Source organism: Crotalus tigris, unplaced genomic scaffold (assembly GCF_016545835.1).
Source record: "Crotalus tigris isolate CLP2741 ecotype Arizona unplaced genomic scaffold, ASM1654583v1 scf7180000019478.12717781048:2074007, whole genome shotgun sequence".
Classification (NCBI taxonomy): domain Eukaryota; kingdom Metazoa; phylum Chordata; class Lepidosauria; order Squamata; family Viperidae; genus Crotalus; species Crotalus tigris.
In genome coordinates this window covers 999,763-1,217,715 of record NW_024097560.1, presented here as the reverse complement: position 1 = coordinate 1,217,715, position 217,953 = coordinate 999,763, and the positions used below count along the sequence as shown (strand labels likewise).

At 50.3% G+C, this 217,953-nt stretch overlaps 14 protein-coding genes, 3 long non-coding RNA genes and 3 other non-coding genes across 46 annotated transcripts; 9 read left to right on the top strand and 11 right to left on the bottom strand.

Moving 5' to 3' along the window:
• The first annotated feature begins 3,655 nt into the window (after positions 1–3,655).
• LOC120316663 lies at positions 3,656–11,506 on the top strand. The gene is made up of 3 exons (XR_005559030.1): positions 3,656–5,809; positions 6,530–7,030; positions 11,380–11,506. It is a non-coding gene; the product is annotated as an uncharacterized LOC120316663 (long non-coding RNA).
• On the bottom strand, positions 7,032–23,013 carry PTPN11 (protein tyrosine phosphatase non-receptor type 11). Its single transcript, XM_039362478.1, has 16 exons — positions 22,831–23,013; positions 19,687–19,809; positions 19,014–19,208; positions 18,539–18,731; positions 18,216–18,332; positions 17,414–17,527; positions 16,604–16,700; positions 15,893–15,972; positions 15,571–15,729; positions 13,859–13,990; positions 13,575–13,729; positions 13,255–13,322; positions 12,531–12,682; positions 11,737–11,849; positions 11,501–11,603; positions 7,032–10,773 (listed from the first exon to the last, which is right to left on the bottom strand). Exons 1-15 carry the CDS (start codon positions 22,842–22,844, stop codon positions 11,531–11,533), a joined length of 1,785 nt encoding a protein of 594 aa, XP_039218412.1. The 5' UTR covers positions 22,845–23,013; the 3' UTR covers positions 7,032–10,773; positions 11,501–11,530.
• Positions 23,014–23,491: 478 nt separating this feature from the next.
• Positions 23,492–26,274, top strand: RPL6 (ribosomal protein L6). Its single transcript, XM_039362479.1, has 7 exons — positions 23,492–23,606; positions 24,336–24,485; positions 24,734–24,832; positions 24,947–25,090; positions 25,175–25,223; positions 25,463–25,647; positions 26,078–26,274. The coding sequence occupies exons 2-7, from the start codon at positions 24,336–24,338 to the stop codon at positions 26,228–26,230; spliced, it is 780 nt and encodes a 259-aa protein (XP_039218413.1). The 5' UTR covers positions 23,492–23,606; the 3' UTR covers positions 26,231–26,274.
• Positions 26,275–27,236: 962 nt separating this feature from the next.
• On the bottom strand, positions 27,237–31,833 carry LOC120316662. Its single transcript, XR_005559029.1, has 3 exons — positions 31,532–31,833; positions 30,259–30,313; positions 27,237–27,525 (listed from the first exon to the last, which is right to left on the bottom strand). It is a non-coding gene; the product is annotated as an uncharacterized LOC120316662 (long non-coding RNA).
• Positions 31,834–31,927: 94 nt separating this feature from the next.
• On the top strand, positions 31,928–76,866 carry HECTD4 (HECT domain E3 ubiquitin protein ligase 4). 3 transcript variants are annotated; one of them, XM_039362483.1, is made up of 76 exons: positions 31,928–32,218; positions 37,645–38,162; positions 38,740–38,829; positions 38,945–39,075; positions 39,738–39,846; positions 39,998–40,136; positions 41,244–41,414; positions 41,536–41,728; positions 41,962–42,123; positions 42,216–42,329; positions 42,744–42,884; positions 43,368–43,600; positions 44,381–44,526; positions 44,859–44,929; positions 45,082–45,187; positions 45,369–45,489; positions 45,969–46,091; positions 47,973–48,097; positions 48,533–48,686; positions 48,792–48,892; positions 49,467–49,665; positions 49,902–50,021; positions 50,248–50,352; positions 50,753–50,916; positions 51,096–51,329; positions 51,507–51,699; positions 51,850–51,954; positions 52,650–52,738; positions 52,929–53,104; positions 53,257–53,392; positions 53,484–53,625; positions 54,029–54,195; positions 54,487–54,633; positions 54,760–54,944; positions 55,255–55,408; positions 55,532–55,812; positions 56,122–56,311; positions 56,402–56,483; positions 56,589–56,791; positions 56,976–57,111; positions 57,625–57,807; positions 57,947–58,117; positions 58,425–58,594; positions 58,931–59,046; positions 59,459–59,562; positions 59,763–59,924; positions 60,008–60,156; positions 60,455–60,534; positions 60,633–60,796; positions 61,045–61,282; positions 61,849–61,985; positions 62,147–62,273; positions 62,483–62,620; positions 62,969–63,105; positions 63,209–63,369; positions 63,849–64,021; positions 64,248–64,453; positions 64,628–64,758; positions 64,941–65,146; positions 65,498–65,677; positions 66,228–67,531; positions 67,892–68,099; positions 68,450–68,673; positions 68,804–68,955; positions 69,262–69,371; positions 69,703–69,826; positions 69,908–70,098; positions 70,189–70,335; positions 70,864–70,983; positions 71,105–71,260; positions 71,636–71,739; positions 71,959–72,180; positions 72,503–72,669; positions 72,933–73,128; positions 73,502–73,724; positions 74,202–76,866. In XM_039362483.1, the coding sequence occupies exons 1-76, from the start codon at positions 32,036–32,038 to the stop codon at positions 74,336–74,338; spliced, it is 13,257 nt and encodes a 4,418-aa protein (XP_039218417.1). In that variant the 5' UTR covers positions 31,928–32,035; the 3' UTR covers positions 74,339–76,866. The 3 variants fall into 3 exon arrangements, with proteins under 3 accessions (XP_039218417.1, XP_039218416.1, XP_039218415.1); XM_039362482.1 differs by having other exon boundaries at positions 45,969–46,097; positions 69,265–69,371; XM_039362481.1 differs by having other exon boundaries at positions 45,969–46,097.
• Positions 76,867–77,102: 236 nt separating this feature from the next.
• On the bottom strand, positions 77,103–85,821 carry TRAFD1 (TRAF-type zinc finger domain containing 1). Of its 7 annotated transcripts, XM_039362492.1 has the most exons (13): positions 85,685–85,821; positions 81,952–82,079; positions 81,545–81,616; positions 81,232–81,367; positions 81,065–81,118; positions 80,493–80,901; positions 80,019–80,273; positions 79,668–79,735; positions 79,303–79,524; positions 79,070–79,202; positions 78,536–78,845; positions 78,223–78,280; positions 77,103–77,753 (listed from the first exon to the last, which is right to left on the bottom strand). In XM_039362492.1, the coding sequence occupies exons 3-13, from the start codon at positions 81,592–81,594 to the stop codon at positions 77,709–77,711; spliced, it is 1,740 nt and encodes a 579-aa protein (XP_039218426.1). In that variant the 5' UTR covers positions 81,595–81,616; positions 81,952–82,079; positions 85,685–85,821; the 3' UTR covers positions 77,103–77,708. The 7 variants fall into 7 exon arrangements, with proteins under 7 accessions (XP_039218426.1, XP_039218420.1, XP_039218423.1 ...); XM_039362486.1 differs by having other exon boundaries at positions 77,103–78,280; XM_039362489.1 differs by having other exon boundaries at positions 77,103–78,280; positions 82,011–82,079.
• On the bottom strand, positions 84,076–84,239 carry LOC120316811. The gene has a single exon (XR_005559061.1). It is a non-coding gene; the product is annotated as a U1 spliceosomal RNA (small nuclear RNA).
• On the top strand, positions 84,725–87,381 carry LOC120316673. Of its 2 annotated transcripts, none has more exons than XR_005559034.1 (3): positions 84,725–84,860; positions 85,008–85,609; positions 85,818–87,381. It is a non-coding gene; the product is annotated as an uncharacterized LOC120316673 (long non-coding RNA). The 2 variants fall into 2 exon arrangements; XR_005559033.1 differs by having other exon boundaries at positions 84,726–84,860; positions 85,449–85,609.
• LOC120316810 lies at positions 85,454–85,617 on the bottom strand. The gene has a single exon (XR_005559060.1). It is a non-coding gene; the product is annotated as a U1 spliceosomal RNA (small nuclear RNA).
• On the bottom strand, positions 86,468–86,631 carry LOC120316812. Its single transcript, XR_005559062.1, has one exon. It is a non-coding gene; the product is annotated as a U1 spliceosomal RNA (small nuclear RNA).
• A 1,538-nt stretch (positions 87,382–88,919) lies between the features above and the next one.
• On the top strand, positions 88,920–105,871 carry NAA25 (N-alpha-acetyltransferase 25, NatB auxiliary subunit). 2 transcript variants are annotated; one of them, XM_039362484.1, is made up of 24 exons: positions 88,920–89,053; positions 91,919–92,004; positions 92,927–93,065; positions 93,704–93,822; positions 94,320–94,394; positions 94,734–94,841; positions 95,038–95,116; positions 95,419–95,530; positions 96,045–96,134; positions 96,295–96,464; positions 97,181–97,293; positions 97,376–97,583; positions 97,981–98,070; positions 98,900–99,080; positions 99,348–99,447; positions 99,897–100,048; positions 100,373–100,498; positions 101,022–101,265; positions 101,414–101,537; positions 101,799–101,864; positions 102,582–102,679; positions 102,774–102,884; positions 103,069–103,215; positions 103,589–105,871. In XM_039362484.1, exons 1-24 carry the CDS (start codon positions 88,978–88,980, stop codon positions 103,709–103,711), a joined length of 2,937 nt encoding a protein of 978 aa, XP_039218418.1. In that variant the 5' UTR covers positions 88,920–88,977; the 3' UTR covers positions 103,712–105,871. The 2 variants fall into 2 exon arrangements, 1 of the variants encoding a protein (XP_039218418.1); XR_005559031.1 differs by lacking the exons at positions 103,069–103,215; positions 103,589–105,871 and having other exon boundaries at positions 102,587–102,679; positions 102,774–102,830.
• Positions 105,872–106,417: 546 nt separating this feature from the next.
• On the top strand, positions 106,418–110,051 carry ERP29 (endoplasmic reticulum protein 29). The gene is made up of 3 exons (XM_039362500.1): positions 106,418–106,595; positions 107,792–107,930; positions 109,149–110,051. Exons 1-3 carry the CDS (start codon positions 106,458–106,460, stop codon positions 109,655–109,657), a joined length of 786 nt encoding a protein of 261 aa, XP_039218434.1. The 5' UTR covers positions 106,418–106,457; the 3' UTR covers positions 109,658–110,051.
• A 1,463-nt stretch (positions 110,052–111,514) lies between these two features.
• TMEM116 (transmembrane protein 116) lies at positions 111,515–121,441 on the top strand. 3 transcript variants are annotated; one of them, XM_039362497.1, is made up of 12 exons: positions 111,516–111,653; positions 112,536–112,791; positions 113,325–113,371; positions 113,719–113,782; positions 114,332–114,472; positions 116,498–116,602; positions 118,628–118,677; positions 118,896–118,979; positions 119,189–119,315; positions 120,096–120,240; positions 120,458–120,531; positions 120,720–121,441. In XM_039362497.1, exons 2-12 carry the CDS (start codon positions 112,651–112,653, stop codon positions 120,930–120,932), a joined length of 1,191 nt encoding a protein of 396 aa, XP_039218431.1. In that variant the 5' UTR covers positions 111,516–111,653; positions 112,536–112,650; the 3' UTR covers positions 120,933–121,441. The 3 variants fall into 3 exon arrangements, with proteins under 3 accessions (XP_039218433.1, XP_039218431.1, XP_039218432.1); XM_039362499.1 differs by lacking the exon at positions 116,498–116,602 and having other exon boundaries at positions 111,515–111,653; XM_039362498.1 differs by lacking the exon at positions 112,536–112,791 and having other exon boundaries at positions 111,561–111,653.
• Positions 121,442–121,583: 142 nt separating this feature from the next.
• Positions 121,584–125,320, bottom strand: LOC120316666 (disintegrin and metalloproteinase domain-containing protein 21-like). The gene has a single exon (XM_039362485.1). It carries the CDS (start codon positions 124,432–124,434, stop codon positions 122,188–122,190), a length of 2,247 nt encoding a protein of 748 aa, XP_039218419.1. The 5' UTR covers positions 124,435–125,320; the 3' UTR covers positions 121,584–122,187.
• Positions 125,321–125,474: 154 nt separating this feature from the next.
• MAPKAPK5 (MAPK activated protein kinase 5) lies at positions 125,475–136,315 on the bottom strand. Of its 2 annotated transcripts, none has more exons than XM_039362495.1 (14): positions 135,672–136,315; positions 135,047–135,120; positions 134,766–134,841; positions 133,317–133,414; positions 132,733–132,841; positions 131,722–131,811; positions 131,261–131,356; positions 131,078–131,158; positions 130,766–130,953; positions 130,339–130,459; positions 129,846–129,976; positions 129,516–129,625; positions 128,601–128,705; positions 125,475–128,420 (listed from the first exon to the last, which is right to left on the bottom strand). In XM_039362495.1, the coding sequence occupies exons 1-14, from the start codon at positions 135,705–135,707 to the stop codon at positions 128,326–128,328; spliced, it is 1,410 nt and encodes a 469-aa protein (XP_039218429.1). In that variant the 5' UTR covers positions 135,708–136,315; the 3' UTR covers positions 125,475–128,325. The 2 variants fall into 2 exon arrangements, with proteins under 2 accessions (XP_039218429.1, XP_039218430.1); XM_039362496.1 differs by having other exon boundaries at positions 129,522–129,625; positions 135,672–136,314.
• A 1,054-nt stretch (positions 136,316–137,369) lies between these two features.
• On the bottom strand, positions 137,370–145,311 carry ALDH2 (aldehyde dehydrogenase 2 family member). The gene is made up of 13 exons (XM_039362494.1): positions 145,147–145,311; positions 144,209–144,313; positions 143,040–143,180; positions 142,847–142,926; positions 142,071–142,182; positions 141,387–141,515; positions 141,098–141,211; positions 140,575–140,677; positions 139,915–140,099; positions 139,353–139,517; positions 138,999–139,156; positions 138,617–138,731; positions 137,370–137,819 (listed from the first exon to the last, which is right to left on the bottom strand). Exons 1-13 carry the CDS (start codon positions 145,273–145,275, stop codon positions 137,787–137,789), a joined length of 1,569 nt encoding a protein of 522 aa, XP_039218428.1. The 5' UTR covers positions 145,276–145,311; the 3' UTR covers positions 137,370–137,786.
• A 768-nt stretch (positions 145,312–146,079) lies between these two features.
• ACAD10 (acyl-CoA dehydrogenase family member 10) lies at positions 146,080–155,558 on the bottom strand. 5 transcript variants are annotated; one of them, XM_039362622.1, is made up of 21 exons: positions 155,476–155,558; positions 154,654–154,849; positions 154,218–154,366; positions 153,645–153,839; positions 152,975–153,133; positions 152,585–152,744; positions 152,143–152,284; positions 151,693–151,761; positions 151,426–151,607; positions 151,107–151,257; positions 150,369–150,514; positions 149,812–149,985; positions 149,344–149,717; positions 148,841–148,981; positions 148,376–148,513; positions 148,155–148,245; positions 147,671–147,829; positions 147,292–147,464; positions 146,990–147,133; positions 146,689–146,766; positions 146,080–146,574 (listed from the first exon to the last, which is right to left on the bottom strand). In XM_039362622.1, exons 2-21 carry the CDS (start codon positions 154,838–154,840, stop codon positions 146,440–146,442), a joined length of 3,147 nt encoding a protein of 1,048 aa, XP_039218556.1. In that variant the 5' UTR covers positions 154,841–154,849; positions 155,476–155,558; the 3' UTR covers positions 146,080–146,439. The 5 variants fall into 5 exon arrangements, with proteins under 5 accessions (XP_039218556.1, XP_039218555.1, XP_039218554.1 ...); XM_039362621.1 differs by lacking the exon at positions 155,476–155,558 and adding an exon at positions 154,935–155,452; XM_039362620.1 differs by lacking the exon at positions 155,476–155,558 and adding an exon at positions 155,089–155,452.
• Positions 155,559–155,622: 64 nt separating this feature from the next.
• Positions 155,623–164,028, top strand: LOC120316714 (BRCA1 associated protein). Of its 3 annotated transcripts, XM_039362629.1 has the most exons (13): positions 155,623–155,838; positions 156,419–156,580; positions 157,272–157,473; positions 157,810–157,999; positions 158,316–158,429; positions 158,738–158,886; positions 159,006–159,081; positions 159,204–159,342; positions 159,706–159,815; positions 160,018–160,107; positions 160,575–160,678; positions 161,296–161,680; positions 163,516–164,028. In XM_039362629.1, the coding sequence occupies exons 1-12, from the start codon at positions 155,757–155,759 to the stop codon at positions 161,654–161,656; spliced, it is 1,779 nt and encodes a 592-aa protein (XP_039218563.1). In that variant the 5' UTR covers positions 155,623–155,756; the 3' UTR covers positions 161,657–161,680; positions 163,516–164,028. The 3 variants fall into 3 exon arrangements, with proteins under 3 accessions (XP_039218563.1, XP_039218564.1, XP_039218561.1); XM_039362630.1 differs by having other exon boundaries at positions 155,623–155,832; positions 161,296–164,028; XM_039362627.1 differs by having other exon boundaries at positions 161,296–164,028.
• Positions 164,029–166,344: 2,316 nt separating this feature from the next.
• ATXN2 (ataxin 2) lies at positions 166,345–193,000 on the top strand. 7 transcript variants are annotated; one of them, XM_039362614.1, is made up of 25 exons: positions 166,345–166,688; positions 173,025–173,061; positions 174,453–174,512; positions 175,767–175,838; positions 176,519–176,669; positions 178,274–178,398; positions 178,684–178,775; positions 179,052–179,249; positions 179,448–179,626; positions 179,923–180,129; positions 181,532–181,705; positions 182,291–182,488; positions 183,230–183,340; positions 183,728–183,798; positions 183,906–184,213; positions 184,792–184,855; positions 185,127–185,279; positions 185,514–185,580; positions 185,736–185,920; positions 186,307–186,439; positions 188,893–188,946; positions 190,232–190,377; positions 190,841–191,068; positions 191,462–191,633; positions 192,176–193,000. In XM_039362614.1, the coding sequence occupies exons 1-25, from the start codon at positions 166,489–166,491 to the stop codon at positions 192,202–192,204; spliced, it is 3,414 nt and encodes a 1,137-aa protein (XP_039218548.1). In that variant the 5' UTR covers positions 166,345–166,488; the 3' UTR covers positions 192,205–193,000. The 7 variants fall into 7 exon arrangements, with proteins under 7 accessions (XP_039218548.1, XP_039218552.1, XP_039218551.1 ...); XM_039362613.1 differs by having other exon boundaries at positions 166,346–166,688; positions 181,532–181,735; positions 185,514–185,574; XM_039362612.1 differs by having other exon boundaries at positions 166,346–166,688; positions 181,532–181,735.
• A 335-nt stretch (positions 193,001–193,335) lies between these two features.
• On the bottom strand, positions 193,336–216,892 carry SH2B3 (SH2B adaptor protein 3). 2 transcript variants are annotated; one of them, XM_039362626.1, is made up of 8 exons: positions 216,735–216,892; positions 210,185–210,958; positions 199,319–199,420; positions 198,770–198,858; positions 197,978–198,072; positions 197,339–197,553; positions 196,486–196,657; positions 193,336–195,997 (listed from the first exon to the last, which is right to left on the bottom strand). In XM_039362626.1, exons 2-8 carry the CDS (start codon positions 210,929–210,931, stop codon positions 195,684–195,686), a joined length of 1,734 nt encoding a protein of 577 aa, XP_039218560.1. In that variant the 5' UTR covers positions 210,932–210,958; positions 216,735–216,892; the 3' UTR covers positions 193,336–195,683. The 2 variants fall into 2 exon arrangements, with proteins under 2 accessions (XP_039218560.1, XP_039218559.1); XM_039362625.1 differs by lacking the exon at positions 216,735–216,892 and adding an exon at positions 213,957–214,330.
• Between the last annotated feature and the right edge of the window lie 1,061 nt (positions 216,893–217,953).

Genomic DNA, 217,953 nt, shown 5'->3' with positions numbered 1-217,953 from the left:
AAGTGGGGTCACCGACAGACCTGAGAGAAAAGCTCAGCTCTGTGTTGGCTCCAGCTTGGGGCCTCAGAGTGAAGAGCAGAGCCGAGACTCAAAAGTTGAAGTCGGAGCTGAGCGTTGGATCCTCTCTGCAATTAAGGCCAGGACTTTTCTCCCAGCTTGGGTTGAGCCCTCATCCCTTCTCTTATCCTCTCTCTCATCCCCTCCCTTCCCTTCCCCTCCCCTCTCCTGCTCCTCCATCTCTGCAGAGAGCCTGCGCTGCTCCAGCCCTCCCGGGGGCATCAGCATTCAGCCAGCATCCTCCATGGATCCACATCCCTTCCCCCAGACGGACGTGTCTGGAAGGCCCTGGCACTGGCAGCACCTTCCTGCCCTCAAGAGTCCCATTTCGGGATCAAAACGTCTCTGATCCGCTCAAAGGCACGGAGTGTCCCTGTGAGGATTCTTGCGTGCTCTTCTTCTTCATCAGCAGCGTCGCCCTGGCTTTGGGGAGGAATCAGCCGAGGATTAAAGGTTGCCTGCTTCCCAGTTTGCGGGGCATCTCTTTTTGGGCAGAAGTGGCCAGAAAAGCCGGCTCTGAGGCCTCTCTAACCCAGAGGCCACAAGCTGACCAATTGCGGTGATAGAGAGAAAACGGAAGGGGATCATCCAAGGAATTCTGCAAGGGGCGTAAGGGGCGAGATTCAAAACATGCTTGAAACTTGAGCAGCTGTGGGGACTACAGCCCGATTTCCTTCCTCTTCTTTTTAACCCTAACCCCAACCCCTGCAGATTTTCTTGGTCTTCAGCTTTGATCAACACCCTTGACTCTGCACACCTCCCGTTGTAACGCTAAGCAAATTATTTGAGCCCCACTGCTATTTCCAGCCTCCACAATGCCATTAATAATGTCTGTCAAACACTAACAATTAGAGAGAGAGAGAAACGCTAGAGGGGAACTGGAATAACTCATCAAATGCCATCCATTCACGGAGTAGTAAAATCTATGTCACGGAGAGGAAGTTGGACAATGGAGCCCCCATTTGGAGCACAGAAATGACAGGGTTGGGACCAACCCCTGGATTTTCAAGCCTTGCACAAGGATCGGTCCCTTTCCAGCTGTTTTGCCAGCAACTGATTGGAGCCCACCGCTTCTGAAATTGTGGGTTTTTCAGCTCTGGTCCTTCAGAACTACAGTGGTAGAATTGCCATTATAAACATCTCCAGCCTGTAGAATCAGTGACTTTCCCTTTACATCCTTAAGCCTAGGAAAAACATCCTTGCAGGAGTCTTCTTTTCCTCCCACTGAGCCTCTGGGGGAGAGCACCCTGCCCCCCCCCACAGCCCTGTCCTGTGAGGGAGTGACCCAGGAGGACCCTAGGAGAAGCAGCTCCCAAACCTGCCCGGTAGCATCTGCTGCTCAAGGCCAACGTCTTCCCTTCTCCTGGCGGAAGTGAGCAGCCTCTGCTCCAGAACACCCATGGGAATTGGTGTCACTACCACTTTGTGTCTTCCAGTGTCATATCTAGTTCTGGGCGATATTAAAATTCTAGCAAACCCATGCTAGTAGCTTCCCACGACATTTAATTCTCCACCATCGTTTGCTGAATGTCTGGCCCGATGGGAAACAGAGAAGCCGGGACCTTCCAGACAGTGTACAAAAGGCCCGATCCCACGTGTTGCTCAGAACGGGAAGGAAGCTTTTCTTTATTTAAAAAAAGGAAAAAAGTCTTGACATTTATTTAAACATAACCTGTAGCTCTCTAGTGGTGTAAACTTAAAGCGTGAGCCATTTCTGTTTAAATTAGACCACAAAAGGGGGGGGAGGAGGAGATCTTCGTTTTTGTAAATTATATTGAAAGAAGGACAAAGTCCCCCTCAACATTAACTGGAAAGACACACTCTTTAGGGCTTCACAAGATTTTGGGGCTTGCGAGCATCCTCTCTTCAAAATTTAATCTAAATATGTGTGCATACGTGAGGGCAACAGAGACCGAGAAGAGAATTACACTTAAACCTCACCCATCAATAACATATTCCCAGGGCAGCTTTTGAAATACAAAGCACAATAACTGTATCGATGCTCAAGCAGACTGTTCGATCCTGAGAGAAGAAGCAAAATTCTGTTAGATTCCTCCTCTAAAGCCAGCTATAAAGCAGCCAGAGGTATTCAGAAGGGCTTCTCCAGAGAGCTGGCAAAGTCAGGCTTATAGGAGGAAGACAATACAGCCAAAGGCAAACGCTGTAAGCCTCTTTCTGCTGACAAGGATGCAGTCATCACGGCCGTGTCATCCTCGCAAGCACAGCCAGCATTTGCCAGGTCTTCTCCGTGTGTTTAAGGGCGAGGGGCAGGGTTTTCCCCACCCCCTCTTCCTTTTGGGCATGCCTTTTGCAGAAACCCTCCTAGGGCAGGGGTAGGCAACCTCGGCTTTTTTATGACTCATGGACTTCAACTCCCAGAATTCCTGAGTCAGCTATGCTGGGAGTTGAAGTCCATGAGTCATAAAAGAGCCGAGGTTGCCTACCCTTGATCTAGGGTTTCCTACCTGAGCAGGGGGGGAGGGTTGGACTAGAAGACCTCCAAGGTCCCTTCTGTTATTCTGTTATTCTTTGCAGGCTTGTATCAATTCAAAACAAGCTGTTTGAAGCCCAGGGGCGACTTGCAGGAGCCGAGATCGCCCAGTCTCGTTTCAGCACCAAGGACAGCCGGTCCCACACTTGATCCCAATGTAACACGGGTAGTCCTCAACCTAAGGCCACAACTGAGCCCAAAACTTCTGTTGCTAAGTGAGACATTTGTTAAGTGAGTTTTGGGACTTTTCTTGCCAGAATTATTAAGCAAATCGCTGCAGTTGTTAAGCTAGTGACCCAGTTGTTAAGTGAATCTGGCTTCCCCAAAATTACAGCAAGTTCCAGTGCATTCAAAACATCCCTGACAAGGAAACAAAATCTATGGGAATTTCACACCTGCAGTCAACATATATTTCACCACAAGGTCTGCAAGGTGGGATGTGATGGATAATCATCCCCTCTTCCCCTCCGCAGGTCTGTTCAATCCAGAGTCCATGACGATAATAGATAATAGTTATCTGTCCAGGCTCCCTTCCAGGCAGAATTCCAAGACTGCAGGTTTCTAACAACTCCAGATGGGAAGAGGAGAGAGAGAGAGAGCCAGGGTGTGACCCTCTTCCTCTGCCCGCAACTTAGCTGCATCCAGCCCTCAGCAGGTACGCATGACTGCGAAACCAGAGTGTGGACTTCAGCCCTGTCCCCATTCTGCCTCCATGAACGCAAAGATCTGTTTAGCTTCCTGGGGGGGAGGAGGAGGAGGAGGAGGAGGAGGAGGAGGAGGAGGAGGAGGTCGATGGCTGGGAGGAAAACCTTCAGATAGAGACACCTGCAACATCCTGTCCTCTATTTTTAAAAGGGAGGAGACAAAGAGAGAGATTATTCAGAAGAATGTGTGCTTTAATTAACCAAAGGCTAATTAGCCCTGCAAGAAAAACACGGAGTGTCACTCTGTTGTGCCTACAGGAGGAAAGAGGCAGGGGGCTGGGCTCTGCCTGCAGGGGAATTAGGGCAGGGGGGGTTCATTTGTTCAGAAACAGAACCAATAGATGTGACGGAAGATAAAGTGCTACGACGCCCGAAGGTAAAAACATTGGTAACAAGTATATTTATAGCCTGTTAATAAATAAAGCCTGAGCCGTGCATTCTTATCAGGTGAGCGAGCAAAGGCTGGACTTGTAGAGATTATTCCTGTTGATTTTTGCATCCGTGAAATGCCTCGCTGGAGCATCTGTGAGCATCTGTTGCTAACGCTATTGAGTTAGCTTCCTGAATTAACCTCAGGAAGAAGGGAGAGAGGCTGCAGCTTCTTCCTCAGGCACATTCCTCCAAATACATTTTGGGGGCCGTTTTACCTTCTCCTCTAAAGAGAAAGACGGACTATGCCGCCTTTTCTTCCCCTTGGATCTCTCGGAAGCGGTGATGGCTTCGTTTCTTTCGACTGATACCGACGTGCAGCCTGGCAGTTCACCAAGACTGAAGATGACCCAGCAAAAATGAACACAAAGCTGCCCTCTCCAAAGGTCCCATCCGGCACCTGATGAACGGCTGGCTTCATTGGCAGGGGGGTTGAGAGCCTTTCCTGTGGACCACCGCCCCCTTTTTGCACGGGCCTTGCAAAACAAGTGCAGCTTCCTGCACAGAAGGGCTGCCATTAATTGGAAAGGGAGCCACTCTTCTAACGAGGGGCTGCTAACAACGGCCTTTGCTCCCTGACATGCAGAGGATCCATTTTGTGACTGAGGAGGCCAAAATGGACGTGACTGGAGACCAGAAAAAAAAGAAAACTTGGCTCCAGGCATTGAAGTGGGTAAGGTTCTGTGCCCTTTAAGGGCTCCCACGGCTGGGAGTTGCGATCCCTGGGCACGCCGGGAATGACTTCAAAAACCCCTGCCCCAATTCCAGAGACTCCCTGCTGCTCAGGCAGGCCAGTTCCAGGCTGGATGAACAGAGGGCCGGAAGCCAATGTTAGGCAGCTCTGTGGGCATGGAGAGATGGGCTGGGCCCAGGGCCCTGCAACTGAGGGGCAAAGAGATTTGGTCCATTTTCTAAGAACCTCTTCTCCCCCTGCATTTTAATAGCTTGCTCCAAAGGGGGGAGCAGGAAGCTTCAGATGGTGGAGAATTTGCACAAGGAAAATTTCTGGGGTGGTGGTGGTGGAATTAAGGGTCCTTCCTCTCTCTCCATCACCCCCTCTCTCTTTGGGTGAAACACAGACCCCTCTGATAACACCCAGGCTGTTTTGCTTATATGTTAATTCCCAGGCAGACGGGAAGAAGGCAATTAGGAAAGCCAATTAAACAGCTTTGTTGTTTACAACACTTGCAGTGCCAAAGCCCAAAGCCAGCTCTCTCTCTTGTCCTCCTTGAAAAGCAGCATCCTTGCAAGAGAAAGGGAAATGAGCAACGACAGATGGATTGCAGCACCCGAGAAACCCTGAACTCCGCTGGAATTTTAAGATTCTGCTACAGGGAAGCAAACTCGCTTAAGATCAGATTTCTGACAAGAATTTCCTCCCTCCCGAGGTCTTAGGATAACTCAAAGTAAGTGAGCAGGATGCCAGCCGAGGCTTCATTGCTCCAAGGAGATGCCACCCATTGTGAATGCATCTTGTGGGTATCCTGGCTGGTGGGGAGAATAACAAGCTCATTATTCTCTTAGGAAAAAAAGGAGGCAGCAAGTGTCACCCATCTGTTTGAAGCATCGTTTTCTATCAGGAGTCTTGAGTTCCAATGCCCTCTATGTCTGCAGGACTTCAGCACCCATCATCCTGGCCAGAGGGAGCAGTCTGGAGCTTTAGTGGGCATCTTTAACAAAAGCAAATCCAAAATGTCTCCTGTGGCTTTCTCCAGCGGGGGGGGGGGCTGAGATAATGCAAGGTGCAATTCATAAACCAGCTCCCCTAAGATAAGAACTTGAGATTGAAGCTTCGATGGTTTCCAGAATTGGGGGCCCAGCAACGAGAGCATCACGGCCCTTTCAAAATCGGGAGGGCCGAGTTGAAACTGTCCTGGATTCCCCCCAACCCCGGATGGGGGCTGCAAATTAAGGGAGCACCCCTTCCTCCTCCATCCAGGCCAGCAAAAGGAAGGGATTCAAAGCCTTTCAGGAGCTGAGGTTACCCTGCTGATACCCTGTTTGTAGGGCGCGGACCAGAAGGGGCGAAGCCAGGAAAGCCATTCCAGTGCAGGGGACAGGAGGACCAAGTGAGAGAGACAGAGTGAACAGCGGAAGGATGGCTAGCTAATTAAATGCAGTCTTTTTGGTAACTCCATTTCCCTCCTGCTTGAGTTGTGGGGGGGGGAAGGCTGATCTGCATTCCAGCAAATTTGCAATTTCTTGATAGCGGGAGCTGAGGGGGGGGGGCGGGAGCGAAGACGACTCCCTCGCTTGCTGGAAAGGCACATGCATTCACTGCTGCAAGACTGCAGCGGTGGAAGGCTGCCACGATGCAGACTTGCGGCCATCCACCCAGGGAGGCCTGGCATCGGGATTCTGCTCCGCTTCCCCTGCCCAGGTGGAGGGTGGGGAGACCCCAAGGGACAGGGGGGCTTGCGATGCCCTGTCTTCCAGACAAATGGGGGGCATCGATTCCAGGTTAAGCAGCCTAGATGAGAAATGGGGGTCAAGGTGGGGGAGAGAGGCAGAGCAGCGAGAAACAGGAGCATCGCCATGGTAACCGTGAGATGGCTGGGCTGCCGCTGGTCCTCGCTGATGCTTGTCAGGGTGAGGGGAAGAGGGAAACAGGGAAGGGCACAAACTCTGCCGAACTAGAGCAACTCTCAAAACACAAAGTAAAGCAGCTCAGGAACTTGAGTCCTAAAGACAGAGGGGAACAGAGGAAGTACACCAGGAGCCCAGGAGCCAGATCTGTGGGGGGGGGGGGCTCAGCCCGTTGGCTCAAATCCTGAGTTTGAGGGGCTCTGACAAGCCACCATTGCCTCCAAAACATCAGCTTGTTTGCATCTCTCTCTTTCTCTTTGAGAAATCAGATTGGCAATTCTTCTGGACATCAAGGTTTAATGCACTTTGAGAGCCTCGTCCAGCCAACAATCTATTCTTCCCAAAAATTAAGAACAAAATGCTACGTTGGCCCCAAAGACAGATGGATCAAATGAAACTGCTTGACATTTACAACATTCCAGTCCTCGTGATTGAAAAGTTCAGCAAATGGGCTTTCTGGATCCTCTCTCATCATGTTCTTGCACAGACAGATATGCATTTCTTGAGAAAGGCCTTGCTTTCCGGCTTCCCCTCCTGTTTCTGGTGCAAAGATGCTGAATTCTGTTTGAACTGAAGGCCGACAGTGGGGAAAAAGCAGGGCTGTTGAAGAAGACAAGCAGCCCAGCCTTGCGTAATTTATATCTCCCCCTGCATTATCCGGACTGGCAGTGGGAGTTTTAAAAAAGCAAAATTCGAGCACCCTCACTATTCGCTGGTTCCGATTTAAGCCAACCCCGTTGGAGAAAAGCATTCAGGAAACAGGGTAAGAAAAAGTATTTATTTATTTATTCATTTGTTAAGTTCTGGTGTTTTACAAACAGTTTTTTTTTTACTCTTGAGAACCCTTGGCGCAATTTTTAAAAATTCGCAGCACAGCCAGCGACCTAGCGACACTCAACATCTAAGTTTTTTTCTGAACGTGATCGGTCGTCTTGTGAACGCCACGCGCCAACCGTCACAGAAGAGCCCACAGAATCGGAGTCGAAAGGCAGCGGACGGGAGCTCCCACAGGGGCCATAGCCGGGAGGAGCCCACCAACCCCTTATGCCAAAACACCAACTCAAGCAGGCCTCACAATCAGCTGGGAATCCGCCCCCTTTCCCTGAACGTGGGAGCCCAGACTTTGATCAGTGTACAAATCAACGACATCCCTTATAGGTAGTCCTTTTCAAGGAAAGAGTTGTATTTTTTTTTCTCCATCTAATTTACATTTTATGTAATGCTCTGGGTAGAATACTTCATACACTGCTCAGAAAGGAGGGAGTGAGGGAGGAAGAATAAAACAGGAGGAGCTACTTCTAGCCAGGTGAATAATACAACAGTCTCCGCTCACGGAGGCATCTGCGTTCGCTTTCTCTTTTAAGTCACAAGAGTATTCATAAATTAAAAGAAAGAAAAGACTAGTTGGAAGCACCACAGAAAAGGAGGAGGAACGGGGGGGGAGGGAGGGAGGAAGAAGAGAAAGGAAAGAAGGGAAGAAATAAGAAAGAAAAAATAAGAGGGAAGAAAGGAAGAAAGGGAGGGAGGGAACTGATTTCACTGTAGCTTGGCTCACATCTTCAGAATGCACACATACACAGGCAGACCCACAAAGATACCTATCAGAGGGCAACAGAGCCCCACTGAAAACTTCCGCCTGGCCCCCGTCTGGCTCCTCAACTAACACCAGCCTTCACACCAGAAACAGGTCCCCTCTGAACAAAGCCCTCCCCCACTTGCAAAGAACCCTGCCAGATCCCCCCAATTGGGCACAGCCAGGCTTTTCCCATGCAGTGGCACAAGAGTTTTGGAACTGCTGCCCAACACTGCAGGGGTGTGTGTGTCTCTCTCTTTCACAGCCTTTGGTCAGACTCCACCACCACGCCTGATTTTCCTCAAATCAAGAAAATTACGCTTCAGTAAAGTTGGAAAACAAGGACACCAACTTTTTGTATCATTTGCCTATCAACATCCATTGTGGAGTGTCAAGAATTTAGGGCACAGAGAAGAGAGATTCCTGCACACAAGACCACCACCCCGCCCCCCGGCGCTATGGCGCCAGGCGCACCTGTTGGGGCCGAGCTTCGCTTTCACGCAGAGACGCCCCCCTGAATTCTGAGACTCGCAAAGCCAGGGGGAGGTTTGAGCAGACAGGAAGCACGGACGGGAACCAGGCCGGAACGGGACTAACTCGCCACAGCCAACTCATAGTTAATTATTTAAAATCATCATTTTAATTTTTGCCATTCACATTTATTCCATCCCTCCTTTGGCATCCTTTCTTTAGCGGTTCTATTCCACCATTTCTTCAATATTAGTGTAACTCTTGTCCCGCAGCGAGGTGGCCGCGATCAGTTGGTCGTGGAGAGTTCGCCCTGGTGAGTTGGCCACGGCGAGTTGTCCTAGACCCAGAGGAGGCCGCCGTCCCGATTCAGCCACAGGGTCCCTGGGAACGCAGCAGCAGCAGCATCCCTGTTGGGAGGCGAACATGAAAAGCAAGACCGAAACAGCAGGAAACAGCACGACGGGGCCTCCGTCCCGTTTCCTTCATTCCGGCTCGGCCAGCGGCCAGGCGCGTCGTGGGCGTCCCAAGCGGTGCTGAGCCTGGCCCTGGGATAAAACCCCCATCAGATTCCTTCAAGGGCTTTTAAGAGGGTCAGCGTCTCGCTCTCACGTATGCCGGGAAACACCCAATCCAGACGAAGCCAAGACGATGAGGACTGGCAGAGAGAGCCTTGCTTTGACTCAGTCCTCCCAAGATTAGATTACAGAAGCTGGAACAAAAGAGGGAAAGGGGGGAGGCTCTGCAGAAAAGTTACAGCAGAAGCAAGAGACACACAAACGACCTTTGTGGCTCCCCCCCCCCAGTGTTGAAGGGAGGTTGGGATTGTTGTGGTGAACACAAGGACCACCCAGCCCAGACGAGAAGCCGATTTAAGCAGTGTTGCCTTCAAAACAGGCTCCTGAGCAAGAGAGCATCCCCTAAACCAGGGCTTTCCAACTCTGGCCACTTTTAAAACCTGTGACTTCAACTCCCAGAATTCATGCTGGCTGTGGACTTCTGGGAGTTGAAGTCCACAAGTCTTAAAGTTGCCAAGGTTGGAGAGCCCTGCCTAAACTCCTTATCAGATCATCCAGGCACAGAGACCCCAAGGAAACAGCAACCCTCTGCAGAAAGCCTCCCCAAGCACCCGGAAACTCTGAGAGATTGTTGCTTCCTGCTCTGTGTATCACATCCCAACCCACCCACCGGGCCAGCCGAGAGAGGCTGCCGGACTTTTTCTCCCACCACAAGCCCCCTTCCCCACCCTGCCGTCCACCCTGGAGAAGCAGATGGGCTTGAGATGCGTAACAGCTCTACGCTGGGCATTGCTACATCAGCTGGGAGGGGGCCAAAAGAAGACCCACCAAAGAAGGCCGAGCCTTGAAGGAGGTCTAGCTTAACCAGGGCATTGCCCGCCCACCCCCGGCTCACTTCCAAAAGCTGGATGGGGCACCCTGTTTCTCCTCTGAGGAAGATGTGGTAGAAGCTGGAAAAGCAGCCAGGGTGGGTCGTTCCAAAGCTCCATTCAGCCCCCCACCCAAAAATCATCCTCTTCATCCTGCTTCCTCTTCCTCTTGAGGGAGACCTGGACCAATCCAGGGATCCCGGAGAGGAGACAACCCTTTTGAGAAGTCACTAAGCATCTGAGAGGGAGGGAGGATTGGGGGGGGGCAGAGGTCAGGATATCCCTGGGCTGAAATCCCACCCCTCAAGTGCCCCCCTGCCTCTCCCCAACAGCAAAGAGCCAGCTGACTCTAAACAAACTGGTTTAATCTGGTGCAAAAACGCATCATTGGAAGTTCTAGAACTTATCGTTTCAAGGAAAAAGAAAAAAAACAAGGGGGAAAAAAACAAGCATGGAATTTCGTGAGGACTAGAAACTTGATCAAATCTGTGGCCAGCCAGACCTCGTTCCAGAGAGTTAGTTGGCTTGGAAACAGCCCTGGATTCTTCCTGATTAACATAATTGGTTTCTTCCCAAAAGTATCAGTTTTCCCACAACTTATTTTTCTAAATTTTTTTTTAAGAGAAAAAGATAACTTTTTTTAAAAAAACCCGCACAAATTTGGAACAGTTAAAAAAAAAAAACCTCTTAACTCCAGGAAAGAAAGAAAGAAAGAAAGAAAGAAAGAAAGAAAGAAAGAAAGAAAGAAAGAAAGAAAGAAAGAAAGAAAGAAACGTTCAAGTACAACAAAGTATTGGTCTGCATTGGAGGCGAAAAAAATAAAATAAAATCATACGTTCAGGAAGGAAAATGGCATCGACAACAACAAAAAAATCAGTTGTAAAACTGAGACTTTTTTTTAAAGAAGATGAATTAGGAGCTTCTCTGAAAGGAGATCTTGAGTTCTGCTTATTACTGAAGGGTTAAAACATCATAAATAAAAAGGAGGCTTTAGGCAGCGTCTTCCTTCATGGGAGGGACCCAGCTGGTCTCGCTTCCTTGTTTAACAAAAAACAGAGAGAGCAGCGGCATTTCAACCCTGCAAAAAGGACAGGAAGAGAGAGGCCTTTTAGAGGAGAGGCACCCCAACTTTGCACCCTGCCTTCCGGGCCTGGAGAGACCGAGTCCCCACGGAGGGAGGACCTTTGTTTGGGCATCTTGAGAGGAAATTTACTTGGGCTATGACACAACCTCTGGACGGCTGAACTTTCCCAAGCGTTTGCTTTGATTCAGGTCTCAAGAACATTTGATGGTATCATACACCGCCCAGAGTCCCTCTGTGAGGGAGCTGGGTGGTTCTTAAATATGATAGATAAATGAAAAAAAAAAAGGAAAAACAGGACTGTGCTGGGCAGAAGTCCAAAGGGAAATGACAAGATGGTGGAAACCTTCGTAAAATCTCCTCTCCCTCCAATTTTAGAGAGAACGCCCCCCCCCCACCTTAAGGAGATCTCTGAAACACAACACTGGACAGGAAGCCTCCATTTGGGGGCTTTTAAGACAACCAGACTAATATTGCCCTTTCCTGAGGACTAGCAGCTTGGGTTTATGAAGCATCACCCTCAGATAAGGATCTCAGACCAGCCTAATATTGCCCTTTCCTGAGGACTAGCAGCTTTGGTTTATTAAATTTTTCTCTTCCTAGGATCTTTTCATTGGAGATGACGAAAGCTACCCCTGGGACCCCAGACTCTCCCTTTGCCGCCGATCTACCCTCCCAGGCTGGTTAAGGTCAATCACAGGGGAGCCCGGTCATCTAGACTTGCCTTCCCCACGAGGAAGCTCTCGCTCTCGTCTCATCTGAAGGTTTTCTGCTGGTGCATCAGACCGACGTTCTCATAAACCCGCGTGGTGTTGTCCTCCCTCATCCTGTAAAGTGCAGCGTATAAGGAGAAACTCAGAATAAGAAGGCCCCCCCCCAGCACCCCAGGCCGCATCACTCCTGGACGTGGGAGAGCTCGAGCAGGCGAGAGAAGGGATGGGCGGCGAGCCCACTACTCACTCGGGACAGGCCGGAGTGGGAGTACACGGCGGGAGAGGACTTTGGTCTCCGCTGGCCTGATCCGCTAAGGAGTATTTGATGTTGGTGTACTCATGTCCTTTCCGCTTGCTCTTCTGAAAGGGAGGGGGGAATCACTGCCTCCTCCCTCCCAGCAAGCAAGGCGCTCTTGCTACTTCTCAAAGAGCCCCCCCCAATTCCACCACTTCTCCACCCCCCACCTAACACAAGGAGGCTCGGTTGGTTCAGGATTGCAGAGGTGGGGAAACAGCCCCCCCCCCCGTGGCTTCTTCTGATGGGTGAACTCGGTTTATCCCAGGCTAGATCTTGGGCAGCCCCCAGTCTGACACTTTAGCAGGGTAGCCACTGGGTGAGAAAGCTGCCATCTCTCCTACGGGCCACCGAGAGACGAGAGGGCGGCAAATACACCCGGGGTGTCTTTGTGTGTGTGTGTTCTCTGCCTTTCTCCAGCTGGCAATTCTTCTTGGCCAGCTCTCAACCGACTCTCAACCCCAGCTTTCAACCCCACAGCCAAAGAGACCACCTTTCCTGTAGGGTAGGCCAGAGGAACCCGCTCCTGTGGGGGTCTTGATGCTTTATGAGCTGGGAGGTTTTCTTGCAGATGATTCATCATCCAAACAAACTGACGTCATCGGCGCTAGTCACTAGACTTGACTAGCACTGATGATGTTACCTAGATGGGTCATGAAAGGTCTGCAAGAAAATCACCCAGCTCAGAGGGCACCCAGGACCCTTCCTCTCAGCCCTGAGCTAGAAATCTCCTCCTCTGGGGGTACCTGCTCCTCCTCAATCCGGCGCTGCAACGTCTCAATGTAATGCTGGACTGCCATGTAAATGAACCGGTATTGGGCCTCTGTCTGCACCATCCCTGACCGCTGTGACCTCACCATCTGGATGGTCTTTGGGACGTCGATGTCGCAGTCCACCCCTGGAGGAGAGAGGAGAGGAGAGGGAGATGGGCTCAGCTGGAGAGCATGAGGAAGGCCCCCTTCGTAGGAGGACACGCGTGGGGAAGGCACGGTCGCTCAACTTCTCCAACCACACAGATTCCTCTAGGGAGAGTCTCCATCATCCAGGCCACGATTCTCCCAAAAGGCAGCTGGACTTTCTTGTTTTGTTTTTCCCTCTGAAAGCCTTTCGCTTCTCATCCAAGGAGCTTCAGAGAAGAAAAGCAAGGGAGTCCAGTTGCCTTTTGGAAAAAGCACCACAGGGATGGGTTAGAATCGTGGTTCCCAAGCAAGCCAACATGCCCTTAGCACGGCCATCTCATCCCATCAACGGTGATCCAGAAAGCACTCACGGCTGGGCCCAGAGCAAGATGCATGCCACGCCGACCACCCGAGCTACTCCACACGTTGTTGGACTACAACTCCCAGCAGACCTTGCCTACTGGGGATCACCAGGCCACCCGGCAACCGATGAGTGCACTCCGCGCACAACCGCTGGCCGGAGCCGTCTCCTCAACCTTGGAGGTGAAGCAGTCGGTTTGTTGGGACTCACCTTTCTCACGGATGATGTCAATGAGAATATCGATCACAATGAAGGTCCCAGTCCGACCGATTCCGGCACTGTGGAGTGGGGGGAGAGAAGCCATCACACGGGTTCGAGTCCTGTTCCTCCTCCTCAGACGGAGCAACCTTGCCCGTCACCGCCAGGCTTTCAGTTTTCCCTGCAGTGTTTCTCAACCTTGGCGGCTTGAAGCTGCGTGGACTTCAACTCCCAGAATTCCCCAGCCAGCAAAGCTGGCTAGGGAATTCTGGGAATTGGAAGTCCACAGATCTTAAAGTGGCCGAGGATGAGCCACGCTACTCTGCTGTTACCTGCAATGGACGACGACCGGACCAGCATCGGCAATGCTCTCCTGCTTGTGGTGCACCTCCTCTAGGAAGTCCAGAACGCCGCCAGGATCGCTGGGCACCCCATGGTCAGGCCAAGCCCGGAAGTGATACTGCCACACCGTCCGCTCGGTGTTGCCCTGGAAGAGAGGCCCCCCCATCCCCCGGAGATGTTTTGAGAAGCTGCCTTTGCCTTCAAAATCGGCAGAAGTGGGGAAGACCCACAAGCCCACCCCAAAACACAAGAGCGGCCTCTTCCAGAAACGTACCTGCCCAACCTTGGAGAGCTTGAGCTCTCGCAGCGTGTAGTCGTGAGCCGTGCTCTCTTTGACGTTACGGACACGCATCACGCCGTATTCCTTCAGGGCGTGCTCGTCCGGCCAGTACTTCACGCATTTGCTCTGGAAGACCAGGAAGGGGGGTGGGGGGGGGAAGGAGGAAAAGGAGAGCAAAGGCTTATGGGAGCTCAGGTCTAATTTAAGTGGCCAAAGTGGGGGGGGGGGCAGAGGGCGATCTGAAAAGGTGAGCTGCAATGCTGCCGTCAGGCACACAGCTCGGCAAGCGTCTTCAGAAAACCAGGGCAAACAGGGAGATTAGGTGCGTGAGATTGTAACAGGGCTCCACGACACAAAGTACCCGTCGGGTGGGGGCTGTAGAACGATCCGTGGAATCCGTGGAAAGGCTTCCCTCCAGGAGCTGTGGGCGCTCCAACACTGGGGGTTTTTAAGAAGAGACTGGGTAGCCACTTGTCTGAAAGGGTATAAAGGCTCCTGCCTCAGCAGGGGGTTGGACTAGATGGCCTCCAAGGTCCCTTCCAAGCCTGTTATTCTGACTGCTTTTCCCAAAAGGGCCTTGCAGACCCTCCCAGAATGAAACCCCGCCCTCCGCCCCCACCCAGCTGCTGCTCTCGCGTCTGCCTGGAGATCGAAATCCAGCTTCAGAGCAGCTTCTACGCGCTGCCAGGGCCTCCGTGGCTCATCCATTCCAGCTTCTCCAGAGGGCGTCAGGTTGGAGCAGGTGCTGCGCTGCACCCTCCTCCTGGCTTTGGGGGGGGGAGGCAGGGGAGAACATCCGGCCCATTTAACCAAAATTGTCCTTCCTGGAAAAAAGCTGGCTCTCCCCCCCTCCCCCGCCAACCCAGGGGTTTGTTCTCCCCCTGCCACCCCTGGCCTGGCCTGCGCCCACTTCCCCAAATCGCCCCCTCGCTTCCCAGGGTGGTTGAGGAGCCCGGAGGTCTGCGCAGGGTGTGGGTAGACAAAGGCACAGCCATCCAGCCACGTTCTCTCAGCCAGGGGAGCGAAGCCCTTCTTGGAAAGGAGCCCAGGGAGATTTACAAGGAACAGATGGTCCCGCTCTGACTGACAAAACACAGATGACTCAGCACTCTGGGCTCTGGCCCCAAGCACCCTGTCAGCCCCCCCCCCAATGCTGCTATCAAGAGTCTCCCCAAGAGCCTCCGGTACCTTCCTTCCTTCCGCTCTGTCCTCTCTGCCCCTCCCTGGCACCCTTTCCTCAAAATCCCCCTCCTGCCTGACTCTCTTTCCTTGCTGGACGTCATTTAGAAACAAATGGGGGGGGGAGCAGCTGAGAACACAGCCAGGGGTTCAAAGCCTTGCGAAAGGTGTGGCTGTGTTCCTGAGTCTGGGCTGCTGAATGCATGACGGTCCCCCACGTTTGTAAGGATCCAGAAGAGTCCAGACCCCTTACTGTCATCCTCTCAGTGCTGCCTAAAGTCAGTTAAATCAGGCAGTGCGGCTGTAGTGTTGTTGTTTATGCTTCTTGTTATCTCCCTTACCTCCTGTTGGTGTTATTATGATTACCGTTATTCTGTTGCTTTGCACGTACGACGAGCAGTTTTGAGGCAAATTCCCTGTGTGCCAATCACTCTTGGCCAAATAAAGTATTCAATTCGCTGGCTGAGCTGCCGTTCTCCCCTCCCCTCAATCCCGGGAGATCGGTGGATCCCCCCCCCCCAGCTCACCTTTCCCCTCTCCACCTCCTTGGTGGTCATGACGATCACCCGGGAATTCTCCTGGAAGACCATCCGCCAGAAGTCGTTCACCGTGTTCTGCAGGCAGCCCTGGGTGGCGATGTAGCTCTTCTTGGCCTTGGCGCTGTTGCACTTGTTCTCAAATTCTGGCTGGGAACCAACGGGAGCGTCGGAAGATGTCCGGGACCCTCGGGAGAGCCGCTTCCCCCTTGGAGGAAAAGCTCCCGGACTCAGCCCCCCCCCCGAAGAAAGTGGCGTCCCACTAAACTCCCTCGGTAGGAGAGCGGTTGCCGAGAGAGGCCGGCCCTCTTACCATGATGATATTGGCATTGATGTAATCCGAAACTGGCTCGTTTGGATCACCGTCGTGAAGGATGACCCGGGTGTGGTCAACTGGAAAGCAACAAAAAAGACACACTCCTAATCCAGGGAACTGTTGTCAAGCAGCAACCGCAAACTCCGACTTGTCAGCAGCAATTCAGGCAGTCGCCGGGAAGACTGCAGGAATGAAGAGTCCTGGGCAGCCCCGGAGATGCTTTAACTGCAGAGGCCAAAACTGAGCGACCAACTGCCTGCCCCCCTCGCTCAGTCGTGCCCCTGCTGCAAGTATCGTGGCTCCTGGGGGTCTCCAGCACATCATCCCCACGGCAGATGCCAGGAACTCCACGTCACCAAGAGAGAATTCGGCTGCAGGAGACGAAGGTTCCAGCAAAATTTCAACTTTCAATAAAGGGGGGGGGGGCAGCCAGCAGGCTACAGATAGCTCCCTGGGCTTCCTTCCCCCACGAGACCCAGTTGCCTTCAGGTCTGAGGGGTTTTCTGCTCAAATGCCAGCGATGCTGTCACAGAAGCAGGATATCCCACTGCTAGTTGCATAAAGCCGAGAAAAATGATATTAAGCTTTTAAAATGGGAAGAGCAGTTGGAAGGAAATCTTCACTGCCTATCCCAAATGTCTACTTGCTAGTGGGTCTCTCTCCCCCCCCCCGACCTCTGGTAGAAATGGAAAGGAGATCTGCACTCACAAGGCAAAATGTTTTTGTATCGGTTCTTGTTCTTATTTTCCTGTCGCTGTCCTTCTTTCCGGCTGTACAGGAGCTTACATTCCTGCTGCTGGAGAGTCTAGAAAAACAAGGAAGAGCGTCAGGAACCGTCTTTTGACCCCCTCCTCAAGCAGGGGAAGAGAGAGACAGAAGGCAAGTTTTCTCCCTCCCACAGGCCTCTCCCCATCTGGATTACAATGCCCATCCTTCTGGCCAGCCAGGTTAAAACAGGTGAGCTTTGCAAGATGACTATGTGGAACAGGGGCTCCCCCTAGTGTTCCTCTCCCAGCATAATACAGAGACGGGCTCTGCCCCCTTTGGGAAAAGCAGGGGAAATCTGGGGAGGCCACCCTGAAATTCAGGAGTTGTGTCCTAGGGAGAGAAAACGTTGCCAGCTTCCTCTCTGCCCGACAGCAGCTCGCTCTGCCTCCGAGCAATTAAAGCCTCCGAGTCACAGACTGCCAGCAGGCAAATTCCTATGGAGGCACCCAGCTCCACCCACTAGGAGGTGTTTTTCAACTGGGGAGCGCTGGGAGTTGAAGACTTACTCCCGGCTCTTTCCGTGCAACCAAAAGGGTTTTATCTATTTTTTTTATCTTGGTTTACATGCTGCTCCAAAGATTTTCTTGAAAACTCTTATTCGGTTAAACCCCCAGGCATCTAGAAGTCTGTTGTGCCCCCCCCCCAACCCACCCCCACAGCTTCCATAAGGACATTCACACTTCCCAATCCCAGGAAAGACAAGCAAGCATCTCCTGGCTGAGGACAGAACAGATCCTCTCCCGAAAGTACCTCGAATTCTTCCCAAAAGCCTTGCTTCACTTTGTCGGTAGTTTCAGCCAACTTGCTCAGTTCTCGCACTCGGCTCTCAATCTCAGCTGCGTTGATGCGGGTAGTGTTGAGAGGCTGGGGGGGGGGAAGAGGAAGAGACAGGGAGGGGTCAAATAATGCACACATGTCAGGAATCAAGAATGACACAATGAATTGCTTGGGGTAGTTTCCTTGTTGCTGTTCGCCCGTGGACAGGAGGAGTCTGGCCGTACTAAAGCAGACTGCATGGCTACGAAATAAGGCCTGTGAAGCTTTTGGGAGGATCCCTCCTGGTCCTCTCTCTGCAAACCAAGGACTCAGGCCTGACCCGCCTCCTAGCTCCTTGGGAATCTCAGTGCCAGATTCCACCACCCACCGAAAGGAAGGGTCAAGCAGCCCCCAAGGATGGAGTCCAGCCAAGGGTCAGCTGGACTGGGATCAAAAGCCTCCGAATGGGACGTCAAGCTGCAAATTTTCCAGGAAGGCTGGGAATCATCCAGCTTGCAAAGGGGGAAGGTCTCCCCCACGAATTACAACAGAGAGGCAGCCGTGCTAGCCTGACCCTGGTCTGGCTTGGCGTAAGGCAGATAGCCATGAACCCCACGTGGTTCTCGCCCGCTTGGCAGGGCTAGAGAGGGAGAAGCAAGGGCAACTCCGCATCTGAAAGCAAGCAGACGTGAGTGCCCAGGCATCGTGACCATTTGCAGAGGCTGCGGCTGGTGTTCTACTAAACCTGGTTTTGGAGTTGCGGGAGCAAAACTCAACCGCCGCCGGGCTTTCTCACCTGCTTCAGCTGAAGAACAGTCCCCAGAGTCTCCACCATGGGGTTCTTCTTGTAATGCTCAACGAGGTCCGTCAAGGAGTCAAACTTCTCCCCTCCTCCAACGTCATACTTCATGTCCTAAGGAGGGAGGGAGGGAGGTGGGGGGCTAGTGAGTGTCACTGTCCACGTGAGGCAGTGGCCTCCTAACCAAGACGTGCCGTCAAGAGAACGGGCGCTCACTTTTCCCACCTCTGAACTGAGGCAGAGACTCCCGGCACAAAGGCTTCTGGCCCACCTCCCCGCCACGCACTGGCCTCACTTCACCTCCCTCCCCGCGCTGTTACCTGGCAACGGATCATGACGTGCGTGACTTTGGACTTCCCATCGTTGCTCTCGCCTTTGTCATCCCCGGTCCGGACAGAAAGCACAAAGTCTCCAGGATGGCTTTGGCTCTCGCGGACCAAAAAGCTGCCGTGCTTCCCTTTTTCCGTCAGCAGCTTTTCCGCTTCCTTTCCAGAGAGGTGACCGTGGAACCACCTTCGGGAAGGCAGCGCAAGAGTCAGGGAGCCCCGAGTAGCTTCCCTTGCCCTTCGCCAGAGAGGGAGGCTCTCCGGAAATCAGAGCTGCCTCTGAAATGGAGAAAGTTCCCTCTTCTCTTGCAGCAGCAGAAGCCGAGAGCACGTGAAGAGGAGAACGTGCTGATTTTCAAAAGTAGCTCATATTAAGGCCGCTCTTATCCAAGTGGGATAAGGGGTGCTGTGCTGCACCCCCATTGCTTCCTCACCCAAGCTGGTGCCCGGAGGCTGCCGCCCCGCTCACCTTTCAGAAGTGGGATCTGCACAATTGAGGGGGTACTTCAACTCGATCACGTCCCCGTTCTTCTCCTTGAGCTGTCCGTGGTGTTCCATGTAATACTGGACCAGCTCTGCCAACGTGGCAAACTTCTCCCCCCCGTAGAGGTCATAGTAGTCGCCGGTGTTCTGGATCTTGATGTGAGTGACCGCCCCATTGCGCCTGGCCGGTCCAGACAGTCAAGAGGAAGAGAGAAGGGAAAAGAGAGCCGATGGCAATGAACAGAAAACTGTCTTCAAGTGGTAGCCTCCTGGGGACAGAGAGCAGGGCTGACTGCAAACCTCTGCCTCCTTATTTAACATTTTTGGATCGGGGGGGAAGGAAGGCAGGAGAGAAGGAAGAAAGGGTGAGAAGGAAGGAAGGAAGGAAGGAAGGAAGGAAGGAAGGAAGGAAGGAAGGAAGGAAGGAAGGAAGAAGGAAGGAAGGAGACATGAGGGAAGGAAGGAAGGTCTTAGCTAGCAGCAGCTTGCAAAGATGGATGTTATTCTGTCACTGCTTGCGCTTGCTCTAAGGCAGCCTCCTGAGAAAAGAGACTTAGCTAGTTAAATCATTTACTTTCGTTTTTTAAACCTTTCAGTAAAATTATATTAAATTTTAGCAAGTTCAAAGAGGGCTACAAGGGTCCTCTCAGCGGACTTACCGGACTGAAAGGGTGAAGTCCCCAGGGTTGCTTTTACTGGGCCGAGCCAGAAAGCTGCCATCAACTCCTCTGGTCAGGAGCAGGTTCTCTGCTTCCACTCCGGTAATATTGGGGTGAAACCATCTGGGAAAAGAGAAAGGGGGGGGGGTCAAAAGACCACTTTTAATTAGTGAAAAGGGTTTCCTTTTTTTTAAAAAATACATAGTTTTGATTGAAAGTTTTTACAGAAAGATAAAACGTGAAAAGACAAAAAGATAAAAAAGTGCAGAAAACAAGACACCTTCCCCATAAAAGATTACTACAAGGATAATACATATCTACTACATAGGTAACGGCAATGAAGAAGCCCCCGACTCATGAGGATTCAGACCATTTCATCTTTTGCATCCAGAGTAGGTGGTCTGCCACTGTCCTGCCACCATCTCTCCAGGGAGAACCGGAAAGAACCGGCCTCTTGCAAACCAGGATTAAAGTGGGATGAAACAATCCAAATGCAGAGACATCTCCTCGTCCGTGGGAAGCGGATTAAGACCACCAGTTGCTCCCTCACAACCAGCAAGAGAAATGGAGAAGGCAGCTACAACCTCATTGTGGCCTTGTGATAAGAAATCTGCTCTCGTCCTGAGTTGATCAGCTCCGATTCTGGGGTTTTGCTCAAGGGCGAGGAAGAGGAGGAGGAGGAAGAAGAGGAGGAGGAAGAAGAGGAGGAGGAAAGGGCTGTGGCTGTTTGACTTAGCAGAGCCTGGCCCCTCTCTTCCCTCTGGTGCAAACGGGCTCCATATATCCTCGCAGACCCAGCCACCCACAGTCACACCCTTCTCGACAACTAAGCCTGCACCTTGCTGGTTGAAAGTCTCCGGGGGGGGGGTGAACCTTCAGCTTGTCGTTCACCGCCTCTCCTATCAACACGGTCTGGCTTATTTTTAGAAATCTGGTTAACTCAATCAATATTTGGGCTGAATCTGCACTTCCCACTTGAGGATGAAAGCCTGACGTTTCTCAAAGGCCTGGGGAGCTAACTAGGACTGGTAATGGGTATATTTATATTCTTCCATAAAGACACGCAGTCGGCAGAGGAACAGGAGCGTGTTGGGCAACATCCCCAGGTGATCAAAATTTGGGCACTTGGCGACTAGCGTGTACTTGTGACAGTTGCCGGGTCCATGGATCATGTGATCACCATTTGTAATCTTCCTAGCCAGCTTCCGATACACCATTTGTAATCTTCCTAGCCGGCAAGCCAGATTGGGTTTATGACTGCACGATTCACTTAACAAGGGCAGAGATTAGCTGAACAACTGGGGCAAGAAGATTGTGACATGGGGCAAAATGTAATTTCTTGCTTAACAACAGAACATCTGGGCTCAGTTGTGGTGTTAAATTGAAGACTACTTTTATTAAAGACTTTTCAGAACTTTGAAGGGGGTGGGCCTTTTGACAGCAGGATGACCAGAGCTGCTGCAAAAGTATGAAGGTGGGGCCCTAAAAAGCAGAGCCCAGGGGCAGAAAGCCACTTCCGGGACTGCCGACTAAGGCAGGGATTCTATTTGCAGTGTCGGTGGCAAAGCTCCCCGGTGCTCCAGGTATATTTGTCACCAAGTGGGAAGCAGCATTTTGTCACCAGTTGGAAATAGAAGGCCACGGGGGTGTCTCGGCCGTAGGCCGGCCGGTTATGCCAAGTGATTCCGGAGACAGGATCAAAAGAGAGCCCACCAAATGGAACGTGCACATTTTAGGCTGACAGGCTGCCCAATTCTACAGTTGGGGGCAGGCTGGACTCTTTTTTTCAACCCAGGGAGAGAAAGACGATGCTGGGATTGGAGCAGGATTAAGAATGTTTCAAGGGTGGCTGTTAAAAGAATGGCAGAGGTAGGTCTTCCTACAGCCATAACTGGACATTTAGCAAATGTAAAGGAGGCTATTCATTAAAAAAAAAAAAACCACAGGATCCAGTGTTAACTATTCACACATCAGATGAACTGAAACATTTCATCTCAAAACACAACCAGCACTCCCTATGCTAACAGATGAACTCTAACACTATACTAGTAATACTGGTAATGCATAATTAGGCATAGAAAATGCAGGAAATAACTCTTCTTCCAGGAAAAAAAGGATCCTATTTTTGACAGTCTGGATGGGATTTTATAAAAATTACTCTACCGAAAGTCTCGTAATAAACTAATGGAAGAGGTGAGTTCACTGTAAATTTTTGAAAAGAAATTTATGTTACTCTTCTTCTAACTGGTATTCACTTATGTAAGTAGAAGGTTCTGATCACTTTGGGTTGAGAAGTGTGGTTTTATCATAATTGGAATCCTACTAAAAAGTTATTTCTCATTTCTTGGTTCTAGTCTCATACAATTAAAGAAGGACACTGCTTCCCCCCATTCCCCCCCCCCGCGGGCATCAGACTCCCTCTGAGTAGAGCTTCTGTTTTCCTTATCAGGTTAGCAGCTGTGACCGAAAAATTATTTTATAATTTTATAAATAAACAAATTTTAATTGTTTTATAGTAACTACCTCCGCTTTCTTAAATTTGTATATGTACCTTATACCAAGTTTACGTTCAAGTTTTGAGAGTCCCCCCCCCACTGTGGCTATTTTAGATTTGCAATACACGTTTCCTGCTTCCTACTGCAAAATAATTCAGGAGATGATTTTAGCTCAAAATTTACAATATTAGGTTTTAGCAGCCAGGGTCAGAGGTAACCCATTCCAGGCTTGAAGGCAACAGATAAGGACTATATCAGGCTCCCCCCCCCAAAGCTTGTGCTTTTGGATTACAGCCCCCATTCTCCCCAGCCAGCAGGGCTAGGAGAAACCATGCTGGAACCTGGTGGCTGGGGAGGATGGGAGCTGTGATCTCTTTCCCTTGCCACCAGGGCGAAGGCTTTTAATGGCACCGGGCGGCTGCTTTGTGAATGGAGTCCAAGCAGCCCCAGCCGGGCTCCTGTCTGATAGGGCAGGATGGGAACTGTAGTCGCGCACCTCTGGATCCAGCAGCTCAAAAGCTCCCCCGCGCCCCCTCGTCCCCATGGCAACGGCATCGGTGAGGGAGACCAGCTGGGCACCCCTCCCCCGAAAGGGCAAAGAGGCGGGGCCTGAGCTTCCCTCCCTCCCAGCCACCCCCCCGCTTCTCACCTCCTCGAGGTCATCTTCCCGCCTCCGTCTTCCTCACATGGGGCCCCTGGGTCTCGCGGGGAGACCGGCCCGGGAGGAGGCGAACCGCAATCGGCCCGGGCCCGGCCACATCCAGGCCCGGGAGAGGGGAAGGGAGAAAGAGCCCCGAGGAGCGATCCGTCGCGATGCCTAAGACGTCATCGCCGCGCGACAGGCCCGCCCGCCTCGGGAAGGGCAAGGAAGGGGCGGAGTCGCCAGACAGACTGAACACAGAGGCAGGCGCCGCCTAGAACGGCCACACAGCGGGAACGCTGTTTCCGCTCTAGGCTGCGATGTCTCAGTAGCAAGCACCTTTTCAGTGCCCAATGAGCCGCTTGTTCTCCAGCCCGTTGCATCGGTCTGCCCTGGGCGGGCTTGCTCAGAAAAGAAATAATATATGTATTTGTTATTATTACTGCACCGCAGGAATTATAATTATTTTATCAAGACATGGGAAAGTGTTTCTGTTATGATAGGCGGCTTTTATATCAATGTTTCTTAAACTTTAAGGTTTGTGGACTTCAACTCCCATAATTCTCCCGCCAGCACTGGAATCAATGAACACTTAATAAGTCCTGTAGGAGATAAAACGTGAAAGGCAAGAATGAGGGAGGAAAATCGCTTGAATTCTGAGTTAGTTCTCGGGAGGGCGAGGTGAACTACTTCTCCCAGAGTGCTTCGGGCTCGCCCGGTGACGTCACGCGCCTGCTCTTCAGCGCCCAGGCCCCGGATATTGCCTCTTTTTCCTTCTGCCCGAGGTAAGGATGGTGTGGCCGTGGCGCTTCCCTCCCGGGGCCTGTCATTCGTATCCACCGCCATCCGCCTCAGAGAACCGCCGGGCTGGGCACGGGCCGGGCAGGGATGCTTCGAGGGCTTTGGGCGGGCGGCGCTGGGCTGCTTCCGCCGGGGGCGAGCGAAAGATTAGGCCGGCGGTATCCCCGAGAAGGCCGGCTGGCTCTCCCCGGGCTGCCGTATTACTCCGAAGCGTCGCGCAGCTGAAAGCGAGGAGGAGGCGCCCGGGAATGGTTTTGGCCCCGGGCTTTAGGATGGCCGCCTTCCCTGGCCGGGAAGCGGATTCCGTCCCTGCCCGCAGCGAGTGGCGGATCCCCCAACCTTGCGACTCTCCTGGAGGGCTCGTGCATGGGGCGGCTTCTGAACACGGGGCGGAAAAGCTGGCCTTTCTGTAGGTTGAGATTTCCAAGTCGTTGATGAGAATGCAGGCTTGCCTCCATTAAGGGACTTCCATAAATGGCAAGATTCTGCTTGAAATGCAGTTCATTCCTTTATGCTTCCTAACTAGAGAGAGTGCCTCTATCTTAAAGTTAGTTGCCTTGTGGACTGGCCATATATTTGCAAAAACAGCGCGTGTGTCAGAGTCTGGTGAAGCTGTGCAACCGGTTTGCAACATTTTGGAAGTGGAGAATTGTGTCTTGAGAGGGAGGGCACCGAGAGGCAGGGTCTAATAGATGTTTCCCTTTTTTTGTCAGATGGCAGGCGAGAAGAAAACCAGGAGGGTCCGGAAGGTCCATGCCAGCCGCAATCCGGTGCTGGCCCGAGGGATCGGGAGATATTCCCGGTCAGCCATGTACGCCCGGAAGGCCATGTACAAGCGGAAGTACAACGCGCCAGAGACAAAGGTATAAGACGATGGGGACTTTAGTGTTAAGGCTGGATAATTAGCCCAGTGGATGGGGCTATGGGTTTGAGTACACCATGCTGTCTGGGGCATTCTGGGAGTTGAAGTCTACCCATCTTCAAGTGGCTAAGGTTGAGAAACACTGGATTAATCTATGGAAGATGAGTGTTTCAAAACCAATTGATTTTAATCTGTCGTATCAAGAATGCCATGATGTGCTACCAATTTTGCTGTTGTTTTTTCCCCTAGATAGAAAAGAAGAAGAAAGAGAAGGTGGCAGCCACTGTTACAAAGACTGTTGGGGGGGATAAGAACGGAGGCACGCGGGTGGTCAAACTTCGCAAGATGGTAAGAGCTTGTGGCCTAAATTATGCGGCCGAGAGAGTTCCTGTCCTCCTCTGTGTTCAAGAGGTTGCTTTGATTCTTTAGAGGGTTCTGAATTCAGGCCTTTCTTCCTTGCAGCCCAGATACTACCCTACAGAGGACGTTCCCCGTAAGCTCCTGAGCCATGGCAAAAAGAATTTTGCCCTCCACAAAAGGAGGCTGCGGAGTTCAATCACCCCAGGAACGGTGCTGGTCCTTCTCACTGGCCGCCACAGGGGCAAGGTAATGGGCCTCTTGTCTGGAGCATTCTGGAGGCAGGCAGAGATTCAGACGACTAACTTTCTCCTCTTGTGTTTGGGTTTCCAGCGTGTGGTTTTCTTGAAGCAGCTTGGAAGTGGACTGTTGCTTGTAACAGGTAAGCTCATCTTATATTTATAGCCTCCGTTTCTTTTCTGTCATCCTTAGTGTTTTTAATTCTTAACGTTATGCCATTCCGCATAAGAAATCTTAGTTAAAAAAAAGAAAAAAGGTAGCAAACAATTGTAGTAAAAGATCTGTCTCCTAAAGGAGGAGGCTCTTTACAAGCTGGGAAGAAGTAAAGAGTTTTCTGCCAGTTTGAGGTCTCCGTGTACATTCTTTTGTCTTCTGTTTCAGGGCCCTTGGCTATCAACCGTGTCCCTCTGCGCAGAGCTCACCAAAAGTTTGTCATTGCCACTTCGACGAAGGTTGATATCTCTGGGGTCAAAGTTCCAAAGCACCTCAGTGACGTTTATTTCAAGAAGAAGAAGCTGCGTAAGCCCAAACATCAAGAGGGCGAAATTTTTGACACTGAAAAAGTGGTATGTACAGAGCTATAGCCTTGAGTGTGCTTCCGAGATTGTATTCTGCATAACTCAAAAGCCAACCAGGAGGCAGTCTGGAACCTGTAGACAAATTTTCAAGATCATTCCAAGATCTTTGCGTTTAAAAAAGCAGATTAAAGAGAAACTTGTACGAGGACATCTTTAATACTTGTCTTGATGACCTTTTTTCCTAAATAATGTTTACATCAAAATCTGAAGAATGGTTTAGGTGATACAGCTGTATCCAAGAGGGTGTTAGGAAAGCAAAACATTTCTTTTGGATGCCCTGTACAATAATGTTGGCAAGGAGAAGGGGGTGGCTGTTTAGAGAGCCTTTAGAAATCCAGTGGGGAAAGCCAGGAGCATCCCCGTAGTACAGCCACAGGCAAAGGAACAAATGACTGAAGTAGCATTTCTGTTTTTCCAGAAATACGAGATTGCAGATCAGCGTAAGGCAGACCAGAAGACGGTGGACTCTCAGCTTCTGCCAATCATCAAGAAGGTCCCTCAGCTCCGAGGCTACCTGCGCTCAACCTTTTCACTTTCCAATGGAGTTTATCCTCACAAATTGGTCTTCTAAATAGTCTGAAAATATTACAGTAAAATTTTTTGGGGGAAAAATTACTAAAAGCTCTGCTGGTTTTATTTGATTGTATTATATATTGGTTTGTCTGCACGTAAGCAAACATTGGTTTTATGGTTGAAAACGGGAAGGCGCATTTGCTGCTGTTTTGTGTCTGATCGTGGTTTTCTTTCTTGAGATGGGACGAGAATTTGCCATCACCGTTTTCAGGAGGTTCCTCTCCTCTTCCCATCATCTTTGAGTACTGGTTTGAAGCAGTCATGGGCAGAATTTGCACCTACTCGGTTTAGTAAATGGAAGGAAAGCTCTGTAGGCAACTGCTTTAGAGGTCGTCCCTAAGCTTCGCCAACTGTTAGTCTATGCTTCAGTGCCAATGGGGTAAAGCTATAGCTGTGCTGAAGTCCTGACCCAGCCTCAGATCATTTGAGGTATTTGTGTGTCCATGTTCAACTTGCTTAGTAAATAGATGGTGTGTGTGGGGGGGGAATTGTTTGGTCAGGAGAGGGAGCTCGTGTGCAATGCTTGAATCACAGCCTTGCAAAGGCACTAAATTTTCAACCAAAAGATCAAATCGCCTTGTAAAAGGCAATTGTGTTAATTAAAGATTACATGAGGAAAATAATGTTTTGTGATCTGAGAAAGCCATAATGCCACAAGCAATTTAAGAAGCATGTAATCCAGTTTCCCCAATTAGGTGTCCCCTCAACAGATGTCAGTCTGAATCTTACTTTTTGGGTTCATTTGCTGGATCTCTAGCTCATTTCATGTGTTGCACTAAGACTAAGCTATCGTGTTTTTATTGGATTATGGTCCAGAAGGTTGTGGGAATCCAGCCGGTTACTAACTTAACAGGCTACCATTTAGAAGACTACAGTGTGTGGGGTAGGACCAACCATTCTGGTATACCTAATATAGCCATCATTATGGTTCACAGAGATAAGAAATTTTGGGCGGATTGCCTCTCCAGCTGACTGTCAGTTTCACAGAAACTCAGAACCATGACAACATTTGAGCGTGCTTTTATTTCATTTATTTAAAGCATTTATATAGGCACCCATCTTCTGCCAAACTTTGGTTCTGCAGAAGAGCCTGCAGAGGTTTATCGGTCTCATGGGAGGGAGTCTCGCCAAGAGAGCTATTCGTGATTCCGTAGTGGATGTGCAATGAAGGGTTGCAAGGAGCTTGACGCACTTTGGGTTCCCATCAAGTCAGGCACAAGGTAAAGCAGGCAGTTCGAGCTTTAAAGCAGGCTGGGGTCGTTCAGAGGCCAAGGCTGCTTCTGCTGAAATCCCCTGTCAGAATAAACTGGGTTAAAGTGAGAATGGTGGTTAAAGCAGCTGCTGTTCAGTGGGGAAATCGGTCAGTGAGGTCTGTGCAAAAAGCTCAGCTCCTTCCCTTGCTCCGAGAGCTGCGCCTGGCAGGCTGCCTCCCCAGACACCAGAGCCTGTTCTGCTGCTTTGTGTGGGTGAGTGCTCAGCAAAGCAATCTGAAAATGACAGGAAATCGCCCTTCAGTTTCCTGTAGGCCAGTCAACGGAGAGGCAGGAGACCGGATGAATTGGACCAAGCCATGTTGTTGGCTGTTGGCAGTGCTAATTGCTCCCATGGCAGGAGGTTAGGCAACTAGGATGAGTGACTAAATTGACTCAGCAACATTACACTCTAGAATTCTGTTTGAAAAAACACATTATATCCCCTAAAATATTGGGCAGTGGAAGGCATAAGCTTTCCATTAATTTTAGGGTTGACTCACCCCACTCCCATGGTACATTTGGGGAAAATGTACCCTGAGGCAATTTAAAAATTTATCTTTGATTAAACTAGAAGTGAAGAGCTTCATTAAAATATCCAAGATGTTCAGTAATTAATACAAGTGTTTCACAGCATATTCCGACCACATCGTAACTGGCTGAAATTTCATGTTCTATGTTAAAGTAATGAACACTAATTGAAAATATCTTGGTTTCTATATTTAGAAAATTATCCTGGCATGAAAAGTGGCTGGATTGTGGTAAAAGAGAAACATGATTTGGGGGGGGTTCCATCCCCAAAGAATTGGCCTAAATCAGAGATTTATGGGAAGTATTTGTCATAACTACCAAGTGTGCCATTGATTTATTGTACAGGAAATCAAGAATGGGAAAAATAACATTAGTGCTTATTTACTTTTGTATTGAATTTATACCTCTCTTTCTCTCCAACAGATTTGAAATATATACAAGGAACTTTGCATATTTTTTGGTTTTAAGCAAAGCCGTAGAAAGATGGTATTTGTCCCCAGAGACAGGATTTTGCCATGTATCAGGTCGTGCTGAGCCATTAGCAAAGCATTTTAAGTCAAACAGGATGAGAAAAGAATCCTTGATTCAGGATTCATGCGCCGTGTTGGCTGAACCTAGTGATTGTAGTTAGTAGATCACAATTTAAGGCTTAGTTCAATGTGAACCGATAGGTAAAACCTATAAAATAAACATAATCCTTAAAACTATGTGAAATAGTTACTTACTATTTCCATCATATAAATAAATTCATATTAGGTGCTTTGGGGGGAAAAAAACATCCACACATGTTTACTCATTAGGAAGCTCTTTGGATTTCATGGGTCTCTCTTCCAAACTTTTCGAAAGCCAAATAAAAGGCGGATATTAAAAGTTTTTCAAGCCAAGATTATTTAGAGATGATTAAACCACTAAATTTGTTTTTAACTGAGTTGTAGATGTTACGGGAACATTAGATCAATATTATGCTAACCTCTTACCACTAAAATGTATATTGTAGTCCTCCAGTACATTGTTTTCTTCTGTGTTTCATAGGTAGGACTAATCGGGATCACAGGGCTGTAAATTACTTCCTCCCTAGATAGGTGTTACTAAATGCTGATGTATTGTATCATCCTTTATGTTGAGATGATTTTTCTAGGGAGGTAATATCCTGTCATTTCAGTGTAATCAAAGGTAAAGTCATAGTTAAAGTAGTGATGGGTGATGAGACTTCAGCCCTGCCCAATTTATCAACTGTCAGCTCAAGCTCAAATGCACTTCCCTGAAGGCCTCGGTGATCCCATTATGCAGTGATATTTCACCCTATGTAAATGCATGTTAATTTAGGGTCAACCTACATAGGTGCTTTTTCAAGAGGCAACTGGACTTGCAAGAAAGTCCAGTTGCCTCTTGAAAAAGCATCTTTGGGACAATCATGACCTGAATGTCTTGAGAATCTCCATAGACGTCAATATGCATAGCTTTCCACTAATGATGCAGTTGAGGCGTTACAACAGCTAAAATGTTTGTGAAGCTGAGCCACAAAATGGAAACAAGCAGAAAGTGATCGGCAAAACAATTTAAAGTGAAAGACAAATTCTTGAATACCATTCCAAATTCAAAACAAAACAAAACAGTAAGACCACCATATAGAGGAGGATCTTCTATATTCAGAAGTGCCCTATTGGGTGGGACCTATTTCCTGTATTCTGGGGGCAATATATGAATACAGTGTAAAGCAGGGGTGTCCAATCTTGGCAACTTTTAAGACTTGTGGACTTCAGCTCCCAGAATTCCTCAGCCAGCATTATTTGCTTCCCTTTCCTCTGCTCATCACCACACCTCTGGTAATGATAAACATTATAAACAAAACAGTTCCAAGTATGTACATGGCTATTTTTCTTACAGCTAACAAAGCTAAGCAGCAATAAATTTTATAAAAAAATTAATTGGGTGGTGTGTTAAAGACTCATGCAGCTGAATTTTATTTTAGTTGCTGAAATAAAAATACATTGTACAGCTGACCAGATGTTCTCTTGTATTGTTCAACCAGCCCAATCCTAGCAGGAAAATTTGCATATTCCAGCAGGCTGTGTTGATAGTTTAAATTGTTTAAGGCTTTGATTATAAGATAAGTGTTGATTCAGTGGGAAGCCTGCATACTCATTATGCTGTTTTGAACACAGCATTTTGATAGCCCCCAGTGTTCCCAAAGTTATGCTTTGTTAGATAAAGTTGCAAGATAAAGCTTATCAAGTTTACTTACTGTAGTTTCTGTGACCAAGCCTTTGCACCTATCCCACAAGAGCAGCCAAAATTAGCTGGTAAGACAAATAATACATAATTTTATTAACCATCCAAAATAATTTCCTAGATAATTCTCTAAAGTACCACAAAATCCATTTATAACACCTCTGTGGTTATTTAGAACAATTTCAATGGCGTGTCTTCCAGATCTTTACTGACCTACCCATGCATATTTTGTAACAATTTTTTTCAAAGGGCAGAATTTATTTTTGGTTCTTTGCTTGGCAGTCATCCTATTGATAGTATCTTCCAGAAGTGAACAGCAACACCTTCATTTCAGTTGTCAGATCATTGCTTTACCTCCAACGGTGGTTCCTGAATCTGCCTGTGTGGCTATTGCTATTGTTCATCATTGAAAAAAACCTGATTTATCAGTTCGAACAATATCTGCTTTGACCATGGTTTGACATGTATGTGTCAGAGCTGAAAGAGCCGACAGTGCTGGGTTGAACCAAGGATTTGACCCTGGTCTCTTGCCTGCCTCTGACCTTCGTGACTAAATGTCCATTCTCTGAAAACATGGCGTGGCCATGAAAATGATTTTAAGCAAGGTTTGTTTTCCAGTTTATCCTGCTGAAAATGAAGGTCTCCGATTAAATATCAGCTGGGGTATTTTATTATGTGAAGCGCACAGACCAAATATTTTGATTAATCTTATTAACTGCATGCAAACAAAAACGGTGCAAAGAAACGATGAAACCAACTTTTTTATTTTATATCCCCAGCTACAATCCTGAACATTTTAAAAAACACTAGGGGAATATCAATATATCCTTCCACTATAAGTATCAGCGGTATTTTTCCAAAAGTTTTTTTTTAAAAAAAACATTGCTGTACACACACAAATTGTTTTTAGATCTTTTTATCCATTTATTATTTTATAAATAATTCAAAGAGGCGAATATGTATGATCCTCCTCCCTTGCCCCACAACAACCCTGTGAGGTAGGCTTGTCCAAGAGGGACTCGCCCAAATGCCTTTCACGCCTAAGATGGGACTAGAACTCATCGGCTCCTGGTTTGGGGCCTGGCACTTTGCCACTATATCACTGTTTGTCAGCCTTAGCCGCATTAAGACTTGCGGATTTCAACTCCCAGAATTCCCCAGCCAGAAAGCTGGCTGGGGAATTCTGGGAATTGAAGTCCACATCTCTTAAAACGATCACGGTTGACATCCGTCACCCGCGCCACAAAAGGAAGAAGAGGCCGCTGGCCTGCCCCCATCCCACTCACCCTTGCAATGCTCCTCTTTAGATGAGGCGCAGAGCCGACAGCCCTCACCTCCTTCCCGGCGGCCACAGCCGCGCTCTGACGCGATACAGGCCGGGAGGGGGGAAGCCGGTCGCGTCCATCAGCGGCCAGCCAATGGGCGGCGCCGGGTCCAGCTCCGGCACACCCAGTGGGCGGAGGGGTGGGGTAGGCGGGCGCGCGCCTCGGCCTCTCGCTGCGCGCGGCCCCCTTCCCCCTCCCGTCGGAGGAAGGCGGCTCGCGCCCCTCCAAGATGGCGTCCGGCCGTCAGCTGGGCGCGTGAGAGGGCTCCGCCTCCCCGGCCGGGCCCCGCCTCCGCCTCCGCCCCCATCATGGCGGGGGGTTGAGGGCGCCGCCTCCCGCCTCCCCCTCCCGCCGCCCGGCCTGCCGGAGCATCTCCGGCTCCGCTCAGCCACCGCCGCGCCGCCCAGGACGGAGGGACGCAGGCAGGGAGGCCGGTGCCGCCGTCCCCGCCGCCTCGCCTCCCGGATGGGCTCCCCGGCCGGCGCCTCGGGCTCCGCGGCCGCCGCCGCCGCCGCCGACTCGGCGCAGTGGCTGTCGGTGAAGGAGGAGACCATCTTCCTCCACGACGGGCTGATACGGGTCACCGACCTGGCCGAGCTGCCCAGCGAGATCATCGGCGTGGCCGAGCCCGGAGACACCGAGCTGGAGGTGAGAAGGGGGAGGCGGAGGAGGGGGTTAGCCCGGGTGGTCTCGAACAATGGGGGGGGGTCGCTAGGCCTTTCTGAGGGGAGTCGCTGCGCCCCCCCAGGGAAGGAAGCGGCCCCGGCCTCGCTCCGAAGGAGGCGGTGGGGGGAGGGAAGGCATCGTCTCGGCCTCCTTCCCCCCTGCCCCTCGTAAGGCCGGGGGAAGATGGGGGGGCTGCCCTTCGTTAAAAGAGTGGGGGCCAAAGATGGCACCTGGGGTCCCTTTGAGGCAGCTGGGGAAGGGGAGGGGAGGGGAGAGAGGGAGGGAGAGAGAGAGGGAGGAAGGAAGGAAGGAAGAAAGGAAGGAAGGAGAGAGAAGGAAGGTAGGAGAAAGATGAAAGGAAGGAGAGAAGGAAAGTAGAGAGATGGAAGGAAGGAAGGAAGGAAGGAAGGAAGGAAGGAAGGAAGGAAGTCTCATAGCCCACTGAGTGATTTTCCAACATCTGTTTCTGGGAAGATGTACCCAGGTCAGGGATTTATTGAAGGGAGGATGTCAACCTGGGCAGCCAACCTGCTGGGGATGGTGGATCATCAAACCATGTTCTGGAGGGAGCATTTCCATTTGAAGGAGCTGGAGTAAAGGTGATGGAATGGGGAAGGATGGGATGAGGAGGGCAGATGGGAAGACAAACGGAACGTCAAGGCAGGCAGAGAAGGAAGAAGAGCCCAAGGCGAAGGTCATCCTGACCAGGCAAAACCTGGCCAGCAGATTGGAGACGCTGCCCTTGGACAGGGAAGATGTCTGGAGCCCCAAGTGAGGAGAAACAGGTGGGAGGACCAAGAGTGGTTGAAGGACGAGCTCTGGAAGGCCAGAGGATGAAGGAGGGGCACTGGTGTACTCCGGGATGGAAAATCAGGCACAGGGGGACGAGGGACCCGCATGGGGGGGGGGGGCTAGAGAGCAGCACTGATTTCTTTCCTGGAGGGTTTCAGCCCAGCAGGATCAAGATGTGGGGTAGGGAATCAGCAGCGGGTCCAAGAGCAGGAAGCAGCATGTAAACACTGGGGCAGGCCTGTCTGTATCCACATTTCTTGACAGGCTGTCGCAAAGGTGATTCAGCACTAAGGAAGCAGAAGAGGCCAGAGGTTGGGAGCTCTCCTTTGCTCTCTCCTCTCTCCTCTCCCTTTTTCCCCTGGGGAATCCTCTCCCTCAATCGAGGGTGGTCCTCTTCTTATTCCTGTTTTTCTGCTGAATTGCCTGCCTTATTCTAAATTGTGTATATTCCTGGGCTGAGCTGACCAGGATGGCTCAAAAGCCGAGGGAGAGTAAGGAAGATGCTTGCCAACCTCGGCTTCTCTTCTCCTAAAAATAGGGGCAGCCGAGCCCTTGCTGCCAGTGTCTCTTCTGGCTTTCTCATGCGCCTCCCTCCGTCACTCCGCCCTCTTCCCCAGCCGTGTGGCTCTCGGTGACACAGGTTCTTTGTCAGAAGCTGGGTGGTGTGAACCAAACGGGGACGGTTCAGCAGGCACCGCATTGAAGGCTCATGCTCAGTCACCTGCGTTTGTTTAGGGAGCTTGAAGGAACGCAATTGTATTGCCCGGAAGGAGGCAAGGCTGCCCTGAACCCTTCCCGGCTTCGTGTGGAGAAGGAATTGTTTCCTAAGGGAGGGGGAATGACACTGGCCCACACATCACAAGCCTTTTGTTAAAATAAATGCTGACAGGCTTTTTTTTTTTTTTTTTGCTTCTTTTTGTTGTGATCTGTCAAAGAATGTGGAACCGTTCGTGGGACTTATCCAGAAGGTGATGGTTCTTGGGGTTGTTTTTTTATTTTATTTTTTGCATCAATATAGTTTGCATCCAGAAATAGAATTGAGCCCATTAGTTCTGCAAGCCTGCTTTAAATGATGATTAATCACATGACAGCCCTGGGCAGTAATTGCTCAAAGAGCATGCTGTAGTTTCAAGGTAATTCTACAATCTCTACAATTGTTTAGAAAACACATTGTGGAATGGAAGCTGATAATGTGGATATTTGGGGTGCTGGAATGTAAATAGCAATTGATAAGCCTTTGCTTTCCTTTGCCTCTCCCCAACTGATGTTTGACACATAAATTGGAGTACAGGTGCCATCACACCAGCCAGCACAGCCCACAAGGCCCCAGTAGCTGGGCAGCACACAGGTATAGTCCACTGCCACTCAGGTAGAGAAGCTGCTGCATACAGCTAATTGCTTCCGTTAATATTTTTACTGTTTATTAATAACACTTAGACTTATATACTGCTTCACGTTGCTTTACAGCCCTCTCTAGGCAGTTTTACAGAGCCAGCCCCCAACAATCCGGGTCCTCATTTTACCAATCTGAGAAGGATGGAAGGCCGAGTCAACCTTTCACCAAACTTACTTATTAAATTTATATGCTGCCCTTCTCACTATCACGTGACTCTAAATTTACATTTTTCCCATGTGAAAATGCAGTGGATCATCCCAAATCTTTTGGTTGGGTAAGGCACACCCCAGATTACATGTGGCAACTCTGCAAATTTAGCTCAAAATGTATAAAGTTTCTTGAGTTTCAGTTTGACTCCTGAAGGCCAACACCCATCTTGGTCCATGATTGCGTCTCATAGTATCCAATCAAACGCTTCTGGGGTTCTCAGATAGGGACATAGTCCTCTCCTCCTGGGGGTCCCTGCCACTGGTTGTCCCCACGCAGAGGTGGCTGTGAGCCTTTGAGACAAATATCCCTCAGTGTGACTTTATCCAGTCCCTTTTAAAGCCACCCTTGTCAGTGGCCGTCTTCATATCACATCCTCATCATATCTGGCGGTAATGAATTCCACAGATTAATTGCGCACAGTGTGAAGGAAAGCTGCTTTTGTTCCAACTCTTTTTTTCCTAAATGGCTTGGCTGAATGGCCCCTGTTGCCAGTGATTGGAGAGAGGAGGAAGAAAGCAGCTCCCAGGCCCCTTTTCTCCACTCAGTGCATTATTTTTTTTACCTTTCTGCATTTTGTTCCTGTCAATCTCGGATGTTCCAGCTTTTTCTCAAACTCCTGATTGTTTCGGTCTGCACATTTTCCCAGTTCTTTATAGCCTTTTCAAATGTGATGACTAAAACCGGACATGGCGTCCCAGTTATGGCTGTGCTATAGATCTGCATAAGAGCTTTACATTGTTGGCAGCCTTCTTCTCAACCGCATCGTCCTCAATGCGGACATGATTTGTTCTTGCATTCTTTGGGGACTGACTTCCCAGTTTATTCTACAGTCCTGGGATTTCCTGGTGGTCTCCCATCCTGGTCATAACCAACTCTAACCTCTTCTTTGCTTTTCAAGACCAGCCTGGAAATCACTCGGAATCCTTTGCCTTTAAAATGTTTATTTAACATAAGCACTGGCCATTCCAACTTCTTTGATGTGCAGCCCGTTTGCTGTTTCTGCAGGTTTTATGGGTGAGAGCTCCATTGCTCAACGAACACGGGGAAAGAGTTTAGGAGTGCTGCTTCCTAGAGAGGTCATGATTAAATGGGAGATCTTTGTAGGCTCCCCAATAATTCTAACGGGGCTACACAAAGAGTAGTAATTGTCCTGCCCTTACTTCGTGTGTGGTGTAGTCCTCTTCATGAGTGGAATTGATTGTTCTAGCACACTCCCGTTAGCTTTGGATTGACTGTTTGAAATGGAGAAGCCCCTGCTCTGTAGAGGCTATTTTGCTGCAGCATAACAGAAAAGAGCCTCTCTGGCCCATCACTGGTATATTCTCAGACATTGATATTTCTGCTGTGCTTCCCTGGATATAGATTTTGCCAGTACAGCAAGCATCTCCGCTGGAAGATCTGGTCTATTCAGGGGTTTTTTTTGGGGGGGGGGGAGAGAACATGCACTAACTCTTCTTTATTCCAAGAAGCCTCTGGACTGGTTGTGATGGTACATTACTTTATATTCTTAAAAACAAGGGGAATTAACCCTGAATAACAGGGGATTTGGTCCTCCATGATCCTGAGTCAGCAGAGAATATACAGAGAAGAATGAGACAGGAGTAAGGCAATTGGCTCTGTGATGGGTTCGACCCAAATCTGTTCATTATTATCTTGGGTTCAAATCCCTGGAAATGTGCAAAGTCTTGAGAACGCTGTTTCTCAACCTTGGCAACTTTAAGATGAGTAGATTTCAACGTCATGCTGGCTGGGGAATTCTGAGAGTTGAAATCCATTCATTTGAAACTTATTGCCAGTACTTATTTCCTTGCACAAAATCACAACATTTTCCTTATTAAAGGACGTTAAAACAGAAACTGCTGCTGTTAAATTTTGCACAGTCTTAAGAGTTTATAGGATTCCATGGTGAATTTTTAATACTGGAAAAACAAATGGATTTTTAATACCCATTGTGAGTTTGGACCCTGTTAAATCAATGTCTGCAGCATTTAGTTAACTATGTATGTCAGCTTGTATTTATTTGGCTAATTGGCCTTGAAATCCTTTCTCAATAATCCTATTTCTTGCTCTTTGCCATTAAAGTTGCTCAAAAAACAAAGCCCTGGTTTTATGTGTCATCTAACGTCATCTACAAGCCGTAAAAGGCAACCAAGAAAATGTTGTGAATTCATAAATATCTGATACCGACCCTAAAGCGAATTGTAACATTATCCTAAATTTTAAATCCGTCTGGATAGTGGTTTTGCTTTAATGGTGCCTTGGCAGAACCCAAATTTGACAATCAGCCGTTAATCAAGGCACTCTCATGTGTGTGCGTGTATGTGTGTGAGAGAGAGAAAGAGAGAGAGAGAGAGAGAGTTGCATTCTCTTGCAAGACGGTAAAATGAGGGGATCAATAGTATTTCTTCCCCCGCTTAAAAGCTCAGGCTTTTAAGCAGTTAAGGCAGTGACGAAACTCGTAAGTTCAGAAGTGAATCCAGCTTTGTGTTTTTCTTAGGGCAGCCATTAAATAGCAGCCCGATTCTGGCCAGAAGGGAATTCATGCCAAGGGCCAGCATGGATTCTATAAGAGGAAAACCCAGTAGCTTGAATAATGGTTCCGTTCTGCCTTCCTGGCAAACTCAATATTTTCCAGCCTCGGCAACTTTAAGAAGTGTGGACTTCAACTCTCAGAATTCCCCAGCCAGCATGCAATTCTAGGATTTAAAGTCCGCACGTCTTAAAGTTTCTAAGGCTCAGAAAAAAACTAACTGAAAGTCGGGGGGTTGAAATCTTCCCCCCACCCCCGAGTATTAAAATGGCCAAGGTGGAGAAACAGGGTTCTAAAGCCTGCAGAGCTGCAGTTACTCTGCACCGAAAGGTGAATTTGGAGCCCTTTCTCTCTCTCCCAGATCGCTTTGGGCTCGGCGTGTTGACCTTCACCCAGGAAGGGATGTGGAGAAGCTCTCCTAAGAGCCGCAGGCAGCATTCCTTCCCCGGCGTGATCGTCTCCTTTCTCTCCCCCCCCCAGATCTTGACCTTCGAGACCAAGAACCCCTCGGAGCTGTCGGAGCGCCTGCGCTCCGTCTGCGGCAACCAGAGCAACGCCTACGCCCGCCTGCTGGAGTACCGGCTGAACGCGCTGCGGGGACTCTGGAACGCCCAGCGCCAGCTGGCCCTGGAGGAGCAGCACGAGCGGGAGAGCTCGGGCGATGAGGAGGCCCTGGCCCTGCTCAAGCGGCAGGGCCTCCTGCAGCAGTCGGAGCAGGCGCCCTTCACCTCCCGCATGGGGCTGCTCCTGGTCTTCCCCCTGATCGAGTCCCAGAGTAGGACGGACCCTTCCCTCTGCAACGTCACCGCCGAGGTGCTCCTGACCTGCCTCCGGGACTGCCAGCCCTTGAGCTTGACCAAGGAGCCCGCAGACTGTCTGAACGGCATCGAGGCTCTGCTCTGCTCCTGGCTGGAGGAGGCCTCCCCCCGCGGCCAGCAGATCCCACGCAAGCAGAAGGAAAATGCCGCCGCTGCCCTGGTGGCCTTGGCTTGTGCCAGGTAGAGGGGGGGGCTTGTACCCGTCCACAGTCATTCATGGGCTGATCCCTGAAGACCAAAGGCCAGCCAGCTCCCGCTCCCGAAGGCTCCCTGCAGCTGCAGGCCTTGGCTGGGCCTTCAGGGAAGGTTCTGCCCAGGAGAACAAGCCTCGTGAACAGGGATCGGGGTGTGTTTCCTTCCCTTTCAAGCTGAAATGGTGGGGGTCCTCATTCCCTTGAGTTTGGGGGGGCAATCCTTACAAAGCGCGACTGGCCAGGACCTTTTCTTCGCTCTTGGTACCCTTTTGCATTCTGACCACCGTGCAAAAGGGTCCAAGAATGCTCCTGATCCTCACCTAGACAGGCTCACCTGCTTTTCCCACACCGGCTGCCTTCTCTTTCTCCTCTGGATTTGAACAGTCCTTAACTTACCGCTACATGAATAGAAAGTGAACAATATACAGTGTATGGGGATCAGTCCACAAGGCTTTGGATTTATTTATCTGGGCCCGAGTGTCGGGTCCTTCTGTTTAGAGAGCTCTGTTGCCTCCACTTACAGTGCCTGAAGGGTGCCCACTGCCTTGTTCTCTCTTTCCCAGGGGTTCCCTCAAAACATTTGTCCACACCGTCCATCTCCTACAAAAACAGACTGATTTAGGATCCCTGCCTGTGGCTGATGTGTTGTACAGGTAAGGAGGAGGAGGAGGAAGGGGGGGGAGTGGATGGTGAGCGCCCCACATATTGCCTTATGTGTATGTATATATGTATATATACGTAATATGTCTCCACATCTGCTCCCTGAAGGCTGCTGCTTCTAGAAGGCGGACCCGGATCGCCCTCCTGCTTGCTAGGGGGCAAACACATGGTGTCCTGGGGCTTTGAGGACATGTTGCCGGCACCTGACGCTAACTCTGGCTCTGGCTCAGAAAATAAAGGTAAGAAGGCGGGAAGGCTGGATGTTCCTGCCTTTAGAGTACCTGAGGTTGGACGGTTTGAGGACAGGCAGAAGCCGTGGCTCACTGATAGCTGGGTAGAGGCAGTTGGAAGGTTTTATTCCGTGGGGGAATTCGTCTCCTTCAGAGTGGGGAGCAGAGCAAACACCGGTGTTTGCCAGAAGGCTGCTTCTTCCAAAATGCAGGAATAAAAAAGCAACCCTGACCCCCCCCCAAAATGGGCCCTTCGATAAAGAGCAGGGAGCCGTTCTCCTTCCAGCCTCTTAATCTCTCTTCCCCAGCTTAATGGCAGCCAATTTTTCCCCACCTGCACCTAGAGGAGTCCTCCTCCAGGTTCTCATCTTTCTTCTTGACTCCAGTTGCCAGTGTCGCCTGAACAGGCAGGGCTCGGAACTGGACATACCAAAAGATTAGAATGAGACTAGTGGACCAAGCTCTCTTTCCAGATGGAGAGAAAGCCGTCCCTCGGCCTTTTGTAGACATAACGAGGGTGGCAGCCCTACGGAAAGTCCGGTCTCGCACACCGAGGACGTTTGGCTGTGGGTCAGAGGAACGTCGTCTTCCCTGCTCCGGCAGCGGAGAGCGTGACCTCCCCCCAAATTGTGTGGCTTTGAAAGTAACCTCCTCCTGAACGCCTCTTGTAGATGCAGACTTGGGACGCTGCCTGGCAGTGGATGGACTTTATCTTTATACAACCAACTCAGTTGGCCGGGGAATCAGCAAATTAGGATCTGGATTGCACGGTACTTTACGGTAAGCCCCTCAGCAAAGCAGGGTCTCCGGGAGAGGCAGGGCAAACGCAGAGGAAGGCAGCACGCGGTGGGTTTCAGGCGGGAACCAGGGAGGGGACTGGGAGGAATAAGCAGACGTGCGTGATGAAGAGCTGCCCTGCTCTTCCTTTCAGAGGCTTTGTGTACTGCCGCAACGAGGAGCTGGAATCCGGCTGGGTGGCCTTTGGGAGTGGCAGGCTGGTCCACAGGCCGGTCTCTTTCGACAACAAACCTCACTCCCTTTTCCAGGTCATCGATCAGAACACCCTCCAGGTAAAACCAGAGGTGCTTTTAGATTTAGTGTCTGTCCCAGGGCCACGTTTGTGATCGAGCCTGGGGTCCAGTCCCCCCCCCCCAATCTTTAATAATAATTAATTGCATTTGTCTCTTGGAAAGCTCTGTGGTTTTTCAGAAAATAAGATTTTTAAAGGTCCCTTGTGCACTTGCTGTCTTTCTCTGGGGAACTTTTCCGTCACTCCACCAGTGCTTAAACGGCCCAAGAGTGACTTAGGATCTGAGAATTATGCCAGCTCAGTCCATGGAACTCTGCCCTGGATATTTCCGAGATGACTCAGGCTCTCGGTCTCCCTTTGAAAGCTAGAAATCCATTGAGAATGTCTGAGGACTAGCAAAATATTCTCCGCTGGCTGCATCTGAGAGACTCTGGCCCCACTTCCAAGAGCTGAGACAGCAGCAGACAAACCTCGAATATCAGTTATATGAGTCTTGTGCTGCTTAGCGTCGCAACCCAGTCATTACACAGAGGGCGCAAAGGAATCTCGGGTGGATCTTGTGGTACCAGGTGCAGGATGAAGGAAATTGCTGATTCCCAATTAGAATCCGTGTCTTCCTTTTTGAGCCTATTGGTGGAGCCCTGCCTGCCATCCTATCTGAACATCAGGACTTGACTTCAGTATTCATGATGGGAGAATACAGTGATGGCAGAGCTTCTTCCACTTTTGAGAAAAATTAAATCTTAGAGGAAGCTAGCAGCGGTGGGGATGGAAGAAAGTTCTTACATGGTGTTGCTCTTGACAGAAGCTTCTTTTTAAAAATCTCATTCACATTCCAATGTGATTGATCAGCAAGTGTCACCTTGCAAGTTGTGATGCTTTTGTTTTGCTGTGAAGAGAACAAATTAAGTTTTGCTTCCAGCACTCTTCTTTCTTAAAAGATGAAGAAGCAGCTCTATCTCTCTTCAGCGATCTGTCTGAAATACAAATATTGATTTTAGTTGTAAATGTCAGGCTGGCGTACCGGCACGCTTTGCACAGAACCACTTAGCACCATGATACTGTCAGGATCAGCGTGTCATAATAAATGCCCGTAAAACCGAATTTCTCCTCCCTTCCCCCCCCCCGCCCCGTTTCTCTGCCCCAGGTGTGCCAGCTTCTCCCAATGCCCCCCGATCACTTCCCCATAGGCAGCACCATGACCACGGTCCATCTCTCTTCCGATGGGACCTACTTCTACTGGATCTGGTCTCCTGCAAGCTTGAATGAAAAAACCCCCAAGGGCCACTCGGTCTTCATGGACGTCTTTGAACTCAAGGTGAGTCTTGTTCCCAGAAGACGGGCACGGACGGGGCACCTGCCAGGCGCAGATGTCCTCCGTGTAGCCATGAAGAGGCCGGTGATGAGCTCTCCTCCGCTGTCTCGGTTCTTTGGCCCAGGTGGACAACGGGCTCTGCGTCGCCAGGCCCCTCCAGGAGCGCATCATCCTGATGAGGAAAGAGGGGGACTCGGCCAAGAGCATTAACGAGATGCTGCTCAGCCGGCTCTCAAGGTACAGAGCCTCCCCCTCGGCCACCCTGGCCGCGCTGACTGGCTCCACCATCTCCAATACGCTGAAGGAAGACCAGGCGGGTAAGGGGCAATGTCTTCCTGGCTTTTGTGGCTTTCCTGCCCTAGGGGGCAGCTGGGCTGAAGGGGGCGAGGTCCAGCCTCTGCTCCTCTGAGGTGGCTCTTGAAGGCCTTCCCCGGGATGCGGTCCCTCGTCTTATGCTCTTGCACTGGACCACGTCCTTCGCCTCGTCTTGCGGCTGTCGGGCAAAATGACCTCCCTGTGCTTCTCACAACTTCCCCTCCTCTTTCTTCAGCTGCTAACACTAGTTGCGGTCTGCCTCTCAAAATGCTCCGGAAGACCCCGATATATACCTGCGGGACATACCTGGTGATGTTAGTTCCGCCTCCGGGGGGCTCCGGCAGTTCAGCCACACGGTCTCTCTTTGGGGGAAGCGGCGGTTTGTCATCCTTGAAAAGTAAGTTCTCTTCCCTCTCTTCCCTCTTGGCCTTGGGGGAGGAGAGCAGCCTGGAACGGTTGGTGGATTGATGGCAGATTCCTTGTTTAAAGTCCTAGCTTCCAGTTTGGTGTACAATCTCTCCGACGGGCAATTTGCAAGCCGAGCAGACCTCATTGATGCGGCTGGGAGCTCCCTTGGGCGTGGTGCCCTTGTCCCTGGCCTAGGTAAGCCTCGGGTGCCTGTCTTAGAGGCAGGATGTTCTGAGTGAAAGTCCACAATGCGGCTTTCTCTAGCTATTAAGCTGAGCTTGGACAGAACACCTAGGTGCAAATTCCTTGAGAACAAATCTCCTGAATAGTATTAAAAAAAAAAAAAAAACCACCAACAGTCTGCTGGAAGATGCCTCTAGCCCAACCCCCTGCTCAAGCAGGAGACCCTGTACCATTTCAGATAAATGGTTGTCCCATCTCTTCTTAAAGACCTCCAGGGATGGAGCGCCCATAACTTCTGGAGGCAAGTTGTTCCATGAAGAGACGGAGATATTTTAACAGCCAGTATCCCAGGATTTCTGTAAGCTTTTGCTCGCTTTGCGTCCCCGTTCCCGTTTGATCAAGGGAGCTACCCGTGTTTCCGTCCAGGCGCCTGCTACGATGCCCTGAACAACATGATCTGGACGTGCTCCAACGACTACATTGACCAGTGGTGCAACCCGGGGAACCAGGCCTTCCATTACATCTGCCAGAGGCTGGGAGTCAGCCACCTCCTCTTGGAGCCCCAAGGTAGGAGGCAAACGGTGCCGCCGGCACGCTCAGTGGATGGGGCAAATGGAAGAGCAGCAGGCCATTCCTTCCCCTGCAATTGGTCCTGGGCACACTTAGTAGTAAACCCTTGTGGCAACAAGGATTTGGCATTGTGAACAGCGGAGCACTTTGCTTTTATAAACACAATTGTGCTTCTGTAAGGATAATCCTAGTCAAGACTTTTGCAGTTCACAACTGGGGCTTAAATAGCTACCAAAACGTATTTTTCTCTCGCACAAATGTGACATTATTTTAAGTTTGTTTGCACACAGTTGGAAATATTTAAATGTTAGCATTTTATGCCTGGTGTTGTATTATTTGAAAGAGTCTGAAATTCCCATTGCCTGTTTATTTGAAATTATTTCTGAGCAGTAATTGGCCTCCCCTCTCTGTCTCCTTTGTCAGGGGTGATTTATCAGCTTTGCCAGGCAAATTTAAAAAGAACATGATTGTTTTTTCCAGGAGATGCCATAACCACGAACGAGGTTATCAATCAACTGCTGCACCACGTGGGTGCCATGTGCATCCATCAGCTCAACCTGCTGGCAGCCAGTAACAATATGCCAGTCACAAATTTCCTGGCCAAGCAACACCCCATTGAAGCCCATCATCTTAGCAGCATCTGCGACATCATGGAGAAAGCCATGGTCAACGGGGACATGTGCATCATACGCTGCACCCTGGTGGTCTTCCAGGTATATATACCTGATCAAGTCACACCTTTCATCACGTTAGGTTACCCCGCCAGGTCAGATCCTAGTGTGTTGAGGAGGAGGAGGAGGAGGAGGCATCCTTGCTGCTGTCTGCGTTATGTGTCAGGAGTCCTTGAAGCTCTCTGAGCTTGCTTGTTTTTTTGCAGGCATTTCATTACCCAAACTAGGTAACATCATCAGTGTGAGTCTGTTGTGTATTTTGGAAAGAAACGGGGCACCCCACCGGAGAGTTTTCGTCTGCTGCCACTCCGAGGGTGACCCACATCCTTGATTGAGCCGAGTCCTTGATTGAGCTGAGATGTGCTCTGGATTATTGCCTCCCCCAGAAAAAAAGACAAAAATTTAGAGTATAGGCTAAATATTGTTCTTGTTCACCAGAAATTGTATGAAGTTCAAACCTGATCATCTGTGGCATTATTTTTTTAATATTGGCAACTTTAAGATAGGTGGGCTTCAACTCCCAGGGTTCATGGCTGGCTGGGGAGTCCTGGGAATTGACGTCCACCCATCGTGAAGTTGTCAAGTTGAAAAACACTGATCTGTGGGATAACTATGCCTGGTTTTTTGAGGTTCACGAAGAAAGAAAATAGAATTTGAATATCTTACCCTTTTTTGTTCAATTCTTCTTCTCCAATATAAGTTGAGCCAACCTGGTTATTTCAATAAATCCAGATAGAATGCAGATCAGCTAAACGTGCATTACTTTAATGGCTGTGCATATATTTCTCCCTCCCACCTTCCATTGCAACGCTTGTCTTGCAGGTGGTTTTTAAATTTTTCTTCAGTCCCCAAACAGAGAAGAATCGGGAGATTGTGAGGCGATCCGGCCTCTTGCTTTGGCAGTTACTGATGGCCCCAGTTGACCAGATCAGCCCCGAAATCCAAAAGGAGGTCTGTCTGGCCATCAGGTAGGACATCCGGCCTCATCTCACTGTATCAAAGGACTCTCCATGAAATTAAGCAAATAAAAACCACAAAGCAGCCGCTCTTTGCTTTGTTTACCAGGAAGTGTGAATTTGCTGTGCTGTATACCCAGCTTCCGCACATTTAACAAAAACATACCCTTACTTTAACCAAACCAGATTTCCAGACGGGTGTCCGTAACTCATGTTGTAGCAAATAATATTACCAACAGTTCAAAGCCTCTGCTAGAGTACATCAGTGTATCTTCAAAACGCAGCGCTCTTTTTTGTATGCTTTTGTGCAAATGCTAAGTGTTGCCTTTCTCTGCCTTTTTAAGTTCTGGACTAAGCATCCTGTACCCTGGAGAAACAGAAATTAATAACCTACTGAAACTGGTCTTAACGGAAGGTAAGAGTTTTTAAAGTGCTGGAGTGCAATTAATTTGTAAATTAAAAACACACAGTTTACTGCATGCTTCGAGCAAAGGCCGTGTCACCGAGAGCTTTGCAGCACAATCCCAGCCCTTTGCTTACCTTCCTCCCTGAATTGGCCCATTCTAGGAGACAGGAACAGCGGCCTGGCCCAGCTTCGAGATGTGATCCTGACCAGCATGGCTGAACAACTCCAGAACAACAGATTTGGCAGCGAAGAAGAGGAGCACTGCAGGTGAACCTCCTGGGCAGGGGCTCTGCAAACTGGTCGAATGAACCTGAGAGTTTGCCTCCTGGGGAAGAGCTGAGATCAGCAGGAGAGGCTGGTGTGGCTCTTAAGACTGACTGATTTAACGCGCTGCAATGTCTCCCGTTCTAACCCTTCCTCCTTTGCCCCCTCGGTTCTGCCTTCGAAGACTAAACGACGAGCTTTTGCACTACATCCTCAAGATTGTGGTCCGAGAATCTTGTATCTTAATCACCAAGTGCCAAATCGTCTCTCGAGATGAATTTCAGAGGCTTCTCTCCACTGTGCCTGTGAGTAACCACGCCCCGCTCTCTCTCTCTGGGGGCCGCAGTGGGGAGAATGAGGGGAAGGGGGACAGCTTCTCCTTTTGGGGAATCTAGGAACGGTGGCAGGTATCTCTGTCAATCTGGGTCTCCTCCTTCTCTTGCTCCTGCTCGGAATGTTCAACATTTGATGCTCTCGTGTTCATCATTGTTTTTAATATAAAAGGGGTTACTTCCTACTAACTTGTCTTTCAGTTTGGCAAGGACCAGGAACTTGTAATGCATCTCCCAAATTTTAGCTTGAATTAAGGTGTCAAAACTTCCTTGCACCTCCTTTAACCCCGCTGTGACCCTGCAGCTAGAGAAGGACTGGAGGTTTCCTTTCTCTGCTCCCCTGTTTGTGAGTTTCCTCTGGACCTCAAAAGCAGCCCGCTGGCTTTCCTTCACTGCTTGGTGAGGGAATTGTGTCGGGACGGTAACCCCAGACGTCCCTGCTTGTCTTGCAGGCCGCCTCTGCCTGCCTGCGGTACCTGATGGCTGTTCAGAACCACCTTCTCAGTAATACCGTTTTGATTAAACCGGACGAAAACGACGACAGTGACAGCTCCTTGCAGGGAGAGACCTTGAAGGTACAGGTAAACACCAAGTTGGAAGCTCCTCCGCCCTTGCTCTCTCCTGGCCCCGGTGCGGCCGCCTCTTCAGCCGACGGGTATGGCCCCCTCTGTGCTCGCCCTCTGTGGTCCTGGTGGCGTGACGTCGTGTCCAAAAGCAGAGCTGCGTGGGGGCTTCCGCTGGCCTCCCCCCCACGAGTGGCAGTTCCTCACTTTGCATGGAGTAACCAGTGGTTAGAGCTGCAGGGCCCCCCCTTAGAATCCTAGCGTGAGATCACCTGGTGTTCCCCCCCCCCACAAGCTCCTTTGGGTTAGAAGACTCATCCCGGGGCAAAGCCAGGGAAGATCCCTGGGACCTTTGCAGTTTACAGCCGGGGGGGACGAGTGCACCCCAGAAGAATCCTGGGCTCGCCTTTGCTCGCTTCTCTCAGCCCCGTCTGGAAAAGCTCCCCTTCCAGTCCCTTCAGGCTGATGAAGGCTGTCCCTTGCTGGCTCCCTGCAGGCGGTCCATCTATTTCCCCTAAAATCCAGTCTCTGTGAAAGGCTTTCCGTACACTTCAGGGAATGCTAATCCTCTCCAAAGGAATGGGCTGTTGGCTTTTTTTTGTCCCCTGGTTGGCTTTGTCTCTGTTGTCAGAACCATTAAGAGGAGGAAGGGAACGGCTTGGTCCGTTGCACCCTCCGCTTGGCTGAGCCCTCAGATGGGCCGGGATGATTTCTATCCATTTCCTTCTTGCTGTTCAGGAAGTTACTTGTGCCTCATCCTTTATACTCCTCACTCTGACATGTCCGTGACCGTCTGAAGTCAGTGCTGAATGTCTCCACGCCACGTCTCATCCGGCATACCCATTTCGTTCCTGTTTGTTTCCTTCCGTTTCTCTCCGCAGTGGCTATCATCCTCTCTTCCCTTCTAGGACGGTTTGGTTCCTTGTCTGGCCCCACAAGCAGGCTGGATTAATCATTCTGATAAGTACTTGCAGAGTTGGGGCCCGGCCTGCTTAGCACCCGCTGTACTATCCAGCTGGCTGGAATTTCCTGTGTTGGTTTCGCTCACTCCAATTTCCCAAAAAACAAAACAAAAACAAAACAAAAAACCCACCAACAACCAACCCCTTGGCAGCCAAGAAAAAAAGGAGCTGTTCTCATGATGTGAATTAGGGAAATAAGAATAGTTAAGCAGAATGATCTTATTTAGGCTCTAGAGCAGATTTTCAGGGAAAGGTCACTCTGAAGAATCTTCACGTTGGGATGTTTTTGCTTTAGAGAAGCACTAAATGATTCTCCAGCAAACACGGTTATTCATTCCCCAACCTGGTGCCTGCCAGACGTATTTGGGAAAACCACGTTAACCCCCCAGGCCAGGGTGGTTGACCTCTTTTTTCCAGCCTCTTGCTGAATCTCTGGTGATCAGCTTTTCTGCCTCAGTTGCACTGATTTAGGAAGGTTGATCTCTGGCCTGGTAAGAAATGTGGTCTCTGAAGTAGGTGGCCTCCAGAATCAATGAAGCACTTAAGTATTTTAACAGTGAGGTTTCATTACATACAAGGCCTTGTTCTTACAGGCCGAGGTGGAGTGATAGGAACATAGTAGTGTTTCTTTTGTTAAAAGTATCCTGCCACTCCTGCTCCAGGCTGTCGGCCCACGGCAAAAGAATCCTGAGTGGGGAGGGTGGACTGTTAGATCCCCCACAGGTCCTGCTGCTCCTGAAACCTTCTTCCACAGAAGATCTCCCGGTTTTCTGCCTCCAGAGATCTCTCGCTGCCTGGCTTGTTGTCGCACTCATCCCATCAACTTTGGAAGCCCGTCTTTATTTTGCATGGACCTCCGCGTTGGATTTAGAAGCGAACGGTTCTGCGGGCCCCAGAAACGCCGTTCTGAGTTTCGTTTGTCTCCTCGTAGGAGCTCAAGACTAGCATCTTGGCCCTGGCTATGCAGATCCTCACGGGGTGCGATGAAGTGCTCGAGAAGCTGCAGCAGGTCACCACCACCCTGATCAACAGCGACGTCCCAGACCGGGAACAGAGGTAAGGCCTCCACTTGATCCGGAGAGGCGCCCTCCCTGTCAAGCCTGCTTCCAGAAGGGGACCAAAATGAAAATGCATCCAGCTGAAAGGAGGAGTCACCAGGGATGAGGTCCAATCTGAGGTGCATCAAACTGCACCTAGCACAGAGTTGTCCAACCTTGCCCACTTTAAGACCTGTGGACTTCAACTCCCAGAAGCTGGCTGGGGAATTCTGGAAGTTGAAGTCCACAGGTCTTAAAGTGGGCAAGGTTGGACCATCCCCAAGTTAGCAGTTATTGAGCAGGGCATTCAGAAGACTCAGGCCCCAGGTCCATCTCTGAAGTCCAAGGAGGGAGGACCCCAGGCTGCAGGGCCGAGGGGATGTTTCTCGAGAAGGCGTCTGCCAGGCACACCCTCCCAAAAGCAGAATTGTGGTGGTGGGGACTCTTGTTGCAGATTGAAAGGCCTGGAGCAGGTGACCAAAGCAACTGTCCTGGGCCACCTGCTTCCCGTGTTGCTGACCTCCTTGATGCATCCGAATCTTCAGACCTTGATGGTGGCCGATCCTCTTATGCCTCAGCTGGTGCAGCTGGTCCTCTACACGAGCCAGGTACCGCCCACCTCGCTGCCCTCTGGCTTTGTCAATCTCCTGCTTTCCCCACTTGGAAGTTAGCCCTGGACCTTGTGACCTGTTTGCCCTGGTGTTGTGTTGCAGACAGCCTTGTTGCTGAAAACCCAGTCTCCGGTTTTCACGGACGTGAGCGGTTCTCCTGGAGGAGCCTCTGAACCGAGGAACAAACTCTTTCCTGATGAGAGGTGATTGGCACGAGCATCAGAGCCTTCACACGATTCATCCCCCCCCCCAAGTTCTCTCTCTCTCTCTCTCTCTCTCTTTCACCCACTGGAGATTTTGTGCCTGGAGTAATTGCTTTTAAGGGGATCATTGAAAGATAAAGACTTAGGCTAGTATGGAAAACCAATTTCTGAGCTTGTGAAGAGCTGAAAGTATAAGCCACGGGTGTCCAATCTTAGCGGCTTTAAAACGTGTGGATGTCCAACTCTCAGAATTCTGGGAGTTGAAGTCCACACTTCTTAAGTCACCACGGTTGGACAGCCCTGGTGCAAGGCAACCACAGTTTTTCTGCTCTCCATAAACTTATCAACCTTAAGACCCCTACCAGAAAACCAGCAAATAAAAATATATATATTATTACGTTCCAAAAGTGACGTGTTTTTTTTAAAGCCACAGCGGACAAGATGGTTCTTAGCCCCCAGTTTTGTACGGGGATAGCAATGGAAGTATTTGGTTCCCACAGTTCTTTGAAGTGAGGCTTAATAGATCCTATAGAGTTACTTCTTTGGTATCTTTCTTGTTTTACGTTTATGCCAGGATGCTGGAAGAGAAAGAAGAGCCGGGGTTCCTTACCGGCTTGAAAATCCCAGCTCCTTGGGCTGCTGGCAAGACGGTGGAGACCGTTCACCCCGTCAGGGACAATTACAAATTCAAGGAGACTGTGCACATTCCTGGAGCCCGTTGCTTGTACCTGAGGTTCGACAGCCGATGCTCCTCACAGTACGATTACGATAAGGTCAGTTGGGGCCGGACCATAAACTCCACCTTGGGTGGGACCTGTAAAGAAAGACAGCCACGCTGAGACAGGAGCAGCCTTGATGCCCCTTCTGAAGGGTTGCAGGTCAAGAAGATCCATGAGGCCAGCCACAATGGGGCAACGGGCCTGCTCCCCTCTCAGGAGCTCTTAGGAAAGGCTTCCATGGCTTAGATTTGCCCTCCTGCCACTCTGCTGTGTCTCTTGTGTCTCTGCAGCTGGTGATATACGCAGGACCCAACACAAACAGCCGGAAGGTGGCCGAATACGGAGGCAACACCTTAGGATACGGCAGCCGCAGCGTCTTGGGGACCGGATGGCCTAAAGATTTAGTGAAGGTACCAAACGGCTCTTTCCTGTCCTTGCTGATAAAATTTCAGTTCAAAGAAAAAAAGAAGCCACTTACTCTATAAGTACAGAAAAATAGATTCCCTGGATCACGGGCATAGCGGGCAGAGGAGAACGTTCTTTCTAGATTTCGTTCTGTATTTTGTAATAACAAAACGAGGAGAGTCAGCCTTCACCTGCTTGTTTAATGGAATCGCTTCCCATTCAAACCGTCAGGTGGAAGGAGACACGGTCACCTTCTCTTTTGAAATGCGGAGTGGCCGAGAACACAACACCCCAGATAAAGCCATGTGGGGCTTTGCCTGCACCGTCCGGGCACAGGTACGGGCTGCGGTTCGCCCCAGCATTTCAGCTTGGGGAGTAACTAACGTCCCCTCAATCCCGGCAGCCTCTGAACACGGGTTAATCCTTCTGCCTGTTGCAAGGGTGCTGGTGGGGAGGCTGAGCACCAGGTGGTGCTTAAAGAGACAGCTCGCCATTAATTCACTGCTCCTGAATAAGGTCCCAAACAGAAAGGAGGCAGTGCACTCACAAGATAAATGCGTAGGCACGTCTTGGCAACTCCTCTAACTTCCTTACATTAGAGCTGTCTTTTATGGGCTTGTGCTCTTTCGGTGCTTGCGATTTTGATTTTGATTCGTCTTATACGCTTCGTGTGGGCAGGCATGTGTGCAGACCAGGCGCCACGGCCGTAACTCTCTGCTTCCCCTCTGCTGCCCAGGAGTCCTCGGAAGACGTCTCTGGCGGGCTGCCCTTCCTGGTCGACCTGGCGCTGGGCTTGTCCGTCCTGGCCTGCTCGATGTTGAGGATCCTGTACAATGGGCCAGAGATCACCAAAGAGGAGGAGACGTGTCAGGACCTTCTGCGGTCCAAGCTTCTGCAGAGGTAGGCAGCCCAATCTGGGAATGGGTGGGAAGGAGGAGGAGGAGGCGATCCACCGATCCACAGCAGGTTGTTACGTGAAAGGACGCTGGGTGTGTTTCACGGCACGAACGACGGCACGCCCCTTTGTGCTTCCTGAGACAAAAAGCCCAGCCTTTCCTTGGGCTGTTCCCTTTTTTCAGATGCCAGTGGCAAGTGGAAGCCAACGGCGTGATCTCTCCAGCTCTGACACCCAGCCCTTCCCCGCTGCCTCTCACCATTGAGGAAGATCAGGAGTTCACCTACCCATCAGACGTCCTTGTCCCACCCGTGGGCCACTACTTTGACCTGCCCAGGATTCGACTCCCGCCTGGAATCATGATCAAGCTCAGGGAAATATCTGGCCGCGCTCGCCCTCAGTTCAGACCCAGCATCAGGTTTGTGTGTGTGTGTGTGTGTGTGTGTGTGTGTGTGTGTGACGTTCTTTCGGTCACCTTCGCTTCCTCCAGATCGGCAGCTGGAGAGAACTCTTGCCTTGGTCAGATATTTGTCCGAGCGCCTGCTTGTCAGACCTTTATCGACCTTTTATCATTTTGGGCTTTCGCCTTCAACAGGGAGGTGATCCAGCCAGATGTGATGGAAGAAATGGTGGTTTCGTGTGTGATCAAGCACTTGAATCTAGTGGACGCGCTCCAGTCTCTCATAAACTTCCAGTACCAGGAGGAGCACGCTGAGGAATACGACCTGCTTTGCAAAATTATGGGAGAAACCTTTAAGAAGCTGAACGCCATGGAAAGACAACTGCAGGTAAAGCGTGCTGTGAAAACCTGGTTTTTGCAGTGGCCGCTTTCAGCTGTGTGTCTCGGGAGGCTCACGGTGGGCGGAATGTGAATTGTTTTTCCTGAGTTCCCTGCTGAGGTCCAGCTTTCTGACGTTGCTTTTTTTCCTTTTGGCCAGAGTGTGGCCGAACTGGAGCAGAAATGGCAAAGCGAGGTGGAAGACGCCATGCACGGAAAGCTGGAAAATAATGTGCCCTTCTTCTATGACTATCACTTTAATGAGGTAAAGGCAAAGAATCTCAAGATTATGCTGGGCAGGTTTGGTTTTGGCTTCTTCCTGAATTGGTCTTCCGTTTCCCTCGATTCCTTATAAACTGCTTAACTGTATTTTTCACTGCTCCTGGGTAAACCACGTGCAGCTTTAAAACTGTCTGAGTGACTCCCTGTTGGAAATCAGATGTCTGCTGGGAAGAGCTGGTTTCTTCAAGCACGCATGCCTGGGAAAGGGGTCCCCAGAGTGTTGTGGGGGGCCTTGAGGGTTAGAAGCCAGAGGAGTGGAAGGTGACAAATAGCGTCTTTCGGTGGTTTAGTTCTTCCAGATATCTAGGAAGGGGTCTCGGTCTGGAGCAAGGGAGCAACTTCTGCAGAAAGAGAATTCTTTCCTTGGGAGTTCTTGCAGGGAAGGAGCCAAAAGAACCATATAAACTAAATCCAGCGAAGAAATAGATGGGGTCTCGCATCAGGGTCTTCTGATGAGGCCTCTGAGAGGCTCAGCTGCAGGGCAGGGAGGCGGGGGCTGCCTTCCCAGGGTTCTCCTTGGGGATGGACTATTTCTGAGGGTGGAGACCCAGGTTTCGCCACACGAAGAATCGGATCCTGCATAGGCCTGTCTTGAGAACAAAAAGATGCGCCTCCCTTGGATCTGCCGTCTCTGGTCCTCTTTCCCACCTCTTCGCTTCCCCCTTCCCCTCCTTTCAGAGCAAAGTGAAAGAACTGGAACTTCTGTGCTCAATGAAGGAAGTTTCTTTCGATGGAGGAGATCTGGAGAACATGGTCCTTTCGCTGAGGTCGGTGTCACCGTTGCAAGGTTGTGATGGGGAGCCTGTTTGCACAAGTCTGCCCTTTCCTGGTTGGGGGGGGGACGGTGTGTGTGGGTCACTCCCCCACCTCAGAAGCCCAGTCCGTCCAACTCTTTGCTCTCTTGAAGCTAGAAGGAGGCCACCAACCGATCTGTCTCTGGCCTTCATGCGCCTTTAGGGAGAAATTCTTCCAGGAAGTGAACTCGGTGGTCCAGAAGCCTTTGCACCCCATGGCCAAGACCAAAATCCTGGTCAAGAGCCTGATGAACCGGGCAGAGCTGCTCTTGCACGTCACCATTGCTGCCCAGTCGGGCCTCACCCGAAGCATCTCCGGCACCCCAGCAGAGACGCCAGGTGAGCGGGGGGAGGGGGCCCGCTCAGCAGCCAGTCTTGAGGGCCTTTCTGTGGGACCAAGATTAAGAAGGGCTGCCCGTCTCTCCCGGGTTTCCGGAAGGGAGGCTTTGGGCCACGAAGGGTCAGCCCTCTGTCTGTTTTTCCGTGCGCAGCTTGCAAGTCGGCCTCAGAAACCAAGGTGGTCTCCCACGCCGTTCGCCAGCCGGTTTTCCTCCGCAGCATGTCGGCACCGTCGGATCTGGAAATGATCGCCAACGAAGATCTGGAGTTCACCAGGTCAAGCCAGAGGTGGGCATCCACCTCCCTGGGATTAAAATCCGGGCTGGGCTGGGCAGTGGCGCTAAGCAGGCCCGCTGATCAAGGCCCCGTCTCCACATAGGCGGCGCCACGTTCCCAGCCACCGGAGCAGCTCCTTCACCCTCCTGCAGTCCCTGGCCATCGAGGACAGCCGGGACAAGCCCACCTACAGTGTCCTGCTGGGACAGCTCTTTGCCTTCATCGGAACCAATCCTGAGCAAGCAGTAAGTCCCGCCTCTCGGGCTTATCCAATCCAAGGCAACGGCTTTACCTGGCCAGGTGGCGGTTCAGTTCTCCAGTAAACCTCGCCAAACGGAAATACATTTCTTGGCAACCAGCAGGAAAAATAGCCAACCCAAATTACCTATGAATATTTAAAACCCACAGGCTGTTAAAAACAAATCAGTTTTTATTTAAATACATAATATTTAATTATTTAAATAGCTTGCCATTTAGGGGGTTGGAACATCTAAGAATATTCTAACATTTATTTTTATTCTGGCATAACCCTTTTTTTAAAAAAAAAAATGCAACGGGCTTTGTTCAGGGAAAAGGTTATGCCCGGAGCTCGCTCAAGTGAGTCGGTCAGGGGCCCTAGCCGTCCGCTCATCCTCCCTTTTCTCCCAGGTGTCCAGCAGCAGTTTCCTGTTGGCGGCTCAGACGCGATGGCGGCGTGGAAACACCCGGAAGCAGGCTCTGGTGCACATGAGGGAGCTGCTGACCGCTGCGGTTCGTGTGGGCGGAGTGACCCATCTGGTGGGCCCAGTCACAATGGTGCTCCAGGGAGGCCCCCGGTCAGTTCACGCAGAGAGGGCTGGGAGGTGGAGAGGGAGGCTGTCGCTCTGAAGGCCTGCAGGATAAAATTGCCAAAAGACCAGGCCATTACACTGCTTTGGTTAGCAAACTAGTCCCTACAGTTGTAGAGACTGGCTGGGGAATTCTGGGAGTTGAAGTCCACCCCTCTTCAAGTTGCCAAGGTTGAGAAAAGCTGCTTTAAAAAGCTCCAGCAAGAGCATTTCATAACCTTCGCGCCCTCCGACGGGTGTCTCCTGCTTGGGAGCCTCTGAGTTTTCCTCTTTCCTCAGGATCGAAGAGCTCACCTGTGGCGGGATGGTGGAGCAAGTGCAGGAGGCCTTTGGGGAGACCATGACTTCGGTGGTGGCCCTCTGCGCGCGCTACCCCATCGCCTGCGCCAACAGCATCGGCCTCTTGTGCACCATCCCATACACCAGGCGAGTTGGGGAGGGCCGGAGCTGCCCTGGCTGTGCCCCCCCTTGGGGTTTCCCTCGGCCTCGCCCCCTCCCCCTGCCCCAGAGCCACATGTGACGGGGCCCCTGCTGCTGCTGCTTCTCCCCCAGGAGCGAAGAGAAGTGCCTGGTGCGGAGCGGCCTCGTGCAGCTGATGGATCGTCTGTGCAGCTTGAGCAGCCAGGCCGAATCCAGCTCCAGCGAGAAGCAGACCAAGAAGCAGAAGGTGGCCATCATGGCTTGGGCTGCTTTTCAGGTGCTGGCCAACCGCTGCGTCGAATGGGAGAAAGAGGAAGGTAGGAGGTTTGCTGGCCCTGCAGGAAGAGCAAGGCTGGATGGGGAATCCAGGGGGAGCAGTGTGTGTGTGTGTGTGTGTGTGTGTGTGTGTGTGTGTGTGTGTGAAGTCCCCTTGTGTCCAGTTCTTTCTGCAGAAGTTAATCAATAGACCAGAAGGCAAAACCCAGCATGGCTTCCCAGCCTTTCAGCCTCGGGGGCTTCCTTCCTCCTTAGAGAGATGCTCATGCTTGTGGGGGAAGAGTCACCCACTGATGCAAGAGGGGCCAGGGCTACTTTTTACTGCTCTCATCAGGGCTGATCCTTCTGCAGGGGGGTCCACAGAGGCGGTGCATTCGGGTCTCGCTCGCCAGGTCTCCAGCCTCTTGACTAATCACCTGGCCCGGGCCACCGAGTGCTGCGGCAACCAGGCGGCCGGGAACGATGCCCTACAAGACGTCCTGAGTCTTCTGAACGACCTTTCCAGGTATCTGGACTTCATGAGCAGTGTGTCGTAGTATTGAGCCATAGCCCTCCTCTCACCAGCAGCTGTTCTGCTCTCCGGTCTAGACGTCCTTCTATGGGCTCCTTCTCCCTTTCTGTCCCCCAGGAGCCACATTGGCAAAGCCATCCTCAGCCAGCCGGCCTGCGTGTCCAAACTCCTCTCTCTGCTCCTGGACCAGCGTCCTTCTCCCAAGCTGGTCCTCATCATCCTTCAGCTCTGCCGCGCGGCTCTTCCCCTCATGAGCGTGGAGGACTGTGGAAACGTGGAGCTGCCCCCGTGGAGTTATTCTGTGCCGTCACTGAACAGTGAACAGGACGATCCGAGCGACCCGGCCTCAAAAATTGCCTCCCTGCTCTTGGCCAAGCTGGCGGATTACGTTGTTCCAGGTAGCCAGCGGCCCAGTTTCCTCTCTACCAATAGGAAAGCATTTCCTTTCTAAACATCTGGGAAGCTTCAGCAAAATATTCCTTTCAGCCAGCATTTCTCGACCTTTGCAGCTGTTCGATGTGTGGACTCCCAGAATCCTCCTGCCAGCATATTGGAGCTGGGGTGTTGGCTGAGTTATTGGAAAATTGCACTTTGAATTCTGTGTTAGATGAATCTGCCCCATGAAAGGGGAGGATGGGCTGCGGGTTCAGTGAAACGGGTGGTGGACATTTGCCCTTTGAAATCAAAACTTGTTTGTCCCTCGATAGGATGCCAGACGGTTCTTTCTCCAACCGCTTCGGAGCCGGACACGTCGCTCACGAAAGCCAACCCCAAAAGTTCCCTGAAAGGAGACAAGGATCCCGGAGAGGAGAGCGAGGCCGTGGACGGCAAGCTGTCCATATTTATTCACAAGCGAGAAGATCAGTCGTCTCACGAGGTCCTCCAGCCGCTCCTGAGGTATCCCGGGCTGGGCAGAAGGGCCATGAGGACTGTCTGCTGCCCTCCCTCCCTCCCTCTCCTCACCCTCTCTGGTCCTCCGGTTTGCAGCAGCTCGGAAGGTCGGCCTTTCCGCCTTGGGACGGGCGCGAACATGGAGAAGGTGGTCAAGATGGACCGAGACATGACCAAGGTGAGAGCGGCCTCCGGGAGGGCTTTGTAAGCGGCCCCATCGCTTTCTCCAGCCCTCCAACCTGCCCCGGAGAGGCCCATTGCAAGCCAGGCCTTTCTTCCCCAGGGCGGCTGCTGTGAGGTGGTCACGGAAGAGGCAGCCGCGGCTTTGCGGAAGGCCACCAAGTGGGCCCAATCCGGGCTGATTGTGAGCGTGGGACCCCCTGTGGAAACGGTCAGTCCCGAAAACACCAGCGGCCTCTCGACCGGGGACAAAAAGAAGACGGCCCAGACCTCCATCTGCAGGGAGCGGAATTCGGAGCTGGCCAGGTAGGCTGACCTCTGACCTTCAGAGCAGGGGGTGGGGGGTCCTGGATCTTGGAAGTAATGTTGCAGATTGACCCCTCGCTCTCAGCTCCTCTTTGGTAAGGCTCAGAGGGCGTGAAGGGGTTGGTGGGCAAGGGGATTTGAGCTGGGCTGCCCTGGATCCTCTGACTCCCCTCTCTCCAATCAGGACGGACCCTGTGCGGCCCTTCATCAGTGGCCATGTGGCCAACAGCATGGCAGCAGAGGTGATCGCTCTGCTCCACAGCCTGCTCATGGCACCCGAATCGAACGCAGCTCAGATATGGACCACCACCGCTGAAAAAGTAAGCGGGAGGAGGACTGGCCATCTCGCATCTCTCTTCCACCCTGTCCTGGTTTCTCTGCCCCGGTCCAGGCTTGCCATTCTGGGGTGTCTGGAAACTAACATCTGCCTCTCCAGCATTTAGGCATGCTTCCTGCCTCTGCTGGTTTGGGCTGAGAGGAGCAGCTAGCATCTGTTGGGCCTGGGAAGCTCCTCTTGATCCTTCCGTTGCCTCCCCAGTGCAGCACGACTCAGGGCTGGCTTTGGGGAGGGGGCCTGTTTATTCTCTGCAGCCAACTGGCATAATAAAGCCTCTCGGCCCCTCACGAGGGTGAGGGAATGAACCTTTGGAGTCTGAAATAGCAGCATTTTCATAAAAAGGACCCTGTGAAGGAATGAATCGGTGATGCCTAATGCATGACGTGAGGCAACGGTTTTTCATCCGATTCTGATTTGGTTTTCGATGCCCTGTGTGGACACGGCCAGGAAGTCACCTCCAACGTGTCCCCCCGCCGGGGCCTCTTTCTCTTCCTAGGTTTTGTCTCGTGCTCTGATGTACATTCCCCAGCTGGGGAAATACGCCGAGAGCATCCTGGAGAACGGCAGCAGCAACGGGAGGAAGCTTGCCACGCTGCAGAGGATCGCTCGCCAGGCAGTGGCCGCCCTGTGTGCCCTCGGAGGCTTCAAGGAGACCATCAAAATCGGCTCCGAAGTTCAGGTGGGCCAGCCTCCAAAGAGACCAACCGTTACCTTTCCGCTGCCATCTGTCCCGGCCCTCCCATTGTCCCTACAGTCTCAGTGGGTAATTAATTGGGAGCCCCGGAAGGATCTGAAATGCATTCTTCTTCTTTGAATAGGTGCTAGGTAGAGGAATAGCCAGAAGTATCGGGGTGGTGGCCTCCATCAACGAACAGGAAGGGATCGCCACGGTCAAATTCCCACCGATTAGTATAGACTGTAGGAAGACCTCCCAGGCCTCGGACGTCTTGACGATTCCGCTATCAAGGCTCTGCATCCCACGGTCAGAGGTGAGCGAGTTCATTTTGATACCCGGAAAGGAGCAGGTATGTGCCTGAACACGTAGTTTCTACCTTCAAGCTAAACTGTTAGCTCCACAGTTTAGATCCTTAAAAAGACCAGTTCACAAGATAATGTGGAGGGGAGAAGGTTAAGTTTTCTATGTCCAAGGAAGGCATTTAAAAACTCAACGGTAATAAGTGCCCGAAAGTGCCCAGCTACCTTGATTCTTCATGTCTGTATCGTCATGAGAATGTGGCCTTCCTTCCTTTTCTAGAAACTAACAACTTGGTTTTTTATTTCTGTCCTTCCACTCAGGCGCTGCCTCTGCAGAAGCTGTCCATTACCGAGAAGGTCGTGCAAGCCGTCCAGTCCATGTTGCTTCCTCAGGAAGGCAGTCTGTCTATCCACACCTCGCTGCCTGCCACGGGGGACGGCTCCACGCCTGTCATGGCCGTGGTGCGACTCCTGGCCGAAATCCGAACCAGGTGGGTGGAGATGCCAGATCCAACTGGGGTTCTGTGGGTGCTCAGTCGTTCTGGTTTGTTGTCACAAGGCCTTTCCCCGAGCCTGCTTGCCTGGAGTACTTGGCTCACCTGAGCGGGTTTGAGGGACGCCCCTTTTGCCAGCAAGCAAAATGACCCAACATTTCCCTTCAAGGCCTCATGGGCAAAGGAACTGAGAAAGCTGGAAGCCAGAGCTGTTTCTTAGTTGCTTGTTTGACCAGCATGGTGGCCTCTAGAAGTCATTGGCTGTTCCCAAGAACTCCTAAAGACCTGCTTTTCCCCCCCCCCTCTCTCTTTACCCCCCACCCCACCCCCAAGAGCATGCCTGGTGATGGCTCAGCTCTTGGAGGACACCTCCTTCTGTGAAGAATTCATCCAGCAGTGCCCAGCTGCTGTGGAAGTCCTCAACCTTGTAGCCCAGGAATGCAGCCCTGGTAAGAGCCGAGTCTTCTCGTCACAGATGCTTAGACTGGATAATTGTGACCCAAACAAGCCTTAAATGTTATTCTTAAGAGAGCAAAAAAGAGTCTACCTGGAAATATTGTGGATTAAAAAACAGGATCAGATTGTAGGGATCCCGGTTCCTGGATCTGAAGACTATCAAGCTAGTTTGACCTTCTCTAGTTTCCTGGGTAGTTATAAAGAGTAGCAAGAGGGATGAGACAAGCTTTAGTCCTCTCCTTAATTACTTCAAGGACCAGCAGGAAAAAAGCAGCCAGGAACCCCTTGTTTTTGTTGGCTGACCAGCAGCTGGTCCTTTAGAAGAAGCAGTTGGTGTATTAATAGCCCCTGAAATGAAAATGCAGCTTTAGAGACATCCTTCTGGCTTTGTTTGCAACCTTCTAGCGGAACGGCTCCTTGTTGTCGAAGCGCAGTGTGAAAGGCTACGGATGCTCTACCGCGATAGCGCTCGCCCGCCCCCACCACCCCTGCAGGCAGACCGAAGGCAGGTAAATATTATAGAGCAAGGTGGTTGGACTAGCCCCTCCTCTGGCCCGTGGCAAAGTCAAAGTGCTGGGCATCAACCACCCCAAGGCCTCTTGATTCAAGACTGCCACCGGTCAAGGATACGGCTCCTTGTGTGTTGTGGTCACCCAATCACAATCTGGACCGCTCTGATTAAATGCAGCTCTGTATCTTCTTGGTTCAGCCTAAAGAAATCACTTGGAGCCCCTCAAGGGTCTTTCCACCTGTGCGAGCCTGCATGTTCTCCTCCCATCTCACTGCGGTGACCTTCCTCGCGGACCCCAGCGCAGGGGGAGGGCTGCCTCGGGGCACCTTCATTTATGCCACCTCAGCAGTTCCGGTTCAGGTGAGGACTCACTGGGCACAGCTACAGTTCTGGAAGGGCACCGTGAAGCTCCCGGCTCTCACCTGCGGACGTTCCTTTCCCAGGCCCCCTCTTTCTACTGGGAGATTGAAATTGTGTCCTACGGAGATGCAGACGATGATACAGGCCCGATTGTCTCGTTTGGCTTTGCCACGGAAGCTGAGAAACGTGACGGAGCGTGGACAAACCCCGTGGGCACTTGCCTCTTCCACAAGTAGGTTTTGGAGATGTGGGAGCCAAAACTGGAGCCCAGGGTTGGTGTCCGTCGCAGGGGGAATTAAGTAAAACAGGAAGAGGACAGCTCTGGGTCAACCACAGGGATCCCTAAATGAGATAAACCCACTTTCGGAGGCTGTGCCTGGAATCAGTTCATTAAGACGTTGCTTTGTCAAGCTGTCTTGATAACTAATACACACCATTGCTTGCCTGCCACGGCCAAGTTCAGCTACTAAACTCTAGGAAAGAGTCACAGCTTCCTCTGTGAATATGACCCTTTTTTTGTGCATCTCCAGCAACGGACGAGCTGTTCACTACAACGGTTCCAGTTTGCTGCAGTGGAAGAGTGTGCGCCTGGATGTGGCCCTCTCGCCTGGTAAGCCTGCTGTGCCCTGTTGCTAACCAGCAAGCATCCTCCAGGGGTGTGGGAGAGCCCCGCTCAGCCCCCCTCTGGCCCCTTGGCTTTCTCCCTAGGTGACGTGGCAGGCATTGGCTGGGAACGGACAGAAGGGACCCCTCCTCCTCCAGGGCAGCCATCCAAAGGCAGGGTCTACTTCACCTACTGTGGACAGCGGCTGGGGCCGTATCTGGAAGACGTGTCTGGGGGGATGTGGCCAGTGGTCCATATCCAGAAGAAGGCAGGTTGAATGTCAAATCTCTCTCCCTGCTCAGATTCACTTGAGAAAGGGAAAAGCAGGTCTGAGAATAACTTCCACACATCAGCCAGCATTTATTTGATGTTACAGCTTTTCTCCTTTCTCTACTATAGTTAATATCATTACTTTGTAAAATAATAATAATAGTAAACTTCTGGAATATTTCCTGGAAGAGAGTAAGACCATCCAGGGCCAAAGGCTGAGCTCCTTCTCTTCTCGTTTCCTTCCAGAACACCAAAGTCCGGGCCAATTTTGGCTCTCATCCGTTCGCCTATGTGGAAGGCCAAGCGCACCGAAATGCCGCCGACCTCTGCATCGACCTGGCCGAGGAGATCAGCGCCAACTTTGAGGTGCTGCCTTTTGCCATGGCCTCCGACAGCGACAATGATGCCGGCACCAGCACCGCTTCAGATCCCGGGACTCACGGGCCTCCCTGCAGGATCGCAGCCGTGGCCACCGCCCAGCAACGTGAGGCTCCCCTCGGCCTGCTGGGTCTTCGCCACTGACTCCCCTCTGTGCCCCCCCCCTTGGAAAGCAAAACCAGCACAACGCAAGGAGGGCTGGCTTACTGGTGGCCTCCTGGGGGAGACGCTGGAAGCCGTGGTAGGAGAGCCCGACAGGCCTCTTGCCTTGGACGAAAGAACCCCGAACGGTTTCCTTTTACTTCCAGGCAAATTTTGGAGACAAATTTTGATCAATGAATCAATCAAAATATATTTGTCTAGTAACTGCTAATCAGCAAAAAGTAGGGTAACCTAGGACAGGACTAGGACTAAGAATAGAAAGGAACAGAACAGAATTCTGTGCTGGCCGAGTGTGTATTGGGCACACAAGGGATTTGTCTCCGGTGCAGAAGCTCTCGGTGTCCATACAAGCAACAAGTGGTAAATCATGATCATAAAATACAGTCATAAATCATAAGATACAAACGACAGTCATAAGAAGCTGAAGGAGTAGGCAACGGGACAGGCAATGGCCCCTTCCTGTTCCTTTCCCCCTTCCCTCTCTTAACGCCCTTCCCCTTCTCTCTCCAGAATACGACAGCGACGCCTCTTGCCATTACAAAATGGAGCGCAGCTACGAGAACTTCATCATCTCAGGGCCTGATCCTCACCCTCCACCCATCGCAGACGACGAGAGCGATGACGACGATGACGACGATGTCCCCCGGGTAAGCAGAAGGAGCGCTCAGGTCCCAGAGCAGCTACCTCCGAGTCAGCGGGGTGGATTTGTGCCAAAGTCGAAGGATTGGCCGTCCTGTCCTTGTTCATGGGAGGCAGCCCTTCTGTCCCCCTCTCCCCCCCCCCAGTGAAGCTTTGCCTTCCTCTGCAGGAGGACCACTACGCCTTGCTGGTCAAAGCCTGGGAGACCAAGGTGTTCCCCACAATTAGGAGGCGTTTCCGAAATGAAGCTGAGAGGAAGTCCGGCCTGGATCAAATTAAGGGAGCTTTGCAGTTAGGTAAATGCAGAATGTTTCTCTTTGGGACGGGACACCGGTCCCTGCCTTGGCTGAGAGCCTGTCCTGTCCTGCCTGTCCCTCCTTTTTCATGGAGTTTCATGAAAGGCTTGGCGCACCTGCCAGGAATCCCGGGCAGGAGCACCCCTTCGCCCCCTCGGCCTGCCCGATCTGTCACCGGAGGCCAATCCGGAGGCTGGTTTGCCTTTCAGGCATGGTTGACATAGCGCGGCAGACGGTGGAGTTCCTCTATGAGGAAAACGGGGGCATCCCTCGCGACCTGTATCTTCCCACCATCGAGGACATCAAAGACGAGGCCAACAAGTTCACCATCGATAAAGTTCGGAAAGGTACGTCTGCTTTGGGAGTTGCAATCGGGAGGAGATTTGGGGCTTCCTGCTGGCTCCTACTTGGGGGCTCGTGGGGAGAGAAGCAGCCCGCTTGACAAGCAGCCGGAGCTCTGCTGGAGCGGGCAGTTCACACCTACAAGGCGACATTTGAACACAGCTGCATTACCCCAGTCGCCATAAAGACTCGTGCCAGGAATCCAAGGGGCTTTTGCCAGCCTTGAAGGCTTCACACCAACTTATTCACGCCAACTGTCAGGCGTCCGCCCTGAGGCCAGGGACCCAGCAGGGAAAGCTCAGCTGCTGCTTGTAGAGGCCCTGGCCCTAAGCTTCCCCTTCTCCTGCCGCCAGGACTCACGGTTGTGACCCGCTGCCCAGAGAGCAACAACGTGGCCAGCAGTGCCGTGGCAACTGCCCTGCCCAAGTTTGCCATCCGCGGGATGCTGAAGACCTTCGGGCTGCACGGCATCGTCCTGGATGTGGACTCGGCAAGTAGAGCCTCCCTTTAAGCTGGGAGGGAACCCCCGGGCAGCCGGGATTGCACCCCGTGCCCAGCCTCTCGGACAACAACAACGGAGTTTGTCCTCACAGGTGAACGAGCTGGTGCAGGTGGAGACGTACCTGCGGAGCGAGGGTGTCCTGGTCAGGTACTGGTACCCCATCGACATGCTGGAGCGGCCCCCGGCCGGCCACAGGAGGACAGCCACCAACGGCCTGGTGTCCCTGGACAATTCAAACATCCAGATTCACAGGTAAGCAGAGACAACGGCCGACAGGCAGTCTGAGCCTCCAGACCCCACATCCCGAAGCTGTAACCAGCTGGCTAAATTAATCTCTGACTTATGACAGTTCACTTAATGGCCGTTCAAAGTTACAACGGCACTGAAAAATGTGGTAAAATGGGGCAAAACTCACTTAGCAAATGTCTCCCTTAAGGACAGAAGGTTTGGGCTCGGCTGTGGTCGTGGGCTGAGGACCAGCTGCAGAGCCTCTAGGAAAGGGCCCTGACTTAAGTTCAGAAGATAAGACACCACTTGCCGCTCATTAAATCGCCCTCTGCCAATCTAGGGTTGTTGAATATATTTGGATGTCTGTTAGCGTTGAGGTTGGGAAGTTGCCCCTTGGCGGCCCCGAAACACCCATGACAGTGTGCAATTCTGGAGGCCCCCGGAGTCTTCCGGGGGTTGCAGCTGGTGGAGAACAGCATATCGACGCAGCTGTTCCATTTCAGGGAGCTCCTTCGCTGCGAGGCTGTGCTGGCTCGCCTGTACTGCCGGATGGCCCTGCTCAACATCTTTGCCCCCAAGACGCCCCACATGTTCACTCAGCTCTTCAGCGTGCGGGACATCACCCTAGAGCACCTCCAGCTGCTCTCCAACCAGCTCCTGGCGCCCCCCCTTCCAGGTAACGCCATCTCCTCTCGGCATCGCTCGGCTGAATCAGCGAAGGGGGGCTGCGGGGGGCTTTGCCCGTAAATCTGTGTCTGCTTGTTGAAAGAGAACGGTCCCTACGATGGCCGGGCAGCGGCCGTGAAGCCAAGTCTGATTCTGTCTCCACTTTGTCTTCCCAAAGGAGAAATGGGTCCCTGGGAGGTAGAGTTGAGTGGGCTGTTTTTCTTCTTCCTGTCCAGACGGTACCATCAGCTCCACCTCCATGCTTCTGGCCCAGTCCCTCCAGCACTCGATCCATTCCCAGAACTGCTCGGCCACCGAGCTGTTCTTCCAGGGCAACGCCGAGACGGTCCAGGAATGGCTCACCATCGCCATCGCTCGCACCCTGCACCAGGGAGAGGAGAGCTTGCTTGACCTGATGAAGCAGATCTGCTTCTTCCTGCAGGCAAGTCAGAAAGGAAACCAGCGAGCCAGCACAGCCTTGCAGCCTCCAAGGATTGTCTGCTCGCTCGCTTGCTTCCTCCCCCTCCCACTTACTCAGGGGCCTTTTGGGGTGTAACCGTTCCTGCGTTGGCAGTCCTGAATTGCTCCAGTGAGCTGCTTTGGTTTCTGTTTCCAGAATGCTCCTGAGCAGTTTCCCTCGGAGGAGTTCCCCATTTCTGAATCCAAAGTAAACATGGACGTCCATTTTCCCGGGGCTGCCTTTGTCATCGTGTCCTGCAAGGAAAGCCAGTCCGGATTCCGTAAAGAGTAAGTGGCCCGAGCAGAGAGCGAGGAGTTGAGGCTGAGTCTCTGAGCCACAGCCTTCCGGAATCGGCTAATGTCTCCTGTTCCCCAACTGACCCTCTTCAACTGTGTCAGGATAGAAGAAAGGGAAAGGGCAGCTCCACCTGCCCGGAGGTTGCCGGCTAAGCCGTCCTTGTCTTTTCCAGCTCATCCCTCTACAAGGCCCCCTGGGCCCGCATCTTGCTCTACGGCCTGGGCCACAAGGTCAAGAAGAACGGTCAGCTGAACCTCATCGAGGCCGTGTGCTACCCTCGGGACGCTTCTCCTACCAACACAGGCCTGACCCCACCTCCCACCACCAACCAGTATCCTTCGGTCATCATCTCCACAGACAAGGTCCACATCAAACTGGGTACGATTGAAAGCCAGAACTTTAGAGTAACAGTTAGAAGCTGGCCAGAAATTAGAGCTGAGCCGGGTGTCAGGAGAATATCCTGAATGTAGCTGGGACTTGTGCAGCTGGAGCTCAGATACCAACAGAGCTACGTTAATTGACCCAGATTTTTGCAGTAATGTTGTGAACGAAGAGAAGCCTTATACTCGGGCAGGAGAAAAGTGCTGGGTGCTGATGATTTACTTTTGGAGTGTGTCAGATATTTTGGTTTTTGAGTCACCCCCTTATGGAAATAACATACACAGAAACACCGTTCAGAGTCTAAATTCCACCAATAAGCTCTCCTGCTTTTGTGGGTCTCCATTCAAGGCGTGTCCCCCCCTCCTGGTGCCGTGTTGGTCCTGCACTCCCTTCCACTCGAGTTCCCCCTGGCCGTGGCATTTGCAGAGCAGCTGCTTACCTGGAAGCAGGAGGACGGCGAGGGACAATCCGAAGAAGACCCGGACGCGATCCCTGCCTCGGTTTTCCTGCAAGTGGTGGAAATTCTAGGTGAGAGAAAAGCGGCTTGTGGCACATTTCATAGCCAGGAAGGGGGAGGGAAATGTGATTTGGGAGGATGTTACGGCCCTGGAAACATGGCAGCAATAGAACAATTCCATTGCTCTAGCTGAAGCCAAAACGAGAAATTGGTAGCTTGGAAGGGGTAGGCCCTGGGTCTCAGTTTGGGTGAAAAGGACTTGGCGACCTGGTCGATGTTGGCCGAGTGATCCACCCGGTGCTGTCCAAGGAATCTGCACGATAAGAAAGTCCCAGAAGGCCCAGGGGCATCTGTGGCCTCTTCCACAACTCCTTTGGGCTCCTGGGAAGTTGAAGGGCTCAGCTTGGCGCCTCTCAGTTGCTGGAGCTAACCTCGGCTGGGTTCCAGTTAAGAGGAGAGGGCAGGTTTCCCTGCCTTGAGTCTCATTACGGCGTAGCAGCCCTTTCGAAGTTCATGCAGGTTCCAGGGAAAACAGTGTGTAAATTGGCAAAGAGCTGCCGAAGGACGTCTCCCTCCAGCTGAACTGTTCAGGATCCCACCGTCCTCTTCCAACCCTCACAGGGAACTTCCTGTGGACCACCAGCATGGCCCCCTGCGTGAAGGAGCTGCTGTTCCACCTACTGGCCGAGCTGCTGCGCAAGGTCCACAGCCTGGAGCAGCGGAAGAGCCCGGCAGGCCTCTCCTCCTCCATCGCCCTCCAGCTCAACCCCTGCCTGGCCATGCTGATGGCGCTCCAGTCGGAACTGCACAAGCTCTATGACGAAGAGACCCAGAGCTGGGTGTCCGGGAACGCCTGTGGCGGGGCTGGGGTGGGGGGAGCCGACCAGGGCAGGTTCTCCACCTATTTCCACGCCCTGATGGAGGTCTGCCTGGCTGTGGCCGAAGTGACCCTGCCGGTCAACATGGGCATCACCGCCAGCGTGATGTCTTCGACCAGCGGCCCAAATCTAAGCGATTCCTCTTCCTCCTCTTCCTCCTCCCCTGGGCAGACCCCCCAGAGCCCCAGTCTCCTCTCCAAGAGGAAGAAGGTGAAGATGAAACGGGAGAAGACCTCGGCTTCGGGAAAGCGGTCTTCCTCCCATGTGGCCGACGCTGACCCAGCCCTGCTGAGCATCGGCGGGAGTAAGCCAGAGGACATGCTGTGGTTCCATCGGGCCCTCACTTTGCTAATCATCCTCCGGCACCTCACCAGGAAGAACCCCCAGGGTCTAGGGGTGACCAACGACGCAGTGGCAGACGCCTGCCAGGCCCTGGTTGGGGCGACGGCTCACAGCCGCCTGCTGGTGATTTCGGGGATCCCCACCCACCTGGAAGAAGGGGTGGTGCGGAGCGCCATCCGCAAGGCCTGCAATGCTCATGGCGGCGTCTTCAGAGATGAGATCTACATCCCGGTACAGGAGGAGGAGCCCAAGAAGGCCAAGGACAAAGCGGAGGGCAGGGAGGGCCAGACCGAGCTGGGGAAGCCAGTGGTGTCCAGCAGTGTGGACAGCTTGGACATCAGCAGCTCCAGCAGCGTCACGCCGGCCATGAGCGTCAGCGCTTCCGCCTCGACCAGCCAGGCCTCCGTGTGCAGCTCGCAGGGCATCTCCCGGACCGTCAGCGACATCTCTGTGGACCAGTTTCAGGCCAGCCTGGAGGTGGCTGTCCCGTCCGGCTTGCTGGAGCCGCACGGGGTCTCCAGCCAGGAGAGCTTGGACCTGTCACTCTGCAGCACCGGCAGCCTGGGCAGCCTGGGCAGTCTCGGGGAGCAGCTGGACAATGGGGAGACGGCTTCGGCCTCTGACGTGGGCTCTTTGTACACCGTTACATCACTCGACAGCCAGACGGTCCCCTCCAGGCCCATCAAGGGCTTTGCCGTGGTGGAGGTAAGAAGGGCTTTCAGGGCCCCCGAGAGAAAAGCCAGCTGTTCTGAAGGGTGGCGAGTGGGCAGCGAGCGGTGGATAAATGCTCTGTGGCTGTGTGGCTCCTTTCCTGCTTTCAGGCTTCTGCAATGCAGTGGGAAGGAAAGGGAAGGGAAGGGAAGGGGGGAAGGAGAGAGGGAAGGAAGGGAGGGATAAGGGAACAATGAATGACCTTGGATGAGGGTCCAGATCTTTTTACCTCTTGCAAGGAAAACAAGGCTGGAAGGAATGGATTCCCTCTTAAAATGCTGCAAGACGCTTGGCTGCCGGGGAAGATTGTCCCCTCCTTCCAAATCACTCCCGTGTTGGCTTTCTTTAACACAGATCAGATCCCGGGCCAAGATTGAGAAGATCCGGGCCAGTTTGTTTAACAGCAGCGATCTGATCGGTTTGTCAACTCTGGACGGAGAAGACGAGCTGATGGAGTTGTCCTCTGAGGAGATTTTGACTGTCTCGACTGTGAATCAGAGTTTGTTTGATACTCAAGGAAGCCCTGCGCTGGAAGACTACTTCAGTGACAAAACCATGAAAGGTGCGTGTCTGTGGGTGTGTCTCTGCACGGTGTGTTCCACATTGACAGATGCCTTGTGCACATTGTGTATGGAGGAGGGGGGAGGACCCAGTAGGCTTCAGTTTTGGAGCAAGTGGAAGATCTAAGATCTAAGCTTCCTTAGAATCACAGAAGGGCTCCCGGGATCCTGCAGTTCTCCAGCCATGAAAGTTGGACCTGCTTCAGTTCCACAAAGGAGCGCTTGGATGCAAGCAAACCCTCAGTCCGGTTGATTCAAGACACAGCTTTTCCCGGGAGTTTAAAACTAGTGGTTTCAGAGATAAGGTGGCGGGAAAGCCTTCTGAAGTGACCTTTTGCCTTTCTCCCCACAGGGGACAAGCTGGTGCCCGGGGCTCGCGAAGTCCTCACGGACATCTTTAAAAGCTGCCTCCATTCCGAGCAAGTGCTGAGCCTGCTGCCGGCCAAGCCCACCAAAGTGATGGAGATCTACCTGAGCAAAGAGCAGATCAACGCCCAGGCCCCCGGGAACCTCTTGCACACCTTCTTCACTCACGTCCGTCCCCCCAAGAAGGCCCTGGAGGATCAGCTGACCCAGGTGGGCGCTCTCTGCTGCCCTGGGGAGGCAGCCCAGCTCGGTGGGAGGGCAGATTCCTTGGAGCCCCTGAAACGGCTGACCTTCCCCGCCCGAAATGCTGGCCCTCACCCTCTCCCTTTGTCCCTCGAAGATCCTCAGAAAATACGGAGTCCCCAAGCCGAAGTTCGACAAGAGCAAATACAACAAGGGGGGCAAAGAGCAGCACCCCGTGAAGGTGGTGAGCACCAAGCGGCCGGTCACAAAGCCCCCGGCCAAGGAGAAGGCTGTGCTGAACAGCGTCAGGTGAGGGTTTGGCCCCGTGGACCCCCAGGAAGGAAGGAACAGGGCGGCCCCAGGCAGCCGGTTCCCTCCTGTCCTCCTCTGGGAATCCGTGCAAGTTAATCTGACGGACACGGTGGGTCACCTCCCTTTGCGTCCCCTGGTTTTGCTTTGAGCTGCCTGGCTGGCGCAGGATGGGCTGCCCTGTTGGGACAGAGGGACCTGCTGCCTGGGAAGACTGTGGTGCGAGTCAAGTTTCTCAGGGAAAGGGGTTGACCAAAACGCTGTTCCTTCCTCCTCCTCCTCCTCCTCCTCCTCCTCCTCCTTCAGCAGGACAGCCCTGAGCGAGAAGAAGCCCACGGTGAAGGCCCCACGGTCTCCAGAGAAGAGCAAGCCTGAGGAGAAGGACCCTGACAAGGCCCCCACCAAGAAGCCGGAGGGTAGCTCAGCCCCCTCCTGAGGCCGGGGAGAGAAAGCTCCGGGCTTTGGGTTGGCTAGGCAGGGCCGGGAAATGGGGGGGGGAACTTTGTCCCATAACCGGCACTCAGATTGGCCATTTGGTGACTGAGGACCTTCTTGGAAGCTGCTCTGCGGCTCTCAGAGCCATGGAGGGGCTTAATTTCAAAATAAATGGAAGTCCACGTTGGATGGCAGGTTTTCAGTATGAGAGAAAGCAGCCACAAGGGAGAAAGCAAACGTGGGCTGGGCTCTATACTGTTCCCTGGATATATCAGTGCTGACGTATTTATTTTATCTGGCAAATGATTTCAGCTCCTGAAGAGAAGTATTTGACCCTGGAGGGATTCCACAGATTTGTGATTGACCGAGCAAAGCAGGACATCCGTAGCGTGTGGCGAGCCATCCTGTCCTGTGGCTATGACCTCCATTTTGAAAGGTAGGGGAACTTGCAGCCACGTCTGTGTGTGTCTGGGGGGGCTCTTCTTCCTCTGAGACCCTCTCCTCCTCTTTCCCCCAGGTGCGCCTGCCTCGACGCCAGGCACGCCCAGAAAGCCTGCCGCAAGTGGTCCTTGGAGATGGACGTTGCCCTGGTCCGCTACATCAACCGGGTCTGCCGCCATCTGGCCATCACCCCTGCACGGCTGCACCCCCATGAGGTGTACTTGGACTCGGCGGACACAGCTGACCCCCAGGTCTCCTGCCTCTTGAGTATGTGCTGGACTCTTTTCTTCTCCTCCCATCCCTTCCTCCCCCCCCCTTGTTTTTCAGCCACTCCTGACCCCTGTGCTCTGTTCACAGGCGTCCCCCTAGAAAGCCTCCGCCTGCGTTTCGCCCTGCTCCAGTCCCTCAACACCACCCTGGAGACCTTCTTCCTGCCGCTGGTGGAGCTCCGGCAGACCAAGGAGTATCCCAACAGCATCGCCGCTCTTCTGCAGGAGGCCAAAGGTCAGGGCTTGGGTGGAGGGGGGGCAAAGCAGATGGAGACGACAAAACTGGCCGAGGCGCTGGAGGGCTTCCGTCTCAGACAGGGGCCCAAGTCCAAATTCGTAATATCTGATTGGAGTGTCACTGGACTCGCTTAGTGTCATTTTAGTCAGTTTTTAGACAGAGATGAAATGAAGTGGGTTTAAGTTTCACCCTCCTATTACATTTGAAATGTGGATTCTGGAAACCACCTGAGGCAGAGGATGCAAGTATTCCGTGTTGTGAAGGAAACCAAAATCCATGTTGGGAAAGGGCAGAATCGTATTGATGGGTCAAGGAAACCAAATGAAAAATAAGCAACTTCCTTTGGTTTCTTTTCTCTCCTGGTTGGCTACTCCCCTCTGCGGGCCCCCAGGGCAGAATCTGGGGCTGGATGAGAGGAAATAATGTAAACCATGCAAAGGGAACGGATTGTCTGGGGAATGGCCTACGTATCTTGGATTGCGATGTTGTTTCTTACGGGGGGACTGTGATGTTTGGTCTCTTCAGGGCTGATTTTTTATGACACGAAAGTGACCGTCTTGAACCGTGTGCTCAACGCCACAGTGCAAAGAACCGTTGATCATGCAGCCCCAGAGATCACCTTGGACCCCCTCGAAATCGTGGGAGGTACTTCAGGGGAAGCCCCCCACTCTTCTCCGTTTCTCCTGAGCTGGGTGGGATCGTCAGAATTTCACAGCCGTGGATGGCCGTTTTCAGCCTGCGTTTTCTTTCCGTTCCTCTCCCACAGGAGAGATTCGTTCTTCAGAAAATTCCTATTTCTGCCAGGCTGCCCGGCAACTGGCTTGCGTTCCCTCATCGCAGCTCTGTGTGAAATTGGCCAGTGGAGGAGACCCCACTTACGCCTTCAACATCCGCTTCACCGGCGAGGAGGTTCACGGCACAAGTAAGCCGCCGGCTGGGAGGTCAAAAGGCTGGCAGGAACTGCTTGAACATTTCAGCAGCGACGCGGGCCTCACTTGTTCTCTCAGCATAAGCGCTTATTTCTTTCTCCTTCTTAATGTATAAAATGGCCTCTTGTATATTCCCCAGTTAATCTCAACAGCCCTGTAAAATACGGTGGGCTCAAAATCATGCAAAAAATGGCTGGTGGATGAGTTGAGTAAGTTGCTCAGAAAGCCGAGGCTCAGCTGGTCAATGAAGTCCATTCCCCAGTGGGGAACCACGTCTGGCTTCTAGATTCATCTTCTTGGCCATTGTAGGAACGGAATATCAGATGAAAGGAACGCTTTGTGACCAGTGTCCTCCACGTGTCTTCCAGGTGGATCTTTCCGTCACTTTCTTTGGCAGGTCTGTAAGGAGCTTCAGAGTACGTTGCTGTCCCTCCTTTTGCTCTGTCCAAGCTCGGCAGTCAACAAGAACAAGGTACGCCAGCGGGTGCCCAGGGCCGACGGAGCCCCAAGGCTCTTCGTGAAACTGCGGCCAGTTGGCAGCAGCCAGGACGCTCGTTCCCAGCCTCGCTGGCGCAGAGGAGCCAAAAGGCTTTCCACAGCACCGGGCATGAGAGTCTTGCCAGTCAGCCAAGCAAGCCATGATTCCTCAGGAGACGGGGGCTTTCGAACCCATGCTGCCTTTCCTCCCCAGGGCAAGTACATCTTGACACCCAGCCCCATCAGCTACGGGGAGGAACAGCTGCTGCACTTCTTTGGGCAACTCCTAGGCATTGCCATTCGGGCTGATGTCCCTCTGCCCCTGGATCTCCTGCCCTCCTTCTGGAAGATCTTGGTAGGAGAACCGCTGGAGCCAGATGTGGACCTCCAGGAGGCTGACGTGCTAACCTACAATTACGTCAAAAAATTTGAAAATGTAAGTCTTTTGCGGTGGCGGATCCTCTTGCCCAGCCTTGATGGGGTGTTGTAAAACCTTCAAAATAAAGTTTAAATTCATGTAGGATTGTTTTTGGGTTAATTGCCCATTTAGCCCATTCATCAGCTTAGTCATCAATTGCCAGGCCTCTCAGTCTTCAGGAGCAGAAGGGAGAAATAAATTAAAAAGCCCACTTCGTGGTTTCAGTTGGCTTTGCCCTGGAGCGCTTTGATTCATGAACACACTTTCACGTAGGCCGAATTCACACTTGCTCGCAGCGTCCTTGTCCTAGTGAAGAAATGTTTTGTCTCTGCCGTCTTAGCTGAACGACGAAACCGAGCTGGAAGCTGTGTGTGCTGAGATCGCCTCCCAGCACGTCGCAATGGAGAGCCCGGACAGTCCCAACAAGCCCAGCTGCAAGTTCACCTACGTGGCCATGACCGGAGAGGAGGTGGAGCTGTGTGCCCGGGGCAGGCACATCCCTGTGGTGTGAGTAGCAGAAGCTCCGTGGCGGAGGGCAGCCTGTGAGCCAAAGGTGCCTGAAGCGGGTCCGAAGGAGGCCTGACACGTGGGTCTCGGCTCTCTTAGCCTCCCTTTATGGCTTACGACGGGTAGGACGCGCTCCCTCCGCTGGAAGGCGGCAGAGGGGGAGGGAGAAGCAGGAGTGTCCCGTGGGAGACGAGCCAAGCAGGGCTTCCTGCCCTGAGACAACGAGTCTCTTCACGGGTCCCTGAACGCATTTTTCTTTTTAGGTGGGAGAACAAGGATGTCTACGCCACGGCCATCCGGAATCTGAGGTTACACGAGTTGCAGACTCCAGAGTGTGTGATGGCTGTGAGAGCTGGCTTGGCCTCGATTATCCCCTTGCAGGTTTTGACCTTGCTGACTCCCCTGGAGATGGAACTGAGAACTTGTGGGCTCCCCTACATCAACCTGGAGTTCCTCAAGGTAATTTGAGGGCTTCCAACCTGAGGGAAGGCAGGAGGCCTGCGAAAACCGGGGAGCCTTTGGGAAGACCCTGCTTTCACGCCCTTCAGAAGACGGCGGCTGCCCGTCCCCCTTTTTCCCCGTTCGTCTTTTGTCGCTGCAAGTTAGTAGCAGGGCAGTCGAGACCAGAACTAGAACTAGCTTAGATGAAGACCCTAGTAGAGAATGCTCAAGTCCGCCCAAGTGGAATAAAAAGAAAAAACAGATTCGGGAGCCCCAGGTGATCCAGAGTCTGTTGAGGGTATCTTAAGTCTTACACATGAACTAGCTTCCCTTCCTTGCCATCCACAGGCACACACATGTCTCCTTGTCTTTCCCCCTTGGCCATCCACAGGCACACACCATGTACCAAGTGGGGCTGATGGAGACCGACCAGCATATTGAATTCTTCTGGGGAGCCTTGGAGATGTTTACCCAGGAGGAGCTCTGCAAATTCATCAAGTTTGCCTGCAACCAGGAGCGCATCCCCTTCACCTGTCCCTGCAAGGATGGAGGTCCAGACACAGCCCATGTGCCGCCCTACCCCATGAAAATTGCACCCCCGGATGGCACGGCAGGTACGGTTGTTTCCTGGCACAGAAATGAGGGGAAGAGGGTCTTTCGGCAGAAACGAAACATGGCTGAGCCAAACAGTGGGGTTACTTCAGGGGGATTAATGGGCCCAGTGTTGGTTTGGCCTTCCTAACAGTTAAGGAAGGGGGAGTTAACTCCTGCTTGGTGCAGAAGGCCAGCGTGACTTTGGTTCACTTTGTTCTTCCTTGGCATTGTAATTTGAAACACAACTTGGCCGGCTGTTTCATCCTTGAGTAGCACACTTATCTGTAATCCGATAGCAGAGGGGGGGGGGGAATAAGAGTCAGAGTTGTGTCTAACGATCCTTCGGAAAAGCAAAGCTTCCTTCTAGCAGGCTGACTCTCCCTCCCTCCCTCCTCCCTCTCCTTCCTTCCTTCCTTCCTTCCTTCCTTCCTTCCTTCCTTCCTTCCTTCCTTCCTTCCTTCCTTCCTTCCTTCCTTCCTTCCTTCCTTCTTTCCCAGGCTCCCCAGATTCACGGTATATCCGTGTGGAGACCTGCATGTTCATGATCAAGCTCCCCCAGTATTCTTCATTGGAGATCATGCTGGAAAAACTCCGGTACGCCATCCACTATCGGGAGGACCCTCTCAGCGGTTGATCTGCTCCCCTTCAAGGGTGGGCCCTTCAGAGGACGCGTCTGAGAAGTCCAGCCACGACCAGGCAAGAGCAGGAGGTGAACTTGGTCCTCCCCTTCGTTCTTGCGACAACCTTCATGGAAGACTCCCGCTTCCTCTTTGCAGACTCCTGGGATGGATGGAATTTGCTGCTGCTGCTGCTGCCTTGCAGAAAAGTTAGTCCGGGGAGCGATGTTTGCAATCCTGGCGGATCCCCCCCCCCCGTCTCATCCTCATCGGGAAGGAGCTCACGGCCGAGGGGATTTCCGGGGATCGGCTGTGCGAGGGGGAGATCCTCTGCCACCATTTCTGAGTGCGGCAGTAAAGCTGCCACACTTCTTTTCGGTGATTGGGGCACAACGTAACTCACTGGAGAAGAACTGGCATTTCCCACTTTCTGCCAGGCTCAGGAGGGGGTAACTTCACACATTCCACTGTTAGGGTGATAAACAACGATCACTTCCCGATTGCTCAAAGCCTAAATTGTGAGAGTCTAAAGTTGGGTGGGGGGATTGCCTGTCTCGCTGCTGATCACCCACTTTATCGGCTCGGACCCAGCTGGCCTCAAAGGTTCCACCCTGCACTCAGAAATGGTCCTCCCGAGATCCCCGTTCGCACGTTGCCTTTAGAGAGGCAGATCCCGGGCTCCTCCTTAGCAAAGACCGAACGGATCCGCCTGGCTTTCTGATTTTTATTTCAATGGAAGGGTTTCCAAGGGAACTCTGCAGACTGACACAACGGTAGCACCGGTGTGCCCGGCAGATGCGCCCCGGCTTTGAATGACACACCACGCACGCACGGGGGCGTCTTTTGAGTAGCATCAAACATCTAACAAAAATAGTGTCAGATCAAGCCATTTGGGGTCCCTCACTTTCCAACTCAAGACCCCAAAGGCCTCAGAGGGCCCCGCTTGGCTGGGTGCCGTCTGAGAGATGTCAACGGCCGCACTCCCAGCTCGCCTCCTTCCCCGCAGAAGCCGGGATGTCGCCAGCTGTCCTCTAAACGGAATGGTTTTGCTCGTCCGTAGGCACGGAGGAGCTGTATTTATTGTATATTTCTGTGAATACTGTTAATTATTTGGCCTGAGTGACGTGCGGATGGAGGTTGGGGATGATTGGGAAGATGCGTGACTGTTTTTAGGGCAAGGGGCCAAGGGGGGAGGGCTCCATCGCCTCCCTTGCGCAGTCATCCCTCTGGCCCACCTTCCGGCAGAGGTGCCCCCCCTCCCGTTTTCAGGCTAAGGAGAGGCGATATGGTGCATTTATTAGCGCTCAGGAGAAAAACACAGGGACTTTTAACTTTGTTCCACCCACAAAAGATCAACTGTCCTGTTTTCCAGAGATTGGGCGGGGGGCTTTTCTCCCGAGGGGGCTTCTTGTTCAAATACCTCACAGATACCTTTCAGCTGCCACATTGGTGGATGCTCCCTCTCCCTCCCAGAGACCACCAAGGTATCCAGAGTAACCGCATTTTGGCCCCAAATGTGTGTGCTGTAAAGTGACTTGATGTATATTTATTCCAATTATTTATGGTTGCATTTAAGAAAACAAATGGTCTTCTTATGGTGTTTACCCCCCACTCACTGTAAATGGAGCTTCGGGGGGGGGGCGCGCAGGAAGTTGTGTGTCCAGATCCGACACCTTCCCTCTGCACGGTGGATTCCTTTGCAAGCACAGGTCGGGGCAAGCTGGAGGAAGTTGTTAAGGAGGAGTGAGCAAAGTGTGAGAAAGAAACAGGCCGGAAGGTCCAGAGCCCGTCAGATCACTTTTGGTTCGCTCTGCGGCTGCTGCTGCTGCTTGAGGGCTAAAGCCCGGCTGCCCCTTCCTTCGGGATCTGGGACTGTGAGTCTTCTTCCTTTTAACTTGAATAGTTGTTCTGAATGTAAAAAGCTGTTCCTGAAGACAGCGGAGAACACGGAGGCATTTCAGTTTAAGCTCACGTTCGGTATCCATTTTCCTATTTATTATCCACGATGAACCCATGGAGGTGCTTTTGGGGCAGGGAGGAAGCCTCTTGGGCCAGAAGCCCTGCGGAAGAGGCCGAGCTCCTTCGGATGAGGACCCCCAGACAGGCTGCCTGCTCCAGCTCACTCTGGGATGGGTTTATTGCACTGTACGTTTTCTTTTTTAATTTATATTTACTTAAGCAAACGTGTAAATATTTTGTAAAAAAGAGAAAAGTGAGCCAAGGGCTGCCCCTTTCTCGGTCAAGGAGGACTCCGTGTTTCCTTCTGCCCAAGGAAGACCGGCTGCCCAGCTGACAAGGCTTCTTTGCCGTTGTTTTGTTAATTTATTCTCCACTTTTCACCCCTCGATCCTACCACAACGGTCCCCCCCCAGAACTGTTGCCTCTTCTCAATATTTAAAAAAAAAAAAAAAAACCACCACCGCAGCTTGTCTCTGTAAACATACCCAACAGCCCTCTGCCCTTGGAAAGGACCCTGCAAGGTTGGCTCCACTTGTTTTAAGAATTCTTTGGCTTTTTCTTGTATTTAATAAATGCTTACATTTGGTGGAAGTGTCCATGAAACAGCTTTGTTCTTGGCCTGGCCTTGGGAGCCAGTGGGGAGTGGGCAGAGGAGGGAATGAAATAAGGGGGGGGGGCTCACTGGAAGGGGAGACAGGACAATTAACTGGAGGGCCTGCAGCGGCCCCCATCTGCTTCTGCTTTGGGCTGGGGTCACACCAAACCGATTATTTTGGTGGCATGTTGCATGAGCCTAGTTAATGAATGGCCTGGAGATAAATAGAGGTTTGACTAATAGATACAAACTTTATTATAAGAAATTCAAAAGTCTCCACACACACACAAACACCCCTCCCCTCCGGCTCCTCGCACTCAGAGCGCCAGTTTCAGCTTTTAAGGCCGTGCGTCTGAACCGCAAGAGGAGCCCCCCCCCCCGGAGGGGGAGATTTCCCTCTTTTCACGTTGACTGAAAAACTGGACTGGGAGGGAGAAGAAAGAGGCAGCTGAGGGCAGAGAGGAAAAACTCCTAGCAGCAAAGGTACCAAACTCGGCGATTGCTAGCCTTTTTATTCCTTAGGCATTTGGGAAGGGGGGGTGGGTGGGGGTTTCTCTACACTTGAAAAAGAGGAAGGGTCTGAGCCCCCCCCCCGAGGGCCCTGAAGTGATTCGGGTCTCAAGCAGAAAGCAGTGGGGCCGAGGCCCCCCCCCTCGACCAGCATCAAAACATTGCACAACTGACAAAGCAACCATGGGGTCCTCCTGCTGCAGCCACGTCTGTGAGCTGAAGGGTGGACTGCCAGCCCCGCAGCTCCTGTGGGAATCGCGTCACGAAACCGAGTCCTTGTGCCAGAAGGGAGGCAAGAGAAGGTGGCCCCGAACGCTTCCCCCTCATTCGCTGTCGGGATCGGCCGACTTCACTTGCCGCGGTCTTGCCTGCAGGGAGGAAAGCCAGAGGCTCTGCTCAGGAAGGGGAGAGGCCGGGCCGGAATCGGACGTTTCGGGGAAAGAAAGCGACTCTCTCGTCTCCTGCCCCTGCGAGACCTGGAGGCAGGACAGGAGCCCTTCAAAGCCCTCGGAGGGCTGAGGAGGATTCCTGGAGACAAGACCCTGGATTTCTTCACCTCGTGATTCAGAGAGGAAGAGTTTAAGTTGACCGACAGAGAAAGGCACCTCCAAGTACGCAGCTGAGGAAAATCACAGACAGCAAGAAGGGTTGACATCAAGTGTAAACGGGGCCGTGGTTGAGACAGAGGGCGTATTACCTAAGCGCAGACTTTTCTGGATACGGGATGTTTCATTGAGAGGAAGGTTGATTCAGATTTTGCAAAAGGCTCACCTTTTATTGCAGAATTTGGCTTTTAAAACCTTGCCCAAGAGGCCATCGGCCAAGTGCAGCCCTTACCTTGGAGTTATTGAAGTGGGGCGGACCTGCAGGACTTTGTCCTCCTTCCTGTCTTATACTGAGAGAGAGAGAGAGGAAAAAACCCAGAGGGATAGTTGAAGAACAAAACTTTTCTTTAAGATTGTTTTAAAATCCCCCCCCCCCAAAACAGCTGCCTGTTCCAGTTAGACCAGAAGGCAAAAAAGGAGAGGTTCCCTCCCACCCCCTCAACAAGGAGCAGCCCAGATTTGCACCCATCATCACCATCAAGACGATCCTAATTCAACCGTAAACTGAAACTTGGAAAGCTGGTTTGTGACTCTGGAAATGCTACCTTGGGCGAGTCGGAACCGCCGTCGAGAAGCTCGGAACGTAGCTGCTGGGAAGGAAGTCCGGGGAGGAGTATCTGGCAGGCAGAGGGGTGGCCACTGGGTCACTCGGCCCTTGGCCTGGGGGGGTCCTCCCTTCGCCATCTCCCAGATTCCTGGGCTTCCTTCCCTTGGAAAGAGCCACCGGATCCTCCCTCCGGTTGTTGGGAGCGGCCAGCTGGGTGCGCCTGGCAGGCACCTGGGAGTGACTCCCGTGAGCAGGCGGACAAGGCTTCTTCTGCTTGAGCTGCTCCAGGTACTGAGACGAGAGCTCACCTGGCGCAGGAGGGAGAGAGGGAAGGCGCCTCAGGGACGAGGAGGGAAAGAGAAGCGCACAGAGGACACCAAATGGCCCTCCCTGCCCACTTCCCCAGTTTGGAGGAGGAGGAGGGAGACACCCCTTTGCTCAAGACCACCACCCTCTGCGGAAGCCCAGAAGAGTCGCATCTGCTCTGCAGAGCCCCCAGTTTGGGGTCCAGCAAGACTCAGCCGGGGGATACCTTGGTGCCGGATGCGCCTTCTGGGGAGATCTGGAGACTCGGTTCCCACAGAGCTTTCCACAACTGGAGCCTCCGACTGCGCAGGCGTTCTTCCGCTTGAGGGGGCGGTTGCTGGGCGCAAATCACACTGGTCCTGGGTTGAGGGGAAGGGCTGCCTGTCACTGCCCCTTTAGGGAAGCCAGTCACTCCCCTCCCCCAATCCCTGAGCCAAGGGGCTTCGTGGCTGTCTGTACCTGGTGGTGGAACAGGATCTCTTCCTCCAGCTGGACTCCACAGAACTCGCAAGGGAGCAGAAGGCTGTCCTGGATGCCAGGCTGGAAAGGGAAGCTCTCTCCGCTGCCCCTCGAACGACTGCCGGGCAGCTCTCCCCACAGGCTGCTGAGACAGTCTGTCGGCGGGACCAGGTTGCTCCTCTTGCTGAAGGAGGCCAAGGCACTTGCTGGGTTGCAGCCCGTCTGATGAGCGGGGCAGAGAAAGAAGCAAAGCGTTCTCTTCAAACTGCCCCAGAGGGCAGAGCTGAACAGAGGGTGATGTTCCCATAGCCCCTCTTCCTCGTCAGCTTCCCCCCCTCTCGGCCCCAGAAAATGAGGCAGCCCACCTGGTGAAGGATCAGGTCTTCCTCAGGGTACAGCTCCTCACAGAATTCGCAAGGCAGCCGGGTCTCCGCTGAAGGATAAGAGAGAGACAGTTGCACAACTCACTAGGTTACAACCATCGAGCCTCCATCTCCCCCTTCAAAATTCTCCTCGGCCACATTCCCCAGGTGCTCACATAGACGACTCCTTTGCCAAATATAGGGAACCACCCGGTGTTACTTGCTTAGGTTTACGCTGCTCTTCAGTCAAAAAAACAACCCACCACCACCCCAGAGCAACTTAAGAGTGGGCCAGGGTCCCTGGCGCTCTCCCTATAGCACGTCCATTCCTGTCCCTCGATAACAGCAACGTACTTTTGGGCCTGTCCAGAATGTCAGCTGCCACCAGCGAATCCTGAGAGAGGCCACTGGAGTTCTTTGCTTGGCTACTGTGATCAGCTGGGCCGGTCTGGGGGGGACAGATGTTCTTCCAGAGTTCTCTGTGGGCCTCTGCCACATTGGGCTGAACCAAGCTATTCTCGTGCTGCAAGCTGAGCGCCAGCAGGTAATCGAAGTTGTAGTCCGACTCTCCATCCGCAGGCAGCGGGGTGGCTCTCTTCTCCAAAGGAGCTTCAGGGAACAAACACCGAAGAAGAGCATGAACAGCAAACCTGCAACACTTCACCCCAGTACTGCTGTGCAGCAACACAAACACAAATATGCAGAGTTGCTTCCAAAGCCTCTGGAGAGAGAGAATCCCCACACTTAGTTCAAGAGGTGTATTTAGAAGAGTGGCATTTTTCTGAGCCCTTGAGGAGAAAAAGGTCAGTTTTCTTTCAAGGCCTTTACCTCGATTCTGATCTGGCCGGGATGGGCCTCGATTTCTCCAACTGGATTCCCTGGGCAGCTGATTGCCCGAGACCCAACTGTGCCGCTGGCTCTCCAGGAACCTGTTGCCCCTCAGTGGCGACTCTCCAGTGGAATCTGGCCTCAGGAGGTAGTCGCTGATGGTCTGAATGTTTCGCAAAGGGGCCTCGGAGTTGAAGCAAGGCTGCACCTGGACGCCTGGCTCTCCCCCGGCCTTCTTCCAACAGTCGACGGGATGCGTTTTCAGTTCTCGCAGCATTATGTTGCGGTTGCATCTGCCGCATCGCTCGGTCCGGGCACCGCAATAATCTTCGTGGTCCTGGAGCTTGCAGAAAGCGAGCTCAATGTCACAGTGCTGACATGCAACAGGCCGCAAGGGACACTCCAAAGCCTGTGAGAAGAAGGCAGAAATGGCTCGTCACCCGAACGTACGTGGTGAGTGCAAAATTTTATGCACCGTTTCAGGAATATATTCCAGCACTTTACAGTGATTTTTTTTTTTGCCCCTTAAAATATTTCACTGGGCAAAATCGGGCAATGATTAGCTTACTCACTACATGATCCTGTAAGAGACCTCTGTCCATTCTCATGCTGCATTTGCAGATAATCTAGGATTTGAAAGAAATACAGATCAGACTCAAGCCTGCAGAATGAGGTCTGTCTCAGCTAGAGAAGGCGCCAGGGCCCAGCGGAAGAGGGGGAGGCAGCCGGCCTTTGTCACCTGTGCGTGCTCTTGCTCCCGATGAGTCCTCATTTCCGCCTTCGGGAAGGACTCTTTGCAGATGGGGCAGATCCCGATATTCCGGCTACAGTGAATCTCATGGATGGTGTAGTTTGCCAGAGGGATGTCTTTTTGGCTGTAAGGGGCACAAGGACAGGGCGCGTGTTCGTTTTTTAAAGGGTACTGGGACAAGCAGAAACTCTTGCAAAACCCTGTTGCCCTCTTTTTAACCCAACTCCCTTCCGCTATCCAAAAATGCACATACACACACAAAATTGACCGGGAACGAAAGCGTTCAACTCCCGGCCCGTACCAATTGTTGCACAGTTGAGTTTCGCTTTCTTTTCCTGCCATAGCAGCCATCTCTCCCTGCTGTTCCGGGAACCTTTAAAAAAATGATGTTTTTTCTTGACGTTTCGTAGCGGGCTTACTCATTCTGCCCCTGCTCGGAGGTTCTCCTTCACCCACAACTTCCCCGCCGTCGCCAGCGGGCTCCCTCCCTTCCGGCTCCCGGGGCCCAGGCCCAGACACGGGGCAGCCCAGGGGCGCCGCCCAGCGCAAGACCGCCGCTCTTTCCCGCCCCCCCCCGCTACGGACTTCAGCCCGTTGTCCGGCCGGTTCTGGAACGCCGCCGGGCGCTCTTGGCCCGAACGCGGCCGGTCCTCGCTGCCCCCCCCCGCCCCTCGGCCAAGGGACCGTTCTGCCCCTCCCCCGCCGCACCTTCAGGATCGGCGCAAAGAGGAGCCGCTTCTCCGCCTGGAAATCCCGGGTCTCCTTACCCAAAGCGCCCCTCCCGAGATCCCTTCGCGGAGATCTTGCCGGCTTCGGCCTCCCTCCGCTCAACGGACCTGGAGAGCGAGAACGAGGCTTTGGCGCCGTTTGTCTGCCCGTCTTTCCGCCAGGATCGCCGGTTGTTGGAAAGCCGGGCTCGCCCCAACACGCCTCCCTCCGCTGGAGGCGCCGCCGGGGCCACTTCCGGGAGCCGCAGCGCTCCTCTGCGGGGGGAGGACGGCAACCCCCTCCCGTGTCCCTGGCCGGCCTCCAGGACGGATCGAGGAAGGGAGCCGGGGGGGGGGCTGCCGCAGCTGGCCTGCCCCGCAGGGCTGTTGTGAAGAGGGAAGCCCTTCGCCCCCCTCAACCGGCGGAGGGTCTCCACTCCCCCCTGCTCCCGAATGCAAAGGGCTGGGAAAGCCGCCCCCGGCTCCGGAGATCCCTTCTCCGCCGCCCGCGCCTCCCTCTACTCTGCCAGCCGCAACCGGACCCGGCACCGCCTCGGCCCCGCCGAGCCCGCCCTCCGCGTCGCGATTGGTCGCCGTTGAAGGCCGCCCACATCCGACTGGCCGGCGACTCTAACGAGCGCCTCACCCCATTGGCCCGCCAGCCTCTGGGCAAAGAAGCGCCCGCCTCCTTCCCCGCCCTTCGCCTGGGCCGTCGGCCTCTGCGCGTCACGCGGGACGTCAGGCGAGCAGGCCACGCCCCCGCTCCCCCCCGCCCGGGCGCTGGACAACGCAAGGGGCTCCCGGCGGCGACGCCCCCTGCCGGCCAGCCGGTTCCAGGGCGCAGCCCGGAGCCCCGTTCGCCCCCCCCCGGCCTCGAAAGGTGGATGGATGTCAACTCCCCGGATCCCCCCCGTCAGCCCAAGGCCGCCCTGCTCAGATCCGGCTCCCATCATCCCCGGCCGATTCTTCCTTTCTCTCTCTCTCCCCCCGCAGACCCCGTCCTCTGCCGCACCATAGTCCCCGCGTCTCCACCACCGCCGCCTTGGCCCCAACACTACCGACCGGATGCCCAGTCCACGAATTCCCGACCTCCGTCTACCTCCCTCCTACGAACGGGCTGCAGAGGGTCCACGAGACGGCTAGCCCGGGTTGCCCGCCCGGGGAAGGAGGTTCTGTTCCAGTCTTTCGAGCAGATCGCCAGGAAGGGAGAGCGTCCTGAGTCAAGGTCGCCCATTCATAAATCGGTTACGTGGCTACACAGATACGCATCATCTATCGCACAATTCCCTTTCGGGGTAAGCAACGTGATGCAAAGGGCAAGAATGCGTAAGCAGAGAAAATTAGAGTCCGCGCTACCCATTTACTTCCTAGATGGGGGTTACTTGGGCAGCAGCAGGCTTTTAAAATAGCCTAGAATAGAATAGAGCTGGAAGAGACCTTGGAGGTCTTCTAGTCCAGCCCCCTGCTCAAGCAGGAAACTCTGTACCATCTCAGACAAGTGACTGTCCAGTCTCTTCTTAAAAACCTCCAGTGATGGAGCACCCACGATTTCTGAAGGCAAGCAGTTCCCTCTGGTTAATGGTCCTCACTAGTCTCTAGATTAGACATCACCTACATAGAAAAGCTCGAATTTGGGTTAAAAATGGCCGGGGGGGGGAGAGGGGGGCGTCCGGCCCACTGGCAACCTGACTTTACTTACTGCTAGGGAGCGAGGTTGCACATGGCCCCTCTTCTGCTCTGTTCCGAGCCAGGATCTCTTCCCTATGCCTTCTCTCTTACTACAAGAGCTTCTCACAGAAGGCTCAATCCTGCCATTTCAGGACAGCAAGGCAAACAGCTCAGGGGCTGAAAATAAGCCTCATTCATGCTTAAAATCACGGAGGTTCTGAGTAGGTGCCCAAAATAAACAACACTCATCCATATCTATAAGACTATATATAAGTGTGCAGAATTCCTGTTCTGACATCAACATATAGCAGTTCTGACTCTTCAACTATATCTGTGAGAGGAACAAGACAACCCAAAGCAGAGATGCAACTATTCAAAAAAAGAATCAATGTTAGCTAAATGACAGCAAACAATGAAAACAAGCAGGTAGCTTCTTCTGTCTTTTGAACCAGCAAATCAGGGGAAAGCGCGAACGCAGTCCCCCACTACCACAAATTATGCAGTCGAGTTTCCCGCATTTGGGGAAATCGCAGGGGTCAGCACACCCGGAGTGCAATGGATGAGCCTCACCCTGGGAAAACCACCTTCGTGATCATGGTGTCTCCCCTGCCAGGTAAGTATGAGTTGGGAGGGCCCGGCTGCCTCCCTGCCCCTCCTCGCCTCTGCCCCCAACCCCACGGTGACTCCCCCGGAGAATTTCCAGCAAGCTCAGGAAGGCTCAGCCGAGATCCTGCCTCTCCCGTTTGCTTGCACAGAGTGTTGGGGTACTATGAGAGCTTGGATTTGCACCCCGTTTTTCATCCCACAATGCTTTGCAATACATATATTTGCATGCGTGCTTGCGTCACTAAGTCACGCTAAGGCACAATAAAGAAAAGGGGAGGGGATGTCACTAGGATTCCTTCTTTGTAGCCTGCAGGAAATCTGGTCCACATTCTGACTAGCAGCAGTATCCTTCTCAACTGGGCACGTGTTACTTTTTGATCACATTAGAGTGTAACCTGATCACTCCTAAACAACTCTGTTCTTTTGGATTATTATGTTTTCTCACAGAGGCATTTCAGTACAGGACTGCTTACGTAAGAGGAAAATGAACTGAAACCAGCTAGCATTTCTCTTTGATCTTCAAAGAACTATCACTTCGGACACTCAAAGACCCGTTCTCTTATCAATACACGCTATTTTGTCACAGAGTCCAACAGAGCCCCGGGAGATCCTTCAACAGGCAGCTCCATTTATCAGGTGAGTGGAAAGTCTGTGTCCAAAATGTTCAGAAATAGAACACAGACACGTCTGCCCCCCCTTTTCACACCCTTTTGGATTCCTTTATCTCTAGCTAAAAATATTAAGAGGTCTAGTGCAATTATATTTATGCCACTTTTCTTCTAGAATTCTCATACAGCCATGCAAGGATTAAAGCAACAGAATAACTTAAAAGACTGAAGACCTGAAAGGGAAAAGTAGAGAACACAGAACCCCATCAAGACACACTACTTTGCATCTGAAATATCTAGAATGTTTTCTTCTTGAAACATAAATGATCTAAGATTAATGCTTGCATTATAATCTATCAGTAGCCCAGTCTCTTCCCCTGGTCATCATTACTTCCCCTTGGATGACAAAGATACTAAAAGTCTTCGTGCATTTATTATTTTACTTCCCAACTAAGCATAAATTTAAATCTACTTTCAACTCCAAGTGGGATTCCTACTTGATAAGGATAACATATACAATCAGTAAACAAACACTCAAAAGTGTTTTCTGTACTGGAATAACAAATGAAACAACATGCACAAGAAACCAAATTCTCTTTTCTGTCTTTTGAACCAGCAAATCAGGGGAAAGCGCGAACGCAGTCCCCCACTACCACAAATTATGCAGTCGAGTTTCCCGCATTTGGGGAAATCGCAGGGGTCAGCACACCCGGAGTGCAATGGATGAGCCTCACCCTGGGAAAACCACCTTCATGATCATGGTGTCTCCCCTGCCAGGTAAGTATGAGTTGGGAGGGCCCGACTGCCTCCCAGCCCCTCCTCGCCTCTGCCCCCAACCCCACGGTGACTCACCTGGAGAATTTCCAGCAAGCTCAGGAAGGCTCAGCCGAGATCCTGCTTCTCCCCAGTTTGCTTGCACAGAGTGTTGGGATACTTTGAGAGCTCGGATTGCATCCCGTTTTTTGATCCCACAATTCCTTCACAGGCCATCATTTGCATGTCTATCTGCGTCCTTTTGCAATCGTCACTCCTCTGGCATGTAAGCTGGCTTTCTATTGGTGCTCCTGGAGGGCAAGGAGGGACCGTCGAGATCTCTTGACGTGCTCCGATTCGGCAGAGAACTTCACTTCCTCTTCTTCCCTCTGGAACAAAATTGGTTGTACAAATCGCAAGTTAAACAAATGTCACTTTTGAAATATTTTACTTCTATTCACTGCTCAGTGAATTTTTTAATCAACACAATATTGTGCAACACAATCATTTGCTTAGTTGGTTTCTTCTCCAAGAAAGAAGGAACTGTTGCTATTAACAACTTCTGCTGGGTTTTCTATTTTTTTAAACTGCAGACTGAGTCTGACAAAAAGTATTTGGTGAGAATTTATGCACACCTTCTTATTCTTCCTTTTTTGCTCCAGTTCTCCAATTTCCCTAGCTGCTGAAAAATTATGCAAAGGTTCTTGAGGCATGAAATTACAGAGACTAGCTCTTTCACAAATCTTTAGGAAAACTAGGCAGACATTGCAGGGAAGGAACTATCACCATCTTAAGGTTCCATCACTTTTCCATGCAACTCGTGAAACACACAATAAACAAGAAATTATAGATACAACTTCTCTGTCTTTTGAACCAGCAAATCAGGGGAAAGCGCGAACGCAGTCCCCCACTACCACAAATTATGCAGTCGAGTTTCCCGCATTTGGGGAAATCGCAGGGGTCAGCACACCCGGAGTGCAATGGATGAGCCTCACCCTGGGAAAACCACCTTCGTGACCATGGTGTCTCCCCTGCCAGGTAAGTATGAGTTGGGAGGGCCCGGCTGCCTCCCTGCCCCTCCTCGCCTCTGCCCCCAACCCCACGGTGACCGTAGCTCGGCACCTTCCAGTCCTGCAGAACAGACATAATCATGATGTAATCATAGAGCAGACTCTTGCTGATTGGGATCCAAGAAGGAAATCCCTCTCCTGCCCCCATTCTCCTCCTCCTCCCCATTTGCTACCACAATGCTGTGTTGCAGATCATCTGCATATATCCCTACCCACTTTAGCCTTGCTTAGTCTTCTATCTGAGTCGCCTTTCAGCATGAACAATGCCTCTGTCCAGGGAGGTCTTATAATATCCTTTATGTTTTAAGCGTCTGAATGCATTTTTTAAAGGTCTGGGTGGAAACGATGACCTGCTTGCACATTTCAAGGCTTTTATATTTTATGTTTTGGTGAAAATTTTCCTGCTGTATCAAAAGCTCCAGTCCATACTGAGGCCAGCTTGTTGTTGTTGTTGTTGTTAATTGCGAAGTCGTGTCCGACCCATCGCGACCCCATGGACAACATTCCTCCAGGTCTTCCTGTCCTCTACCATCTTCTGGAGTCCACTGCTTGATGTTTTCACTGCACCCCCGATTGACCCTCTCCTCTGAAACCTTTGGAGGCCAGACAAGATCTCAGCGCTGTTTCTCAACTTTGGACATTTTAAATTGCACGAACTTTAACTCCCAGAGTTTAAGGCTGATAAACACTGAGTGTCCAAATTATTAAATTCATATGGTCATTTTACTGGGCTGCCAGGTCATCTTACCTATCTGTTGCACAGGAGAAATCCTAGCTTGGACTTTATAGGGATGCACTGAGGAAGATCAACTGAAACAGGTTCTGAAAACACAAAAGCAAACTCAAATTAGTGATACCTCTCAGTTCCTAACCAGGTGGCAAGCTTAATTCAGTAGTTCTATAATTGTTTTCCTGCCAGACAAGACAGTCCTTTAACCTCAAAGAAAAAAAAATCAGCTCATGTACATAATTTGCAGGAGATGGATAAAAAGAAACTGCCCGTGCAAATCTCAAAAGGAATCCAAAGAAAAAATCTTTCTGTTTGGCAGATTTATCCTAATAAAGGATTTTTCTCTCACTGTGGTGACCTGGGATCCAACTGTGAATGTGAAGGGCAAGACACACACCACAAAAAGCAGGATCTCCTAATACAGAGACTTGTGCTCACCCTTCAACATGAAACACTACAAAAACCCGAATGGCCAGGCCACATCTCTGAATCTTCTGTTGAATTCAGTTGTCAAAAGTTATACCACTTTGGAAGTATTTATCAGGGCAGGCCCATTTCTCATCAGAGCTTTTCACACAGTTTGGACTTATTCAGATTTCCTGCCCAGGAATTTGTTTATTTATCACATTTAAGCCCCACCTTTCCTGCAGGAACTGAAGAAAAGGTTGGGCTGCTGCCAAATTTGAACTTGGTTCTCCCCAATCCCAACATATGAAGCACGATGGCAGGTGGGGCTTTTTTTCTGCCAGAAAACCATGGGGGGGGGGGAAACCTGCTTTATTTTTGCTGTCAATCCTAGGCACAGAACTAGAAAGGATTTGAAAGTCCTATTTTATATGCTGTCTATTTAGCCCAGGACTAGCCTAACCTGACAATCTGGGATAATCCCGTACAGAATCAAATGAGAAGTTGGTAGCTTTTGAATATATTGCTATTAGCTGAATAATAGTAATAACAATGCTCAAAGGTTGAGATGACAGCTTCTAATAGGTGCAAATTTAAGAGTTGGTGGTTTTTATAAATATTACTATTAGCTGAATAATAAAGCTGAGGGGAAAATCCCTCCCAGATCCAAATTAGGAATTGGTGGCTTTTTGTAAACATTGCTATTATTTGAAGAACACTCAAGAGCTGAGGGGGCAACCCCCCCCCACATCCACATTGGGGAGTTGACGGCTTTCATAAATAACGAACAATAATAATGACGATGATTATGTTAATGATATTACAGAAATCAAACCTGAGGGGACACCCCCTCAGAGTCTGGAGGCTTCACCTGCACAGTCCCACGGCTGAGGGGATTCCCCCCCCCCCAAAAAAAGACCCAACTGAGGCCGCGGCGCCCCTCACGCACCACCAGGCCGGACGAAGCCTGAGAGGTCGACTAGACGAGGCCGCCGGGCCGGGCCGGAGATCCACCTCGCGGGGCCGTTGTGCCGGGCCGGCCTGGCGCCGCCTCCCGCTCGCCCCGGGCCCGCCCCGCCAGGCGTCCGGGTGGCGGAGAGCGAGAGCGAGAGCGAGCGAGCGAGCGGGCTGGCAGGCCCGGCGGCGGCGGCGGCGGCGGCTGCGCGCTGCGGTTCTGCGCTCTCATCATGGCGGCGGGAGCGGCGGCGGGTGCGCGAGGCCATGTGCAGGACCCGAACGACCGGCGCCTGCGGCCCATTTACGGTAGGCCCCGCGCGCGCTTCCCGCCTTTTGCCCTCGCACGCCTCGCCTGGAGGGGCCGGGGCTGCTCGGAGGGAGGGAGGGAAGACCGGGCCCCGTGGCCGCCTCCTCGGGGGTCTTCGCGCCCGAAGCCCCCGGGAGGACGGGGGACCCCCGTCTTCGTGGGGGGGACGAGGGGTTAGGCCGCTTTCGGGGGTCTTTTCCTGAGGGAGAAGGGGGCCCTGGTTGTGTGGGGGGCGCGCGCTGTGGGGATGTTGGGGTGCCATCTAAAGGGGTGCCATCTCTCTTGGGAGGACGGGACCCCCCTTGAGGCTTTGTTTTGGACAAGGAGGGACGGGGGGGCTTTTGGGGAGTAATCTTCCCCTCAGTGGTCTTAAATTGGGGCTGGGCAGACCCCTAATTTGGGATGAGGGAGGAAGGCCCCTCCTTCCCCCCTTCCCAGGTCCCCAGTGTCTTTATTGAGAAAGCTTTTGGGTGGAAGAGGGAACCTTGTAAAGTTTTACACGGTGTAATCATGGAGACCCCCCCCCCCAAAAAAGGAGGGGGTTGAAGATCCAGCAATGTTATTCGGTAACTATAATTGTACTATATCCAAGCCTTTGGGGAGCAGACCCCCCCCCACACACACTTTTTGTGATGGACCCCCTGTCCTCATGAAACAGTTTTTCATAAAATACAGTTCCAGGGGATGCAAAGGATTCGTTCACCTGGGCTCTCTTTCTGAGTGTAAGGCCCAGGCTCCCCAAAGTGCTGATTATAGTACTATTTATATGCAGTATGCTTCAAGTATTTTTGCTTTTTCATAGTTCTGTGGTGGGTCTCCAAAGAATGTGGTTTTTTTATTGTATCTTTTCAGCCACCTATGATTTAGAAAGAACCGGTACTGTAAAATGTTAGACTTTTTCTTACAAGCATCTTTGTGTATATACATAGACACACACATACACACACACACACACACACACACACATACACATCCTTCCCACATTTTTCAGGAGTTGCTGACCAAGTACAGAGTTTGGAGTTGTGGTAGGGAGGGAAAAGGCACCATCCAGAAATCATCTGAACGGCTGTTATAGGATTCATACAGGAATGGGAATAGGGACCTCTTGAGCTGATTAAATCTGCAGAAACAGGAATGGTATGAAGTTTAGCTTGCTATAGGACTTCCTTTCTGATTGTGAGACCCACGCGCTGGAGCCCAGGGTTTTAGATAGCTTTAAAACTTAATTTTAAAACTTAGGTGGTGAAGTTCTGAGGGTTCCACCTGTGTTCTTTTTGCTCCATCTGATGAACTAAAAACAAGGTCAAAAATGTATTTTAACAATGTGTTTATTTTGGTCCACAAGGAACAAAAAACTCTGTAGCTTGGGCATCGTTCACAGTGCCTCTCAAGTGTGAAAATAATTCAGGTTCTCTAGAAGACAAGGTGGTTTGGTGCCTGGTTCTCCTAGGTGGCTTTTCTAAAGACTTTTAAAAATTGACCCATAAACATAAGATTTCTGATATATCTCTTGATCAAGATAGTTTGGTGAGATGCTTGAGCTGTTCTGTCAGCATGCCTCCTGAAGGCCTCTTTCTTACAAGCATGATCTTCCAACAGAGTCCAAGTATTAATTATTACTTTGCTTTAGGTTATGCATATCCCATACTCTTGTTTGACTCGATTGCTTCATATTTGACTTCTGTTGTGTGAGCCTCCTTCACTGCTTCTCCCAATAAGCCGAAAAGCTCTTGAGGAATGGTATTCGGAGGCAGCAATCAAGTTAATTTGTCTCTCCCCTGGCTTCAAATAAATGACTCCTGCTGCTTAAGAAAATTGCTTTGTACAGTATTGCATAATGCCACTTTTCTATCTTTGTATTGACTAAAAATGGACAAGGTGATTTACAGTTTTGCATTGATCAATGAATGAGATAAAAGGCAGTATTGGTAGGAGAGCTTCAAAGAAGAAAAAGCCCAGCCTAAAATCAAAGTATTTCCTAACTTGTCAGTTGAACAAAATCTAGTCGGGAGAGGTAAGAAGTATTGCTTTAGGGCAGATTTGGATAATGCAAATTTTCAAGGTACATCTTTATAGGCCCAGCTATCCTGGCTGTTTCTGCACTCCTCATGAAAGTCAACAACTGCATTTTCAGGGTTTTGTCTGTACTTGGTTCTTTTCACAAGAATTAGGTCAGAACTGCTTAATGTTACATTTGACAAACTGCCTGTGCCTCCTAAAAATAATCTTTGAGCAGTCAGTCTCTTTAATGGGAAAGTAGGTTTCTCAACCATTTTTTTAAAATAAGTAACATTGTATGTACATATCAGATATGTTTCTAAGTTGGAGAAATGAACAGTACATTGTTGAACAAATTCTGTATTGAAAGGCCATGCTGGAAAAGATTGGAAGCATTTTACTATTATTTGAATAATAGTTCAAAATAATGTGTTTGTTAGTATTAATTGGTGAGTGTCATGAAAAAACGTTTTTGTTTTTTTGGATATAACTACATTTACAAATAATATAATGTCCAGGCAAGCTGATTTCATCTCATTTTAATAACATCTTTTTTAATAAGAGTCTTTCCCTTGGCATTTGCTTTTTGTTTTATGGTGTGTTGTATAGGAGTTTAATTAAATTTTGTTAACTTTCTCAGATCTAGCCTGGGAATGATGCTTAATATTCAAGGAGTTGAATTAATAGTTTTGAAGCAATTTGTTGTGGCTGACTGTTACATCCTTTTAATTTTCTTCTCCTTTCCTATAGTGGCAAATCCTGCCATTGGGGAAAACCCGATCCTCATCCTCGGCTTTGTAGTTTGTAATAATTTCTCTCTCTCTCTCTCTCTCTCTCTCTCTCTCTCTCTCTCTCCTTTTCTTTAGATTATCTTGATAATGGCAATAATAAAATGGCAATCCAGCAAGCAGACAAGCTGCTAAAAAAACACAAAGATCTTCACTGTGCTAAGGTGAGCTCACAGTTAAGTTTATTTTGTTAAATTGTCTTTGTCTTAAATCTTGAACAAGCAAGGGCCAGAGTCTGCTTTTCATCTTGTCGCCTCCCTAGAAAGGGTTGGACTGGGTTGGACAACAAGAACTGCGACTTTAAAGCTAAGCTTTGAAGACATCCGTTGTGTGGCAGTTTTTTCCCTCTGCAATATTGCCTTTGTTTCTTCTGGTTTTCCCTCTGCTCGGTAAGATCACCTTTGCCACATTGATCATAAGCTCCAGTTTGTTGAAGTAATTCTTCAACTTATTGGTCCAACTCAACATGGCTCAGCATCCTAAGATGTAGTTAAATGTTACCAAAATGATGGGCAACAGTGCTTTTAAATATGTGTTAACGATAGTAGCTGAGAGAATTATAAAACAGCAATCACAGTCCAAACTTTTGAGATGAGGGAACAAATTGGGTGCATTAGCAAACTATTATGGAAACTGTAATTCAATAGTCTGGGGATTGGACCACTGGTTGAAGAAGGCTGATTTTTGTTCTTCTTGAAGGACTGTCTCTCTAGAGGCAGGCAGAGCAGGGTGGGCAACTGACAGCGATCTGACCGCTGCTTCATAGATGGACATACAATGCTGAACCAGAGCAGTGTTTCTCAACCTTGGCAACTTGGATAATGTGGATACATGTGGACACCCCTACCAGTTCCTAGCAGCCATTCAGTTTAAGCTGTATCCTTTCTCCCTCTTGTCCTGGATATCTGTCCTGTGACTCAACCTGTCACCCATTGTTTGCCACGTAGGTGTTCAACTTCTGAGATTTAATGTTTGACCCACTAAACATTTCTTTGTTGATTATTCTCGGAATGGGATTTTCATGACTATCCTTCCTATTGACAGCTACTGCAAAACCTCTTAAAATATTCTTTGATCTGTTTGCAGGTTTTGAAAGCAATCGGCTTGCAAAGAACTGGGAGACAAGATGAAGCATTTACTTTGGCCCAAGAAGTAGCAGCCCTTGAACCCACAGATGACAATTCTTTGCAGGCGCTGACTATCCTGTATCGAGAAATGCATCGGCGTACGTTTCCCAGCTATCCTTACCCCTTTATGGCTTTTATTTTCAATTTAAAGAAGTCTCTCTCTCTCTCCTTCCAATCCACGTGCATCTCATCAGCCCTTCTTCAATATATTGAAGAAAGGATTTTCTCAAAAACGACCACCACACAGCCTGTTTAGCCAAGATTTTAGTTATAACTCTTAATTCAAAGGCAGAAGAATGATATTTAACTACTTTAATGAAGATTAAGGAAATATTTCTTTTTTTTCTTGTTGGAATTTAGAGGGGGAGCAGAAACACTTTCTGAATTAATGGTTTTTGAGGTTTTTTTTTTTAACTCAATCATAGCAGGATTTCCTAATATTAATATAATGCCAAACTTCTAGGCCAGGGAACCATTTTCACACACCTCCCATTTTACGGCTCCAAAACATTCTGGGGGATTAAAGTTTGATTAAACCTGATCCCTCAAACAGCCAGCTGAGCCTATATATTACAGTTATCTGGGGGTGGTTGGGTGGATGCCAAGTGCTAGTGCCATCCTAAAGAGGAGAAGACGCGTCTTGAGAAAATAAAGGGTGCCGAATTGTTCAGTCGGTAATGAAAGGGCTCTGAGTCTTCACCTGCATACTTTTAACGCTTAGAATATCTGCTTTCAGCGGAGCTAGTCACGAAACTCTATGAGGCAGCCGTGAAGAAAGTTCCCAACAGTGAGGAATATCACTCTCATCTCTTCATGGCTTATGCGAGAGTCGGAGAATATAAGAAGATGCAGCAGGTACTTGCCTGATTCTTTCTCGGGGAAGGAGCAGCCTTCCGTCTTCCAAGGAGACCCAGGGAAGGCAGGCTTCCACATAGATCACCGATGAAATGCAGAATTTCACTTCTTTTAGCCTGAGGAATTGCTGAGGCTCCTGAGCAGACTTTCTTCTTTGGAAGGAAATTCATATGACATTAGAAAGTTTCAGGTTACAGTTTTGATTGCTGTTTCCTGTTTCCTCTTAAAGCAAATGCCTCAAGTGGCAGTTAGAGTCAGGCCAGAGAAGACAGAAGAAGGGAGGGGGCAGTTCCTGCCCACCTAGGTTGTCCAAAATGTAACAGAAGTGAGCTTCCGGGAATGCCTCCATCGTTCTGTTTCCTTCCTCTTAGCGAACACTTTGAAATAGCGTAAAGACTTTCCTTTGAGGTCACCGTTGGCTAGAATGTTATAGCTTTTGACTAGCGGGTCGTTTTCTGTGAAGTCCTTTGTCATCTTGATTTATGCTTCTTTTCCAGGCTGGAATGGCACTTTACAAGATTGTCCCTAAAAACCCATACTATTTTTGGTCCGTGATGAGTTTAATAATGCAGGTAGGTCCAACATTTCAGAGGAGAGTCAAAGTGTCTTTGGAATTGGTTTCCTTTCCAGTTAAAATATGTGAAAATGCTAAGTAGACGTTAGAGATAGATTATATATGTTTCAAGCACGGGTTGTAATGCAGTGGCACAGCCTGTCTTTACTTGGTGTCTTCCAGAGCTACAGGGAGCCTGGGGTGGGGGTTATAGTTCCCGGAATGAGGTTGAGAGTGGGCTACATTAAACTTGCTTGCTTTGGCTCCTCTAGGGAAAAACTAGAAACCAAGAGTGCTGTGTTAGCCAGACGGCGGGCTGATTCTCTATATGGCAGTCCTATGTGTTTTTTTCTTGCAGTCAATATCTGCGCAGGATGAAAAGCTCTCAAAAACCATGTTTTTACCCCTAGCTGAAAGGATGGTAGAAAAAATGGTGAAAGAAGATAAAATCGAGGCTGAAGCAGAAGTAAGACTTTTTTTCCAATTCGATTTAAGTTCATCAGTTCCAATAAAACGATTTCAGTTTGTGATACTATTTATTGGGCCAAGAAATATATCTCCCCTTCTTAAAAGGTAGTACTGAAGATAAATTAGTGGAGCTAATTATGGCAAGTCTCTCTCTTCTTGACTTCTCTCTTCCTCTTGCTATCCACTTCTACTAGGTGGAACTTTACTACATGATTCTAGAACGCTTGGAAAAATACCAAGAAGCTCTGGATGTTGTGAGAGGAAAATTGGGAGGTAAAATTTTCCAGTGCATTTGTTAAAGAGATGTCATCTGTTACACAGAGGGTTGTCTGCAGTTTAATGTTGCATCAATTTGCAAAACTACGTGCTTTTATCACAGCCTCATCTACAAATGTGTGTTCATCCCAGATAGTTTGCATCTTGGGTTATATAAGGCAATTTTGAAATTAAATCCCAGAAAACTTTCCCTGGCTCCCTGCAGTCTAATTTTTGCTGGATGATAGGGAATTTTGTTTCTGAAATTGACTTGTTCATTATGTGAATTTACATTTTGTGTGTGTGTGTGTGTGTGTTAGACAAGTTAACCAGCGCTCTCCAGAGCAGAGAAAACAAATGCATGGAGATGTACAGGAAGCTGAGCAAATGGCCAGAATGCAACGCTCTCTCGAGAAAACTTCTGCTTAAAAAGTAAGAAAATGTAGACAGGGCCTCTGGGCCGCCCCTTGCACAGCCCTTTTGCATCCTGGGGGTTGCCCTGATGTTTCCCCTGGCCAATAAATACATTAGACGGCCCCCAAGAAGACTCTTTTCTTTTTGTTCTTGTCTTGGAATCTTTTTTTTTCTTTTCAGTTATTACATTTAGAGGCACCCATCTTCTATTAAATAGAACTGCTTAGCCAAACCTTTCTTGTTCTTTGACCCATCACCCAATCCAGGGCCTGGTCAGCAACCCTTTCCCTAACCTACCGTTGCCGTTTCAAAGGCTCCCTAATCTGCACGCATCATTAATCCACATGGTTTATTTTTGTGACATTCAGAGGAGCCTTAGCGGGGAGAACTTTCCTCTTCCTTTCAGGAAACGGTCTTGACTTCCTGCCCTGCTAGGTCCACCCTGTGACTGCTCACAAAAGAGACAGCAAGAGAGAAGGCGTTCTCCATTGCTCTTCAGCTTTTTTTTCTTTCCCTCGTTTTTCTGTTTTAGCCCAGATGATTGGCAGTTCTACATGATCTACTTTGACTCCCTCTTTCAACTGATTGACATGGCTTGGACTCCTCCAGCTGAAGGAGAGCAGTGAGTATTCTCTTGGAGGGCTCTGAGAGGCTCGGAATCTTTATAAAGAGAAAGGAGGAAGGCAATTCAAGTCCTGGAGCTGAACAAATGGCTGCAGAGAGAGAGAGAGAGAGAGAGATGGAATGGAGGGACTGGACCTCACTGCCTTTCTTGTGCTCAGTTCTCTGGAAGGAGACGTGCATCACAGCACAGAGCAAGCCGTCGCCTTCATAGAGCAGAGGCTAATCCATGAGTCCAACAGTGCCCGTCCACTTCGGGGTCCATACCTGGCCCAGCTGGAGCTGATCAGCCGCTTGCGGCACAGGGGCTACCCTGAAGAGCAGAAATTGGGTAAGAGCCGCTGCAGGGATGCCGGAAGGAGCCTCTTGGGGGGTGGGGGCGCAAGGGGAGACCGTGTCGGGATTGCAGCGGCTGATGTAAACTCTGCAGAAGAATTGCAGACATCCACCGGTCACTGGGGAGACAATTTGTCTTTTATTATAAATCTTGGCAGTTTTCCTGGAGGTGGATAAATGTGTAAATGCTGAGGCTCCCTTGAGCTGCAGCAGTGCAAGGTGTGCTCAGATCTCTCTGCAGATCCTCAGTGCTCAAACAAGAAGAAAACCCTTATGAATCGTTCCTTTCGTTTGTAGCTTGATTTTTTAAGGAGGGGAATCATTGGCCCAGGCTGAGAGAGTTCCTGGGCTGTATTTTTAATGCCACATTGTGAAGATACTTGCTTTGTCCTTCCTCACCTCCCATTTTTGTTTTTGTTTTTTAGATGGATGGTTGGTTTTGCAAGGGAAGTGTTTGTTAATTAAGCAAATCCTAAACCAGCGTTCTTCAAACTTGGCAATGTTAAGATGGGTGGGGTTCAAGTCCCAGAATTCTCTATCCAGTTTGGTGAATTAACTGGGAAGCTGCTTTGCTGCAGATTCTCTTGAGCAGTTTTCTAGGCCTTTCCTGGCTATTTACTGTAGCAAGAGACCTCGTGAATATTAGAAGACAGTTTTACAATCCAAAAACTGACTACGCCGCTTTTCAGCTGCTGATTCTTTATTTATTAGGCAATCCAGAAGAACTCATGTTCCAGTATTTCAAGATGTTTGGGGACAAACCTTGCTGCTTTACGGATCTCAAGGTGTTTGTCGACCTTCTTCCATCAACGCAATACACAAAGGTAACCTCACTGGCCACTCCTGCCCCCTGCCTCCTGGACTCCAGAGGTCTTACTTAACAGAGTCCTCTCCTTTTGTTTGCAGTTCATCAACCAGTTGTTGGGGGTCATCCCCCTTTCCGTCCCACCAGAAGGCAGGCTTGCGCTCCCAGCTAATATCAAAGCTTTACAACAGCACCTATGTGTGATGCAGTTGACACGGTTGCTTGGACTCTTCCACACCATGGACACAGCTCAAAAACTGGCAGCAGTCCAGGACATGATGTTGCGTTATCGGCACGGATTGGATTTTGGTGAGGAGACTGTCGGGCCTCTTGGCCCTTCTTGGACTCTGTCCTGGCCATCTGCCTTTGCGGTTGGATTTAAGCCTTTGTCCAAGGAGCTCTAGAGCAGGGGTCCTCAAACGTGGCCACTTTAAGACTTGTGGACTTCAACTCCCAGAATTCCCCAGCCAGCATGTCTTAAAGTGGCCAAGTTTGAGGACCCCTGCTCTAGAGCATGATTGACCAACTTGCAAGTTGTTTAGCCCAGCTGGTTAAATCTGGTCACTGTTACATTTTGATTTTGGAGAATTGGAAATTTAGCATTTTAAGTAAACCTGTAAGGAATGTTAAATAGCTTTTTCATTGAGCTAGCTCACGTTTGAAGGCATAAAATGTTCTATTTTGAAACTTTGTTTTTATTCCCCAGGAAAATCCTGTTTGAAAACAGAGTTACATCTTTCAGATTACTACTGCCTGCTTGCTGTTCATTTGCTCCTTGACATCTGGCTGGAGGCAGGTATGTTCTTGTTCAGCTGTCTGTGATCAGAAATGACTTTGAGATTGACACAATCCCCTGGAAGGAAAGATTATAACCTGCTTAGTTTATTAATGACAATAAAGGTTAGTGGGTGAGGCTCAGAGATTTATACAGTTATGTGGGGCATGGAAAAATTGGAGAGAAAGCGTTCTGTTCTTCAGGTAAGACTAGTGTTGTGGTTCCGATAGATGAAACCCATTAAAGAACTTCAAGGCAAGAATTCTTCCTTAAAGAACATTTTTGTGGGCACTACATAGTTGAACCCAAAACTAGATTCCCTTCCCCCAGATACAAAGTAACAAGTTGCAATTCCCACCCCCATGAAGCAGTCATAAATCACATTCTCCAATTAGGCTGAAGCTCCCTCTCCAGCTCCTCAGCCAGCCAAAACATTATTGGAATCCTTGAGTTCCCATGAAGCTGCATTATTGTTATGGCTAGTTGAGCTCAAGCATTCACCCCACCCCACCCTTCTACATCTGATTTCTAAACAGCAGAAAAAGCAAGCTGTTCGGGGAGTGGAAATGGCTGCAGTTTCCCTCAGTTGTCAGAGCAGGAACATCCATTGTCACAGCGTTGACAATTAGATTGAATCTGAAATCTGCTAAAGCAGCTGAAGAATTGGAGTTTGGGGACATAATAAAAGTGTTCTTTACACATTGAATCTTGGAATTTCTTCCCCCGTTATGAATACAATGCAGCTTTAAAGAAGAACTAAACAAATTAATCTCACGGACAAGTGGGCTTCACGTACTTCCTGTGCCTTGCTCACAGTTTGAGAACTGTTTTTGCCCTCTCCCCCCTCCAGGCGAGGGACCAGCCGTCTGGCAGTGCTTGACTCTGCTAGAGGAAGGGTTGACCTGCAGCCCTTCCAATGCCCAGTTCAAGTTGCTGCTCATCCGAATCTACTGCATGCTGGGGGCCTTCGAGCCAGTGGTGGAGCTGTACTCCAGCCTCGATGCCAAGCACATACAGCACGATACCATCGGGTGGGTGACTCGGCTCTCTCCTGGGCCAGGGGCTTCGTGGAGCTGCTGTCTTGGGCAGGGAAGGTGGTCCTCTGCCTGGTCTCTCCTCCATTCGCCAGAGGTTGGGAAAGGGTCCTGTGGGGGGTCTTTGGGCGAGGAGAGGTGCCGCTGTGCCCCTTTGAGGGAAGGACTTTAAACAGTGGTCTAACAGCTGGGAAAACTGAGCCAGCTTTCATGGTTTGTGAGTATTGTTAGTTTATTTGTTGGTTTGTGCGTTCTGCATTACAGATACCTGCTGACCCGCTATGCCACAGCTTTTGGCCATTATGCTGCTGCGTCCCAATCTTGCAACTTTGCACTCAGGTTTTTCCACTCCAACCAGAAAGATGTAAGTGTGGGAACAGGAGGAAGAATCAGTTTCTCCCCTTGAGAGAGCATGTGCAAAGTCCTCTGAAGCAGAGCCAGCCCTTCCTGCCGTTCCTCTCCCTTTGCCTGGCCTCACGGTGATACCCACAGTCTGGTAGGAGAGGCAGAAGGGAGGCAAGGATGGATGGACTTGTGCTTTGGTCAATAATCAGCTCGAGTAAAGAAATAATTTCTAAACCTTGAAGCACTTGGTCCTACTTCCTCACTGAGGTTCCACTTCCTGCTTCCTCCTCCCTAAAACCACGCTCACAAAAGTTTGTGCAAGTCTCAAGAGTGACGGCTGCACAAGGGCTGGGGCCCCTCAGGATTGGAACATGCCTCTGGAGCATCTTTTGGGACTCCCACCAGGCAAGCATTACACAGGAGTCCGTCTCTCTTGACTGTCTCAAGCCTTCTGTGTTTTCTTTGCAGACCTCAGAATACATCATTCAGGCCTATAAATACGGGGCATTTGAGAAGATCCCAGAATTCATCGCTTTCAGGAACAGGCTGAACTCCTCACTTCATTTTGCACAAGTCCGCACGGAACGAATGTTGCTGGATCTTCTCCTGGAAGCCAATATGTGAGTCCAGAGAAATGTCTGTAACCCTGTGAGGGCTTTTCCTGGAAAGGCAGCGAAGTTGATCAGGGTTTGAGTAGCAGCGATACTGTGTAAAAATAAAGGACAGATCCTAGCAACTCTTGAAATATCTGGGCCTGTTTGGCTTATTTTCATAGAGAGAGGAGCTTTGGATGAAAACACAATCCGTCACCTGGCGTGTTTTCCCTTGCAGTCGGGAGACCTCCGATGGCCCTATTGAAAAGAGAAAAAAAAACCTTAAGCAAATATCAGCAAACACTTTTGAGTGCCTAACCCAGCATTTCTGTTTGGTTCCTCATGAACCAGATCAACAAGTTTGGAAGAAAGTATTAAATCCATGAGCCTAAGTCCGGAAGAGGACGACATTCCCTGGAAGGACCTGCGGGATAATAGAGACCTCACCGTCTTATTTAATTGGGACCCGAAAGACAAGTAAGCCCCAAAGGTTATGATGCACAGTAGAAGCTTTATATGATCTGAAGGGAAACGGGAATATATCCAGGGACAGTGTAGGTTTTACACTGGGCATTTATACAGCCATCTGAAATAAATAGATCATCCCGAATTATAATAGATGCAGTGAAGTATAAGCACCATTTAGAAGGAATTCTTTACTTCAGTTTTCACCCCAAGCTAGGAACCTATTTGGGGGTTTCCAGATAAACCCTGTGGTCTGTATCATTTGCATAATGACCCAAAAGAAATAACATACAAACACAAGTGTGCAGATGGGTATACATTACATCCACTTGGATTTAATCAACCCCTCCTTCCCCCAGACTTGCAAAAAATGTGTTAGAATAAGGTTTTACTGTACCTTTGTGGATGGAAGGAATGACGCATCCCTTCACAAACGTGAAGACTTCCAAGTTTCAGGAATACAGGGATAACAAAATAGGCGGCTTGCGTATAGGTTTCTGGACCTGAATTCTTCCTCTTTCCGTTTCTCTCTCAGGAGTATTTCTGAAGAGCACAGAAAATACTCCTTGGAGGAAGAGACCACCTGGTTGCAGATTCGGTCCCTGACATTACGGTTAATAGGTGGGCTGCCAGCTCTTAGCCACAGCAGCCAGCCGAAGAACTCAGAAAAAAGCACCGAGAATGGAGTCTCCTCCAAGATAGACACCGTCCGGACTCTCCTGCGGCAGCTGGACGATGCAGTGAGGTCGGGGAAGTGGTTCCTACAGAAAAATATTCAGGTACAGGTCAGGGAAAGAATGCTATTTTTTTAAATAGACGGTTACAATAGTAAACGGGGCTCTTGGAAAGCAGCTTGGGTTAGATCTCAAATAATGTCTTTTTTCCTTGGAAATTATGTGATAGGCTGTGTTTCTCCTCCTTCCACAGTATCCGGCCCTCGGGCCTCCTTCTTCACGGATGGCCAGCTTCTTTGACAGTGGGAGCTGCCAGTCCCAAACCAGCTTGTTTTACCTAGTTAGTGAAATTTATGAATTAGATACCAATGGCTTAGGTAAGCCCTCCGACTTCCTTCAATTTGGGGCTGAAGGGAGAGCGCGGGAAACGGGGATAAGTCCAGGAGTGTCCAACCTTGGCAACTTTAACCTTGCTGGCTGGGGAATTCTGGGCGTTGAGGTCCACAACTTTCATATCTGAGTTGTGCCACTGTTGCTTTTTCCTTTTGCTTCTTCTCACCCCCCCCCCTCCTTATTTGTGTATTTACGATAGCCCACTTCTAATTGGATAAACAAGTGGCTCCCTTATTTATTTGCAGAAGATTCCATGGCAATTCAAGAGCGAATAGGAAATTGTTTGAAATCATTACTGGAGCAACTAACAGGTATGCAAATAAGTCCCCAAGAATTCTGACCTGCTTCAGGCCTGACAAACCTTCCCCTTTCCTAAAAGAGCCAGCTTTCACAGACCACCTCTGCAGAACTGCTAAAGATTATTTTTACCCACAGTGTGTAAATACAAGGCAGGCCCCAATTATTCACTTAGGCCAACGTTATGAAAGTATGCAGCATTCATAGGAAAGACATCTTAAGTCACCAGTACTGCATAGATTTGAGGGAAAGCCTTGAAAGGCCATATGAATTAGTTATTCAGGTATTTTTCTTTCAGTTACGTTTTAATTGCCCCGGCCTTCTTAGCCTATTTTCTTTAAGCAAGTAGTTCGCACTTCTGGCATGTTGGTTTTGCTTCCTGCAAGAGTTGGAGAGGAAAGTAACAAAGATGCTGAGTGAGAAAAAGGAGAAGTCAGAAAGAGCTTGACCCTTTATGGGTTACAGGAATGTGGCCATTTTACAGACGGGAAGGAAGTGCTCTACTTCGGAGCATCAGGCTCTGAGAATCAGCATCATGGAGAGGATGGATCATTACAGCTTTGTCTATTTCCGGGAGGAATATCCGTTATATCTTCCATAATTCAGCCAAAGGGAGCAGAGTCTGTATGGCTGCAAAGAGGGCAGATGGGTATCTGTGTGGCTTTGCAAAAAACTCAAAGATTCACAAACTTTTTTTCTCCCCTCTTCCTCTCTCTCCTTCTTTTCTTAAGATCAGGTCAATAAATGCAAAGGCGATTTGTTGGAAGTCAGAGAGGGCAACTTCAAAACTCATCCAAATATTTTAGAAAACCTGGTCTTCTTTGTGGAGGTGAGTCTGGGCGATCTGAGCCACCCAGCCTGCTTTGCTGCAAAAGGCAGCAGCACCCCTAAAGCGCCTCCCCCCTCACTTCTCATCCTCGCAGACCACCTCCCTCGTCTCGTGGGTCTGCAGTTACTCGGACGCCATCCTTCGGCCCTGGAAATCAACCCTGCAGAAGAAGAAGAAGAAGAAGAAAGACAGCAGTGGAGCCCTGGTATGCTAGGCCAGGTTGCCTTCTTCCTCTTCCTGTCCCCCACCCCCCACCCCAAGCCACAGCTTGGCCTCTAATTCCTGATGGTTGAGAGCAAATTCTTCATTTGGTTCATGTAACAAATTAAACAATTGAGGACAGACCACGGAAGGCCTTTTAAAGCTTCCCCTCTCGCACGTCTTTGTAGCCTCCTGTGTTCACCAGCTTCCAAGATTATGTTTCTGGACTCCAGACGCTCATTTCCAACGTGATAGATCACCTCAGAGGGCTTGAAATTAACTTAACTGCACTTAAACTTGAAGAGCTGTACATAGACAATAATTCACTTTTGCAGGTAAGAAATAGTAGCTTTTAAAGGAATGCTCTCCGATCTCCTGTGGTCAGAATTTGTCTTACTCTTTCTGTTCATTTTTAACCCTGCCTTTTTGCTCAAAATATTTCTTGCGCGTGGAAAACCTCACAGCTGGTTTGCCAGTCTGAAGTTCCTGGCAGATGGCTAGCTCAAATACTTTGGCTGGTCCAATACTGTGCATCCTTAAGCTGTTTTTTTCCTTTAAAAATTGTAATTTGCCAGTATCTCTTCTTAGAAATTCAAGGACAGTTGTAATGTAAATGTATCGTTATTTGGAGATTTTTATGGGAATATTTCAAGAGTCGGTCTGGTTGGTTTTGATTATCTTGTGTGCACGCCCTCTTCTCTTATGCAGGAAGAAAAGAAGTTTACAAAGACTGCGCTAGGGAAAGTCCAGAGTAGTTACCAGCACGCGGTTCAAGAAATTGGAGAGCTGCTGAAAAAGAGACTCGATACAATAAAAAATCTAAAGGTTTGATGAAATGCCTCCTTGTGGAGAAAGTCAGACTGAAGCATTGGCATCAGATAAGCAAGATCTACCATCCCTTCTGTGTTAAAATCTGGAACTTCCTCATAAATGCATGAAGGACTTTGATCACAAACTTTTTTTATGTATTAAAATATATATTCAAGTCGATTAAATTATTGTACATTAAAAGAATGGACACAGGGACCCTCCACGGTCAGGGTTAGACCACTTTTTATACATGTTCATAAGCAGATCACAACAGATTCTAGATCCCCGGCCTAACTCATTGCCTCTCCCTTGGCTCTGGGGGAGGGGAGGTTCTTCAGAAACTGTGGAGAGTCTCCAACTCTTTAGAAGCAGCAGTAGGAATCCAGTGTAAAGCATATTTCAAAGGAATTTGTACTTTCTCCTCTCCCATAGGCAAGGCAGCGTTTATTTTGTGTGCACGTTTTTGCCCTACAGAAGCAAATGACCAGGCCGGAGGTCATCTGTGGACACCCTAAGCATCTCTTGGGCTCTCCTGCTTCTGCTATAGCCAAGTAAATCTGACCATTGAACGATCTGGTTTACAACAGGGTCTTTTATTCTCCTTTATGTATGCAACTTCCCTTACAGCCGTTCGAATTGGTTGGAAAGAGGGCCAGCGTCAGTTATCGCATCAAACCTCCTTTTCCATACCCTGTAAATGCCGCAGAACAGCGCTGTCAGTTAAAGCCACTCCAGTGGTTTCCAAGAAAATGGAAAAACTTGGTTTAGAAATGCGACTGGACCTAGAATTCCATAGGAATCAGGTAAACGGTTATCAATGTAAGTGGTGGCAAAAAAACCCCACAACAGAGCTGTTGTTATTTTAAAGAAAATAGTCTGCCGTCTAAAGCTGTGCGGTGGTGCCTTGATGTTTCTTCCACTTTCAGAGTTGGCATGTTGAGGCAGGCTGGCTGAGTTGAGCTGAGCCGCAGTTTTTTCATATTTCTAATTTCAAAGCGCTCCCGAATATGTATTTATAAGGTGGATTTTGGATGGGACCCAAGAATGGAGAACAAGAAGCTCCAACTGCTTTCAAATCCTCCCACCCTTTTCGCATTCAGAACTCCCAAAATACCTGTTGAGCCACGGAGTATTTCAAGTGCTCTGCATTTTGACATTCAAGCTGTTGGGTGAAAAAAGGGTTGCGTTCCTGCGTAGCCAGTTGCGGTTACTGATGGCAAGTTGGCCTTTCGTTGTGCACATTCGTAGCAGGTTTCACTTTTCTGTGATATCACTAAGCTCGTGTTTTCCGAGTTGACTTGAGAGAATTGATTGGTTACCATTGTATTTTTTTTTAATCAGTGGGTACTAAAAACCACAGGATGTGGTCCTGTTTTTTTCCTAAGCAATGGCCAGATTGAAAGGAAGTCTCGTGAACGTAAGACTTTACGGCCGGGAAGATAACCAGGTAGCATCAGAGTCAGGTAAGCTAAGGTAACCCCAACTATATGGGTTACTTTCTCGTTAGCCAGGATCCAGACATTGAAGCAGTGGCCTTGGTTCAGCCGAAGGGGTGTTCAGCCCGATTTATTGCTGTCTGCCAGCATATCCAGCATGTTGATGGGCTGTTTTTTCCCTTTTGCACAAACATGTGAAATTCTGAATTGTGATATAATTATTTTGTCCAAGTCTTCTGGAAGTGGGTCAGCGTACTTGGGGGTATTTAAAAAGAGCTAAAAGCTTGAGAATAAGTAATCCTTTGATTCAGGGTCCTTCCGAGGCAACTTCTAGGAATGAAAACCTTTGGGTTATATTTTCTGTCAGGCTGCAAACTCAGTTTCCTTTTGAGGAAGAAGAACATCTGTGCAACTGTGTTTCCTTTCCAATGTTGGAAGTTTAGGGTTTATCATTTTTTAAATCATTTTCTTACATTTAGAAATTGAATTTATATTTGAAATTCCGATAATTGAATCATGGGGTTTGTTTTGCCTCTTATTTGAGCTGTAAAAGGAGAGGTATTTGGCTACCTGTTCTGTTCTAACACTGTGGAGCTTCTTTGCTTTGCTTTGCTGTTTTTAATTTGTGACTATGTTAAACACCTCAACCACCAACAGAAATTTAAAAGGATAAAACTGCTAACAATCTGCTGTAAACTGAATGGGTTTATAATTTATAAAAAAAACTCGGTTTCTTTATAACCAACTTTTTCTGTGCCTTTTTGTTTCTTTCAAGTTGGGAAACGTTCACCTCTCTCTGAAGTGAGGTCTTTGCTTTTCAATGCTAAGAAGTTAGCTGTGATCCAAAATTGCACCGTTTAAGGGGTCTTTTAAGCGTTGTGGGGACAGACAGAGGTTAGAGAGGTCTACAGGCCTCAGGCTGGCAGAAGTCACGGCTGGCTTGGTGCATTTTAAGGCCCTTTTTCTGCAGCGTAAAGGCAGCATTAGAAGGGTTGTGGGGTTCAGCGCTTGCACCATTTAAACTGACATTTGCAAAGCTGCCTAGAGAAATCTCAAAAGCCAGGAGAGGAGAAAGAGCAGCCCCGGGGAGATGCTGTTAGGCAGCCCGGCGTTTCTAAAACTGCAGCCTTTATGGCCTGGGGGGGGTGGGCAGCTGCCCACCAGCCAGAGGTCGGAGCAGGGCGGGGAGAAGCGTGGGGGGGGGGAACCCGGCTGGCTCTCCCCGGCTTGGCCTGCGGGGGGCGCCGGTGAGTGCAGCGGAACCGCCCCCGCAAGCCCCGCCCCCGCCGGGGAAGTTCGTCGCCCGCTCGCCCAGCAGCCACTTGGTCGCCATGGCGAGTCCCGGGCGCCGCGCCTGCTGCTGCTGCTCCTGCCTCCTCCTGCTGCTCCTGCTCTGCGCGGCCCCCGAGAGGTGCGGCGCGCTGCACACCAAGGGCGCGCTCCCGCTGGACGCCGTCACCTTCTATAAGGTAAGCCCGCGCCCCGCCCCGGGGTCCAGACGGGGCTAGCGCTGCCGCAGAGCGAAGCGGCTGGCGGGGCGCATCCCGGGCCTGGCGCCTTCGCCCGTAGAGTGGAAGCAGGCCGCGCCGGGGTGGCCTGGCAGAAGGAGGCGTCTGGGGAGCCGAAAGCGCGCCCCTCTCAGTTCCCCTTCCCCAGCGCTCCTCCCCGGAAAGCCCGAGAGGGCGGGGAGACAGCGGGGCGATTCCCACGACTCGCCAATCCGGGGAGGCCAAGTGGACGGCAAGGGCGATACGGACCTCCTCTTCCCTGGGACCGCCGTGCTTTTAGAGCAGGGCAGCCGTGCCTCTGATCCCGCGCAAAGTGCATTTTTCCCTTCTAAGCAAGTGCGGGAAGGGGGAGCCCAGCGAGGCTTTCGGGATGATGGGAATCCCAGGCTCTCCTCCCCGCACCTTTTACTCAGGAAGGGCTGCAAGGCTTTGCCTTTGTTATTATCAAAATGACATGCTGCCCATCTCGGCTCTTTGTGCTCTGGATCTGGGGAGGTAGTCGGTCGCCAGGGAGGCGTGGGAACCATGGCCGGAAGGCCGCAGGCAGCCCCACCTGGGTGCTGCCTCGGTTTCCCCAAGCCTAGAATGAGGCAGTGAGGCATCAAAGCAACTCCTTCCTGGAGACGCTGCAGAATAACCTGTTCTCCATTCTTGGAAGGGATCCATTGTGGCAGATTCTGCAGGGTGATCATGAGCGTTTAGGCAGGGAGGGGCCTTAGTAAGCACCTCCTCTTCCAGCTGGTCCTTCTGCAGGGGGGCTCCAGCCCCTCAGACCCTGCTCCTCAAGCCCAGCGCTCACCTCTGGGGTTTGCTTGTTTGGCCCTTCTGGCCTCTATGGACCTCCAGCTCTTTGGCCTCTCAGAGCCCCCCTGCCCTTCAGTCTGTCGATCAGCTCAGTGGCTTGATGTGTGGTGTGTTTCCCTCCCAGTTGTGGTTTATTCAGGAAACCCTGCTTGAAAAAAAAAAAACATAATTTGCTGCAATGTGTGGGTCTAGGAGGACCCAAGAAAAATGGCTTGAAATACCAGGGAACATAACAGGTTTTCAACTCATTGCTAGAAAAAGTGATGGAGAAAACACTGTACGGGACAATCCTTGTGGGTTTTCACAGGCTAAGCCATTTCCTCAAAGCCTTGCTTGTGTTGCTCTTTCCACAGGTGATCCCAAAGCACAAGTACGTCCTGGTGAAATTCGACACCCAGTACCCTTACGGGGAGAAGCAGGATGAGTTCAAAAAGGTGGCTGAGAGTTCAGAGTCCAGCAGTGACCTGCTGGTGGCTGAGGTGGGGATCTCAGGTGAGATGGGGCTCTGTCTAGGTGGTCCCTACCTGAGGTCCAGAGGTTGGTTTTGAGATGATGAGGAAGATCTATTTATTTCTTAAAATGGTCGTGCAATTTTAAGAAATAAGATTCATGCTGTATTTTGGTATTGTACTGGGTATGTTAGCTGTCTTGAGTTATTTATCAAAATAATAAAGGCAGGATTTATATATATATATTTGTATCTCGCTTTTATTATTTTGAGATATAAGTCAAGGTGGCAAACATGTCCAACATACTTTCCTCCTCCTCATATTCCGCACAACGACAACCCTGTGAGGTGGGCTGGGCTGAAAGGGGGGGGGGACTGGCTTAAGGTCACCCAGCTGCCTTTCATGGCTAAGGCAGCACTAGAACTTACAATTTCCCGCTTTTTAGCCTGGTGCCGTAGCCACTAGACCATACTGTCTCTCATAAACAAAACTCTCTGGATTTACTTAATTGTCATGTGCTCAGTCTGTACTTTCCAGATGTAGCCTCTGTATCGGCTCTAACCACTGAGCCTTCAGCCATTACAAGGTTTTGGGTGCAGGGTTGCAAATACCCTCACAGATCTAACACCGTTTTTCCTCCTGGCCCATAATGAGACCTGGGTCATCTCGGTGGAAACACAAGAGTTTCCAAAAGTTCAACTTTCGATCTTCATTTCTAAAATGGGCCTCTCTCTGTTACCATTTTAGAAAGGGAAATTCCCCCCCCCCCCCGGTCCCTCTTTTAAAAGGACACCTGCTGTTTCTTTCCACCCCAGGACAGTCAAAATAATAGCACAAAGAGTTTGAATTCTCTTGCAGGGCTGCACTTTTTGGTCTTGTGCTTTAGCTAGGATGTGCTTTGCAAGGAACAAGCTGCTAGACCTCAAGGCTTTAAAATTTTGGGGTTCTACCAGCTGCATATTTTCATCCTTCAAATGATTGAATGTTTCTTTATATGAAGAAAGTTAGGTAATAGTTTAATCAACCCACTCAAACAGAACTTAACATTTCCGTTTAGAAATTTCTTCAGTTTGGACTTGTGAAAGTCACTTAAGCACTCTTATTTATTGATTGATTTATTAAATTTATATGCTACCCCTTTCTCCGATAAAGTGACTCCTGGTTAATCACATCTGAGGTGAACAATGACCAGCAAACCCACTAACTTGTTATTCTCCCAATCCAAGTCTCCTACCTGAATTTATATGGCTTTTTTTTACAGATTATGGTGACAAGCAGAATGTGGAGTTGGGGGAAAAATACAAACTGGATAAAGACTCCTATCCAGTCTTCTACTTGTTCCAAGACGGTGACCTGGAGAACCCCTTGCCTTACGATGGGCAGGTTAAGGCCAGCGCTCTCCAGCGTTGGCTGAAACTCCGAGGGATCTACATGGGAATGCCAGGTTGCCTGAAAATATTCGATGCCTTGGCCAGCAAATTTGTAAGTGCCGCCCAAGAACCTGAGCATCGCCAAGCTCTCCTGGAAGAGGGCCGAGAGCATTTGGCCAAGGCCAAAGAGAGCGAACGCAAATCTGCTGAGCAATACATCAAAATCATGGGCAAAATCCTTGCCCAGGGGGACCAGTTCATCCCCAACGAGATCTCCCGGATCACCAAGCTGATAGATGAGACCAAGATGAGCGATGGGAAGAAAGAGGAACTCTCAAAGCGCTTAAACATCCTGTCTTCCTTCCAAAAGAAGTCGAACAATGAGAAGGAAGAACTTTAACAGGGCAGGTGAAGAGGGTATCTAGCGTGGGATGAGGTCCCAACTGGTGCTCCTTTAAGCAGGCAAAAACTTCCCCTTGCTGTTTCAAAGAGGTTGCAAAGCCTTTTTAAAAGCCCCCTACCCACCCCAACTTCAGCAGGGGGAAATTTCTGAGACAACCATGAAGTCTAATAACCCCACTCCATTGAGAGGAATTTGAGCATGCAAGAAACGGGGTTAGCACTCTGGGTGGTTTTTGTGTGTGTGTGTGTGTGGAGCACCATTTGGTCCAAGGGAAATTTATTAGAGAAAGTGAAGTCAAAGCTATCCCTGTCTCTTACTGACCAGTATTCACCGAAATCAGTTTTATGGAAAAGGTACTTAATTTGATAATAAAAGTTACTGGGGAAACAAACGCGTAAAGGCATTTTTCTCTTTTATCACAACTTTCTTAATCAAATGAACTCTCGTGGTTGAGCTAAGAAATGAAATTGTGTTTGACATTTAAAGTTGCATTTGAGATTGCCAATAAGGGGATTTACTATATCTTTCAACACTTTATTTAGCAACTCTGTCTTGAATCACATACAAGCCCACATGCACACAAACACAACTGTATGAGAAAAACCACAAGGTTTTTTTGATCAGGAAAATGTAAATGTCCAGCTTGCCTCCCTTCTGACATCTGAGACAAGCGGTTGGGACAAGTCATAATGTAACTAACCTTGCTTTATTGAATACTTTGCAATAGTTTGAATTCACACAACATGCTAAGCCAAATCTAAGCAAATCAAACTCTCAGACTTCATTCTTCAAAGGACACCTAGTTCTACCAAGCTTTGCTAAATAAAACATTTGCAATCCTTCCTTCATCACAAAATTTAGGAACTTATATCACAGCTCAGATTCTTAAAAACCTAATGTCTGTGACCAGTTCCATTCTGTGCTACCTCTAATAACCTGAAGTCTTCCAGAACGTTTCCATCTACAACTCAACTTCTTGGGGTCTTGAAGCTGGAAGGAAAGAATTGTCAATACCAGTTGGAACTGGGAGCAGGGAAATGTTTTAAGCACTACCATTTTATTTTTCTTCTACCTCTGCTTTATTAAATAAGGCAGTGCCTGATCTAGGGAGCATCATTCCTCCCTCAGGTTCAAAGAGCCCAATATATTCCAAAAAGTAAGCTATTTTCCAGCGTCAGTCTGGGATATTAGGTGAACCTGCTTGTGCAATGGGTAGATGAACGTTGGCTTTGTATTAACCCTCTTACAACAGTGTTCAGTTAAAAAAATAGGGCAGGGCAGGTGTTTAAATTTATTGCCCAATGTCAGAAACATTTTACCCATCAAACAATTTTTGGACCATTTTTAATTAAAGTTAATTTTAAAAACTTCCTGCTCTTCCCTTTAGCATTTAGAGTGTGCTGGGTTAGGGAAAGCTGGTCTGTAGCACCCTTCATCGGGAGTTTTCAAATAAATGCCGTAGTGAAATAGAACACCACAGTTAAGAAGGCGCAACTGTCGCAGATCTCTGATAATTGCACCCTTGGTGTGCGTTTTTCTGGAGTGGGACAAAGGATGCCCTTTTCTGTGCATCCCTCTCTTCCCACTTCAAAGCAGTCAAGTGGCAGCCAAAGGCTGCTCTTAAGAGCAGCCCCCTCCTTGACTGACAGCCTAAATTCCTCCCTGGGCCCCAAAGCAGCCCACGTGGCCGGAGTTCCCCCAACGGGCTTGGTTTTCTCCTGAGGGAAGCCTCAACTCCTTTCAGAGGCTGCGTTTCAGTGGTTAACCACCGTTTGTTCCTCAGGCACCAACACAGGTGGCGATGGGGCGCTCGCAAGCTGCCTTAGCCGGTGCCCTTCTGTCTCCCCCTGCAAAGCGGCCGTCTTAACCAAGCATTTCCTCACCTTTGCCTTCCAGGTGCCTTGGACGGCAACTCCCATGCTGGCTGGGAATGATTGGTCTGGTTCTCCAACTCAGCACCTCCTCGGTAAAGCTCGCAAAGGAGGTCGTTAAGGTAATCCTTCCACCATAGGCTCAAGCCAGCCAGCCAGTTCAAGACTCTGGGACTGTGTGGCCACCAAGGGAAACGTGGTTCATCTGAAGCTAGGTGGTTTTTCCATGGTTTGGACCAGGGGTGTCCAACCTTGGCTATTTTAAGGTTGGTGGACTTCAACTCCCAGAATTCCCCAGCCAGAAACCTCATCCCACACCTAATTTGAAAGGAGTTGCGTGTTTTGTTTTGGGTGGTCTTCTGTGGGTTCAGATTAGTAGAGGGGAAGAGATACAGCTTTTCCATTCGCTCTCACAAACAGTCCCTGACCCACAAGCTGTCTCTTTGTGGGGCATTCAAAGTGGTTGTGAGTTTCCGTTCCCCATCAGTAGATGGAGCTGCTGTTTTACTCTCTAGTGGAAACTGCAGGACCGCCGAGTTACACTGGAGTAGCCCCAGATCGAGAATTTGGTAGCAGCTCTTCAGACTCTCAGATTTTATTAAAAGGCATCTGCTTCATGAGAGCTGCAGTTCCCTGTGCTGGTTGCCTGGAGGGGCTAGCTTAAAGCAGGATTTAAATTGGGGTGGGGAAACCCCTCCCCTAGACACGCCTTTGGAGCTTACTCTTCTAGAGGAAAGTACCGTAATTAAAAGGGGGGGGGGACGGGAAGCCTCTTTCCTGGCTAATTCTGTCAAAATAATTGGAGTGTCTTGAGCAAGAAGCCTGGAGCTGCTGGGACCTAGACCAGCTGGAAAAGGGGTCCCTTTCCCCCCCCCCCATATCTTCTGTTTTATTTCTTTTTGCATCCCTGCTCTGGTTTTGGTTCTCTCTCTCCCTCCCTTATCTCCAGCCTTCCAATTTTATCTTTTTCCTTCTTTCCTCTCCTCTTTCCCTCTTGGCAACAGACCAGCTGCTGGACCATTCAGCCCAGCCTGCTCTGCCTCCCACCAACCGCTGCTGGCAACCGGGGCGGGACCAACGAGGTGGAGCGAAGAGGAAGGTGGGCAGGCAGGCAGCCGGATGGCCAGTCGGCTAGCTGCCTGCCCACGGCTGGTCCCTTCGCTGCTGCCTGCAGCTCCGGGGCTGGCCAGCATGGGCTCCTTTGCTGCTGGGGCTGCTGTTCAGGAGTTCCTGCAGCCCCAGGATTTGGACAGGGCTCAGGTGAGTCAAAGAAGAACCCGTAGAGATGCTCTAGCAGATAGGTTTCCTTCCCTCCCTCCCTCCCTTTCTTAGCAGATAGATTTTCTTCCTTTCTGGGAGTTGAAGTACACACATCGCAGACCGCCTGAGGTTGAGAAACACGGGGGTAGAGACTTCACAGAATCCTGAGGTCAATTTCCTTACTTTGTATAGTACCCCAGCTTGCTATAAGTTGGCTGCAGTCTTTCCTGAGAAGAGATGGTCAGTTCCAGGTCTGGGGTGCAAAGAATACTAGGGTCACAGGTTGGGTAAAAGATGGGCAGTATAGAAAGATGCTGAATAAAAGAATAAAAAGAGATGGAAAATACTTTCTCATGCTCCAAAGAGCTCTTGCTGAGCAGAGGGAAAGAAAGATGCATAGAGGGGACTAAGGCCTGCCCATGGCAACTTCAAGTGTGGGCTGCATCCATCCAGAGGATCTCAGGTAAACAACCTGCAACCTGCCTTGTTTGCAAGGATATGCCTTATCTAATTTCGCTCTTTTCCCCACCTAGTTTTTCGCCATCATCCACTGGATCCAAGCTGTCGTGGCTACTTTGAGGTATTTCGTGCAGCCTTCTCTCTTAAGGCATCCTGGGACTAAAAGAGAATCTCCCAGGAGATCAGCCAGGAAATAACCTGGTTGGGGGTTTTAGGAGGGTTTACCAGGTATATGTCTCCCTTTTCTGGGATTGCTAAATGCCATGGATTTATATGGTTTATTTGCTTTTGTTGGTCCTTCTTGTCTTTATTTCCAGTCATTCTTGGACTAAATTGACTTTGCATTTGTTACAATAAAATGTGTATGTTGTGTTTATTAAGCGGGAATTTGCTGGGCTCATATGAGCTCTAAAAACATATCAAAGCTAGCAACTTTTAAGTCCGCCAATCTGCCCCTTCTTTCCACAGCATCATGGGGTCGAGTTCAATTATCGGCTACACCATATTCCAGAACACCGCCAGATCCCCCGAGGTAAGGCAAATTCTTTTGCTGATGAAAGGCCTAAGCAAGATGGTGCCTTCTGAACTAAGCGGGGAGGAGCAGTGAGCTTCATAAGGAATGTTTGCAGTGTTCAAAAGCCTTTCCACTTTGTTACTAAACAAATATTAACATTAGAAGCTGGGTGGCTGAACCATAATCTACTTTAATTTCACCAAACATCTACAGTTGCCCTACAGCCCAGCTAGCATAATCACTAATTTGCAGCACCAAATAAATCTATCATCTCAGTATTTTTGAATCCTGACAACTTTAGGATAGCAAAGTAGCAGTTTTATTGATTCCCTGTCACTCTCTTCTACTAATACACACTTTGAACTGAGACAGTATATTTGGATATGAGACAGCTGAGGAAGAAATGCCATTCTAGAGTTGACAGCATGTGGTCAATTCTCTTTGCCGTGAGAAAGAGAAACTCAAGACGGTCAGCTCATCGTTTCCATCCATCCTTAGAGCTCCAATTTTTGTCCGAATGCAAGGCTACGGCTCACCAGAGTGACTGTTGCTTTCATCCTTCCACAGGTGCGGCCTCTTGTCTACCTGAGCCTCTCTGATCTCTTTCTGGGGTTGTGCTGGCTCACGGGGGCCCTTCTGTATAGCAGAGGAACATCCCACCCAGCTGGAGAAGGCAACACTTGCTACAACTTGCAAGCCACCGGACAGGTGAAACCTAAGTTGATCTCCGGCTCCTTGGTGGGGTGGAAAGTGTGTAATTTGGAAGTGGGCTCCAAAGGGGGTCTCTGTGCGATACGGTGTGGGCTGGTGGGCTAGCCGCATAGGGAAGAGGCAATCCAGTTGCTTCCAATTGCTCAGTCTTTGTGCTGGATGAGCTTGGGTTGGGGTTGACGTGCCATGTTGACAGGGTAAAAGCTTTAGAGAAGCTAACGTTAAAGGCATCGAGAACATACAGTAGCAGAGAGGCAGAATTTTCTCTGGAAGTTTCTCGATAACTTTCCTGAGTTGGAATAAGACTCCAGAATTCTCAGCCAGCATACCTAAGGTCTGGAAATTCTGGGGTTTGCAGCCCAAACAGAACGGGAGCCTATTAGAGAAAGTTGTGTGTTTCCCTTTTAATTTCACTATTGGGATATATAAAAATCCTGTATTATTAGTAACCTTTTTTTCTTTGCTTTGTTATGACAATGCCAGCTTCTTACAAAGCTACCAACTCTTTTTTGTATCCCTCTCCTCACGGTTGTGCATTTTTCTTTGCTCGTGAGGCACGTTTGGGCCCAGGATTATCCTCTGGAGGCCAGGTTACCATTTAATGGTCCTGTTCTTAGAAAGGCAATTCCAAACCACTACGAATCTTGTTTATTTAGTGCTGTTTGGTTGCTTTTCCTCCTTCTGTTTGTTAAATGGCTTTATAATCTGTCCCGTAATCTACCCATAATGTTGATTATTGTGCCAATTAGCAGTGTAATAAACAGCAAAGTTCCTCTCGATTATTGATCCCTTTGAATATTTACCTTTGGCTGCCTCTCAAGGAAAGTTGGTGTTTGCCTGTTTCACAACATGTGTGTCTTGGCAGGTGTATTGGAGAACTTGAAAAAGCCCAGCCAGCTCTCAAGATACAAAATCCATTTGCAAACATTAATGATCAGGCAATGAGGCAGTCATTTGGGTTAGCAAAGACCTGCTTAACCCCTAAATCTACTGGACAGATCAGAGCAGCAAAAAGATTTAACTCAGTTTGATCGACCTCACTCTCTTCCAATATGTTTTGTGTGCTATCTGGGGACACAAACCACAAAACAAGGTTGGGGAAGATAAAGTATACTATTGTGATGTTTTTATGGGGTATTTTAAGCATACTTATTTATAAAATGTCCCAGTATTATTGCAGATAACGTTTGCTTTCCTGGATTAGATTGTGTTTCATCAATCTTGTAGAATATGATTTATGTAACAAACTAACCTTGATAGAACAAACAAATCCAACATTTTCCACATTTAGTGGATGAAAAACAGAGTGGAAACTGGAAGGGGGGGGCTGCAATGATGTCTTAGGACTTTGTTCATTCTGGGATCCTTTTAAGCACAGAAAAACTACATATGCATTGGGATAGCTTTCCTGAATTAGGCTTCCTTTAAAAAACAAAATAATACCAGCAACTGTCTTCCACGGGAGAATGAATGTGCAAAAGTTGTGATTTTGTTTTGTTATTTTGGACCGCTATTTCACGTTCCATCAGCCCTGCCAGGAAACTACATCTTTCTGTTTCTGTGAGTCTTCCCATCTAAAATGGAAAAACCAACTTCATGTATGCCTTTAGTGGGGGGGGGGGGATTGGCTCCTTCTGGAACTGTTTATCCTTGGTGACAAAGTCAGAAAATCACAGCCCTACATACAAATTGTGTGCAAATATATAAAAGGACAGAACCACACCCAGAAGTGGAGGCACATCCTAAATTGCTCTCTTTGTACAGTGATAGTTGCTGTTTTTGGATTTTAATTCAGTGACAAAATCAAAGCTGCAAAAGGTTACTTTCAACAGCGGAAATATAGAGGAGGTTGGAGAGTAAGCTGGGGGGGGGGTACAGGCACAGGGGCCACCCCCGGCCATCCCATCCTTACCTTCTCCCCCTTCAACCAACAGCCGTGTTCAGTTCTCAAATTATTCCAGATTTCCAAAGGCAAATTCGGAGGACCAACAGCCTTTGTTCTTGTTTGTTTTGCTTCTCCAGATCTTCTATGTTGCCTCTTTTCTATACACAATTAATTACACCTGGCAGCTTTACATGGATTTGAAAGAGAAATACAACCAGCACTTACACGGCCAGAGGCCGCAGGTAAATGGCACTTTCGTGGTAACTTGAGTATCTCTAAGCCGGCTCCTGTCTCTGCTTAAAAACCCAAGCATGGTTTGGACCCCAAGTGCCTTGCAAATGAAGCCAAAATATATTTATATGCTGTCTGAAGAACAGCAAGATATCCAGATGGGTTGAATTACAAACCTGGTTGCACTTTTGCATACTTAGAAATATAATTGAGGGACAGATAGCCATAACAGGTAGCCAGAGGCACCGTGCTATAATTGTCTTTAGAAAATCATTGCCTTGGCCTCTGAGTGAGAGCTAAAGGCCATGGACCATTGAACAGGGCAGAACTTGGGGTTTTCCACCTGTGAGCCTCACAGCCATATGTTGGTGGTTCAATCTGGAAAATAAGGACTCAGGGACCTAGTTAACCCCCCCCCCTCGGTTCAAGTTCTGTTGCTCCCCAATAAACACTTAAAATCCCGTGGGTCACAGGGGACGTGAATTAGGTGGATGTCGGGTATTTCTCACCCAACCTGTGTTTTCCAGCTCAATAGATAGCTATTGAGCATCTTTTCAGCATGGGCTTTATTGCTGAGTTTGGAAAGTCCGAAGGCTAGGGTAGAAGAACACGGCTGACTCCAGAAGATGGAAGAAGATCTTAACAAGGTTTAAGAAAGGAAGATGCCTGGTAGAGTGAGAATAAGAGGAGCACAAAAGCATGTTTGTGATGGTGGGAAGGAAGGGCTTGAGATCTGCTCACCTTGTACCTGTGGACGTCACAGCGTGTGCTGGAGGCCAAACTCCAACAATTAGGCTGAGCCAGGCAGAAGCCAACAAGGGCAGGACCAAAGCTGACTGAATTGCATGGAAGTCCAAGCAATTGAATCCAGTTGAAATGATGACTTTGGTGTGGAGGCCTTTGAGATTTGGAGGGCCTTGGATTTACTCCAGAGAAGGCCACACCCTTCCTGCTTCCACTTTGGCTCCTACCTGAACAGGATCAGCAGGTTTTGCGGGTTGCACAAGGCCTTTGTCAATGTCTGCTTGATCAAGAGGACAGCAGAACCAAGGAAAAATGTATGAGTCCTAGACAGAATGGACTCTCAATCACTTTTTAAAAATCCTTTCAAAAACATTTTGAAATCTCATCTTCAGTGGAAACCTATTCAAGCACCACAGACCTTCTCAACCGTCAGGGCCAGCCTCTAGGCAGAGCCTCAAAGAAAGAGCTTGCCACACCCTTTGAAAACCCTGGCTGATGGCTGATGTTTATTTGGAATAATGCTTGTTCCAGGAAGCCCTTATGAATTTGAAGAGAAAGCGTGGCGGGGGGGGGGGCAGATGTGTTAGTCTAGTCTACATTGCCACCCACTTCATCAGAAGGACAGAACTCTTTGTAGACTAGCACATCCTGTCCCCAGACAATCCTTGTGAGGTCACTTCAACCATCTAGTCAATTCCAGCATTATTTCAAAACTCCACCCTTTAAGGCAGGGGTGTCAAACTGCAGCCAGATGCGTCATACCGAAACCGTGCCCACCCCATTGCTGGCAATGGGAAAAAAGTCGCAGTACGTCACGACACATCACGTGACGTTGCGAGTTTGACAACCCTGCTTTAAGGGCTTGAAGAAATAAGATTAGAATATGCTGTTTGCAGGAAAGAAGGATATTTCTCCCTCTGTGTGTGGATGCATGCGCACATGCCAGTGAAATAAATTATACATCAATATGTGCAGGACATACCAGGTAGAGAATTAAACCTTGATTGGTCCAACCCTGGTTCACCTTCAAGTTTTTAAAATTCATTGTTGTAAGCACAGTTTCATTTGAAACTAACACACCAACAATCCCCCATGCTTAAATGCTAAATTTTTAAGAGTTCCCCTCCTCCCCAAACAATTTCATGGAAGTATCTGCACACATTTTATTTCCCTTTTCCCGCATCCGCTTTTTTTAAAAAAAGATCCATTCCAAGTTGTAACTCCTGAATCTTCAGCACAAACTTCAAATTGTGGAGCTAAGTCCTGGTGTCTCCTCTTTCCTCCTTTCGTAGATGTTGAGCTATTCAAACCACCTGGGCCGAATAGCCATCATTTCCTCTAGGTAAGATTAATCTCCCCGATGCCGCTCGATTCGGAGGAATTGGGGTCGGCAGGGAGGGAGGGGAGGCAGTGGAGCTTGCTACCTCACTTGGAGAAACCGGGGTGAGCTCCCCAGTTTGATAGGGCCAGACCCTTGCTGTTTGGGCCAGGGATTGCAGCTCCCTGGAAGGTGAGCCGGACTCTTCTCTGGGGGTTCTTGACCTTTCTTTTCCCTTCCAGTCTCATCCCGGTCCTCCTGATGGTGCCCGTTTTGGGACTCGGCAACTACTTTCAGTGTTCTCAGAACTTCACCTCAGAAGATGGGTAGGACAACCTGAATACAGTACCCTTTGCCGAGCATGGAAAGCCAGGGCTGAGCTGAGCTGAGAGTTTGTCCTACGGTGGCCAGGAGCTCCCAGACGCCTCTTAGCGGAACCAGCCTTTCATTTCAGAAGAGGTTTGGACACAGCCTGACCCTTCAGTGACGCACCTCACCTCCCAGGCTCACTCTTTTGTTTCCCTTTGGCCCACAGGTGCCTCCTGTTGCACATGGGAAACGTGCTCAGCACCAGCTCTCAGCAGGTCACCTGCACCGCGTTGTGTTTGTACAGCACTGGAGTTTTCCTGGTCTCGTTTGTAGTCAGCTTCCTTGCAATTCTGGTAAGAAGCACCCCAAGGGGTGCATCTCCTCCTCTTGCTGAAAGCCCTTCAGCACTTAAGGAAGGGGGAGCTCAGGAGAGGCGTGCCTGCTTTCACTTGAGAAGCCCACAGATCATACTTCTTTTTTCCAACCCTGATGCTTAACCTTTGCTGTCTTCCAGCTGCTGCTGCATTCCTTGTAAGTTCAAGCAAACAGTTTCATAACACTTTAATGCATCACACTCTGACCACATGTGGAACTGAGTTTCCACACCCCGGAGTCTGTCTTCTTGAATAAATCTGAGCTTCCTTTTGTTCCCTAATGGTAAACAGATGAACTTCAAAATAAGCACAGATCCTCTGGAGGGAAAATGCAAGGCAAAACAATAGAAACACTTGAATTGCTGGCCAGGCACCTCTTAGATTGGCTGGTTGCTGATGTTAGTTATGCAAGGACTTTGGGATCAATTAGAGCTAGAGAGGCTGTCAGTGGCCTGATTCACGCAAGCCATTATAATACACGACTTAGTTTTGGCTTAAAGCGATGTGGAAACTAACTCCGCTGGTTTGGAAGCCATGGTTTAGGCTTTGTTATCTTGTGCAAGCTCAGTCAGGTGTACTTTAACCAAAAAAACCATGGTTAAGTTACCCATGGCCTGGAGGAATGAATAAACCTAGATTTAGTTCCTCCCAAGGGTTCAAAGTGAAGCAGGAATCCCATCTCAGCTTCCTCCCTTCCACACTCTCCTTCAAGCACGAGCTCATTGCTCAGGCCTTGTTTCGACCTTGCTCCTTCTTTAGAGCTTGCTCATCCAAGCCAGGACCTTGTATAAGCGGTTTGTGAACTCGATGGGTTACGTCGGTGATCAGCAGTGGGCGATGCTGAAGGTGGTCGAGCAAGCCGTGATTCTGTACCCCGTGGTATTTTTCTGCTGCTGGGGGCCAGGTAAGGAAAGACCAAGGAACGTTGCTTCCTGGGAAAGAGACAGCTCTCCACCTGTCTGTTTGGAAGTGGGTTCCTCCAGATAGCCACTTATTGGAGGCCAGGACCCATCAAAAGTGAATTATTAAAAAAAATAATATATGCAGAGATGTAGCTGCTAGTCATACCATCCGTGCTATATTTATTGTTACTGATCTTCTCCTGTTTCTTCCACCTACAGCCTTTATCCTTGCTATAGTCAAGCTGGCACGTATGGACAACGCCAGTGTTTACATGGCCCTTTATATTCTAGAGGTAAGCATCTCTTCAGCCGCGCACATCCACGGGGCACCTTCTCTTCGTGTGCAGAACTCATTGCTCAGTGCTGGTTGGGTGACTAACTTTTAGTGGGAATTTTGGTCTCTTTGTTGCTTCTTCCTGATAGCCCCAGACAACTCCTGATTGCAGCCCCCTCACTTGAGCATCTTCCCTTCTCCACTCAGGCCCTGACCGCATCTTCCCAGGGGTTCCTGAACTGTGTGGTTTACGGCTGGACTCAGCACATGTTGCACTGTGTGAAACGCAAGGCTTGCCGTGATGTCAACACCCAGACGCCCCTCCTGCGTTCCCAGAAGAGGTTCTATGCCAGCACACTCCCAGCCCGTATCCAGACAGTGGCTGAGCCCTCCTCTCCTTCAACAATGACGGTGTTATGAATGGGAAACGGACCATTTGGTCTCGCCTTCCACCCCTGTCGTGCCAAGAGGCTCTTTTCTCAGCAATGCCAGCTAGACTTTTTAGATCCTGCACAGAGGGAGTTGAACCCATGGCTCTGAAGCTAGCTCATTCACAGCCTCTCTGAGAAAATATGGCTGTCAAAACGAGTCAGTGGCAGATGGGTGAACTTAAAGAGAGAGCTTGGAAGAACTTTGAGAGCATTAAAGTGCAATTGGGCAAGAAGAAACCGAAAGACTCTTTAAATTTAAATAATCACTATTTATTTGAGGGAAATGAAAATTGGATAGGGTGGACTGACTTTTTAGATTGTATCCTATTTTCCCCACGAGACAGTTTTCCCAGGATTTCCCAAAGAACAGGATACAGCATCACTGAGATCTGGAATGGCTGCAGTGTGGTGTGACCACCCTGGAAATTATCTTTTTATTTCAGTGCTGCTGGTGGAATATTTTACAGCTTCCTGCCAAACAGTAAAACGTAAAAGCAAGCGTATGGATAGATTTCTGTTCCTTTAGATTCCAGGATTGCTAAAAAGCACACTTCCCTTATCTTACTACTGTTTTAACACCTACAAAAGATTCTACACAGAAATAATGTCCCCTGTCGATCACAACTGACACCAATGTCATGGCTTCCAAAAATCCCCCCACCCTAAAACCCCCGTCAAAACTGAAAAAGCTCAGCTGCACAATTTTATTTTCCTTTTTCAAGGTGTCCCAGGAATCCTTTTCAATCCACCCTAAGATCCCTTCACCCTCAATGCAGAGATGACTACGCTGAATAGATGATCTTAGCCAGCATGATTAGCGGCACCTGAGGAATGGGAATTTTGCTGGAGCCCGTCTTATTCCTTTCCTAACCAAGAACAGACAATCTGTTCTTCACAAAACTCTGGAATCGTAGGGAATAAATTCCTGCCTCCTGCACTTCCTGACATTCTGAGACGTTTAAGAAGAGACATTGTTTAGCTGGCAAATTCACAAGTTTGAATTTTAATCCTTGCCCTCACCCCCTTTCCCTTTCCCAATAGTGGAGAGTATGGCATTCGATTTGATGTTTTGCAGCGACCCAGACTATCTTAGCACAGCCATTCAGTTTTTGCTCTCAGTGCTCTTTTCCATCTTGGAAAGTTCTGAGTATTATTTGAACAATGACCCACTGCTGACTTTATGATTATTAGATGTTGCAAGAAATTACAGAAGATAGTTTTTGGAGCGAATTTCCGTGGGCCTTCTAGGGAGCCCCAACTGGCAGCCTTACCTGGGTGTCTGTTTTTGGGGGGTGATTCAGTGCTTTCTTCGTGGAAGTTTTCCACCACCTGAAAACCGGTCCCAGGAGTTCCCGCACTTTCGGAAGGACCACAAGAATAGCAGCGATAATTAACATGGAAAAAGGAATAACAGTTCCCAGAACGTACTTGGCCAAGGAGTTGCCCCAGGAGACCACAGGAAACCCCCCATCAATGCTCCCTCCAGCACCCCAATGATTGCAGTTCGGAGGGGCCCATCCACTGTTACAGTGGCATTTGTGAAGGTTGTTGCAAACACCTCTGCTTTGGCAGGTTTTCCGTGGGTCGCAGCTCAAATTAAGTAGGGCTTTGGAGGTGCAGGTGCGATTGATGCACACTTTGTATGGGTCACACACGATGCCATTAGGAACAGTCCCAATGTCCTGGTGATGGATTTCGCCAGGATGCGAAACGCTCCAGCAGAGCGTTCCCCGCACTAAATTCTTATGGACCACCATATCGTTCAGGTCAGGCACAGATTTCACATTTACACAGTGTATTCTCCCACACATACTGTCCTTGGGATGGCATTTCAAATATTCCTTCCTGGAAGGATCATTGCCACAGTTGCCATAGGGAGTTCCGAGGGTGTTCAGACCGAGGTAGCAACTCTCCGGAGCCGTTTTAGATTGTCCTTTAAAGATTCTGTGGCACAAGAAATCGTGATTCCAGCACCTCTTTTTGTAACAGTAAGAAGAATATTTGCCACAGGGTGTTCCGTCCTGCACATACAAGTCCTTGGGGCACTGTGCAGATTTACCATTGCAGTATTCAGGGAGATCACATTCGCTGACTTTAGCCCGGCAGACTTCTCCTTTGGGAACAAACATACATTTTCGGCAACACTGTCCTGCCCCACAAAAGACATTTTTCTTCAAACGACAATCAGAACTGCAGCAAGGATCATGTGTGCACGTGGCTGCTCCCCCACAATCACACTCTTCGTCCATATCCAGAACCCCGTTCCCACAATGCTGAAATCTGGAATGTATCTTAGGAACATTTAGCAAGCAATCCAAGAGGCCCTGTTGGTGAAGTTCTAAGAAATTCAGAATGCTGCAGTTACTGAACCGGTTAACAGAGGCGTGGTACGTGTGCATAATGCAGCTTTCAGACGTGCCACAGACACACTGGGAGCCGTCGTGATCCAATCCAATATGAGAGGCCAACTCATGAGAAAATCCCCTTGCGAAGCGGGCCGACTCGTTCTGGAAGTAGACTTGGACTCCTGCTGAAAAAGGGGGCTCACAAATAGCAGAGTGATAGGACTTTCCGAAGACATTTTTAAAAGTCTGTTGAAGGAACAAGAAGGCTGTGTCATACACTGTCCTGTTGACCATGCTGGTTATTCTCCACTTATTGAATCTTTGAAGAACATCTGTGATATCTGTAGAAATATCTATTAAGTTCTTTTCAGTCCAGATCTCAAGTCCAACTAGAACAATGTTTGTCTTGAGAGCCTCAAAGGTGGCATCTGCAATGTTCACCAGATCCAACACTACAGTTTGCACTCTGCTAACATTATTTGCTTCTTGGGCAAATACGTTTTTGTCCACTACAATATACAGTTCAATATATTTGGGGAAATCTTCATACTGGAGATAATTGTACATCGCTCTGGTTTGTCTGTTCTGCAGATTTTTTGCCTGGTGCTTTGTTCTTCCCATTCCCATTTTGTACGATGAGAAAATAGGCTGTGATTCTTCGGAGGGGTAGAGAAGGTGTTGAAAGGCAGGGGAATTCTGCAGAGGCTCAATACCGTACACTCTTGCCCCAATTTTCAACAAACCAGTGAGACCAAGGCAGGTCCTAAGAACCGCAAGTGAATCAACAATACCTTCAATGTAACCTTGATAGTAGCATTCAGTTGGCATGTTGGGATGGCTCTCAACGCGTTCCCCCTTCGAATTATATGTGAAGATTGGGAAGTTTTTAGCTAGCAAATGATTTGAGGGTTTGAGCCGGATGATGTAATTCCTTGCTGCTGCCTTGATGATGTAAGATATTTCATCCTTCTTTGTCTTCACTCCTTGGGCTGCTAACCGTTTTGGGATTATCACCTCATAGGAGGGATACGCTGGAGGAAGCAATGAGCTGCAATGGACGGTGGAAAGGGTAAAGACCACCAACACAATGCAGGTTGCCAATGGGAGGAAAAAACAGCACCCAAGACATCTACCTGCACTTCTCATGATTCAGTTGTATTGTGTTTCACACATGCTTAGCTTGGAGCTGAGATTGATGTGGACGTTCAATGGAAAAAAGTCAAGGGTTTGTTTGTTTTCTGTGAGTCTGTTAATTTTGTGAGAGCTTACTTCAGTTCATCGATGCCCCAAAAAACAATGGCTGTTACCATCACTTGCTTGAGCCATCAAGATTCTTTAGGTAAGTCCGCTTTCTGGCTCTGTGGCCATCTTTATTTAACGAAGAGAGCTAAAACAGAGAGGACACCAGGAAAAGAGGGGACATCTCAAGAGCTTTGGACCCTTCCTCTTCTCAGTTGTTCTGGATGAACCTTGTGAAGGGCACAATAGCCAAGACGCAAGCCAGGGATGAACTCACCACCGATCAACCACCATTTCCCTCCTACGGGTCTTCTCCATTGGAAGATTCCAGAGGGCAACTGTTTCTCCAGCCTCTTTAAATGTGAACATTCCATTTAACCTCCTCCAACAAGAGGCTTCCCAGTGTTACTGAACAGCTAATTTCAGCACTGAATCATGGAGCAGCTATCCCTGGATTTTCTCTTTTTATTTAAAATTGGATAGTATGCTTGTTATTTTTCTAATTTCCAGTTCTGTCTTTAAGGATCTAGTCAACCCCTTCTAGCTATTTCATGGCCTTATGAGATGAAATAATCAGAGGGGCTGGTTCATTGTTATTCATGTGGCTCAGGAAATCTATTTCATACCTTCCATAATTGGCACAGAATTTACACTGAAAGACAGGCGCCACCGGGCGAGAGAATCCACTGCACTCACCCGGGAAGAAATAGCTACCATGTCCAGTCTTTTGACTTAGAGTAGACCAAGGAGCCAGCCAACATAGCTCAAAGGGGAGAAATTTTATGCAGACAAGCAATGCAAAATCAATTTGAGCTTGCAATTTGAAAGAATTGATGGTGTAAGACAGCAAAGAAAAAAATGGGTTACCTGCCAACCGTTGTTTAAAAAAACAATACCCCAAACTAGTTGAAAAAGACATTAAAAAAACCTTGAGACAGAAACTTTGATAAATTTTACTAAAATTATTTTATGTACACCAATGCATAATATTTACATTCATATAATACTGATTTGAAAAACAAAACGGTGATACAGCAAAACGCTTAAAAGTGGGGAAAGCCAAAGGAGGGTGAGGAAGGCATGACAGAAGGTTGGCTACGGTGTGGCTGAAAACATACATGCACAACACCATTTCCGGTCTCAAAACATTTTCTCCTGGATTCTGTCTCTAAGGATCAACGTTACTAGGGGTTTCGCCCATCATAAGCAAGAGTGCTGATTTTTCCTTCCACAGGTACAAGAAAGAAATCAAGACGGAGATGAATATGAAAAGCTTTACAAGGGAAGCCCAGTAAAATCCATTTCCAGGACCATCAAGGTACACCGTCGTGTTTTTTATAAAAGATGCCCTTTTTTCCCTCACAAAGGAAAAGTGGTTTCTGACAACCACAGCTATTCTCTACACCAACCTTCCCAAAGCAGAGGCTCCCCAAAACCACTGGACTACAATACCCAACCCCCAATGATGAGAGCTGTAGCCCCAACACATCTGGAGGCATCCAAGTCGGGGAAAGCTAATGTATTTACAGCATCATGCAGAACTCACGCAAGGGTGGAAAGTCAGAACCGAATCATCATTCGGGGGGACACGACTTCCATCCTTTCGCCTCCTGTCGTATTCCACCAAGTAGCCACCCTGGCAGATAATTCCTATCCTCTTTAGCCCACTCAGCAGAGACAGCAAAAACTGAGACAGGCACTTCTCGGAAGCCCATTGCAGAGCTGTCAATGTTGTTGACCCACCTCGTTTCTTCCAAGGTGGCAATCCAGGGCCTACTCTTGTGTAGAATTAGTAGTACATACAAGAGATGCAAAGAATAATTGATCAAAAGAGCCCAGCCCGAGCCACATTCAAACGAGTAATGGTAGCAGGCAAAGAGAAAAGTAAAAAAATAATCTCAAAAAATTCCCCAGAATAGTCAAAGAAAAATTAAATAAAACTAAATAAAGTATTTCATCCTCAGTCTCATTTTTTGACCACATCCAAAAAATGAAACTGGTTTGGGGGGGGGCGTCTTCTGGGAGCAGCTATTTGTGGATCCAGCCCCTTCCCATAGAAAGTATAGACCACCAGGGAATTCTTGGGATCTCTGATCCTTCCTCAGCTGGTGGCTGGGGAAATTGAGGCAAGGACAAGTATGTTTTGATACAGTACTTCTACAAAAAGGAGTCAGACTCCAACCCTTTAAAATTTCCCACAAGCCAGAGGAAACAGAGAAACAGAAGCCTCAAGGAAAATATTATGAAATATTTTCCAAGCCATGAATGTAATTTGCTGCACAAAAGCCAAATGCCACCTCATGGGCATCCTTGGTGGGAAAACACTGTGTGTGCAGAAGAATCGGAGTGTTCTGCTTCGCTGACTGAAAAAATTAATCACAGCAGAAAATTATTGACAAACGGGTGCTAAATGTGAGCTCACTTTGGCCTTCTGCAGAGGGTGAAAAATATCTTCCTACTTCTGCAGGGTTTTTTTTCTGGCTGAGGACTTTGTTTCTCCAGATTAAAAGGCTCCTTCTCTGGTGTGGCTTCATTTATCCCTGTGGGCATCTCCAAAGAAAATTTCCCCGTCCCGTTTCATAATGCATTCTCTTTGTACAGTATGTCTGTAGACCAGATGTAAAGTCTTGAGATTATCAACTGCACTAGCACTAGACAGAGATTCCAGCTTTCCAGATGTAGTTTAGCCCTAACAGCCCTCCTGTGCTTCCTGTTAAAAACTAAAGGGACTAAAACCAAACCTAAAGCCAGACACTTGCAGGCCTCCCCATCAAATGGTTCTCAATAAAAACTGCAGGGACGCAACCAGCAGCCGTAATATGGAAAGTCCACAAGGCAGCATTTGAGGGATGAGCCCAAGAGCAGAAACAGAAGCCAGGCAAGGAAGGATAAAAAAAAAACCCACATTACCCCAGAGATAGCAAACCACAGAATCGTGGTGGCCAATGAGAAGCCCACATAGAACCTTGGATTGGCATTTCAGCGGCCCCAGGACACAGGGAATGGCACCAGAGTAGTTCTGTAGGGCTGCCTCCAGGCTTCAAAAGCAAATAGGTTGTCAGAACACTAGAAACAGGCTGAACTGGTGAAAAGCCACAAGCCACCATTTCTGTCTTCCTTCACTTTGCGGTAAAAAGCAATAGGAAAAGGCAACCCTGGGCTCAAGAAAGAGTCTCAAGATCCAGAAACACAGGGCTATTTTGTAGTAATCACAACTTTTTATAGGGCTGCCTTGAATCAGCAGGCAGCCGAGTAGCCCATACGCCTCTGGCTGGTTTCTTCAAGTAAGTTATTGAGATGAAAGCCGAGAGAGACCCCCAGAACTGAGCTGGTATACCCCCCTACGACAGGCAGCTGGAGAGATATTGCCTCAATCTGGACATTCAGGTGAACACAGTTAACCATTTGCCCCATTTAAAACCATGAATGAAGGGGTACGTAAAAATCATGTAATATATAATATATATATATATATATATATATAATTTTGAGGAACTGAGTTTCTTAAAAAAATATTACAGTACCAATGATTCTCATTATCTACATCTATACAGCATTTCTCAAGCTGTGTGGAAATTTAATGAAATAATTATGACTCATTAATTTACATAAAAATACTTTTTACAGTTTACAGCAGCCTTGCCCAGCCGGGTGCCTTCCACCGTTATCATCCCAAACCAGAACATCTGGGAAGGCGCCCGGTTGGGCAAGCCTGCTTTAACAGATAATTCACAAAATGGTCTTTAAAAAAAAAACGGGCGAGAGTGTGGGTGACTGGATAAGAACAAGCAGCTCCAGCTACTGCGACTCGTGAGAAGTCGTCTGCTCTTCAATAACTTGCTTCACTATTTCTGCCAGTTTTAGCCGGTCCACTTTGTCTGTGAACCCCCTGCCTAAAAACAGAAACCGTTGTTAAGTGGAGGGCTACATGTAACAATCACAACCAGAGGGGAAACTAGATTTCCTAAAAAAAAAAAAAACCCTCTTAATTGCTATCAGTTTTCATAAGCGCCCTTTTCAGGGTAAGGGGAGATGAGAGACTTAATCCACCTGAACAGACTTGTGATACTCACCATTCCAGCTAAAAGTCTGCAGGGTGTCTCTGAGTAATTTACATTCCCGGTTATACTTCCAAGCTTCCTGCATAACTTCATTCAGTTTCTCATCTTCGTTTTCTCCTGGTCCAGAACAGGAAAAAAGAAAAACCTCTCCTGAGCATTCTAAGACTTTTTATTGTCAACCTGGAGTTATTTCGAAATAATTAAAGTTGAATTTTAGTTTGTGGGATCAGCTGTCAAAATCAATACTGGAGGAAGGTTGAAGACAGAAAGACAAAGTATTTAGACTTATGCAATTGTTTTCCTACCATTTTTTCCAATATTCTGAGAGACTGTGGAGAGCAGGAAGACAAAGCGAACAACAGTAAGTGGTCAGAAGAGGGCAGGATAAGGGACTGAACAGAAACCATGCCGTAAATGGAAAAGGAAGATTCCATGACTTAAAGTCCCATGCAATCAAGAAAAAGAGTTGGTTGTTTTCAACGGGGACTACTATCCTCTCTCTGAGAGCTCTACCTGGTTCCTATAATACTGTGTTTCCATATCTAGACAAATGTTTTTCCTCTCAGGCAACTTAAAATTCTTCAAACCAAAGAACTGGGCACTAAACGTCAAACTAGGCATTAAAAAAAGACTTTGCTGTTACTCAGGTTGGTTGCAAGATATCATCTCATACCTTTCCTTGACCCCTGGGAACCACCTCAAAATCTAGCTAGCAGGTACAAAAAGCAGGAGTTCATTATTTTAAGTAAAGGACAGAGTAGGGCATCTTGGTCTGTTAATCAAGAGGAAGAGTAGGAGTTTTGACTTCCAGATCCTTCCGGCTCTTTTGCTGGAGAAAAGGCGAAAAGGACGGCCAGTGCAGCATCCCACCTACCCACCCAGCCACCCACCCTGCCCCTAGAAACATTTCGTCTTAGAATCTGCCACCTTTACCAGCCTGTGGCAGGATGCATTGAGCAATCACATCCCGTAGCTTCTCCAGAGCAACGTTGCTGTTCTCAGGATCATGGATGTACACGTTTTCCTTTGGTTTTGTTCTGCAAGGACAGAGAGAAACGTCAATCGTACTTCAGCAACTAACACAGCAGGTTCAGGGACAACCTCCTCCCAGCTAGTCTTCTGAACAACATTAGCCTGTGCTAAAAGAGAAGCAGGGAAGGGTCGGGGCGTATCCTGGCCAGGCTAAATATTTTCTCCACCCACCATTATTTTTCATTCTTCCCAGCCACCACCAGAAGAAGCTCCTCAAACGCTCACCCCAGCAGTTTCCTTTTCCGTAGGATCGGGTTGTTGACCGAATGCAGGGGCTTGAGGCTGACTTTGAGATCCTGTATTCTCATGTTTGCCAGTTGCTCTGCGTGTGCCTGCTGGATGCCGGCAACCATGGCCTGTTACAATTGGAGAGGAGTAGTTAATAACTGAGGTTTTCAATCTGTGATGCAGGAGGCGGGATGGGCCTGAGCACAAGACATGGACCACCTCGGGCCAAGAACATCTTGAGAAGGGAAGATCCCCAAAGAAAAACCAGCTTGAGAGCATCAGCAGAAAAGCCAGAGGATGGGAGTAACATTTCCAAAGTCTCTGACTGCAACAGTTCCCATTCCCGAGGCTCTACTTAAAAAAGCACCACGTGAGGTTTGAGGAGGGAGGACCTCTAGACCACCCCCAGGAAGGGAAGCTTGACTAGACGATCAGCTCCCCTGCATACTAAACAAACCATTTCTTTGCAAATAAGCCATTTCACAAGAACCTTGTCCATCATTAGTTGGGCAGAAGGCAGAATGTTATCGAGCGCCTCGGTCGAGTTGAGCCATGGGTGATCCAGAACGCCTTCTGTCGTCAGTCTCTCTTCTGGCTTCACCTTCAGCAACCTGAGTGTTTTTAAGAAACGAACCCATCACTCCGTTGACCCTTTAAGGCGGGCGGGTCCAACCTTGGCCTCTTTAAGACCTGTGGACTTCAACTCCCAGAATTCCCCAATCAGCCAAGCTGGGAATTGAAACCCACAGGTCTTAAAGTGGCCACGGATGGACATGCCTGCTTTAGGCTTCCACTTGGTGGACAGCAACTGGACCCTCCTAAAACCAGCCAATGGAGGCTGAAAGCCCTGCTAGCCATTGGCTCAGCTGCTTGCAGAAGAAGACAGAGCAAAGAGGCAAAGGCTCCCAAGGACCTACTTGCGCACGATGTCTTTCGCCATTTCTGAGATCTGGCTCCACTCTTCCTCCGGGAACTCAAAGCTCCCCGTCATGATCTTTTTCCTCATGTCCTTCGGAATCGTCCGACTGTGATGCTTCGAGTAGAAGGGTGGATACCCACACAGCATCACGTAAATGATGACCCCCAGGGACCATAAGTCACAGCTCTGATAGGAAGGGGGAAAAAGGAACATTGATGTCTAATAGACGCCGTTTCCCACTCAGGAGAAAAATCCACTCTGCGTAACCGAGGCAGAGTCAGCCAAGCATATCGGGGTGCCAGAGGTCTACCTTGTTATAAGTGTATGGGGTTGGTGAGGTAGGGATAATACCACACTTTTCTTTCTGGTGCCGTCTTTGTGCCTCCAGGACCTGTTGGGCGAAGAGGAAACAGCCAGCAATCTTAGACCTAACTGCACAGGGGCTCCTGAGGCATGAAAAGACGCCGGCCAGCCCCAGGAAGAAGGCCCTTACCTGAGGTGCTACGTAATAAGGAGTGAACTGTGGTGTCATCAAGTCGCCTTGGTCGATCTTGGCAAACCCAAAGTCACAGAGCTTCACGGGAGCATCCTAGAGCAAGCGACAAGCTGCTTAGGTGAAATGTGTCAGCGTCAGAACACGGAGCACACACCCTCTCAGAAATATCTCTGGGGCTGCTGAAGGAAGGGAAAGAGATACCAGAGCAAAAGAATCAAAACAGGAGGAGGCCAGGGGGATCAATGGCACAGGACCAGAGAGTTGGGGAAGGAGAGGATCCTGGCCTGAAGCAGCAAGGAAAGAGCCTCCAATGGGCTGGAGGGAAGAAGCCAGCCTTTCCTGCAGGCCAACGGCTGGGAGAAAACCAGAGAGGAAAGGAGACTGTGATGCTAGCACTGATCAAATAGTGAAAAGAAAAAAAACAACCCAGCATCCAGGCCAATCAACATCCACCTTACCAAAGAATTATCTTTGAAAAGAAGATTTTCAGGTTTAAGGTCTCGATGGGCAATGTTTAAAGAATGACAGTGCTGCAAAGCCAAAGCGATCTGGAAAAAATAAAAAAGCACAAGGGATCAGAAGATGGTCACAGAACTTCTCTCTCGAGACGCTGATGGGCCCCTCTGGGCCGGCTGCTTCTGTGTGGTCTGGCTCAACCCAAATCCAATCCACGATGAGCCTGCTCAGGATATTTTCTTCCTTTCTGGCTCTACAATAGTTCTCGTGGAGGTGTGTTCTTTCGTTGAGCAGGAGCAGGTAGGAAGTGAGCTTAAACTGTACAAAGCTCAACTTAAGTCACCGTGAGGAAAATTCAGCTGGGGTTTTAAGCAGGTGAGTTTTAGCAATCCTGGAGTGGGGAGGAAACACATTAAAATAGCTGGCTTGCACAAGGAGGGAACTGGTTGTGCTTGACAGCTCCTCGCCTTGGGCTAAACCTACCACCCAGAGTCACATGATCATCAGAAGAGCTGAACGGTGACGCCAGTAACTATGGAATGTGCCCGGATGCAGCTTGAGGGCAGGAAAGACGGGCATGTAGAGAACCGAACAAGAAACAACAGACACCCCACAATCTCAGCTAATGCCCATCTCTTTTTCATTCTCAAGAGCAAAGAAGTTGCACACCTGGACAAATGTGGACAAACCGTAACGTGGTTTTCCTGGGCAATTCAATCAATACCTCCTGAGCCAGCATAGCAGCACCCTCCAGTTCCCCCCGCCCACTTTTATATTAAAAAGGAAAAGATGATGCTCCTCAGCTGTCAAAACCTGGGAAACGAATGTTGAGATTATAACAAATCTGATAATCTTTTGGGAGGGCCAAACATTACTTTTTTTATTTTAAAGTGTGCCTTTTCCCAATCCATCTCCTGGAATTTATTTATTTATTGTTTTACAGTTCTTTTCTCCCATATTGTTTGCTTATACAGGGGCAGAATAGGGAGGCCTGTGGGAGGGTTAAAACTTGCCTGCTTTGTTACTTCGCTTGCTTGTTTCTCAGTAAAGTGCCGATGTTGGCTGATTCTGTGAAACAGCTCACCTCCTTCCATCATCTCCATTACAATTAGCAGTCGAGACCTGGATAAAAAAAATATCAAGATGTTAAGAAAAACCTCTGCCCCGTAGCCCTATTCTTGTAATTAAATAGACCCGGGAAAATGTTCTGCACAAGCTGTACTGCTCAGGACAGCTTAAAGAAAAAGCAACCCAATGGATTCGCAATTTAAAACTAAGGGCCACAAATATGTCACTGAAACAATACCATTTTCAAAAAAAAGAAAGCCACCATTCTCCCCCTCCTAGGAAAAACAGTGGCTTGTTGAACTCTCTGTGGTCAAGCCTACAGCCAAAGCCAAAACCACAGTCTAACCCCATATTTATTTCTGTGTCTTCTCATTTTAACTTCCAGGCATTCTGCAGTAACCTTTTTTGTGCAACAGCTTTTTGAGGTAGCCTGGGGGAAGAGATGTCTTACATGTAAAACAGAAATCCTATTTTGTGATGAAGTGCAAAAAGAATGCCGTGGCACCAGAAGGAACTTGCACCATCTTACCTTGGACTGGACTCATGGGGGAACTGTACACTGTTCGCGTAGACTTCAATAATCTGGACAATGTTGGGGTGTGCCGCACACATCATGTGAAGTCGGACCTGGTGTAAAATGGGAGAAAACCCACTGAATCCCCATGGCCTTTGGTCTCAGCTCTCAAAATACTCCTGTCTCTTACTCCAACGTGACAGAAATCAAAAGCATTTCTAGATAGCCATTCATAAGAAGCAAAGGAAAACAGAATTAAGGTCAACTTGGGATTTTTTTCCCAGAACTAACTGCCTGGAAGAGATACCATTTCAGATATGTGGCAACCAAGAGCGTTTTCTGAGCCAGAAAGGAATTCAATCTTCCCAGATGCTCATGTGGTTGAACGCTAACTGGCTTCTAACCCCGTGAGACCTGAGATCTTGTCTTTTTAAACTGGATTGTAAAGCAAAACCCGGAGTTTAAAACTCACAGCCTGGGCAAACGTTCAGGCAAGAAACAAGTTGCAATGGGAGAAGAAATTCAGAGGAAGAGGGCTTGGCTGCAGGGGAAAGCACAGAGAGATTTAAGTTAAGCAAAAGGTCAACATCAAGCACCACCCCCAGGAAAGTGGAGTGGAGTTGATTGAGTGCTTTGGGCACAAAGCTAACCGGTTTGCCAGGGGCCTCTCCTGTTTCCTTTGGACAAGTCAGATTCAGCAGAACTGGAAAAGGCCAGATTTTTCCAGCTCTGCTACACTGAAGACTAACAAGGCAAAATGGAATTTTCTAATAATGCAAAATTGACCCATCAAGAGCTACTCTGGATGGCATTATCAAAACAAGCCCCAAACTCATCCATATGCCAGCAGCAGCTGACAAATGTAACAGGAGCAGACCCGACTTCCTGATTCGGTTCTTATGTTCACTCTGTCCCATCCTGTGTGGAATCTCGCTGACATTAAGGGGACTCTCAGGATGCTTCTGGCATTGACTGAAAGCGCCTGCCCTGGACTGGAAGATGTGTAGGCTCAAGCAAAGCCCTTCTTGCCAGGAAATCAATATTCTTATCCAAGCAAGATCACAAGTCGCTGGGTGTTAAACCAATATCTTCAATAAATAAATACCACGCTATCAGCGTCTTTCTGGGCTCAATTTTACAGTGAGGCTTTCCTAAGCAAATTCTTCCAAAGATGCTCCTGCAAGTACTTAGACTTGTTTATCTTTTCCAACTTAGCTTAATAGCTATGTGCAATGCCAGATATCAGGCTTTTGTCAGACATTCACCGAGACTTCTTTTATGCTTTGCAACAATATTTCAGTATTTGGAATATTGTGTTTCATTGGTTTAAAATGGACGACCACTTTGTCTAGTTCAGGGGTGTCCAACCATGCACCTTTAAGACCTGTGGACTTCAACTCCCAGAATTCCAGAGCCAGCCAAAGTTCCAAAACTTTTCCATAAATAGAGTACTCATTTATGTACCTCATTTCTCGCTTTTGGGCGATCAAGAAGGATTTTCAGTGCAAACCGTTCTTGAGATGATTTTTTGATGCAGACTCTGTACAGGCAGGAGTAAAAACTTGATTAGTGGGAGTCTATGGAAGACTTTGATATATGACTGCATTTATTGCCTGATAACAAACATCAAGGAAAGTGTGTCCCAATCCAACCTTTGATTTTTATTCACAGTTTAATTCAAGAATCTTATATTTCAAGCTCTCGCCAGAGTTTAAACCCAAACCAATATATAAAGGTTTTTATACCTTACTGGGCCGCTGATTCCAGCTCCCAGCTTCTGAGTCCAGTTAATGTGGTAGTCTTCCAAAATAGAAGTTTCCTGTTTGTTTTTCAAAGAAGAGGAAAAAAGTGAAAGGCTGATGGTCCCAGATAAGAAGTCCCACCTGTAGTAGTTAACAATCCCTAACAATAACTGAGAGGCTGGCAGCAATATGGAGTTCTGCGGATCACAGTCTGGGCTCCTGGATTACAAAGCTCATCATCCTCAGCTCCAGGGGGTCATACATTCGGACAAGAATAGCAGCCTCCCAAATCATTTGATCCCTCAGCTGGTCTTACAGGAATTGGGGTCTCGGTGCCATCTGAGGATGAGAGGAACTGTAGTCCAAGACAAGGGCACTACCTGGGGATGATGGGAGCTGTACTTCAACTATCCTAGAGGCCACCAACCAGGGCCAGGACCATTCCTTGAACTGGGGATGACGGTAGCGGTAGTCCAACTCAAGAGAGGCAAGGCTGGGGATGATGGGGGGTGCAATTCACCCCCCCCCCAGCGGCCACCAGCCCCAGGGTTCGGGATGTCCTCTCAGGCGAGGCAGCCAGAGAACCCCGGGGTGCTTCTGCACGTGCTCAGAGGGCCCCCTCGCCTACCTTGATCATCCTCTCCGCGTCGGGCTCCTCCGACATCCTCCTCCTCCTCCTCCTCCGCCGCCGCCTCAGGCCCGGCTCGGGGGGCTCGGGGGGCGCGCAGGGGGGGCTAGGCGGGGGGCCGCCCCTCCAAGTCGGAGTCGTCGGCGTCGTTGTCCCCGCTGCCTCCACTACCGTCGCCGCTGCCGCCTCCCCCTTCGCCGCCGCCGCTGCCACCGCCACCGCCACCACCGCCTCCACCGGGCTGCCGCCTCATCCCCGCCCAGCAGCCGAGGAAGGGGAGCGGGACGGCGGGGAAGCGGAGGCCCGGGAGCACTCTTCTCGCGGCCGGGAAGAAAGAGGCCGCGGGCGGCGGGAGGAACGGGCCGCAGCCGCCTCAGCCCGGCCGCCGGGGCTCGACTGATGCGGGGCAGCCGCCAGCCATGGCCACCGCTTCGCCCCCACCGCGGGCAGCCCCGCCTGATTCGGGAAGGGCGGCCACCGCGCTCCCCGCAGCCGTGGCCTGTCCGGATCCTCTAGTCTCCGCGCGGCTTTGACGGGCAATCCGCGCGGGGTCGATCCCGACGGGAGCTTCGCCGCTGCCGAGGCTCTCGGGGAAGAAAGCAGTCAGGCGGCTGTCCGGGGCAGCCCAGTGCCTACACGCGACGCCCTGCCTCGGAGGCCCCTCCCTCTTTTCTTCTCTTTCTCCAGTTAAGGCTCTCTCGGGGCCCCCGGGGCTTTCTTCGCCGGAGCCGCGCCTCCTGATGACGTCACGAACGGGGTTATCTAAGGGAAGGAGACAGCCCTTGGCTCGTCCGAGGGAAGGGCGGGGCTTTCACGGGGCAGGGAAACCCTCGCTCTGTTCCGGACGCGCCCCTTCGCTGTCGTGGTTGGAGGGGCGGATCTCCTTTCTCCACGCCTGCGTCTCTCCACCTCTCGCGAGACGCCTGGCTGGACGTCTCGCGAGATCCCGAGCGTGGCAGGACGAAGGAGAGCTGCTGTGAGGTTGGTCGCCGTTTTGGGAAAAGGGCATTTGACTGACAGGGGAACCTTTAATTTCAGGTGGAATATTTTTCAGGTAGGATTAATTAACATCCTTCCTCCAATAACCAATAAAGCCGCCAAATGTCGCCGAGAAGTGTGTCAAAAGCAGGGCCCTACTTTCCCCTCGGAATTTGGCTGTCTTCGGAACATCTGGAAGGTTTATAGTTCTGTTCATCTTTTTTCTTTTCTATACTTGCACATTTTTTTAAACCCCGTGCCAGTTTCTGAGGGGAGTGAGTGAGAATCGTAACTTTCTGGCCCTTAAGACTTTGGTGCTTGGATATAGTAGACTCCCTACTCGTGTGCATTTTTGTATTTTTTTAAATAGCATATATCGAGGAAGCAAACGATTAAAACTTGATTTAGATAGATAAGGGCATAGGGCAGTTTTTCCTACCCTTGTGGAGCTTAAGCTGTGTGGACTTCGCACTCCCAGAATCCTTAGCAGGCTGGGGGACTCTGGGAGCCGAAATCCAGACATCTTAAAAAAGCGACAAGGTTGGCAAAAAGAGCCTTCCTGTGAGTTTTATTTGTCACAAAAGATGGGGTGCTTAGGGATCCACATTCACCCCCAGAGTCTTCCCCAAATCCTGGTTCTTGGCCCCACCTCACCGTCCAAAGGGAAGCAAATGTATTTATTCTCAAAGCGGCTCTGGACAGATGCAATACAAAGACACGTTAAGCATAAAATCTTGTATTAGAAAAAGTACAAAAAGAACATATGAAGAGGTGCCTCAAGACATTCGGATACTCAAAAGTAGCCTGCTTCTACAGATTTTCTATTCAGGTTACTTTGCAGTGAAGAATATTCGATTTTCCTTGCTCTTAATTGTTACAAATGTTTGATCTTGGTGAGGGAAAAAGAACCAAGGACAGTTTAAGCAGAGAAATAAAGTCTTAATCATTGGTGAGGGAAAAAGAACCAAGGACAGTTTAAGCAGAGAAATAAAGTCTTAATCATTGGTTACATGTACATTCTGTGAGGTGCCCATAGAAGCCAGATTTTCTTTCTTAATGTAGAATTCTTCAGTTCCTGATTAAGCTTTTCTACCAAGTGTGGGGTGACATATATGGACGGTTCCACGGATTTCTTCTTCAAGAATTCTTTTGTGGGACTTTGATGGTGACCTAGCAGGAAGATAGAGTGAAAAACATGGAATCTCATCTAGAGGTAGTCCTCTACTTACAACAGTTCATTTAGTAACCGCTACAACAGGACGGAAAAATCTGACTTATGACCGTTTTTCAGAGTTAAAGACCATGGGGAGCTGCAGCATCCCTATGGTCATGTGATCAAAATTCCAACTCTTGGCAACTCATATTTATGACAGTTGCAGTGTCTCAAGGTCACGTGATCCCCTGGGAAAGCCAGATTCATTTAACAACTGTTTTATTAACAATAATAATGGCAAGGAAGGTCGTAAAATGGGGCAAAATTCACTTAACTATCCTATTTGTAACAAATTTTGGGCTCAATTGCCGTCATAAGTCGAGGACTGCCCTGTGTTTATCAACCACTGTCTGTCCCAACCTCCTATTATAGAGGCAAATAAGCTGTACAAGCTTGGTTTAATGGTTCAGCCTTCTTAACAGTTCAAAAAATAATATCCATTATGCTCTGTTAGAATTGCCAGTATGTATCTAGTGAAGCATAGGGAGCTGATTGAAAGTTGCCATCCTTGGGCGAAACAAAGTTAGGGCTTTCAAAAGACAGGAATACATTATTATTTAAGGAACAAGATGTTCTGTTACTCAGGTTGAGGTATAGGAGGACATTGGCTTCTCCGTTTATCTGCGCACAAATGGGCACTAATTCCTTAAGATCAAGATCGCCTAACTTAAAATAAATGCTTTCTTGTATTTGAGCTAAGCCGATCTGAAGATGTGAACTATAGTTGAAAGGAACAAGTAATGACAATACTTACTGTTTTTATTTCCATGTATGAGTTCAGGCCATATTCTCCCCCCTCACGCCCTTGGCCAGATTCTTTGAACCCTCCAAATGGAGCCTGTGCCCCAAACACATTGTAGCAATTAATCCTGCAAAATAAACATTGCATTAGAAATGTTTTTGATTACATTTCCTCTGTTATACAAAGATTTAACAAATTAACATTAGCACTGTACATTTAAAAGTTGCATTGAATGTATACAAGGCCAATCGAGGGCAAGTACTCATTTGTGATGCGGGAAATCTTGAATATAACCTTCCAGTTTTCATTAATTTGAAACTGGGCTGGGGTCTGTAGCATGGACAGCATGTGCCCCACCGGTTTTTCCTTCCGAGTTCCATTCTTAAGGGCTTACCAAACAGTTCCAGCTCGCAAACCCTGAGAAATGTAGTTGGCTTTATCAATATCTTTTGTGAAAACAGCGGCCGCCAGCCCGTATTTGGTTTCATTTGCCCTTTGGATGACTTCCTCAATGGTTTTGAATTTGAAGATCTGCATAACAGGCCCAAAAATCTGTAAAAGAAAAACATCTGCAAGATTAAAATGTATTTGCGTCACAGGATTGTCTCCAATATTACTATTGCCTAACCTCACGTATAAGAGTATATATTTAAGAAAGTGGGATCCATTCATACAGACTGAAAAATTCTGGAATTCAGCAACCTGATTATATAATGTGAATGGACTATGCATATATGATCCTCCTCACCTCTTCTTTGGCTATTTTCATATTGTCCTGCACATCTCCAAAGATAGTTGGCTGGATAAAGTAGCCCTTATCTGCTGCGGGGCTCCCACCACAAAGTAATTTTGCTCCCTCCTTTTTTCCACTGTCAATGTATCCAAGGATCTTCTTATATTGTGTTTCATCCACCTAAAGAAAGAACAAAAAGTCAGCGCATCAGTTCAGTCAAGATGCTGTTGCCATAAAGGAGCAAATCTGCTTGTATGAACAAAAAATCACCAAGCATTTAATACTGAAGTTTGCAACAATGACACTTTTTAAACCAGTTATCCTTTATTTCTATCTTGAGTTTTTACTTTATTTTTTAATCACAAGTACATCTGCAATTTACTGATTAGATTTTAAGAAAAGTTAGCATTTTAAGTTAATGAAAAGATTGTTTTGTACAATGTACAGTGGCTGAGATGTTTTTTTTTCCCCTATCTAGAACAATTGCCTGTGTTTTTCTAATTTGAGATACTATTTTAAAGGAGCTCCCCAAAGAGTGGATGGTGGCAGACTGGAACTAGGTTGTTTGTTTTCCCACCTGAGGCCCCTGTTCAGTTTGGAAGTCAAATGGGTTTCCAACTACTCTGGATTTGGCTCTCTCCACGCTCCTTTCCACAAACTCATGATATATATCTTCTTGGACAAAAGTCCGAGATCCAGCACAACAGCACTGGCCTTGATTGAAGAACAGTGCAGAATGAGATTGTTCAACAGCCCAGTCCACTGAAGAAGGAAAAAGAAAGAAAACATCCAGATGAGGCAATTGGAAACAAAACAAAAAAAACCCTCCATACGATCTCTTTAATTACTGTACTGAGATTCACTGATTACCATAATCAGTGAATTTAATCAGGAAATTAGATACTAATTTTAATTCTTGTCTTAGCGGATCAGTGGACTGGTTATCTGGACTGGTTTAAATTCTAACGTGTTACAACTCCTGTTTTCCTCACCAGTCCAACATAGCCAGGATTAAGAATAGTTGATCAAGGCTAAAAAGGAGACCAATCTGAAATGCCTCTGCCCTTTCTAAACTGGGTAAATGGATTGGAATATTGTCATCTTCATTTATGGGGTACATGAAATACATTTCAGTGAAGGTCTTATCCAAATCACTAGGCTGACTGTGAAGCTGCCAATCCCCCTTCCAGATGCAACTCAATCCGCTTTCTGTCCCCAAAGAAGAAGAATGTCTTACTTTCAGCATCAGACATGATAATATTTGGGCTCTTCCCACCAAGCTCCAGAGTCACTCTCTTCATATTACTGTCTGCTGCAGCCTTCTGGATCAGGTGCCCAACCTGTACAGTTAAGAAACAGACATTTCTTATCGGTCAAGATAACAAGCTATATTTGAGGAAAAGACCAGCAAGGGAATCAGTTTTTTTGTGTGTTTTCAAGTGCAACAAGCCATCACTCTACCCTTTTAAAGACTGACATCTAATGCTTGGTTAGGAGAATCAAGATAATTCTTGAAACCTGAAATTCCAGCCTGTGATTTTGTTCCCAGGGCAAAAAACCTAAGCTGAAGGTGACTCTATTGGACCAAGGTAGATCAAACATTCCTGTACTTATTTGAGGCCATCACTGACACCTTGATCTGGGCAACCAAGAACCCACTTTGAGAATCACTGCAAAATCTTAGTATTCTGATTTATCGTATTAATTTCAGTCCCAAAGGCCGAAGAAGGACGAGAGGCTCTAAATATTTAGTTCCTCACCGAGGTGGAACCAGTGAATGCAACTTTATCCACTTCCATGTGAGAAGATATAGCAGCCCCAGCCGTAGGGCCATAACCAGGAATAATGTTCACCACGCCTGGTGGGAATCCAGCCTGTTAAGACACATAAGAAGAACATTTTCTAAGTGGACAGATCAAGATTTACTGACAGGTCACCTGGCCAAATACAAAATGTGGAGGCCTCAGTGATAGCTAGAAATCTGCCCCCCCCCCACAATCCAAGTGGGGAAAGCAGGTGAGTGCAGAAGCCCCTGGATGGCTCTCTCACCTCTTTGATCAGGCTGGCAATGTACAAGCCAGTCAAGGGAGTCTGTTCGGCCAGTTTCATCACCACCACATTCCCTGTGGCCAGAGCGGGACCGAGCTTCCACGCCTGCATCAGCAACGGGAAGTTCCACTACAAGGAAAAGAAATGCGCAGATAATCAAAAATCTTAAGTCTGGTACATTCTTTGTTAACATTGTGTTGGATTGCAGAATTCATTTCTGACAGAACTGGGCTTCCCTTCTCTTCCCTCCCTGGAAATCAGAAGTTCTGTAAGACTATAATCCCAAAAGGAACGCAGCTGTCAATTGGCAATCAAATAATAGCACGGGCCAGTGGAAATACTTCAGTGTAAAGTAGGCATCTGTTAATTAGAGTTCTAGAGAAAATCTAGAGCATTTGTCTCTAATTGAGAGTTGTCTTGTGGGTTAAATGCCTCCATCCTCCAATGTAGCATATCTTGTTTCAGGCTGATGGCGATTACAGTTGGGAAGCCAACGTATTTGGGAGAAATATTAGGAAAAGAAACAGCCCACAATTCTTTTTTAAATCTGGGTTACCTAAACAAGGCTTGTATAGGTCAGAGAAGAGGACGATACTAACAACACGTCTTCTTTACTTCTATTCCATCCAATGATGACGTTTCTACCATCATAGCACAGAGGACTAGTGGATCAGCTTGACTTACCGGAATGATCTGTCCACAAATGCCCACAGGCTCATGTCTTGTGTAAGTGAAAAAATCTCCATCCAGAGGAATGGTTTTTCCGTGCAACTTGTCAGCCCAGCCTGCATAATACCTGTAGCAAAGGCATTAAACATTACAGGTGTCCCTGGAATCACAGGAGTTCCAATACAAATTTGCAGAAACTGTTGATGAAAATTTACTCCTGGCAATATTTTGAAACAGAATTGGAAGCGAGGATACAAGGCAGTTGTGACTTTGTTTGATTTGCAACTGGAGTTTATAAATTTAGTACTTATCACCCAACCCATTTCAGTTCTAATTCACAGGACAACATAAATATGTAAAAGAGCAGTTTGCAGAAGGATCATTGCAAAGGTGTTATTATCCAATTCTTGCTCATTCTTTATGCTGAGTTTTTGAAGAGGAAAGGAAGCAGCTGCCTCTACCAAATTCAGGAAAGCCTTCAAGTTTTATTTTAATCCTTTCAGATACTCTTGTCCAAATAGGCTAAAGGATTTGTGCACAGGGCTGAACAACTCATGTGATTAGTTTCCCAGTTCTAATTCTGCAGGAAAGAAAGATTCCTTCCTGATTTAATTGAGCGAAAAAACATCTTGCATTATTAACTGCTGGAAAATAACAACAGAATGTTTGCATTTCATAAAATAACAATTCCTGCCAAAAACAAAAACCCCAACCTGCAACAGTTGCAACTGCAAAAGATCCATCCTAAGTTGTGCTTGGCAACAGTTGAGAATCTATTTATTAATTCTTACCGGAATTGCTTGACAACCATGTCTAAGTCTACAAGGTAGGAGATGGCATACGGCTTGCCATTGTCCAACGTTTCCAAAGCCTAGGAAGAAAAATGAAGCCAGATTCTGATAAATCCAGATTCTGCAGGAGGATTCTGGGAAGAGAGCAGAGCTTGCCCAAAGCAACTCCTCTCCCCAACCGCCCCATACATACGGCCAAATAGGTCCGGTCTCTTTCAATCAGGTCAGCCAGTCGGTTCAGCAGCCTGCCCCTCTGAGAGGCATCCATCCTTCTCCAAGGAGACCCAAACCTGAAGGCGTCTTTGGCTGCCTTGACTGCCTTGTCCACATCGGCCTGGAAAGAACCCAGGGAGGCTAGCGTCAGCGGAGAAACATGGCAGCCAGGAGTAGCTGCACTGCGTGCAGGTCAGAGGGTCAAAAAAGACACCAAAGCTGCAGACCAAACCCAGAATGGTCTAACCCGGGGGTCTCCAACCTTGGCCACTTTAAAATTTGTGGACCTCAACTCCCAGTGCTGGCTGGGGAATTCTGGGAGTTGAGGTCCACAGGTCTTAAAGTGGCCAAGGTTGAGGACCCCCGGTCTAATCAAACAAATCTTGCCCCAAAACATCTGATCACGGAACGGAAGAGATGCTTTAATCTGGGCCACATTTTGCTGACTGCTTGTCTGCATTTGCAATACTGTTCTATACGGCCAGTACTGAATACACGGATCAACATTACAGCTGGCTGGTGGAGTACAGAAAGTTAAATATCCACCTGCTTACTTTTTTTTCTACACATTTCTTCTAAGACTGCACTTTCCACCATTTCATATTTCTAATCTCCACTAATGAATTATTCCTCGCTCCTCTCAGAGCCTGCAGCGAATTACTTCTGATGTTCTGTGCAATTTCTGCTGTGTCATTCCTGTTGGCTATTGAAGTATTGCTGCCTCAGCTTCCCCTATCGTAGCTTACGAAACAACAAAACCGGGCCTGCCAAACTGTAGCCTTGTAAAGCCTGCCACTTGGCTGGCTGGACTGAGGAATGTTTACATGCTTTGGGCTGCCTGCCTTAAGGCAAACTGGGGATGGGTTGCTCCACAGTCTTTGGCAAGATCAAATTGCCAGGCACGTTTTATGTCGCAACACCTCCTCAGACACAGCCTGGACACTTTCTTAAAAACTAAGTAGCCTTTTTGGAGAAAACTAAAAATGATTTAGAAATTTATTGTCGTGTGACTCTCACCGCAGCTTAATAGGTTATGCCTGTCAAACTAGCAAAGAATTTAAGCAGAGGAAGATGTGATTAACTGCCTATTTAAGTTTTGAAAAATAAAACCTGCAGATGGCACCGAGTTCTGTCGCGAAGGAATTGTACCTTGTCGCCCTCCGCAACCTGGCATATGACCTCCCCAGTGGACGGGTTGACGGTGGGGAAGGTTTTCTTGCTGACCGCATCCTGCCACTCGTTGTTGATGAAAATCTGCAATTCAGAACAAAGACCTATCAGAGGAATTGTAATCAGTTATTGTTTGTGGAACAATGGGCAACATCTTGCTTTGACAATCAATAAACGCAAGATTGTACAAAACCTGCACACCCAGTGGACACAGCACACCTTTGAAATTCATGATCTCCGGGGAGCTATAACTGAGAAATGTTTTTGATGGTGAACCTAGAGATGCTGGACTGTCTCCCAGTTCCTCCCGCAGGGCAAATTTAGGGAAGGTTAACGGAGAGAGCCAATAATAGCACCGGGAGGCTTCTGTTAGGAATAAGGGCGATAAAGGACGGAAGAAGGCAAAGTCAGAGGAGAGACCCAACTGTGTAAAGCCAATTCGAATTTCACGGTAACCACACAAGTCGTTGCCCGACCCAGAGACCGAATTGTGGCCTTTGCCACAGCGACTTTGCGTTGCAACAGGCTAACACGGGGCGCCACGCTGGTGAAGGATCGTAGGGTAACGTCTGCATCGGTTCGGCTCGCCCGACTCAATCGCGGGCCGGGCGAGACCCCCGCGAAGAGGAAGCTCCGGGTGCAGGCAAGGGGCCGTGGGAGGCGGCGGGCCCCGGCGCCCCTTCTCGAGGGGGGCGAGGCCGGCTGGCCCTCGGGGCCGCCCCCTCGCCCCAGCTTCCCGGGAGCATCCCAGGGCGAGCCCCTTCCCGGGCCGCCGCGCCCACTCCTGCCCCCGATGGCCGGGGGGCGTGGGAGGAGGAGAGCGGGGGGGGGGCTGGCAAGCGGGGCTTTCTGCACATGCTCGCCTCTTGCGGGTCCCCCTGCGGGAGGCCGGGCCGGGCTCCCCGGCGCCCCCTCACCTTGTTGTAGGCGATCTCCGGCTGCGGGTTGGGCGCGGGCACGGCGGCGGTGGCCAGGGGCTGGCAGGCGAGGCGGAGCAGCGCCCCGGGGCGCAGCCGGGCAGGGCTCCACAGGGCCAGGCGCAGCATTTTCTCGGGCTGAGGGAGGGAGGGAGGGAGGCCCTCCGCCGCTGCCTTTTCACCCCTTTTTTTTGGCCGGGGAGGGGCCCGGTTCAGGCCCGGCCCCCCGCCTCCCGCCAGCCAATACCAGCCGGGCCAGGCGGGCCAAGAGCCTCTCGCCCGGCCCGCCCCCCCCCCGCGTTGCTGTTCTGCTCCGTTCACACGTTATGCCGAGAAGAGGCGCTTGCCCATGAATTCCGCCGTCTCCAAAGAGCTGCCGCCTTCTGGGATTCCCTTCCGTGCCAGGCCTGAAAGGGAAGAGTGGGGGGCTTAAGCCCCATCCCCAGGCCTCGATTGCTCTCCTCTGGGGCTTCTTGGCTTAATTAATCCCCAATCAAAGGAGGTTTTCTTTGCCTTTTTCCACTTTCCTTCGATGAAAGCTGAATATACACGCAGAGGAGGAAACCCAAAATCTGGTTCCCCCAAATAAATCGTGTAGCTTCTCTTCATTTCAGATTCTTGGAGGACTAGGGTTTTAAATCCACCATTTGGATTAACAAATGCAGTGCGTATCTAGCTCCATTGTGAACTAACTAGGCAACATGTCAAAGAGACCTTGAAGTAGCTTTCAGTTCTTTTCTGCATAGAACAAGAAAAATCTTTTGTGTCCCAATCATGAGTGGCTGCCCCTCCGTTTGCCCCTTTTATCAGTTTCCAGATAAAACAAAGCAAGCTTGCCAAAGAAAAGCAAACAGTACATTTATTGCTGATGTTTCTAATGTTACATCTGTAGAATCTTTCACAGTGGTTTCCCCCCCATGATTCCCCCCCCCGCATTATGAAAAATATCAGATCACCCCCAAATCGCAGTCCTTAATGCACTACGAAGGCATCTCTTTGTAAGAAACCATTGGAAGATTGTGCCCGTCTTCTCTCTCCTCACCATCTTCCCAAAGAGAAGGCAAAACCAGCCAAGGGCCTGAGATCAACCAAGCACTTCTGGTGCTCAAAATCTGGAGTAGCAGCCAGCAAAATCAAGAAATAGTCCAGGGGAGCAATTACATAATTCTTCCATGCTCTTCTAGAGGATTTCTGCAAATAAACTCCAGAAGCCAATAGGTCTTGGTGGAAAGCGTGGCCTTTGCCCCTTAACAACGTGGCCTGCACGTCCATTCAGACTCCACTCAGGCCCAGTTAGCCTTTCAGTTCCATTTTCGCAATGGCCGCTTTGTGGACTTCATCGGGGCCGTCAGCCAAGCGCAGGACTCGTGCCCAAGCAAAGGCCTGGGCCAGGGGCAGGTCGCTGCAGAGGCCTGCTGCGCCAAAGGCCTGTGGGAAAGGGAGAAAGCCAAAAGAAAGCGTTAAAGTATTTGCAGGGTGGGTGAAATCCCCAAGAGGGAATCCCTAAATCGGGGGGTGTCAAAGAGCTGTCCTGGCTCTTACCTGGATAGCCCGGTCAATGACCCGGAGCGCCATCCTCGGAGCCACGACTTTGATCAAGGCAATCTCCAGAGCAGCTTCCTAGATGCATGGAGACAGAACAACGCAGTGGCAAGAAGCCCCTTCTGGAGGCTTTCCACATGGGCCAGGAGAAGACGTCCCACTGGCCACCGTGCCTCTCAGCAGAACCTCCTCCCCTTCCCAGTGCATGAACAGCAGCACCTTCACTTGAGGGGAGGGGAGGAGCCGAAAGGAGAGCTTGGGGTTCACGGCATTCCCACCTGCGGAAGTCTCCCCTGCTCACCTTATTTCCCACAGTGTCCATGAGAAAGGCCGCCTTGAGGACAAGGAGCCGGGCCTGCTCGATCTCAAGGCGGGACTCGGCCAGATCTGCCCTGATGGTGCCCTGCTCCACTAGTGGCTTGCCAAAGGCCACGCGGGTGGTCACCTGCCAATCAAGGCACCAGGAGGAAGGGGTTGCCCCAAATAAGTGACTCCACAAAGCCTTTTATCCCCTTCCCGAGACCCGCTGAATGAGAGCTAGCAAACAGGCAGAGGGAATAGCTGGTCCAAGGGATGCCAAGCTGCCTTTGTAGAGCTGCTCACCCGCTCCTTCATGAGGGCTAGCGCTCTTTCTGCCAGGCCGATCAGCCTCATGCAGTGGTGGATCCTTCCAGGGCCCAGCCGCCCCTGAGCAATTTCAAACCCACGGCCAGGACCGAGTAAGAGGTTCTCTTGGGGAACGCAGACATTTTCAAAGGTCATCTGCCCGTGCCCAGCTGGAAAGGAGACAGATGTGAGAAAGGTCCATTTTATGCCCAGGCTGCTAGACGACACACTCACAACAACTCGGAGCCTCCCCAGGAGGTTTTGTCTGAACTAACCGCAGAGGGGTTAAGGGCTAACGGAAACCCATCCCACAAAATCACTGGACAGCTCGGAGTGAAGCTTCCCCGGCTAAACCAGAGAGGACCCTCGGCTTCACCTGGGGCGTCTTCCAAGCCGAACACGCTGAGCGGCCGAGTGACGGTGAGGCCAGGGGAGTCCATGGGGACCAGCAGCATAGAGTGTTGCTTGTGCCTCTGGGCTTCAGGGTTGGTCTTGCCCATAAAGATGCAGAGCTGGCAACGAGGGTCCAGGGAACCTGGTGGAATGAGAGGCTTTCTATGCTGGGAAAAGATACTCCTGAATCCACCTGTCTTTTCTTCTCCGCTGTTGAACAGTGAATGTTTACTGGTGATTGAACAGGCTGTTGATTTGGACCAGGATCAAATGTGCACAAAGCTTTGATCCCCAGGGAAGATCCTCCCCTTTGCTTTCTGCAGACTCCAGGAGATCCTCCATGACTGCCCATCACAGACACAAGGAAGCTCTCCTTCCACAACACAATTATTTTTTATTCATTCTGCACTTCGTAGCGTTGAAACTCTGGAAAGAATACCGAAACCCAGGGGCGCATCAGAACATACCTGAAATCCACCATTTGTGCCCGTTCAGAACGTAGGTGTCTTGTTCTTTGGTGACAGAAGCCTCAATGTTGGTGGCATCGGAGGAAGCAACCTAAGAAAAGTCAGACTTCCTTGGAGAGGGAAGTACACCAGCCCCTCTGTGTCTGTTCTGGGCCAGACCAGAGATTCCTCCTCATATCCAGAAAGGAAGACAACATCGGGGGAGGGAGATGGACACCAACCTGGGGTTCGGTCATAGCAAAGCAGGAGCGGATCTTGCCTTCCAGCAAAGGCACCAGCCAGCGTTCCTTCTGGGCATCTGTGCCGTAGTGTACCAACACTTCCATGTTGCCAGTGTCTGGGGCAGAGCAATTGAAGACCTGGAGAAGGCAACCATGATTATCTGAAGTGGGGTGGTCAAAGAGTGTGTGAACTATTCCCTGGATCTGGGAAGACAGGCTACGTAATGCTTCAGTGGGAGCAGAGACAACCCTTAACCGTTTTCAGGAAGGAAGATGACCAAGAGGGGGATGGAGAGGAACAGAGCGGCAGCAGACCAAGCGTGGCTGCACCAGGGAGGCCGGCAGTGCTTTGGGGTCTGATCTGTGGCTTTTTGGGTCTGGAGGGATGGACGGGATAGAGGAGGCACAAGGAGAATGTGGCCTTCTGCCCGAGCTTGTCCCCATCGGGGCTTTTTTCCTGGGTACCTCAGGGGCATAGACTGAAGTCCCCATCAGTTCACATAAGTGGGCAAATTCCACATTGGTCAAGCCTGCTCCGTATTTCGCCTCTGGATCTCTCTCCAAGGGCAAGAAAAGATTCCAGAGCCCCTCGGATTTTGCCTTCTCCTGCAGGATGAGAAGAAAGAGAGAAGGAAGGAAGGCAATTAGCCTGGGGGGATTCTGGGAGTTGAGTCCTAACGTCTTAAAGTTGCTGAGGTTGAGAAACTCTGCCTTGACTCCTTGCCTTCACCCTTCCAACCAAAATCAGATTATTTGAGATCTGCTCCCCTTTTCTCGCATCCCCTCTTATCCCTCCTCCTCTGACTGATAAAACTTTAGCTTGCAAACCTCTTGGAGCAGGAGGGCATTTCCCTCCCCCCCCTCGTTTAGTCAAGTGATTTTGCAAAACGCCACATCCCTTTATAAGGCCATCTCACTGCGGCCACCAGCCAAGAGGTTGGCCCTGTTTCTCAAGGACCAGGACTTGCCTTCAGCTCTTCTACCAGAGAATGGGGAGTCCACCTACTCGGGGAAGACTGGTGATCTCGCAGGAGCTGCTCAGACGGGTAAATGTGGGAGTCCATGAATTTCTTCAGCTTGTGGTACAGTTCCTGGACACGGCTCGGCAGGCCGTCCGGAGAGAGGATCAGGTGGGACTTGGATGCAGGACTCAGCGTGGCGCAGCCTCTCTTTAGGAGCAGCCTCGGGCCAGCCCAAGTCCTGAACGCCCTGCTGGGTGGTGTAGAACTGGGAAGCTCCCTGAAGATCCGGAAGCCTTCCTTGGTGGCAAAGTCCCAGGCAAGGTCCGCCATGAACTCCGGGAGCTTCTCAAAGTTTTCGGCTGTGGCTGAACTGGCCTGGCCTGCGTGAGGGAAAATGCGAGCGGCTCACTTGGTCTGCCTTCTGGGGTTGCAATCTCCCCATCCTGCACCCACAAACCTACAGAGCAGCCTCACCTGAGAGGAAGCGCTTGTAGACTCCCTGCAGGATGGCAGCCATTCTGAAAAAGGAGAAGGCCATGTAGAAGTTCCAGTTCTCGATTGGAGGCCGGCCGTGGTGACGGCAGTACATCTGCAAGTAGGCCTCTGCCGTGGGAATGGCCAGCTGGCCGAGATCGCAGTCACTCAAACCTGAAAGAGGCAAGCCGTAGTTAGGCCCGGCCCAGGCTCGGAGGGGAATGGCGACATCTTGTTAGCCTTCTTCTTTGCCCGTGAATGCAAAGAAGAAAAGTAAAGGTAGAAGGAAAAGGCGGAGCCTCTGTAAATATCTGTGGCAGGATATCCACAGCTGCCCACCTGGGCCTTATAAGCCAGCTTGTATAGGAGTCTCCAGCATCCCATCAACTTACTGGGCAAAGGCCTTTATGGCCCCTCTGTGCTCCAGAGATCTGACAGCCCTTGAGCAGGAGGTTGGACTGGAAGACCTCTGAGGTCCCTTCCAGCTCTGTGAATCCCCACTGCTGTGGAATTGGGACTCCTCCCTTTACCCCCAGCCCTTGGGAACAGCCGGGCACCTTTTATGACGCTGCAATCCGAGGGCAGGTAATATGGCAGGCAGTTATAGGCCACATCACAGAGAGGGTTCCCCAGGGTGGAGAGCTCCCAGTCCAGAACAGCGACCACTTCCATTTTCTCGGGGTGGAAGATAAGATTGTCCAGCCTGCAAAGGGAAAAGCAGCAGCTGCAGGGAAGGTCAGTCGCTCAAGGGCATCTTTGGCCACCTGGCACTGTAACTCCAACACGGCAGAGCAGGGAAGACAACTGCAAAGCCAGGTGGAGGCTCTTCTGATGACCAGAGGTCACACGAGTTGGGGAAGGATCCCAAAACGTCAGGCTTTGGAGGAAGTTTCCTTCTTTTTTTTTTAGGAAACCAAATTAAGTCTGTTCTTCTGGTTTGGAGGTTTCTAGGAGCTGCTGTGGTTGAAGTCCAGGTTCTCTTCCCTAGCTTTAATGAACTGCAAAGCCAGTTGTTTGGGGGGGAGGGGACTGAGAATGAGGACAAAGGGTGCCCCCCCCCTTTCCAATTGGTTCACATTCTGCAGAGAAAATCAAAGATCCTGCATCAGCTGAGAACCAAAGGCGGGTTAGTTTCATGGGTTGGAAAGGATACATTCTCAAATATTTCAGGACTGGCAGCATAGAGAGAATTGGTGCCAAGTCTCCATTCCCTTATTTTAAAAAGTATTTCCTACTTTACTGCTTTTGAAAAGACTTCTGTAAAGCCAGTAGAAACACGACAGGTGAGCCCATACCTGAAATCTCCATGAACAATCGAGAGCTGCTCGCTGGCTGGAAGGTGGGAGGGGAACCACTTGAGGAGCCTCTCCATGGCTGGGATCGTGTGGGTCTCCGTGGCTCGATATTGCTTGCTCCATGTCTGGATTTGCCGCTGGGCATAATTTCCTGGAACATTATTATCTCCGTTAAGTAATGTGCTTATCCCGTTCTTTGAGAAGATCCTACAAAAATTAATTTTCAGTTTTCTTTCCATCAGAGGACCCAATTTTATTTTAAGATAACCCCAAATACGAGAGTTCCTGCAAGGGAGCAGCAGAGAGGGGCTTTACATACCATGTTTTCCATAATCCTCCAAACCAACAGTTTTGATGTCCACACTGTGGATTTTACAGAGGACGCTGCTCATGGCACTATAAACCTCCATCCGCTGGTGGGGCTCAAGCTCTGGAAGAGAATAGTCCTTGAAGATCCGGCCGGGGCTGTACTCCATCAGGAAGAAGGGGGTGCCGATGACACTAGAGCAACACCAGGACATTAGCAGAGGACCTTGACGTTTTCAGCCCCCGAAAACTCCAGCACATGCAAAGACCCAGAACTCACCTTGAATCTTCACATAAGGCCAGGACTTTTGGAACAGGGACGCCGGTCTCCCTGAGGGCCTTCAGAACCCTACCCAACAGAAGGAGAGGCGAATTAAGATGGGGAAGAAGTGCTGTGTGAGGAGGAGGAGGAGAAGAAAAAGAAGAAGAAGAAGAAGAAGAAGAAGAAGAAGAAGAAGAAGAAGAAGAAGAAGAAGAAGAAGAAGAAGAAGAAGAAGAAGAAGAAGAAGAAGAAGAAGAAGAAGAAGAAGAAGAAGAAGAAGAAGAAGAAGAAGAAGAAATAAAATAATAATCATAGATATGCATGGCGAGGTCTTGGCTTATGATGCCTCTTACTGCCAACTAACAACGAACACGGCAATCCACAAGGCTGGGAGCTTTCCTTGTTAGCATTTCCACATAGTGGGGAACCCGGGTGTCTATTTGTTGCTATCATTGCTGAGCTTTTCACCTGTACTCTCTCTCCACCGCATGAGCAGAAGGCAAGAGCGTGCCCGGCGGCTTCTTCCTTAGAACCAGCTGATGGTCCCCAAATCCAACGTAGTAAGTCGGATTGGACTGCCCGTGACTGAACTGGCGCAGCTCCAAAGAACCTGCAAAGTCACAGCGAAGAGGACAGCAACAGCCCACGTGAATGAGAGAGCCCCAGGAGACCCTCCCTCCATTTGATCTTTGCAACTCTGCAAGCTGAGAGAGCCTGGAGAAGGGGACTGGCCCCTCGTCTCCCACAGATGACGAGCTGAGATGGGGCTTCAGCCCAGATAAGCCTGGCCCTAATCTGCACCCTTCTGCCATTAATGCTCACGGGGTTTTTATATGAGCTGCTGACGGGAGCACCACTGAGTATTCCAAGCAAAGACTCCCCACGCAAAATGGGAATATCAGCGCTGTACCTTTCGCTTGGGCCCCCAAGAGGTTTTCAAGATACTTTTGCAGAGGTGCTGTGGGGATTTCCATGGCTGGCCTCACAGAAGACGTGTAAGGAATTGCACCACGCAAAGGAAAAGCAAGGCAGGTCTCCAATTCTTGAACTGCAGAATTCACGTCCTCGACCTGAGCAGAGGAAGGAACTGAGGAGCTGAAGCAGTAAAGATGCTTAGAAGAACTTGGTGTTTAAAGCACAGTTTCCAAGCATAAAGCAAGCATAAATATCTCTGCTGGGAACAAATGACAAAAACGCAGAGCTAGATATTTACATCTAGAGAATAGTTTCAAGAAAAACTCTAACTGAAGGCGGTTGGGTCAGCTCTGGGAAGACTAGTTTTAAACCTTCACTTTTTCACCTTTAGGGTCTTAATGCCAAGTTGGCTGGCAGCTTTCAGATTCTCTCCAATGTCATCCAGAAAGACGGACTCCTTGGCCAGGACACCCAGGCGCTGCAAGCACAGCTGGTAAATGCGAGGGTCGGGTTTACACACCCCTTCCCGACAAGATTCCACGATCTGGGAGACAAAAGCCAAACAGCCAGGTGATCAGGCAGGAGGGAGTGGGCAAGGGGTTCTGAAATAAAGTAAATGGTACCGAAAAAGCAAATGGCTTCTTATATTTCATCTGAGGGTTCAGAGTTATGTTCTTCCTTCAAAGTTTGGCTTATGGTCTTAAAGATATAAACCAAGCAATAACAGAATGTACTCCTTAATCCAGTTGATTAATGGAGTAAGAACTTTGGCTAACCAGAAGCTCCCGATTAATTTTTTTTTAAATATTACTTTTAGTAAAGGCAGTTAGGTAATCATCGGTTGAACAAGGAGATCTGAGGGGCCCAAACAGCTAAGATACTGCATCTTTCTAAGATATTCCATTATATGAGCAATGTAGAGAAAAATAAATTTTCCTTCATGAATACTGCGTACTTCTATGCAAGTTTAGGCAAGCACAATTACTAAACTATAACTATCGTAATAAAGTAATGGCCCCAAGGAGTGGGATGTTTTGTGGAGCACAAAAACTTACCAAATCAAATTGCTTTCTGTCTATAGGCAGAAAACTCTCTCCACTCTCTAGATAAAAGTTATTGGTCAAAACGGCCGTCTTGAGACCTCTGGCTCTGATGCCCTTCACGGCCTCGGTCATAACAGGGAGCTGATCTGACATCTGTTGCCTGGTTAATTCAAAAAGGAAAGAGTCTGCTGGAACAGAAGCTTTTGCCTGGGGAGGGAAAGAGACATGTTGGATAGGTTGTTTTTTTCAGTGAACAAGTAAACAGCAATTATCTTACGTAGTTTATAAATTCAATTGTACAGTTTTGTTTTTTTTCTTCTTCTTCTAGTTAGAAGAAAACTAGCATAGTTTCTGGGATCGCATGGTAGCCATGAACTGTTTTAAATTCCCAACATAGGGATGGATCTTTTCTGGTTGAGCTCATCCACTCTAACTCGTGGCATTATGGAAAAACAAAATGGGCTTGTTGAGAAAAAGGACGTTAACACGGAGACTGTTCATCCATGGGACTGTCCTTTCCAGATATGTTCAGCTCGAGACCTCCCTTACTCAACCCACAGGGATCAAAGGGAAAAACTGGCTTACAATCCTGGAACACTGTTGTCTGAACTCGTGCAGAAATTCTGCCCACTTCAGCTGCCCTCTGATATATCTCATCCAGGGCCTGTCCTCACCCCCGGATCTTAAGGCCTCTTTGATGGTGCCGATGGGGACACGATTCCGAATCTCCCAATCTAAATAAAGGCAGGAAGCCATAGGTATCTCACAGGACACAAAAAATTTAAGAATAATGTACTGTGTAGTGCGATTCAGCAGCACAGGAGCAAAACCAACACCGAGGAAGGTTCAGGAATTACGGTTTGAGCTGGTGCTCAACCACTGAAACCATTTTTAGTTTCAAAATGATTCTCTCTGTTGCTCGAGGGTGGGAGAAATTCAACAGCTGAAAGCAGAGAAATTTCAAACAGAACCAGCAGAGGGAAGAGAAGGTGATGGTATAAACTCTGGGAAAATCACCTACCCATTGCCAGTTTGAATGGGGAAGGAAGGAGAACGCCACCCATGTCAAAGATCACCGCTTTGTAGGGACAGGATGCGTAATTCCTCCACCGGGCCACGTCTGGGTGTTTGTGCCAGGAAGACCGAAGGATTTGTAATTTCCACGCAGGGCAGCCGTAAAAGGCTTGGAAAAGTCTTCCGAAACCCATGCTCTGGCACTGTGCATGTCAAGGGAGAGAGAAGGGCTTCAGAGACTTGTGCAAAGCCGAACATTGGAGCATATATTGACACGGAATATATTACCTTAGTAATACTGGGTATATTTTTTTAATTGTCTGGATTTGTTAAAAAATCCCATCGCTTCTTATGGGCCACTTGAAGATGTGGACGTCAACCCCCAGAGGTCCCTTGCCAGTGGTGGCTGATCGGGGAATTTTGGAAGTTGAAGTCCACTCACCTCTAAGTGGCCAAGGCCGAGAAATACTGTTATAGTAGCATCTCAAAACAGCGTCAGAAAATCAGGGGTCACCCCAGAACACAGGGGGAACCTGGAGGCAGATCCCGATTGGCATCTCCGGCCTGTCGACCCCCAGGAAGGGCTTCCCCGCCCGACCTCAGCCTTCCTAGCCCCCGACCGAGGCGCTGGACTCCAACTCCCATTGTCCCCAGCCAGCCACCTCTTCTACCTCTCCCCTGGGAGGTTCCTCCTCCTCCTCCTCCTCCTCCAGAGTCAATCAGGGCTCTTTAAAGCAAAGGACATCGTGTTTGGGGCGACTACACCGCCCATCATCCACAGCCAAGACGTCCCATGCTCCACTCCCACCCACTCCCCGTCCGGGAAAACCTTTGACCCGAAGCGCGTCCACGGCGGACGAGAGGAGCCCTTCCGGGTTCGGAAGAGGAGGCGTCGTCAGCCACGACCACGCCCCCCTCGCGTGACCTCACGGCCGCGCCTCCTGCGGCCCACGGCGCCTGCGCGCCGCCCTCCGGCCCCGTATCAAAGGTCACGAGAGAGGAGAGGCGGAAGCGCTCGGCAGTCCGAGGTGGCGGAGGGGTCGCTTGCCCCGTTTCCCTCCCGCCCGAGCTGCGGCCCCGCAGGCCCGGCACCCTCCGCGGGGCGGCCCTATGAGCGTCTCCCTGGTGGTCCTTCGCTTGGAGCTGGCCGAGTCTTCGCCCGTGCCGGGCGGCTTCTCCTACTGCGGTGCCAGTGAGGGCCGGGGGGCCTCGGGGCGGCCGAAGGGAGGCTGGGGGGGGGAGGTGGGGACAGGGAAGGGGGCTAAAGGGGGCAGGAGAGCGGACGGGGGGACTGCCAGAGGGTCTGGGCCGGGTAAATCAGCGTTTTTCAAGCTGGGGAACTTTAAGAGGGGTGGACTTCAGTTCCCAGAATCCCCCAGCCAGCACAACTGGGAATTGGAGTCCACCCGCCTTAACGTTCCCAAGCTGGCTGGGAAATTCTTGGAGTTGAAGTCCACCCCCTTAACAACTTAGACTCTAAATCGTTAAGGTGGGCGGATTTCAACTCAGAAATTTTAGAGCAAGGTTTGTCTGGCCCTCTTTATGTATGCGTGTGTGTCTATACACACACAGAGACACAGACAGACATACACATATCTGGCAAACTCGGCTCTCAGCCCTTTTATAGGCCAAAGGACGAAGGTGGAAGTGGGGGAGGAAGGGAGGTGTCCAAACAGCCTGTGGCCTAACTAGCTCGGCTTTAGCTGGTCTGGTTTGGCCAGGTTGTGTTGTGCGGAAACTCTTTTAATAGCCACATCAATCCTGCTTCTCAGCTACTGAGATGTCTAATGAGGCCATTCAGGAGACGTCGCTGGCGGCCGCTTCGGTGAGCTTGGAGGGCAAGGCGCCCATGGAGAGGGCGGCCATAATCCACCAACACATCGGCCGGCGGGAGATGACAGACGTGATCATTGAGACGATAAAGCCGGATCCAGGTACCTGTGACGTGTTGCTTTGTGCCCCGATGCCAAGCGGAACGATGCATTTCTCTAGAGTGTAGAGGGTGGTTGGCATAAGTACTATTTGATTGGAATTATGTTTATTTCATGGTGTATATTTATATATGTGTGTGTATGTCTGTCCACCCACCCATCCATCCTCCCTGCTTAATAAGCAGCAGCTGAAGGGCTGACATAACCTGCCTTCTGAGGCCAGCTTGGCATCCAGCTGTTTAAGCAAGAAATGTGAGGATCGTTTTTTTTCCAGAACCAAGTGGGCAGTCAGGTGGTTGAACAGATTCAGTCTCAAGCAACTTTTTGTGAGCTTGTTTGCAAGACACCATTTCAAGCGGTTCTTGAAGTCTGCTTATTAATTTTGTATGACCATAGGAATCAATGATCAGAAATTATACCTCACTCTGTATTGTTACTGGCAAGGTTTGGTCTTCTCATACAGCATCACTCAGAAATCGGAGCTGATCTTCCGAGCAGCTGTTTTGGATTCAAAATGTTAAGGGGCTGTTTATATACTGATAAAACATTTCTAAGAATTTTTCTGCCATTCTTCTACCCATTGCCCCAAGGTAGTGCCTTACCCCTTAATGAGAAAAGATTTTAAATTAAATATGGATTGCAGTTTGGAAAGTGTCAGATTTCTAACTTGCCTGTTTTTGGATTTATGAAAAAGGTGAGGTGAAATCGATGATGGAAAAAGCTGGTGCAGCGGAAGCTTCCTCCCCTGAGGATCCCAATAATCAGGACGGCCAGAGTGGAAGCATTGGGACTACACCGGATTCTCCGTCAAAGCAGCTCCCTGACCAGATTTCCTTTTTCAGTGGAAATCCTTCTGTTGAAATAGCTCATGGCATTATGCACCTCTACAAGACAAAGTAAGAAAGCAGGACTCACACTAAATGCTTTAAGGCAGGAGTCTTCAAAGTTGGCAACTTTAAGACTTGTGAACTTTAACTCTGGGGAATTCTGGGAGTTGAAGTTCACAAGTCTTAAAAGTTGCCAACTTTGGAGAGCCCTGCTTTAAAGGATCTGGAAAGCTGCCCTTACTATGAAATTCCTTTTCCTTTGAGAAGGAAGGGCTGTGGCTGAAGGGGAACTCTGGGAGTTGAAGTCCAGACATCCTAAATTAGTTAAAATTGGCAAACACTGCATTAGAGAGTCGAAACAAAAAGGATGGACTTGCTGACTGGTCTAATTCTTCCCTTGGGCAGCAAAATGACCTCATTAAAAGAAGAAGTGCGGCGTAGCGCCATGCTGTGTATTCTCACGGTCCCTGCCACAATGACCAGCCACGACCTCATGAAGTTTGTGGCTCCTTTTTATGATGTCATTGAACACATGAAAATCATCCGAGATTCCACCCCGAACCAGTACATGGTCCTCATCAAGTTCCGGACCCAGGTAAGAACAAAGAGTGATTCCAGCTTTGGGCTGAAGGCTCCTTCCACGCCTCCTATCTGGTTCTGATCCAGAAACATGTATGCTGCGTATCTGCTCTTGCAACTTGGGGGAAATTGGAAGTTATTGGCAGCAGGACTAGAAAGTCCAGAATCTGAGAGAGGCGGGGGCTTTGTGAGTGAGTGCCAGTGGCCTGGGAACTGCTCTTCTTACATGGTTTATTTTTTGAGGAGGGGGTGGATGGTTGGGGGAAGCGGGCCTCTGATGCATTGCAACAATTGGTGCCCCTCCAAACTGCTCTCCTCTGGCTTCTATGCAGGCAGATGCGGATAGCTTTTATATGGCTTGCAACGGTCGGCAGTTTAACTCCATAGAAGAGGACGTTTGCCAGCTCGTCTATGTGGAAAGGGCAGAGGTCTTCAAGTCAGAAGATGTGAGTGGTCTCTTGTTCTCCCTTTCCTTTCTAGGGGGTGGGGTCTCTCCCCGGCTAGCAGTCTTCCAGTGCAAGATGCAGCCCTGCAGATTGGGGGAGTGATGGTGGGGATAATGCAATGATAAGGCCCCGCAGCCCTTTCTGGTACTCCGGAGGAAGCCTGGTGGTGTCCTAGGCTGCCTGGCAGATCAGCTTGCAGAAGATTCCAGTCGCTGTTCATTGCTGGCTGGGGAATTCTGGGAGTTGAAGTCCATATACCTTCAAATGGCCAGGGAAACACTGAGGTCAGGTGTCTCCTCCTCTTGCAGGGGGCCAGCCTCCCCGTCATGGATCTGACCGAGCTCCCCAAATGCACCGTCTGCTTGGAGAGGATGGATGAATCGGTCAACGGGATCCTGACCACGGTCTGCAACCACAGCTTCCATAGTCAGTGTCTGCAGCGGTGGGAGGACACCACGTAAGAGCCTGACGGGGGAGGAAAGGTGGCTCCGAGCAGGGGCAATAGGGATCCAGAAGGTCAGAGCCGGGTGACCTGGTTTGGAATCCTCAGGGCCTTCTCTTGTCTCCCTTCTCCAGCTGCCCCGTCTGCAGGTACTGCCAGACTCCAGAGCCTGTGGAAGAAAACAAGTGTTTTGAATGTGGAGTCCAAGAAGTGAGTGAGTCTGGGTCCATGTCTGTTCAGAAATCAGCAGTGTTGCTTCTTCAGAAATGGGATCTGGGTGTTTCTTCTTTTCTGCCCTGGACATCAGTTGTGTTGCTCCTTCTGTTGTGCAGAACCTTTGGATATGTCTCATCTGTGGGCACATTGGATGCGGGCGTTACGTGAGCCGGCACGCGTACAAGCACTTTGAGGAGACACAACACACCTACGCCATGCAGCTGACCAATCACAGGGTCTGGGACTACGCCGGTGGTAAGCCCTATTCCATAGACCGCTGAGCCACACCTCAGAACGGACCACCTCCTTAACAAGAGAGGGAGACAGTTGGTCCTTCTGGTTTGCTATAAACAAAGTTGGCTCCATTTTTGGGAGAGAGCAAATCTTGCAGTCTTTGGGTGGGGAGAAGTTAAAGGTGACCAAGACCGTCTCTTTACCTCACGGATCTGGAAAGGAGCTATGAGCGCCCTTTCCAAGTTCTCAGCCAGGTGAATCTTCTCCCTTAACACACACCTGAAGGCGGGTGTAGTTGGAGGTAGCACCTGAGCGGCTTTGACTTGGACCTTGATTTGGAACTTTGCCTCAGGATGACCAGTTGGTGGTTTTTCTTTTCCCTAGACAATTACGTCCACCGTCTGGTGGCCAGCAAAACAGACGGGAAGCTGGTTCAGTACGAATGTGAGGGGGATGTGTGTCAAGAAGAGAAAATCGATGCCTTACAGTTAGAAGTAAGTGTACCTATTGCTCTTCCTAGGTTTGTGGAGATTTTCATAGCTAACTTGATGGAGGCTCCATCGAACCTTTTTCATAGTCTAGGGATGTCTGTCTTGAATGTAACTTGGAGATTGGAGAGCTCTGGCATGAGATTCCAGCTCTCCTCTAGAGAAAGTAAGGACGGCTTGTCCATTTTTTCTCTTTCTCTGAACTCAGTATTCCTACTTGCTAACCAGCCAGTTGGAGTCCCAGCGCATCTACTGGGAGAACAAGATCGTCCGAATAGAAAAGGACACAGCCGAAGAAGTAAGTTCCTTCTGAATGCTTTAATTCCTGTGGACAGCAGGAACCAGGTTTGGCTCCTTCCGTTTTTGAATGCATCCCAGATTCCAGTCTCCCCCTTTGCTCCTGGGGTCTCTGTCCAGCCAAGAAGCCCCTTGTGAAGGGCCCAAGAGCTTGGAGGTAGCTGTGCTGGGCTAAGGAAGCCACTTCCTGGGCGGGCCTCTTCTCTCTGTTCAGTCTGAGTTTCCTCTTCCAAAGCAGAGTCCATCCTTTTCAAAGGGAGCTCCAGGAATATTTTTCCAAGGAATCAGCAAACAAGATGTTTGTTTCCCAACCCAAAGTATAACATTTCCCTTGGCAATGACTGCTAACCCAGAAAACCTCCAGAGAAGAATGGCGAGCAGTCGCCCTGGTGACCCTGAATCAGATTCTGAGCCATGCAAGAGTGCCCATCTGGACCTTAAAATACCTTTTTTTAAAATTATTTACAGATCAACAACATGAAGACAAAATTTAAAGAGACCATTGAGAAATGCGACTCGCTTGAACACAAACTGAATGACTTACTGAAGGAGAAGCAGTCGCTCGAGAGGAAGTGGGTAACTTTCAGAACTTAGTAGTGGATCTGGGTGCAAAATGCATCTTGTCTGTGATTTTGACTCTAATCCACCCGTGGATCAGCAGGTTTTCCTCTTAGTCAGGAATTAGCTTCCTTAGGAGCAACATACAGTAGTCCTCAACTATAACGAAGCCTGCCCATTAACGTCACAAAACAGGCCAATGACGTGACCCGGGGTTTGTTTTTGCAACAGCCAGTAAGCAAATGCCGCAGTTGTGGAAGTGCCAGCTTTGGGCAAAACCCTCGTGAAATGCCCTCACTTCATCGCAGAAGGCTTCAAACCGCCGTAAATGAAACCAGATTGCCTTGCGCTTGACTTCTGGTCATATGAATTTTAGGGAGGGGGGTGCAACTATCAGAATTCAGAGTCATAATTCAGCTTTTTGGGATCAGCTGCAACTTCTAACCTGTCAAAAATTGAGGGTTACCACCATTAAGCCCTGGAGGGTGGAAAAGTTCCCAGTGCACGGGGTGGCTAGACTTTAGAGAGGCTGTGTATTGGCAAGACAGACGGAAATTCCTGCTCCTCTTATATCTCAGTAAAAGCTTTTCGCTGCCGCCGCCTCAGTTTCCCTTTTCCCCGCCCCTTCCAGATGCACCCAGCTAAATACCAAGCTGTCCAAGCTGACCAGCGAGCTGAAGGAAGAGCAGGAGATGAACAAATGCCTGCGGGCCAACCAGCTCCTGCTCCAGAACAAGCTGCGGGACGAGGAGAAGCTCCTGAAGGAGACCTGTGAGCAGAAGGACCTCCAGATCACCGAGATCCAGGAGCAGCTCCGGGACGTCATGTTCTACCTGGAGGCCCAGCAGAAGATCAACCACCTGCCGGCGGAGGCCAGACAGGAGATCCAGGACGGGCAGATCAACATCCCCATGGCCTCTTCGGCGGGTTCCTCCGCGGGGGGCAGCGGGAAGCCCCCCTCCCGCAAGGGAAGAAGCAAAAGGGGCAAGTGACCGAACGACGCTGGAGCAACGGAGGTGACTGCTCTTGGGCACAGGAAGGGTGTCCGGAGGGCAAAACGAGAGTTGTCTGTTTTGGCAAAAATGGGCTGGAAAACCTAGCCAGGGATGAGTGTCCAGTTTCTGGGTCCTTTGCGCTAAACCCTTGGCCAGCGATGGCCGTGAAGGCGTCTTTTCCTCTGCTAGCTAGCTTGCCGTAGGCTCTCCGTAGTGATCTCCAAACCAGCTGCCGGGCTTCCCTTCCCTCCCCCCCCCTTCTGCTTCCTTGGGAACGCCCTCTTTGAAAACGAGCGTGGAAACCAAAATACTGGCCGAGCCGTAGGTTTTATTTTGGAAGCAGCAGGCAAGGCTGCTGCTGCTGCTGCTGCTGCCACTTGACATCCAATGGAGGCTGAAAGTTATACCTGAATGTAGGCTTCCCTCCCCAGGATGAGGAGGGGGGGCAGTTAGTGGCCTTGGGGAGAGGCAGGCTCAGCTCAGATGGAAACCTGAAAAGGTGCTGGAGAATATCAGGGCAAAAGTCCTTTGATTGGGGAAATGTGCCCCCCTTTCTTGATACGCTGTTTGTCCTTATGGGGTCTCTCACCCTCCCTCCCTGCCTTCCTGCCTCCCCTTTTCCTCCCCTTTCCTTGCAGCTAACTCTTTCCTCCTGCCATGGTGGATCCCTGGCCGTGCATTTTGTGGGGTCCTGTCCCATCTCCTTTTGCCATTTAGGGGGCAGATTTATAGTGAAGTGTGTTTGTGCACATTTGCCTTGCTCCTACTTCGGAGTTTCCACTCAGTCCCATGCATGTCCATGGCAGGACTCCAGGCGTGGCATTCTGCTGCAGTCGGGCCCTTGGAAAGCTGCTCTCCTCCTCCTGCCCCACCCCCAAGTCTCTGCCCCAAGCTCCCTTTTCTGAAAAGGAGGAAATGGGCACTGGGGTGTTGGTTCTGCCCCCTTCCGTGCAGGCATCCCGCATTCTGCGTAACCCGTTAAACTTCGCAGCAAGCATTAGATACAGAACCAGCTAAACACCTGCAGAGTTTTAAGAAAGCTTAGTTTGCACAGTAGCTCGCAAGGCACGTTGGTCCTTCAGCGCAAAGAGCCGGTAGTCACACTTTTCGTGGAAGTGGGGTTTGTTTCTTTAGTGTGTAAGAGAGGTAGTAAGTTATTGATTAGTTTGGAGGCCCCCAAGTGACGTGGCGCCTCCGTAAGGAATCTTGCTTACTTTCTGCAGTCGGGGCCTAGCAGACACCTGGGTTTGGCGGCCGAAGATTCTGGCAGCGATCAAGCCAGCTTCACAAGGCTCTGGGTTCAAGGTTTGCCTTCATCCCAGCCTCTACATAGAGGGAAATGGTTTGCTTGGCATCTGGTCAAAGGCCAAGATCCTGGGTGGTGGTTTTCCTTTTATAAGCCAGAGGCAAAATCCAGGGCTTGTTCTTGGCTTATAAGAACCTCGGCTGCTTTGCCAGCAGCCAGTCGGGATCCTGAGTTTTGGCCACAGTAAGCCAACCAAGTTGCTTGCAACAAAGCACCCTGAGCCTTCACAAAAGTGCAGGGTCTGCACACCCCTAATTCTGAGCTATTGTGGCCCCAGCAGTCTTTCCCTGAAGTCAGGTGGGGGGGGGGAGAGGCTATGCCATGAGGAGGAACTGTGTGTGTGTGTACGTGCGCGCACGCGCGACACCAACATGCAGCTCATTGATCTTCCCACTCCCTAGTTTCTGAGCCTCTTTAGGTCATGTTTTTCCTAAAATGAAAGCATGGAACAAGTGCATTTTAAAATTCAAACTGCACAGGGCTATCTCAGAGAATATAAGAGCCATGACTTCCGCCACACAGCACTTACTGAGGTTATTTTTTTTTAAAGGATCCTGGGATTTTTTTTCTTCTTTTGCATTGCCTTGATTATTGCTGTGTACGGTTTTGCTTCCTCATCCATGAGAAGGAAGTGAGCGCGTGGCCACGCCGTCGGGCACGGGGAAGCGGATTCTGACAGAGAACAAGAAAGGAAGAGGGGATGAGTTCAGAATTAACAGGAGCTGGTTGCAAAGAACAGAGTAACTTCAAAAGTACATTTTTATTAGCAAATTTGTCATTAGTCAAGCATTGGGGGGGGGGCTGAGAGGCTGCTCTCCTAACTGATCAAGCAGTTTTTAGAGGCGTTTTCGGTCCTGTTTGTAACTGGAAAACGCCACTTATGTATCAAGGTAGAGCAATGAAAAACCCTCCGACGGGCTTAGCTGAGAACAGCCTGTCTTATTCAGGGGTAGCATGCAGCTTGACTGGCATGCAAAACACCCATCAATGTCTACTTTCAAAAAAAAAAATATCTGGATTGTAACATCAGCAATGAGAGTATATTAAACCGGATAAAAATCAACCTGTGATATTTGTGCAAAATATGCGTATTTAGTTGTGAGGATGCAGCAGTCAATCACAAAGTTGACGAGTACACGAAACTATGATTGGCCCAATTATAGTTTATGGCTGAGTCTGCGTAACAAGCTACAGAACTACAGAAACTGTAGTTTATATACAGTACTGAGACCTACAGCTAATCGGTTCTTCACTTTACCTGTCTCTCCTTAACACAATTCCTTTCTAAGTCTGGCTTCTGAAGAAAAGGACCTTTTTTTTTCTCAAAAGCAAAACCAGAAAAGAAGAATTTCTGGTAAGAAAAAGCTCTCCTTTTAACTATTAACCCCAGAAAAGAGTCCAAGAAGAGAGTAGGGTTCAATGGTGTGTTTGCAGCTGCTATCTTATAGGATCCCTTCTCATTTGTAAGGGGTTCCTGAATCATCGGATCTCCCCCCCCCCCCCGTGCACAGGGATCAGTTAAGCTCCTCTGACGGATTCTCCTTGCTGACTCTACTGATAAAGCGACTTTTGTGAGGGAAGAGGGCCCGTCTGCAGACAATGGATGCCAAAGAGGCCATCGGACAAAGGGCATATTGAAGCCCAGCAGCTGTTCCATCCATGGCCCAGGTCTTTGTGGTGGTGGAGAGGAAGTAGCAGGGCCAGCTTTCCCTGTTGGGCACCCCGGGCACTCTTCGCCAGTTGATCAAGTGGGCACAGGGTGCAATGGTCCATCGCCTCTTCTGCTGGGGTCAGAAGATCCTCAGGTCCCATTCTGCTCTTGAAGGAAATAGAACAGGGGTCCTCAAACTTGCCCACTTTTAAGACATGCTGGCTGGGGGATTCTGGGAGTTGAAGTCCACAAGTCTTAAAAGTTGCCACGCTCGGAGACCCCTCTAGACCAATCAAGATACCAAGGAGTTGCAAAATAGTCCTTTCATTCTTCAAAGGGCCATAAATAATGGGGGGGGGGCTGTGGCTCTCTACAGGTGGGTCAAGCCCATCCTCTGTATGCCCCCCCCCAGATGAATCTGTCTTCTTTGCTCCATTGGGCGACTAATGGGCAGAGCCCCCTTGCAACCCTCTTCTCCTATCGATCAATTTGATTTTTTTTTTCAAGAAAGCTTTATCTTTGAACAGCAGGGTATAAATTGTAATTTGTTTCATGCCAATCTGTTCGGCCACCGGACTGATGGTCTTTCCTTGCCGGGGTTCCTTCAAAATCTTCATCTTAATCCAGTTGAGTTTGCAGCCCCTCTTTTGCTGAGCTGCAGGTTTGGGAATGAATTCTGGAGAATCACAAGATTGCTCTTCTCTTTTTGTGTGTGTCACAACAAAGATGTCACCTCTCTGGGTATTTAATCAGTTCCTCCCTTTCTCCAGCTAGCTTCCAACTAAACAGGAAGCAAACTCAGCTTTCTTACAACTAATTAAGCAAACATCTATTAATACATAGTATTCTTACTGTATACATTATTATATACGTAATTCACACATTTGGTTTTTCGATTTGCAACATCCATTTCCCAAGGATCTTTGCAGATTTGAGGGGTAAGAGATTTGTCCCTCCAATCTCTGAGAAAAAAAAATACATATTCTTGGCATCGCTAAACCATTTGTGTCTTCTGAACCCAATTTTCAGTTGGTTGCTTCGCATCCCCGTGTGTGGAATTGGGCGATCTGCATCTCGCCTTCTATTGCTGCCACCAATCCGGTTTTATTAAACAGTCTAATTCATTAATAAAGTCCCCCCCCCAGTATGAAAACCGCAGATCCAGAGGTCGGCCGAGTTCAGAACAGGGCTGGGTTGAACCCGCTCGCAAAGGGAAGCCAGCCCGCCGCTGAGATTTCACGTGTAGGGTTTGCGGCTTAATCTGTTGTGTGAACGGTGGCTGGTTTCGGCCGATGGAATTAAACCGGGGTCTGTTGCTTCCACCCTGAAGCGAGCCGCCCTGAGGAACGAACGCCCCCCCCCGGTCAAACTGGAGCGGACCGGGAGGGACCCGGGCTGCCGCCGCCCTCCGAGACCCTCCGGAGAGCAAAGGAGCAGCGCCGGCGTTGCAACCGGGCGCCCGCCGCGCTTCGCCCCATCGCCCCGCGGGCGCCTTCCCGGCTCCTGGAAGGGGAAGCAGCCGGGCAGGTGGGGGGGCTTTGCCTACATTTCTCCAAATGGGGGGGTCGTTGCAGAAAGGGGGGGCTTCTCCAGGCTCCACTCTGCACGTGCTCAGGGGCCGTCCGCTCCGCCTGGGCTGGGGTGCGCGCGCAAAGAGGTTGGCGGATCGGGAGCGCGCGCGCGTGCCCGGGCCCGGCGGCGGCGGCGGAGGAGGAGGAGGAGGGAAGCGGTTCCGGGGCCGGGCGAGCCGAGCCGAGCCGAGCCGAGCGAGAGAGCCAGGCGGGCGGGCGGGCAGGCAGCCGTCCCGCCCGGGGGAGCCGCCGCCGCCACCTCCGCTCCGCCCCGCGGCCGGATCCCTCCGCGGGCCTCGCCATGGCGCTGAAGCCGTCGCCGCAGCCCTCGCCGCCCCCGGCCCCGCCGCAGCCCCCGGCCGCCGCCACGCCGCCGCAGACGCCCCCCGCCCCGGCCCCGAGCCCGGCGGCCGCCCCGGCCCCTCCGGCCGCGGGGGGGGGCCCGTCGGGCGGGCGCAGGGCGGGCGGGGCGGGCCCCGGAGCGCGGCCCCCGCTGGGCAGGTGGGTGCGGGAGGGGGGAGGGGGAGGGGGGTCGCAGGGCGGGCGGGGGTCTCCGGGCTGCGCTGCGTAGCCGGCCGGAGAGGCCGCTGCCCTTCAAGGCCGGCCGGGAGGAGCCTGGCCGGGCAGAGGGCGCCGCCGCGGCCTGCTCTGCCGCAGGGGCCGCGGGGAAGCGGGGACGGCTCGGCCCAGACCCCGGGGACCCCTCCCCGAAAGGCCGCGGCCAGCAGGACGGCGGGGTCCCCGTGGGCTGAGGGGGCGGCCTCAACCCCGTTTCCCGCCTCAGGAATGCCCCGGCCGGGAGAGGCGCAGCGCGCAGAGCCTGGCCGAGGCCGGGAGCGTCCCCGGGGTCTGCCCGGCGCCCAGCCTCACAAAAGGAGGGCCTGCCACGGAGGAGGACCGCCGACGGAGGCCGGAGGGGGGGTGGAAGCGGCGTCTCCCTTATCGTCCCCCTGCAAGGCCGGGCGGGATAATCGGGGGATTCTTGTGGTTTTGCAAGGCTGGAGAAAGAACTGGATTTTTCTCGCTTTGACCTCCCAAATTTCAGCCTTTCAGCTAAGCTGCTGAGGCGGCTGCTGAGGCGGTGGGGGAGGGGAGGGGGTGTCCCTGCCTGCCTCCTTTGTGGGCTTCTGAGGGGAAGAATAAAAGTGGTTGCAAGATCCAATCTGGGTGGGTCACCAGGACCAGAAGAGGCCACCCTGCCTGGTACCTGGTGACCGACCCAGATTGGATCTTGCGACATTAGCCCGGCCGGGACACGTGTCCTCGATGAGAAAAAAGTTCTCCCTCCTGAGGCTGCAAATGCTGCAGATGGAGAGAGGTTCAAGCTTGTGTTTTTCAGCTGGTTGGGGTCTCTCCAAAAAGCCTGTTGTGCACCTGGGATTGATGGAATATCGGAATATCGATCCCTGGGGTGGCCGGTTGGCTCTCCCAGGTAGAGCAGCTGTTGCCGCTACCCCCCACCCTCAAATACCTTTTCTGGTTATGCAATGCTGTAGTATTAATTTATGGTGTACTGTTACCTCAGCAAAGGGAAACACTTGCTATTCCAAGGCCGGTTTTCATATTTTGAACGTGATTAAATTCACCTTCTTTAGACTTCCAGAGTAAAATCTGAAGGAAATAGAGGTAAGCTTATTCCACTGTCCTGAATGGGAAACGCTGCTCGATTTGCACGTTCCCAAGTTCCTCTCTTACAGGAAAGATTTCTGTAGCAGGTTGATTTGCAAGGATTCACTTTTTACCTATTAGCAGAGACAGACCCAGGAGCACCTCCTTGCAAATCGGCCTGCTGGGCTCGTTCTGTCCATGACCCTTATAGTGACCCGGGGAGTCCGTTAATCCCCTGTGCAGGTCAGCCCTGGGACAGAGAGGAAAGACCACCTGGGTGTAAATGGGCAGAGGGCTGAAAAGGGACAGTATGAATTGACAAGGTCTCCAAGCATTTCTGAACGGAGCACAGATTCTCTCTCCTCTGAAGGTGGGACTTTGCACTCTGAAGACATTGCCAAATGCTTCCGATCCTCTGCCTTCCAATTTCAAACTCAGTTTGACATTGGTTTCCTGGTACTGAAAGCCACCAGCCATTTCTTTGCTGGAAGACAGGGTGCCTATATGTTAAGGAAGACGGTGACCCTGCTCAGGGTCTTGCTCCTGGTTCCGACATCTCTGGGGACAGCTTGGAAACACTCCAAACCCCAGTAATTTTGGCTTTGTGTAAGACCGTTTTCTTAAGGGGAGAGTGGACATCAAACTAAATGTGTGGCCTGAATTGAAATATGCCTGTAAAGCAAATTCTTCCCATCTTCTAATTGATTCCCCAGTTCAGGGTTTGCATTGTTGACTTTTAAAATGTAAATTGGTGCCTAACAACAGAGCTTCAGTTTTGGCAGGTATTATTTTGGTTAGAAGAACATGTGTGTATTATTGTACCTGTGCCTATCTGATCATGTTTGGAAAACTTCTGAGAGTTTTTATCCCAGGCCATTTAGCTATATTTCTTTTATCCCTCTCTGGAGCATGGAAATCTGGCATGCTCAGTCTTGATTGCATGAGAGATAAATAGTCAAACTATTTTCAATCCTCTAAGAAATTGCAGCAATTCTGACTGTCCAGCTCTTAGGCTGCTTAGGGCTGGATAAATCCATCCATGTTTTATTATCAGAAGCATTTCTGTCCTGTCCTGTTCCTCCAATCTAGCATTTCTCAACCTTGTAACAACTTTAAGATGTGTGGACTTCAACTCCCAGAATTCCTGGTTGGGGAACTCTGGGAGTTGAAGTCCACACTTAGTTGGGAAACTGCTCTAATCTACAACCCTTTTAAGTAAAGCAAGGGTAGAAAACAACAACAACAATAAAGGAGTCATGTAATTATGAATTTGAGGTAGTATTTCAGACCGTATAAATTGTAAGAAAGGATTTAGATATACAAGAGTTCATTTAGCAACCAGGCACTGAAAAAAGGGACTTATGGCCGTTTTTCACCCATATGACTGTTGCAGCGTCCCTGCAGTCACGTGATCAAAATCCAGCTGCTTGGCAGCTGACTCATACTTACGGCCATCGTTGTGTCCCAGGGTCACATGATCACCTTTTGACAAGCAAAGTCAGTGGGGAAGCCAGATTCACATAACGGTGGCAAGAAAGGTCGTAAAATGGGGCAAAACTCACTTGACAAATGTCTCACTTAACAACAGAAGTTTTGGGCTCAACTGTGGTCGTAAGTCAAGGGTTACCTGTAGTTAACTTGCTGAGAAAGACTTAAATGGGTAACCTTGGTGTCCTTACTGTTTGGGGCCTGAGAGTCCTAAAGAGAGGGAATTTGCCACCTGGGGCCAGCCCAAAGAGCTTAGTCTAATAAACTCAGTTCAAATTATACAGCGATGCTGGGACAGAACAGGAAAATACCTAAGGGAGCTGAATTTGAAGGCAATCCCAATGTTGGATGAAACAAACACTTCCGTTGTGCACCTAACGCTTAAAAGAGAAGCGGCCCAACTTCCTTGGAAAGAGATTCTGTAAATATTTACAGTACTCCGAAGAGGTTTGGTAGTGCCTGATCCAACAGACCCATTTGATTAAAAGGCAGGCGCTTAAGTGAGCTTGCAGCTCATAAAAACGTAGTGCCTTTTAATAACATTTCGCGGGAAAAGGTGCTGCCAGGATCCTGGGCCGGCCTGGCCCTCCTCCTGCAGTTTGGCTGCTGTTTTAACCAGGTCGACCTCGGCCTTTCTTTCCCACCCCTGCTAGGAACTTCAGGGTGCAAATTCCCAGCTTCTGCTTGCACAGAAATAGCTTTACAACATTTATTGCTCCGGTAAGGCCACCTTAGATAGCCTGAGCATTGCCCACCTACAAGCAGCCTTGGGTTTGACTTCAGGTTCAGATCCTTGGTACATTGTGGAGACGAATCTTTTTCAGCACAAGAGACAGATGGAGTTGATCCTCAGCGAGAGTTCGTTTAGGGACTGTTCAAACTCACAACGCCTCTGAACAAAAGGACTTAGGGATGTTTTTCACAGTTACGACCTTTGCAGCGTCCCCAGGGTCACGTGATCAAAATTTGGACGCTTGGCAACTGACTCATATTTATGACCGTTTCTGTGTCCCACGATCACGTGATCCCCTTTTGCAAACTTCTGACAAGCAAAGTCCAGGGGGAAGCTGGATTCGCCGTGTTACTAATTGCGGCAAATTTGGCTTCTCCCATTGCGGCAAAAAAGGTCATAAAATGGGGGCAAAACTCACTTAACAAACGTCTCATTTAGCAACATAAATCTTGGACTCAATTGTGGTCATAAGTCGAGGACTATCTGTGCCAGCGATGGAAGGTAATTGACGAAATGATCCATACTTACCCATTTTGTCCCATTAGCCAAATGGCCCAGAAGCGACAAGACGCTTTGCAAGCAAAACCATTGATAGATTTAAAAGAGAGAGAGAGAAAGAGAAGGAAACCCTCCCCCCGCATCCTGGGACTTCTCTCGGATGACTTTCTGAGTTTGGTCAAGAGCGTGAGAAGTTAGCAGCCCAACCGGTTGGCTTCCCAGCACGTGAGTCTGGCTGTTGTGAGGGAAAGGAGCCCACAAGAAAGTTTTGTGGGTGCTGCCTCCTCTGGTGTTTTGGTTACAGGAGTTCAGAACACGCCACAGAGTTGAGGTCCTCTCGCCAAGGACCACCTGTGGCTGCTCCAGCTTCTCTGGTGGCCAAGAAGCGTCTGCTGAAGTGGGAGCAGGCTGGCATTTCGGGGGCTTCGCTTAGCCTCCTTCCAGAATCAGAGAGAGGACGTGGCAGCTGGTCCAGGAACATCACCTTGTTCTTTTTCCTCTGGGTTGTGATTTGCTCGGAGGGAAGAAGAAGGGGCTTGTAAGGCCGTGGCAGTGAGCAGCTTGCCTTTGACAGCCATCTTACGGAGAGCCCATCCGAGTCCTTGTTGGGCCTAGGCTAAATTACACACCGGGGCAAGTCTTGAAGGCCCTTGTGGATTCACTCAGAGAGCTGCTGGCGTTCCCTTTCAAGAAATATTTTCTGGGGCTTTCCCTGATAGGAGAAATCGCTGGTCTCTTTGGTGGGAGGAGATCCGTGGGTCCCAGCTGGCGACTCCTTTTTCCAAGCCCTGATTTGCTTCGTCCAAAGCCCAGGCTGGTGGCTCTTCAAACTTGCAGAGTTGTTGCAGAGGAAGCCCCCTTGAAAATTCTGGGGTTCCATTGAGAGCCACCATTAAGACGGTGAAGCTCCCAGGACCTCAACTGGTTCCTCCATGGAAGTTGCCACCAGCATCTCGGCTGATCTACCGGCCCTCGGAGAGAGAAGAAGTATCCCTCGGAAGTAGAGATTTCGAGAACCCCCATTTGGTTGGGACCTCCCCCCCCCCGCCAGTTTGGGTCATGGGCGAGAGGTTGAGGCCTCTGGGAGGGAAGACACCACTGTGCCCCCCCTTCCAAGGCTGAACCAGGGCTCCCAGTCACATGATTGAAATTTGAGTGTTTTGCGCCTGGTGGTAATGCAAGAGGAGGACCTGGGTGGGGAAGTTACGCGGAGTAGTTTGTCTTCTAACATTTACTTAGCAATTCTTGTTAATGCTTTTAATCGAAGCTCAGTTGACTTTTTGGTAAGCATTCCCCTCTTAAAAACCGGGATGGACATGGAGGGGTTTTTACTGAAAATTGGGGAACTTTCTAGGCAGTGCAATCCTAAAGGAAACGAGTTTTGGAGCTTGCCTGGCAGAGGGGCTCCCTAAGGAAGGGAGCGGGACAGCTTCTGAGCCCAAAGCGAATGCATTGAGTTAATTAACAAGCTTTAAGTATTATATCGGTTGTCAAATGGGCGAGAGACTTTTATACAGGGAGACATAAACATAAGCATTTAATTATTTGGGAAAAACAACCCAGAAATGTCTATTCTCAGTGCTCAAACCCATAGATTGGGAGGGGGGAAAAAAATCACGATAGGAAAGCAGCCAAAGGTTTTACACAGAGCTCCTCCTGTTGCATCTTCCAACCAAAGGGAGTTGATCAGCATGTTGTGGCTGCCACATTCCTGGGCTTACTGGACTACACTTCCCAGCATTCCTAGGAAACCTGGCCGGTGGTGATGAATACCGAGCATTGTTGTCCGGCAAATTGGGAGTGTCAACGGTGGCTTGTTCCTGGTGCATCGAGAGCTGCAGGGCACCGGAGGGTGCTGGAGGAAGGAGGAGCGGTGGGTTCTCTGCAGCCTCGGCTGGGCTTGCAAAGCATTCAGGCTTCCCTTCTGCAGGGAAACACTGGAAGGGTGTATTTGAATATTTTTAGCTCGCCAAACGCTCCGGAGGTTTGTTGTGCTGTGTGTGCAGCCTGTCGGCTCATCATGACCCCCATGAGCTGGATGGTTGCTGGTTTGGGTCCTCACATTCCAGCGAGGAAACCTTTGTTTTATTGTGTTGAAATGGGACCACGTTGTGCCTCTTTAGACGGGCGTTTTATGTGGTGGCTGTGCGTTTGAATTCTGGTTAATCGCTTCTTCCTTGTGGGTTGCGCTGAAAATTGCGAGGAGGCAGATCAACTTGGAACGATGCTCGTTTGACCTGCTGCTTTTTAAGGGATGTATTTAAAAAATGATTTAAAAAATTGCAAGCAAGCTACCTTGGCAGCGACTTTAGCTTAATCCATACTGAATCTGCACCAGCGTTTGATCTGTAAAAAAATATTCCCGCTAACTAACGGTCCCCATGCCTTGAAAAGTCCTGGATTTTGACGTTTCTTGACCTTTTCATTCCTAGGGTGAAATTACAGTTTCGGCAATGATAACTCTTGCGTTTGCTCTGATCTCATCTCTTTTTTATTATTATTAATTTCAGAGGGCGCAGCAGTGGCAAAGGCCCCCCTCAACCACCGGTAAGTACAACATTTCATTTTTCTGCTTCCTTGACGCTTGTTGGTTGATTCATTCTTTATAAAAGTCAAAACTCAAATATGTTTTATTGTTCAGAGCAATGAAAACTGCCTCATAATGGTAAAAACCTCGTCCCACTTAATGTCACAATGCCCATCGGTGTGTAAGGGCCTATACTGCACCTTCAAATTGTCACATGGAAATATTTCCAGAGAAAAATATTAATTATTATTATTATTGTGGATATTATTTGCCATCTATAGGTTTTTGGTGTTTGCTTCCCACAGCATTTGTTTTTAAGAAGCCCAGTTATATATCGTTACACCTGTAGAGTTTCTGTCTTGACCTTTGCCCCAGGAAGCAGTTGGGTTTAGAGAGTCTCTCCCAACACCCTTAATGGAGGAATATGTTTAGTCCTCTGTCATGCAGTCCTTTCTATTCCCCTGAGGTCACACAAACCGACCCTGCCAGCCCCATGCAGATTTTGGAGGAGTAATAAGACCCAGCAAGCCAAAAGCCATATTTTAGCCAGGCTGCCCCTTCACTGAATAGTTTCTCCACCACATTATTTGGTGATGTCACAAACCCCAGGCTACTTCAGTGTAAAGCAGGGGTAGACCCCCCTCCTCCCCTTTAGCAGAGTAGCCTGGATCACAGCCAGCCAGAGGAGACACTCAGCTGCCCAAAAGGAGCAAAAGATAGGATGGAGTTTTTGTTCTTCTTCTTCTCTGGCACACAAGAGTAAAGTCCGAAAGGGGGGGGGAAATGGAAGACGGTCCCAGTTTAGAACCTCTGACCATACAACAAGGACGGCTGTGCAAGCCCACCAGAAGCAGCTCCATGGGGGACACTTCCTCTTTGCCCAGCCTGGGTGAACGAGGACCAGACGCTTGGAATGTACGTCCATACGGAGTTCCATTGAGTAGCAGACCTCTTCCTACGTTCCTCCCGGGAAGACTGTAGGCACGTTGACGTGGTGAAGTTCTAGGAAGCCTGAGAGTAGGCAGAGACAGGTGGTCGTGTTCCCGTGGTACGCCTGGACTGATGGCAGGGGTGTCCAACCTGGGCAACTTTAAGACCTATGGACATCAACTCCCAGAATTCCCCAGCCAGTTGAAGTCCACAGATCTTAAAGATGCCGAGGTTGCACGTCCCCAACTTCAGTTGTGGCTGCCTAAGAATGGGAGGACGTCCAATAAGCAGGCCTGGAGTTTCTCAGGAATTGCTCTCGATGTGTTCAGGTGGTCTACATTTACAGTCTTCCCAGCCTCCCAAGATTTTCTCCTAGTGTCATCTCAGCCACTCCCAACTCAGAGCTTGCTGCAATCCTGTGTGTCCGTGTGCTGTGTGTAGTTGTGCTCTCATGCGTACCACACTCTTTCTCTTCTTTCAGATCCCCTTTCAAGGCATATACGCAAACAGGAGAATGGTTCACATACTCACATCCGTTGTCGTAAGTTATGGCTGCCTCTTTCCTTGACGATGCTTCGCTTTTCATTAGAAACGGAAACTTCTAAATTCAGTAATCCAGCAATTACTGGGTTTGTGTGTGTGTGTGTGTGTGTCTGGGGGGGGGGAAATCTTTCTCTTAAGTATGCTGATATCTGCTGCTTCTTTATTTTGAGGCTTACAAAGTTTTTTGTGTTTGCTTTTTGGGAGCAAAATCCACTGTTGCTCCCAATATCCTGCGGAGCAAAAAGCAATTTTATTTTTTCGCCGATTTGCCATTGCAAATAAGGGTGGGGGAAGAGTAGCCAGGCTCCTGGCTTCTGTTTGGTGTCTTTGTTGGAGTGAAGTGAAATTTAGTGGAAGAGAAGGAAGGCTGAGTAGAAGCACTGCTCAACTTAACAAGAGTTCATTTAATGACTGTTCAGAGTTACAAAGTCACTGAAAAAAGGACTTAACGACCATTTTTCACACGTGTGACCAGGGCAGCCTCCTCTTGGTCACATGATCAGAATTTGGATGCTGGGCAGCTGGTTCATACTTACGACGGTTGCCGTGTCCCAGGATCGTGTGATTGATTCCCTTTTTGCCACCTTTGGACCAGTGAAGTCCAGATTTACTTAACAACCAGGTTACCGACTTAACAATCGCAGTGATTCACTTAGAAAAAAAGGTTGTAAAATGGGGAAAAATTCAGTTAACAAGTCTCACTTAGCAGCATAAATTTTGGGCTCACTTGCGGAGGACTTTTTTGAAGCGTCGTTGAACAGATCAACCTGTTGTAGGACTCAGAGCAACGTTGCGTCCAGTGATGAAGATGGCCGAGACCCAGATTCGCTTGTATTGTACATTCTCTTGTTTTTTTTCCTCACGGTTTTGATTCTTGAGAGGTGTTTTTGCCCTTTGCTTTCTGTTGCTTAGATCTTGCTTCCATTATTTTTTGCCTCATTGGATAATAAATTCATAAACTCAAAGCATGGGGAGATCCTGGTAATGTTGGGGGTGTCGTTTTGTATTGCAAGTGGTGTGTGTGGAGGCTGAGTCTTAGGGCTGGGCTCTTTAGGGAAGCATGAAAAAAAAAATTAAAGTCAGAGGCTAGAGAAAGAAGTCCAGTTTAGATCTTGCCTACAAATGGATGTAATTTTTATTTATTTGTAAAATGTATTAGCCGCCCCTCTTACCGCATGGTAATCTTAACCCTAGTCTTAAAATGAGATTTTCTGATCATGATTCTTCTCTTTCCCCTCCTTTTTCCACACAGGGATCAAAATGTGAAGTACAGGTGAAAAATGGAAGTATATATGAAGGAGTTTTTAAAACATACAGCTCTAAGGTAAATACATTTCCCTCCTTTGTCTCCCTTCTTGCCCGACCCAATCAAACGGATCTTCTGGTTGGGGATCATGGGGCCTGATGGGTCTCAGGGTTGCGCAAGGTTGGGCTAGTACTGGAAAGAGCCAGGATTGGATCCTTCTCAGCCACGGAAACTCAGAATTTTCAGGCCGTCATTCTCTCTCAAATGTCGTGGCACGAAGCATGAGAAAGTTGGAGGGTCTGTTTCGCCATCTCGGTTCTTGGAGAAAGTAGAAATCACGTGAAACAAAATTAAGATAAATGGCTGGACCTTGAACTCCTCGGATTTTCTTGCTTTAGAATAGAGTTTCTCAACCTTGGGCACTTTTAAGACATGTGGACTTCAAGTCCTTGGCTGGGGAATTCTGGGAGTTGAAGTCCACATGTCATAAAAGTGCCCAAGGTTGAAGAGCCCTGAGTTAGTGCCTAAGGGAGGGGGGAGCAGAGAATTCTTTATTCTTGAACTGGACCTCAAATGTCCAGCCACAGCTACTCTTCATCATGCACCTTGATATGTCCAGTTGCTGACCGTTTAGGGGGCCAGTCAGTCAGTTGACATTTTGCTCGGGGGGTGGGGGAATGTTGCTTGTTATGGTGTTGCTCCGTGACGCTGCTGGCCAGGGAGCTGGGCCTGATCCTGTTCGCCCCCGTCTCTTCTAGTGTGACTTAGTGCTGGACGCCGCTCATCAGAAAACGGCAGAATCCAGTCTGGGGCCCAAACAAGAAGACATAATTGAGAGCATCTTGTTCAAGTCTTCAGATTTCGTTATGGTGCACTTTAAGGACATGGACTCCAGCTACGCCCAGAGAGGTAATGGAATGAGGGGTTTTAATATATTTGAACCTTTTGGAAAATTGGATCCACTTTTAAAATAGCAGCTTTTGCTCTGCTGGCTTCCATTGGCCAGCATACTTTTATCGCTTAAAGAAAGGCCGAAGCCAACGTCACCTACTTGGACTTTGGCTAGTTTAGAGAAAAGAAGGAGTGGGGGAGGGATTGTATTTCAGTATTTGAGGGGCTGCCACAAAGCCGAGGAGGGGTGAGTTTATTTTCCATAGCCCCAGAAGGGAAGACAAGAGACAACCAATGGAAACTAATCAAGGAGAGAAGCAACCTGGAATTAAGGGGAAACTTCCTGACAGTGAACAACAATTAACCGGTGGAAGGGCTTGCCTCCAGAAGTTGTGGGCGCTCCATCACTGGAGGCTTTTAAGGAGAGACTGGACAGCCACTTGTCTCCAATTGTATAAGGTCTCCTGGTTGGGATTGGACTAGAAGACCTCCAAGGTCCCAGCTCTCTTCTGATTGAGTTAAAACAGTTGAGAGTGCACAAGAATTAAGTACAAGGTCGTGAGTGCTTCCTCTCCTGCTTTGCTCATTTCAGCAATAATGCCTAGGAGAGGAACGAGGGCTGCTCGGTGTCCTCTGAACTTGCTTGTTTCAGCCTGAGCTTCAAATATTCTCCTTTATTGGAATTCCCTTTCTCCCCCCTCTGGAAGAACTGCAAGTCGGGAAGCCTTGTCCAGGTGTTGCTGAACACCTGCAGCCCTTTTCTGGCCCAGGGAGCCTGGCCTGTCTGGCAGAAAGAGATCAGTTTCCCCGCTTGGTGCCCAAATACAGTAGCTGAGTGTCTCTTCCTCCGGAGGAATGAAGTTGGTTGAGCCTGAGCGTCTGCTAAGTAACCGCAAAGACTTTTCTTGGACTGGTTGAACAGGAAGTTCCTTTGAATAACAAAGGGATTCCTGAGGATCCAGGATATTTGTGGGGGTGGAGAGGTAGCTGCCTGCCAGCCCTGTCAAGAGTTGCTCTCATACAGGAAGAAATCACAGGTTTTGGGGTCATATGCATGGACCTCTGACACCTTCTGATCTTTCATGATTGATTGAGGGCCAATCAAATTCTGAGATAGGAACGGGGGGGAGACACGGGGGGGGCGTTTCATCAAAGAGTGAAGCTCAGAACTTCTGCTGTGGTGTCAGGAATAGGTCCTTCTTGACTCTAAATTCCTTCTTTCTGAAAAAAGAAAGATTAATCTGAAGAGGTTCCTGAAGTTATGCAGGGATAGCAATGACCATCTCAGATGATAGGATTCTGACTCTTGTTTTATCATGGGTTACTATGCGTCCCGTAAACTCTGGGAGTCCTCAGGGGTCCTGATTATGGACTGGTTGGCTAGAACTCTGTTCTAGGTGGTAGGGTCCTTCGTGCTCTCTGAGCTGGGTTGCTTTCTTGCAGACGTTTCCTTACCCAGCTAGGTCACGTCATCAGTGCTAACCTCTGTGTTAGGTGGTTGTCCCTTAAAGTCTACGAGATTTTAGGAGGATTCACAGGGCTTCACTTTAGCCGTCACTTGCCAAAAGGTAGAAGATGCTCCAGGAGATGCTATTTTCTGATGCTGTTTCCTTCAATCACAGATGCTTTTACCGATTCTGCCATCAGCGCGAAAGTTAATGGCGAACACAAGGAGAAGGATCTGGAGCCCTGGGACGGAGGAGAAGGCGCGACGGCGGAAGACCTTGAAGCTTTAGAAACGGACGTTGTAAGCCCCCCTTGACTTGAGTTCCAGAGGGCGTGGGGGGTCTTTGAGGGGTTTACACCCGTGGCCTCAGAGAGAGAATTGCCTCTGATGACTCTCCCCTTCCCTCCCGCTTCTTAATTTCATCCAAGTCAGGGACGTATTCAAGGGATGAATGTTGACCTGGGTTTTCGGCGACAGCTTTGGTTAAAAGGTTTAGGAAGATGTAGGGAGCTTTTAAATGCGAGAAATTTTTGTACCCGTGTGCCATTTTAACCCTTGGACCTCTTTCCTTTTTTTGCCTTCTAGTCCAATGGATGGGATCCCAATGACATGTTTCGCTACAACGAAGAAAACTACGGGGTGGTTTCCACGTACGACAGCAGTTTGGCTTCCTACACGTACGTTGCCATCAGTTGCCTGGTCCTTACAGGGCTGCATCAAGGTTTTGGCCTAGACTAGCTGTTGTAAGAGGGGTGGGCTTCAGTCCCCAGAATTCCCCAGCCACCACATCTGACTGGGGAATTCTGGAAGTTGACGTCCACCCTCTTAAAATGGCTTGAAGTTGAGAAATGTTGACCTAAACCCTTGTGTTTCTTGTGCTGTATATCTCATCATCCACAAATTCCTCCGAATTTTATCCTAATGGATCCCCTTGTCTCTCTCCCTGGTTTTAGGGTACCCCTAGAAAGAGATAATTCAGAAGATTATTTAAAACGGGAAGCGAGAGCAGCCCAATTAGCAGAAGAAATCGAATCCAGCGCTCAGTACAAGGCTCGGGCGGCTTTGGAGAACGATGACCGCTCCGAAGAAGAAAAATACACAGCAGTTCAGCGGAATGCCACCGAGCGAGAAGGAGCCCTGGCAGCCCCCAGGTAGAGCCAGGGAAAGGGGGTGGGGTGGGGAACCAGGGACTTTTCTTTCTTTTCCTTCCTTCCTTCCTTCCTTCCTTCCTTCCTTCCTTCCTTCCTTTCTTTCTTTCTTTCTTTCTTTTCCATCCATCCCTCTTTCTGTCTGTTTGTCTGTCTGTCTATCTAAAATGGCACCTCTGTCCTTCCCTCCACTCTTCCCAGGGAGAACAAGTACATCCCTCCCAGCCAGCGCAGCCGAGACGTCCTTCCTTGGGGTGCCGGAAGGCAGAACTCACCGAGGGCCGGCCCGTCTGGATCGGGCCCCTCCGTGTCCAGACCTGGATCTCACTCGTCAGACTACAGCCTCCACTCGGGGACCGACCAGAGGATCGTTAACGGAGGCAAGTATTCCCGGGGACGTCAAGGCCAGCCTTTGGGAAGACGGCCACCGTGGTGCCCTGGAGGTTGAGGGTGACCTTCTCGAAGACGATACTCTGGGATCAGATGCGAACGGCCTTCCCCAAGTTTAGTGTGAGCTGGCAGAACCCCCCCCCCCAAGGAGGCTCAAAACAATACGATGAGAAGCCATTTTGGTCATCTTTACTTTCCCCCTCACCCCCACCCTGTTCCCCCTCCCATAATTTTTATTTTGCTTTAGTTTTTATGCTTTCCTTCTTCATATCATTTGTTCTGTCAGGTGGTCCCTGGCCATCGCCTTGCCCATCTCCTTCCTCTCGCCCACCTCGCTACCAGTCAGCTCCCACCTCTCTTCCACCACGGGCAGCCACCCCTACACGGCCGCCCACCAGGCCCCCCTCGCGCTCCTCCAGGGCCCCGTCTCACCCCTCTGACTATGGCTCTCCAGCTCCCGTCTCTACTCTGCCTAAACGCATGTCTTCAGAAGGTACCAAGAGCACAAAACGTTTTGTTTGTTCACGCGTTTGCGTTTTTCTCTTTGTGTTGCATTTGCCCCCTCCCCTTTTTCTGCGAGTGGCGGGTCAGAGGGGAGCCGGGGCTCTCGGAGAAGAGCGGAGGGCGCTGGGCTGGCCTCCTCCTCAGTTGGCCTGGAGTGAGCCGGAAGAGGCGAAGAAGCACCATTCAGGGTGTAGCAAAGCCCATGTAGGTGCAAGAGCTCTGGCTGTGTGATGGTGGCCCCCAGATCTCGTGGCTTCCCCAGTCCCTTGTTAACCGTAAGAAGGTTCAGGTGTCACGTGGCCCCTTGCCACGAGCCGTCTTCAGGACTCCGTGTTGCTTCCAGCCAGGGTGGATGGTCCATTCAGATGTGAGGTTCAACTAGTGTTTCTCAACCTTGGCCACTTCACCTGCTGGCTGGGGAATTCTGTTCAGTTGAAGCCCACTCGTCTTAAAGCGGCCAAGGTTGAGAAACTGGGTTAAATTGGAAACCCAGTTTATTTTCTCTTTAGGATGAATCATGAATTTTGTTCCAGAAAGTACCCTAGAACAGGGGTCCAAGAGCCTGGTTTTCTGGGAAAATAGATGAAAGTTCGGTAGAATTTCATGGGGTCTCTGTGTTCCCTTTAAAGTTGTGGTGATTTCTAAAAAGTCTGTTTGGCCGAGTGGAATAATTTGCAGTGTGTCTTTGGAGAAGGGAGGCCTGTTCAGCAGGGGAGCCTCACAAGCATCGCAAATTTAGAGAATCTGCATGCAGCTAAATTTACGTCTTGGAGTCGGTTCACCTGAAGGATAGGATCAGGCTCTGAAATGGTCGTGCTGAAATCCTGTGGGGAAAATATTGGAGATCCCTTTCATGCCGGGCATCATAAAATAAGAAAAACATAAATCGAAACTGGGCTTTTTCGGAAAAGACGTCCCAGTTCATAACTGTATTTTGCCAATTCTTGGAGAGCTGAAGGCAGGAAGAGGCTTTAAATCCAGTGAAACCTCATGCAGATAGTCCTTGGTTTACGACCACAATTGGGCACTAGAATTTCGGTCACTAAGCCACAAGGACATTAAGTGAACCGTGCCCAATTTTAAGACCTTTATAGCTTTGATGGTAAGTGAATCCAGCTTCCCCCATTGAATTTCCTTATCAAAAGCTGGCTGGGACGGTTGCAAATGGCAATCCCAGGACACACACACACACACGGGAAGCTGCAGCGGATCCCCAGGTGGGGAAAATCAGTCATCAGCCACTTTTTCCAGTGCTGTCCTACTGTTGTAAATTGAGGATTACCTGCATGGCCCCTTGGCTAAAATGCTGTTGCCCTGGTGAGATGTGGCCGAGGGTCGAGGGGTTTTTTTGTGTGGTATACACACTTTGGGGGTTGTGTTGCTTTCTCTAGGACCCCCCCGGATGTCTCCCAAGGCGCAGCGGCACCCGCGAGGCCACCGAGTCCCTGCAGGGAGAGGCATCATCTCGAGCGGCTTAGAGTTTGTCTCCCACAATGTGCCGGGCGAAGCCAGCTCCTCCTCCTCCTCCTCCTCCTCTTCCTCCTCAGCCCGAAGCAGCTCTTCAGGTGGGACGTGGTCCTCGGTGGTCATGGGGGGTAAGTGAAGTTTTACTCGGCGATAGGAATGTCCTACTCCAAACATTTGGACTTAAAACACCGGCCTCCTTGCACCCGGCGGCTGTCGGAGGTGGGCCGTTTTGGGGACTTAACAATGTGTACACCAAGAGAGAGAGACACACACACACACACACACACACACACACCTTGTAACCAGGAGTCCTTTGGGCAGGTTGGCAGGTGCCTCGCCACCGAAAGGGCCACGTCAGCAAACGTGTGACCAGAAATGCTGCATCACGCGTGTCTTAGGAAGTTAGGAAGCTCCTGGTCAGACGGTGGTGGCATTGATGCCCTTTGCTGCCAGTTTAATATCTCTGTCTAGATCAGGGTTGGCCAGCTTAGCAGCATTAAGACTGGTGGACTTCAACTCTCAGAATTCCCCAACCAGCAACGCTGGCTGGGGAATTCTGGGAGTTGAAGTCCACCAGCCTTAAAATTGCAAGGTTGGCCATTTTGTGCCCAGATCATAGTGGTAAGTTTGCCTGTGAAGAGCTGGGGAGCCTCGTAACAAACTGTCCTGTCCTCTCTTTCTAGTGACCAGGTCGTCCCCCAAGGCGCACAGACCCCGGTCTCCGAGGCAGAGCAGCGGGGGAGGGATCCCTTCCGGCCCAGCCTTGTCTTCCCCCCAAGCTGGCTCAACCCCGGCCGAATTTGCAGCCACCCCGGTGCCAGCAGCCTCGCCCACCCCCACCAGTCCTGCCGCCAACAGAGCAGGCACCCCATCTGCGGAAGGTAAAGGACCCCCTTGCTGGCTTCTCAGCCTTTCCCAGGGCTGAGCCAGGCTCAGGAGGCACAGCCAGAGGTTGATCTAACGCCAAAGGAAACGGGGAACAAGGGCTTCCCCCAGTTTGGGCCTTAGATGTGAAGTGGGTTTACTGGTTTTCTGGATGAGGATCAGCCATTTAGGCCGACATTTAATCTCTGGACTTAGAGTGCCATCTTTTCCTCTAGGAAAAAGATGGAGCAAAATTTTGTTGGTGGGGTCCTTGGTGCTCTCTGAGCTTGGCGGTTTTCTTGCAGACGTTTCATTACCCAACTAGGTAACAGCATCAGTGCTAGAAGGGGGGTGATTTGGGGAGAAGAAGAAGAGAGGGAGGAGGAGGAGGACTGGGGGCTTCTTGGTCTCTCTTGGCCTTCTTGCAGATGATTCATGACCCAATTCCATAGCAGTGTGAGGGAGTGTGGGGTTTTCCACATTCCCTTGTACTGATGATGTTCCCTAGTTGGGTCGTGAAACGTCTGCAAGAAATCAGCCAAGCTCAGAGACCCCCCAAGGACCCCTCATTTCAACCCTAAGCTGCAAATATTTTCTTCTATCGGTCAAACTTTCGTTCGGTAGACTTTTAAGTTGCACGATAATCTTCTAGTTTCCTGCCTGCATGCTGCCACTTGGGTTGTCAGAATGCCGTGCGTGGAAAACCCAGCCGGGTGTTTGACTCACACCGCTGAGGTGACCCTGGTTTTCCTTCCTAGCGAAAGACTCCCGGCTTAACGAGCAGAGGCAGAGCTCTTCCCCTGCGGCAGCCAAGGAACATCTCAAGCCCAGCGAAGTGTCTCCCAATTTTAGCAAGCCGGAAGGCAAAGGTGAGGTCTGGCTAAAGCTTGTCTGATTCTCTTCATTTCTGGACCTTAAAAAAGGCCCATTGGTGGGTGAACAGGCTGTGGAGGCGACAACATGTGAATAAGGGACACCTCCGAGATGGGAAGAGAGGAAACGCATCTGTCGGTGTTTGGGGAAAGTCTGAGTATGGGAGAATAATTTGGGGGAAGGTTAGTACAGAGAGTCCTCTCCCCTTATCACCGTTGGTTTAGTGACCATTTGGAATCGCAATGGCACTGAAAAAGGTGACTTATAACTGGTCCTCCCCCTTATGACCGTTGCAATGTCCCCACGGTCATGTGATCAAAACTGAGGCGCCTGGCCACTGGCATTGGTGCACCAGGTGATCGGTTGCGTGTTTGCTCAAACAGGAGTTTCTCCGGCTGTTCTAGAACACAGAAAACAGATTGATGATTTGAAGAAATTCAAGAATGACTTTAGGGTAAGGGCCCAGGTGGCACCCCCATTCCGGATGGTCTCTTCCCTCTGTAAGTCCCAGATTAGGAAATAATTCCATTTCCCCCCCCCCCCTTTCTCTCTTTCTTCCAGTTACAATCCAGTTCTACCCCTGAAACGGTGGAGCAGCTGCTGAGTAAAAACCGAGAGGGTGAAAAGCCCCGGGAGGCCCCCAAGGAGAAGATGGAGCCCAGCCCTAAGGACTCGGCGGCCGAACCGGTCAGCAGCGTGGCCCCCTTGGCCGGCGGGAGCAGCTCCCCAAACAGCCCCAGCGCTTCTCCCGCCAGCAGTCTATCCGAGCAGAAGGCCGGGCCGGAGGTGACCTCTCAGGGCGTGCAGACGTCGGCCCCCGGAGCGAAGCAGGAGAGGGAGGACAAGGAGGAGAAAAAGGAGGCCAGCGAGTGAGTGAGGCGGCCTCGGGCTGGACGGTCAGGCCTGGGGGTGGGCGGGACCCCGAGGGGCATTGAGTTCTCTGCCAAGCCTTGCTCGGTTCAGGCTGGGGGGGAGGAGGGGGGTCTTTTATTCCTCTATTTGGAGGAGCATTTTTGTGTGGGTGGGATTCCATGCACACACACACACACACACACACACATACACACAGTGGGATAGGTTGATTGAAGGCTGGGTGAGTGGGCAGTTGCTTGGTTTGTCCACTAGGGGGCACCCTGCTCTGTCTCATTTGTGGACCACAGAGTCCTCCCAGCCCCTCTAGTGATTGATTCAATTTCTCCTTTCTCTTCGCTATATTAAATTCTATTTATTTTATACCATGCCTGTTTAGGCCAAGGCCCTTCCTTCCTTCCTCCCTCCCATCCATCCATCCACTCCTATCCCTCCCTCCCTCAGATATTTACTTTCAGTGGGGAAAGGGGACACTCCCTGTTGCCGTGTGCAGCCTCAGGTCTCCTAAAACAAGACCAAGGTGTGTTTCCCTTGCCTTTTTGTGCATGTGTGTTTGTGTCTTTTGTCCCCTCCTCAGACAAGTCAGAAAATCCACACTGAACCCGCACGCGAAAGAGTTCAACCCTCGGTCTTTCGCCCAGGTGAGCCTGAGGGGGTCTGAGGGGAGGCTGAGCCCCCCAAAAGCAGAGCTGCTGCTTTTGGGCTGAGGCCAAATGGGGCAAAACTCACTTAACCCCTGCCTCGCTTAACAACGGATATTTGAAGCAGAATTGTGGTCCTAAGTCCAGGACTGCCAGAACGAGAGCTTGGAGCTTTCTGTGTCCGCACAGGGTGTGTTGGGCCCCACCTGAGTTGCTCCTGGAGGGGTCATCTTGCCCGTGTTTCCCCCCCCCCCCGTCCTGTCTTTGGCAGCCCAAGCCTTCCACCACGCCCACCTCGCCCCGTCCACCAGCCCAGCCCAGCCCTTCGATGGTGGGACACCAGCAGCCGGCCCCGGTCTACACCCAGCCTGTTTGTTTTGCTCCCAGTATGATGTACCCGGTTCCTGTCAGCCCGGGCGTCCAGGTAAGGGGGGGCCACGGGGGCTCCTGTCTTGGAGCCAAGTGGCCCATTAGAGGGCAAGGGAAGGACCGTCTAGAGCCCAGGGGCCCAGCCTCGGCCACTTGAAGGCTTGTGGGCTTCAACTCCCAGAACTCCTCAGCCTTCTGCTGGCTGGGGAATTCTGGGGGTTGGTCCACAAGCCTTCAAGTGGCCACGGTCCGGCTTGATCTCTCAGTGGCCGCCTGCTTTCTCTTCCAGCCTTTGTACCCCATCCCCATGACCCCGATGCCAGTCAACCAGGCCAAGACCTACAGAACAGGTAAAGGTGAGGAGATCACGGTGGGGGGCGTGTTTTGGGGCTGCATGCAGAGGGTTAAGGCTCAGCTGGGCAGCAGCGGGAGGGGGACAGGGCACGGAGGGGAGGGGGACAGCCAAAGACGTTGCCCTCCTGGAAGTGCCCTTCTCTCTCTCTCTCCACAGTGGCCAACATGCCTCAGCAGCGGCAAGACCCCCACCCCCAGAATCCCCTGATGCACCCAGCCTCGGCTGCAGGGGCCCCTATGGTCGCCACGCCGCCCGCCTACTCGGCCCAGTACGTCACCTACAGCCCCCAGCAGGTCCCCAGCCAGCCTCTGGTGCAGCACGTCCCCCACTACCAGTCTCAGGTACGGCCTGGGCCCCCCGCAGCAGCCGAGCCCCAACCTCTGATCTCCCCACCTGCAGAGTGCCCCCTCCAGCATGGCTACAACTGGCCCGAGACTTTTCTAGTGGGCCCCTCCCTCATTGCAGGGGGGGTGCCTGGAGGGAGGTCTTGGGGCAGCTTCTGGGTCCTGTGGGGAGGAGTGGGGGGGCAGGTCCTAGGCTGCCTCACAGGCACCTTCATGAGGGGCCAGAGCCCAGCCAGCAGCCTCCTCCTCTGTGCTTCCAGCCCTCACGGTCTGTCTGTCTGTCTGTCTCCCTCTCCTTTTCTCTTTCTCTCCTTTTCTCTTTCTTTTGTCTCCTCTCTCTCTCTCTCTCTCTCTGATTTTCTCCTCCTCCTTCTCCTCCACAGCACCCCCACGTCTATAGCCCTGTCATTCCGGGCAACGCTCGGATGATGGCGCCTCCGGCCCACCCACAGCCCGGCCTGGTTTCTTCTCCTGCCACCCAGTACGGGGCCCACGAGCAGACGCATGCGATGTATGGTAGGATGACCTGATTTGCATTCTTTTTTAAAACAAACAAACAAAAAAACTTTTAACGCCCCCACCCACCCACCACGCAGGGCAGCGCGTTTGCGGAGCCGAGGAGAGGAAAGCGGCACTTTGTCTTTTGAGTTTGTTCAGGAAAACAAAACCACTGTTAAACAATGTTGGTTTGAAGAATAAAGAACAATTCTAAAGCCCCTCGTGGCCCCCGTTTCAGTCTCTGATCCGTCTCCGGAATAGTCAGAATATTTGCCCCCCAGATGGCGGATGGTCCCAGCCGGCCTGTGTGAACGTGCCAGTGCAGACCCCAGACCCTCCTGGCCGAAATGGCCTTGCTGGTGGACCCCAGGGCTCCCCACCTCTCCAGCCACAGGTACCTCTCACTGTGCTCCTCTCCTGGCGCCAGGCGGGCGGTGGGTCTCCCTCGATGCTCGGCCCCTCTCCATCCTCCTGCTCCCCCCCCCCCCGCCAACAATCCCTGCCTCTCGGCAGCTTCAGCTGGGCTGCTCACACACACACACACAGACACACACACACACACACACACAGAGTGCCCGCAGGCCCTCTCCCCAGGCAGGAAGTGCTCAGCCGATTCTTCAGCCATGAATAGGCCTGTGTTTGCCTCCAGCGGCCACGGGCAGAGGCTCTCCTGTGCTCAGCCATCCCCAAGGCTGCCTGTCAGCATCAGCTCCCCGGAAGGGGGGGACACCGTCATTCCGGCTCTTAGGACAGGAGGAAGGCCTGGGGGGGGAGGGGGACCGTACATTCCGACATCTCTCTGCCTAACTAAATTCTCTATTTTGATTGAGGAAGTTACTCGGATGAGTAACAAAACGTCTCAGATTAACAAACTTTGGTTTAGTTGCCATGATTTTAACCTTTCTTAGGTGCTCCTCCTCCTCCTCCTCCTCCTGGGAGTGGGGTGGGGGCTCTGGGGCTGTTTCTAGACCGTTCCTCTCCCAGGCTTATGCCCCCTTTGTCTATGGAGAGGATGTTTGCCCCCTCAGCTTGTGAAATTCCTGTGACCCCCCCCCAGCAGGGCCATTTCAAGCACGTAGCCCACTTGCAGGGAGGGTCCAAGCTGCGGATGCTCCCAGTTAGGGGAATCCCGAGACCCTTCTCTGCCTGAGTCCCCCCTACCCAATTCAGTCATCCTCGTCTCTAGGCAAGGTGCCTTATTTTTCTATTTACCTAATTGGCCGCCATCTTCTCTGCACAGTTTCTCCCCACTGAAAACTCAGCCGTCTTGTCGACTGGGTCCTGAACACAGCCTGCCTGTCGGGAGAACAGAAACATCTGAACACCCCCCCCCCCAATTGTCCATAGGTGGTGAAACTACTTTGAGCCAGGTTCCCCCACAGGCTAGCGAGAGGACCAGCTTTGAGGTGGGGGGGGGCAGCTCAGCCAGCTTTCCCTTGACAAAAGGGTCTGTGGGGGAGATGATCCAGCCCTTGAGATAAGAAATTGGTGGGGGGTATTCTTGGGGCTTCAGTTTCAGATCTTGGCAGGGTACCATCCTGGCAGTGACAGGGTGCTCTTTAGCTTGTTGGAAACAGAGAAAACGGGTTAAAATCTCAAAGTCATCCTAAGTTTTGGAGTAGAACAGGACTCAAATGAGCGTTTCCTCAACCTTGGCCACTTGAAGACGGGTGGACTTCCAGCTCCCAGAATTCCCCAGCCAGCGGCCAAGCTTGAAAAACTCTGCTTTAATGTGTCCCTGATCTCCGTTCCAAAACGTTTGCCGTCTTCTGAACGTGTTGAAGCGCCGAAGAAACGTTAAGTACCCCGGTTCCTCCTTTCTCTGGAGGAAGAGCTGAGAGACAGTGCTTCTGTGGCTCCATCAAAGTCACATCTAACAAAAAGAACTGAGGCCTTTGGCTCAGATTTACTCCAAGTCACCATTTAGATAAATCTGTGAACAACAGCAGGTTTTACAGTCCTAAGAACCGAGCAGTTGGTTCCAAAGAGCATGCAGACCCTGAGTTGTATTTTGATTTTTCTTTTGACTTTAGTGCTTTCCTGTATCTGATTTTTCTCTCTCTGCTGACCGGTTTTCTCTCTGCTGGGAATCCAGTATGATCAACCGACCAGGGGCTGAGTTTCCCAGGGGGAAACAAGGGCTGGGTTTCCTGGATCATAATCAGTGTTATAATCTCGGTTGCAAATTGCTCGAAGTACATTTGAATCCTGTTTATTTTTCCTGTTGTGTCTTAATCGTATGCAAAATGATTTTAATGATAAACATGTTAATAGTAACGAATTCCGACTGACAATTATAACCTGTTGGAAACTTCTTAACTTTTTTTTAAAAAATAATGCAAATTGGTTTGTGCATGAAAAAAAAACAAACACCCACGATAATTGATTGTTAAACCTTTTCCAGAAGCCTGAAAGTGGTGCTTTAATCTTGTGGCATGTGGCTAATTTCCCTTTTTATTTCTCAAATCCAGCATGTCCCAAAATACCCTACAGCAAGGAGACAGGCCCTTCTTTCTACTTTGCCAGTGAGTTGGGTTTTTTTTTTTTTGTACTAACTTTGATGTTACACATTGCACGAATCTTGTTGGTAAAAGGGGGATCAGAGGCCCTCTCCTCTCTTTGCACCAAACTTTTCCTCAAAGGCACAAGGAATTTTATTTTCCCTCTGGTTGGTGAGGGGTAGTGAACTGGTAGGATATCCCGAGATGCCGAAGGAAGGAAGCTGTCGGAGGAACCTTTAGCAGAGAAGCGCAGGTAAAAATGACTCGGGGATTCTGGGAGTTGAAGTCCGCAGGTCATAAAGCGGCTGTCGTTGCCCACTTTATTTGGGAAAGAAAAACAGCCTTTCTACCCTTCAGGCAAAGATCTTGACTACCATCTAACCGGGTTTGGCAGTCTCCTGCCTGAATTGTGGTCAAGAGTTCCTCCCAGCTCATTTATGGAATCCCAGTTGAACTGGGCTGCTTCCTCCTCTCCCCCTGTTCTTAAACCCCGGTTTCTGTTCCACAATTAGCCTTCCTCCGTCTCCACACACACACACACCCCCACTTCAGAGTAGCTACTTTCCGACTTTTCCTTCCGTTTCTTCTCCCTTTTTGCTGACTTTCAGTTTTTCACTTCTCGTGCAGAATTAAGCCTCCAGCTCCTTCCTTGAGAAGTCATCTTTGGGGAGGGCAGGTGCAGAGAGCTGCCTTCCTACCCCCCAATCACATTTCTGCCCCCTGTAAAGCAGAAGCATTGGCAGGCGCAGCTTGGAGATGCCAGGGGCCTCTCGATGCCTGGACTCTGCCCCTCTGCCGCCCCCACCTCCCCTTTTTTTTTCAGGGGCGTCTAGCAGACCAGAAAGTTAACTCCAAATGTGTTTCTAGTTGGCCTCTTGTGCACTGCGGGCTGGCAGTTTGTCGACCTTGGCAGGTGGAAGATGGGTGGCTTTGGCAGTTGGTGCACCCATCTTCAAGCTGCCGAGGCAGAGAAATGCTGGGCTGTTAGGGACCCCTGCCCAAGAAAAGCAGGAGGGTCTTTCAGGGAAGAGCATTAGCTCAGAGGACGAGGAATTGGGGCATTGTGCCCCCTTTTTGGGGCTGCGAAGGGATGGCCTCCCCCTTCCATTGAAGTCCCCCTCTGCACAAAGGGGTGAGACCCCAGGGAAGCCCCCTCCCCTGTGTTTTAGATGAAGCAGGAGGCCAAACTGGCAAGTGGGAGGGGGGAGAAGCGGTTCCTTAAAAGCGGCATCCGAGACTTCCATCAGCCGCCTGAAAAGAGTGGGGGGGCCTTTTCCCATCCCTCCTGCCTTTTGTCTCCCCTCCCCAGTTTCCACGGGTTCCCTCGCTCAGCAGTATGCCCACCCCAGCGCCGGCCTGCACCCGCACAGCCCCCACCCGCAGCCCTCGGCCACCCCCACGGGGCAGCAGCAGTCGCAGCACGGGGGGAGCCACCCGGCCCCCAGCCCGGTGCAGGTAAGTGCCGCCCCCGAGCAGCAGGTGGGGTGGAAGGGAAGCCCCCCCTTTGGGCTGCAGCCCCCCAGAGGGACGGGCAGGGGCTCCCCTGGGAGAGGGGAGGGTGGCCGAAGACTCAAAGGAGGAATGCCTGCCCAGTGTTTAGTGGCTGTTCATTTTTACAAGGTGTGGAAAACAAGTGTATTTATGACGGTTGCACATCCTGGAGGGGGTGGGGGGGGTCACGTGACCCCCATTTGTGGCCACCTGGCGAGTAAAATCAACAGGGGAAGCCAGATTCATTTAATGACCGTGTGATTCACTTAAGCGGCAGAATAAAAGGTCGTAAAATAGGGTGTGGCTCAATTCACCACCATCTTGCTTAGCAGCGGAGATGTCCTGTTGGTCGTAAGCTGAGGACCAGCTTAGTCTGGCTACCACCGTGCTGCTGTGTGATGTGTCCCCCCCGCCCCTCTCTCCGCAGCCCCACCAGCACCAGGCGGCCCAGGCCCTCCATCTGACCAGCGCCCAGCAGCAGTCGGCCATCTACCACGCCGGCCTGGCCCCCACGCCGCCCTCCATGACCCCCGGCTCCAGCGCCCAGTCCCCGCAGAGCAGCTTCCCGACCGCCCAGCCGACCGTCTTCGCCATCCATCCGTCCCACGTCCAGCCGGCCTACACCAACCCGCCCCACATGGCCCACATGCCCCAGGTAGCCCCGCCCCTCCCAGCCCTTGCCCGAGACCCTCCCCGTCTGGGCTGCTCTTGGGAGAGGGGCTTCCACCCACCTTGCTCTGAGCCGGCCGGCCCCACAGTCCCTTCTGGGGGACCTGCCTGGCATGTCTGTCGTAGGGCTTTGGCCCACGCAAGCCGTTCTGCCCTGTGCCGAGGGTCCTGGCACAAACGGGGGTCCGACAGGAGGGAGGGAAACGGAGGAGACCCTCCGGCCTTCGCACAATCCAGATCGGCAGGCAGCAGCCCTTTGCGAGTCTCGACCGAGATTCCTCTTTAACCCGGGACAGGTAGCAGGAGCCCTGGGAGGCGATGGTGGCCTTTGGGGGTCCCCAGAGGAGGGGTCTCCTGACGGCCTTGCTCTTTGTCCCAGGCCCATGTGCAGTCAGGCATGGCTCCTTCCCACCCCCCTACCCATGCTCCAGTGATGCTCATGACGACGCAGCCGCCGCCCGGCGGACCCCAGGCCGCCCTTGCGCAGAGTGCACTGCAGCACATTCCAGTGTCCACAGCCACACACTTCCCCTATATGACGCACCCTTCAGGTGAGCCCTGCGCCGTCCACACACCTGGCCAGGAGCAAAAAGGAGGAGGTTGCGGGAGTTGTGCGCCCGAGGGAGGGAAGGAGGCAAGGAGGTCGGCTCTCGCTTGGCCAATGCCTGAATCGCTGCTTTGGAAGCGGGTCCAGAATGCGGCTCTTGCAGGAGGGGCCTGGCTCCCTCTGTTGGCACCTGTTGGGTTTGGGAAGGTGGATTTCCATCAGGCTCGTGATTGTAGACCAAGAGTTGGGTACAGGAGGGGGATTGGACTGGGAGAGGGTCCGGAGACGCAAGCTGTTGACCAAGGGAGGCCCAAGTCCGTGTTTCTCAACCTTGGCCTCTTGAAGATGAATTCCCCAGCTAGCCTGCTTTAAAATAGGGGGGGGGGGTACTTCAACTCCCAGAATTTTTGGGAGTTGAAGCCCACCCAACTCCAGGAGGCCAAGGTAGAGAAACACTGGGTTAAACAGATGGGCTTTGGCTTGTTCCTCCCATTTATATCTCAACATTTTTTGTTATTTTTATTTTATTGTTTTTCTCTCTTGCAGTTCCCACTCACCATCAACAGCAGTTGTAAAGCTGACCTGGCAGAGTAACTGAGGCTGGATCCCTCTTTTCTTTTTTCCTTTTCTTTTTTGTTTTTTTAAAAAGGCCAAATACCTTTCTTTTTTCTCTCCTGCTTCATCCAACTTGGAAGCACAGAAACAAAACAAAAGCAAATGAAACAAACAAACAAAAAAAAACCCTTAGTATTTCACTTATTTTTAAGGCGAGAGCGAAAAACAAAAAAACCAAGGTGTCACATCTGGTAGGAATGCTAATGGTTTCCAGCCTTCCGATGAGAGAATTTTTGGACCACTGAGTCAAAGGCATGTCGATCCCTCCGGGGGACGATTCCACAATTCCATGCGTTGGGTCAAAGAAACTAAAACGGCCCCAATTCGCTTGCAGAAAAAGAGAAAAACAAAACTGGAAAAGCTATTTATTTTTTAAAACAGCCCTTCAGAGTTACGAATTCATGAGCTTAGAGAACCCGAAGTAACAAGAGGTGAGTCTTGTTGCTGTTCTCACTAAAAATAATAATAGCAAATAGTAATTATGTAAATCAAGACTCTAAACAACAACAAAAAATCCCTTCTACCACTAACTAAACTTAAAAGAGGCTTTGTGGGGGAAAGAAATCTAATGGTCAAATGGATATGGATTTATTATTTATAAAACGAAAATCATGTCTGAAGGGGAAAGAGAACTGCTGTCCCAAGGCAGCGGTCTAACTTTTAAGTTAAGAGGAAAACTTACTTTGTAGATAATATAAAATAAAAACTAAAAAAATAATCATAAAAATAAAAAAAAAAGTTTTAAAAACTGACCTTTCCTGCTAGCATCTGTGTGGTATATTTGGTTCCCTTTTCTCTTTTTCTCTTTCCTTTTTTCTTTCCACCTTTCTCTTTTCTTTCTCCAAACACTTTGGCACCTGGTTGAGTGGCTCAGCCTTCAGCCTCACAAGGAAGATGTGCTAAGCAACCTGGGTCAAATTTATACTGATTTTTCACCCTAGCTAGTAATGCTAGAAGCCCCAGGTCTTCCTATCCTAAGAGTTGTGACTGCCTTGATCTTTTATCTTTAGTAGAAAGCATCTTTTGTTAAGATTTGGCTAACAGGAGCACCTGGGAGTAGGGAGGAGAATTAAAGAGAGCCTAGAACTAGCTGTGAACATCTCTGAACAGTTTATTTTAAGGAAGGAGCACATCAGAATATCTTAGCAGGATTTGACCCGTTACACGTAGGAATGAGAACTGAATATAGAACTTCTGTAAGTGAATGGAGAGGCTGGGAAAAAAAACACCACTTTCTTCCTCAAAAGAGCAATTTGAATTTCTTTATTATTTCCAAATTTATTATTTGAAAGAACCAAGCTGTGGAACCCACCCCACCTCGGGCGGGCTGCTGTCTCTGCGGAGGCCAACCTGTTGGATTGCAAGGTTCAAACCTGCAGGAGGCAGCTCCGGGACCCATCTGCCCATCCCTTCTTGTGTGGAATACAACTGGACAGGCCCCCTTGTGTGCAAAGGTCATTCTCTTTCATCAGGGGTCTCCAAACTTGGCCCCTTGTGGACTTCAACTTCCAGAATTCCTCAGCCAGCATGTGGTGGCTGGGGAATTCTGGGAGTTGAAGTCCACAAGTCTTAAAAATGGTCCCAAGTTAGACACTCACATTAAATCCTGGGTTCAATTCTCTCCAAGGACCCTGTTTGTTTCCCTCCCCCCCCCCCATGTAAGTGACTTTAGAGGTTTTATTGCAATAGTCCAGAAAGCTTTGGAGCTCCGTGTATTCTCCTAAACACAAACTCTGAAAGATGATCTCTCGTGAGCCAGGAAAGGGACGAAATTTGAAACCCTGTAAGGTGGCACAAGGTAATTTGAAGGCAGGGCGGCTGTGGCCCAGATCTCAAGCTGGCTTGGTTCACCTCTGTTTGAGGCTCTGCTGGATATCATCCTTTAGAGAGGCAACAAGGCACCAGATAGGAAAAAAATCAAATATTGCTGTAAAACTTGTGTTTCTCAAGTGTTAAGTCGTTTCACGATAGGTGGACTTCAACTCCCAGAATTCCGGGAATTGAAGTCCACGTGTCTTTACGTGGCTAACACTGAAAAAAGGCCACTGCTGTGAAATTTAGTTTCAGGCTTAATTCAATCTATCGCCCTACCGGGTACCCTCCAGCCTTGGGCTACAGTGTCTAAACGCTCCAAGGAGCTTCTCCACTCGATGTTCGGCGGACATCACAGGCCAAAGGTGGGTCTAGAAACTTCCCCCTTGGGAGTTCCTGGGACTTTCCAGCCCAAAGTCCTTCAGGGTTGAGCCACTAATTCGATAAAGGCACTTCCAGTGAAAGGCACGTGCGAATTGGCTAAAAAGGAGCCAGGCCACGTGTTTCTTGGCCTTCCCTGGGCATGGCTAGTTTGAACTTGCCTCGAATGCTGGAGGAAAAAAGCCCAACCTCTTGCAGAAAAGAGCAAATTCAACTTCCTCTGTTTGGTTAAGGGATGGCAACCCTAACAGGCTTATCACTTCCCCTTTTTCCTTCCAGCTTCCTGCTGACAGCTAGATTACGATGATTTGCGGTGGCTGCTTTGCAGCCTAGTTCCTCCTCGAGGTACATTCGGTCCCACGGTGGGAACTGGGAACTTCCCCCTCCTATAACAGCCCTGGGGCACATAGACCGAGGGCCCACATCACCTCCTTTGGCCAGGCTGCCACAGCCCACCCCAACCCTCCCCCCCCGTGGCAGGGGGCTGCCTTTGCATCCCAAGAAGGGAAACAAAAATTCAAACCCATAATGCACCAAAATAAAGTCCTTTAAAAAATTGGCACTTGATTCCGAGCACATCCCCTGTAGGCGTTGTACGTTTTCCCAAGTTAGAGTTTCGGCTTCTGTCGTAGGCCAATGCATGGCTGACTGACCAGCTAGCTTTTTGCAAAAAGGGGCAGAATTGGGTGGTTCCTGAGTTTCTAAGATGCTGGTTTTTAAGGCAGCCTTGGTGGTGGTTTAAAGTTATTTTAAAGCAGCCGAAGAGGAGCAGCTTCTGAAACACCTTCCCAGCCAGAGCAGGACAATTTGACCGAGGGAGGGAAAGGGGAGAGAAGGAAGGAAAGAAACAAAGCACGGAGAGGAAGGAGGCCTTGTTTTGTTCTGGAACTGAACACTTTGGCTTTGGCTTTGGGTCGCCACAGCCAAACGAGGAATTTGCCTTTAATTACGGTTCTTATTCAAGGCCGTCTGGGGTAGTAAAGACCCCCCAACGGGCCACTGCAAGCATTGAGGGTACCACCCAAAAAAAAAAAAGCCAAATGCAAAGGAAGATGTGCAAACCGATGAGAGATGGGGAGACACGCAGGCCAAGAGGATCCTGGTGAAAAAGTCACATCCCCCCCAAAGGGAACCAGTGCCCAGCCTTGCCATCCAAATACTAAATGCAGCTGGAAGAGGACAGTTCCCAGCGGGGCCGTCCAGCGTCCTGGGTGAGAGCCATGGAGGGAGGGCTCCGCCAGCTGTGTCAGAGGGAGGTGTACTGGTTGCTGACTGCCCGGAGGTGCCCCCGGCTCTGCACCTCCACCTCGTAGTCACTGTCCCACCGGCGGCCGGCGGGTGAAGGGGCCGGACCGGGGGAGGCGCTGCTGGGGCCAGGCCGGAGGCCACCAGCCAGATCTTCGGGTGGGGGCACCAGGTGGAAGATCTGCTCCACGGAGTGGCGGCGAAGGCTGTCGGCCAGGCGGGTCCGGGGACAGCCGGCGGGACTCGGCTGGAGGAAGCTGACCTCTGGCATGCAGGTGTGGGTGGACGGGGGGAAGGCGGCTGGGTGTCCGGAGGCTGCAGGGGAGACAGAAGGGAGGAAAGAAGGGGGAAAGGGAGGTCACCCGGGGCCCTTGCTTCAGAATCAGAAAACGGTTGTAAAACGGGGTAACACTTAACAAATGTCTCACTTAGCAACAGAATTGTTGGACTCAGCTGGGGTCATTAACTCGGGGACTGCCTGTATTTACTTCCAGCTTTTGGCCAACTGACCCAAAGCAAGAATTGGTTTGCTTGATCACCTCCACAAAAAAGACCCTGCAATCAGGTCTGATCTGCTTCGTGACTGTCAACGATCACGCTGAGCGGGGCTCTGTTGCAGTCGTAAATGGAGGACTGGCCCCTTAACCTTCATAACGAGGCTTTGGCCTCAGACAACCTGGACACTGCCCAGGCCAGCCCGAGCGGCCCCTGAAGTGCAAGGTGCCCCTGCGGAGGGAGAGCCCAGCCCGGGCGTCCAGAGGCCCCCGGGGGGGGGGAGGAAATTCAGCAGGGGAGCCTCCTACCTTGCAGGGGGGGGACGACCACCACGTGCCGGGAGAGCTGGACGCTGCAGGCCGTGCCGCACTCGAGGGGGATGGGGCAGTGCTGGAAGTGGTGCAGCATGTCCAGGACGGAGGAGAAGTGGAGGTGTTGAACTCGGCACTGGCCCCGTTCCGTCAGGGAAAGCCGCAGATGCTGCCGGAGGAGCCACAAGAGACATTACCCTTTGACACCCTTTCCTTCCCCCCCCCAGTTCCCCCTCCCCCAGCACGGCCCACTGAAGGAACAAGCCCTTTGCCCTCTCTACTTCCTGCTTCCCTGGCTTTGAGACCTCCATGAAGACTAGAAGCTTTATCTCAGCAACTCTACATCCGGCTTCCCTTTTGGCCCGAAGCATAAAAGTCCTTACAGGCAGTCCTCGACTTATAAGTGAAATGTCGGTCAAGGGAGTTTTCTCCCGCTTTATCCCCTTTCTTGCCACAGTGGTGAACTGAATTTAGTTTCCCCGTTGACTTTGTTTGTCAAAAGGTCGCAAAAGTGGATTGCACGAACCCGGGACACGGTGACCGTCATAAATACGAGTCAGTTGCCAAGGGTCTGAATTTGGACGACGTGCCTGCGGGGATCCTGCAGTGGTCGTAAGTGTGAAAAACGGTCCTAAGTCCCTTTTTTCAGTGCTGTTGTAACTCTGGTCACTAAATGAGCTGTTGCTAAGTCAAGGACTACCTGTGTTTCTAAAAAAAAACCGGTTCTGTTTTCGCGTCTTCTAACGAGGACCGGTTAGAAGGCGCGAAGGCCAACCAGGGCTGCACCACCCAGGGCCAGCTTGTCTGAGTCTGAGCTACCTCCCTCTGGGGGGGGGGGACCCAGGCGTACCTTGGCTTTTCCTTGGAAGTTGAAGGTCAGCACGTACTCCCCCCGGCGGGTTTCACTCTGCCGGATGAGGAAGACGCCATGTCCGTCCAGGCCTTGCAGCTGGACCAGCTGGGCGGCCTTGACCCGGGAGATGGGGCCGTGGAACCAGGGGAAGGCGGACAAGTAGTGCTCCATCCTCTGGGCCGGCTGCTCAGTGGGCCTGGAGAGCAAGGCCCCTGGGGTGGAGGAAAGGAGGATTTTAGCTGGGGCCGAATATCTTTAACCGATTACATATCTGGGTTTCTCGGCCAGAATTCTCCAGCCGACATGAGACAGAAAGAAGCCAGGCAGAAACATGAGATTTTTGCATTTTGTATTTCAGGCAATAGGCAAAGCCTTGCTCAGGATCGAAAGAGGTCCTACCAGCTGGCGGGGCAAGAGACCCCCAGCTTAATCCTCACCATTTTATTCTCAGTCGTCTGAACAAACAGAATGAAACTCAGCTAAGGAAGGCTTCAGATCCATCAAGGTCTCTTTCCTAGGCCGCTCCCCCCCTGCTCCCCCCACTCCATGATCATCACGGATAGCAGGCCCCTTGCATGCTACCCCCTACTCCCCCACCCCACCCACCCATCCATGCCATGCCCCACGGCCAGGCACCTTGGTGCAGGGAGTCGGTGCTGCTGTTGGCAGGGCTGGGGGTGCCGGTCTCCAAACGAGGGTCTGCGGTGCCCTCAAAGTGGCCTCCTTCCGATCTGAAAAAGAGGGACAGTGACGGTTCGGCAGGCCGAGAGCAGGAAGGATGGGTGGAAGGGGACGTTTCACAGCAGTTGAGAATGCTAGACCTCACCCGGGCAAAAGCAGGTTTAAAGGTGCTCCCATCCCCCAGGGCTTGGCTTGGAGGCACGGTTGCACCACAGCAGAAATGCTGACGCTCTCCTGGGGAACCCCCAAAGCCAGGTGAGCAAAGTCCTTAAGCCAGGGGAATTCTGGATGCCCTCTGGCCTTGGCGCTTTCCTTGCAGACATTTCATGGCCAAACTAGGGAACGTCATCAGTGCTAGGAGGGAGAGGGGTTTGCAGAGGGGAGGAGGAGGAGGACTATGGGGTCCTTGGTGCTGTCTGAGCTTGGTGGTTTTCTTGCAGACGTTTCATGACCCAGCTAGGTAACACTATCAGTGCTGACCAAAAACCACCCAGCTCAGAGAGCACAAGGACCCCACAGTTCAGCCCTGAGCTACAATTGTTCTCAGTCCTTCAGCCAGGGTTTCCCAACCTCAGCCACTTGCAGATGCCTGGACTTCAAGTCCCAGAATTCCCCAGGCACAAAGCAAAGTCCCGGCACCCCAAACACCTTACTTGAACAAAAATATAAATGGATGTGGTTTATTCTGACAGTAGTCAAGTTCTAAAAGCCCCCCCCCCCCGAAACTTTTCTTCCTGCACGACTCACCTGGGGAGGCCCTGCTGAATCTCTACTATCCAGGCGGCCAGCTGCTGCTCGTCTCCAGCCTCGAATATTATCTCGGTGGAGGCGTTTACCTGTTTGGGGGAGAAGTGAGGCATTAATCCCACTGCAGAGGCAAAACCAGACACGCCCCCTCTCCAGATAAAATGGGGGTGGGATGACCTCTTGGGGGGGGTGTCCTCTAATTGCAGGAGAAAGTTTCCGCTCTCTTAAATGAAAAATCTGCTCCAAGATCCTTTGGGAATCACGCCAGATGAGGGCTGTTTTCAGCCAGGCAGGTGAGGGCCACTTGATTTGGGAAAAGCATCTCTGGGGTGGTTGCAGACAGACCCCCCCCCCGGCCCATCTCATGACGACTGCTATTTCTGGAGCTCATGCCCCCCCCCGTGCACGGCAGCAGCCCCCTCTGCTTTCTGGAGAGGAATTCTGCCTCTGGGCACAGCCATCCAGGAAGGTCCCAGAGCCCCAGGTGGGGAGAAGACCAGCCCTCCCTGCTTGGGGCTGATGCAGCCGTGGGGGAAGGAAGCTGCTCACCTTGACCACAAAGGTGTGGAGGTGGTCGGGCATCTCCAGCCGAGTGCACGCCCGAGTCTCTTGGATCGCCAAGCAAGGGGACTGGAGTTTGGGCCTGGAGCTCTGCCAAAACAGAAGAACAAGCCAGAATTAAACATGGTGGTTTTTTTAAAGATTTGTGGGCTTCAACTCCCTGAATTGCCCAGCACCGAAGAAGCGGCGGGTCCAGAGGGAATTCACGGGGAGCAGGAATCCAGCCACGCCATGGATTTTCCAGGCAGGACATCTGCAGGCCCAGCCCCATGGCTGGCTGGCCTGGGGGGGTGTCCCACAACGGAGAGCCCTGGCCTGCTGTTCTTGGCTCCAAGGAGCAGCATGATTCACGGGCGTTAAACCAACTTCCGGGAGAGGCTCTGGAGCAAGCGTGGGCCAGGGCTGCTGGCAGCGGTGCAGGAGACGCAAGCAGCCCCCCTCCTGCCCCCAGGCTGCATCCTGGCAGCGCCTCTCCCTCCTCGGGGCAGGGGCAAGTCCGACTCCCTGTCAAAGCTGCAGGAAACCTTTTGGATTCCAACATCTGTGAAATCCCTAAAGGAACGGAGGCCAAATCCCTGCTTCCCTCCCCCCCAAAAGAGGAGGGGGATTTGTGTCTTGCTCCCCAAAAGGCCAGCGAAGGAAGGGAAAGGGCCGAGGGGAAGCCCGGATTAAAACCAGGGCTGGAAAAATCGCTCTTGAGCAACAACGTCCGGCATCAAATACCTTCCTAAGCTTTCCTGTCAACGCAACGTTCTCTCGGGGGGGGGGGAACACACTGCAGATGGTTAAAAGCCGTTTTTACACTCTTTTTTCTCCCAAGGTATTCAGTGCTCTGGGTGCAGGTCCGGCTTTTACTGACTTTTCACCTTTCGCCTCTGCGTAGGACAAGCTTAAGAACTGGCCAGGCAAGCCTGAACTGGTAAAACTGGGCAGGCTGGGAATCTGAGCAATAAAGCCGCCTGAGCGTATCAGGGAGGTTCTCAGGGCATCCGGCCGAGAAGGCATCTAAGGCCAAATCCCAAATTCCAGTCTTCCAACAGCCCCTCAACCTGCCTCGATTTCCCCTTTGGGAATTCAGCCCCTGCATTGGGTGTCCATCATGCAGCAAAACAAATCTATTAATAACCTGTGGAATCCGAGACACTCAGCCATGCAGGGCTGAAGGGGAGGGGGTGCAGTCAAGTTCCTTCGAGCCATAAGGGGGGGGGGCTCCTCAAATATCCTATTCCACCCTCATCTGTCTTGGGTCTCAGCCACTTCTGCTCCCTGTCTGGGTCAGGCAACGTCCGTTCCGGGTTTTGCCTCCTCCTGGGCTTTGTGGGCCCATGAGTCACAGCCGGTCTGCAGTTTGGAGCCAACTGTGAGAACAGCTGGGGGAAAATGGATGGGGGGGGTCCAGATTGCTAATGCATTGGGAGGGGAAACAGCCTCAGAGTGGAAGGCAAGGGAAGCCTCTTCCATTTTGCAAGTTATATACACTCCCGAGTTTGTTTCTCTTTGTTGGCTTCCAACATGTTTGGCAAATTTTCTTGCTGGAAAATCTGGTCTGAAAAATGTCTTTTATCCTGAAGGAAAAAAAGACATGAAATCCAGACAGGATGGGGCCCTATTTAGGGGTCCTGTGTGCTCTGTGCCTGCAGGGGAAGTTAACGGGGAATCCCAGCAGACAAACCAAGCATTTCTTCCCAGGGACCCCGCGAACATTTTTTTCACAAGTGCAGGGTCCGCCTGAATACAGATACCGCCCAAATGTTTTGATTCGGCTTTAATCCCTGCAAGTAGAAAGCTAATGCCTCAGGGAAGAGAGAAGTCTCCTGGTGCTCTTTTCCCTGTGCACTTTTTTCTATTTGCAAGTAAACAGCTGGGCTCATTCAGAGGTATAAAATGCCCCCTCCTCGACCCTCACCCGTAAAAATTTGGGAGTGGGTGTATTGACCAAAAATAGGGAAAGGAGCCCTCAAATAGTAGAGAAGAAAAGAAGGAAGGAAGGAAAGAAATTTTCACTGGGCCCAAGAAGAACCATCCGCTTTTGCAGACGCTCCTCAAAAGGGAATCCGGAGCAACAAAGCCTCTGAAAAGATGTTTGGTTGGGGGAGATAAAGAGTCCAGCGTGCAGCCTTAACAGATGCCCTGCAAAACAGAACAGAGCGTCCTTTGGGTGCACAAACAGCCCAAAACACCCCAATGGCCTGAAAAGAAAAAAGAAGAAAAGAACAGGCAAGGGAAGAACCGGCTCCTTCGCTGTTTGCAAAGAGGAAAAAGCACCGCAACTGAAGGAAACCCCATGAAAGTGTTGCAATGAGTACAAATGCACAGAAGGCATACGTTATTTTCTTTCCAGTCCGGGCTTTCGAACAAGCGGGCAGAGAGCGAAGGAGGAGCTAAAGTTAACCATTTTCAGTTTACTTGGGGATCTCACTAGTCCGCCTCATTCTTAGGCAGACGCTCCTTGCAATATTTACCCCGCCAGAGCTGAAAAATAAAACCACCTCCAGCCCCCGATGCGTGAGACTCCCTCGCCCCTCATCCCACCCGCCACCCCACAGCCAGAAGGCTTGCAGCCCAAGGGAAAGCCGAGGGACGGGGGAGCCCTGTGCTCCCCAATGAAAGGGGGATCCTCAGAGAGCCCGTCTGAAGACCCCCCCACACACACTGAGACCACCTCCAACGGACTCCAGCAGAAGTCCAAAAGCCTGGAGGAATAAACCTTCAGCCTGCTGACCAACTCAGGTGGGATCCTGCAAGACGTAGATTTGCCTCCGTTCGTGAAGATTGTGGCCACACTCTGAGGGAACTTTGGCCAGAAGCAGAGAAAATCTCCACAGCTGTCGGCTGAGGAGAAACAGCCATGGCTGACCAGGGAGAGATGCTCTGTGGGCCAGCAGCCAAATTCAACTTCCGGGACCAACAGAAAGATTTGTCTGGAAGTTGTGGGAAAAGCTCAGAGGCCTCCCTGGTCAAACAGCTCGGTTCAGAAGCCAGCCTCCTCATCCCAGGGTTGACCAGGACAGTAAGAGAACCAGGGGACAAACCGAAGCGAAGAAGAGACTTTAATCAGGCTCACTTATGGGCCCCGCTTCCCCAAGGAAAGGCGGTTTCCAGCAATCCTAGTTTGAACCACAACCTAGCATTGGAAGGGACCCTAAAGGGCAGCAGCTGAACAAAGTTAGAGCCAGCCTTTTCTCTGGGAGCAACCAGTACCCCACCGGCATCCTGGGGGTCTGGTCCAGCAGCACCTGGAGATTCATGCTTCTACGGAGACTTTCTCCTGGGTTTTCCTGGCCTGCGTCCAACCCACAACCCTGGACAGGCTCCGACATTCAGCTGGAACCGAGGAAGGCAGCCCCAGTGTTCCCACAGTCCTGCCTTCTGCCTCCTTTCAAAGTCCTGCACGCCGGCTGCCGAGCAAGGGGACCCACGGGTGAGGACTACAAGCTCCCTGCACTCTGCCCGTTCACAGGAGCCGCCCTGGGGCCAAATCAGTGCTGCTTACGGAGTTACTGATGTGTGCCCAGCCCTGCCCTGAGCATGCCCAAGGAGCAGACAAGTGAACCATCTCGGTCTAGCTCTGCCCTGGCTTCTGGGTTCTTGGTCCGGCACTGTGTGTCACCTCAAAAACCACTTTCGGCCACATGTTTTCTTGGGAGGGGAGAAAAGGAACTGATTCAAAGAAACAGCAATTCAGAGAAAGAAGAACCTCACACCCTTAGAACTGGAAACGGGGCAGAGAGAAAGGGGGGGGCAGGCTCACAAAACGAGCACAAACACACAAGGTTTGCAAAGAATGAAAGAGGCCTCCGCCTGCTAAGAAGCTTGTGGCACGCTGTGACACGCCAGGACACCGTTTCTCCAGAAATCTGAAGGAAACCATCAGCTTCGGAGGCTCTGAGTGGCACAGGGGACCTTCCCAAGCGACGGGTAGCTCATATTCAAGGTTTCCTACAAGATACCTAGAGCATACCCACAGTTTCTCCCTTAGGAGTAGTACATCAAGTTTCTAGTCCTCTCGGCTTGGTCCTGGAAACTCTGAAGCCAACACAAAGATGGTAGCAGCTGAGCTAATGCTATTTGTTTGACCCAGGTCAATCCAAAGCATCGGAATTTTATTTGCACAATGAGGCATGCTTGCTGGGTGTTAACCATGGTTAGATTTTTAAAAAAAATACTTATTCAGCCCATTTGGCTACTTTAGAGTTCAAGGCATTGACAGGTGCAGAAAATAGCCGAGATAAAACATCAGATGACACGTGATATGAACGTACAGGACCCACCTCTGACTACGCCATGTCATTTATGTTTTGGAAGAAGATCCCAAAAGGAATCCAGTGACTTTCTGTAATTCATTCCATGCGCCTTAAATAACAGAATAACCTGAGTTGGAAGGGACCTTGGAGGTCTTCTAGTCCAACCCCCTGCTCAGGCAGGAAACCTTATGCCATTTCAGACAAGTGGCCATCCAGTCTCTTCTTTAAGCACCCAATAGCTTCTGAAGGCAAACTGTTCCGCTGGTTAATTGGAAGAAGACAATGTTTTTCTTGAAATCACAAAAAGGAAAGACGAGTGAAAACCGCACACTTTCATTCTGCTCAAGAGCGAAACATCACTTTTTTTTAGCCAGTGTCTCATGCTCAATTCTCTGTCAAAACAAAACTGTTTTCAGGGAGAAAATTTCATTGTGAAAAAAAAAAAGAAAGGGAAGGAAAGGAAAGGGAAAGGATTGATTTATAGATCGATTGCTTTATCGATAAAAACACAAGAGAAAGAATAGATAACATTTTTATAGATAATAGCAATAAAAAATTCAGCGATTGGGACCTTGCAAGTCAGGAGCCATTGCTGGACCTTGCCCCAAGGGACAAAGGCCCCTGGGCGGATTAAAAATCAGATTAAAGCAGATTTGAAAACGAAAGCTGTGTGGGGGATGGGGAGGCTGCATGTTTTCGCCTTTTTTTGGCAAACGGGGTGTCCCCAGCCGCCTCCCCCCCCCCGCCTGCTCTCCCTGATTTCCGCCGATGCCCACCGAGCACATGACGGCCTTCAGCACGAGAACACAGGAAACAGATGGAGGAGCTGGGGTGTGCATCCCGGCCCGAAGGAAGCCAGATATCCAGCCATGCAGGAAATCAGAAAAAAAAGAAAGAAAAAGAAAAACACAGCCTGATCTGGAGAAAATATGTCCCCCCCCCTTGCTGATCGCCCTCCCCAAATTGGGCCAGGCCCCGGAATCCACCACCGGATGAAGAAAACTGCTGAAACAGCAAAAAAAGATTTGTGTGTGGGGGGGGGTTGGGTAGGAAGACAAGAGTGGTGTGTGGTTGGGGGGGGGAAGAAATCAGCCATTTGGGAGCAAACATCCAAATATGTGACAGGGAAGGCACAGATTCCATGTCTTTGGTGGTGGTGGGGGCTCTCCAAGAATCAGACCCTGGATTATGGGCCACGGAGTCCCTAAAAGGAAGAGGTAGCATGTGCAAAAAGGCTTTTGAAGGGTGGGGGCACTTTCTGGGGGGAGGAACCCTAAAAGTCTGAAACCTTGCAGAGGTCAGGGATGATCTGGGAAGAAGCAACCCCCCTCAACCTCTGCTGCCTACCCTGCTTGGCTGGCGTGCAATGGGGTCCAGCCGAGAGGAGGGGGTGGAGGCCCTGCTTCAGTTGTGCAAAAAAGCACTAGGGAAGGAAAGAACGAAGGAGGGAGGGAGGGAGGGAGGGAGGGAGGGGAGGGAAGGAAGGAAGGAAGGAAGGAAGGAAGGAAGGAAGGAAGGAAGGAAGGAAGGAAGGAAGGAAGGAAGGCCTTGCTTATGAAAAGCCAAGGTCCCACCACCCTCCCTAACGTGACGGGAAGCAGCAGCGTCGCTTCTTGAAATTTTCCTGGAAGGCCTCAATTGCAGCACTCGATATTTTTGAAAACACGCAAAGGCTGAGCTCTGTTTCCGATACCTGCAGGAAGTGCTTCCTCCGTCACACGGGGTGGGGGCTACTTAGTCTGTGCACATTAGGACATCCCGTGCTCAAAAATCTGTTTCAAATTAAGTTTATTGTCAAGGTTTTACGGGGTGAGAGCAGAAAGCTTCGCCGTGATAATCTGTTGAGAAAAGGGAAGGCAAGATGACACCCCAAGTATCTAAGGCAGGGATCTCCAAACTTGGCCATTTTAAGACTTGTGGACTTCAACTCCCAAAATTCCCCAGTTGCTGGCTGGGGAATTCTGGGAATTAAAGTCCACATGTTTTAAAGTGGCCAAGTTGGGAGATCCCTAATCTAAGTTAGACCAGGCAAGATACCGAAGAGTTGCAAACTTTGCAAATTGGAGAGAAGCCAGAAGAAAAACAAGGGAAATGAAGATATTCCCACATCTGGTGCTTTGTGAAGTGGCACCATTTCTTTGAAACTATTCTGAATCCCTTTGCATTCAAGCCAGGCAAGCAAAAGTGAGCAGAGGCAGGATTACACCTTATCAAATTCCAGTGGCTAAATTTACTAGCCATCACTCTGGACAACAAGACAGGCAGCATATAAATTTAATAAATGAATAAAAATGCAGTCATAAAAAGTGCTCCAGGTTAGATGGCATTTAGCAAACTTGCAGAGAGAGAGAGAGAGAAAGTAAGAGAAAGAAAAAGAGAGAGAGAAAGGAAAGAAAGAAAGAGAAAGAAAGAAGAGAGAAAAGGAGAGGAAGAGCATGAAAGAAAGAGTGAGAAAGACAAAGAGAAAAAGAAAAAAGAAAGACAAGAGAAAAAGGGAGAGGAATAGTGTGAAAGAAAGTGAGAGAGAAAAAAGAGAGAGAGAGAGAATGAAGGGGGGGCATCACTTTGCCTAATTTCACAGGGTACCCAGGTTCCAGCCACCAGTGCCCCTTGCAGGGGGCTAAGGGTATGTGCCCTGCCTGGCACGCTGCCCCTCTGAAGCCCCCCACGTTACAAACCCTAGCCTTTTCCTCTCCTCTCTTGCAAGCAGGGCTAAAAAAGCCCTTATGCAAACTTTCCATAACTTCATGATGTTAGAACAACAAATTGAACCGTAATATCCACTTTGCACCTCGGGATACTGGAATTTTTTTGTCAATAACCCATGCATCCAAACACGCCAGGGAAAGCATTTGGGGGGGGGTGAAGCCTGGAAAACTGGCCCCCCACCCCATCCCCCCCACCCAAAAGAGCAGGAGTTAACAATTGTCTCTCTCTCTTTTTCTACTGCCCCTCGGAAAACAACCAACCAGCCAACCAAAAAAACACCCAATTCACACACACCCTCGGGGTAACCGAGTTTCCAAAATAAGCAGCCGGAAAACACACACACACACACACACACACACACACACACACGCACGCACATTTCTTCGGCAATGAACGGCAGGCCGTGTGGTTAGAGAGCTCGGTCCGACCTTCCCCGTTCCCCGCCAGCCGCCCTCTCCCTGCCCCAAACGTCCTCATCCGGAAATGACCAAGGATGGAAAAAAGTTGTGGTTTAATAAATGACAAAGCTTTTGACACATCTTGCCTTGCTTGGGCTGCTTGCAAAGCATTGAAAGGAACAGGCCCGCAGATGACACAAGGCCCTGGAGCCCGGCGGGCGGCGTCTGCTTTCCTGACGGCCTTCGAAGAAAGAGGAGGGACCTCCGCCCGCCCGGAGGTGGCCCAGGAAGGAGAGCGGCAGGTGAGGGCAGCCCCAGGACATGCCCTTCCCAAGATACCCTCTTCCCCAGGATCCTAGCCCGGCTTTTTTTCTCCAAACTCCAAGAAGACTGACTTTTTTGAGAATCAAGGTGGATTTAAAATGCAAAGCCCCCCCCCCCGCCCAGACTTCATTTCCTCAGATCCAAGACAATGTGGCTATGAACACTAAGAGCACACACAGAAATGGCAAGCAAAGGGATTTCGGGGGGGGGCTTTGAAAACTGCAGCCTAAAATAAGGGGTGTCACTTGGGGCACAGTCCAAGAGGAACCTCACCGTCTGGCCCTTTGCAAGCAGATGGCCTCACTCCCTCCTGCCAGGAGTCAACCTTGCAAGAAGGAAAGTTGCTCCAGGATCTCCGATGTGGTTTGAGGGCCTCCAGGATGCTGGGAAACAGTGCAAGAAAGGATGACAGCCGTGTTTTGAAGAAGACAATCCATTTGCTAGGGAAAAAAGAAGGAATTTGGAGCCTGGGATGGGGGTCACCAAGAGTTGGGGGGGAAAGAGGAAGAGTGATTCCTGTCTGACCCCCAGGCTGAAAAAATCTTAAGACAAGGCCTCCTCCTCCTCCTCCTCCTCCTCCTCCTCCTCCTCAACCTGCCTCTAACCATAACATCTGGATGACATAAACAACTGCAAATATTTCCATCGGAAACGCAGATGTTCCTGGGACTTTCAGCTTGGCCGTAAATACTACCTTGGAAGCTAGCAAAAATGGACAAGCCAGACCTTGAATTGGCTGGGGGGAGGGGGGAGGGGGGGAGAGGCCTGGCTGATTCCAGCCTCTTCTGCTCCTCCATCAGCTGCATTTGGGGCTGGGCTGGGGGCTCCAGAGATGCTGAGGGCAGCCCAAGCAGCCCATGCAAAGCCCCCAGGCCTGTCCTGCTCCAGACCTTAAACTTTTATCTCTAATCCTGGAGAACCTCAAGGCGACCCCTGGAAGAAACAACAAAAACAGAAAACTGGCTTTGCAAACTTGGCTAGACACGAGTTGTGCAATCAAGTCATATCGAAAGTCTCCATGTGCTGAAGAAAATGCCTTCAACGAATTTTGGACAGGATGCTTTTGATACATTTCCTCTTTTTTTCTTGTCTCTCAAAGAAAAAGTGCTAACTCAGATTCGGTGGCCAGGGTGAAATTCCCAGGCTCTGCTATAAAACTTGACCAAGTCCCCCCCCCAAAAGAGCCCATGGAAGCACTTCCATCCACATACAAAAATCTGGCGAGACCCCGTTTGTTCCACTCTTTACAAGGCATTTCCAGAGAAATGTAGATGCACTCTTTCAAAATGAGCGAGGGGGTCTTTCCAAGGAAAGATGATGTCCAAATTCCCCAGCTAAAATATTCAATATAATGAAAAGGGTTGTTTTTTTTTTTAAATTATCTTAGGAATGGGGGGGGGAGAGTAACATCTGGGGCAAGATCTTGAGGGTAAGGAAAGCATCATTTGGGATAACCCAACTGTAATAAAGGCGGGATAAAAAGAAAATAAATAAATACAACAAAACGCTGGATAAAATCTAATAATAAACAAACTGCCCTTTGAGGAATTGTGGATAAACTCAACCAGCTTTCCCCCCCTGCTGGCTTTCAAATTAATCAGACTGGATGCTCGGTGCCCCCCTTCTCCCCCCTTGTGAGCAGCTGCCTGACCGTGGCATGGAGTCCCAGGTTTGCCCATACATGTGATGCCATGCGTTCATGCAACACCTGGGCACAAACTCAAAGATCTTGACTGAACAGGCAAGCAAACCAGGACAGCTACCCAAGCACCTTCTCCTCCTTAAGAGCCAGACAAAAAGAGGGAACAGACACACACACACACATACACACAAACCAAGGGAAAGCCACCCTGCTTTTGGAAAAGAGACAACCCAGGGCGCCATGTTTAGCATCTGGGAAGGGGGACAGCCAGGAGAAGAGGGGTGGGCACCCCCCAAACCCGGAGCGCTGTTTTCTGCCAAGCCTACGCCAGCTTCAGCTGAATCCCCCATTCACTGCCTGCCTTGAGGGATGAATGGATTTCTGTTCCCATCGCAGCTTTGGAAGAGATGGGGCAAGAGGACGCCTTAAAAAAAATATTCCATTTTCACCATCCATTTTCTCTCTTAACTGGTTTTGACCTTCCTTGGCCAATCAAAATAAGAAGGCAAGAGGGGGACAATTCCATATTTTTATTATTTGCTTTGGAAAATCCAGACTTTTCAGCTTTTCGGCTTATTTCCTAGAGGCCGGTCTTGATGGAGGAGGCATCTAAGAAGCATCTAAGAAGCTTTAGTAAGGCTTCTGGCCTCGGGCCCTTGGCTTATGGGGACAGGACAGGGAAGGACCTTTTGCAGTCACACCAAGTCTGCAGTCTCGCTTAGTAGCTAAAGCAGGGATGGAAACCTGCAGGAATCCTTTGAAAATCCTGCCCACCATCAGTGGCACCAACCAAACTACAATCACCCAGGCAACTGATGGAGGCTTTGGACTTCCCACCAATCTGGGTGCCCGCCCAGGCAAACGGGGCTAAGAAAACCGAGACAATAAATGTAACAAATAAAATAAAGTATACATATCCGCCCATGATATGCAACTAAGTATACATATCCGCCCATGATATTCAAGTAATATCTCAAAACACGGAACAGACGAAAGAAAAAACAAGTTGAAAAAAGTTCTAAAAGCCAGGAGCTTTGAAAAGATCTCAGATGAGTTAAAGCAAGCCTTTTAAAGCAGCTGTGTCAATTTGTTCCATGTAGATATCCTGAATGGTTGGGGCCATCCAGAAGATCAGTTCCCCTCCCCAAAAAAGAATTAAATCTCCAAAGAGCAAAGCCTCTGAGATAAAACAGACAGCGCTGAACAAACATTAATAAGGGAAAAAATAGTCTGTACTAAGCACAAAGACCCCGATCATCCCAGTATTCGTTTCTGAGATCTGTTACCCAAAGAATCATTCTTCAGCATTCAGCTGAAAGCCTCTGGCTACCCATATGACTTCGCTCGATTTCTCCAAACTGCTTTTAAAAGAATTTAAGCATAGTTCCTTGCCTACTTTTGGGGTCAGCAAGATCCCAGAAATTGAATGATCTGCTGAATGAAGAGGTTCTTTCTTCTGTGTGTCCACACCACAGATGTTTAGAAAAGAAAGGAGGGGGAGCGAGGAGGGGGGTTTGCAAGAATAGAGACCACTTACCTTGGGGGGATCAAACAGCGCCAAGACATAACTCTGGCAGTCCGGAGGCCCTTCTTTGTATAAAACTAGCCGGCATTTCTGCCAGCGAGTCCCACTGTCCTCCGTCACCATCATGTATTTCAGGTTCCCTTCTTTCTGGATCTGTAAGGAGCAGTCCCTGGAGATGGTCCACGGGAAGATCTTTCGGGCAAGGCCAGATCTCAAAACCAAGTCCGCCATCTCCCCTTCGCCAGGGCCCGACTCCAAGGATCTCCGGCGGAACAAGCTACGCCAGCTCCTCCGTAGCCGGTCCAGAGAAAAATGTCTCCTGACACCCAATGGAGAAGTGGGCGCTGCCAGTTCTTCAGAACTCCAGGACTTGGGAAGTCCGCCAGAGCGGACCTCAGAGGCCCGGTTGACTTGGTCCGACATTTCCACCTCGACCTTGGTCCCAACCGTGCCCGAAGATCCCTCACCATGTTTCTGGCCTGTGTCCCGATAGTCTCGCACTCTGCTAAAGGGCAGGATGTGAAGCTGGTCTGTAGCATTCGTATCCTTCACCTCGTTGCAGAAATATTGCTGGAAGAGGTCTGCAAACTGAAGGGAGAAGTTCTCAGCGGCCAAAACTTCATGCTGGGGGTTCTCGCTGACAAAGTGTAGGTACTCCCTGGCCAGCTCCCTGGCGGTGGTGATAGCGTGCTGCTTGCAGAACTCGTTCCACCCGCCGGGGTGTCCGGAGTCACCTGATGGGACAGCGTGTCCATTCATGGCCAAGTCTGGAGATCTTCTGGGATTCTATAAAGGGAACGAGTTCCAGACACAGACAACAGGGAAAAGAAATGGTGTGAGGATCAGACCAATTCAGGACAAATAGCAGAGAAGGCTCGTCCAGGCAACCACGGACCATATTGGAAAAGGATAGCCAATTGAGAAACACAATGTGGAAGATACCATCACTACAGGCCACACAGACGTTCAACGGTAACATATATAAGTGGTAGATCTACAACCAACTCAGTAAACACCAGCTAATCAAGAAACCGCCAAGAACACGCCCATCAGACAGCCAACTCCCCTCCCTTTTAACACTGATGATGTTACCTAGTAGGGTCACGAAACATCTGCAAGAAACTCACCAAGGTCAGAGAGTGCCAAGGACCCCATCGTTCAACCTTGAGCTACAAAGATGCCACTAGTATTATAACTGGTTAGCTCTGCAGACAATTCTTGGATGTGCACCAGGGTCCTAATCTCCTCGGCCCAACTTCATCAAAGTGCATCAGCCATCCTGAGGAACTCTCCCAGGATCTCCCAGGACCGTCTCCCAAAGCCACAAGGAGGGATCGGGGCCTTCAACAAGCCGGCACAGCTCTCCTACAGGCCCTTTTAAAACTGTTTGTGAACTCCTGGAGTAGAATCAAGGTGCTACAACGCTTTTCAAACATGACCTAGCATGTCCTGGACAGAGTGAGCAAGGAGGGGGACTGCTGTCAGCATTCCTAGATAGCAGCCTTCCACCGCTCAGAGGTGGAAGGGAAAGTAGAAAGGCAATACAGAAAGAAACCGGTCCAACCGGCTCAAAATCAGGTCTCTTTTTGCCAATGTGATCTACCCCAGTCTTTGGACCTACGGATGGTTTAAACCCGTGTTTCCCAACCTCGGTCATTTGAGGATCGGAGGACTTCAACTCTGGGAGTTGAAGTCTACATGGCTGGGGAATTCTGGGAGTTGAAGTGGCCAAGGTTGAGAAACACTAACTAAACTGAGAGATCTGTGTTCCCATCTCTCCTTGCCAGGACTGGGCGACCCTCAGCCGATCCTCTCTGCCTCGCTAAACTGTCTGGCTTCCCTAAACAGAACAACAGTTAGAGGAGACCTTGGAGATCTTCTAGTCCAACCCCCTGCTCAAGCCAGAGATCTCTCCTTAAAAACCTCCAGAGATGGAGCACCCAAGCCATCCCACTGATAGTTCTAACTGTCAGACGCAGAATGGAATCCTGTCCTCTTTGCACATGCCAGATTTAAACATTAAATTTGCCTGATCCTTTCTCTGGGAGTCCTCCTGCATGTACGAATGGTGCCCGGCTGGGAAAAGACAGATTCTACACACCCACTTGCAGGATGCTCCACCACTAGCCTTCTTCTCTCTGAGGACCGTCAGGCCCTGCAAAAGAAATCCCCAGCATTGAGGGGTCTTGTGGGTGTGCAAAACACCCAGCCGTAGCTCTACCAAAGTGTGCGAGTGAGAAGTCCACTTTGCTCCAAAGTTTTTGCAAAGCTCCCAGCCCTCAGGCTTTTCTCTCTCCTGCAAAACAGCTCGGTTTTATCCTCCTCAGGCACGGCTGCTGAAACAGGAAGCCGGTTCGTTGTGCGGCCCCACACTGCCGTCTCCTCGTGCAAGCAGGCCCCAGGCCTTCCTCCCCGCAGCGGCGTGGGCCGGCCAGGGATCACCTTGAGGAGGTCTTCCTGAGGGTGAGAGGTTTTTTCCCAAAGCAAAACAAAACCGGGTAACCGTTGTGGGGCAGCGCCGCAGAATGCCTGTTTACTCGCCTGGAGACAGTGAGACTAGAGAACCGAAATGCAGGGAGCTTTTGACTGTGTACGTACACCAACAAGCCCACACCCGCAGACACAGTGCTTCCAGCTTTCAGTTAAGCAACCCGGGCACTTTTTGACGTGCCCAGTGAGATTAAAATCAATAGATTACTTCTCTCCCTTTCTCTGCACTGTATTTATACAGTCCGTGATTGTGTGCGCACCTTCTTGCTTGCTCATACCTGTGCAAAGCCCCCCACCCACCCTGATCAAAGGTGCCTCAATGACCTACTTTACACTAAGCCCTAACCTGAGGTTCACAGACCATAAGCTTGATGTTGTGCACTTCCTATCCAGCCTAAGTAAAATCGAGCATAATAAGGTGTGAACCCATGTCACCCATGTATTGACCTGATACGAATCTTTCACATAATTCGGCAAGCTGATAGGAACACAACTCTGCTAGCTCAGGAAGAGAGCAACTATTAAGTTCCATCGCCCAAAGAACGACGTCCGGACTCTCGCTTCTGGCTCATCCTTCTTCAAAGGGGAGCTGATCAGGCTCCTGAGCCCTGCTGTAACCACTGGATCTTGCCCGGCCAGGTTCCCATTCGGGAGACCACCCTGAATCTGGGTCTTGCCTTTTAGAGACACGGGGGGGGGGGAACAGGCAGTTTCCAATTCAGTGCTGGCATTTGGGACACAAAGTATGAAAAAAGGAACAGAATGCCAGGATCTGGGCATTTCACCGTGAGGGCCCCTGCAGCCCAGCCTGGCAGGGATGAGTGGAACTCACGTCCCCAAAGCTTTGGAAGATACCATGTCTGGTTCTGGACTTTGGCTCTTGTGCATGCCCCCTCTGGCCCAGTCACGTGGCCGTAAAGGGGAGATCTCTGTGGACATCTCATGACTTCTAAGAGGAAGAAAGGGCAGTAGGAAAAAAAACCCAGAGGACCACTAAGAGCTTCAGCCGAAGGGCTGAAGAGTGTCCGGCCCGCAGGCGGCACCTGATGGGCTTAACAAGCAGAGGCTCCAGGAGGATCCCACCTCAGGGCTTCTAAAAGAAAGGGGGGCTTGTAAGCAGCAGCAGTAGAGGGGAAACCAGAATAACAGAACGAGAGAGCTGGAAGGGAACTTGGAGGGCTTCTAGCCCACCCCCCTGCTCAAGCAGGAAGCCCTAGACCATTTCAAACAAAGGTCTGGCCAATCGAAAACCGTCCTTGCAAAAATAAAAACCACACAAGCTTTGCAAACCAACCGGAGAGACGCTGCAAGGAGCCGAGACTGCATGCCGCTGCGTAACGTGCTTCCAGGTGCCCGAGTCTCTTGCCCCCACAGGGCCCCCAGCTCTGGGTCTATCTGTCTGACCAGCCTGCCAATGACTCAGCACCATGCTTCCTCCCAGACGCAACGACAACGTCCTCCTGCCCCGTGGGCCAGGGGTCCCTGGGAAACCGAGGCAGAGGGGTGGGAGTGCCCTCCAGCCCGATCCCTCTAAGGCTTTTGGCTTCTCCAGGACCCGCGGCGCCACCCTAGGCGCCCCTGCCTCCCAGAGAGGGGCCATCTTTGAATGGGCTTTTCCAAAGACGCAAACCGCAGAGAAGAGCAACTAGGAGGATTAAAGGCCCGGAGAGTGAGACGTATGAAGAGCGGTTGCAGGAACTGGGGAAAGAAACGCTGGGGGGGGGGACAGGATAGCAGCAGTCAAATATTTGAAGGGCTACCATAAAGACGAGGGGGCCAAGTTATTGTCCAAAGCACCTGAAGGCAGGACAAGAAACAATGGTTGGAAACTAATCAAGGAGAAAAGCAACCTGGAACTAAGGAGAAACTTCCGAACAGTCAGAACAATTAACCGGTGGAACAGCTTTCCCTCCATAAGGTGTGGGTGCTTCATCCCTGGAGGTTTTTAAGAAGAGACTGGACAGCCACCTGTTTGAAATAACGTAAGACCTCCTGCTTGAGCAGTGGGGTTGGACTAGAAGACCTCCAAGGTCCCTTCCAGTTCCATTCTGATTGAAAACAGGCGCACACGCCTGGCTGGGCCCCATTGCTAGAGAGAATCTGCCTGGCCCCAGATTCTTGCAAAAGTCTTGCTGGCCTTCCCACGCAATGAACACGCCCTCCCCCCAAGGAACGGGAGGCAGAGCCGTGCCCCTGAGACAGCTCTTGCAACCCAAAGTTACATAAGCCAGCTCCCGCGTCCCAGAGCTGAGGATCTCTGTGGAGCCCGGCGGGCAGGCTCTCTCAGGGGCGAGGACCAAAGCAGCCACCTTTGCAAAGCCCACCAAGAGCATGACGCTTTGGGAAAGGTGCTTTGGTGGCTCCGGCTCTGAGTCTCCAGCCGGGTGCAGGCAAGGAGAAATTTCTAGCAGCACACCAAAAATAGAAGGTTCCCCCCCCCTCACTCTCGGTTTTGTGCTTTGAAATGCACAATGGCTTTTAACTTGCACTATGGAAGGAAGGCCCCTCCCAAACTTCCCCTTGTTATGAAAGGCAGCTGGGCCCAGTGGGAAGGGGAGTTGCCGTGTCATCAGGTATGCCATGCGTGGGAAGAAAATCCACACAAACACACTCACGTTTAATTCACACCGGGCACCCTCAAATGCCCAGAAAGGCTGCCCGGAGCAGAAAGGGCAATGGGTGAGCTTTGCAAGGGAGCGATCTGAACGCAGCCCTTGGGTCTCCGGCTTGAGCAGGGGGTTGGATTAGAAGACCCCCAAGATCCAACTCTGATATTTATCTGTCCTACAGCTGGGCCTTCTTCAACAGAGCCCCCCTCTCCATCCTTTCATGGGGGGGGGGAATTAGGAAAAAGCGGAGCAGAAAGAGGAGAAGCCAGGTCTGCAGGGCCAAACTGAAGCCAAATTAAAGAGATTAAGGAAGGGAACAACCGATCCATCGTGTCTTTGTTGAACCCGGGTTTGTCTCAGAAGGGCTTCTGTTGGAGCAGGGAGCCAATGCTGCACAGCAGCACCACTGCTGCATGCGAAGCGAGCATGCAACCCAGACCCAGCACTCCAAGCCCCACCGCCACTGAACATACCCCAAGCGCAATGTTCTGATAAGCTTCTGAGAAACAGCAGCCTTTGCCGCGCAGCAATCTGGTCAAGAGAAGAAGCCAGGATGGTGCGTCTCTTTCAGATCTCAGTTTAATCCAGCGGGAGTCTAACTCTGGCCACTTTTAGACTTGTGGACTTCAGTTCCTAGAATTCAGCAAGGCTGGGACATTCTGGGAATTGAAGTCCAGAAGTCTTAAAGGTTGGACACCCCTGCATCCAAAAAGTATTTCAGCCTCTTTGACAGCCTGTGAGTTTTGGCCCCATCCTGACCAACACACACACACACAAAATTTTCTAAGTCCCAAGCAAGTTCCTTTTATTTCACAGTTATCCCTTCCATTTCTACAGGCCCCCCCCAACTCAACGCAGCAACTCCGCGGCTCATCGTTCTAAACCTTAAAACGATCAAAAGAAGTAAAATAGTAAAACCTCACGGAATTTCGGATTCCCCCTGCGCCCCCCTCCCCCCCCGCCTAAGGGAGCCCGGGCCTCGTTCTCCCATGTTGGAGCGCCCAGATGTGGGGCAGCTGTTTGGAGCCAGCCTGCTCCCCCCACTCCCCAAGTCTTCCTCGGGCAGGCGGTGGCCCGCTTTCCCGGACGGACCCCCGCCTCGATTCGGGCTGCTTCGATCCCCAAAGTGCCGCCCGGGGGGCGATCAGAGGGGGCTCCCGCTGCCCCGAGACCTTCCGCGGACAGGCAGCCGCCTTCGCCAGCCCGGGAAGGGGGGGGTCGCTCCCGAGGCTCCCCCCGCAGGTGCCTCCGCGCAGAAGCCCCTTCCCGGCCAGGAAAGTGGGGGGCTCCCACCCAGGGATGGCGACCCCCCCCCAAAAGAGATGCCTGCGGTCCTCTGCCCCCTTCCCGCGCCCCCTCCCTGCCTCCCCCCTCCCGGGCGAGCGCGGGCACTCTGCACATGCTCCACCAGCCCCGCGCCCCGGCAGCGGAAGCCAGAGCCGCCGCGGAGCCCGCCGACTCACCTGCGCGAGAAGCGGCGCCCCTCGGCCGCCCGGCCCATGCCGCCCGCCCCGGAGCGCCGCGCCGTCGGAGCCGCCAGCAGCCGGTAGGAGCGGGCGAGCGGGCGGGGCGCCTCGACGCCGACCCGGCCTGACGCCTCCCTGGCCGGCGAGGGGCGGAGGCGGAGGCGGCGCCGGGCGGAGGGGGCTGCCGCGGCGGCTGGAAGGAGCGGACGGGCGAGGGAGGCCGGCGGGCCGGGGCGGCAGCGCGGCGCCCGCGGGCGCTTTCGCTTCCGCCAGATGTGCGGCCGGGGCTGGCGGGAGGGCAGGCGGGCCTCGCCCACAGCCCGCGCGGCAGCTGGAGGAGCCGGGCCCGGGCGCGCGTGGGAGCCCGTCGGGGAAAGACGAGCCCAGCCCGGCTGGGAGGCGGCGTGGGGGGCTCTCTTCGTTAGAAGCCCCCGTCCGATTCGAGGGCGCGGACGGCGGCAACTTTTAATAGTTGTGGACTTCAACTCCCAGAATTCCCCAGCTGCTACCTTGGCAACTTTGAGACTTGTGTAACTCCCAGAATTGCTGGCTGGGGAATTCTGGCAGCTGAAGTCCACAAGACTTAAAGGTTGTCAGGGCTACAGACCCTCCGGCACTCAGTTGCAAAGGCCGAGATCTTCCGTTCTTGAAATCACCCATTGAAGCCACCAAGGACACGGCCAACTTCATTTTTGCTATTGGTCCAAGCAGTCAGAAAGTCTTTTTTTTTTTTTTAAAGGGGGGGGGGGTTTGCAGAGCCTTTGGTCTTCCAAAGCTGTTTGCCTTTATTTTATTTTAATGGCGCCAGGATGAAAAATAAGGGCTCTGTCCTTAACTACCCAGCTGTCTCTTCTAAAGGCAGGAGGAGAAGACACTTTTGGGGGGGTCTTCTTGTTAACTTGGGGGCCAGATTGCTGGGCAGGTTAAACAGAAAGGGATCAAGATTCTGGAATGGCCCAATTATTCACAAAATTCAGAGAAGAACTCTCAAAAACTCCGGCCAAGCTGTGTATTTGACCATTGCAGTTTGGTTTAAGAAAAACTGGTTCTGATTGTGTCATGCAACACAGCCCCCACCCCAAAACCCAGCTGTTTGTCTTGTTTTGTTTCCTCTGGCCTTTAAGTGTACAGTGTCTTTTAAGCTGAACTTTCTGAACTTTTAGGCCTGTTTTAAGCATGGGAGGTTGACAATGCTTGGTGAGGCACACTTTGCCGT

Bases quoted from the DNA above. Each gene is read 5' to 3' on its own strand.
- ACAD10 (XM_039362622.1), bottom strand. From the start codon at position 154,840: ATGGGTTTCGGAAGACTTTTCCAAGCCTTTTACGGCTGCCCTGCGTGG. The intron at 154,367-154,653 runs GTAGGTGATTTT...GCCTTTATTTAG, and splicing joins CCCATTCAAACTGGCAATGG to ATTGGGAGATTCGGAATCGT. The intron at 146,767-146,989 runs GTGAGCAGGGGA...CCATGCATCTAG, and splicing joins TGGACACTGTGGGAAATAAG to GAAGCTGCTCTGGAGATTGC.
- HECTD4 (XM_039362481.1), top strand. From the start codon at position 32,036: ATGGGCTCCCCGGCCGGCGCCTCGGGCTCCGCGGCCGCCGCCGCCGCC. The intron at 56,484-56,588 runs GTGAGAGCGGCC...TTTCTTCCCCAG, and splicing joins TGGACCGAGACATGACCAAG to GGCGGCTGCTGTGAGGTGGT. The intron at 57,112-57,624 runs GTAAGCGGGAGG...TTCTCTTCCTAG, and splicing joins GGACCACCACCGCTGAAAAA to GTTTTGTCTCGTGCTCTGAT.
- SH2B3 (XM_039362625.1), bottom strand. From the start codon at position 214,262: ATGGCCCCTCTCTGGGAGGCAGGGGCGCCTAGGGTGGCGCCGCGGGTC. The intron at 198,073-198,769 runs GTGAGTCGTGCA...CCTCTTTTTCAG, and splicing joins ATTCAGCAGGGCCTCCCCAG to ATCGGAAGGAGGCCACTTTG. The intron at 197,554-197,977 runs GTGCCTGGCCGT...CCTCCACCCCAG, and splicing joins CACCGACTCCCTGCACCAAG to GGGCCTTGCTCTCCAGGCCC.
- LOC120316666 (XM_039362485.1), bottom strand. From the start codon at position 124,434: ATGAGAAGTGCAGGTAGATGTCTTGGGTGCTGTTTTTTCCTCCCATTG.
- TRAFD1 (XM_039362486.1), bottom strand. From the start codon at position 81,594: ATGGCTGCTATGGCAGGAAAAGAAAGCGAAACTCAACTGTGCAACAAT. The intron at 81,368-81,544 runs GTACGGGCCGGG...TGCCCCTTACAG, and splicing joins ACTCAACTGTGCAACAATTG to CCAAAAAGACATCCCTCTGG. The intron at 79,736-80,018 runs GTACGTTGCTGT...CTTATCCTTCAG, and splicing joins CATTCTGGACAGGCCCAAAA to CGGAGACCCGGCTGCCTTGC.
- NAA25 (XM_039362484.1), top strand. From the start codon at position 88,978: ATGGCGGCGGGAGCGGCGGCGGGTGCGCGAGGCCATGTGCAGGACCCG. The intron at 98,071-98,899 runs GTATGTTCTTGT...TCCCCCCTCCAG, and splicing joins TGACATCTGGCTGGAGGCAG to GCGAGGGACCAGCCGTCTGG. The intron at 101,538-101,798 runs GTAAGCCCTCCG...ATTTATTTGCAG, and splicing joins ATTAGATACCAATGGCTTAG to AAGATTCCATGGCAATTCAA.
- PTPN11 (XM_039362478.1), bottom strand. The intron at 18,732-19,013 runs GTGAGCGGGGCG...GCCTTCCCGAAG, and splicing joins GCAGATCCCACTTCTGAAAG to GTGGTTCCACGGTCACCTCT. The intron at 15,973-16,603 runs GTGAGTGCAGAT...GTTGCTTTCCAG, and splicing joins ATACAAAAACATTTTGCCTT to TTGACCACACCCGGGTCATC.
- TMEM116 (XM_039362497.1), top strand. From the start codon at position 112,651: ATGGCCAGTCGGCTAGCTGCCTGCCCACGGCTGGTCCCTTCGCTGCTG. The intron at 113,372-113,718 runs GTATTTCGTGCA...TTCTTTCCACAG, and splicing joins GCTGTCGTGGCTACTTTGAG to CATCATGGGGTCGAGTTCAA. The intron at 113,783-114,331 runs GTAAGGCAAATT...ATCCTTCCACAG, and splicing joins ACACCGCCAGATCCCCCGAG to GTGCGGCCTCTTGTCTACCT.
- ERP29 (XM_039362500.1), top strand. From the start codon at position 106,458: ATGGCGAGTCCCGGGCGCCGCGCCTGCTGCTGCTGCTCCTGCCTCCTC. The intron at 106,596-107,791 runs GTAAGCCCGCGC...CTCTTTCCACAG, and splicing joins ACGCCGTCACCTTCTATAAG to GTGATCCCAAAGCACAAGTA. The intron at 107,931-109,148 runs GTGAGATGGGGC...TTTTTTTTACAG, and splicing joins GGCTGAGGTGGGGATCTCAG to ATTATGGTGACAAGCAGAAT.
- ALDH2 (XM_039362494.1), bottom strand. From the start codon at position 145,275: ATGCTGCGCCTGGCCCTGTGGAGCCCTGCCCGGCTGCGCCCCGGGGCG. The intron at 144,314-145,146 runs GTGAGGGGGCGC...TCTGAATTGCAG, and splicing joins CGGAGATCGCCTACAACAAG to ATTTTCATCAACAACGAGTG. The intron at 141,212-141,386 runs GTGAGAGAGCCA...GTGTCTTAACAG, and splicing joins TTGCCAGCCTGATCAAAGAG to GCTGGATTCCCACCAGGCGT.
- RPL6 (XM_039362479.1), top strand. From the start codon at position 24,336: ATGGCAGGCGAGAAGAAAACCAGGAGGGTCCGGAAGGTCCATGCCAGC. The intron at 24,833-24,946 runs GTAAGAGCTTGT...TCTTCCTTGCAG, and splicing joins TGGTCAAACTTCGCAAGATG to CCCAGATACTACCCTACAGA. The intron at 25,648-26,077 runs GTATGTACAGAG...CTGTTTTTCCAG, and splicing joins TTTTTGACACTGAAAAAGTG to AAATACGAGATTGCAGATCA.
- ATXN2 (XM_039362612.1), top strand. From the start codon at position 166,489: ATGGCGCTGAAGCCGTCGCCGCAGCCCTCGCCGCCCCCGGCCCCGCCG. The intron at 181,736-182,290 runs GTAAGTGAAGTT...CTCTCTTTCTAG, and splicing joins GTCCTCGGTGGTCATGGGGG to TGACCAGGTCGTCCCCCAAG. The intron at 191,634-192,175 runs GTGAGCCCTGCG...TCTCTCTTGCAG, and splicing joins CTATATGACGCACCCTTCAG to TTCCCACTCACCATCAACAG.
- MAPKAPK5 (XM_039362495.1), bottom strand. From the start codon at position 135,707: ATGTCGGAGGAGCCCGACGCGGAGAGGATGATCAAG. The intron at 133,415-134,765 runs GTACATAAATGA...ATTTTACACCAG, and splicing joins GCCCAAAAGCGAGAAATGAG to GTCCGACTTCACATGATGTG. The intron at 129,626-129,845 runs GTGAGCGTTTGA...CTGTCCTTGCAG, and splicing joins CGGAAAAGGAAACTGCTGGG to AACAAAACCAAAGGAAAACG.
- LOC120316714 (XM_039362629.1), top strand. From the start codon at position 155,757: ATGAGCGTCTCCCTGGTGGTCCTTCGCTTGGAGCTGGCCGAGTCTTCG. The intron at 158,430-158,737 runs GTGAGTGGTCTC...CTCCTCTTGCAG, and splicing joins AGGTCTTCAAGTCAGAAGAT to GGGGCCAGCCTCCCCGTCAT. The intron at 160,679-161,295 runs GTGGGTAACTTT...CGCCCCTTCCAG, and splicing joins AAGCAGTCGCTCGAGAGGAA to ATGCACCCAGCTAAATACCA.